Raw genomic sequence first — 288,358 nt, forward strand, 5'->3', positions numbered from 1 at the left:
AAGGAGTGGGACTCAGATTGGTAAAGCCTATGCACTAAGTGCAAAGGCTAAAAGCATTTACCCGAAGGAGTGACTACAATACACCCTGGAATACTGAGGGACGGCTGCCTCCAAGGGGGTTCTGGAAAGCATCAGTGTCCACAAGCCTAAACGGGCACATTTCCAGACTGCGTTCCCTGTTTAGGCCTGTAGGTGGGTGGCTGGGTATTTTCTTTTACATTCCAAGGACTGGGGTAGAGACTGCTGAACGCTGCGCTGGGACAAGGAATTGGAAGTGGTTTCTGATGGTGCTTGCGAATGTGCAACAACAGATACAGGGCGGGAGGCATCCGCGCCTGCGTCATGGACAAGGGACTGGCAAGCACGTAGCAAAGGGAAAGAGGCAGTGGTGTCACCCGCAGATACTGATTGTGGACCCAGGTGTTTGGCCCACCTAGTCGGGTGCTTTGATGACATATGCCTGAGCATGCTGGTAGTGGTCAGGCTGGTAGTAGTCTGGCCTTTGCTAATCTTGGTATGGCACAGGTTGCAAAAGACCGTTCTTTTATCGTCCACACTTTCTTTAAAAAAGCACCAGACAGGAAAAAACACCTGGGAACTTACCCGTGTGGGTGCTCTGGGAAAAAGTTGCCGACCTTCTCCCTCTGGCCAACTTACTGCCTCTTCCTGCCTGTTGCGGTGTTGCAGATCCCTCCTCCTCTGCGCTGCTATCCTCGCTCTGCATAGCACCTTCCAAGGTTGGATCATCCACCACCTTGTCTTCCACTTTCGCACTCTGGTCCTCCTGACTTAGTAACCTAACCCCTTAATGACCTATGACGTATCGAATGATCGCAGCTTCAAGTCTCCTAAGGAGACTATTGAAGAAGGTGAAAATTAAAAAAAGAATATATAAAAAAATTAAAAAAGATATAAAAGTTCAAATCACCCCCCTTTCTCCCCATTCAAAATAAAACAATTTAAAAAATATCAAAAATACACATATTTGGTATCGGTGTGTTCAGAATCGCCCGATCTATCAATATATAAAAAGAATTAATCCGATCGGCGTAACGAGAAAACAATCAAAACGCCAGAATTTTGGTTTTTTGGTCACTGCAACATGGCAATAAAATGCAATGACGGGCGATCAAAACATTGTATCAATCCTAAAATGGTATCAATAAAAACGTCAGCTCGGCGTGCAAACATTAAACTCTCACTCAGCCCCAGATCCTGAAAAATGGAGACGCTACGGGTCTCGGAAAATGGCATCATTTTTATTTTCTCAGCAAACTTTGTATTTTTTTTTCACCACCTAAATAAAAAATAACCTATACATAATTGCTATACATGAACTCGTAATGACCTAGAGAATCATAATGGAAGGTCAGTTTTAGCTTTTAGTGAACATGGTAAAAAAAAAACCCCAAACAACTGCTGACATCTGGTGAGATTTTCATGCCAATATCACCTTTCGAAATATGTGTTTTTTGTTTTGAATAAAAGACACATTTTAAGCTCGATTGTTACTTTATTAATAGACAACGTATATTTTTGTTTGGTGAAAAACTATATTGCCAGGATCTTGTTTTAAGTCCTCTTACTTTTTCTGACTAGTGTTGCTGAGCCAACTGTGATTGACTGCAAGAAAAAAAAAAGAAACATTTAATTACTAATTATATTATATCACATTTTAGCTTCATATGCTCTGTCAGGCTAAGTTCACATTAACGTTCTGTCTTTCAGTCCCAGTATAGGAATGGAAAAGTCATCTAGGAAATGGATCCTTCTCACAACGGACATATATCAGTGGATCTCACTGATTATGATGAGGTCTGTTGCATTTCTGTAAGGTTGTGCATCATTTTAACAGAAAAAAATATTTGCACACTTTTTACTTCAGCTAAAATAAGGGGACCTGTGATATAGGCTCTGAAGAAGGTGTGAACAAAGCCTATGAAAATACCATGACTGCCATTTAATGCCCATGTAATATCAATAATCGTTTGTACTGGTTGTGCACTGAGAAAACAGAAATCTGCATATTTTATATGACATAACTTTTGGGTATCAATTTAAACATTTGTCTAAAGTTAGATTCACACATTCATGTGTTACAGTCCAAGCACAGATCGTGACACATCCTGACCGGAAATCAGCAGCCTCGTGTGTGCCTATTAATCTGGTGAGTTCGGGTCACGAGACCTGCAGCCAGTCTGTGCATCATGGTCCATGCTTGAACTGTAACACACGGAAGTGTGAATATAGCCTAAAGTGTAGCTTAGTCCTATGATTTACAGCAGGCCTGCACAACGTACAGCTCACAGGCAGCATGCGACCAACGCAACGATGTTAAGCGGCCCACGGAGCTGTGTAGGAGTCGCCGCTCCCTTCTTCCCATATTTAAATGTATTTGTGTCTTTCAGACTCGAATACATATCAACACTGCGGCACCGACACTGGGGCAGAGAAAGTGCTCGTCAGCCCCCCACCCTGACGTGCAGCAGCGCGATCAGGTTAGCACACTGCTGACGTCATCACACTGACGCCAGTGCACAAGCAGAGGAGACCTCGGGCACTGGTAAGCGCTCCATGGAGGAGCCGAAGATTAAATGTCATGTTATTTTAGATTAGAAAGGTTGTATTACTAAAAGGGCACACAATGTGGCAATTTGGGACATTATGGTGCAATTTGGGACATTATGGGGATATTATGGGGCAATTTGAGACATTATGGGGGACATTATGGGTCAATTTTGGACATTATGGGGCAATTAGGGGGATTGTGAAAGGGGACATAGTATAGCGAGGGGCAGTGGGGGGCACTTGGAAAGGGACAATTTGGGGGAGATATGAAATGGGGCAGTATGTGGGGGGACATTATGGAAAGAAGTTGTGTGGGTCGATATTATGTGGAGGAGATATATAAAGGGGCAGTGGGGGGATATTATACAGATGGGCAAAGTGGGAGGATATTTTGGAGAAGAGAAGTGTGTGGGGGGGTATTTCAAAGAAGGGAAGTGTGGGGGAGTATTTTGAAGAGGGGCAGTGTGTGTGTGGTATTTTTTATAAGGGCAGTGTGGGTGGGATATTTTGGAAAGGGGTAGTGTGGGTGGGACATTTTAAAGAAGGGCAGTGTGTGTGGAGTATTTTGTGCAAGAAGCACAGTGAGGGGCAATTATTTATTTAGGTGCAGAGCATGGAAGATATTTTTATTTATGGAGCAGTATAATGATTCTTTAATTTTTAAGGGCACCGTGTTGGGATATGTTGCTGAAGACGGAGAAGAAGCAAGTCTGAAGTCACGAGCTCTGGGCATGAAATCTCATCATGGCGTCTGTGCTACATATAGACAAAATGGATGGGAATGACTCCAATCAGAGAAGATGTCACCTATAAGGTACCTGGATGTAAATATTTTTTTGTAATACTGACTACGTCTCATCAGTACTGTGATTCCTGTACGGTCTGCAGTCTGATGATGACTGGTAACAACAAATCCCAGCATCTCCTTAACATTGTTAAGGACATACTGGGAATTGAAAGTTCATGCAATACAAATGTATATGGGTCAGACCTGACACTGATGGAGTTTTTTTCGCTGTATTCATATACTGACGGTGGTTCTGGTTCTGCATTCATGTACTGACAGTGGTTTTGGCACCTCAGTCATGTACTGATGGTAGTTCTGGTTCTGCATTCATGTAATGATGGTGATTCTGATGCTACATTCATGTACTGATGGTAGTTCTGGTGCTGCACTCATGTGCTAACAGTGGTTCTGATCTTGTACACATGTTGCAATCCATAACGTGTTTCATAGCTATGTTAAGGGGGATATCCGGGACTTTAAAAAAAAGGCATGAAGTTGCTAACAGAGGCAACTACCTGCCTGTTGTAACTGGCCCTGGTCATTGACCGCTCCTGCCATAGTTTCAGCTACTCCCTGTCAACAGAGCAGCAGTTTCTCTTCCTGTTGACAGGGCAGGACTACTGGTGCCATGCTGATTGACAGCAGTCTCTCCACTACTTAATTGGGGGGAAGCCGGCTGTCAGTCAGCATGGCACCAGTAGTCCCGCTCGGTCAACAGGAAGAGAAACTGCTGCTCTGTTGACAGGAGCTGTCAATGACTGGCACCGGGTACAACAGGCAGGTAGCTGCCACTGTTAGCAACTACATGACTTTTTTTTTTTAAGTCCTGGATATCCCCTTTAAAATGTAAAAATTGTCAAAACTTAGAGATTTGAGATTATCAGGAGGATTTGGCAATTTTCTGCTCCAAAAAACTCAGTTTAAGTTAGCCTGTCGTCACACTGATTTTTTTGTAGCAGAAACTCTCCAAATCCTTCTCAAAAACTCAACATTTGCTTCTGGTGATATATTAATGTACTGATGGTGGTTCTGGTTCTGGTATTCATGTAACTACCTCTTTAAAAAGAATTGCTGCCTTTGGGATTGGTCCAAAAAATGTTGTGCACATCTGATCTACAGGAAACATACCTCCAACATTTCATCTCCTTTGACTTCCTGTATGTGAGTAAATGTGTCACTCTTGCAGATAAGTTTTCCCCCTTCTAGATTAACAGTAACCTAAAGAAGAAAAAGAAACGCATTCCTTATTTAATAAAATCCACTTTTTACACAGGTAAGGTTATATGACCTAATTACCATTACAGAAGTAAAAAGGTGGATATGCTGTTATGTTTACATCACCATGAAGTTTTCAGTATTACTAATGCATAATCAGTTAGGTTGAAAAAAACCTATATCTATAAAGTTCAACACATTTCTAGATGTTTGATCCAGAAGAAGCCAAAACCAGGTCTTCTGGATCATTGATAGCAATTTTGCCTCACAGGAAAACAAAATTCTTATCAATGATTAGGTTTGACTCTCACCCTTTCCCCGTACAGTTAAGCTAAAAAATGGCACCACCTTGCATCGTCAAAATCCACAACTCCTCGATTGTTTGCCTGGCAAGGTGACATATTTTTTATTGTAGCTGTGCCCCATAGTGGAACTCAGTCATTTTTACTTGAATGGAACCGAGCTGCTGCAAGCTGCAGTTCCAGGATAGGCCACAAATAGGCCATCAATATTACAGCCTTGGCGAGCCTTTCTAAGGCTAGGGCCACATTATGTTTGTGCAGCAACCTACTGTATACATCAGGAGCTTTTCCTGACATTCTTTAACGTCTCCATTAGGGACCTTTTACCAGGCGGAGGCTAAAAGTGTGTTCTTTTGGCATCTGTCTGTCTGGCTGGCATGTGCCTGCATACCGTTTGCTTAACTGTATATGAAAGCACAATAGACTGCACTTTCCTATACAGGGGGCCACTTCAAAGAAATGTATACCATGGCGTATATTATACATTTTTATACAGTAGGTCCCTATGTTGGACGGACGCCTCGGCATCCATCCTGATTGTGCACACTGTCGGTTACATACCTCCTGAGTGTATGTGCCCGTCAAAAGGCACAAATGTAATGCGGATCTAGCCTAACATATACAATGCTAGGCTCACAATATATGTTCAGCTTCTTTTGACCTATACACTGAAAAAATTATCTGACATATACCTCAGATGCAAATCTGCAAAGTATTTCCCACTGTTTCAGCATACAAGTTACCAGCAGATTACCATTGTAAAAATATTTAAGTTTATATGGCATAGCATTGTCTAAAAATAAAGTATAGTCTTTAGGCCTCCATCATGTAAATGGATCCTTATAGTTACACATGGCGTGGAGATCAGGAGCTTTTCCCAGTCTACATGCCAAGAGTAGATCCATAATGTAATGTGAACAGGGCTTTACATGACATCCAGACATATTTAAACACAGTACGTTTATTCACAAATCAACTATATTTTATAACAAGAATGTATTCTTTACCTTAATTTTCTTTCCACCAATGGCAGTGATTTCTGACTCCTTTCCAACAGTAAAGGAATTGGTATTACTTTGCTTTGGGGTTTTTGAGGTAACAACAAAGTCATTTCCATTTTGCTGGATTTCAATCACTGGGTTGATGTCCTTTGCTACTTTGATTACATCTTCCGGCAAACCTGGAATGCAGAATATTGAGAGATATTATGGGAAAAGCTAAAATACAAAAATATGATTTACAAGGTTAAATAAACACATGTAACGTTCAGTCCTTGCTTTTCTTACCTACAGCCCTCAGGAAACCATCGTAATTCTCCTGGGCATAGACATTCCAGATTCCATTGAAAGCCATGGTGACTCTTGATGTTCGATTGGAGGCAGGCAAATGGAAGTGAGAGGAGTGATAAGTAATATTACTTGTTCTGAGGTTGCTTATATCCGGACAGACTCCCCAATGAATTCTTTGGATGACATAATAATTAACTACACAGGAATCAATCATTAATGACTTGTTTGATGACCATAAAATGACCTGTAGTTCAGTGTCCAGTGATGTCTGTGTTAGTGAATATTATGTAACATGACCCTTTACTTTTAGTATCCCAATTATGCAAAGTAGCATCATTCGTAATCTTTTTATTCATCCTTTGACTTAATCTCTGTTATAGAGGCTTTTTACATTTTGATTTCAGAATAGTGCTTTAACGTTTTATTTCCTAATATAATGTTATTTCTCTGCAAGGCTGAAAATTACATTAGAGCTCCACGGCATCTTTTGTGGGGTGAAAAAGTTGCATAACATTTGCAAGAATTCTGATATGCTGTGTAGTAGATCAGCTCACTTGGGTGCACATAGAGGTAGACACAGGACCACTGTCTCTTTAAATCTTCTGTCGTTTATTAAGAGCACTGCATAAACCAAGGCAATGCTATCAAAACAAACACGGCCTTCCTGGCCTAACAGAAAAAAAAAAAAAGTATGGTACAGTCCTTGTTGCTACGGGTAACCGCCCGCTTCAGGAACAATAAACCCAATGTTTAGCTTGTCTACACATGACAAAACAGCTCCAGAGCTTTCACCTCCAGGCCCACCCCACACCAAATGCTCTAAAAGGCTGGGAATTTATCCTCTGACCTCCTCCCTCTTAACAGGTGTTTAATCACCCTAGCACTAAACATGGCTGATTAACCCCTTATTTCTTTGTGTGCTGGAACCTTTTTCCTATGTTTAATTACCGGAGCTAACAATCTCAGTTCTACATATCTCCCCTCCAGTACTTTGCCAGTGACTTTGTCACAGCTGTCAGCTTAATTTATAGAGCTAATAGAACTGGCGCGATTTATAATGGGGACAGTCTGGGCTACCATAGGGGGCCTAAAACTCCTAAGGGGGTTCATGGTCAGATTGCTCTCATAGTAATTTTCACCACCATTAGCGGTACACATCTTTGGGCAGTAGGAAATTACAGCATTGCTGCAAAAATCTCAGGTGGCACAATGTGTCATTTAGTAAATAACCGGCAAGAAGAGGAGGGAAGTGGCATCATGGGGGATCGTCTCAAGAGCTAAGCATTTCTTTTTTTTATTTTTAACACAGTGGAGGAGCACATGAAGGGGTGGGTGGAACACACGCCACTTCTCCTGGTGTCTGTCATTGTCTGCAACTCTGACATCAAGTCAACACCGCTGCAGCTAATAAATAAGCTCAGCAACTTCGTCCAATTGAAGGCAGAAGCTGCTCAAAGCCGCTGAGTTCACTGATTGTCTGAAGCGCTGACAACGTGACATTTACGCTGCAGACAATAATAGTTATCGAGAGCAGTGGTGGAGACTCAGTGCTGGACCAGGGAGGGTGATTAAAAAACAGTTTCTGTATGTGCTCACGATGCAGAAATGCTCCGGATTTTTTCCTGAGCGTTTCTGCATCTCCCTGGCAAAAAAAAACGCATGCGGATTGTACATGCGGATTGTACATGCGGATTGTACATGCGTTTTCCTGCCAGGGACATGCGGAAGTGAAGCGTTCTTCACATGCATTTCCGCATGCGGGTTGACAAGATCTTTCCAAGCGATTTTAGCATCACTTGGAAAGTGCTTGACAACTTGGTCACACTATATAAATCCATGCAAACAGCATGGATTTATATAGTGTGACCCGAGAGAATGTCAAAAAATAAAAAAATAAATCTATACTTACCCTCCGATGGCCCGCGCTGTCTTGCTTCGCTCGGTCCCGGCTGCCGGCAGCGGTACACTGAAGGACCTGCCGATGTCAGCGTCACATGACTCTGACGTCAGCGCAGGTCCTTCATTCCATCGCGAAGTGCCAGGAAGCAAGGAGGAGCGCAGCGCGGGCCAGCCAGAAGGTAAGTATACATTTATTTTTTATTTTATTCTTTTTTTTTTACAGCTTTTTTAATGGTACCTGGGTGTGGAGGAGAATCTCCTGTCCTCCACACCCGCGTACCATCCGCACATTAGAACGCGCCAATTGCGCAAATACAGATGCAGTCTTGCGGAATTGGCACGTTCTAATGCAAGTCAATGGCGGCGAAAACGCAGCACTTCCGCAAAATAATTGGTAGTGCTGCGTTTTTTTCCGCAATGATAATCCGCAGCGGAAATTTCCGCAGCATGTGCAAAGCACATGCGGATTATCATTGGGGGACATGGCAGGCCTTCTACCATGCGTTCTTTAAGCGTTTCTGCAGCGTTTTTGCCACTGCAGAAACGCTTAAAAAACGCATCGTGGGCACACAGCCTCTCAGTTTTGTTTTTTTTAAATGAACTGCAGCCAAGGGACACAGATTTTTCCAATCCCCTTTAAAAAACAGGCCAATTCAGGTTTGTGCAAGTGTTAAATGGTTATACAGTGGGTACAGAAAGTATTCAGACCCCTTTAAATTGTTCACTCTTTGTCTCATTGCAGCCATTTGGTAAATTCTAAAAAGTTCATTTTTTTCTCATTAAAGTACACTCTGCACCCCATTTTGACTGAAAAAAAGCAGAAATGTAGAAATTTTTGCAAATTTATTAAAAAAGAAAAAGTAGAAAAAGCTTCTCAATACTGAGCAAAGAGTCTGAATACTTATGACTATGTGATATTTCAGTTTTTCTTTTTTAATAAATTTGCAAAAAAATTCTACATTTCTGTTTTTTTTCAGTCAAGATGGGGTGCAGAGTATATTTTAATGAGAAAAAAATGAACTTTTTAGAATTTACCAAATGTCTGCAATGAAACAAAGAGTGAAAAATTTAAAGGGGACTGAATACTTTTTTTACCCACTGTATATAGCACCATTAATTCCACAGCACTTTACAGACATTATTGGCACTGTCCCCATTGGGCTCACAATCAAGAATCCCTATCAGCGTAGGGTTAAGCTGAGTCTCAGTGCAGGGACAGGTTTTTTTGTTTTTTTTCTTCTCCTCTTCTCTTCCTGGATTTTCTTCAGTATGAGTACCATCCAGGAGCTTGCTCAACGCTTGCAAGGGTTGACTCTGGAGGTTGCCGGTCTTCAGCAGTACGTGAGTAAATACCCTGCAGAACGCTATGACGAACCTAAAGTAGAATTACCTGAGTGTTTCTCGGGGAAACGACAGGATTTTTTTCATTTAAAAATGCTTGTTTGTTGTTTTTTTTGGCTCAGACCTAGATCTTCTGGGAGTGAACTACAGCGTGTAGGGATTATTATGTCTCTATTGCGTAAGGAACCTCAAATCTGGTCGTTTTCCTTGTCTCCTGATGATCATTGTTTGAGGTCTGTGGAGGCATTTTTTGATGCCATGGGTTTGCTATATGATGACCCTGATCAGGTTACATCACCTGAGGCAGAGCTCAGACATCTCAAACAGGGTTCTCTTGATGCTGAGAGTTATTGCACCCTGTTCAGACAATGGTCTGTAGAGGTCAGGTGGAACGACCCTGCACTCAAGTTTCAGTTTCTGGCAGGCTTGAGTGAAAGGGTTAAAGATTTGCTCATTGAATTCAATGCACCTGATACTCTGCAAGTTGCCATGCAGTTAGCTATCACTGTGGATAGAAGGTTGAGGGCTAGACAGAATGAGGAGAAGTTTCCTGTATTGCTGGATTCTGCTTCTCACGATATTCCTGCTGACACTGTGCAGGTCGGGACAATGTCATCCCGTTCCAAGGAGAGGGACAGAAGGTTCTCTGAGGGACAGAAGGTTCTCTGAGGGACTTTGCTTGTATTGTGGTAAGGCTGATCATTTTTTAAAGCAATGTGAGGTTTGCTTAAGGAAAGAAAAAAAATGGTCAGTAGAAATAACACTCCCGTTCGCATTGCGTTTTTACGTTCTGCTGGGGTGTTTTTTCCTGGTAATACCACCTGTCAGGGTCGTTTTATTGAGTTTCAGGTTATGGTGGATTGTGGTTCTGCACTTAATTTGATTGATCAACAATTTCTTCAGAAGTATAAGTTTGATTCTGAACCTTTGTCGTCTCCTTTTCCTGTGTTGGTGATTGATAATACTCCCCTGGAGCATGGAAGCATTCTTCGAACGGTCACTGGGTTTCCGCTTACTATGAATATGGAACATCAGGAGCATATTGACTTATTTGTACTTGCTAAATTGACTTCCCCGGTCGTCCTGGGGTTGCCCTGGTTAAAAGTGCATAATCCTTTGCTGGATTGGTCGTCTGGTTCCATAAGATCCTGGGGTAAGGGGTGTTATGGTAAGTGTTATAATGTTCACATTGCGGCTGTTGTGAAGGGGGAGTTACCTGAACCCATTCACGATTTTTGGAGGGGTTTTTCGGAGGTGGAGTCGAAAGCTTTACCACCTCATAGAGATTACGATTGCACTATTGACTTCGTCCCTGATGCTAAGCTCCCTAAGAATCGGTTGTTTAATCTGACAATTCCTGAGAGTGAGGCTGTGAAGGAGTACCTTCAGACTAGTTTATCTGCAGGTCACATAAGACCCTCTAAGTCTCCTATGGCGGTTGGGTTCTTTTTTGTCAAAAAGAAGGATGGGGGTGTTAGGCCATGTCTGGATTTTCGGGAGATTAATAAGATCACTGTGCACAATCCTTACCCATTACCACTTATTCCGGATTTGTTTAACCAATTGACCGGAGCTAAATAGTTTTTCTAAGATTGACCTTCGTGGGGCATATAATTTGCTGCGGGTGACGGACGGAGATGAATGTAAGACAGCTTTTAACACCCCGGAAGGACATTTTGAGTGTGTGGTGATGCCTTTTGGGCTTACTAACGCGCCTGCATTTTTTCAAAATTTCATCAATGACATTCTGAGACCCTTGATCGGTAGGAGTGTTATTGTTTATCTGGATGACATTTTGATTTATTCATCGGATCTTGAGTCTCATTGGCAGAGAGTCTTCAAAGTTCTTCAGATACTGAGAGCACACTGTAACATCCCTGGCGGCGTGCTGGCATGGCTTACCACCTCCCACCATGCAAGACCGCAATCTTACCTATCAATCCAGGCTGCACACTTTGCTCCAGTACCTGCTGTGTCTCTTGTCTGATTGCTTAGGGCGGCAGCGCGGTTACTGCCTGATTCTTATAGTTACTGTGTGCGCACTCCTAATGCCTCCCCAGCCTATTACTGTGAGTCACTGGATACTTAAACCCCCTCCACCCAGTAGGGGGTGCCTGAGCAGCACTTTTCTTCAGTGTGTTCCTTGCAACTGAGTTGCCAGGTCCTGTTCTGTATCTTGTTTGTTCCGCCCCTGGGGGTTGTATACCCAGACCTGTTGCCTGTATCTGTGACTTCTAGTCTGTCTCCACCACCCTGGGGGCTGAGCTCCCAGACTCGTTCCTGTATCTTGTTCCTGGTTCAGTTCCTGTCTGAACTGTGTCCTAGCCCATTACCTGTTTGTCTCTGTCCGAACCTTCCCTTTTCCTGCAGTGTCTGAACCTGCACCTAACTCCAACTCGTTGTCTCTGAACTTCTGTTTGTGAGTTTTGTGTACACTCGCTACTTCATTGTAAGTACCTTGTGTGTATCTGGTTCCGCTTGTTCACCGCACCTGCGGTTTCGCTCTGCTCTGCTTGTTCACCGCACCTGTGGTTTCGCTCTGCTCTGCTTGTTCACCGCACCTGCGGTTTCGCTCTGCTCTGCTTGTTCACCGCACCTGCGGTTTCGCTCTGCTCTGCTTGTTCACCGCACCTGCGGTTTCGCTCTGCTCTGCTTGTTCACCGCACCTGCGGGTTTTGCTCTGCTCTACTTGTTTACCACACCTGCGGGTTTTGCTGTGCTCTGCTTGTTTACCACACCTGCGGGTTTTGCTCTGCTCTGCTTGTCTACCGCATCTGCGGGTTTTGCTCTGCTCTGCTTGTCTACCGAACCTGCGGGTTTTTGCTCTGTTCTGCTTGTCTACTGCACCTGGGGTTTTTTCCTCTGCTCTACTTGTCCACCCTACCTGCGGGTTTAGCTCTGCTCTGCTTGTTCATCGCACCTGCGGGTTTTGCTCTGCTTGTCTGCCGCACCTGCGGGTTTTGCTCTGCTTGTCTACCGCACCTGCGTGTTTTGCTCTGCTCTGCTTGTCTACCGCACCTGCGGGTTTTGCTCTCCTCTGCTTGTCTACCACACTTGCGGGTTTTACTCTGCTCTGCTTGTCTACCGCAACTGCGGGTTTTGCTCTGCTCTGCTTGTCTACCGCATCTGCGGGTTTTGCTCTGCTCTGCTTGTCTACCGCACCTGCGGCTCCGTTCCTGTATCCCAGTCTGTACAGGTCCCTATCCTGCCTGCATTCCTACCTGCCAGTACCCGCCTGTCTGCATGCCAGCCGTGCCTGCCAGTGCCCACCTGTCTGCATACCAGCCGTGTCTGCCAATACCCACCTGTCTGCATACCAGCCATGCCTGCCAGTACCCACCTGTCTATATGCCAGTCTAACCTGCCTGTTACTGCATTCCCCGGTGTGGGTCAACAGCTGTGACCGGGGTCTGACCTGGAGTAGCACCTGGTCCCTCGCTCGGTTCCTCCCTGGTTCACGGAGTCAACTGAGCCACCGTGCGACCTTGGTCGGACCGAGTTGATACATAGTCACGCCCCTCCAGGCACTCCTCGGTTCATGGTCCAGTGGGATCACTAATCACGCTCACGCCAGTCAGTCCAGGCGCGAGCGTAACACACACTCTTTGCTAAATTGGAGAAGTGTTAGTTTGCTGTCCAGAAAATTAGTTTTTTGGGTTACTTTGTCTCTTGTGATGGTTTTGAGATGGACCTGGTGAAAGTTCAGGCTGTGCTGGAGTGGCCGAGGCCTGAGGGTTTGAAGTCCATACAGAGGTTTTTGGGGTTTGCCAATTATTACAGGAATTTCATAAAGAATTTCTCTGTCATCGCTAAACCCCTTACTGATCTCACCAAGAAGGGTGCTAATACAGTCCAATGGTCCACTGAGGCTATTGAAGCTTTTGAGTATCTCAAGGAGAGGTTCAGCTCTGCTCCTGTTCTTATCCAGACGGATGAGACCAAGCCATTTTTGGTTGAGGTGGATGCCTCATCTATAGGCGTAGGGGCAGTTCTGTCCTAGGAGGGTGAGGATGGGGTGCATCCCTGTGCTTTCTTTTAAAAAAAAATTCTGAGACAGAGCTCAACTATGATGTTGGGAGGCGTGAGTTGTTGGCTATTAAACTCGCGTTCGAGCATTGGCGACATTTTTTGGAGGGGGCTCGACATCCTATACCGGTTTTCACTGATCATAAGAATTTGATTTAGCTGGACGCAGCTAAACGTTTGAATGCCCGTCAGGCTAGGTGGGCACTGTTTTTTGCCCGGTTCAATTTTTTTGTAACCTTTGTCCCGGGGCCAAAGAATGTTAAGGCTGACTCTTTGTCTCGTAGTTTCTCTCCAGCGGTGAATGCTGAGAGGGAGGAGTGTATTTTGCAGAGAGGGGTGGTGGTGGCCGCATTGGATTCTGAGTTGGAGAATAGCATACTAGGAGCTCAGAGTGCGGCACCAATTAACACTCACTCCGTGTGGTAAATTGTTTGTGCCTTGAGGAGAGCGTTGATTGTTGAATGTCATGAGTCTCGGTTGGCGGGTCACCCAGGGATTTCGGAAACTAGGAAGTCTATCTGTCGGAGTTTCTGGTGGCCAGGGTGGCAAAAAGAAGTCATCAAGTGGGTGCGTCAGTGTTCTGTGTGTGCTAGGTCGAAGGCCTCTCACGCTCCGGCTGCGGGGGTTGCTATGCCCCTTGGAAGTTCCTAGTTCGCCATGGATGCACCTTGCCATGGATTTTATCACCGATCTGCCTTTATCGGAGGGTTTTTCTGTCATCTGGGTTGTTGTGGACTGGTTTAGTAAAATGTGTCATCTGGTTCCGTTCAACAAGTTACCTTACGCCAAGACTCTTGCTAAGGCTTTTGTGAAGGAGATTGTCAGGCTCCATGGTGTTCCCACGGACATTGTTTCCAATAGAGGACCACAGTTTGTGGCTCGCTTTTGCTGTGCTTTTTGTGACAGATTGAAAATTCATTTGTCATTTTCTACGGGGTATCATCCAGAGTCCAATGGACAGACTGAAAGGAAGAACCAGGATGTCGAGCAGTTTTTGAGATGTTTTGTGGCAGACAATCAGGAAATGTGGTCAGAATTTCTACCACTTGCGGAGTTTGCCCTTAATAATCATACTTCTTCCTCGGCTTGTTGTTCTCCTTTTTTTTGTTGTACTGGCAGGTATCCATCTTTTGGTCCATTTTCCAAAGTTGGGGCTGCTGTACCGGAGGAGGACAATTTTCTGGTGATTTGGAAACGGTTTGGACTAGTGTACTCCTGAACCTTAGAAAGGCTAACAGGACATCAAAAAAGTATTTTGACAAAAAGAGAAAGAAGTCCTTGTTTGCTGTTGGGGATATGGTTTGGTTGTCCTCTAGGAATCTTCGTTTGAAAATTCCTTCTAAAAAACTGGGGCCTAAATTTGTGGGTCCTTTCAAAGTGGTTCAGGTTGTCAACTCGGCAGCGGTGAGGTTGGGCATTCCCTCGTCCTGGAGGATTAGTTCTGTGTTTCATGTGTCGTTACTTAAGAATTTGAGATTTCTCGCATTTTGGATTCCAGGTGGCTTAGAGGAAGATTACAGTATCTTGTGTTCTGGAGAGGTTTCGGCCCCGAGGATAATTCCTGGGTGAAGGCCAAGGACATCTCGGCTTCAAGGCTAATTAAGGCTTTTCACAGAAGATTTCCTAGTAAGGCTCGGCCTAGAAGATCTGGAGGATCCTCGTAAAAGGGGAGGTACTGTTAGAATCTATTTTGTTTTACTGTCGGCCTTCTTGTTGTGGTTTGCTGGCTTCTAGTCTTTTCCTCTGGTGCTTGGCTTCTTGGTCACGTGATCTCTGCACTCTTTATTACTCAGCACCTGGCTCCCATTCCCTGCTGGACATCAGTATTGTTACGCTTGTGCTCTGGCTAAGTAGCCTTGTTTAGTTCTTTGTGCTTTGGACAATTGTTTTCCTGGGACTTCTTGTTCCACCAGTTTTGTTCCCTTTAATCTTCGTTTCTGCAACTAACTTTTCTGTTATGAGGTCTCCTGCTTTTGCTCCCAGTCCTTAGATCTTTTAGGGACCCCTTTCCCCTTCCTACAGGTCTTCTTTTGAGTTCAGTGCAGGAGTTTCGGTGGGGCTATTCATAAGGAATAGGGCTCCCTCCCCAGCGTAGGGTTAAGCTGAGTCTCAGCGCAGGGACAGCTTTTCCCTCCTATTCCTTAGTTCTAAGTTGCAGAACATAACAGTGAGGGACATGGTTACAGATGCCATTCCTTATGTATTAAGTGGTGACTGAAGCTGCGCCTCTATGACTGAATGCCAGAGGTTGCCGGGAGGAATAAAGTTAATTTCCTCCCGGTAGCCGTGCTTTCATTTCTGCTGCTGCAAAGCTTAAAGGGTTGTCCACTACTTGGACAAACCCTTCTTATTCCTCATGTTTAGCCCCGTTAAAATAAAAACACCTATACTTACCTCTGGTGCCGGCGCCATTCCACTGTTGTCAGTACTCGATTTCCCGGGGATTATGTAAGCTTGTTACGTCACCCGAGCCTTGCACCCAATCAATGCCAGCTTCACTGTCCCCACTTTCGGACATATTGAACATGAACAGGAAGTCAGGGCTGCGGCTGCTCTCTGACTTCCTCTTGATGTTTGATTTGTCCAAAGGCGGGGACAGTGACTCCAGCAGTCGGCATTCATAGCAGATGAGCACTTTTGTTAACACACAGAAGGGCTGAAGATCTGCTATATGTAACACAGGCGATCTGAAGGTCGCAGCTTCTGTTCTCCCATAGAGACGATTGAAGTAAGTGTAAAGTAAAAAAAATTTAAAAAAAATATTGAAAAAATTTAAAAAATATAAAAGTTTAAATCACCCCCTTTTTGCCCCATTCAAAATACAACAATAAAAAAAAAATCAAAAATACACATATTTGGTGTCGCTGAATTCAGAATCGCCCAATCTATCAATATATAAAAATAATTCATCCAATTGGTAAACGGCGTAATGAGAAAAAAAATCAAAACGCCAGAATTACGTTTTTTTGCTCGCCGCAACATTGCATTAAAATGTAATAACACGCGATCAAAACACCGTATCTATTCCAAAATGGTATCATTAAAAACATCAGCTGGCACGCAAAAAATAAGCCCTCAACCAACCCCAGATCTTGAAAAATGGACGCTATAGGTTTTGGAAAATGGCGCCATTTTTTTTCTTTTTTACAAAAAGAGTCATTTAACATAATGAGTAAACCTGCAGTATGGCTCCCAGCCAATTGCTGGGATTCATCCTGCATAAAAGACTCCCTCTCCCTTAGGGAGTCACCAAGCAACGAGTTTAGTCATTAGGTAATGTGGTGTTCTATCAGTGCAGTTGTGAGGTCTCCTGGTCCTGGTGTGGCCAGGGTCTTGAACCTGAATCCTTGGTCCCGGTGTGGCCAGGTTCTGAACCCGAATCTCCGGTCTGTGCGCTGCCAGTGCCTGAACATTGTCCCCTGGTCCTGGTGAGGCCGGTCCTGTCCCCGAAGTCCTCTGGTCCCGGTGCGGCCAGTGCCTGAATATTGTCCCCTGGTCTTGGTGTGGCCAGTCCTGTTCCCGAAGTTCTCTGGTCTCGGTGCGGCCAGTGCCTGAACATGATTTCCTGGTGCTGCCAGTCCTGTCCCCTTAGTCCCCTGGTCCTGGTGCGGCCGTGCCTGAAAATTGTCCCCTGGTACTGGTGTGACCAGTCCTGTTTTCGTTGTCCCCAGTTTCTGAATGTTTCCCTAATCCAATATCCTAGACCGGTGTGTCTGAATATAGCCCTAATCAGTGTCAGCTAACCTGACCCCTGGGGTCAGCAGCTGCAGTACCGAATTCTGCCTAGGAGTGGAACCTGGCGGCTACTTGAAGATCAGTCTGTCTCCACCATCAGGAGCTCCAGTGAACACCAAGTAGCCGCTTAGCTACGCACCTACCTAGGCAGGCCTAGCCCTGTGGCACAGTGGATCCACAAATCCACGTGCACCACGGTTGGGCGTAACACACTACATGTAACGTGAGCAGTGATTTCCCCCTTTGAGAAGACATTTATATAATTCAAGCAGTGTGGGGCCTGCAGTACATACATCACATAGGAGACACCGAGACTGCTCTATATATATCACATAGGAGACCCTGGGGCTGCAGCATATATATCACAAAACCCAAGACAGAAACAAAATGAACATATAAGTAAGTAAGTAAAAGCAATAGTGCACATAAATAATGCAGAGTACTTAATAAACAATGCTTTTGATCGAAAAAAGCGTATATGCACTATTGCTTTTAATTATTTACTTATAGCAGGGTATATGATCATTTTGTTTTTGTCATGGGTTTTGTCTGTTTAATGGCCAGTGTGAACATGCTCATATTTTGCATGCATACCAACATATACTCCAGTTCATTTTTTTAAGTTAAGTTTCAGATGTCTGCATATAGTACAGGTAAGGTTGTGGCCTCCCTTTTTTTGAGCTGGACAAAACATTTATATAGCTTTCCATTTTCTGGGTATCCATTTGGGACCCAGTCCTGCTCTGCCCTTATTCACATTGATGTCACTTTGACAACATGATAAGGTTTTAATACTAGAGGTTATGACCATCCCGATTGTGGTACACATTGACACTGGTGAGATGGCTTTTATGCTTTTTTTTTTCAAAATTCAATTTTTATTGAAAGGTTATATAATTTTCAATTCCAAAGATACAAAAAAAGAAGAATAAACAGGACAATATCAGCATCAATATATCATAAAATATATATAGTATAACGTCCAATAAAACATCAAGTTATAGGATGAAAAAGGAGGGAAGGGAAGGGAACAGTTTAAGCCATCAGTATTACAATTATGAAGTTACTAAAATCCAATGGAAATCGTATATAGTGCAGCCAGGCACGGACCAACGCATAATCAGTACAGAGAAGAAATGCACCGGAGATTTTATGCTTTTTTTAATCAAAAATGGTGTTTACTAAGTACCCGGTGTTGTTTATATGCACTATTGCTTTTCGTTATTTGCATGCATGCAAACTTATACTCCAGTTAATTTTTTTCAGTTAACTTTCAGGTTTCTGCATTTAGTGTAGGTAAGGGTGTGGCCTCCCATTCTTTGAGCTGGACATAACATTTATATAGCTTACCATTTGCTGGGTATCTATTCGTGACCAGTTTCTGCTCTGCCATTATTCACACTGATGTCACTGTGACACATGGTAATGATTTAAAACTAGAGATTAGGACCATCCTGATTATGGTACGCCTTGACGTAGGTGGGATGGCTTTAACGCTTTTTTTAATCAAAAACGGTGTTTACTAAGTACCCTGCCTTATTTATATGCACTATTGCTTTTACTTATTTACATATAGCAGGCTATATGTTCATTTTGTTTCTGTCTTGGGTTTTGTCTGTTTAATGGCCAGTGTGAACCTGCTTCTATTTTGCACGCATACCAACTTATACTCTTGTTCTTGTTTTCAGCTAAGCATATATATCACAAAGAAGACACTGGGGCATATACATCACAGGAGATGCTGGGACATGTAAATCACAGGAGACGCTGGGACTGGGGCATATATGTAAGAGGGTGATAGACAAAGAATGCAAAAGACAAAATGCAAAATGGTCCTGACCTGTGATTTTATTGTATTTTTATGACTGTGGTAATATGTGAAAATGCATAGAACTGTATAAGAACTAATTGATGCAGTTATTGTAATGTAATGTAACTAATGTATAATGTGCAGTGTATAGGGAAAGCATAGAGGTTAGGACATAATGTATAGTATAGGGCTTAGAAGTTAGATTCAGGAAGGGAAAAATGCAGTGGTGGGTATATTAGTTATAGAAAGTAGTGCACAAAGTTAGATACGGTTAGTATGTTTGGGACCAGCCCAGCATGGGAGGGAGCTATGTCATATAAAAAGGGAGAATGCAAAAGACAAAATGCAAAATGGTCCTGACCTGTGATTTTATTGTATTTTTATGACTGTAGTAATATGTGAAAATGCATAGAACTGTATAAGAACTAATGGATGCAGTTATTGTAATGTAATGTAACTAATGTATAATGTGCAGTGTATAGGGAAAGCATAGAGGTTAGGACATAATGTATAGTATAGGGCTTAGAAGTTAGATTCAGGAAGGGAAAAATGCAGTGGTGGGTATATTAGTTATAGAAAGTAGTGCACAAAGTTAGATACGGTTAGTATGTTTGGGACCAGCCCAGCATGGGAGGGAGCTATGTCATATAAAAAGGGAGAATGCAAAAGACAAAATGCAAAATGGTCCTGACCTGTGATTTTATTGTATTTTTATGACTGTGGTAATATGTGAAAATGCATAGAACTGTATAAGAACTAATGGATGCAGTTATTGTAATGTAATGTAACTAATGTATAATGTGCAGTGTATAGGGAAAGCATAGAGGTTAGGACATAATGTATAGTATAGGGCTTAGAAGTTAGATTCAGGAAGGGAAAAATGCAGTGGTGGGTATATTAGTTATAGAAAGTAGTGCACAAAGTTAGATACGGTTAGTATGTTTGGGACCAGCCCAGCATGGGAGGGAGCTATGTCATATAAAAAGGGAAGCATTTCCTGGATATAGGGAGTCTAAGATAGTGAGAGTTGGAGATTTGGAGGACGTTCAGGCTCAAGCTGCAGTTGGTCGGAGGCTCAGAAAGTACATATCGTTCGGGCAGCATGAGGTCTCACCAGAAGTCTTGCGGAAATCCCTGTGAGGTGCGGGGCCTGTGGACTGGAGTAGGCACTGGAATGCGTGTCTTACTCTCCTCAATGCGGGAGAGGCCGGACGGGGAAATGCGAAAGGGAACGGTAGTGGATCTCAGAAAAGGTGTGTTGCTGGATGGGGAGACCCTAGATCAAACAGAAGCTGTTGAGGTAGAGACAATCTGAGCATAGCTAAGGCAAAGCCTTGCAATGTACTGTGTAAATGGATCAACAACTGGAACTGCTACTGCAATGAGATGCAAAAACGAGCCTGGGAATACAGCCCCCAGAGTGGCGGAAACAGACTAGAAGTCACAGGTAACAGGCCTGGGAATACAGCCCCCAGAGTGGCGGAAACAGACTAGAAGTCACAGGTAACAGGCCTGGGAATACAGCCCCCAGAGTGGCGGAAACAGACTAGAAGTCACATGTAACAGGCCTGGGAATACAGCCCCCAGAGTAGCGGAAACAGACTAGAAGTCGGAGATAACAGGTCTGGGAATGCAGCCCCCAGAGTGACGGAAACAGACTAGAAGTCAGAGATAACAGGACAGGACCTGGCAATATAGTTGCAAAGATAAACTGAGTGAAGGTGTTGCTCAGGCACCTCCTACTGGGTGGAGGGGGTTTAAATATCCAGTGACTCACAGCAATAGGCTGGAGACACATTAGGGGTGACCCCAAACACACCTCCAGGCTGTGTAAGGGCTATTTGACCAAGAACGAGAGTGATGACCTGGCCTCCACAGTCACCAGACCTGAACCCAATCGAGATGGTTTGGGGTGAGCTGGACCGCAGAGTGAAGGCAAAAGGGCCAACAAGTGCTAAGCATCTCTGGGAACTCCTTCAAGATTGTTGGAAGACCATTTCCGGTGACTACCTCTTGAAGCTCATCAAGAGAATGCCAAGAGTGTGCAAAGCAGTCATCAAAGCAAAAAGTGGCTACTTTGAAGAACCTAGAATATAAGACATATTTTCAGTTGTTTCACACTTTTTTGTTAACTATATAATTACACATGCGTTAATTCATAGTTTTGATGCCTTCAGTGTGAATGTACAATTTTCATAGTCATGAAAATCCAGAAAAATCTTTAAATGAGAAGGTGTGTCCAAACTTTTGGTCTGTACTGTACATCACAGGAGACACTGGGGCATATACATCACAGGAGATCCAGGGGGCACATACATCACAGGAGACACTGGGGCACATACATAACAGGAGACTTTGGGGCATATACATAACAGGAGATGCTGGGGCACATAATCACAGAGACGGTGGGGGCATATACTGTACATCACAGAAGATGCTGGGGCATAAACATTAGCGGAGACTCTGGGGCATATACATCCCTTGTGGCACATACATCACATTAGAGGCTCAGGGCATATACAGGGTGGTCCAAAAGTAGATGGACAGAAAGTGTAATAAGGTTATGAAGGGGGAGATTTATCAAACATGGTGCAAAGTGAAACTGGCTCAGTTGCCCTTAGCAACCAATCAGATTCCACTTTTCATTCCTCACAGACTCTTTGGAAAATGAAAGGTGGAATCTGATTGGTTGCTAAGGGCAAATGAGCCAGTTTCACAGATCTAGTTTTCACAGGTAGATCTCCCCCAAATCTGTTTTCTTTTCAGATAATTCAGATAACACATAATGGCAAATAATTTAAATACCGATCAAAGAAAATGGATTTTAACAGAGTATTGGAAATCTCAAAATGCTGAAACCGTTAGAGCAAATTGGGTTGAAACATTTGATACTCAAGCCCCAAAGAGACAAACCATTTACCGCATTCGTGACAAATTCAATACCACTGGCTCAATCCTTAATGCTCCAAAAACTGGTTGACCCAAAACAGTCTGTACAGAAGATAATAAACAACTTGTTGCTGAAACATTTGTTCAGAGTCCAAAAAAGTCCACCAGAAGAGCCTCTTTGGAATTGGGAATTTCACGAGCTTCTACCATGCGAATCCTGAAATCTATTCTGTGGAAAGCTTATCGTCCACGTCTAATTCATGGTTTATTGGATGATGATCCAGACAGGTGGCTGCAATTTAGTGAGATTATGCTTAACGAAATTGAAGAAAATCCAGTAATTTTAGATAACATTATGTGGAGTGATGAAGCTTCTTTCAAATTATCCGGCCATATTAACAGACATAATTGTATTTACTGGTATAATGAGAACATGCATTTAACATTAGAGCAACAACTAAATGAGCCTGGTGTCAATGTTTGGGGTGGTATTTCAAGTTTTGGTGTTTTAGGACCAATATTTTTTGATGGAACAGTCACAGGAGATAAGCATCTCGAAATTCTAATGAATCAAGTTGTTGCCCAGTTACAGCAACAGCCTAATTCAAATGACCTTTATTTCCAACAAGATGGGGCCCCTCCACATTATTCAAGAGTAGTCCGCAAGTATGTTAATGAAACATTTTCTAATAAATGGATTGGCCGGCACGTTCACCAGACTTGACCCCAATGGATTTTTTTGGGGGGGAGTACTCAAGGACAAAGTTTATAGTCGAAAACCGAAAAGTGTCAGTGATTTGAAAAATTACATAAGAGGTGCACTTCAAGAAATTAATACCCAAAGAAACTTGTGCAAAAAAGTTTGTTGAAACGTAAGAGGCGGACTTCAAAGCTGTGCAAATTGTAATGGAAAACAGTTTGAGCACCTGCGTTGATAAAATGTAAGGGCTTTTATATTATTGTTCAGAATACAATTCAATTGTCAATGTTATGCTTGTGTTAGTAAATATAATTTTATATATAAATCAAAATAAATGTTATTATTTTCTGGCCACCTACTTTTGGACCACCCTGTACATTACAGGAGATGGTGGGCCACATACATCACAGGAGGGGTGGGGGCATAAATCCATTACAGGAGGGGCTGGGGGCACATACATCACAGGAGACGCTGGGGCACATACATCACAGGAGATGTAGGGGGCACATACATCACAGGAGACCCTGGGGCACATACATCACAGGTAATTCAGGGGCACATACATCACATGAGATTCTGGGGAACATCACAGGAGACGCTGGGGACATATATACATCACAGGAGAAACTAATGGCATATACTGTACGTCACAGGAGAGGCTGGGGTCATATACACTGCTCACAAAAATAAAGGGAACACTTAAACAACAGAATATAACTCCAAGTAAATCAAACTTCTGTGAAATCAAACTGTCCTCTTAGGAAGCAACACTGATTGACAATCAATTTCACATGCTGTTGTGCAAATGGAATAGACAATATATGGAAATTATTGGCAATTATCAAGACTCCCTCAATAAAGGAGTGGTTCTGCAGGTGGGGACCACAGACCACATCTCATTACCAATGCTTTCTGGCTGATGCTTTGGTCACTTTTGAATGTTGGTTGTGCTTTCACTCGTGGTAGCATGAGACGGACTCTACAACCCACAGAAGTTGCTCAGGTAGTGCAGCTCATCCAGGATGGCACATCAATGAGAGCTGTGGCAAGAAGGTTTGCTGTGTCTGTCAGTGTAGTGTCCAGAGTCTGGAGATGCCACCAGGAGACAGGCCAGTACACCAGGAGATATGGAGGGGGCCGTAGGAGGGCAACAACCCAGCAGCAGGACCGCTACCTCTGCCTTTGTGCAAGGAGGAACAGGAGGAGCACTGCCAGAGCCCTGCAAAATGACCTCCAGCAGGCCATAAATGTGCATGTGTCTGCACAAACAGTTAGAAACCGACTCCATGAGGGTGGTATGAGGGCCCGACGTCCACAGATGGGTGTTGTGCTCACAGCCCAACACCGTGCAGGACGCTTGGCATTTGCCACAGAACACCAGGATTGGCAAAGTCGCCACTGGCACCCTGTGCTCTTCACAGATGAAAGCAGGTTCACACTGAGCACATGTGACAGACGTGAGGGCGATCTGCTGCCTGCAACATCCTTCAGCATGACCGGTTTGACAGTGGGTCAGTAATGGTGTGGGGTGGCATTTCTTTGGAGGGCCGCACAGTCCTCCATGTGCTCGCCAGAGGTAGCCTGACTGCCATTAGGTACCGAAATGAGATGCTCAGACCAATTGTGAGACCATATGTTGGTGCGGTTGGCCCTGGGTTCCTCCTAATGCAGGACAATGCCCGACATCATGTGGCTGGAGTGTGTCAGCAGTTCCTGCAAGATGAAAGCATTCAAGCTATGGCCTGGCCTGCCCGTTCCCCAGCCCTGAATCCAATTGAGCACATCTGGGACATCATGTCTCGCTCCATCCACCAATGTCACGTTGCACCACAGACTGTCCAGGAGTTGGTGGATGCTTTAGTACAGGTCTGGCAGGAGATTCCACAAGAGACCATCCGCAACCTCATCAGGAGCATGCCCAGGCGTTGTAGGGAGGTCATACAGGCATGTGGAGGCCACACACAATACTGAGCCTCATTTTGACCTGTTTTAAAGACTTTACATCAAATTTGGATCAGCCTGTAGTGTGTTTTTCCACTTTAATTTTGGGGGTGACTCCAAATCCAGGCCTCCATTGGTTAATAAATTTGATTTCCATTGATGATTTTTGTGTGATTTTGTTGTCAGCACATTCAACTTTGTACAGAACAAAGTATTCAATGAGAATATTTCATTCATGCAGATCTAGGATGTGTTATTTGAGTGTTCCCTTTATTTTTTTGAGCGGTGTACATCACAGGAGGGGCTGGGGGCATATACAGTTAGGTCCATATATATTTGGACAGAGACCACATTTTTCTAATTTTGGTTCTAGACATTACCACAATGAATTTTAAACAAAACAATTCTGATGCAGTTGAAGTTCAGACTTTCAGCTTTCATTTGAGGGCATCAACATTGAAATTGGATGAAGGGTTTAGGAGTTTCAGCTCCTTAACATGTGCCACCCTGTTTTTAAAGGGACCAAAAGTAATTGGACAATTGACTCCAAGGCTATTTCATGGACAGGTGTGGGCAATCCCTTCGTTATGTCATTCTCAATTAAGCAGATAAAAGGCCTGGAGTTGATTTGGGGTGTGGTGCTTGCATTTGGAAGGTTTTGCTGTGAAGTAAACATGCGGTCAAAGGAGCTCTCCATGCAAGTGAAACAAGCCATCCTTAAGCTGCAAAAACAGAAAAAAAACATCTGAGAAATTTGTACAATATTAGGAGTGGCAAAATCTACAGTTTGGTACATCCTGAGAAAGAAATAAAGCACTGTTGAACTCATCAATGCAAAAAGACTTGAGCGCCCACGGAAGACAACAGTGGTGGATGATCGCAGAATAATCTCCATGGTGAAGAGAAACCCCTTCACAACAGCCAACCAAGTGAACAACACTCTCCAGGATGTAGGCGTATCAATATCCAAATCTACCATAAAGAGAAGACTGCATGAAAGTAAATACAGAGGGTTCACAGCACGGTGCAAGCTACTCATAAGCATCAAGAAGAAAATGGCTAGACTGGACTTTGCTAAAAAACATCTAAAAAAGCCAGTACAGTTCTGGAAGAACATTTTTGGACAGATGAAACCATGATCAACCTCTACCAGAATGATGGAAAGAGAAAAGTAAGGCGAAGGCGTGGTACAGCTCATGATCCAAAGCATACCACATCATCTGTAAAACACGACGGAGGCAGTGTGATGGCTTGGGCATGCATGGCTGCCAGTGGCACTGGGTCACTAGTGTTTATTGATGATGTGACACAGGACAGAAGCAGCCGAATGAATTCTGATGTATTCAGAGCCATACTGTGTGCTCAGATCTAGCCAAATGCAGCCAAACTGATTGGTCGTCGTTTCATACTACAGATGGACAATGACCCAAAACATAAAGCCAAAGCAACACAGAAGTTTATTAAAGCAAAGAAGTGGAATATTCTTGAATGGCCAAGTCAGTCACCTCAACCCAATTGAGCATGCATTTCACTTGTTAAAGACTAAACTTCAGACAGAAAGGCCCACAAACAAACAGCAACTGAGAACCACCGCAGTGAAGGCCTGGCAGAGCATCAAAAAGGAGGAAACACAGCGTCTGGTGATGTCCATGAGTTCAAGACTTCAGGCAGTCATTGCCAACAAAGGGTTTTCAACCAAGTACTAGAAATGAACATTTTATTTACAATTATTTAATCTGTCCAATTACTTTTGGTCCCTTTAAAAACAGGGTGGCACATGTTAAGGAGCTGAAACTCCTAAACCCTTCATCCAATTTTAATGTGGATACCCTCAAATAAAATCTGAAAGTCTGAACTTCAACTGCATCTGAATTGTTTTGTTTAAAATTCATTGTGGTAATGTCTAGAACCAAAATTAGAAAAATGTTGTCTCTGTCCAAATATATATGGACCTAACTGTACATCATAGGCGAGGCTGGGGACTAGTGATGAGCGAGTATGTTTTGTTAACCCTTTCGCCGAGTATGAGGCTGTTTCTTTGGAATATGATTATTTACATTTATGTTAATGACTACTATTTAATATGTGTCTAAGTGGTTAACAGTATAGCTTTGCAGTGGAGTCCTGAGTTCAAGTCCCACCAAGGACAACATCTGGATGAAGTTTGTACTGTTTGTCCTTCGTGTGTTTGCATTGATTTCCTCACATACTGCAAATGGAATTTAGATTGTGCCTTCTAATGGAGGCATATTGACAATGTTTCTAAATCACTGCAGAATATGTTGGTGCTTTATAACTAAGTATTATTATTCTTTTGCATGATTGTCCCACTAAAATGGTTCAGATCACAAAACAAATGTAAATATTAGACAAAGATAACACAAGTAAACAAAAAAATGCAGTTTTTAAATTAAGGTCTTTATTATTAAGGGTAAAAGAAATCCAAACCTACAGGGCCGTGTGTGAAAAAGTGATCCCCCCTACCTTAAAACATAAATTGACGATGGTTTATCACATCTTTGGGAAGCTGAGTTGAATTTCCCTAGCCACACACATGTCTGATTACTGCCACACCTGTTCTCAATCAATAAATCACTTAAATAGGACCTGCCTGGCAAAGTGAAGTAGACCAAAAGAGCCTCAAAAGCTAGACATCATGCTGCAATCCAAAGAAATTCAGTTACAAATGCGAAACCAAGTAATTGAGATCTATCAGTCTGGAAAAAGTTTTAAAGCCATTGCTAAAGCTTTGCACTATAGCGAAACACAGTGAGAGCCATTATCCACATATGATGAAAAAAAGGAACAGTGGTGAACCTTCCCAGGAGTGACCGGCCGACCAAAATTACCCCAAAAGCGCAGCGACGACTTATCCATAGGTCACAAAAGACCCCACAACAACATCCAAACAACTGCAGGCCTCACTTGCCTCAGTTAAGGTTAGAGTTCATGACTCCACCATAAGCAAGAGACTGGGCAAAAATGGCATGCATAGCAGAGTTCCAAAAGAACATAAAGGCTCGTCTCAGTTTTACCAGAAAACATCTTGATGATCGCCGAAAATCTTGGGAGCATTCTCTGTGGACTGACGAAACAAAAGTTGAACTTTTTGGAAGGCGTATATTCAGTTACATCTGGTGTAGAAGTAACACAGCATTTCAGAAAAGGAACCAACAGTAAAATATGGTTGTGGTAGTGTGATGGTTAGGACATGGAAGATTTGCTGTGGTAAATGTAACCATGAATTCTGCTGTCTACTAAAAATCCTGAAGAAGAATGTCCAGCCATCTATTTGTGACCTCAAGCTGACGCACACTTGGGTTATTCAGCAGGACAAGATCCACCTCTGAATGGCTTAAGAGAAACACAATTAAGACTTTGGAGTGGCCTAGTCAAAGTCCTGACCTTAATCCGATTGAGATGCTGTGGCATGACCTTAAAAAGGCGATTCATGCTCTGAAACCCTCCAATGTGGCGGAATTTTTGCAAAGACGAGTGAGCCAAAAATTCCTCCAGAGCGTTGTAAAAGACTCACTGGCAGTTGTCGCAAACGCTTGATTGCAGTTGTTGCTGCTAAGAATGGCCCAACCAGTTATTAGGTATAGGGGGCAATCACTTGTTCACACAGGGCCCTGTAGGTTTGGATTTCTTTTTCGCCTAATAATAAAGACCTACATTTAAAAACTGCATTTTGTGTTTACTTGTGTTATCTTTGTCAAATATTTAAATTTGTTTTGTGATCTGAAACATTTAAGTGTGACAAACATGCAAAAGAATAAGAAATCAGGAACACTTTTTCATACCACAGTATATTATATAAATAAATATGCTAAAACTAAAGCCTGAATATAGCACTTGGTGTATTGGCAATTGGTTTAGCTTGTTGACTATACCAAAATTGATATTCTGGAAACTTGCTGTGCCATTACATTTTAGGCCCCTGATTGAAGCACAGGGTACTGACCTTACAGCGGTATGATAAAACCAGCAGACTGCTATTCAGAAAATGTAGTAAATGATTTGTTGGCCTTTTCTGAATGGAGTCTAGGTTACTCACCCTACAAAAAAGGCTTGTGACATTCAAAGTTCAATTACCTCTTTTTGAGGGAAGACAAGGCCACAATTCTGCAACTAAAAATTAAAAGCACTACGTATGGTTCTCAGCATACAGTCATTTTACCCATGGTATTATTTTCTTTAGTACTGAGAACACCCAAAATAGCATTACAGATTATAATGTTTAATATACTGTATGTCCTTGTCCTAATATTCCTTTCCAACAAAACCAATGATCATCCATCTGTATTAGGATGTATTCATTGTTTTTATTGCTGGTAGCAGATGTTTGAGAGCAATCGGAATGATTGTGAGGTGAATGTAAGGGAATAAAGGTGAGAAGTTTTAAAACTCTACTTACAGCTAGTTGTTATAAGGAATTGGTAAAAAAAGAGTTGGATTACATTATGGTTGATGAAGGTTTAGGAGCAGATTCCATGTTTAAATCCTTTCACCAATTTTTTTTTTTTATATTGAACTGGACATTCAATGTAATAGTGGCTGCAGAGCAAATAAAGCATTTTTCTCTAATGTTGCCTCCCTGTTGCGGAGATCTTGGCAATCAAAACATTTGGCACCTAATCTATTAACCTTTTTTTAAGTTTAAGTGGGTTTTTTCAGACAGTTTTCACTGGGGGGGGTGTACTTCTTTTTCCTGTATGATGCCGGTCAATTCTAAGCAGGCAGCAACACTCAAAGGAAAAAAAGAGCACACACCCACATTAGGTTAGAGCAGGTTTCTCAGTATATCAAATGTAATGACAGCCATCCCTAATCCCTGGTCTAACCTCCTGCATGATTAGAAAGCACACTGACAAAGCTAAGGACAGACAGTGTGAGGAGGGGGCAGTACAGCAGAGGTGACCATGCTATGAGAGGAAGAGAGCTGATAGAAGGGTTTGTAATGTAACACAGCTAAACTCAGCTGCACTGCCCCTCCCTCCACACTGACTCATGCAGGAGGTTAGACCAGGATATCAGAGCTGTATCACTGTAACGCTGGCGGGTGTGGACCCAATGCGCCACGGGCCAGACTTACCCTGGAGGGTCGTAAGTAAGTGACTATCGGGTATTCACTAGTACCTCTGATGGTGACGATAGGCTTCACTGCCGGTAGTCACCAGGTACCACTCCAGGGCAATCCCTGGGTCTGCAGCAGCTGACTGGAGGGTCAGAGACACAGGTACAAGGTACAGAAGGGTGAGACAGAGGCGTAGTCAGATGTTCCGGGGTCGGGGCAGGCAGCACAGGATCAGTAAACATAGCCGAGGTCAGGGTCAGAGAGGTCAGACAGGACGAGTAAACAAGCCAGGTCGTTAACGGGATAGAGCAGGGTTCCCCAACTCCAGTCCTCAAGGCCCACCAACAGGTCTTGTTTTCAGGATTTCCTTAGTATTACACAGGTGATAATTGCATCACCAGTACAGGCAAGAATTCCATCACCTGTGCAATACGAAGGAAATCCTGAAAACATGACCTGTTGGTGGGCCTTGAGGACTGGAGTTGGGGAACCCTGGGATAGAGAATGTGGAGGAATGCATAAATGGGTGCTATCAGGATAGGAACCAATGTTCGGGTGGGGAGTGGTAGCAAAAGCTGGCTTATAAATGCTCTGCTAGCATGGAATAGGCCAGGGAACCTAATCTCTGCAGGACACCGCAGGGTTAAATTCCTGCAGAGACCAGCCACGCCCCCCTAAGGCTAAATGCACACCAAAAGCTGATGCAGCAGTGCTGCAAGAAGCAGACTCAGCGGAGCGAACTGATGCAAGGAGAAACCGCATGGTGAGTAGAGGGGCAATGAGGAGGCATGCGAGTTACCGCCGTGACAATCACGCTGAGAAATCTGCTGTAAGCTATGGTGTGTACTTCTGTCTGATAACACTCACTTGCAGTTAAAAAAAAGTTAATTCATTAGATGTCAAATACTCTGATTGCTAAAATCTCCACAACAGAGCGACGAAATAAAAAAAATAAATAAAACCGTGTCAGCTCTGGATTTCTGCAACAGATCCTCTTGTAAACACACATGATATTTTATATGTCATATATCAAACCTGAGAAATTAACATACAAATCTTACAGGGACTGTACATAGATTCTGGCAACTCTCATTTGGGCTTCCACATACAATTCTTTCACTACCCACTCTGCTTAACAGATCCCAGGGAATGCTTTGGTGTTCACCCTTACATCCTGTACAAGGATCTGGCCATCTGCTACATGGTGGAGCAAGTTGGCATTGGGGTAGTCAAAACTCTGGGTCAAGATCAAAGACAATATCCACAGGCAGGGACAAGGTCAGACAGAAAGTCAGGGCCAAAATAAGAGTGATGTAATCAAAGACAAAATCAGCATGGAAACGAGGCATTAAGGAAATGCTGAGTAATGTCTAATGATCTATCTACATAAGAAAAAAAGAGTATTAGGTAATGATCATGTCAGGTAACAGAATAAACAATGAGAAATCTAGAATCAGGAGCAGAATAAATGCTAATACCTGGCAAGGGGCAGAAAGAGAGGGTAGTTTAAATAGGGCACTGTGCTCTGTCATTGACCACCAAACACTGTCTCACAACTGGTGTGCTGACCAGCCCCAGCTAATGGTCCGCAGGAAGACCTAATTTACATTCAATAAAATACAAAAATCATGCTGACCAGCAGAATAACAGATCTTTTATTTATTAGAATGGCATGGTATGCGACGAGTTTGCCACTGCCCCCTTCCCCATCAGTGCCACTCACTGAGTCACGTGCCCATATTTACCAATAAAGGTATGCTTTTTAACCATTTGATCACTATTCTTATTTTTTGACCGGTTTTTGGTTCTTCTTTTTTTTTTTGTTTCAGTAATTGCCAAGTCGTCTCCACACTAGTCAGCTGATTTATATATATATACAGGGTGGGCCATGTATATGGATACACCTAAATAAAATGGGAATGGTTGGTGATATCAACTTCCTGTTTGTGGCACATTAGTATAAGGGAGGGGGAAAACTTTTCCAGATGGGTGGTGATGACCATGGCGGCCATTTTGAAGTCAGCCATTTTGGATCCACTTTTCAGGAAACTGTTTCCAGGAAACTGGGTTTTTCCAACAAGATGGTGCACCACCACATTATGAGTGTCAGGTCCGAGCATTCCTACATGAACAGTTTCCTTGAAAGTGGATTTGTCATCGTGGGCCGGTTGAATGGCCACCAAGATCTCCCGATGTGACCCCCTTAGACTTATATGCATTGACAATCCAACACAATGGGCAGCACTTTAACATATTTTATAAGTGGTCATAAACTTGTAAAAAACTCATGAAAGAATAAAGTTATGTTAAAACCAAGCACACCATTGTTTTTCTTATGAAATTCTCAATAAGTTTGATGTGTCATATGCCGCTTTTCCCATTGAAAAAACTAAAGTTGGATCCAAAATGGCCAACTTCAAAATGGCCGCCATGGTCACCACCCATCTGGAAAAGTTTTCCCCCTCCCATATGCTAATGTGGCACAAACAGGAAGTTGATATCACCAACCATTATCATTTTATTTAGTTGTATCCATATAAATAGCCCCCCCTGTATTCTAGCTATTGAGCCCATTCTACGCCCGGGTGGCGAGCATTTTTATTGGTATTCGGTCTCCCATGCTGGTATGTGCTGCCCCCATCCAGGTATTTGTGCTGCCCCCATCCTGGTATTTGTGCTCCCCAATCCTGTTCTCCCATCCTGTTATGTGCTGCCCTCATCCCTATCCTAGTATGCATGGCACGCCTCATCCGTATTCTGGTATGCATGGCACCCCTCACCCCCAATCCTGGTACGCATGGCACCCCTCACCCTTAATCCTGGTATGCATGGCACCCCTGGTACACATGGTACCTCTCACCACTAATCCTGGTATGCATGGCACCCCTCATCCCTATCCTTGTATGCATGGCACCCCTCATCCCCAATCCTGGTATGCATGGCACCCCTCATCCCCAATCCTGCCATGCATGGCACCCCTCATCCCCAATCCTGCCATGCATGGCGTCCCTCATCCTGGTATGTATTGTACCCCTCATCCCTATCCTGGTATATATGGTACCCCTCATCCCTATCCTGGTATGCATGGCCCCTCATCCGAATCCTGGTATGCATGGCCCCCCCAGATCCCTATCCTGGTATACATGGCACTCCTCATCTCCCAATCCTGGTATGCATGGTACCCTCATCCCCCAATCCTGGTATGCATGGTACCCCTCATCCCCCAATCCTGGTATGTATGGTACCCCTCATCCCCCAATCCTGGTATGTATGGTACCCCTCATCCCCCAATCTTGGTATGTTTAGCCCCCTCATCCCCAAATCCTGGTATGCATGGTACCCCTCATCCCCCAATCCTGGTGTGTATCATATCCCTCATCCCCCAATCCTGGTATGTGTGGCCCCTTCATCCCCCAATCCTGGTATGCGTGGTCCTCTCATACCCCCAATCCTAGTATGCGTGGCCGCCTCATCCCTCAATCCTGGTATGTATGGTACCCCTCATCCCTCAATCCTGGTGTGTGGCCCCCTCATCCCTCAATCCTGGTATGTGTGGCCCCCTCATCCCCCAATCCTGGTATGTGTGGCCCCCTCATCCCCAAATCCTGGTATGTGTGGCCCCCTGACCCCCAATCCTGGTATGCATGGTACCCCTCATCCCCCAATCCTGGTATCTGTGGCCCCCTCATCTCCCAATCCTGGTATGCATGGTACTCCTCTGCACACATACAAAAAGAATAAACACTTATACTCACCTTTCTTCCCTGTGCTCCAGCTCTGCTGTGTCCTGTTCTGCCGGAGGACGGGGGAGGAGTGCGGCGCCGGAGCACTGCGCTGTCCAGTGCCATTTTGCTGAAGAGACACTGCAAATGTGTCTTCAGTAAAACAGCACCAGATAGCGCTATGCGCATGCACCGATTCAGACGCCTTCACTCCGCCCCCGGTCTCCAGCCAGAAGAGAGGCGCCCCGGCAACGCTCCTCCCGGTCAGGTAAGTATGTAAGTATGGCGCCGGAGATCGCGGTATGCGTTCAGTGTCTACGCATACCGCGATCTCCGGCTCCATAAACTCCCCTTACCTGTAACTGCTCCATGTGTTCTTCTGTCTTGAGCCAGACTGAGCGTCGCGCATGCACAGTCTGTAGAGGCTATAGACAGAGGGATGCTTGGCCGATTATATTATATATATATATATATATATATATTTAGATTTATTATTGATATAACCAAAGATGTACTTTATTATCTATAATAACTATTTACTAATTGTGCTTTGTTTCTCTTTCTCATTCATACTTAAACCTTCACTATGCTTACATATGCCCTTACTGTCTTTGCACCTCTAATCCTCACTCTCCTTTGCTATCTCCAAAACCCATCACCCTCTAATGAAATAATCATCTCTTTCCCTCTTACCTCCCCACTTGACCTCATCTGCAGACCTGCTACTCAACCTCAGATCTATCCCACCAAAACATAAAACAAACCAGACACTCTCCTTCTCCCACCTGCTCTCCCTCTCTCTGCTTCTCCTCACTGCTGGCGACATATCTCCCAATCCTGGACCCTCACAGCTTACACCTCCCACCAATTCCCCCTCCTATCGCTTCCAACCAACTGCAAACTACAGCAACCTCTCCTACGTAAAACCCATGCCCCTGACACCCACTCCCCTGCTCCCTCTCTCTGGAGCACCCTGGAACGCCCGCTCTGTCTGCATAAAGCTCCATTTTGTCCACGACCTCTTTACCTCTCACAATCTCTCATTCCTGGGCATCATAGAGACATGGTTGACACCCAACGACACTGCCTCCCCTGCTGCGCTGTGTTATGGTGGCCTCCACTTCACCCACAGTCCTCGCCCTGGTAACAGACATGGTGGAGGAGTGGGTCTTCTCCTTTCTACCAACTGCACCTTTAGCCCTATCCCACCTCTACCCTCACTTATTCTCCCATATTTTGAAGTCCACTCTGTCCGCATCTACTCTCCCTCCAACCTCCAAGTGACTATCATATACTGACCTCCAGGCCCAGTCACTGCCTTTATTGACCAATTCTCCACCTGGCTTCTTTACTTTATCTCTGCTGATATTCCCACCATCATCATGGGTGATTTCAACGTCCCCACTGACACTCGCCAGTCAGCAGCATCCAAACTCGTGTCGCTTACTTCATCCTTTGGACTTACTCAGTGGCCCTCCTCAGCCACCCACACAGACGGACACACACTAGACCTCATCTTCACCCGACTCTGCTCTTTATCTAACCTCACAACCTCCCCCCTACCCCTATCTGACCACCATCTACTCACGTTATCATCCCTGTCCTCACCTGTCACCCATGTCCAGCAATTAGCACACACCCCCAGAAACCTTGCACATCTAGACACTCACACACTCTCTGACTCTATTCTACTACTGACATCCATATCTTCACTCAACGACACAGACAGCGCCACTGCTTTCTACAATGCCACTCTTGCATCAGCTATTGACTCAGTCTCCCCTCTTGTGCATGGCAGAGCACGACGAGTCAATAGGCAACCCTGGCACAACAACCTCACTAAACAGCTTCAGCAAGTCTCCAGGGTTGCGGAGCGGCGTTGGAAGAAAACACATTCGCAAGATGACTTCACTCCATTCAAACAAGCAGCACTCGCATTCAAATCAACCCTCACCTCTGTTAAACAGGTCTACTTCACAACCCTCATATCTTCCTTATCCTACAACCCCAAACAATTATTCAACACTTTTAACTCTCTCCTCTGCCCTCCACTGCCCCCTCCGTCCTCCTTCATCTCTGCTGAGGAGTTTTCCACCCACTTCAAAAACAAGATTGACCAAACAAGGCAAGTCTTCACTGTCCAACCACCACAACCCCTTTGTTTTCCTGACCATTGCCCTTCTCCCATAACCTCCCTTTCCAACATCACGGAAGGAGACCTTACTCATCTCCTCTCCAAATCATACCTCACCACCTGTGCACTCGACCCCATCCCATCCCACCTCCTCTTCAACCTCACCCCCACACTCATCCCAACCTTAACCCATCTCTTCAACCTATCACTAACTTCTGGTACCTTCCCTTCTGCCTTCAAACATGCCACAATCACATCCATCCTCAAAAAGCCATCCCTTGACCCAACTGGCTTGTCCAGCTACCACCCCATATCGCTGCTCCCATTTGCCTCCACACTCCTTGAGCAACACATTCATGCTGAACTTTCCTCTCACTTCTCATCTAACTCTCTCCGACAACCGACAATCTGGCTTCCGCCCCCACCATTCCACCCAATCTGCCCTTACCAAAATTACTAATGACTTACAGCCAAAGCCAACAGACACTTCTCTGTATTCCTTCTTATTGACCAATCCTCTGCCTTCGACACAGTTGACCTACTACAGATCCTCTCTTCCTTTGGCATCAAAAACCTTGCCCTATCTTGGATCTACTCATACCTTTCTAACCGCACATTTAGCGTCTCCCACTCCCACACTACCTCCTCATCTCGCCCCTTCTCTGTTGGAGTCCTTCAAGGCTCTGTCCTAGGACCCCTACTCTTCTCAATCTATACCCTTGGCCTGGGACAGTTCATAAAACCCCATGGCTTCCAATACCATATGTACGCTGATGACACCCAGATCTACTTCTCTGGCCCAGATGTCACCTCTCTGCTGAATCCCAGCATGTCTATCAGCCATATCTTCCTTCTTCCCCTCTCGCTTCCTCAAGCTTAATGTGGACAAAACTGAACTCATCATCTTTCCCCCATATCACATATCTTCCCCACCTAATCTTTCTATCACAATAAATGACATCACACTTTCCCCTGTACCGGCAATCCGCTGTCTCGGAGTAACCCTTGACTCTACCCTGTCCTTCCAACCCTACATTCAAGTTCTCGCCACCTCCTGTCACCTCCATCTCACAAATATTTCCAGAATCCATAGTTTCCTCAACCCTCAATCTACTAAACTGCTTGTGTATGCCCTCATCATCTCCCGCCTCGACTACTGCAACACCCTCCTCTGTGGCCTACCTGCTAACACTCTCGCACCCCTTCAGTCCATCCTTAACTCTGCAGCGCGAATAGTTCATCTCTCGCCTCGCTACTCCTCTGCTACCCCCCTTTGCAGATCTCTTCACTGGCTCCCAATTGCCCAGCGTCTCCAGTTCAAACTACTAACACTGACCTACAAAGCCATCCATAACCTTTCTCCTCCGTACATCTCTGAACTAATCTCCCGATATACCCCCTTAAGTAATCTCCGGTCCTCCCAAGACCTCCTTCTCTCCTCCGCACTTATTGGTTCCTCACCCAATCGCCTCCAAGATTTCTCAACACGTCTGATTAGCCTCCACATTTGGATCCTTCAGACGGAACCTGAAAAACCTATCTCTTCAAACAAGCTTACAGTCTGCAATGACCATGCTGCCGCATCACCACCACCAGAGCTGATGCAACCCCCCAACCTACTGTCTCCTTCCCCATTCCTGTAGAATGTTAGCTCGCAAGGGCAGGGTCCTCTTCCCTCTGTACTAGTCTATAAATTGTTAGTTTGTTTAATGTAAGTGATATCTGTGTTTGATATGTAACCCCTTCTTATGTACAGCACCATGGAATCAATGGCTCTATATAAATAAATAATAATAATTATCTATATATCATGTGCTTTTCCATATCCCAATTAGCTGAAGGAATACAACTAGGTAAGTACAGTTGGAACCAGAAGTTTACATACACTATATACAGTGAAAAAACACATATGCATGTTTTTCTCAATATCTGACATGAAATCAAAATAAACCTTTCCTGTTTTAGGTCAATTAGGATTACCATAATTTTTAATATTGGCCAAATACCAGAAAAATGAGAGAGAGAGAATGTTTTAAGACATTTTTATTACCTACTGCAAAGTCAAAAGTTTACATACACTAAGATTAGTATGCCTTTAAACAATTCTCGACTGCTTATATGATGATGTCATGTGTTTGGAAGCTTCTGAGTTAATTAGGGACACACATGTGGATGTATTTTAATGCACACCTGAAACACACTGCTTCTTTGTGTAGCATCATGGGAAAGTCTAAAGACATCAGCCAAGATATCAGGAAGAGAATTGTGGACTTGCACAAGTCTGACTCATCCTTGGGTATAATTTCCAGAAATCTGAAGGTGCCTCGTTCATCTGTACAAACAATTATACGCAAGTACAAACAAGATGGGAATGTCCAGGCATCATACCGCTCAGGAAGGAGATGGGTTCTGTGTCCCAGAGATGAACGTATTTTGGTCCGACATGTGCATATCAACCCAAGGACAAAAGCAAAAGACCTTTTAAAGATAATGGTGGAGGCTGGTAAGTTTGTGTCAATATCCACAGTGAAACAAGTACTGAATCAACATGGGCTGAAAGGCCACTCTGCCAGGAAGAAGCCATTACTCCAAAAGAAGCATAAAAAAGGCAGATTAATGTTTGAAAATGCACACAGGAACAAGAATTTTCATGAGAAAAGAAGATTATGTGGCAATACTGAAGCAACATCTCAAGATATCAGCCAGGAAGTTAAAGCTTGAGCAAAAATAATGGGTCTTCCAAATGGACAATGACCCGAAGCACACTTCCAAAATGGTAACAGAGTGGTTTAAGGATAACAAAGTCAATGTTTTGAAATGGCCATCACAAAGCCCTGATCTCAATCCTATTGAAAATTTATGGGCAAAGCTGAAAAGACAGGTGCAAGCAAGGTGACCTACAAACCTGGATCAGTTACACAAGTTTTGTCAGGAGGAATGGGCCAAAATTTTGACCAATTATTGTGAGAAGCTTGTGGAAGGATATCTCAATCGTTTGACCCAAGTCATTCAGTTTAAGGGCAATGGTACCAAATACTAATGAAATGTATGTAAACTTTTGACTTTGCAGTAAGTAATAAAAATGCCTTAAACATTCTCTCTCTCATTATTCTGGCATTTGACAAATATTAAAAATTATGATAATCCTAATTGACCTAAAACGGGAAAGGTTTATTCTGATTTCATGTCAGATATTGAGAAAAACATGCATATGTGTCTTTTTATATAGTGTATGTAAACTTCTGATTTCAACTGTATTTATTGCCCTTATGATTTTCTTCTGAGTTGTTCATAATTTCCCTTTGTTTACTTAAAGAAGCCCTCCAATATATTTTTTTTATTAAATGTGTGTGTATATATGAGCATGTAATGTAGTGGAGTGTATTAATATACCCCCCTACCGCTGCTTTTCCGGTGTGCAGTGCCGTTCTTCTCTATGGAGTGATGTCACCACTCTACAAACTTTCGGGGTCACATCGTGCTCTGAGTGACCCGGAAGTGGTTTTTACAATGTAAGCCTTTAAAGTATCAGAACGCTGCTCTATATGCTTTCATTGTGAAAGAGACTTCTGTCTCACAGATAGAGTGAGCCAGCTAGTCACAACTGCGGTGACGTCACTGACATACATTTTACATACATGTAACAAAAAAATATACATTGGAGGACTTCTTTAACCCCTTAAAAGGCCAAGGCGTACTAATACGTACCTGCGCCCTGGGACTTAATAGCCTGGTATGTATTAGTACGCCTTTGCGATTTTGCCCACACACATGCTGTGCGGGCGAGATTGCCCCCGGGTGTCAGCTGATTGTTACAGCTGACACCCAGTGCTATGTGCAGGGAGCAGTCCCGCACCACTCCTGGCACATTATCCCCCCCAATGCTGCGATCGAAGTCGCAACATTGCGGTGGCAAGGGGAGGTAAGCGCGATACTCACCTCTCCTGCCGGTGTCCAATGCTGTCTCCTGTGGCTTCCCGGATGTTGCCATGATGACCCGATGTCGTCATGACAACATGCGGGTCACCAGACAGCAGGAAGATACTTTGGTCATACGCAGTGCATGACCAAAGTATCTTCTGTCTCTGCAGCGCTGACAGCCTGTATAGCACAGGGATGGTGCTCCATCCCTATGCTATACAGGCGATCAGAATAAAAAAAGTCCCACTATGGGACAAAGTAAAAAAAAGTGTTAAAAAATGAAAAAAAAACAATAAAAGTACACATATGCTTTATCATCATACCGCCAAACAAAAAATGGAATAACATGCGATCAAAAAGACGAATATAAATAAAAATGGTACCGCTGAAAACGTCATCTTGTCCCGCAAAAAACAAGCCGCCATACAGCTCCATCAGCTGAAAAATAAAAAAGTTATAGCTCTGAGAATAAAGCGATGCAAAAAAATATTTTTTTCTATAAAATAGCATTTATTGTGTAAAAGCGCCAAAACATAGAAAAACTATATAAATGTGGTACCACTATAAACGTACTGACCCGAAGAATAAAGCTACCTTATCAATTTTACCACACTTGGAACGGCATAAAATTATTTAAAAAAAAAACAATTCCTGAATTGTTGTTTTTTGTTTATTCTGCCTCTCAAAAATCGGAATCGAAAGCGATCAAATGTCATGTGCCTGAAAATGGCACCAATAAAAATGTGAACTCATCCCGTAAAAAACAAGCCGTCACAAGCTTGGCGATGCAAAAACTAGATTTTACAAAAAAATGCGTCTTTTAGTGTGTGACAGCTGTCAATCATAAAATCCCAAAATGAATCTGGTATTGCTGTAATCGCTCCGACTTGAAGAATGAAGTCGTCTAATCACTTATACCGCACGAGGAACGGCGTAAAAAATAAACTCTAGGGTTAAGGTTGTGTTAGGGTTGGGGTTAGGCTTAGCGTAGGGTTAGGGTTGGGGTTGCGGTTAGGGTTGGAGTTACGCTAGGCTTAAGGTTGGGGTTAGGGTTGGGCTAGGGTTAGGGTTGAGTTAGGGTTGGGCTAGGGCTAGGGTTAGGGTTGGGGTTAGGGTTAGGGTTGGGGTTAGGCTAGGCTTAGGGTTGGGCTAGGGTTATGGTTGGGGTGAGGGTTGGGCTAGGGTTATGTTTAGCGTTGGGATTTTTTTTCAAAAGTAAAAAAAAAAATGACGATATAGCAGCTAGTGTTGAGCGCAAGTGCTCGCTACTTGAGTTTGCATTGGGTGCTCGGGTATGCACTGAATATCGTGGGTGCTCAAGTGACATGCTCGAGTCTCCGCCCCTTATGCTTCGCGGCCAAAAAAACTTGCGGGGATTGCAAGCAATCCCCACATTTTTTTTCGGGTGTTTAATAACCGTGAAACATGTGGGCAGGGACTCGAGCATGTCACTCGAGCACGCGCGATACATGGTGCATACCTGAGTACCTGATGCATACTCAAGTAGCGAGCACTTGCGCTCAAGACTAATGACAACTTATTCAATATGATGACCTAATATTATCAAATTCTGTGTCGTACCTCTGATAAAATCCTTGAGGGGTGTAGTTTCCAAAATGGGGTCACTTGTGGGAGGTTCCCACTATTTAGGCACATCAGGAGCTCTCCAAACGTGACATGGCATCCGCTCTCAATTCCAGCCAATTTTGCGTTCAAAAAGTCACACAGTGCTCCTTCCCTTCTGAATTCTGCCGTGCGCCCAAACACTGTATTGGAAAAAGTTTGAGTTTCTTATTTTCACGGCTCCATGTTATAAACTTCTGTAAAGCACTTGGGGGTTCAGAGTGCTCACCACACATCTAGATAAGTTCCCTGAGGGGTCTAGTTTCCAAAATGGTGTCACTTGTGGGGGTTTTCCACTGTTTAGGCACATCAGGGACACATATGCTAATTATTCAAGCAAATTTGACATTCAAAAAGTCAAATGGTGCTCATTCCCTTCCGAACCCTGAAGTATGCCCAAGCAGTGGTTTTCCCCCACATATTGGGTATCGGCTTACTCAGGAGAGATTGCACAACAAGTTGCATAGCGCAATTTCTCCTGTTACCCTTATGAAAATGCAAAACTGGGGGCTGAAAAACATTTTTATGGGAAAAATGTGAAAATTTTATTTTCACGGCTCCATGTTATAAACTTCTGTGAAGCACTTGGGGGTTCAAGGTACTCACCAAACATCTAGCTAAGTTCCCTGAGGGGTCTAGTTTCCAAAATGGTGTCACTTGTGGGGGGTTTCCACTGTTTAGGTACATCAGGGGCTCCCCAAATGCAACATGGCGTCCGCTAATTATTCAAGCAAATTTTACAATCAAAAAGTCAAATGGCGCTCCTTCTCTTCCGAACCCTGCCATGCGCCCAAACAGTGCTTTTTCCCCACATATGGGGTATCTGCGTGCTCAGGGGAAATTGCACAACAAATTCTGTGGTCCATTTTTTTCTTTTACCCCTGCGAAAATAAAAAAAATTGTGTCTAAATTAACATTTTTGTGAAAAAAGTTAAATGTTAATTTTTTTTTCCACATTCCAAAAATTCCTGTGAAGCACCTGAAGGGTTAATAAACTTCTTGAATGTGGTTTTGAGCACCTTGAGGGGTGCAGTTTTTAGAATGGTGTCACTTTTGGGTATTTTCTGTCATAAAGACCCCTCAAAGTGACTTCAACTGTGATGTGTTCTCTAAAAAAATGGTTTTATAAATTTTGTTGGAAAAATGAAACATCGCTGGTCAACTTTTAACCCTTATAGCTCCCTAATAAAAAAAAATTTGGTTCCAAAATTGTGCTGATGTAAAGTAGACATGTGGAAAATGTTATTTATTAACTATTTTGTGTGACATATCTGTCTGATTTAAGGGAATAAAAATTCAAATTTTGAAAATTGTAAAATTTTCAAAATTTATGCCAAATTTCTTTTTTTTTTCACAAATAAACACAAGTGATATCGAAGAAATTTTACCACAATCATAAAGTACAATATGTCACGAAAAAAAAATCTCAGAATCAGGGGGATCTGTTGAAGCGTTCCAGAGTAATTACTTCATAAAGTGACAGTGGTCAGAATTGTAAAATTTGGCCTGGTCATCAACGTGCAAACCACCTTGGGGAGTAAAGGGGTTAAAAAACTGATACTTATGGTAACAAAATGAAAGTTCACAAAACCTAACAGTCGTAATTTAATTCTTGTTATCAAGTGTGTGAGAAAAGGTGATATCAAGGTATACATGGATCTGTATTAAACAGTGTTATTAAGTTATACTACTTTGTTGTTATATAGAACCATTGTATCAGAGCATTTTGTGAGCATGTCATATTTATATATATATACAATGTATACATTTATATATATATATACAGTACAGACCAAAAGTTTGGACACACCTTCTTATTTAAAGATTTTTCTGTATTTTCATGACTATGAAAATTATACATTCACACTGAAGGCATCAAAACTATGAATTAACACATGTGGAATTATATACTTAACAAAAAAGTGTGAAACAACTGAAAATATGTCTTATATTCTAGGTTCTTCACAGTAGCCACCTTTTGCTTTGATGACTGCTTTGCACACTCTTGGCATTCTCTTGATGAGCTTCAAGAGGTAGTCACCGGAAATGGTTTTCACTTCACAGGTGTGCCCTGTCAGGTTTAATAAGTGGGATTTCTTGCCTTATAAATGGGGTTGGGACCATCAGTTATGTTGTGCAGAAGTCAGGTGGATACACAGCTGATAGTCCTACTGAATAGACTGTTAGAATTTGTATTATGGCAAGAAAAAAGCAGCTAAGTAAAGAAAAACCAATGGCCATCATTACTTTAAGAAATGAAGGTCAGTCATTCCGAAAAATTGGGCAAACTTTGAAAGTGTCCCCAAGTGCAGTTGCAAAAATCATCAAGCGCTACAAAGAAACTGGCTCACATGAGGACCGCCCCAGGAAAGAAAGACCAAGAGTCACCTCTGCTTCTGAGGATAAGTTTATCTGAGTCACCAGCCTCAGAAATCGCAGGTTAACAGCAGCTCAGATTAGAGACCAGGTCAATGTCACACAGAGTTCTAGCAGCAGACACATCTCTTCAACAACTGTTAAGAGGAGACTTTGTGCAGCAGGCCTTCATGGTAAAATAGCTGCTAGGAAACCACTGCTAAGGACAGGCAACAAGCAGAAGAGACTTGTTTGGGCTAAAGAGCACAAGGAATGGACATTAGACCAGTGGAAATCTGTGCTTTGGTCTGATGAGTCCAAATTTGAGATCTTTGGTTCCAACCACCGTGTCTTTGTGCGATGCAGAAAAGGTGAACGGATGGACTCTACATGCCTGGTTCCCACCGTGAAGCATTGAGGAGGAGGTGTGATGGTGTGGGGGTGCTTTGCTGGTGACACTGTTGGGCATTTATTCAAAATTGAAGGTATACTGAACCAGCATGGCTGCCACAGCATCTTGCAGGGCATGCTATTCCATCCGTTTTGCGTTTAGTTGGACCATCATTTATTTTTCAACAGGACAATGACCCCAAACACATCTGCAGGCTGTGTAAGGGCTATTTGACCAAGAAGGAGAGTGATGGGGTGCTACGCCAGATGACCTGGCCTCCACAGTCACCAGACCTGAACCTAATCGAGATGGTTTGGGGTGAGCTGGACCGCAGAGTGAAGGCAAAAGGGCCAACAAGTGCCAAGCATCTCTGGGAACTCCTTCAAGATTGTTGGAAGACCATTTCCGGTGACTATCTCTTGAAGCTCATCAAGAGAATGCCAAGAGTGTGCAAAGCAGTCATCAAAGCAAAAGGTGGCTACTTTGAAGAACTTAGAATATTAGACATATTTTCAGTTGTTTCACACTTTTTTGTTAAGTATATAATTCCACATGTGGTAATTCATAGTTCTGATGCCTTCAGTGTGAATGTACAATTTTCATAGTCCTGGAAATACAGAAAAATCTTTAAATGAGAAGGTGTGTCCAAACTTTTGGTCTGTACTGTATATATATATATATATATATATATATATATATATATATATATACATATATTAAAGCTATCTTATTAATTAAATTATATTTTTTTCCTTGACAATCAAATACCAAAAAAGTCCATACCTTCTGTGCCATCACCAAATTTTTGGGTTGAGTTGCATGTGGATTTTCAGCGGATTTTACTGCTAATTTGTTGCAAGCTTCACCCTATGCATTGCCAAGAGGGAAATCTGCCATGAAAATCTACATGGTTTACATTGAAAAATCCACACCACTGGTCAATCTGTGTGCAGATTGACAGCTGATTTCTTACTTTGCTGGCACTGTAATACCTTATAGAATTTTCATGTGAAAAATCGGGACTGAAAATCCAAATAGATGTTACTATTAGATTCCAGGTGAATAGCTCTCATTCATCCATGAAAATATAAAAAGAGCATGGACTTGCCATCTCTTCTAAACAATTTACTAAAAGGCTCTTAGAAGCAGATTCCTTCAGATTCTATTGAAATGCAACAGAAAAGAAAATCTTCAATATCAAACTTAGAAACTGTACATCAATATAGAGATAATTCCATAAGATTTAATGTTTATTACATCATGGTTAAAATATGGTATCAAAAATACGTGAACTCATGAACTACATGTTTTGGCAAGTTATGCCTTATTCATGGCCAAGTTCAGCGAAGGTCGGCGGTTAGTTAATAGCTTGTTTGCACAGACTGACCTCACTTCAGATGTGCACTGAGCGATCAGTAATAGATGAACACAGGACAATACATTGCCGAGAACGGTGATCTTTTGTGCATAGCAAAAGATCATTTCTCCTGACGATAGAGTGTTTTTCTTTTTTAATTGGTGATCTTCCTATTTAGACAGCACGATTAGAATGAAGCGAGAATTCCAAGGAATGCTCATTTCACAAGAAGCGTGTAGAGTAAATGCACCTTTAGTAATATTTTTCTGGGATGTAATGAACTTAATGTTTGTAGTGTCAAAACATACGCTTAAAAGTTTCCTCATGCAAAATTAAGTACATACAAGACACAGACAAACATGATATCTTTTGTTTATTGAGACTTAACATTTGCAACTTGTAACATGTGACTGACTTCTAGGGTTTTTGAGTAGTGTCACATGTCTTCTTAAGTTCTTCTGGTTCTTCACCATGTTTAAAAACACTCACAGTCACTTGGCCAACCTCAGAACCATACTTATTCTTAACAGTAATGCTGTAGCGCCCAGAGTCTTCGGCACAGATCTTCTCTATAGTCAAAGTTACAATTGTTCCCTTTATGTCCAGTTTGTAGCGATCTTTAAAGACCACAATCTTCTCATTCTTTACCCAGGAGACCTCTGGAGCAGGATCTCCAGATATGTGACATGTTAAACACAGGGTCTAGAAATGAGAGGAAAAGTTTCATAAGTTTTCTGCATGGTAAGCACAAAATAACATCTGTTATAAAGGGAGTGAGTCAGCTTCAAAGCGCTATACACGTACAGTATGTAGGAGACTTAGCCCCTATCAAAATCAAACCTGTAATATAGCTTTAGGTGGTTTAAATGGCTTTAAAACACTATTTATTTTGTATGCAAGTGAGGGAGGTTGCAATGCACCCTTGGTATAGCCAAGATCTCAGTGGATTGGTACCTCCTCCATCTGCATATTAAGTACTGTCATATCTTGATTGACAGCACTAGCACGAGTGCTGCCTGACCTCTGCAGCTGTGCTCACATAATCTTATAGCCGCTCTGAAAGCCAGCGATAAGAGCCGGCAATGACACTATGTGACTGCAGAGGTGCAAAGCTATTGATTGACTCAAACAGTGGCTCTGCACCTACGCACGGACATTGCAGCCATGGTCACAAAATGTCATTGCTATCTCCTGTTGGTACTGTACTGCAGACAAGAACCAGCAATTAGAACCGGCAATAACATTACAGTGATGTGAAAAAGTGTTTGCACCCTTCCTGATTTCTTATTCTTTTGCATGATTGTCACACTTAAATGTTGAAAATCACAAAACAAATTTAGATATTAGACAAAGATAACACAAGTAAACACAAAATTCAGTTTTTAAATGAAGGTATTTATTATTAAAGGAAAAAGAAATCCAAACCTACAGGGCCCTGTGTGAAAAAGTTATTTCCCACCATCCCCGTTAAAACATACATTGACTGTGTTTTATCACATCTTTGGGAAGCTGAGTTCAATTTCCTTAGCCACACACAGGCCTGATTACTGCAACACCTGTTCTCAATCAAGAAATCACTTAAAGCGCACCTGTCAACAGGATTGTGCTTAGGAAACCACTTACACTCTAAGGTTGGTTACACTGATTAATATGATACCTTTGTTGATGAAATCTGTGCTGTGGTTCTTTTTTAATCTTTGTTTTCAGTTTTGAGTTAATGCTTCGGGGCGGGCCTTTGGGGGGGGGCTTTATCTGGTGCTCTGCTTATGTATTCCACTGGATGGCTTCTGACATGTCACTGTGCCGTCAGTGACTTGCTTCCTTTTTTAATACTGCATGTGTAATTGTGGTATAAATCAAGAAATTTACATGTAGCAAAATGGCCCTAATGCAAGGGCCGGTGGCGCCATATTGCTGCAGGCAAATTGCGCAGTAGCATCTATTGTTTGTTGATAGATGCTGCTGCACAAGTTCCGCTAGCGGCGCCATTTTGTTGGAAGAAAAAGAAATTTGCCTGCAGCAATATGGCGCCGCCAGCTGTGCTTGCGCAGTAGCATCTCTTGTCAAACGAGGGATGCTACTGTGCATGCGCGGGCATCGGGGCCATTTTGCTGCATGTAAATTTCTTGATTTGTACCACAATTACACATGCAATATGTAAAATAGGAGGCAGGTCACTGAAGGCACGGTGAAATGTCAGAAGCCATAGAGTGGAATACATAAGCAGAGCACCAGATAAAGCCCCCCCCCCAAAGGCCCGCCCTGAAGCACGAGAATATCATTAATCATGGCACAGTGGTGAATAGAAAAGTATTACTAGAGAAATTGAAGTAGCAAGATACATGGGATGTACACTGTATGCAGTTATGATGTGGAGCATGACAAACCCAAGCGGTTAGGTCTATCACATCAAACAGCAGCTCACATTTTTGGCAGTAAGGAAATACTTATCAAGGAAACAATGCTCTTATAATTTTTTCTCTCTAGTAAGCAATACCTTGTCCACCATTATTGTTGCGAGATCAGGAAGGCCACGGACCACCTTAGCACGATCTAGAAATATAAACGACAGGTTACACAGTAAATTCTACAGCAAATGCCATCACACCAAATTGACCTCAATTATTAAAGCAAACATTTCAGTGGCAGCCCAGGATTTCAACTCATGTTAATAGTGCTTGTAGTGACACCCAACTACTGTATGTAGCTGTGTAGATTACAATCTAACAGATGGTAATCATTGGCCAAAGTGACATCTGTTTGTATTAGTCTTCATCTGTATTTATCTGTTTCCCGTTCTGATGATCAGGTTCTACATGATGGATTGGATTTGAGGAAAGCATTTAAGTTGAGGGAAACACTGAAATTGACCACTGTATGTTCTGACCATCAAACGTTGCTCTGGTGCCGTACCCCGGGGCATTGTTAACGTGATAATTTCACTATTTATCTTGACTGTATTACTTCAAAATGACTGGTGGGTTATAAATGATTTAAACCTACATTCAGTGCTAACATTTATAAGTAAGTATAATGGCGTATGCAGATAGCAGAGCCCAGTGTACATAGATGGTGCGGCCCCTCAGTGCAGAGCTATGCAGACCCTCCACTGCTGTACAGGCTTTATTCGGTGCACCCCTAGAAGCAGAACTTCCAGACTAAAATCCCTTAGTATATACTGTATTAATCTGATTATAAGATGCACTATTTTCCTCCAAAATGTTGGAGGAAAGTGGGGGGTGTATCTTATAGTCTGAATGTGACTGTGGATGGTGGGGTATGTGGGGGGAGTGGCAGAGGCAGAGCAGAGGCTCACAGGAGGCAGGAGCCACCTGCTGCAGCCTACACTGTGCCCGCTGCTAAAGAAAATGAATATTCACTGCTCCCCACACCCATGGGAGTGGGGAGTAGTGAATATTCATTCTCCTTAACAGCGCTCACAGTGTCAGCCACCGGCTCCTACAGCGGCTCAGGGATCACATGTGCCCGCTATTAAAGAGAATGAATATTCACTACTCCCCACTCCCATAGGCGTTGGGAGTAGTGAATATTCATTCTCTTTAGTAGCACACGTGATAGCCAAGCCGCTGAAGAAGCCGGCCGCTGAGGCTGACACTTTGCACGCTATTAAGGATAATGAATAGTCACTGCTCCCCACGTCCATAGTCCTGGCGTGGGGAGCAGTGACTATTCCAGAAACTCATCTCAGGGTGTGAGGGCGCATGGCAGTGACGTCATGCGCTGCTCACATGGTGAGATCAGCTGCTGGCAGGAGAACAGAACCCAGCGCTGGAGCAGAGTGGAGGTGAGTAGAATCCTTTATTTGTTTTGTGTGCAGCGTGATGGGAATGGGGGTGCCATGCGTAACAGGATGGGGGTGCCATGCATGCCAGGACGGGGGTGCCATGCATACCAGAATCGGGGTGCCATGCATACCAGGATGGGGGTGCCATGCATATCAGGATGAGGGTGCTATGCATACCAGGATGTGGGTGCCATGCATACGAGGATGAGGATGGGGGTGCCATGCATACCAGAATGGGGATGGGGATGCCATGCAAACCAGGATGGGGATGAGCGTGCCATGCATACCAGGATGGGGGACCATGTGTAAAAGGTATACCATGATGGGGGTGTGGGCCACATATAACCGGAAGGGGGGCCATATATACCAGGATGGGGGATATTAGTACAGAATTGTGGGACATTACCCCTATAACAGTGTCAGCAGCAGACCCTCTCCCCCATAACAGTGCATCATGACCACATTTTTTGCTTTATTTTTTTTTTCTATTTTCCTCCTTTAAACCTAGGTGCGTCTTAATGGTCCGAAAAATATGGTACACATTGATGGAAGATGGCAGTTTTCATCCACATTGTATGATTACATATATAGTCATTAAATCCCAAAACTTAATAATGATCACTTACTCTTCTCTATTACAGCAGTTTCCCTGAAATAAGTATAACAAATATATTATATTACACATAAGCAAAGAACAAACAAATGTGAAAAAGAAAACTGTAACATATATATCACCTTGATACAGATTCTGATTTGCTGACAAAATTATTTTTAGATGACACTGGAAATCACTTTAAGGCCACGGCCCCACTATCAGTATTTGGTCAGTATTCGGTCAGTATTTTTTCTCAGGCGTGGGAGCCAAAACCAGGAGTGGGTGATAAATGTAGAATTGGTGACTTGTTTCTATTATACCTTTTCTCTGATTGTTCCTCACCTGGTTTTGACTCCCACTCCTGAGAAAAAATACTGACTGAATACTCATCAAACACTGATTGTGGGGCTGTGGCCTTAGACTGAGGCTACACGGTGACTTTGGCTGCGATAAAAGGTTGAGGCATCAAAGATTACTGCATTCCATTGCTACGTCGCCTAATAATAACAAGTTGCCTGTTGTTGTGTGAACGGAATGAGATGATGCATCACGAACTTGCCCAGGTGTGCTGCACACACTGGGAGTAATGTTGGATAAAAACGCATGCCCGGGTATTGTCATCCTCTCCCATTGGTTGTTTACCGGCGAGTGCGCATGTCTATGAGGTAGTGTGCATCGGAGCATCACTTCCGGCGCCTGGATATGACGTATGCGGGTCATTGACGTCAGCGGGGCATCCCCCATGATCCGCATTGTCAATATGGTTGCCGATGGTAATGCAACTTCCGGTGCATACTTTAGGACACATGCGCCATAGTGAAGTCCGAAATGGAATTCACCTGTATTGGGGATTAAAAAAAAAATAGAGATGGACACACTTTAGACTATGGCCCTCTGAGGAAGCCAACGCGAAACGCGCATTAGGGCTGTCAGCGTGGTACCACACCAGGTAATTATGGGTAAGAGTTGTGCTGAGTATGCTTGGATGAGTAAGGAACTTTCCCTGCCATTGTAGTACCATTTAGTATTGAGGAGTAGTTTTGAATCTAACACTGCTTGGGCATCTATTGGAGTAGATGTTCCTACCTCATCCTATCATTCCAGCAGATAATAAAAACCGCTATATGCATATGCACTTTATGTACTTATGAATTGTGATGTATACTTGCTCCAGGTTTGTGGTGTAAATTGTAAATTTGTTGGGTACGCTTGGCAACACCCCTTCCTAACTGAGCTCTAATCACTTTTCAAAAAGATGGTGGACCTGTCCGGAATTGATATTGAACTACTTGAGTAAAATTCTTTAGTTAATGGAGGATTTTGCCCCCCACCCCATCAGTTTATTTTCACAATGATGGATTGTCCAATGCAAACAATCCATAAAAATGCTTAAATTCTGGAGTCTAAACAAAAAATGACTTTAATGACCAGCATTAAATACCTCTTTAATAGTGTTGAGCAAGTATGCTCTGTTCCGAGTATGCTCGGGCGAGCACCGAGTATTTACAGCTGCTCGGTGATATGTTTGAATCGCTCCCGTTTGCATGATTTGCAACTGTTTGACAGTTTTACTAAATGTCAGGAATGTGTCAGAAATAGACATTCCTCCCATGTAATAAAGCTGTCAAACAGTCGCAAATCATGCACACGGGAGCGATTCAAACACATCACCGAGCTCGCTGTAACTACTCGGAGATGGCCCGAGCATACTTGGAACAGAACATACTCGCTCAACACTACTAATTAGTCATGAGCGAATGTGCTCGGATAATGTGCTGTATGCTCGGGTATTATCCGAGTATCTTATAGTGCAGCTGTAAATACTCAGAGCTCGGCCCGAGCATACTCGGCGAAAGGGTTAATAGAACATACTCGCTCAACACTTCTCTTCAACAATCAGCATTGTGATAATCATTTCTCCTACATGTCGCTTAGGATTTTTAGAAAAAGAAAGCTGTTCATTTAATTAACACTTACTTGCATTTCTGGTGTTCTGCTATTGCATCATCAAATACTGAAAGTAAAGAAATAAATTATTTAGAATATCGTTGCAAGAGAAACATGTATGCAGTGTGAGAATGTGAGCACAGCTTTACATGAGCACATCTAAAGAGGAACTTTTACAAAATTTTTCATGTTGAACTGGACACACAATATACTGTAATAGTGGCTGCAGAGCCAAATAAAACATTCGCCTCTCCATTGCGGAGATATTAGCAATAATGATGAGCGAATGTGCTCGGATAACGTGTTATCCAAGCATTCTCGGGTGTTATCTGAATATCTTGTAGTGCTCGGATAATATGTTTGAGTACCTGCGGCTGCCTATTAGACAGCCGCAACACATGCGCAGATTGCTTAACAAATCGGCAATCCCTGCATGTGTTGCGGCTGTCTAATAGGCAGCCGCCGGTACTCAAACATATTATCCGAGCACTATAAGATACTCGGATAATACCCGAGCATACAGCATGTTATCTGAGCTCATTCGCTCATGACTAATTAGTAGTGTTGAGCGAGTATGTTCTGTTCCGAGTATGCTCGGGTGAGCTCCGAGTAGTTACAGCTGCTCGGTGATATGTTTGAATCGCTCCCGTGTGCATGATTTGCAACTGTTTGACAGCTTTATTACATGGGAGGAATGTCTATTTCTTACACATTCCTCACATGTAATAAAGTAATAAAGCTGTCAAACAGTTGCAAATCATGCACACAGGAGCGATTCAAACATATCACCGAGCAGCTGTAAATACTCGGAGCTCGGCCCGAGCATACTCGGTGAAAGGGTTAACAGAACATACTCGCTCAACACTACTAATTAGCAATCAAAGTATTTGGCACCTAATGAGTTAACTCTTTTAAGTCCAAGTGGGTGTTATCAAACAGTTTTCACAAGGGGCGTGTAATTCTTCCCTCTTTATAATGACAGCCAATCATAAGCAGACAGCAACACTCAAAGGAGCGAAGAAAACACCCCACCATAACTTAGATTTCTCTGTGTGTGAGATGAATAAGAAGTACACGCCCCCAGTGACAACTCTCTGATAACACCCACCTAGACTTAAAAAAGTTAACTAATTAGATGCCAAATACTTTGATTGCTAATATCTCAGCAACAGAGAGGCAAAATTAAAAAAATCAAACAAAAATGTTTTATTCTGCTTTGCAGCAACTATACCATCATGTGTCCAGTTCAGCATGACAAATTTGGTGAAAGGTCCTTTGTAAAGGAGAGCAAGGGGTTCTATGGTGGTAGTTGTTTCCCCAGATCACGGTCCCAATTTTTTTTATAAGCTGCTTTAGGAAAATCCTGTTACTAAGATGCCTACGCATGACCCAGATGCTCTAAGTACCCTAATCATGTCAGAGTGCAGGAAAGCTGTGCAGGGGGTACCAAGAAAGGAGTCAGGACAACAGTCCAGATATTATTCCAGCTGCTAAGAGGGTCTATAGCTTATTGCAGCTCTCTAAATAGGACCACAAATAAAAAAAAATGAAATATTTAAAAAAAATAACAATGAACGTTTAAATCACCTCACTTTTCCTAATCCCAAAATATAGAAATTAAAAATAATAAACTAAAACATATTTGGAATTGTTGCATCCACAGAATTCTGATAAATCAACATACATGATTATTTAATCCATATGGTAAATGCGGTAAAGAAAATAAAACAAAAATGCACCTACCCAAAAAAGAGATTAAAGGCATTGCAAAGCATTTAAAGCGTAACTGTCGTTTTAACTTTATTTGATAAATCCTCCTCACACTCTACTGAAACTGCCCTCACTAAAGTCCATGGGAGTGTGTTGTAGTGAATATTCATGAGCTTTAATAGCAGACACACAGACCGCAGAGCACAGCAGGAGCCGCGCTGCGGTACAGTGTGCCGGCTATTAAGGAAAATGAATATTCCCTGCTCCTCACGCCCATGAGCATGGGGAGCAGGGAATATTCATTTTCTTTATTAGCGGGCACAGCGCAGGCTGCAGTAGTTGGCTGCTGCCTCCTGTGCCCCGCTGATCCCCCGCTGCTGCTCCCCCAAAGTGCGTCTTATAGTCCGAAAAATACGGTAGATTGTAAGCTTACGAGCAGGGCCCTCACTCCTCCTGTAACTGTTGAAATGTGATAAATTGTACTGTTTATATTGTCTGTATATATCCCTACTTAATTGTAAAGTTCTGCGGAATATGTTGGCGCTATATAAATAAAAAATATTATTATTATTATTATTATTATAATAAATCAATAGTACACATGAAAATAAGCAACTGTGTAATATATCTTACCAGAGAAATCTGCTTCTTTCTCCTCTAGGACTGATCATTCATTCTCAAAATTCTCAATTTAGGGGTAAAATCTGTTTTCAGTGAAGACAGATTTTACATTACTGAGATAGGAGGTGGCAGTTGCTATTGATGAGAATCCAGGTAATGGGGAAGGAGAAGGAGGATAGGGGAACAAGAGGCAGAGCTTTTCCTTCCTCTTCCTCTCTTCCATCTACATATAAGCTTATTAGCAACCGTCATCTCCTATCTTAGTAATGTAAGTCTGAATACAGATTTTACCCCTAAATTGAGAATTTGAGAATGAATGATCAGTCCTGGAGGAGAAAGAAGCAGATTTCTCTGATAAGATATATGACAAAGTTTCTCCTTTTTATGTGTACTATTGATTTATGAAATACAATTAAAATGACAGTTACTCTTTAAAGCCAGCACACATAAAAAAAACAAGCCCTAATACAGGTTTGTCATTGGAGAATTAAAAAAGTTACGGCTCTTGGAAAAAAAGGAGAACAAAATGAAAGCACATAAAATGAAAATTGCCTCTGATGGGAAGGGGTTGATTCTTTGTTCCCATTGGAGATAATATGCTGCCATTGGTGTCTGGCAGTGGCCTTTTCAATCCCCCCCCTGCATATGGGTGGCAGTTATCATGGGTATAACAGAACCTTAAGACCTCGTATACTAAATACCTTTTAAAGAAGCACTCTCATTAAGTGTTTTATTCATTAAATGTGTATATACAGTATATGCATGTAATGTAGTGTGAGTGTATTAATATGCTCACCTACCGCTGCTCTCTCCGGTGTCCAGCGCTGTTCTCCTTCACTTCTCAGTGACGTCACCCCTCATTAGACTAGCTGGCTCACTCAATGCTTTATGCGTGAGCTGAAAGTCTTTTTTACAATAAAAGCCTATGGGGCCTTGTTCTGACGCTCCATAAACTTACATTGTAAAGCGCACGCGGATAGTTTGCAGAGTGGTGACGTTACTCAGAAGAGGAGAAGGATGGCGCTGGACACCGGAGAGAGCAGCGGTAGGTGAGTATATTAATACACTCACACTACATTACATGCACATACACACATTTAATGAATAGAAACTTAATGGGGAGTGTTTCTTTAATAGGCCCCTAACTACCATTTGCCATTAAAGGCAACATAAAAAGTAAAAATTGCAAAGTGCTTATAAAAACAAGCAACTTTACAATTTGTCTCTTATTAAAAATCCTCTTTTTTCACAAAAGTGGAGGGATTTTTTATTATTCTACTATGGCTAGGTTACCAGTCACTTCTGCAGTATTATCAGCTTTATGCATTAGAGCTTGAAAGTGCTATGTGACGCTGTCTGATTTGATGTCTCTGGCCATCTTTAGCCCCCTGCACTTCTCTCATGGTGCAGAAGCAAAGCTGCCTCTGGCTGCAGTATTGGAGAACTCACAGTTTGGATTAGGGGCGCAGCCTTGCCGCTGGTCCAAACTGTCAATCTTCAGGAGTGCACCATTACCCAGAAAGCAGGAAGCTTGGAGGCAGGGGAGTGGTGTGCACCAGAAGATTGGTCCTCCAACAACCCCTGAAGATGTCTTCTTATGTCTTTTGGATACAGGTAGTCAGAAACATGTCTTGATATTTATTACCTTTACCACTGACGTCAAGGGTCCTTTTATGGATGTCTTTACCATCAAACAGTTCAAGTGTATATAGACCCCGGTCCGAGTCCATAGGATTATTTATTTGAAGCCATACTTGGTTTTCTGTGCTGCCAGATTTAACCTTTTCTGTACAGGCCATTTTCTGTGTTCTGTGGATAGAAATGGCAATGTTTCATTTAAACAGCCAATTAAGTCACCATAAATTACATAGTGATTATAGAAAACTAAACATGCGTACACAGCTAGAGTCAGTCTGTGACTGTGAATGGTATCCTTGTAGTCTGCTTATATAGACAAACTATATAAAGCAGTGATGGCTAGTCTGGACATTATTGGAGTCAAATATCCCGTGCTCTAACATTTTGATATGGTCTATGTTAATAATAGTTTTATTTATATAGCGCCAACATATTCTGCAGCTAAGCTGGGACATGTACAGACAATAAAGACAATACAAAGCAACACAAAGTTTAACCGACCCAATGAGGGCCTTGCTCACAAGCTTACAATCTATATGTTAAGAGGGGTTGTCCACTACATTGACAACCCCTTCTCAATCTGAATGTTTGCCCCCATTAAAATAAAAACATCTATACTCATCTCCTGTGCTGGCGCCGTCCCAGTGGTGTTGGCACTCGCATTCTCAGGGCTCAAGTGACGTTGTTATGTCACACGAGCCCTGCACCCAATTAGCGCCAGCTCCACTGTCCCTGCCTTCAGACAGTGGAGCTGGTGCTAATTGGGTGGAGAACATCAACAGGAAGTCAGGGCTACAGCTGCTCTCTGACTTCCTTTTTCCAAATGCGGGAATAGTGGAGCTGGCATTGATTGGGTGTAGGGCTTGCATTAGGTAACAATGTCACGTGAGCCCTGGGATTACAAGTGCTGACACCATTGGAACGGCGCTGGCACGGGAGGTGAGTATAGGTGTTTTTATTTTAACAGGGTCAAACATCGAGATTGAGAAGGGGTTGTCCTAGTAGTGGACAACCCATTAAACTTTTTTTTTGTTTATACTTGTCTATTTGGATGGGATGTATACATATATACATAGATCCCCATGTCCATATTCCCCATCTAGGAGGTAACATAATATTATTGGTATATACAAGCACTAAGTCAGTGAGTAAATCATCTACAGTATATATCATTCATTGAAGTGGAGATAGGACATACTTGTGGTGCCACACTGGATTCATGACGTCCGTGAACTGTTTCATATCACTGTAGATCTTAATCCCTTCAGCCGTGCCTTGGCATTTTAGAGGAGAGGCAGAAAGTGCTTACAGAACAACAGACAGAATAATCAGTTTATACAGCAGACATTTACAGTAAATATACATAGCTTTTAATAAATGGTTGTAATAAAGGCAAATTTGAATTCTTAATAGATCACATTGTCAAAGATGAGCATAATTCTAATTTCTATAGCATTACTTATGTACACACCAATGTCCAAAACAACCGTATCTTTTTCGTATCTTTTTAGTTTTAAAAATGAATTTAGAACCCTAAGGCAGTGTTCACACATTGCTGAAAATATATGCGAGTAACACATGTTGATTTAGTTGCGGATTTGGTTGTGAATTTCTCCCTGCTCATTTACTAAGCACTGAACATGGTGAAAACCACAATTAAAATCCACATAATAATAAAAATCTGCACCATGCTTTCATTTTCATACAAATTACCTTCCGTGGTGTGTGATTGGGATTTCGAAAAACACATTTACTTGTATTGTACTGTAAATTGCTGAATATTTGCAGTGTGGAATCCACACCACAAATCCACGATGTGTGAACTTGACCTTATACAAATCACACATAGGTTTGCAATGAGATAGGGAGAGCAGACTGTCAGTCATTACATGTCTCAAACTGGTAACTTCCCCTTTCATTTAAAATAAGCTGTAGAAGCAGATTCTCATGCAGATCAGTGTCCGACCCATAGATCTTACCAGTTCATTTGCATATTAAGAAAAATATTGATTTTTTTCTGGAATAAGACATCAGATTTTAGATATCAAGGTATTATTTTATTCAGCTTCCTATGACCTACATCACATATAGACGGCTTAGGAGGGTTGATCCTACTGACAGATTCCCTCTAATAACCTTTGATCTACCATCTAGCAAAAAGAAGCATCAGGGATATATAATGATTATTATAGTATAGACACTTAACCCCTTCATGACATTGCGATTTTCGGTTTTTGCGCTTTCGGTTTTTCCTCCCCCTCTTCCAACAGCCATAACTTTTTAATTTTTCATCAATATAGCCATGTGAGGTCTTGTTTTTTGCAGGATGAGTTGTACTTTTGAAAGGCACTATTTATTTTACCATACAGGGTACTGGAAAATGGGAAAAAATTCCAAGTGCGGTGAAATTGCAATAAAAGGGGTGTGATTACAGCATCCACTTTCTATACACAGAGCGGTGACTGAACCCACCCAGGTGCCTTCCCTATTACTGGAAACCGAATGCTGCCTGGGGGAATAAAGTTAATTTCCTCCTGGCAGCAGGGATCTAAGTGCAGATGCCGGGCAGGTTCAGAATGCTATTAACCTGCAGATTAACCCCATATCTGCAGGTTAATAGTGTTTTTTCACGTGATAGGTTCTCTTTAAAGGAGATCTTGAACAAAAAAAACCCCAAACTATCACCTTCTCACAGAATAGTTGATAAATGTATGATCACTGGAGTCATCACAGCTGAGACTTCTACAACCATTAGAACGTGGGGTCCTGATCTCTCAACTCCGCCTCAATGTACAACCAGTGAGAAGGGGTTTGAATGGATTAATGGCCACACTTGCATACTGCTGGTCTATGCAATGTCTATGCGACTACCAAACAGTGGAGTGTCCCCATCAGCACCGTATATATTCAATGGAGCTGCCGAGCGCAGGTGTGACCGCGGCTCCATTCAGTCCCCTTCTCACTGTGGTTGGACCCTGTTCTAGTGATTTTAAGAGCAACAGCAATGGATCAGTGATCCTCTGAATAGGTGACAAATATTTTTTTGTGAGATAACCCCAATAAATTCACCTCAAATTGATTCTTGTTGGTTTCTGTGGAAGCTGTGTTTCATCTGTTTCTGTATTCCCTATGATACATCTCTGGTCTCAAATATCATTCTAGTCTATTTTCATGCAAGTTATAAATATAGGGGATTAGTACGACTGACCTCTTTAATGACATGCATATCTGTTGTGTACACACTTTCCAGTATGCAGTTAAATGTCACTGCAAGTCTATCATATATCTCATAGATGTAACCTTTTTACATTTGCCCAATTTGGGAATACTTACCACTTATTCTCGAAATTTCCTTTATTACATCTTGAAAGCCTGAAACAATACATACTTATATAAACATGAACTTAAAGTGCATACACATCTTTACATCTATCAGTATATTTAATCATCCTAAATTGACTGCTATAGAGAATAAAAGTAAAAGCTCAAACACAGTTGTTCACACTACTTCCTTGATCCCGTCAATGGGAAAAAAAAGAGACATCTTTTACCTATCATGATCAAAAATAGTCTGTCTGCTAGACTGCTACTATGCGCCTAACCAGTAGTTGTGTAGTGCCAAAATATCTCTGTAAAGAGATGACCAACACAGACTTCACTCCTTGTCTTAAATGTCCGCATACGTTAGAGGCAAGTTCGGCTGACTTTAGTCTATCAGGTGCGGGAGTAAGGGGAATCGGCCGGCGGTCTAAAGCGATGTTGGGAAAAAGAAGAATCAAGCACATCGGCTTAATTACAAACCGCCCAATCTTAGTCGAGAGGCCCTCATACACATTAGATGCTTGGCAAGGTTTTGCCCTAATCTGCAGTTTCTGCTGTATTTAATCTACTGTTTAAGGGGGATTTAACATGCTATGCAACTTGATTAAACATCAATATTAAACGTTGCTGTCCTAGATAACCTAATCCAAGAAATCTGAAATACCGTTTCTATATTTCTTCAAAACCTTCGGTTATATAAAAAGAAAAGACCTTTACACTTTCTAGTAAAACAAACAAATAGAAAAGTGTGGCTTCTCCTGCATATGGAAATATTGCCTTCACTCTCCCCACACTGCATCTACAATATAGCTAAGATAGTATTAGTAACAACTAAAATCAAAGTACACCATATACACATATGATGTGGACAAAAGTTCAGTGAAAGTGCTGAAGCTAAAAGGGGGCCTCCAATAACTAGAGTTCCATTTTAGCACCGTAACTTTACATTTATGATGCCCATGTTATTATAAAAGGATTCTGGTCAGTAATTTTATAAGTGCAGAAGGTGTGTCTAGTGCAAACTGAATTAATTTGTTAGGTATAACCGCGGTAGTGTTTGAAAAGGTTGGCAATATGTTCTGCGAAAAAGAAATGCACTTACTAATATACTGTACCTTATTGTTAAAATATGCCCTGGAGCCCTTGTTTTAGCACCCCTCTCCTGGTCTTGGCAGCTGCATTTCCATATTGGTATAGGGCAAAGTGTGTCCCATGGGCCACATGCGGCAGTTTAGCTTTTCTGGTGCGTCCTGCGGACCAGGACAGCCAAAGGGCTTTATGCAGTAGCGTCCCGCACCACACGGCCACCCACCACCCGGCGTTTTACTTTCACTAGTTTCTTTATCCTCAGGATTTAGATAAAGGTGAAATGAATGATGGAGCAGGGAGCTGACGGCTCCTTCTTCCATCATTGAGCCTGTGTGTCTGAAAGCGCAGAAGGCGTGATTACGTCACTACATCGCGTCAGCTGTGACTCAGTACACAGAGCAGACTGGAGTTGCGAGGGAACATGGTGAGGTGAGTATTTATTTTTTTAGTTTTTTTACATCTTACTGCCAATGGGAGCTGTTTGGGAATCATCATACTGCACATGGGGTCTGTGTGGGGGACATCATACTGCGCATGGGTTCTTTGTGGGAGACATCATACTGCACATTGGCAAAGTGTGGAAACATCATACTGCCCATGGGGGCTGTGTGGGAGACATCATACTGCACATGAGGTCTATGTGGGAGACATCATACTGTGCATGGGGGCTGTTGGGAAACATCATACTGCGCATTGGGATTGTGTGGGAGACATCATACTGCTCATGGAGTCAGGTTGTGTGGGAGACATCATACATCACATTGGGGATGTGTGAGAACATCATACTGTGCATGGGGGTTGTGAAGGGATATCATTCTGCATGAGGGCTGTGTGTGACATAATACTGTTTGATGGGGCTGTGTAGGGGCATAATACTGTATAAAGGGGGCTGTGTGGGGATATAATACTGTGGAAGGGGGCTGTGTGGGGACATAATATTGTGTAAGGGGGCTGTGTTGGGACATAATACTGTGTAAGGGGCCGTATGAGAACATTATACATTGTGTGGTGGCTGTATTGGAGCATCATACTGTGTGGAGAATTGGTGGGATCATAACAATGTGCCGGGGTCTGTGTGGGCACATCATACTATGTAGTGAGGCTGTGCGGAGAAATAATACTATGTAGGTGGCTTTGTGGGGAAATTATACTGTTTGAGGTGACATTTTACTATTTTAGGGGCTGTGTGGTGACATCATACTATGTGGGGACATCATACAGTGTGTGGGGACTGTGGGGGCATTATATTGTGTTGGGTGCTGTTGATCAAGGTACAAGGACTGCATACCAGGAGGCTGTATGTTTTACTGCTTTTTATAAACTTTATAAAAAGCAGTGAATTATATGATGTTGATTTGCTGCTACAGATCAGAATACAGGTTACAATAATCCCTATCATAACATGTATTAACAATAGCAGTGAGTCACCATACTTAATTCTGCTCAATATTAAGTGATGAAAGTGAATATAAAACAATAATAAATCGAATTAAGTTTGTCAGGTTGGTGCGGCCCTCCACAACAGACACAGTCTTTTATGTGGCTCCTCAATTAATTGCCCACCCCTTGTCTAGGGACATCAGGAACATTTGGACAAAGATGTTATATAACATTTTTTACACCATGGAATATGATTTTGTTCTGCTAGACCAGGGTTCCCCAACTCCAGTCCTCAAGGCCCACCAACAGGTCATGTTTTCAGGATTTCCTTAGTATTGCACAGGTGATGGAATTATTGCCTGTGCAGGTGATGCAATTATCACCTGTGTAATACTAAGGAAATCCTGAAAACATGACCTGTTGGTGGGCCTTGAGGACTGGAGTTGGGGAACCCTGTGCTAGACAATTCATGTGTTTAATTCATCAAGCCACCGTGTAAAACCTTATTATTAATTTCTTTTCTGTGTTCTTACCTTCCTTAGTAAGGTCCAAGTCACTGATATCTTCTCCCCTGCTATCCTTCACCACAGCTTTGTAATGTCCTTTCTCTTCATTTGTGAACTGTTGAAAGAACATTATAGCACTTTAATACCAAAGATGCAGTTTAATTAAAATATATAGATTTTGACTTCTTGTTACATATATTCTGAGTGACCCTGGAAATGCTTATAGCCACTACACTGTTATGTTTAGGTGTATTTATAGTAGGTTTCTCACAAACACGTGTCCCACCATCAGCACCGACAATGTAGGGTCCCATAGGAGTAACAAGGATAACTGTAGTGCCAAGTTTTCACATGGTAATTTATTTATTGATTTCCAGGAAGAATACCAAAGGTAAAGTAGAATGCAGAGTTTTAAAAATAGAATTCTTTAGAAATGTTATTTAATGGAGAGTACTAAATTATTTACTAAACAGAGTAAGAACTAAATTGAACACTTTGTAACATGCACGATTTTGTTATATACTTAGTTCTTTATCATGGTGGAAGAATTTATAACCAAGGTCCTCTTTTCTCTCATTTATTATTTATCAATTGTTTACATTTTTGGCATTTTGACAATCACAATTTTCTAGTGTATATCAACACACATTACGTGGCAGCTCTTATTACAAAAAAAAAAAATCATTCTAAATATCAGTATTATTAATTATAATAACTGGAAATATGTTTAAAAACAGCCTCTATGAAGGATTTTGAAATACTATAGGAAAATAAATGGAGAAAATTATTGGGTTTACCTTTGTGATAGCCAATGTTCCTGATCCATTTTGTCCATCATATTGCCCATTTGGAAGTGACTTCTTCTCAAAGGACCATTTAAGAGTTGTGTCTTTCTCAGTATTTGTCACCTAAATAAAAAGGCAAATTTAACCAAAGTCTATTTTACTACAACGCATATATAAAAGTATGAACGGTACATCTAATGTAACATATTATTTACATCACATGTTCGGAAACATACCAGGTTAATATCAGACTATGGTATTAGGAGTATTTTAAGACCTGGGTCCTTGATATGGATTACAAGGTCACAAAACTGAGCACAGGCGGTGGGAGGCTGAGAGATCTCAACAGATGAGGAACGCTGACAGATACAAGCTGCTATTTTCTCCTGCTAATAACTCCTTCACTAATGAGATCTATATAAAAGCAGATACTATTGAATACAGTTTACATTTTTGCTACCTAAAGTAATAATAGTGAAGATGAGAGATTGGCTTTGGACAGTTCTTACATCACTATTCACTATGGAAAACCACTTATCAAGTACATCTCTGTGGATGGTCCCTAAACTACACCACCATCATGAATGAAAATTGTCAGAAAGTGATACAAAAAATCCACCATTGTATTATTAAATCCTTTTTGATACTATATTTTATAACCAGATTTGTTTTACCGTGTCACTGGGTTCCTAATAAAAACTGTCTGAGCCCAATGACAGTGAGCCACTAGGGTCTGTTTTTAGTTGATCCATTATCAGGGATATAGGTGACAAATTCCTCTCCAAATATATGTGTGTCCAAGCCCCAGATATTTTCAAGAATCTATGGAAAGTCCTGGCTCTAAACCTTAATCCACATATTAAGGATATCATAGAACATACCTTGCATGTTATTATAACATGACAGTCTTCTGTAACCTTCCACTCCAACTGCTCCACAAAATGCGGTCCTGTTATAAGGAAACTGCTATAAGTGACTGTTTATAGCTTACTAATCAGTAAAAAATATATAATGGGCATATTTATTATGTTCACAGCACGTTTTTGCCACATGTCAGTGCCTCCATCAGAGCTTCCATCTGAAGCCCTGAAAACAGGGAGAACTGGTGACGGGGCCATTGAGTATAATGAAGCAGTCACTTTGTGCTCTGTCTAATAGCCTTTTTGGCAATGTGTACCACTTTTGAGGTAGGAACAAAATATGGCTGACTGCACTTTTTGCCCGCCTCAAAAAAGTGGACACAACCCAAGATGGGTCCGACAAAGCACTAAGTGACTCTTTCTGCTTTATTAAAGTCAGACGGAAGCCCTGACAGATCCACTGACATGTAGCAAAAATGTGATGTGAACATAGAGTTAGAGTTGTTGCTCCTGTTTTTGTATACTTTGGGGGGCATTTATGATCTATTTTGTGTAATTTTTACTGTTTTAAAATATTGCATAAAAAGTTACATACTCAGTCAAGAATAGGGGGGCATAAAAAGTGGAGCAACAGAAGTGCAAAATCTAAGATGCATGAGATTTATCAAACACTGTGCGACAATTTATTAAAGGGAATTTGAAATAAAAAAATTGCCTATTAAACTTATCCCAGATTCCTGCAGGAAATTATTGATCATTGCAATGATGTTTTTAGCTAAACTATGTGTGTAGTGATTGTGCTACTATGTTATCAAGTAGCAACTTTCCTCCATGAGTGGAAAACTGTTACCCTGAGGCATTGGGGCAGTATGTTATCCTGGCCGCGTCACCGAGTCATGGTGTGAAGAGACATCCTTTCCCTTTGACTGACTATTCCAGCCCGGTTATGTCAGGGTCAACGTCTTTGAGATCCAGTACAGACACTTGCATGATCCGGGCTCATAACCAGGGCTGTGGAGTTGGAGGTGGAGTCGGAGTCGGTGTCCATTTTAGTGGAGTCGGTATAAAATGGACCGACTCAGAAAATATATAATAAATTGGTACAGTAGTTCAATGCAGTATGTGCTGTAAATGTTTCCATAAGAATTTGGGAAAGTTATGAAATGTCCTATAAATGTCTGTTCTGTTCCTGATCTAAGGGTCTAGACTTTTAGATGAGATGAATCTGTGCTGCACTTAAGTACACGCTCAGGAGTGAGGCAGGGCTGTGGAGTCGGAGTTGTCCAGTCGGAGTCGGGAGTCCGGGAAATTGAGGAGTCGGAGGTTTGTCTTACCGACTCCACAGCCCTGCTCATAACGCCGTTGTCATTCGCAGTGAGTTTGGTAAGACTGAGGTGTATACACCTCACTGCGCATGACAGCGGCATTATGAGCATGGATCATGCAAGTGTCTGTACTGGATTTCAAAGACATTGGTGCTGACTTCACCTGGTCAGTCAAAGGGAGAAGACATCTCTTGACATAATGACACGGTCAGGATATCATACCACCCCGATGACTCGGAATAACGGTTTCCCATTTATGGAGAAAAGTTTTTACTTGATAATTATAGCACAATCACTACACACATAGCTTAGCTATAAACATCATTGTAATGATCACGCAATTTCCTGCATGATCCTGAGATTAATTTAATAGGCAATTTTCTGATGTCCGGTTCCATTCAATGACGTGGGCCAGTGTTTTGATGCACATGAATGTTCTAAAGTAAAAGAGTCTAGTTTCTAGCATGATGCACCAAATCTATCATACCGCTTGTGGCACTGCGATACATTTGTTGCATCTTCAGAACGCCAGGACTAAGTTTACGTCTCCTAGCTATTACATGGCATTAGTAAATGGACCCCATTGTTGCAACTTTAACTTTTTTTTTCACCTTTCTTCTTTTTCCATTGTTTGCGTTTCTTCTTAGACTCCTCAAGAATCTTATCGAAGTCTGTAAATAAAAGTACATTTAATATATACATAGAAAATCTGTATAGCAAATCTCATTGTGCCTAAACTTTGTGTGAAACTGTGTATAGTAAACTACAAATTGTACAGAACATGCAGCCTCTTATAGCTGCAAACAGTTTGCAGCAGTTTGTCATATCCCTTTCTTTTGCATAATTTGTAATATATTTTTACATCACTTTGATCGGTGATTGGCCTTTTCTACTGTGTTTAGGACAGGACCACGAAGCACAGACTAGTGGTTACCAGGTAAGTGCCCGAACAGGACCTGTGGGGTCATTGAATGTGATTATAATTTATTAAGTTGTTTAAACAGTAAATGCAATCATCCAGAATATCCCATAAATGTGTAGTAATTGGTCTTATGTTATTTAAGTGGGGGTAGAACTGGAAGGGAATGTCCGTGAACTGTTCTGTACTCTAGGTACCCTTAATCTAGTTTATGGCACCATTCTTCTCACAGCAGAGATTGACTGTTAAAGTAAACTTACATGTACTGAAGATGGAAGAAAATTGCCATTGCACTTTTAGGAGGGGGGTAAGCACAGTAGCTAGGGTGGCAGTGACTTACACTAAGGGAGGGGGCGAATTATGTTTGATGCTGGGGGAAGAGGGGCTCTTGACTTGCGATTGGGAAGCTGACAGGTAACGCTAGACCAGCAGGTGTTTCAATATGTGAGTAATGTTTTTTTTTATTATTTTAACACATTTTCTGCTCTTAACCCCTTTAAAAATAGCATTAATTCAGCGTTTCCTACAGCACCTGTGCAAACCTATGAATCTTAATGGTTAAAGGGGTTGTCCAGTGAAGAGAAGTTATCACCATTGGAAACCCCACTGATTGACACTATAGTGCACTTTTATTCCCTTTAGAATGAACCGGCAGTGTGCCTGCTCGACGGCCACACCATCTATTCTCTATGGGGCTGCTGAAAAAAGCTATGTGCTGACAATCCCATACAGCAGACCTGGACAAAGTGTGGGCCTCATCCAGCCCTCTAGCTGTTCCAGTCCAGCCCGCGGACCGAGACAGCTGAAGGCCACTGCTCCTCCTTCTACCATTTAGCGTGTGCGACAGACAGCAGACGCGATGACGTCACTATATCGTGTCTGCTGTGCTTTGGGTCAGTGCACACAGTAAGGACAGAGCAGAGTGCCGGGGGAACGGAAGCAAGGTGAGTATGTGTTTTTTTCTTATATGTGTAAATGTGTGTGGGATGTGTGTCTGTATATAAGAGGGCTATGTGGGGGCTCATACTGTATAGAGGGGCAATGTGGGAGCTTATACTGTATATAAGGAGGCTATGTGGGGGGCTCAGGGCTCAGGCTGTATATGTGGGGCTGTGTGGGGGCTCATGCTGTATTTAGAGGTCTGTGTGTGGATTCATACTGTATATAGGGGGACTGTGTATTGGTTCATACTGTACATACAGGGAGCTGTGTGTGGGCTCAATAGGGGTGCTGTCTGAGGGCTCATGTGTATAGGGGGGCTGTGTGTGAACCCATACTGTATATGGGGGGGGGTGTGTATGCAGGGGGGCTGTGTGAGGGATCATACTGTATATAGGGTGCTGTGTAGGAGCTCATGCTGTATATAGGGGATCTGTGTGTTGGTTCATACTGTATAGATAAAGGATGAAATCAGCCTTCTCGCTCATCCAAAGTGCGTAGTGCATGGTCACCTGCCTCTTTACCATTATGTGGATATTCTTCCAAGCTTATCACAGTTTGATGCGGTGTGAAACTTTTAGGACCATGGACCTCCTATTAAGGCTCCATCAGGTTTACTGAGGAGGAAAGTCTGGACTCTTGGTGGCATCCTTAAGGACCGATTCTTTTACGGTTCTGACCTGATGTGGAAGTTCAAGAAGTCTTACCTTCATGGAACTGTGAGGAGGGGCTACCTGAATGCCACTCCTCTCATGCTTCTTACACGGGTCCATGCCGAGTATTACTTCTTAAACCCAGAGGCGTAACTATAATAGGTGCAGACATTGCAACTGCACCTGGGCCCTGGAGACTAGGGAGCCCAAAAGGTCTCTTTGACCCATAGGAAAAGACTATTACTTTTGGTGACTTGCAATAATTGGGAGCCCTGTTAAAGCTTTTGCATTAGTGCCCATGAACTTCAAGTTAAGCCACTGCTTAAACCTCTCAGCACATCTAAATTTTACAAAAGTCAGGCAGTAAGCCAAACCAGGTTTATGAAAGAAGAATTTCACTGGCAGTGTACAAGGCTGAGGTCAAGGGTCTCATCCATTGGAGGGGCAGACCACTTGGAGGTTGTTCGCTGACCAGGAATTCCAGTGATTCCCTACTGGGTTACACTTTTAGGACATATCATATGAGGTCTGGTCCTTCAGTGAGGGTCTGGGGGAGAATTGCATCATCTGATGTTGTGTAGGGATGTGGACCGTCTTACCGTGTTCCTGCCGATGAGGACAACAGACGCACTGTGTGAATACTGTCTTGCAGTTTTATATGTGAAGTATCGTATGTCTAATGTAATGTGATGTAATGTATTATGGTGATGCACAGTATGTAAAGTGTTGGAGCATAATATGGATATAGCATAAGGATTGTGGATTTAGCATAAGGATAATGCTTAGGACAGCATAGGATATAGAACAGGTTAACATGTAGATAGGAAATGGTTAAGGTTAGGATTAGCTCAGTGGGTGGGCAGTAGTGCTGATAAGAAAAGGGGCACTTCCTGGTTAGACGGAGTTCAGTGTCAGACAGTGAAGTGTGGAGTAGGTTCAAGTTCAGGTGGGGTGGTGGGTTTCTAGGGGCAGCATGGGCCAAACATTTAGGGCAGTGGGCAGCCAAATGGAGTTCCCTGATGGACATTCCAACGGTGTCTGGAGCCTAGGGCTCAGGCCAGGTACCATGGAGCGGGTCTGGTCTTCTGACATCACGAGGTCGGTGGACATGGAGTTACATGAGGGGCAGGAGGCTGGTCCCAGATGCACTGCCGGAGTGGACAACGAATCCCTGGGGCTGATGGAGTCAGTGGGCTTGGGGGTAGTCCAGAATGAACACATGGGAGAACAGAAGAGGAGTTGTGCTAAGGATGAAGGAAGTCTGCATTGTAGTGACCTATTTGAATTGTACCCACCTGATGAACTTGAACTGTTTAGTAAAAGTTTGACTGTTTCAAAGAACTCGGTGTCCCATGCATTGTGTGTGGCGGCTCCTGTGGACGGAAGCCTGGAGGCAGCGGAGGCCTGCAGCCTACAAGTGCGTGTGATGCATCCCAAACCCAACAGCACACTAGGACTGGGACACCCATTGTCCGTAAATTGCCAAAGCGCAACCGGACAGCAGCTCAGTCGCGACTACCGCTTTGCAGCACTTTACATGCTGTGTATGCCAGGATCAATGATACGTAACCTTGTCCCTGGAGGATTAGACTCCCTGGTAAACTGCTATGAAAATTATGTCTTTCTATAGTCTGGATAACAACAAAGGGGTAGTCCCTTCAAACAGCTGATCGGTGGTGATATTGAGATAGGCCATTTGTGTTAGAAACCTGGATAATCTCTTTAATGTATTATAATGATTAGAAGGCGTAATCTTTTCTCACCTTCTCCAGTAAGGACGATACTGAACTGGTTTGATGCTTTTCCATCGACCACTTTCGCAGTGTATGTTCCCTTATCTTCTTCTCCAAAGTCTTCTTTGATAACCTCAATGAGACCATATTCCTTGTCAAATCTTATTTTCCTTTTCTGCAATGAGGAATATATACCTGACTGACTTTAATGTACAATTTCTAAATTAATTTGATATACTGCAAAGTACAGTAAGTGTGCTCAAACATATTTGTCACAATGGATAGAAACATTTTGTCATTCAGTTGAGAGCCATAATGACATGTTTTTAATCCATTGCAATCCAATTATAAAATGTTAGATGAAATGAAAGATGATCATTGGTTACACTAGACAAAATGTTGTATTAGTCAACCCAACCAAATTATACATTTTCATCCCAAAGATTCTAGTAAAAACAGTTTTTTTTTTTTTTTATAGTTGATTCCCGATCATCAGATGACAACGTGAACAAATAAATATGTAGTAGTAATGACAAAATCATTAAATTCAAGTATTCAAAAAAAATCTAGATAATGGCATTTACAGTTATATTAACTAAATGTCTATATTCTCAGAACTTTTATTATCTTGTAGCGTCAGATTTAAATTTGCTTTCCTCAATCAGGAAGGGTCAGCAATGCCCAGGAGTTCTGTATTGCCATTTTGTGGATCTGAACTGGAAGAATTAGTGACAAAAATAAGGTGTCTATAACATAATTAATATGCTTTTCAGATGCATATTATTTTCTTTTTAAAGTGTATGTCCTGTTCTGATAACCCTGATAAGCCTTATTAAAAAAGCAATACCATCAATATTTGTATCCTCTTACTCTATTGCAGTCATCATATTATATAGCACTGTGTACTTACAATTGGTAATTTTTCCCTTCTATTCAGTTAATTCTTGGCTTTTCCTTTAGGTTGACGACAACACGTGATTAAAAACTGATTAGCTGAATCCTTCTAAGCTCTATGTGGAAACAGGAGGTAAATTTTCCCTGCATGAGTCATGAGTCACTGCAAAAGTCCCTGGCAGGGGGGGGAGAAACAGAGCAGCTGGGTTAGGAGTTGAAGAGGGGAATGATAAATGTGGGGACAAGATACTTCCTGTTTCTACATAGAGCAGAGAAAACAGATGAATTAACTGGATTAAAAGGCAAAACTAGCAATTGTAAGCAAACAAGTGCTATATAATATGACTGCAATATATTAAGAGGATAAAAACATACAGACACAATAGACAACTTAAAGATCCATTTCAGAGTTAATTTTATTTCAGCGCTGGAGTGGTGCCACTAATCTAAGTTCCCTGACCATAGTCTTATACTTACCAGTCGCTGTCTTCAGCTCTTCCCAGTGCCGCTCCGGTCCTGCACAGCCATTTTGTGACCACAGCTACTGACTGACCAGAAGTCAGAGGTAATGGTCACAAGCTCTCAATGTAAGTCTATGAGAGCCTCATTCTGGTTGTCTTACACTTACATAGAGATGTGACTTACATTGAGTTCTGACTTCCGTATCACTCCACAAACACTGGAGCGATCTAGCAGGTCACAATCTGCAGAAGACCGACCAGAGCCTAACAGATGACAGTGGCTGGTGAGTATAATACTAGGGCCAGGGAACTTAGATTAGTCCAGCTACACCACTCCAGCTCTGAAATAAAAGAGAACGCTGGAGTGATGCTTTAAACCATTTTACAGGGATGAAATCACAATAGGACTTATTTAGGTCAATAGGCTGCACATTTGGATCCTGGCTTGCTTTATACAGCCATCTAGCCTACTAGTGATGGTAATTTGACTTTGAAGTCTGATTTAGCAGGACATTCTTTTTTTCATATTTATTACACTCTTTAGCACATTCTTACTTTTGCTATGATACATATATAATTGATATTTTGTATATACTGGCCAATTTAAATAGATTCCTTACTTGTGCATCATTATATGGATGTTGCTTACAGGGTTGTGAATTGTGCTTATATTGGAATACTTTAATGCTTTAATGGGAGCTTTAATGGGAGTTTATCATACTCATAGAGACTATTTAACCAAATAGCTCAACTGGTGTTGTGATGTCATGTTCCCCACCCTTTTACATGGTCTTCATTGGCTGTTGGGTCTGTATGTTTTTATGATGCTTGTGGATAGTTTTGGAAATAATAAAGCATTTACCATACATTTTTAATACAGTATATATTGTGTTTGCATCAGGGCTTATAGGTTGTAATGTTTTTAGTTCCTTGAATATGTTATATCCGTGTCTGTGCTTGCTCATTCTGCTTCTTATTTTGTCGTCAGGTGCCGCCACGCCATGATGTGAGTGACTCTGGTCAGTGGTGCAACAGCTATGTGTCATATTTTGGGCATTGTAGTGCTTCTAATTGCCAGTTATAGACTATACCTGATCCTAGTTCTGTCACTATACCTCTGATCCTCTGTGTTATTCATTTGTTAACCTCAGATTGCTTGACATCTTGCCTGATGATTCTGACTTGGTTTCTAACGTCTGATTTTGAGTTGACCCAGCTTATATGACCCTTCTCTGCCTGCCCGTTCCACCAGCCAGCAGTCCCTTTCTGGATCCAAACCAGAAGCCCCTGTTTAAAGTCCAGATCCCTGTACAGAAGTTAAAGGGTGAAAGCCAAGGATCCTATGGAACCTGATAAATGGAGTGGTTATCACAAAGCCTTTCTCTGGAAGCCCTGTTAAAATTGCCCGGCAATCATGAACAAAGCTACTTTACAGAATATGAGTACTAGGTTGTTTAATCCCTTTATGACGTGTGCCATAATTGTACTACACACGTCATATCCCCCACCTTCCCGGGCACATGTCAGCTTATCTGTACAGCTGACATGTGCCCGCCACAGCCGCGGGTTGAATCGCAATCCAACCATGGCTGTTAACTAGTTAAATGCCACTGTCAATCTCTGACCGCGCTATTTAACTTGTGCTTACCGGAAACGCGTCGTTGGCTCTGCCCATCGGCGACCCCGTCATATGAGTGCCGCCCAGCGGTCGGCACTCATAGCGAGTCCGCATTTCTGCTACACACATGCGATCTGATCATCGCCTATGTGTAGCAGAGGCGATCAGACAAGTTGCAGCTTCAAGTCTCCCATGGTGACTATTGAAGCATGCAAAAAGTAAAAAAAAAAAAATTATATATATATATATATATATATATATATATATATATATATACACACACATATTTGGTATCGCCGCGTTCAGAATTGCCTGATCTATCAACATAAAAAATAATTAATCCGATCAGTAAATGGCGTAACAAGAAAAAAATTAAAAAAGCCAGAATTACGTTTTTTGGTCGCCACAACATTGCAATAAATTGCAATAACGGGCAATCGAAACATTGGATCTACCCCAAAATGGTATCAATAAAAACGTCAGCTCAGTGCGCAAAAAATAAGCCCTGACCCGGCTCCAGATCCCGAAAAATGGAGACGCTACGGGTCTCAGAAAATGCCACCATTTTTTTTTTTTAACAAACTTTGGATTTTTTTTTCACAACTTAAATAAAAAAGAACTCTTAATGACCTGGAGAATCATAATGGCTGGTCAGTTTTAGCATTTAGTGTACATGGTAAAAAAAAGAAAAAACAACTGTGGAATTGCACATTTTTTGCAATTTCACCGCACTTGGAATTTTTTTCCTGTTTTCCAGTACACAATATGGTAAAACCAATGGTGTCATTCAAAAGTACAACTTGTCCTGCAAAAAATAAGCCCTCACATGGCCATATTGACTAAAAAATAAAAAAGTTATGGCTCTGGGAAGAAGGGGAGCAAAAGACTAAAACGCAAAAACGGAAAATGGCCCGGTCATGAAGGGGTTAAATCTAGTATATTTAAATGGATCCTTCGTATTTTAGGTATAATTGTCTTAAAAATTGGTCTACAACACTGGAAATGGCTAACATGGATTCATATACATGACCTATCTATATATCTTTGGTAATAAGTGGGCACTGCAATATTTTGTAGGGACAGTATCTGCATTTTTTGTGGCTGCATTATTAAAGTGTTATTTCTGTTATTTTGTTGGTGCTATATTTGTTTTGATGTTGACAATGTGGTGGTTGTTATTTGTATAAAGCATCTGCTATTATGTAGTCACTGTTTTTTCTGTTATGTTGCCACCAGTGGAATTATGTTTTCATGTGGGAATTGTTGGCTATTATGTGGGTGGTACAAATGGTAGAATATGAGTTCTGAAGACTGTACTATGTTTGCTTTATGGCTGCTAATATATGGAGACTGTGACATGTATGTATCAAAATATCTACTTGTTTTAATGCCGTGGTTTCGGAAATGTGGTCTATGATAGAAACAAAAATAAAGCTGAAATAAGCATTGGCACAACAACAAAAATCATCATGGACTATACATAGATATAAGTAGAGGTAAAAAAAAACATACCGCTGTACTGTCAATGACTTTGTCATTAAGAATCATTTCTAATTCTGCAGCAGAAGACAGTTTTTCCACTTCTAACCAGAGCCGCACATCCCCATTCTCCAGCACTTCCACATTCCATCCTGATATTTTTTGTATCACTAGAAATATTACCATGATATGATATTATATATGTCATCACGTTTAAACCATGAAATTTCATATGCTATACTATATACTGTACATGGGTCAGCCATAATATTAACACCATTGACTGGTAAAGTGAATAACTTTGATTAGATCATTTCAATGTCTCCTGACAAAGAGTTATATATATTAAGGAACAAGTGAACAATCAGTACTAGAAGTTGATGTGTGAAACAAGCAAAGAACTGCTCCCATGGATGCTCAAGTCTGATTGATGCATGTGGGCAGTTAAGTCTAACCTGTCTGGTCCTATCCCATGGAAGAGCTGCTGTAGCATAAATTTAATGCTGGCTATGATAGAAAGCTTGCTGAATTTGGGACCATGTTGCCACAAACAAGTTAAAGTGCCTATTCTGACCCCTGTCCACTAACTAAGTTGCATGCAATGGGCACATGAGCATCAGACCAGGACCATGGAGCAATGGAAGAAGATAGGCTGATCTGATGATGCACATTTTTTCACATAATGTGGATGGTTGGGTGTTACACTTCCCAGAGAACAGATAGCACCAGGATATATTATAGGAAGAAGACAAGGAGACAGAGAAAATGTATATTCTGGGGAATATACTTGCTAGGAAACCTTGGGTCCGGACATTTAATTTAACAAGTAGAGCTACCTAAATGTTGTTGCAGATCAAGTTTATCCCATTATGATAACTGTATTATCTGCCACACTGCAAAAATTGAAGAATAGTATGAGGAACAGATTTATAAATTACTTCTGCTAGTTTTTTTTACTGCAAAACTTCACTGATTTTGGTGCACATATACTTTGCACAAAAATGTGCAATTTTTAAACCTTCTTGCCACTTTTGAAAAAAGTGGGTGTGTATTAGCAGGAGGGGGTGAGACCTCCAGCAGCCCCACAAATTTACTGTGATTTATGCCAGAAATTGTCAGAAATTATAGTTGAAATCAATGCTGCCATAGATGTCATCAATTTATTAAGAAAACGATGAAACGCTGGATTTTAGAACATTTCTCCCATGGAGATCAAGGTGTTGATTACACTGATCTCAATGCGATTTTGATCCTGGGAGATGCTCTGGAAAATAAGTGTAATCCTTTGGAATCCACTCTCAGATAGGTCGGAGTTGTTTTCATTGCACGAGGTGAATCTATGTTACAGATGTGAAAATGTTTGTTATATGCATTACAGAAGCATAGTTACAATATGCAATTGGGAAATTAAAGACTATTCTTATAGGGGTATTCCCATCTCCAACATCCTCTCTCAATATGTAGTAGGTGTAATAATAGTAATATGAGCAAATACCTCCATTTAGAAATTTAGTACAGTTCTTTTGGATAACTGTATCACTTATCCCATGTGCAGGCATTGCAGTAGCTTAGGTATCCATGGTTACGACCACTCATAGTGACAGTTATTTAGCTGTTAGTGGTCGTAACCATGGATATCTAAGCTACTGTAATGCCTGCACATGGGGTAAGTGACATAGCGAATCAGAAGAACTATACTACATTTCTAATTGGAGGTATTTGTTAATATTATTATTATTACACCTACTACATATTGGGATAGGATCTTGGATATGGAAATACCCCTTTAAGGAAAAAAATATAGAAAATCAATGGAGATTCTGGAGACATGCTGAATACATTGTATTGCGCATATTGGTTAACTTTTTACTTACATGGGTGTTGCACATCATGGCTTTTTTGGAGCAAATCTGATAACTCTAAAATGTTAGAGAACAAAAAATAAAAAAATAAGTGAATTTTCCAGAATTATTTGTGATATGCATTGCCATTTATAATTCTTTATATCATCATATATATACTATGTATATATGTAAGCCCCTTTATTTCTTTCATAACTTTATTGATATTATTCCCCAATACTTACAATTATACATGCATCATAGTAAAATAAATGTACCAATTCATTACAAACAACCCCAGGGTCTAACTCCCGATCTGCACCTCTTATTTCCCACTTCACCAACTTCTTTCCTGGTCCCAGACTTTCTCCGTCCCACTATGCCATATTCGTAGATATTCCACAATTTTAGTTGCTAGATTTCACCATTACTTCACTGTCAGGAATATATTTGTAAACCACACACTGGGTATTAAAGGGAACCTGTCATGTGAAAAAACACTATTAACTTGCAAATATGGGGTCAATCTTCAGATTAATAGTGTTCTGAACTTGCCTGGCACCAACACTTTGACCCCGGCTGCCAGGTGTAAATAAACTTTATTCCTCCTGGTAACATTCGGGTTTCAGTTATGGTGGTGGTGCCTGCGTGGTTTCAGTCACTGCCCTGTATATTGAGAGCGGCAGCAGTAACTGCACCCCCATCACTGACTGACAGCGGGCCCTAATGCTGTGCTGCTGTCAGTCAATGCCGGGGGTGCAGTTACAGCTGTCTCTCTCTATACACAGAGCGGTAGCTGAAACCACCCCGGCGCATTACACGGAGGTGCTGGTGCCGGACAGGTTCAGAACACTATTAATCTGCAGATTAATCCCATATCTGCAGGTTAATAGCGTTTTTTCACGTGACAGGTTCCCTTTAATACCTTTGCCCCCAATAGAAGTTTCTAAAATGGCAAACACCTTGATTTTTTTTTTAGAATGAACATGTTATAGGGGTTGGTGGAGTCATCTGTTGGCATGGCAAGCTTTAGCATTAGTTGAATGGCATGAAAAAGGTTTCCTACCCTCCTTTGTTAGTGTGTGGCTTGCAGATACCCCATCAGTATTGGGAACTTCCACAGAATAGATGCCTACATCTTCGTCAGACGGCTTTTTCAGGATTACTTTGGACCTTTCAAAGAAGAACATCGTTGGGATCCTCGTTCCTCAAACATTGCATTAGATACTGTATATTAAAAGTTTACAGATGTTTTCTGCTAATAATATTAATACAAATAACATACAATAGGATTGTTAGAACAATAGATGACAGCGCTCTGATATTACTATAGCTATTTACTTGTTTCCTTCTGTGGAAATGTCTGTTCTGTCTGGATCTGGAGCCCATTTGTAGTCTTTAGACCAGTCAAACTCTGGCGAATCAACTGGCTCTGGATTCTCAAAGGAAAGGTATATAAATCCTTCATCATCGACGCCAACTTCAATTTCATTTGTGCCTGGAGGTTTCAAATACATTTAGATGCAATATAATGAGCCAATGCCACCATCAGATAATGGCATTGTTATAATGGTCCTGGATAAATATAGGTGCTGCTTTGCCAGCCGCTAGTCGTTGTTGAGTTCAATGATGAAATATCATTTTACTTTGTGGCTGTGTAAAGGAATACAGGGAGCTCAATAGGAGAAAATTGGGCTCAAATTCCTTTGACAACATATTATTACAATAATTAGCTTGATTTAGATTATTTTTAATTATAAAAATAGAAATACACCATAGTCTTTACTACCCTAGGACACCCCCAGTAAGATCATTTGTGCCTTTCTAGTATATGGATGTCACACAGATGATTATACGGATGAAAATCATTCCAGTTTTCTGGATGAAAATCGGACAATTTTTCATGCGCTCAACTGAATTCGGCCTTAAAAAAACAAAATAATTAAAATGCCCGGTGTGTGTTCTTGTTTTTAATGGAACAGTACATTGGCTTCTACAAAACTTTCCAAACCTGGCTTGGTTACAGGAACCACAGGATCACAAGGTGTGGATGCAGTGCCAGGACCAGAGGTGTTAACAGCAAGAACACGGAACTGGTAACTCTTATCTGTTACCAAATCAGAGATCTAAAAAAAGAAACCTGAAGTCACATATACGTCTTATTAATTTTATTTATGAGACATTTTACAGCTTATGGGCATAACATACAGAATAGAAAAAGTGGAGTAACTTTATAAACATATTTTGTTACTGATATTGCAGTGTTCCAATGTAACAATCTTAATTATAATCCAGAACTGTTGTCATAATTCTCAGTGTTGTCCCTGGAAACAGTCAACCAATTTGTTGTCAGATACTTTCTAAAAAGCATAATTCCATTACTAATCTGTTCGACTTTTTGAGGAAGATTAATTCTGTACTCTATGTAAACTTTGATGCAGTGTCCAAAAGTCATACACACTACTAAAATGAACTCCATTAAGACAAATTGTACCCTCATATGCGTGTCTGGTATGGGATTGTCATTAATCCTCCTCCAGCCTCCGGAACCTTCTTCACAGGCCTCGACTAAGTATCCAGTGACAGAACTGCTGCCTGTGTATATGGGGCTTTTCCAGTGGAGCATCAAGGTCTTGTCTCTCACTTCTCGGCATCTGACATCATATGGTGGACCTTAAATAAAAACATACACGTTTTCCAAGTAGAGGAGTAACTTGAAGCTCTAGGGCCACTATTCAAAATCTCCAACAAATTCCTCATCTAATACATGCCATTTATGGTACTGTCGTGCTCCTATATGGTCTTTGGGTCCTCAGACAGCAGGGCCCAGTTGTGAATACTTTCTCTGTACCTACTTTCACAATGCCCCTGATTCCAAGGAAAGTGTTCCCCTTTCCACGTACTACCTCGTCAAACCTGCTAATAGGACTTAGGCAGCTAGCAGCTCCAGGGAATAAAGGCTACACTCTTTTAGCGCTCTCCTCCATTGACTCACTGATTTTTGAATGAGAGGAAACTCAATTTCATTGGATAAGTGACTATAAGTAAAGCACAAAGATTCAATTTGTCCACCATAGTATTACCTGGTTCGGGCATTGTCCATTCCTCGCACTTAAAAAGGTCACTTGGCTCAGACAACTTTCCAACACCCGCCGAATTCATAGCTCTGGCACGGAACTCATAGAAATGTCCTTCAGTGAGACCGGTTACCTTGTGTGAAAATACATATAGTACAATAACACAAAGGTGACCTGTTCAATATGTCACACATACTTTACAGACAATGAAGGGTACCTTATACATAGTATTTTGGATTGGTTCATTATTGACGTCTTTCCAAGAAACGTCCTCAGAATCATGTAGATCAAGAAAATATCCCAGAACTTCTCTCCCTGCTGTGAATTTTGGAGCATTCCAACATATTGTCAATTCATCTTTTCCAGAGCTCAAGAGGGTAAAATCATAGGGAGCCGATGGACAGTCTATGAAGTCATTAAAGATTTAAGGTAATAGGTTTACAAACTGTAATTGTTAAATGAGCAACATAACTCAAAACATATTTGTCAGGACTCCTATAAGCGGGCAGTATATGATAATAGGGCAGCTCTAGAATGCATCATTTCTATGATCTGAGTTAGTATTTTTATGTACAAAACTGTCCTAATGCTACGAGGACTCATAGAAAAAGCCCAGCAGTCCTGTGTCTCCCTGCCTGCTGGAAGAAGATCTCCTTTTATACAATCTCATACAGGAAAGGCTATCAATCATTAGTAAGTGGGTGGAGCTAATACGACTTCTCTTGAAAATAAAAGGCTTTGTAAATAAAAATCATAGAAAACTAAATATCTCCAAATTCAGTATTCTCTTTTGCTGCCATTAGATAAGGTAGTATAGAAGGCTTGACATATACAGTACTAGTCAACTTTGACACCTGCTTTTACAATGGTTCCCCTTGTTCTTATTGGAATGTGCACATTATAGATTCAGACTGAAGTCAGCAAAACCACAAAAGAACACATATGGAAACAAGGATTAAAGGAACATGTATAAAACAAACCAGAATATGTGTTAAACCTTAGATTCCTCAAAGTATACCCCTTCTATTCTGATAAGTTTGACCACAGAATGAAGGCAAAACAGTCAACAAGTGATCAGCACTTCTGGGAGATCCATCAAGACTTTTGGAAATCCATTACAGGTAACTAACTACCTGACGAAGCTGCTTTAGAGAAAGCCAGAGGGTTTAAAGCTGTCATCAGAGTTAAAGGGGGTACTTTGAGGAATCTAAAGTTCAACACATATTCTGTTTTGTTTTAGGCTGGTTTCTTTACTCATTATTTCCGTGTGTGTTCCTTCAAAGTTTTGCTGCCTTCAGTTTGAATCTACAATGTGCACATTCCAGTAAGAACAATGAAAACCATTGCATAAACAGGTGTGGCCAAACTTTTGACTTAGCTTGCGTTTAACCGATTCACGTCCGGGCGATTTTTCGTTTTAGTTTTTTCCACAACTTTTTTCCAAGAGCCGTACCTTTTTATTTTTCAGTCCACATAGCCATATGAGGGCTTTTTTTTGCGGGAAGAGTTTTAATTTTAAATGACACCAATACAATTTTTTTTTTTTACTTATCAAGCCTGCATCAAAATCAGGGACATGACATATGACGCAAATGTACGTCATATGTCGTGAAGGGGTTTTAAAACATACAATACATCACAAAGTTTGTAGGGACCCTGAGTCCTCTTTTTCTTGCTGATTGTTAACTTTCTCCCTGAGGGCTGATGCAGATGTCAGCTTTTTGAGTGTGAGTTTTATCCATGTTTTTCACAGATAGAAGTCAGACCCTTTATATTGGGATGTCCATATATCCTTATATTTTTACACACTGAATGGTCTCGGATCAAACTTGCCAATGCAATTCTATGGGTCTGAAAAAAATTGGACACTACTCAGATGTCATCCATTTTTTATTTTCACACAAGAAAAACTGGTGAAACTGTTGGTAAAATCTGACACATTGACTGAAAGTCGGATCAAAAACACTGTTGAGACTCGGACCATGTTTTGCTTATGGAATAAATGACTGTCATCTGAATGAGGCCTTACACTGTGATTAGGAAATGCTGTCAATTAGTGTTTGGTGGGCGGAGGGAGCCACAGCTCATGAATATGGAGGACTTCACAGCACATACACAGCATTGAATGGTTTGGTACTTACAAATTGCCTCATTTATATTCAGTGGGTCAGATACTGGTGATCTTTCACTAAGCCCAGCTTCATTTACTGCTTTCACAGAGAACTCATAGTCTTTTCCAGTCTGTAACTCAGGCACAGTAAACCTGCACACAATTGTTAAATTAATATTTGTAGAAATGTTGTTTTACAAAATAGATCTGCACAGACATTTTTTGTGATCAATGTAATTTAGGATTTTACTCCTTAAAATTATGTTTCCCCAAAATAAACCATTGAATAGGCCCATTCAGCAACTTGATAAAGTGTATGTACAGAAAAGGACAAATAAGTTAATGTAATCTAGTTCCTAGATATCCCCTTAGGAAGGCATGAGAGTACCAGCCATCCGTCTTATGCTTATTGCTAGGCTCTGTCCCCTTGAGTCCTTGGTTTACTTAATAATTACCTTGCAGTTCTGATTGTACAACGGGGAGGTATTCTGGTTGTTCTCATTAACATATCATCACAAAGTCATGTTTCTTTGTCAGACAGTATGAGGTCCTTAAAAACATCGGCAATGAGAGCACCCATATAAATCACAGTCTTCCAAACCCAACGAGGACAACCATCTGTTGTGTATGAGTGCCTCCCGACTCACTCCTCATAGATAATGTCCGGGGAGAGCAGGATCAGGCAGCTGGAATTATCAACTCCCAATTCTTTTGTTTCTGGGGTAGATAAACCACTGTCAAATGTGTCTGACAGCAGCTTTCTCCCCTCTGGCCATTGAAAACATATGAATGCTCGACCAAGCCAAGCATTCCTCTGTATGGTGAGTCGGCAGAATTAGCCGTTTGCCGACTGAGCGTTCTGCTGTCAGCTTCCTCATGTGTATGGCCAATTTAAAGAGGACCTGTCAACAGGTCAAGAGTGGCCCATTTCTGCTCTTATGTTAATTTTGCTGCTGCCCTGAGTATTCCACTTTGTTTTTTAATTTACCATATGGTTCTAGAAATATGGACCTTTATATTTAGTACATTTTTTTATGGTCCATATCTCTGGAAACATATGGCGGATTTAAAAACAAACAAAAAACATCATATTCAGCGATACAGCAGGAATAAAATAAGAGCAAAAATTGGTCACTTTTGACCTGGTGACAGGTTCTCTTTAAGTCAGGTTTCCTATACCTCCAGCAATACGGTGAACATACAATGGCCATATATTTTTCCTTCAGCAACTCTATAAGTGAAATGTTATAGTAAACATGAGTTATTAGTTTTGTGTCCGTTTTGTTATACTTGTGCCCTTGTCCACAGATAAGAGCCCATTATCTTTGTATTATGTCATACTGACATTCCGCAGAGTATCTAACAAAAATGGTAAGGTCAGCTTTTTTATGTTAGACTAATAATGCTGCAAAGAAAAGTTTCTGTCAATGGTATTAACGCACTAGAATCCTTCCTGAAATGTTTTTCTATACTACAAAAGGTACGAATGGAAAACCATATGGATGAATGTACCAGTTTATGCATTCTTACAATTTTATTTAAAGCGGTATTCCCATTTCCAAGATCCTATCCCAATATGTAGTAGGTGTATAATAATATTAGCACATACCTCCAATTAGAAATGTAGTATAGTTTTTCTGATTTGCTAGATCTCTTTCCTCGTGTGCAGGCATTGCAGGACCTTACGTATCTATGATTACGACCACTGATATAGTGACAGTTAACTAGTTGCTATTGATAGTAACCATGGATATCTAAAGTCCTGAAATGCCTGCACATGAGGTAAGAGACATAGCGAATCAGAAAAACTATACTACATTTCTAATTGGAGGTATTTGTTAATATTATTACTATTACACCTATTACATATTGGGATAGGATCTTGGAGATGGGATCATGCTGCAGCTCTGAACTTTAATTCAATACCTTCTAAAAGTAAATCGGAGTTTACCAGTTAAGGATCAGTTGGACACCTACTAATGAGTATCTCATGGCAAATCCTAGCACTAAACTGTAAAACATACTGGATTTATACGCTGGATACACTTAATCCAAAGGGTCGGAATGAAACCAGCCGTTTTTATGTGTTTTTGTACAGTCTACTGTCTTGGTAGCATAGGCAGTGGCATGTATAGTCATGGCCAAAAGTTTTGACACTGACACAAATTTTGTTTTTCACAAACTTTGCTGCTTTAGTTTTTTTAGTGGCGATTTGCATTTTACTCTAGATTTTTGTGAAGAGTGATCAGAGGAATTACAACCAATTACAAAGTCATTCCTTGCCATGAAAATTAAAAATATGTGATTTTTAACACTTAATTAGCCTATTTCTTTTAGCAGTAAATAATAATGCTGCTATATATAGATGGTGAATTATTGTTTGGATATGAATGGTTAATTTATGTTTGTTTTATGGTAACTATGCTACTTTTTATGTTGTATATGTCAGGTTATGGGGTTTCATGTGGTGATGGCTATTTAGTCGTGGCCTAGGACCATCTGCACGCGCTTGAGGCAGTGGGATCTCTCACGGAGCGTGGCTCACTGGCTCACTCCACCTTGCAGCATATCAGTGCGGTGAAGATTCATATAGATGCCATCTTAGAAGCCAAGTGGAAGCCACACGCTTGTTTCATTTACATCGTTGGTAATTATGGGGAAAGTTAATCTATCGTATGTGGATTTTTGCAATGTAGATATCCAATTCATTTTTTTCTAAATATAAATATTTGTGACTTGTGATTATATTGTAATAAGGATAATTAAAAGGATTGAGAGATCCCGAGTAGCACATATTACGTGGCTTGCTGTTTTCGGTTCCATATTTTGACATGGACTTATGAAATTCTAGCACTAAACTAGCTATGCTGTTCTTAATTCTGGGTTTCTGGTAGTCAGATCATCATCAATCAAAAGAAATTAACCATTCCCCAGTTACTTACCTGGTACATTGCAGTGGCTTGTTGTTCACAGGTTGCCATTCATTGTCCCCTACAATTCGACTGTACAAGTAATAGCCAAGGATCTCAGGTGCATGCTCTACTTTCTCCCACTGCACGACTGCAGATGTCTTTGTGTCTCGGAGGGCCGAAATGTGCCCGGGTGCAGGAGGAACTGCTGTAGGGTGGAAATATCTAATAGGTAATACATACATTTTCAGAATTGTAATAAAGCATGAGCTATGACATGAGGGCCACTATCACATTATACATTATTTTTGTATTTTGTCAATGGATATGGTTTATTTTCACATTAGTCTCAGTGGGTTTAAACTGAATAATTATACTAAACTAAAGCTCCTCATCGGTCATTTTTTTTATTTGCTCTTTTGTTAACTGTTGTGTGGAAGTATAATAAAGGATAGTAACATACTCATCGGTCACCGTCTTCTTCCAGTTTCAGGGACGCTCTGGTCCATGTTTTATTTGTTTTCTCTTAGTGTGTGTTTATTTAACTCTTTACTTAGAGCTTACAGGTTTAGTATTAAGGGTGTCTGGTTGACACCTCTTCATCACTAAACAAAGGGATTGGTGTCAGCGACACCTAATTCCATAAATACTAATCCCATTAGCCCTAATTCCCATTCCTGTGGTTTCTGGGGCAGTTGAGAGCTGATATTTTTAGCCTAGGAAAGGGCCATTAGGCCAACATGTTCCCTGGCTATTAATAACAGCTCACATCTGGTTGGTTAGCCACTTTGTCTCCACGATCATAAACTAGCAGCGCTTTGGCGCAGCATATTTTCACTGCATCCAAAATGTTGTGTTCTAATGCCACACTTGTTTTGTAAGTACATGCGGATCCACCGCATGTAATGACATTTCAATCGGTCAAAATCTGCAGTGGACTAGCTTCTCCACTACAGAAATTGACATGCTGCGGGTGAGTTTGGGTATGTGCCCACAATCAGGAGCCGCTGCGGGTTTGAAGCTGTGTGTTTATGCAGCGTCAAACCTGCATGGCCAGATGTCACAGCATAGTGGATGGAATTTCTAGAAATCTCATGTCCAATATGCACGCATCTGAGGTTGTGGATCACCTGCGGAAACTGACATGCGGCGCGTTTTTCAGGACAGCAGTATGTCAATTTCTCTTGCGGAGTCGCTAGTCTCCGTAACAGAAATTTGACCACTAGAATATATTGAATGTAGTAAATCCACATGGTTCAGTGAACACATGTGGATTTACCTGTGTTCAATAGAATGTAGCGTTTTGGATGCAGCAAAAAATATTGATGTTGGGGGAGAGTTGGGAGGCCCACATGCACATTAAACCGTCATCTGATATCACCAATATCAGCAAGTTTCGCTACTTTCGTTACTGTAATGTGCATACGGGCCTTAATGGGAACCTATTGTCTACAAAAACACTATTTACTTGCTGAAATAGTGGTAATCTGCAGGTAAATAGCCTTTTAATCATCTTTGGTAGTGTAGCTGGAACAATGGCTACAGGGAAAAAATGAACTTACATTCTCCCTGCAGCCGTTCGCTTCCAGTCATCGGGGTGGGGCAGGGAGTTGAAACAGTCAGTGTTCACTATATGGTGAGCAAGGCATGAAATAGCTCCTTGCATTGCTGTCCCAATGACGTGAAGCGAGCAGCTGCAGGGAGAAGAAACTTCCACACTGCTAAGCATGATTAAAACACTATCTGCAGATTCCCCACTAAATGTGCAGGTAAATGGTGCTTTTATATGTGGCAGGTCCCTTTAAAATGTAGTTGTGAGCACAGTTCCAATATTCAGAGACATTCGTATTAATTCTTAACTAGTCATGATGGTGTAACCAGGTTTAGTTTTGGAGGTTTAGGATGATGAGGGATGTTTTTGATTTAGCCATTATTGCTGCTCTCAACACACCATTAGAGAGCAGCTCCTGTTATAACATATCAGTGAATAATCATAGTTTTCTAATGTTTCACAGCATTTATATATACAGTACCTTGAAAAAGTATTTTTACTCCATGAACTTTTCCATATTTTTTTTACGTTACATCCACAAACATAAAGCTATTTTATTGGAACTTTATGTGATATACCAATACAAAGTAGCAAGTATTTGTGAAGTATAATGGAAATTGTTCATGTTTTTCTAATCATTTTATAAATCTAAATCTGAAAATTGTGACATGCATTCGTATTCAGCCCCCCTGAGTCAATACTTTGTAAGACCCCATTACTGCGGCAAAATCTTTTGGGGTATGTTTCTATCAGCATTGCACATCTAGAGGTTGAATGCACTTTTTGCCCATTCTTCTTTGCAAACATATATAGCATGATAGCAATAGCATTTGTACTATTACGGTTTGTACCTTATACTCCGAGAGTCCTGTGACAGAATATAATGGCTTTTGCACTGGTATTAAACCCATTTATTTTTGGTTCCAATTCTCTGTTTTTGTTCCTTTTTTTGCCTTTGATTTCCACTGTTTAGTCGATAACTAGTTTTTATACTGTTTTGGTTTCGTCCTTTTTTATCATGGTTGTGTAATTATTACTACATCCTTCAGATACATCAGACATTTACCTCGCTGTACATTATTCTTCATGATACTATTATGTATTTTTGTGAAAATATCTTGTTATCTTTGATATGTCTTTAAATCTAGTACATACACAAGCTTCAATGGAAAATGTATGTAGAGAGAATGGAATCAGTCACCTAATGTAGCTTTAAGAGAGATTGGAGAACTTGCAGTAGATGGATCACTGACTCCATGTTTGTTTGCAGCTTGTACCCGGAAAGAGTAAGATTTGCCTTTTTCAAGATCCATCACAGAAAATCGTGGCGAATGGGGACTGCTGTCCAGGTTAATCCTTTCCCATCTGTTACTTCCTTCAATGCACTAGTAATATAGACACATCATTGAAAATACTGAATAAATAGTACATTTTTCAGTGGCAATATGAAACACTATCTTTATTTGCCTACTTATGTTACCTATTTGGCAATGTTAAGTATTAGCATTATTAAGTAAGTGTATACCTTTTCAATATAGTATTTAACAGGTTCCTTTCCACTTGGATCAGGTTCATCCCAGGAAAGCACAACATAGTCTTCAGTGACTTCTGAGGCATGAACATTTTTTGGCACTGTTGGTACTTTGACATCATCTATTTTAATTGTAATGACAAATGGTCAGAAAATAGTCATAGTTATTACATTATAGTGTTCTTGAGGACATAATATTATGTTATTCATGATACATACAGTGGCTTGCGAAAATATCCCCCCCTCTTGTCTTTTTACCTATTTTGTTACATTACAACTTGTGTTTAAATATTTTTGTAATCTGATTTGTGTGTGATGCATCAACACTAAATAGTCCACGTTGGTGAAGTAAAGTGAGGAAAATATAGGCATAAATTAAATTTATGGGATCAAATAACTACAAATTGACACGTGCATATATATTCACCCATTTTGCAATGAAGCCCCTAAAAATTTCTGTTGCAAGCAGTTACTTTTATAAGTCACATGCTTGGTGAAAGGAAGTCCCCCTGTAAGTAATATAAGTGTCCCATGGTCTGCCAGTATATACACACCTATTCTGAAAGGCCATAGAGGCTGCAACACCATTAAGCAAGAGGCACCACTAACCAAACAACGCCGTGAAGACCAAGGAGATCTCCAAACAAATCAGGGACAAAGTGGTTTGGAAGTACAAGTCAGGGTTGGGTTATAAAAAAAAATATCCCAATCTCTGATGATCCCCCAGAGCACCATCAAATACTTTAACATCAAATTTAAAGAATATGGTACTACAACAAACCTGCCCAGAGAGGGCCATCCACCTAAACTCTCAGCTCGGGCAAGGAGGACATTATTCAGAGAGGCAGCACAGAGACCAAAGGTAACCCTGAAGGAGCTGCGGAGTTCCCAAGCAGAGACTGGAGTATCTGTCCATATGACCACAATAAGCCATACACTCCATAGAGGTGGCATTTATGAAAGAGTAGGCAGAAAAAAGTCTTTACGTACAAAAATTGTAAGGCTTGTTTTGAGTTTGCCAAAAAACATGTGGGAGACTCCCCAAATGTATGGAGAAAGGTGCTGTGGTCCGATCAGATCAAAATTTAACTTTTTGGCCACCAAGGTAAATGCTATGTCTGGCACCAAACCAACACAGCCCATCACCCCAAGAACACCATCCCCACAGTGAAACATGGTGGTGGCAACATCATGCTGTGGGGATATTTTTCGGCAGCAGGAACAGGGAAAATGGTCCGAGTCGAGGGGATCATGGATGGTGCGAAATACAGGGATATTCTTGAGCAAAACCGGTTTCAGTCTGTCAGTGTTTTGAGACTGGGGCGGAGGTTCACCTTACAAGACAATGACCCAAAACATACTGTTAAAGCAATACTTCAGTGATTTAAGGGGAAATGTGTAAATGTTTTGGATTAGCCTAATCAAAGGCCAGACCTTCATCCAATTGAGACTCTATGGCTAGAATTGAAGATTGATGTTCACTAGAGGAAACCATCTAACTTGAAGGAACTGGAGCCGTTTTGTCTAGAGGAATGGGCAAAAATCCCAGTGTTAAGGTATGCAAAGCTCATAGAGACTTATCCAAAGTGACTTGCAGCTGTAGTTGCCACAAAAGGAAGCTCTACAAAGTACTGAATTAGGGGGGTGAATAATTATGCACACTGAAGTGTTCAATAATTTTGTCCTATTTGTTGTTTGCTTCACAAAAAAAAGAAAGCCAAATGTTCACAGTTGTAGGCCTTGTCTTTACATTAACTGATGCAAACCCTCATAAAGAAAAACAGTGAAATTCCAGGTTGTGAGGTAACAAAACACTGTAAGTGCATTATACGTGAGGGGGTTGCAGCTACCTCGGTATTGGTCATGCACTCCTCCCACCAGTGTTAAGGTTATTTTTAATTAGTATGAACTAAAGCTGGGTCCTACTTATCCTAAATCAAAGGGGTTATCTGGGAGTTTTTGTTATTTTCTCTATGGGGCTAAGCACTTATGGGCGGGTAGTTGCTAACTACCTGCCTCTGCTGCCCTAAGATGATCTCGCTTAGAGCGTTCACAAACTGCTTCTGTCAGTGAATCTCCTGCTTCCTGTGACTTCACGTTGAGACAGCAGTTCCTTCTCTTCCACTCTGCTATGTCAGCGGGCATCACTGCTGACATCATGTTGATTGACAACTGGTTTCCCATTGTGTTAGGTTGAGATGTGTGTCAATCAACATGACATTGACAGTGACACCCTGTTGGCAGAGCAAAGTGGACAAGTCCACATGACGTTATAGGTAGCAGGAGAATCACAGGCATGAGCAGTCAGTCGGTGACTACCAACTACCTGCCGATAAGTATTTATCCTCATTTATTTATTTAACGGTATTCAACTTCAACTCAAGCTATGGCGACTTGATGGATGAATGCTCTGTGGGAAAATCAATCTTGAGCAAGCCTAGATAGGTCCACTAGAGTCTTCTCCCTTGTTATCTTGATAATATCAGGCCATCGGGTTGCTGGTCTTCCTCTTCTTAGGGAAAATAAAGAACTGTAGCAGAAAACCCCTTTAATATTCTAGACTTGGTCCCCAGAGAGGTAAGACTGCGGTTATAGAGGTGCACTGTGATGTATCAATGCATCAGAGTGAGGTTACTCCCACAATTGAATCAAATTGATCTAGTAAATGTAGCAATGGCATTCAGAATTATAAAAAAAACTAGCTATTGAACCCGTTCTACGTCCGGGTGGGAAGCATTTTTATTGGTATATGGTCTCCCATGCTGGTATGTGCTGCCCCCTCCTGGTATTTGTGCTGCCCCCATCCTGTCCCCACCATCCTATCCTGGTATGCTTGGCACCCCTCATCCCCATCCTGGTATGCATGGCACCCCTCATCCCTATCCTGGTATGCATGGCACCCCTCACCCCCAATCCTAGTATGCATGGCACCCCTCACCCCCAATCCTGGTATGCATGGCACCTTTCATCCCCAATCCTGGTATGCATGGCACCCCTCACCCCCAATCCTGGTATGCATGGCACCCCTCATCCCCAATCCTGGTATGCGTGGCACCCCTCACCCCTAATCCTGGTATGCGTGGCACCCCTCATCCCTATCCTAGTATGCATGTTACCCCATCCCTCATCCCTATCCTCGTATGTATGTTATCCCTCATCTTGGTATGCATGGTACCCCATCCCTCATCCCCATCCTGGTATGCATGGCCCCTCATCCGAATCCTGGTATGCATGGCACTTCTCATCCCTATCCTGGTATGCATGGCCCCTCATGCGAATCCTGGTATGCATGGCCCCTCATCCCCAATCCCGGTATGCATGGCACCCCTCATCCCCAATCCCGGTATACATGGCACCCCTCATCCACAATCCCGGTATGCATGGCTCCCCTCATCCCCAATCCCAGTATGCATGGTACCCCTCATCCCCAATCCTGGTATGCATGGCACCCCTCATCCCCAATCCTGGTATGCATGGCTCCCCTCATCCCCAATCCTGGTATGCATGGCTCCCTCATCCCCAATCCTGGTATGCATGATACCCCTCATCCCCAATCCTGGTATGCATGGCACCCCTCATCACCAATCCTAGAATGCATGGCTCCCTCATCCCCAATCTTGATATGCATGGCACCCCTCATCCCCAATCCTGGTATGGGTGGTACCCCTCACCCCCCAATCCTGGTATGCATGGTCCCCTCACCCCCCAATCCTGGTATGTGTGATACCCCTCACCCCCCAATCCTCGTATGTGTGGTACCCCTCACCTCCCAATCCTGGTATGCATGGTCCCCTCACCCCCCAATCCTGGTATGCGTGGTACCCCTCACCCCCCAATCCTTGTATGCTTGGTCCCCTCACCCACCAATCCTGGTATGTGTGGTACCCCTCACCCTCCAATCCTGGTATGCATAGTCCCCTCACCCCCCAGTCTTGGTATGTGTGGTACCCCTCACCAACCAATCCCTGGTATGTGTGGTACCCCTCACCCCCCAATCCTGGTATGCATGGTCCCCTCACCCCACAATCCTGGTATATGCATGGTCCCCTCACCCCACATTCCTGGTATGTGTGGCCCCCTCATCCCTTTCACACTGTACACACATACAAAAAAAATAAACAGTTATACTCACCTTTCTTCTCTGTGCTCCAGCCCTGCTGTGTCCTGTTCAGGAGTGCAGCGCCGAAGCACGGCGCTGTCCGGCGCCATTTTGCTGAAGACACACTGTGTCTTCAGTAAAATGGCACTGGATAGCGCTATGCGCATGCGCCGATCCGACGCCTCACTCCTGCCCCGGTCTCTGGCGAAGAGAGGCTCCGCGGCAACGCTCCTCCCGGTCAAGTAAGTATGTAAGTATGGCGCCGGAGATTGCGGTATGCGTTCAGTGTCTACGCATACCATGATCTCCGGCGCCATACACACTCCTCTTACCTGTAACGGCTGGATGCATGATTCTGTCTGGAGCCAGACTGCGCGTCACGCATGCGCAGTCTATCGAGGCTTCAGACAGAGACACGCATCCCCGGTTATATTATAGATACATATTCTGTATCTTAGAGTCTTAAGGTAGCTGCTGCATCTTCGCTATGTGCTGAAAGATGTAATTGATCATTATAACTATAGATATATACAGTATAGACCAAAAGTTTGGACACACCTTCTCATTTAAAGATTTTTCTGTATTTTCATGACTATGAAAATTGTACATTCACACTGAAGGCATCAAAACTATGAATTAACACATGTGGAATTATATACTTAAAAAAAAAGTGTGAAACAACTGAAAATATGTCTTATATTCTAGGTTCTTCAAAGTAGCCACCTTTTGCTTTGATGACTGCTTTGCACACTCTTGGCATTCTCTTGATGAGCTTCAAGAGGTAGTCACCGGAAATGGTTTTCACTTCACAGGTGTTCCCTGTCAGGTTTAATACGTGGGATTTCTTGCCTTATAAATGGGGTTGGGACCATCAGTTGTGTTGTGCAGAAGTCAGGTGGATACACAGCTGATAGTCCTACTGAATAGACTGTTAGAATTTGTATTATGGCAAGAAAAAAGCAGCTAAGTAAAGAAAAACGAGTGGCCATCAGTACTTTAAGAAATGAAGGTCAGTCAGTGCGAAAAATTGGGCAAACTTTGAATGTGTCCCCAAGTGCAGTTGCAAAAACCATCAAGCGCTACAAAGAAACTGGCTCACATGAGGACCGCCCCAGGAAAGGAAGACCAAGAGTCACCTCTGCTTCTGAGGATAAGTTTATCCGAGTCACCAGCCTCAGAAATCGCAGGTTTACAGCAGCTCAGATTAGAGACCAGGTCAATGCCACACAGAGTTCTAGCAGCAGACACATCTCTACAACAACTGTTAAGAGGAGACTTTGTGCAGCAGCCCTTCATGGTAAAATAGCTGCTAGGAAACCACTGCTAAGGACAGGCAACAAGCAGAAGAGACTTGTTTGGGCTGAAGAACACAAGGAATGGACATTAGACCAGTGGAAATCTGTGCTTTGGTCTGATGAGTTCAAATTTGAGATCTTTGGTTCCAACCACCGTGTCTTTGTGCGACGCAGAAAAGGTGAACGGATGGACTCTACATGCCTGGTTCCCACCGTGAAGCATGGAGGAGGAGGTGTGATGGTGTGGGGGTGCTTTGATGGTGACACTGTTGGGGATTTATTCAAAATTGAAGGCATACTGAACCAGCATGGCTACCACCGCTTCTTGCAGCGGCATGCTATTCCATCCGGTTTGCGTTTAGTTGGACCATCATTTATTTTTCAACAGGACAATGACCCCAAACACACCTCCAGGCTGTGTAAGGGCTATTTGACCAAGAGGGAGATTGATGGGGTGCTACACCAGATGACCTGGCCTCCACAGTCACCAGACCTGAACGCAATCGAGATGATTTGGGGTGAACTGGACCGCAGAGTGAAGGCAAAAGGGCCAACAAGTGCTAAGCATCTCTTGGAACTCCTTCAAGATTGTTGGAAGACCATTTCTGGTGACTACCTCTTGAAGCTCATCAAGAGAATGCCAAGAGTGTGTAAAGCAGTCATCAAAGCAAAAGGTGGCTACTTTGAAGAACCTAGAATATAAGACATATTTTCAGTTGTTTCACACTTTTTTGTTAAGTATATAATTCCACATGTGTTAATTCATAGTTTTGATGCCTTCATAGTCATGAAAATACAGAAAAATCTTTAAATGAGGTGTGTCCAAACTTTTGGTCTGTACTGTATATAGATATATATTCCTTTAAAATCCTTTGTGTACTTGCTTACCTTCAAGATCCTCTTTATTAAGTGTAATTACCCTTGCTCCATCATATGGAATGACTGAAAATACAAAAGGAAACAGAAGCAACGCTAGTATGATACAAATAAAACATATGCATTTTTTTATATTTCACATCCTGTTGTACATACGCACTTTAATACATAGTAACATAGTAACATCGTTTTTAAGGTTGAAGGAAGACTAAGTCCATCTAGTTCAACCCATAGCCTAACATATTATACAAAACAAGATCAACCCATTGGGCCGACCTTATTTGTGATTTTCTATTGGACACTTCTCTCCTTGGCTAAATGGACAACTTAAAGTAGTGAAAATCCAGGCCTAATGAAAAAAAAACTCTCAGCACTATCTGTTCTGGAGCCTGCTTCTCTAGGTGCTGCATTACCGAGGCTAGCCACCACGGTGACCAGTAGCATACCACCAATGGCGACAGGCCATGCTACTGCTATGAGCCCGTGATTCAGGGGGCCCGCACCAGGCCCTCCCCACACCAGGCCCCGCCTCCGCCCGTTAGCACCTGCCCTGCCCGGCCGCCCGCACAGAATCATGGGGGTGGAAGCGTCTGCTCACGCTCCCTCCTCCATCATTATTGCTCGCGCTGATGGCCTGGAGGGGGGGCCCAGTGCGAGCAATGATGATGGAGGAGGGAGCGTCAGCAGACGCTTCCACTCCCATCATTTTTCCTCGGCATCTGACGTCTCAGAGCAGCGGGCACGATGACGTCATTACAGGGCGCCCACTGCTCTGAGATTTCCAGCGCTTTACACCACACGCTGAGGAGACTGGAGCATCAGGTGGAACCAGGAGAGGTGAGTACTGTATATATTTTTTTAAAATCAGTGACCGGTGGCCATAATATAGTATGGGGGGTGCATTATATTGTGTGGAGGACCATGGGGGAGTGCATTATGTTGTGTGGAGGACCATGGGGTGGTGAATCATACTGTATGGAGGACCATCGGGGTGCATTATGCTGTATGGAGGACCATGGGGGTGCATTATGCTGTATGGAGGTGCATTTTGCTGTATAGAGGACAATAGGGGTGCATTATATTGTATGCAGAACCATGGGGGTGCATTATTTTGTATGGAGGACCATGGGGTGATGAATCATACTGCATAGAGTACCATCGGGGTGCATTATGCTGTATGGAGGACCATGGTGGTGCATTATGCTGTATGGAGGTGCATTATGCTGTATGGAGGACCATGGGGGTGCATTATGCTGTATGAAGGACCATGGGGGTGCATTATGCTGTATGGAGGTGCATTATGCTGTATGGAGGACCATGTGGGTGCATTATGCTGTATGGAGGACCATGGGGGTGCATTATGCTGTATGGAGGACCATGGGGGTGCACTATACTGTATGGAGGATCATGAGGATCATGGAGGGTGCATTTTATTGTGTGGAGGACCATGGGGGTGCATTATACTGTATGGAGGACCATGGGGGTGCATTATACTGTATGAAGAATCATGGGGGTGCATTATACTGTATAGAGGACCATGGGGGTGCATTGTATTGTATGGAGGACCATAGGGTGGTGAATCATACTGCATGGAGGACCATCGGGATGCATTATGCTGTATGGAGGACCATGGGGGTGCTTTATGCTGTATGGAGGTGCATTATGCTGTATGGAGGACCATGGGGGTGCATTATGCTGTATGGAGGTGCATTATGCTGTATGGAGGACCACGGGGGTGCATTAAGCTGTATGACGGACCTATACTGCGCTATACTGTATGGAGGATCATGGAGGGTGCATTATATTATGTGGAGGACCATGGGGGTGCATTATACTGTATGGAGGACCATGGGGATGCATTATACTGAATGGAGGATCATGGGTGTGCATTATACTGTATAGAGGACCATGGGGGGTGCATTATATTGTATACAGGACCTTGGGGGGTGCATTATATTGTATGGAGGACCATGGGGGTGCGTTATATTGTATGGAGAACCATGGGGGTGCATTATATTGTATGGAGGACCATGGGGGGAGTGCATTATGTTGTGTGGAGGACCATGGGGGGAGTGCATTATGTTGTGTGGAGGACCATGGGGTGGTGAATCATACTGTATGGTGGACCATCGGGGTGCATTATGCTGTACCGAGGACCATGAGGGTGCACTATGCTGTATGGAGGTGCATTATGCTTTATGGAGGACCATGGGGGTACATTATGCTGTATGGAGGACCATGATGGAGCACTATACTGTATGAAGGATCATGGAGGGTGCATTATATTGTGTGGAGGACCATGGGGGTGCATTATACTGTATGGAGGACCATGGGGGTGTATTATACTGTATGGAGAATCATGGGGGTGCATTATACTGTATAGAGGACCATGGGGGTGCATTATATTGTATGCAGGACCTTGGGGGGTGCATTATATTATATGGAGGATCATGGGGGTGCATTATACTGTATGGAGGACCATGGGGGGTGCATTATATTGTATGCAGAACCATATTGGTGCATTATATTGTATGGAGGATCAATGGGAGAGCATGTTATTATATGAAGGACCATGAAGGGTGCATTATATTGTACAGAGGACCATGGGGAGTGCATTATATTTTATGGAGGACCATGGGAGTGCATTATATTCTATGGAGGACCATGGGGAGTGCACTATAATTTATGGAGGACCATGGGGAGTGCACTATATTTTATGGAGGACCATGGTGAGTGTATTATACTCTATAGAGGATTATGGGCGGTGCATTATACTATATGGAAAGCTATGTGGGTCCATTATAATATGTGGTGGACCATTATACTGTATGCAAACAATTATACAGTGTGAAGGTTTGTGTGGGTCCATTATACTGTGTGGGGGCCATTAAACTGTTTGGAGGGCTAGTGTGGGCCATTATACTATATGTATGCCCATTAATGTGCATGGAGAGCTGTGTGGGGGTCACAGTTGGGGGATCATACTGTGTTGGGGTCACCATACTTTGCCTTGGGAGTTGAGGTGGGGTACAGTAAGTTCATTATACTGTGGAAGGCTATTCTGACATGTTACGAAGAAATTCAAGTGGAAACTATCCAAAAACTCACAAGTTCAATGCATGAAGAATTGTGAAGGTGATATCAAAGAAGGGGTCCTATATTGACATGTGACTTGGCCTGTTAAGATGTTTTTGACTGAAAAAGCTTGTGATTTCAGTAAATGTGACCTCTTAATGTTGCAAATTCAACAAATTACCATTTTCAGTTCCTTACAACCTATAAAGTGGTTGGAAACTCTGTTGTGCATAATATTGTGGAACAGTGCATTTTGAGTTTTTTTTTTACTTTTGAGAAAAATACTGTTATGATTGAGCGGTTTGTCCAATAAAATTAGATATATTCTCTAACGGTTGAAAATTGTAACATTTTACTGACTCATTTGCATTGACCATTTAGGAAAATCAGAGATCAATAGCATTTGCATAATAGTTTGGAACAAGAAGTATACATCCAGCAAGTTAATTCATATAATATCCTTCTTAGATTATTTATATAGAGGAAAAAAGGAAATTATTTATATAATTTCCTATGAGGTTGTTTCTTTGCACCAGTTTGGCAACTGTTGGATGCCTTAGTTCTCTTGCTATGAAGCATGTTAGGTGCATACAAATCCAAATGATTGTTACTAAGTATCGTCAATTTTTATACAAACCTATGGATTTTTTCTCTGGAGCTGAATCTCTCATAGTCACAGGTTCACTGGGCTTTGAGGGATGACTTACTCCAACTTGATTGAGGGCTGTCACTCGGAATTGATATGTATTTCCTTCAGTAAGTCCATTTACAGGAAACTTGCAGATTTTCGCTGGAATTTTGTTACATGGTATCCACTCATTTGTCGAAATGTCAAGTCTTAATAAGGATAAAACATTTTATTACATTAGGGAGCATATTGTGTGTGCCAGAATGAAACAAGTATATTTTTTACAGAATGTTTAATGCATATTAAGTAGTTTTACTTACATGACATGTAACAAAATATTATTATTTATCAGTTAATATTTGTTTTATTGCGAGACTGACTGAGGATGCTTGAGGTGTGCGAGGCCTGCAATCTCATTGACAAATGTTAGGAAGACTATGGACCTTTTTAACTCCTTATACTTTTGCATTTGTTCGCTGTATAAAAATAGAATCTGGATTGCATTAACAACCATCAGGAGTAGAGTTGAGTAAAAGGATAGGCAGGACCCTGGTCCAGTGGCCACGTTGGCAGTCCGTAGGTGCGTACCAGAGCCCTGCAAACCTGTTATTACCTGTCAGTACTCGACGTCTCTTGATTAGTTGGCCAGGCATGAGATAATGTGTGCATCACACTGCAACGTAATGATGTCCTAGGGACTAGTAATAAGAAGAGGTGCCAGGGATGCAGGCAGGAAGTAGGTAATCTGCAATGCTCTAGTCCGGTGGCTACAGACTACCAACACTGCCACAGGACTACAATCCAGCGAATCTTTCGCTCAACTCTAATCAAGAGAGTAGTGGCAAAGGGTAAATAAAGTCACTAGTGTAATTGGTAATAAGGCATGTTTGCCGTCATTATATCTTGCCTTATTTTTTCAAAGGGGTGGTGTGAAGCAAAAAATTATTTTAATCCTAAATGTTCGCCTATTTAATGTCATAATCTAATTTCTTTTCTAATATCATTAAATTTAAAAAGTCCATACCGTTCCTTCACTATAGTATCTGTTTTATTTTATTTTACTACTTCCTCTTTGATGATGCTTCATTTGAGAATCCCAGTGCATGCTGGGATACTCAAATGAGTCTTCATAAGGGGGCAGAGGCTGGGGTCACTATCACAGCCTCTGCGCTCTCCCTGAAAGGAGGGTGTGAAATAAACAGAATGAATTCCTGGAGGAGAGGGAGGGCAGGCACAGCACAGAATGGCTGTAGTAGCTTGGCCGGGGCTGCCCACACCCCCTGATCTTGGACTGCATGTAGGGAGATGTTATCAGGGGGCTGACTGTTCCTAGAAGCCCGGAGCAGGCCATGCCCCCGATCTGTGACATTATGTCCCAGAAGGGAGGACGAGCACTGAGGAGCAGATCCACCATCATATTCAGGATTACAAACAGCACTATGGATGTTAGCTTTAGGGTATGTGCACACAATACTTGATGCTGCGTTCAAAGCGCTGCACGCAGGTGAACTCGCATGTGTTCATTGAACACATGCGGCTTCACCGCATCCTATCCTTGCACTGCTAGAATTTCTCCTGCGGAGACTAGCGTCTGTAGCGGTGGCAGTGGGGTAATAGGGTTGGGGTTGATCTCAGCTTATAATGCCAGCTAACATCAAGCCCAGGTTAGTAATGGAGAGGCGTCTATAAGACACCCCCATTACTAACCCCATAGTGAAAGTTAAAAAAAACACAAACACCCAGAATAAAGTCCTTTAATTGAAATAAACACACAATTCTTTAATGTTCTAAATTAAACCATACTTACCATCACGCCCATTCCAGCTGAAGCCAACGATCTCCTGCAATAAAAGTAAAATAATAAAGCAACATCATCCTTACCTTTCCATGGTTCCCAGGACGGCTTCAGCTCTGCTACATTGACATGCCATCCAGCATGTCATCCTTCAGAGACATTGCCTGCGCTCCGCAGTGTCTCTGAAGGATGACAAGCTGGATGGCAGCGTTCTGCTACCATCCAGCCTGCCATCTCAATGCCGCCCCAGCGTGGGAGAATTCTCCTGCTCAAGCGGTGACATCATTTGCCAGCACCGCATGCGCAGGAAAATTCTCCCACGCTGTCAGTGACGTGCATGAGGTGAGATCAGTTCATTGGACATGAACTCGGCTCATCTGGATGCCATCACAGCCAGACACTGAGGAGCTTCACTGAGAAGCTTCTCAGTGTCGGCGGCATGGCAAGCTGGATGGCAGCGTTCTGCTGCGATCCAGCCTGTCATGTCAATGTAGCAGAGCTGAAGCCGTCCTGGGAACCATGGAAAGGTAAGGATGAGGTTGGTTTATTATTTTACTTTTATTGCAGGAGATCGTTGGCTTCAGCTGGAATGGGCGTGACGGTAAGTAGAGTTTAATTTAGAACATTAAAGAATTGTGTCTTTATTTCACTTAAAGGACTTTATTCTGGGTGTTTGTGTTTTTTTTTAACTTTGACTATGGGGTTAGTAATGGGGGTGTCTTATAGACGCCTCTCCATTACTAACCTGGGCTTGATATCAGCTGGCATTATAAGCTGACATCAACCCCAACTCTATTACCCCACTGCCACCGCTACAGGGCAGTGGGAAGAGCGAGGCTAAGTGCCAGAATTGGCGCATCCTATGGATGCGCCATTTCTCGGGCGGCTGGCGGCTGGTATTTCTAGCCTGGGAGGGGGCCAATATTCATGGCACCCTTCCTGGGCTATTAATATCAGTCCCCAGCTGTCTGCCTAGCCTTTGCTAGCTATTAAAATAGGGGGGACCCCACGTCATTTTTTTTTTGGGTCCCCCATTTTAATAGCTAGTAAAGCCTAGGTATTCAGCTGGAGGCTGAAATTAGTAGCCTGGGAAGCTCCATGGGTATTACCCCCTTCCCAGACTTCAAACATCTGCCCCAGCTGTCTGCTTAACCTCCGCTAGAGACTAAAATTACGGGGAACCCCACGCCAGTTTTTTTTTAAAGAAATCCTTTATTTTAACACTAAATGACAAATACAGTAACCAACACTGTCACTGTACTTATTATATATGTGACTGACATGTTTCTATCTATCTAATCTATGTGTGATGCTCTGTTATTTCTGTTCTAAATTGTCGGGTACCGATGTATGCCGCTGATGAATTGCCGGCAGGCTTTTTTAAAGAGACAAAAACACTATTATTTTTTTTTTAATAAATCTTTTATTTTAACACTAAATAACAAGTACAGTAACCAATACTGTCACTGTACTTATTATTAGTGTTGAGCGATACCTTCCGATATCGGGAAATATCGGATCGGATTGGATCGGACCGATACCCAAAAAGTATCGGATATCGCCGATTCCGATACCGGAAACCAATGCAAGTCAATGGGACAGAAATATCGGAATGAAAATAAACCCTTTCTTTCCTTGTAGGTTAATTCTACATGAAGGAAAACAACTAAGAATAATGTAGAATGTACTGGGGAGGTGGGGGAGACAATAAAGGCATAGAGGTTTAGCCCAATCAAATGGAATAGCAGGAATTAATATTTTTTTTAAGACGTTCTGAGTTACGGAAATATTGACTATGTTAAGTATTTTTATATTTTGTCAGATATTTATGTTTCACTACTTCCATGCTCTTCACCTTCTTTTTTACTTCTCCCACACTTTCTCATTCATCATCCTCAGCATCAGCATCTTTTTCATCCACTTCTTCTTCACCTTCTTCATCTTCTTCTTCTTCACCTTCTTCGTATTATTCTTTTTTTTTACATTCTTCATATTCTACTTCTTCATCTTCTTCATATTCTTCTTCTTCTTCATCATATTCTTATTTGTGACAGGCATTCCTGTAGTTGTTATCTATAAAAGGTTGGACATTACACCTTTTGTTCTGCCCGTCACAAAAGATTTACAACAGGATTTGTCCGCGTTCAGTTTGGCCTGCAGCAGCAGGTGTTTTCCAGGGGCACCACGAGGAGGAACGGACTCACCCCCATACACTGCTTAGTCATCTTCTGCTTATAATTTACATATTATCTTTTGCTCTGATTTTTAGTCTTATACTTAATGTTCTTCCGCTTTTTGTTCTGCAGACTCTTGTACTTCTGCTTCTTGGTTTTCTGTCTCTTGTTCTTCTGTATCTTGGTGGTTGTCTTCTCTTCTTTGTCCTCTTGGTCAACTTCTTCAGGGTCATCTTCTTGGTCTTCTTTGGGGTGGTCTTCAGGGTCGTCGTCTTCGGGGGTCGTCGTCTTCGGGGTCCTCGTCTTCTTCGGGGTCCTCGTCTTCTTCGGGTTGGTCTTCAGGGTCCTCGTCTTCAGGGTCCTCGTCTTCGGGGTCCTCGTCTTCTTCGGGGTGGTCTTCAGGGTCCTCATCTTCTTCGGGGGGGTCTTCAGGGTCCTCATCTTCAGGGTCGTCGTCTTCGGGGTCCTCGTCTTCTTCGGGTTGGTCTTCAGGGTCCTCGTCTTCAGGGTCCTCGTCTTTGGGGTCCTCGTCTTCTTCGGGGTGGTCTTCAGGGTCCTCGTCTTCAGGGTCGTCGTCTTCGGGGTCCTCGTCTTCTTCAGGTTGGTCTTCAGGGTCCTCGTCTTCAGGGTCCTCATCAGGGAGATCCAGAGTGATTACCAAGAACCATTTCAAAAAGCTTGAACTTGGAAATGTAGCAGAAGGTACAAGAAGGCTGAGGAACTACCGAGGACCAGCTGACGGTACTGGAACCCGGATGGGTAGCAGAAGGTACAAGAGCCAATGGAACTACCGAGGACCAGCTGACGGTACTAGAACTCGGTTACTAAGCAGGAGGTACCTGTGCCAGAAAGCACTACCAAGGACCAGCAGACGTTGGTGGAACTTGGATACCGAGAAGGAGGCACCTAATCCAAAGGCACTGCCGAGAACCAGCTGACAGTACTGGAACCCGGATGGGTAGCAGAAGGTACAAGAGCCAATGGAACTACCGAGGACCAGCTGACGGTACTGGAACTCGGTTACTAAGCAGGAGGTACCTGTGCCAGAAAGCACTACCAAGGACCAGCAGACGTTGGTGGAACTTGGATACCGAGAAGGAGGAGCCTAATCCAAAGGCACTGCCGAGAACCAGCTGACGGTACTGGAACCCGGATGGGTAGCAGAAGGTACCCATGTAAAAAAAAGTTTCAAGGCCGCGAGCCGGCCGCCGTTACCAAAACCCACAGTCCTACAGGGGGTGCTTGTCCTATTGGCACTATGGAACCAGCCTTCATTGCCAGATCCCGCAGCCCACATAGGAGTCACCTAAACTGCAGGCACCATAGAGTCGGCTAACGCGACCGCAACACGACAGGACAATGCATTGGAGGCAAAGTGACGTTGACACTACCTGGAAACAGCTGGCGTGCTGGAACCAGGCTGGGCAGGAGGGAGTACCCGTGCCAAAGACACTGCCGAGAACCAGCTGACGGTACTGGAACCCGGATGGGTAGCAGAAGGTACAAGAGCCAATGGAACTACTGAAGACCAGCTGACGGTACTGGAACTCGGTTACTAAGCAGGAGGTACCTGTGCCAGAAAGCACTAACAAGGACCAGCAGACGTTGGTGGAACTTGGATACCGAGAAGGAGGCACCTAATCCAAAGGCACTGCCGAGAACCAGCTGACAGTACTGGAACCCGGATGGGTAGCAGATGGTACAAGAGCCAATGGAACTACCGAGGACCAGCTGACGGTATTGGAACTCGGTTACTAAGCAGGAGGTACCTGTGCCAGAAAGCACTACCAAGGACCAGCAGACATTGGTGGAACTTGGATACTGAGAAGGAGGCACCTAATCCAAAGGCACTGCCGAGAACCAGCTGACGGTACTGGAACCCGGATGGGTAGCAGAAGGTACCCATGTAAAAAAAAGTTTCAAGGCCGCGAGCCGGCCGCAGTTACCAAAACCCACAGTCCTACAGGGGGTTCTTGTCCTATTGGCACTATGGAACCAGCCTTCATTGCCAGATCCCGCAGCCCACATAGGAGTCACCTAAACTGCAGGCACCATAGAGTCGGCTAACCCGACCGCAACACGACAGGACAACGCATTGGAGGCAAAGTGATGTTGACACTACCCGGAAACAGCTGGCGTGCTGGAACCAGGCTGGGCAGGAGGGAGTACACGTGCCAAACACACTGCTGGGAAACAGCTGGCGGTGCTGGAACCCAGGGTAAATACTAAAAACTGAGTGGAGCCAGAGGTGTAATTGGAGCAACTTTAAAATCTGTAGTACAGTGGATGTGGACAAAGCAGGAGAATTTGCCGGACACACAGCTGGGGAACAGCTGACGTTACTGAACCCCAATAACACTGGAGCAAGTGTTGACTGTGCAGACGGCACTTCCGAGTGCCAACTGGCGGTGTTGGAGCTCAGGGATAATATTGAAAACAGAGGAGCCAGAGGTGTAATTGGAGCAACTTTAAAATCTGTAGTAGTGAGAATGTGGACAGAGCAGGAGAAATTGCCGTCCGCACAGCAGGGGAACAGCTGACGTTACTGAACCCCAATAACACGGCAGCAAGTGTTGACTGTGCAGACGGCACTTCCGAGTGCCAACTGGCGGTGTTGGAGCTCAGGGATAATACTGAAAACAGAGGAGCCAGAGGTGTAATTGGAGCAACTTTAAAATCTGTAGTAGTGAGAATGTGGACAGAGCAGGAGAAATTGCCGTCCGCACAGCAGGGGAACAGCTGACATTACTGAACCCCAATAACACTGGAGCAATTGCTGACTGTGCAGACGGCACTTCCGAGCGCCAACTGGCAGTGTTGGAGCTCAGAGATAATACTGAAAACAGAGGAGCCAGAGGTGTAATTGGAGCAACTTTAAAATTTGTAGTAGTGAGAATATGGACAGAGGAGGAGAAATTGCCGTTCGCACAGCAGGGGAACAGCTGACGTTACTGAACCCCAATAACACGGCAGCAAGTGTTGACTGTGCAGACGGCACTTCCGAGCGCCAACTGGCGGTGTTGGAGCTCAGGGATAATACTGAAAACAGAGGAGCCAGAGGTGTAATTGGAGCAACTTTAAAATCTGTAGTAGTGAGAATGTGGACAGAGCAGGAGAAATTGCCGTCCGCACAGCAGGGGAACAGCTGACGTTACTGAACCCTAATAACACGGCAGCAAGTGTTGACTGTGCAGACGGCACTTCCGAGCGCCAACTGGCGGTGTTGGAGCTCAGGGATAATACTGAAAACAGAGGAGCCAGAGGTGTAATTGGAGCAACTTTAAAATCTGTAGTAGTGAGAATGTTGACAGAGCAGGAGAAATTGCCGTCCGCACAGCAGGGGAACAGCTGACGTTACTGAACCCTAATAACATGGCAGCAAGTGTTGACTGTGCAGACGGCACTTCCGTGTGCCAACTGCGGTGTTGGAGCTCAGGGATAATACTGAAAACAGAGGAGCCAGAGGTGTAATTGGAGCAACTTTAAAATCTGTAGTAGTGAGAATGTTGACAGAGCAGGAGAAATTGTCGTCCGCACAGCAGGGGAACAGCTGACGTTACTGAACCCCAATAACACGGCAGCAAGTGTTGACTGTGCATACGGCACTTCTGAGCGCCAACTGGCGTTGTTGGAGCTCAGGGATAATACTGAAAACAGAGGAGCCAGAGGTGTAATTGGAGCAACTTTAAAATCTGTAGTAGTGAGAATGTGGACAGAGCAGGAGAAATTGCCGTCCGCACAGCAGGGGAACAGCTGACGTTACTGAACCCTAATAACACGGCAGCAAGTGTTGACTGTGCAGACGGCACTTCCGAGCGCCAACTGGCGGTGTTGGAGCTCAGGGATAATACTGAAAACAGAGGAGCCAGAGGTGTAATTGGAGCAACTTTAAAATCTGTAGTAGTGAGAATGTTGACAGAGCAGGAGAAATTGCCGTCCGCACAGCAGGGGAACAGCTGACGTTACTGAACCCTAATAACATGGCAGCAAGTGTTGACTGTGCAGACGGCACTTCCGTGCGCCAACTGCGGTGTTGGAGCTCAGGGATAATACTGAAAACAGAGGAGCCAGAGGTGTAATTGGAGCAACTTTAAAATCTGTAGTAGTGAGAATGTTGACAGAGCAGGAGAAATTGTCGTCCGCAAAGCAGGGGAACAGCTGACGTTACTGAACCCCAATAACACGGCAGCAAGTGTTGACTGTGCATGCGGCACTTCTGAGCGCCAACTGGCGTTGTTGGAGCTCAGGGATAATACTGAAAACAGAGGAGCCAGAGGTGTAATTGGAGCAACTTTAAAATCTGTAGTAGTGAGAATGTGGACAGAGCAGGAGAAATTGCCGTCCGCACAGCAGGGGAACAGCTGACGTTACTGAACCCCAATAACACGGCAGCAAGTGTTGACTGTGCAGACAGCACTTCCGAGCGCCAACTGTCGGTGTTGGAGCTCAGGGATAATACTGAAAACAGAGGAGCCAGAGGTGTAATTGGAGCAACTGTAAAATCTGTAGTAGTGAGAATGTGGACAGAGCAGGAGAAATTGCCGTCCGCACAGCAGGGGAACAGCTGACGTTACTGAACCCCAATAACATGGCAGCAAGTGTTGACTGTGCAGACGGCACTTCCGAGCGCCAACTGGCGGTGTTGGAGCTCAGGGATTACAGTTCAGGTGGTAGAAACATGAACACAACAGGAGACCTGGATACTGTTGCCAACCAATTATTTATTCTGGAAGAGGACTGGCAAATTCATGAGAGATCCAGGCCTTGTTCATTTTGAGAAAAGTAAGCCGGTCAACGTTATCGGAGGATAGTCGCATGCGACGGTCTGTTAGTACACCACCTGCGGCACTAAAGACGCGTTCCGATAATACACTAGCAGCAGGGCAAGCTAGCACCTCCAGTGCATACTGACTAAGCTCTGGCCATGTATCCAGCTTACAGACCCAAAACTTGAATGGAAAAGAGCCATCTGGGAGTACACTAAGAGGGCAAGACATGTAGTCTGTCACCATCTGACGGAAACGTTGCCTCCTGCTGACTGGAGCCGTCTGTGATGGTGTAGACATTTGTGGCGGCGGGGACACAAAACTTTGCCACATTTCGGCCATACTGGTCTTGCCTTGTGCTGAGGCGCTGCTTCTGCTCCCTCTTTGTGCAGAGCTTCCTCCACTGCCTCGACGCACTGAGCTGCTTTGTAAAGCACTAGCAGCACTGCTCTCGGTTGGAATGGAGAACATGATGGAATGCACCAGTGCGTCTTGGTACTCCCGCATTTTACGCTCCCGGTTCAACGGTGTTATGAGGCTTTGTAAGTTGTCCCGGTAGCGAGGATCTAGGAGGGTGGACACCCAATAATCAGCCGTGTTGAGAATGTGGGCGATGCGGCGGTCGTTTCTCAGGCACTGCAGCATGAAATCAACCATGTGCTGCAGACTGCCAACTGGCCAAGAAACGCTGTCCCCTGCTTGAGGCGTGATCTCTGCCTGCTCTGCATCACCCCACCCTCGCTCTAGATACTGACTACTAGAGCATTGTGTACCTCCCTCCTCTGGACAGATGTCTTCCTCATCCATTGACTCCTCCTCATCCTCCTCACAAAGTGTCCCCTGCCTAGGCCTTTGTGAGGAACCACGTTGCGCAGACTGTAGAGAAGCAGATGGCATTTGTGACTCCTCATCCTCCACCTCTTCCAAAACCTCGTCCCTTAGTGCTTGCAGTGTTTTTTCAAGCAGGCAGATAAGGGGGATAGTCATGCTGACTAGTGCATCATCTGCACTCGCCATCCGCGTGGAATAATCGAAGGCACGCAAAACGTGGCAAATGTCCTTCATAGATTCCCACTCAGTGGTGGTGAAGTGTGAACGGCGCGCACGGCGACTTGTTTGCGCCTGCTGCAGCTGGTACTCCATTACTGCTGCCTGCTGCTCACACAACCTCTCCAACATATGTAACGTTGAATTCCACCTGGTGGGTAGGTCACATATGATGCGATCTTCCTGAAGACGTAATCGGCGCTGCAGAGCTGCAATGCGTGATCTTGCGTTGCTGGAACGCCGCAAGTGAGTGCACTCTATGCGGACCTTGTGAAGCAGTGCATCAAGATCCGGATAGTCCCTCAAAAAACTCTGCACGACCAAGTTGAGCACATGTGCCAGACATGGGATGTGAGTGAGGTTGCCTAGGCCCAGAGCTGCCACCAGATTTCGGCCATTGTAATACACTACCATGCCTGGCTGGAGATTCTCTGGCACAAACCACACGTCGCTCTGCTGCTTGATGGCATTCCAGAGCTCCTGCGCTGTGTGGCTTCGATTCCCCAAAGAAATTAATTTTAATACGGCCTGTTGACGTTTGGCCACGGCTGTGCTCATATCGGTCATCATAACAGGTAACGTTCACGGGTCGATGTGGAGGTAGACCGTGACGGCTCCTGCAGCGCTGATTCAGAGGAGCTGCAGTATGAGGAGGAGTCAATGTGTACAGACTGGATTCCTGCAATCCTTGGAGTTGGCAGAACACGTACAGCGCCACTCTCAAGATCTGTACCCGGCTCCACAACATTTACCCAATGGTCAGTGAGGGAAAGGTATCGTCCCTGTCCATGCTTACTGGTCCACGCATCGGTGGTTAGGTGGACCTTGCTACTGACGGCGTTTTGTAGCGCTTGTTTAATTTTTCCCTCCACATGATGTTGCAGGGCAGGGACGGCTTGCCTGCTGAAATAAAAGCGGCTGGGCACGTTGTATTGTGGGACTGCCAATGCCATAAAGTTACGGAAGGTGTCAGTCTCCACCAGCCTGAATGATAGCATTTCAAGAGCCAGTAGTTTAGCAATGCCAGCATTCAGAACCTGTGCTCGGGGGTGGTTTGCCGAGTATGGGCGCTTTTTCTCCCATGCCTGTGCTAACGATGGCTGTAGACTGGCCTGGGAGTGTGAGGATGACTGGAAAGTGGTGCTGTGGGTGGAATTACACTGTGTCTCTGTACAACAGTGCCAAAGATTCTTCCATGGCGATCCTGTGAGGAAGCCGAACCAGCTGTGTGTGAGCTGGAGGAAGAGGCTACAACACAAGCTGAAGAGGTGGTAGGTGGCGCTGTAGGTTGGCCTAGGTCTTCAGTGTGTTTTTGTAACTCCACCACGTGCTTGGTCCGCACATGTTTCCACATATTTGTGGTATTGAGGTTGCTGACACTTTTCCCACTTTTCACCTTCTGATTACACAGCTTGCATTTGACAAAGCAAATGTCATCTGCAACTGTGTCAAAAAAGGACCAGGCACTGCAAGTCTTGGGAGCGCCCGCTTTGGATTTTGGAAGAGCCATGCTCCTAATGGGTGCCGAAGTGGAGGCTACAGGCAACCAAGTCTGCCCCCTCCCTCTCCCTCCTTTTTGGGCTGTTCGGGGAATCTCTTCCTCAGAGCTGCTCCCACCAACTTCCTGTCCCTCACGCCATGATGGGTCAAGGACCTCATCATCTACACCACCCTCTTCAAACAACTGCTTCTCCTGGGTAGTCTCGACAGCACAGTACGCACCAGAAAGTGGCACCTGAGTCTCATCATCAGATGCATACTGAGGTGTGCTGCTGACCATAGGCACTGGCCCACCCGCCTCTTCAGATTCAGAGAGACAAAACGGTTGCACATCACTGCATACTACCTCTTCTTCAAATTCTCGAATTCTGCTTGGCTGGCCCCCTCTTTCTAAGCCAAGAGATTCAGAGAACAGAAGTAGAGATGGCTCCTGTCCAGGGCTCTCTGACTGCCTGGGCAATTTGGCAGGTGGTGAAGAGACAGATGGGTGCTCTTCAGTGCTCAGGACCTGAGAGGATCTGGAACTAATTGAAGTCGATGCATTAGCTGCCATCCATCTGACAACGGCTTCAATTTGGTCCTCCTGCAGCAGTGGGGTATGGCTAGCTCCTACAAAGCTGCGCATAAAGGACCGTTCCCTGGTAAAACTGGGAGATGCTGAGTCACTGGTGCCCGCAGCAGGTACAGAATCCCCACGTCCTCTCCCTGCAGGCACAGAATCCTCACGTCCTCTCCCTGCAGAAACTCCACGCCCACGACCACGACCACATGCCTTACTCCCTACCTTCTTCATCTTGGTAGACTGATAAAGATAGGCAGAAAAGTACTAAGGGCTTAGTGTGCTTATTCCTGAACAGCTGCTAACAGGTATAAGAAACACTAATTTTATAAAGTGTGGACTAGACTTTAATATGAGCTAATGTGGCCTACACAACTGTAAAGTGGAGTGTTTGGTGAACTTTATTTAGGTTTTTTTTGTCACAAAAAGACACTGGATGTGCCTAAAGATGTAATACCGATAGTATCACAAACTTTTTGTAGCTATTACAATGTAGGAAGGTATCCTACAATGCAACAGATGAGGCTACAAAAAATAGGCTAATACTAATCTGGCTGGTGCTGCAGGGCCCAATGCTGCAGAAAGGCTCCTCTAACTACTCCTATATAGTGTGTTTGGAACCAATTTAGCTGAATACGGATGGAGCCTCCACACTAATAGGAGAAATCAGGAAAAATTATGAATTTGCAAAAAAGGACAATGTATGAGGCAGTGACACACACTGAGTGCACTACAACCAGACGTGGCTGAAGCACACACTACAGGGTGAGCTGCACTCACACACACAGACCTTGCAGACAGCGGTGAACAGTGCAGATGCAGAGCACTGTGCACTAGCGCTGCAAGACAAAAAAAATTTCTCTATCTACTCCTATATAGTGTGTTTGGAACCAATTTAGCTGAATACGGATTGAACCACCACACTAATAGGAGATATCAGGAAAAATTATGAATTGGCAAAAAAGGACAATGTATGAGGCAGTGACACACACTGAGTGCACTACAACAAGACGTGGCTGAAGTACACACTACAGGGTGAGCTGCACTCACACACACAGACCTTGCAGACAGCGGTGAACAGTACAGATGCAGAGCACTGTGCACTAGCACTGCAAGACCAAAAAAATTTCTCTATCTACTCCTATATAGTGTGTTTGGAACCAATTTATCTGAATATGGATGGAACCACCACACTAATAGGAGATATCAGGAAAAATTATGAATTGGCAAAAAAGGACAATGTATAAGGCAGTGACACACACTGAGTGCACTACAACCAGACGTGGCTGAAGCACACACTACAGGGTGAGCTGCACTCACACACGCAGACCTTGCAGACAGCGGTGAACAGCACAGAGAACTGTGCACTAGCGCTGCAAGGCACAGCGATTTATAAAGTAGCTTGGGTAAAGCAGAATAGACCAAATAGGTAGCTAAAACTGTCCCTCAGAACAACAGCGTCCTATCCCTAACTGAATTCACAGCAGAGTGAGCTCAAAATGGCGGCGGCGGCTTTTATAGTGCATCATGACATAATTTCAGCAGCCAATCACAGCCATGCCATTAGTTAAGATGCCTACATGCCTAACAGGATGTGCCCACACTTGTTAGGATCCTCATTGGCTGAATAAAATGAAACTGGCTCATTGCATTATGGGAACTTCCGATTCCGGTATACGATATTGCAAAAGTATCGGAATTAAGTATCGGAATTCCGATACCGCGAATATCGGCCGATACCCGATATTTCAGTATCGGAATGCTCAACACTACTTATTATATATGTGACTGACATGTTTCTATCTATCTAATCTATGTGTGGTGCTCTATTCTTTCTGTTCTAAATTGTCGGGTACCGGTGTATGCCGCTGCTGAATTGCCGGCTTTTCATGTTTCACTGTGACCACTGTTCCCATCGATTTGGGCAATCACTGTAATGCCACAACCACCATGGCTGTGACATTACAGTGAGTGGCCGACCATCTCTGCATGATTGGTGCTCTAAATAGCGCCAAACATGCAGGGCGGGGACCCGAGCTCCCGCCCGAGCATCTCGAAAGTACTTGACAAGCTCCGAGCATCGCGAGTACTGAGATGCTCAGGCGAGTACCGAGCAGTGGCAAGCATGCTCGCTCATCACTACTGATGAGACAAAATCTGAAATATTTGACTTTAGCAGAATACAACACAGAGGGCTGGAGAGCTGTACAACAATGAGTGTCTGCAGGCAACAGTGATGTATGGTAGAGGTTTCTTGCAAGTTTGGGTTTGCATTTCTGCAAGTGGAGTTGGAAATTTGATTAAGATTAATGATGTCCTCAATTCTGAGAAATGCAGGCAGTTACTTATTCATCATGAAATACCACCAGGGATGTGACTGATTGGCTACAAATTTATTCTGCAGCAGGATAACGGCCTCAAACATACAGCAAATGTCCTTAATAGAAATCTGTCAGTAGGATCAACCACCCTAATCCATCTTTATGGGCATGTAAATCATAGAAAGCAATGTTTTATTCCAGAGAAATCTTTTCTTATATGTAAATGAGCTGGTCAGGACTATGGACACTGATTTGCATGAGAATCTGCCTCCAGAACTTTTTTTTTTTTTTTTAAAAAAAGGACGAGTTACCAGTATGATGTGTAATAGCCGCTCTCTGCTCTCCTGATCTCACTACAGAGTTGTGTGAGATTATACCTGACACATCTGCAGGTTCAGCTTCAATCTCATGGGCAACCAGTGTTACAACATTGTTGCAATACAGCAGAGCTGTGAGAGCTGCAGCAAATGTGTTTGTAAGAAGACAAAGTTCAGTTCTACTGTTCTATGTTAGCTACATGACTCATGATGGTAACACCCGTTTTCAATTATAATGAGCTCTGGAGGCAGATTCTCATGCGGATCAGTGTCCGACCCATAGTCCTGAACAGCTCATTTACATATAAGAAAAACGTGGATCTCTCTGGAATAACACATAGGATCGCAGATATCAAGGTATCATTTTATTCAGCTTCCTATGACCTACATGCCCATATAGATGGCTTCGAATAGTTGATCTGACTGACAGATTCCCTTTAAAAACTGTCTTCAGCATAAAGAACAAGCAGTCCTGAAAGTGATGATATGGCCCTATAGAGCCCTGATCTTAACATCATCGAGTCTGTCTAGGATTACATCAGGAGACAGAAAGATTAGCCCAAGCCTGCATCCACAGAAAATCTTTGGTTAGTTCAACAAGATGTTTGTAACAACCTCCTTTACAATTTCTTTCAAAACCTGTGTGCAAGTGAACCTGGAAGAATTGATGATTTGAATTGTATTTGTATTGATTTGTATTGAATACAAAGGGTGGTCACACTAAATATTGATTTAATTTAGATTTCTCTTTTGTTCATTCACTTTTCATTTTGTTAACTGATAAAAATATACAATTAACACTACTTCTTTTTAAAGCATTCTTTCTTAGCAACATTTTTTAACACCCACCTACAACTTTTGCACAGTATTGTATGCAAAAAGAAAATAATTTAAATGTAACTTTTTATTAATAATTAATAAAATGTAGTACTCCGGTTACCTAAAAGTATCATAGTCATTGACAATGAAGCTAAATGCTATGAAAGGCACCTCTATAAGGAATAAATAGTGAAGGTCTGCTATTTTGCGCTATCGGCCCGGCCACCACATAATATTATTGCTATTTTATTGCATTCTTCAACCAAATAGTAAGAATGGATGGATACGTGCCTTTAGAGTGCTTATATTAAAATAAGGCACCTCATTGACTGAGATGGGCTTAAGCTTGTCCATTGATTTCTAGTATATAGTGATATGTTGACTACAAAGTGGATTTTATCAGAACTGTATGTATGGGAAGATTCTAGTCGGCATATGCTCTAGTAATGTGTACACAGACAGTAATAAGTGCCTGGATGAAGACAACGTTCCTTGCCTCCTTGTCAGAATGGCATCCTGATGCCCGTTTCGCTAAAATTACCTCGCTTCTTCTAGAGGCCAACGTAACATTATTGCTACTATTACTAATGATGAGCGAGCATGCTCGTTACTCGATATTTACGAGCATGCTCGGGTGTTTTCCGAGTATCTTCAGCGTGTTCGGGTGTTATGATTTAGTCACTCCATGCTCATGATTTGCGACTGTTTGACAGCTTTAATACATGTGAGGAATGCTTGTTTCTTAGGCATTCCTCACACGTATTAAAGCTGTCAGTTGCAAATCATGCACATGGAGTGACTAAAACATAACACCCGAGCACTCTGAAGATACTCGGCGAGCACCAGAGCATGCTCGCCGAAAGGGTTAACAGAACATACTCGCTCATCACTAACTATTACACATTGATATTTTATAGCGCACTTACCTCTCAATAAAGTAACCAATTATAGGGCAGCCTCTGTCATCACTTGGAGGAGTCCAGGATAAGAGTAGACAGTCTTTCTGGATGTCATTGCATTTTACACTGAGAGGGGATCCTGAAATCCCTGCCTTATTTGGTTCAGCATCTTGGCAAGAATAATTGAAATAATGTAATGCATTTCAATATTATGTAACAGATGAATAATCTTTTTGTACATATATTTAAATATGGCAATGTGAATGGCCACGCCACTGTGAATATTACTTCACCGCTGCAGCCAGTCAACAAAGACCGGAGGCGGCAGTGAAGAACTGGAAATGGGAAGGGTAGGTAAAGCCCTGCTTGTTAGTAAGCCTTTGAAGTAAAAAAAATCCTTTCTGGAATCCATTTAAAGAGTAACTAAACTTTCTTCATGTTTTTTCTAATTTAGCAGGCACTTTAATTGCCTTCAGATCAGTGGGACCTGGGTCATGAGACGTCCACCATTCGCTCAATAGACATCCGAGAGGTATGCAGCTTAGGAGACAGAAGCGCCTGGAGATCTGGCAGCCAGATATTTCACTTGGGAATGTAGTACTGCATGGTAGCTACTCAGATGAATGGCCATCCATATAATACAATGACGCTTTAGTCTGCCCAAACGGCGGCTGCGCCTACACATCTGTTCTCTGTTGTAGCTCACAAAGAGGAAATCTTCCCTTCATTTGCTATAAATCAGTCATTTATTCTAAATAACAGATATTACAGCAAGATTTTATTCGAGCTAGGATTTTGTGTTCTTTGACGGACTCTCCTAAGTAATAGTATTTGTAATTTGTTCATAGATGGCACAAAGTCTATTCTATGTGGAAAAAAAAAATCTGTGCTCTCATATTTGTATTGTGTCTTATCTTTTGCAGAATATAATGTAATTTCAGGTTGGGTTCAGAAACCTCTAGGTGAAAAGGTAAAAGTATAACACAGTTTACCGATCAGTCTAGATAATATGTGCAGTAGGGTCAACATGGGAATAAACCTTTTTGCTTTCAAAATCTATTGCCGACTATTGGCAACAATTCAAATTGAATATTTTCCGTGTTCTGACTATATTATACATACCATATTATACAAGTATATTATAAAGAAAGTTGCATATATCCAGGAAATAACTTATCCAAGTCCTCTGGCACTGATACCATTGGGTAAAGAACTTCTCTTTTATTTGGGCAGACCATTAGATAATTGTAAGGGTATGTGCACACACTTAGTATTTGCAGTAAATTTTTCTGCAGCAAAAACCAGAGTGTTGGCAGGAAAAACTCTACTTAAATTACATGCATTTTTCCCCCATTAATGAGTGAAAAACACTGCAAAAACGCTGAAAGTATTGACATGCTGCAGATCTGACAAAATGCTTTGATGGTTCAAATTTGGAAGAAAAAAAAAGCAACATGTAGAGATTTCAGAAATCTGATTCACTTAGATGACACTTTAAACTCTGCTTTTTTTCTGTGGCAAAAGCCTCAATGAAAGCTTTAGCCCCACCACAGTTCTGCAGTTATTTACACTGACTAAATAAACCCTAAAAAGAAATCAGCTTAATGTAAACTAAACATGACAGCATATTCACCTGGATGTTGCTAAAAACCTGCTTGTTTTGCCCATCATCGATCACTGCTGGCTAAGAGTGGTCATAGACTGCTCCTGCCAACGACTTTCACTGACGTCACATCGACAGAGCAGCTGCTTCTCTTCCACTCTTGATTGTCGACGGGCCGTGACTGCTGATGTCATGATGATCGACAGCCAGCTCCCTCTGCCTAACTGAAGGAAGCCTGCTATCAAACAGCATGAGGCTGGCAGTCACGGAAGAGGTAGAACTGCTCTGCTGACGTGAAGCAGCAGAATTGGGAGTGGTCCCTGACCACTCTGAGCCCGCACCGAGTTGAACAGTTGTTAGGCCCATAGTAAAAAAAATAATAATAATTAAATACTCCTGCAAATTCTCATCTTTTAAGAGTATACAGCAAACTTGACTTCACTAAAATTTAAATCCCTTAATATTCTATGGATCATGTTTACCATGAGAAAAGCAAATCTAGAAATTGTGGCAAACAGTATTTAACATCTGTGGCCTCAAAAAAAACCCAACCCTATTTTGTCTGCTTATATACATTACAAATATATCGGTGGGTGTATGCCACAGACTTCTCTGTGGATGATTTTTTTCTCTTCTATGACACTAGCCAATCAAAACATGACAGGGTCATAGAGGATAACAGGTAAAATGCCCATTGAGAATGTCACAACTACAGTCCTGCTCAGCGTGTTCTTTTGAAATGAGAATTGTCGCACATGAACACTTTAAGAACTCCGCAGTCACCTCGACCTTTCCTACTATTAAAGGGCCAGAGCACATGGGAGCAGCAGTGCTGGAGTGCTGGAACATCGAACTGACTGAGTAACAGGCAATGATGATCTTCTGTGCTCCGGCTCTTCATTAGCAGGAGATATATAATATGGTAAAGACCATAAAAAAATGCACAAAATAAAAAAGGCCCATAACTCTGCAACTGTATGGCAGATGTATAAAAACAAAAATCAGAATACTCAGGAGACAGGTGCTCTTTAAAAATGTTTTTATGTCAGCATTATTCAATGATGTAGGGCAGAAAATGAAGTATCTAGCGGGTTCTTCTCAGCATATGAAAGGGGACACAGATATTACTAAATACTTTCATAAAAAAAGGAATAACTAAAGAGAAAATGTAAAAAAAAACTATTTTTCATTTTCCATCACCACATTTTCTTTTGAGAAGTTACCTTCTGGATTTTTCACAACCCCATCTTTCTTGACAAGACACAAGGGTCATGTATGTCAATTCCTAATGTGTCTTCAAAGTAAGGCAGAAAATTGATGAATCAGATGCATCTGACAATTGGTGTGCGCTTCCATGCACCTCAACACAAATCTTACTCCAGTCCTTGACTGGAATAAGATTTGTGGCATAAGGTACGCCATAGCTCGTCATGAATTAAATGTGTGGGCTTGCTACGCCCCATTCCACCCCAGCTCCATCATTTTTTTGCAGAGCTGGCCAAAACTGACTTGAAAGTGCCAAAAGTCTTAAAAATGTTGTGCAACCTTGCAATGCACAAAAACTTGGTGACTTTTCAAAGTATTTTACGGCAGATTTCTGGTGTAAACACTCGGATGAATCAGCCAACTGGTGCATTTATACGTATTATTTTTTAACCGTTTAATAATCTATGCCTAGTAAATAATTTAGTACAGGCTCTAGTGGAACACAAATGTAATAAAAATATTGGAGAACTCACCTCTAACAAACATATAAGCAGTTTGTTCCTGATGTCCTGAAGTAGCAGGCAAAGAAACTGTGTAGAAACCTTCATCCTCTTTGAAAGCAGGAGACCCCCTTAAGGACACATCTAAGCCCTCACAGCTTATCTTCCTGTCTTCCGTCTCCTTTACTAAAGTTCCTGTTGAACAAAAACAAAAAAGATATACCGTATATACTGTATGTGTGTGTTTTTTCACATTGTAAGCATCGCCTTGTATGAATATTAGTTTGTATGTACACCGACTGACAGGCGGCTGTAATTAATCTCCATATATCAACATGTATGATTTCATATATGTAATATATATATATATTTTTTTTGCCATTTTAACGTATACATACCATCTCTAAACCACTGCACACTTGGTTTGTGTCTTTCAAGACTGGAAGATACAGAACAAGACAAAGCAAACGATTCCTTCTCTCTTGTAAACACTGGTCTCAAGGCACTAGTGAATTCACCTTCATAGGCTGGCAGCAAAGCTACAAGGTACAACCAGACCATAAATAGCTAATAATATAAAGATAATATAAAGTCACAATATAAAGTTACAATACTTACAGAACAACAGTATTAGTGAAGAGATTAGACACACCTATTCATATATCGGTTTTCTTTGTTCAAATGTGCACATTGTAGATTCATACTGAAGGCAGCAAAACCATGAAGCAACACACACGGAAGCAAGGAATAATGAAACACTTGTGAAACAAGCCAGAATATTTATTAAACTTGAAGGCGTTCCCAGAGATGTTGACCACATGTTGGCTGTTTTGCATTCACTCTATGGTCCAACTCATCCCAAACCACCTCTATTGGGTTAAGGTTGGGTGATTGTGGAGGCCATGTCATCTATAATTCTTGGTCTTCCTTATCTGGTGCAGTCCTCACAAGAGCTGTTTTCAAAATAGTGATTGATGGCTTTCATGACCGCACTTGAGGATACCTTCCAGGTTCTAGCAAATTTCCACGCTGACAGACCTTCATGTCTTAGAACAATGTTGGACTGTCATTTTCCTTTTCTTAGTTGAGTAATTCTTGCCATATTCTGGTTTAGGACAATTGTGGAATAATAATTAGCACTGTATGGAACTGAGTATCAACACTGCCTCTACAAAACTTTTCTTACAGGTCATTCCAGGTAGGTAATTCTAAAAGTAAACTCCTGACAAAGGAAAACTTTTCATTTGAAGACATTTCAGGTGGCTACCTAATGAAGCAGCTTGAGAGGATGCCAAAGAGTGTGTAAAGTTGTCATCAGAGTAAAAGGGGGGCACTCTAAGAAGTCTAAGGTTTAACATGAACAAATCAAGCAAGACATGTCAGTTGAAGCAAACTACGGCTTGCCTACTTTGGACACATGATACGAAGAGAGCAATCAATGGAGATGGACATCATGGTCGGAAGAATAGAAGGAACAAGGCGAAGAGGAGGACCAGAAACCCGATGGCTTGATACTAACAAGATAACAGCGGAGAAGACTCTGGTGGACCTAACTAGGCTTGTACAAGATCGATCTTCCTTCAAGTCGCCATGGCTCAAGATCGAGCCAAAGGCCGATAAATAAATAAGATTTAACACATGTTCTGTTTTATTTTTAATCCTTGTTTCAGCATGTGATTCTTCATGTTTTCGCTGCCTTCAGTATAAATCTACAATGTGTGCATTTCAATAAGAAAAAGGAAAACCATTTCATAAACAGCTGTATATATAGTATAATATTATAATATTAAACTGTTGTTTTTCCATCTAAGAAATGAATGATATACAGCTGGGCTATCTCATTGATCTAACTCTAATTGTGCAGTTCCTCGGTTATTCAACTTAGACATTTATGAATTTATTAACAACTGGGTGTTACTATTCCTCATGGGTGTGTCCCGCCACAGTCTAACACTTTCAGCACTGACTGGACTGTGTGAGGTGGGAGTAAGTATGGTAACACCATCATTCATTTCTTGGAGGAGTAACAGAGGAATGGCTCAATACAGAGTTACAAGATTTCATATTTTTAATGGTGAACCCAATTATTCCCTAAAAAAGACAAGTATTGGAAGCTGACAGGTTTTCTTTGGAAGTTTCCTTACCAGGATAAGAAACGGAATCCCAGCCGGACTTTAATCCTAGGTATTCTGGAAAAAATAAGTATACTTGGTTTAGAGTCTAATTTCAAAGTAAAAATTCATTTTTTTTCAAAGTTCTTGATAAAAAATATAGGGCACTAGCTACCAATTGTCAGTTATGTAGTACGGTACGTCAGGTCATAAAGCAAGCATTTACAGAATGCAATAATATGGAGACATTTCTATAGTGGACAGTCTAAGAGGTAATTAAAAAATCAACAAAAAAATATAATAAAAATATATTATTGCAAATATATAAAGGCAATATCTAGATATCTAGACAGTTTTTTTTTATTTTGATTGATTTTGAGATGAATGACAATCAATATAATTTTGTATAAATGAGATATGAATGTGCATCTGGTAAAATGTAACTTAAAATATGCTTTTACACCAAACTGCAATTAAAGGCCAAAGAAGCATAGGGTCTGAATGCATTTTAAGCCCAGATATCACTGGAAGTGCGCTTGAATAAACAGTGCAAAAAGGTCACATTTCTGAACTGTGTACTTGAAGGTTCATCAATGTTACACAGGGTGTATGCAAGATTCTTGAGTGTAAAGCCCCCGTCACACTAAGTGAGATTGCTAGCGAGATCGCTGCTGAGTCACAAGTTTTGTGACGCAACAGCGACCTCAGCAGCGATCTCGCTACGTTTGACACTTAGCAGCGACCAGGCCCCTGCTGAGATCGCTGGTCGTGTCGGAATGGTCTGGACATTTCTTTGATCGTTGCGGCCCCGCTGGGTAGCATGCATCGGTGTGTTTGACACCTTACCAACGACCTTGTTGACGACTCAGACACAGAAACACACAGGCGTGCATCGTTATACAGATCGTTACGGGTCGCCGCATCGTTGCTGCGTCGCTGGGAAGATCTGCCTGTTTGACATCTCACCAGCGACCACATAGAGACGCAGCAACGATCCCTGAAGGTCGTATCATTGTCGGGATCACTGTAATGTCACTTAGTGTGACGGGGCCTTAAGGTAATATATATAGATAAGTGTGTTAGAGATCTGTATAGTGCACCCATAGTACAATGTATGCATGCATACATGAAAAAAGCTGACTGATTTTCATATTTTTGAGTTTTCATCAGTGTTTGGTCTGTAAACAGGTTACTGGGATGTACGCAGACAAGGACAAGGCAGTAGTAACCAACTTAACTAAGGGTAATTTTGAAGAAAAAAATTTTTTTCAAATACAGGATATTAAGAGTCTACAATATTAGAATAGATGACAATAAACACACAATAAGACTTGCAGCAGGAATCCTCTACTTTATCTTGCTTTTTCTAAGTAGCTGCGATGTACACTACGATAAGAACGCCACTAAAATGGTTCTCCAACACGATTTACTTAAGTTACAAATGCTAACGGAGGTCCCCGTTCTTTCCTGCTAGGCCGAAAGTCTTTCTAACAAAAGTAATGCTCTATGTGCCGTCCTCACACTGGCCGGCCTCCGTCCCGTCTGCTGCACAGCTCCAGACCAAACCCTCTACCATACATCAGGGTTGGAAGTAATTGATCGGTTCACTCACACCTCCAAACTACCCAAGTGAACATCCATGGGCAGCATGGTGGTTAAGTGGTTAGCACTGCAGCCTTGCAGCACTGGGGTCCTGGGTTCAAATCCCACCAAGGACAACATCTGCAAAGAGTTTGTATGCTCTACCTGTGTTTGCATGGGTTTCCTCCGAGTTCTCTGGTTTCCTCCCACACTCCAAAGACATACTAGGGAATGAAGATTGTGAACCCCAATGGGGACAGCGATAATAATGTATGTAAAGCGCTGCAGAATATGTTAGCGCTATATAAAAATAAAGATTATTATTATCCACTTTCAGATTGGGGTCCGCACCCGGTCTTCGGTGCTTTACCTGCGATGATCATCTATCGGCCAAGACGGGTGAGGGTTGGGTCTCGGATCTTTACTGGTGTAGTATGGTTCACGGGTCTTGACTGATGATGGGCTAGGTCTCAGGTCTTGACTGGCGTAGTCTGGTTCACAGGTCTTGACAGGCAATGTCTGTGCCCTGCTCACTGGCTCACGACACCCCACTGGTTTAGGCCTCCAAGCATGTACAAGTGACTCTGCCCCAGCATCCCTCTCAGCACATGTCATGCTGGTTTCACTTATTGGTGACAATTCTCTTCCTGCCTTTTCACTCCAGCTTTTTATATCAGGTAGCTGCTTCACAGATATCACCTGACCCAGTGTTCTTTTTAGACCTGTCCTTCCTGCAACACTTCCCCCATCCTCTGGGGTTCCGTTTGAACAGTAGGTGGCAGTCTCCAGTCACAAATTCCGCACAGCACTGGGGAATTTCACATTCCACGGCACACCCCCTTACCGGTCCATTTGTCCATTTTTACCATAAGTGTTTCATCAATTTTTTTTAGATTTTTATCAAAAAACAGACTGCCTTAGAATGCAACAACAGAGTGCTGTCTGAGTTTTTCACTGACCCATAGACTTGCATTGGTGAGTTTGATAAAAAAAAAAAGGACATCTGTGTTTTTATTTATTTATTTGCTGCAACTCGGTCAGCAAAAAGTACAGACATGTGACAAGTCACTTAGATTATAAAGGGTATGTGTTCTATCCATAAAAACACCAAAGAACACGTACGTAAAATATGGGCATCTGAATGAGGCCTTAAAATGAGGTACAGAGTAAGGACTATGTGGATTTTAAAGAAATGGTCTGGAAGAAAAAGTAGTCAGTTCTGCAGGAATAAAACTGCCAGGACAGCATGTAAGGGTTTTTATATTCTGTTTGTGTGACTGGATTTGGTCTCTTCATGCTTTTCCTTATTTTCTGTTTTAGAAGGGATCTTTCTCCACCTTTCTGTCTGCCATAAACATCCCTTACTAGCTGAGTCTGTAGTGTCAGAGGGGAGGAAATGTGTGAGGGTGTAAGAGGTTGAAAATGATCAGCCACCAGAGGCAAGTTGGGCAGGGGCGCAGAGGGGCATATGTCCCCTGGGCCGCTCCCACAACAGCTGTGCAGGGCCGCCTGCTTCTTCTTATGCGGGGCTGGCACTGCGCCTTCAATCCTGTTTGTGTACCTGCCCGGTTGTATCAAAGCTAGCAGACACGACTTTGTTCGCGGCCGTGTCTGCTAAAGTGATGTCACGCAGTGCGCCCTGCACTGCTGCTTCCCTCTGGAGAGTAGCTTTACGGGAGACAAGCCAGGGAAAGGTGAGTGACATGGGCAGCTTCCCAATTTAAAAATACCCCTAGTGTGTCTGTGTGCAAATATTATTGTGTATATCTACAGTGGTGGCCAAAAGTATTGGCACCCCTGCAATTCTGTCAGATAATACTCAGTTTCTTCCTGAAAATGATTGCAATCACAAATTCTTTGGTATTATTATCTTCATTTAATTTGTCTTCAATGAAAAAACACAAAAAGAATTGTCCTAAAGCCAAATTGGATATAATTCCACACCAAACCTAAAAAAGGGGGTGGACAAAAGTATTGGCACTGTTTGAAAAATCATGTGATGCTTCTCTAATTCATGTAAATAACAGCACCTGTAACTTACCTGTGGCACCTAACAGGTGTTGGCAATAACTAAATCTCACTTGCAGCCAGTTAACATGGATTAAAGTTGACTCAACCTCTGTCCTGTGTCCTTGTGTGTACCACATTGAGCATGGAGAAAAGAAAGAAGACCAAAGAACTGTCTGAGGACTTGAGAAACCAAATTGTGAGGAAGCATGAGCAATCTCAAGGCTACAAGTCCATCTCCAAAGACCTGAATGTTCCTGTGTCTTCCGTGCGCAGTGTCATCAAGAAGTTTAAAGCCCATGGCACTGTGGCTAACCTCCCTAGATGTGGATGGAAAAGAAAAATTGACGAGAGATTTCAACGCAAGATTGTGTGGATGGTGGATAAAGAACCTCGACTAACATCCAAACAAGTTCAAGCTGCCCTGCAGTTCGAGGGTACAACAGTGTCAACCCGTACTATCTGTCGGCGTCTGAATGAAAAGGGACTGTATGGTAGGATACCCAGGAAGACCCCACTTCTTACCCCGAGACATAAAAAAGCCAGGCTGGAGTTTGCCAAAACTTACCTGAGAAAGCCTAAAACGTTTTGGAAGAATGTTCTCTGGTCAGATGAGACAAAAGTAGAGCTTTTTGGGAAAAAGCATCAACATAGAGTGTACAGGAAAAAAAAAGAGGCATTCAAAGAAAAGAACACGGTCCCTACAGTCAAACATGGCGGAGGTTCCCTGATGTTTTGGGGTTGCTTTGCTGCCTCTGGCACTGGTCTGCTTGACCGTGTGCGTGGCATTATGAAGTCTGAAGACTACGAACAAATTTTGCAGCATAATGTAGGGCCCAGTGTGAGAAAGCTTGGTCTCCCTCAGAGGTCATGGGTCATCCAGCAGGACAATGACCCAAAACACACTTCCAAAAGCACTATAAAATGGTTTGAGAGAAAGCACTGGAGACTTCTAAGGTGGCCAGCAATGAGTCCAGACCTGAATCCCATAGAACACCTGTGGAGAGATCGCTAAATGGCAGTTTGGAGAAGGCACCCTTCAAATATCAGGGACCTGGAGCAGTTTGCCCAAGAAGAATGGTCTACAATTCCAGTAGAGCATTGTAAGAAACTCATTGATGGTTACCGGAAGCGGTTGTTCGCAGTTATTTTGGCTAAAGGTTGTGCAACCAAGTATTAGGCTGAGGGCGCCAATACTTTTGTCTGGCCCATTTTTGGAGTTTTGTGTGAAATGATCAGTGATTTGATTTTCGCTTCATTCTCTTTTGTGTTTTTTCCTTGCAAGCAAATTAAATGAAGATAATAAGACCAAAGAATTTGTGATTGCAATCATTTTCAGGAAGAAACTGAGTATTATCTGACAGAATTGCAGGGGTGCCAATACTTTTGGCCACCACTGTATGTATGTCTGTGATATGTTTGTTTAGATGTATTTTTGTGTATGTCTTCAAATATATACAAAAACATAGGAATAATGAGGTTCAGGAACACAAATTTAGGGTTATTTTCACCTCTGACCACGAATGGACCAACATGAGGGCCATCCTCAGTAAGCATTGGTCCATTTTGAGCACTGAGCCCTCCCTCAGGCGATGGTGATGAGCCTTCAATGACCTTAAGAAGATCAAAGAACTTGAAAGATCTTATAGTTAAAAGTTATTATGTACCAGCCAAAACAAATTTCTTCTGACCCTGCCGACCGGTCGTGGAATGTTTCCCCTTGGCCGCTGTCTTGCCTGTTTCAATGTCCTGTGCTTCAAAACTTTCGATACTTCGAATGGTAAAAGACAATTTTGTATCGAACAGTCGCAGTACTAATGTAATCTATTATGCTACATGCCGCTGCCAACTTATATACGTGGGCCTCACATCTAGGGAACTTAGAGTGAGGGTCCGTGAGCATGTGCGGGACATTGGTATGGCTAGGACAGCGGTCGATCCCTCCCAATTATAAATGATTCCCCGGGATTTCAGGACTCTCCATGACTGTGACCCCAAGTCACTCATGATAAGAGGCATTGAGATGATAAATATGGGCATCAGGGGTGGTAATATTAGGAAACTCCTGGCCCAACAGGAGGCTAAATGGATTGTTACTCTTAATACCATGGATCCCAGTGGTTTGAATGAGTCTCTTAGTTTCTCTTCCTTTTTGTAAACAGTGACTTCCTTATCAACTTTTTCTTAATCAGATCAACTCATTATTTAAGAGGTCTCTGGTGTGACCCCTCCGTAGCTTTTCCATTTTTAACAATTGGGTTTTATGTATTTTTCGTTTTTTTGTGTTTTCTAATTACACAAAAAAAATATTTAGAATGTACAACTGATGTACATTCTAAATATACTGTACATCCTTATTCATGTGATAAGTGTTACATATTTACCACACATCTTCATCCTCTGTCGAAGTTTGTAGCAATTTTTCATTGTATGACCCATGTATTTAACTTCTCTTGATATTCAGTTAAGATTAAATATTTCTATATAAAATTTTGTCTTCATTACTGGACTCAGGATCATTTTTTTTGCTTTAATTTTATTTCATTTTTTAAATAGTAGAAAATGTAATTAATGATATTTAAAATGACTTACGCTTAACAAGCACATTGGCAAAGGAGGTTGCCTGCCCAAAACTATTAGTAGCCACAACACTATAGTCAGCAGAATCTTCCATGGAACATCTGTTTAGAACAAAATAAAAACACAATCAAAGGTGTAATATGGCACAATTATTTCTAATTAAAATGTTACTAATTCATGGAATAGGGCATCGACACATCGATATCTGATTATGAGGGGTCCAAGTCTCCGGTCAATAGATGTTCAATGAGTGCAGCAAACCCTTGCTGGTTTACTTGGCACAGCACTGTACATTTGGTTGCGACTAAGCCTGGTCAGTGGCTCAAGTTAATGGGACTGAGCTGCAGTACCAGGAACAGTCACTGCCAAATGTACAGTTCTGTGCCAAATAATGAAGGGGATATAGCACTTGCTGGAGTGATGCCCCAAATGTACAGTGCTCTACCTGGTAAACAATGAAGGAGATCGAGCCATGATGGAGTGATGTCCCAAACAGTGGCGTAACTAGAGTCCGATGGGCCCTGGTGCAAGATATGGACCAAGCCCCCCCATCTTGGTATATATATATATACACTGCTCAAAAAAATAAAGGGAACACTCAAATAACACATCCTAGATCTGAATGAATGAAATATTTGTGGCGCCCCTGAGGGTTCGACCGCCACAGGGATGCTGCACTTCTCTAATGGAGTGTAGTGTTCCTCCTCTGAGGTAAGAACAGTGTGATGGTCAGGATCCTTCCTTCACATCCAACACCACACTTCTCCCACCAGAGGGGGCTTGAATGCACTAGGTGCTGCCCTCCTGGTGGCAGGGAGACTGGGGAACCAAGAGATAGGGGAACCAATTAGTGGGTGAGGGTGGAGGACTCACATTTTAGTGACACTTAATATTTTCATATTTAATACTCAGCCATCTTGGTTCATGTTTTTTTGGCTGTCATTTTATTGTGATCTTCATCACTGAATGTGGATCCTGTGTGGACCTGCAGTGGAGGGAGACACGGCCCTCGTACCCTGGCTTTGGGTCGAGAGGCAGGTTGCAGATAATGAGTGTTTCAACCCGGTCAAGGACCATGACCAAGAAGGCCCGGAGCTTGAGAGTGTAGCTCCACCGCAAATGGATCCCGGGAGGATGCAGACGGAGCGGTGTACGCCACCTGTCCTCGCTGTTCTGATCTATTCAGAGGGATTCCGGCTGCAAAAGGGGTACCGGCCCCCGACACCCGACCTTGCTACTCTACGTCCTGGTCAGGGAAGCCCGGTTAGGCCCTGAGGATCCCACCGGGTAACGGAAGGAGCGGAGCTACCACCCACGCCCTTTTTCTGAGAGGAGTTCAGAGGGAGACCTGGCCTATTTACACACACACAGACAGGAAAGGACTTGGTCTGAAGTCTAGGAACACTCTGGTGCAGTGTCCTGATCTAACACTGGACTTACTCGGAGGTTGTCGGACCCCCGTATCTGGTGACCGCAGAACTCCGAGTGGAGCAGGGAGTCGCCTTCCTACTGCCATCTCTTATGTGAGTAAAGCCTTGGAAGTTCACCCCTATGGCCTCCCGACTTTTTATTCTGCACTACACTGCGCTACGCAGTACCAGACTTCCTGGACTACTACCCCCTCCGTCCTGTCCCTCTGCCCTGAGGCCTTGCTCCGCCTGTGGGGAGTAGTAACATCTACGGCCGCTATACCACCATTCCTCAGCGGACTGCAGCGGCGCTGGTGGCCCTTCACCAGGTGCCACAGGTGGCATAGTCGTAATCAGCTACTCAACCCGGATAAGCCCATACTATCCTTTTTAAATTGTGACGGCCCTGAGCACGGAGCGGGTCTGGGTCACGGCTGCACCCCATCTCTCAATCACTAGGACCCGACTCCGAGTCCCCCATCTCCCAGGGTAAACAACAGGGGCTTCCGAGAAGAGGCGTCACATATTCTCATTGAATACTTTGTTCTGTACAAAGTTGAATGTGCTGACAACAAAATCACACAAAAATCATCAATGGAAATCAAATTTATTAACCAATGGAGGCCTGGATTTGGAGTCACCCCCAAAATTAAAGTGGAAAAACACACTACAGGCTGATCCAACTTTGATGTAATGTCCTTAAAACAAGTCAAAATGAGGCTCAGTATTGCGTGTGGCCTCCATGTGACTGTATGACCTCCCTACAATGCCTGGGCATGCTCCTGATGAGGTTGCAGATGGTCTCCTGTGGGATCTCCTCCCAGACCTGGACTAAAGCATCCGCCAACTCCTGGACAGTCTGTGGTGCAACGTGACATTGGTGGATGGAGCAATACATGATATCCCAGATGTGCTCAATCGGATTCAGGTCTGGGGAATGGGCGGGCCAGTCCATAGCTTCAATGTCTTCATCTTGCAGGAACTGCTGACACACTCCAGCCACATGAGGTCTGGCATTGTCCTGCATTAGGAGGAACCCAGGGCCAACCGCACCAGCATATGGTCTCACAAGGGGTCTGAGGATCTCATCTCGGTACCTAATGGCAGTCAGGCTACCTCTGGCGAGCACATGGAGGGCTGTGCGGCCCTCCAAAGAAATGCCATCCCACACCATTACTGACCCACTGCCAAACCGGTCATGCTGAAGGATGTTGCAGGCAGCAGATCGCTCTCCATGGCGTCTCCAGACTCTGTCACGTCTGTCACGTGCTCAGTGTGAACCTGCTTTCATCTGTGAAGAGCATAGGTCGCCAGTGGCGACTTTGCCAATCCAGGTGTTCTGTGACAAATGCCAAGCGTCCTGCACGGTGTTGGGCTGTGAGCACAACCCCCATCTGTGGAAGTCGGGCCCTCATACCACCCTCATGGAGTCGGTTTCTAACCGTTTGTTCAGACACATGCACATTTGTGGCCTGCTGGAGGTCATTTTGCAGGGCTCTGGTAGTGCTCCTCCTGTTCCTCCTTGCACAAAGGCGGAGGTAGCGGTCCTGCTGCTGGGTTGTTGCCCTCCTACAGCCCCCTCCACGTCTCCTGGTGTACTGGTCTGTCTCCTGGTAGCGCCTCCAGCCTCTGGACACTATGCTGACAGACACAGCAAACCTTCTTGCCACAGCTCACATTGATGTGCCATCCTGGATGAGCTGCACTATCTGAGCAACGTCTGTGCGTTGTAGAGTCCGTCTCATGCTACCACGAGTGTGAAAGCACAACCAACATTCAAAAGTGACCAAAACATCAGCCAGAAAGCATTGGTACTGAGATGTGGTCTGTGGTCCCCTCCTGCAGAACCATTCCTTTTACGAGGGTGTCTTGATAATTGCCAATAATTTCCATCTATTGTCTATTCCATTTGCACAACAGCATGTGAAATTGATTGTCAATCAGTGTTGCTTCCTAAGTGGACAGTTTGATTTCACAGAAGTTTGATTTACTTGGAGTTATATTCTGTTGTTTAAGTGTTCCCTTTATTTTTTGAGCAGTGTATATATATCCGCCAACCTGGCATATATAACCCCCATCCTGGTATATATATCCCCCATCCTGGTATATATCCCTTATCCTGGACCCCATCGTGATATATATCCCCCTTTCTGGCATATATATATCCCACATCCTGGTATATATGTCCCTTATCCTGGGCCCCATCCTGGTGTAGCGCCGGCGTCCCTGCCCTCTGCTAGGCAGGGACGCTGTTCCCCTCACCTCTCTGCTCCGTGCCCGGCGTCCTCCTCCCGCTCTGCTGGCAGCGCGCGCTCCTTTCCGGCCACTGTGCTTAGGGCGCGCGCGCTCTCCCTCCCTCTTAAAGAGGCCGCGCGCGCCGTCCTAAGGAGTCCCCGGCCAATGGCCGGAGGACTTCACCATATATAAGGCACCTCCTCCAAAATGGAGGTGCCCGAGCAATGTTGTTGCACTGTTCACTACTCTGCTTCAGCCCTCAGGTCCCGTTGCCAGTTACCTGCCAGATACCTGCCAGATTCCTGCCAGCTTGCTGTCTTATTCCTGCCTGATATTCTGCTACCTGCCTGCTAGCCTGAGGTCCGACGGTCTGCCTTACAACTCCTGTCAGTCTGTCTAAGGACCAGCTTGCCCGCTCACCTGGGAGCGCACATCAGCTACCTGCCTGCTTGCCTGAGGTCCGACGGTCTGCCTTCCAACTCCTGTCAGTCTGTCTATGGACCAGCTTGCCTGCTCACCTGGGAGCGCACATCTGCTACCTGCCTGCTAGCCTACCTGGAGGCTCCGCCGTCACGTGCTGTGACCACCTGCCTGTCCAGTGACTCCTGCCCGCTCACCTGGGAGCGCTCATCTGCTGCCTGTCTGCTAGCCTACCTGGAGGCTCTGCCGTCACGTGCTGTGACCACCCGCCTGTCCAGAGACTTCTGCCCGCTCACCTGGGAGCGCTCATCTGCCGCCTGTCTGTTGGTCTTCCAGGAGGCTCCGCCGTCACATGCTGTGACCACCCGTTTATCCAGAGACTCTCGCCTGCTCACCTGGGAGCTCACGTCTACCATCAGCCGCCACAGGTCGTAACAACCCTTTACCCAGAGACTGCCCCGGTCATTTGCCGTGACCATCTGCCCGTTCATCCAGAGACTGCCCCGGTCACTTGCCGTGACCTCCTGCCCATTCTTCCAGAGACTGTCCCGGTCACCTGCTGTGACTGCCTGCCTGGTCGCCACCCGCTCCCTTACAAGGACCGCCCCCTTGTATAGTAGCTCAGAGGTTCCGCCTCCCAGACCCGTTACAGTTTGCTCGGGCCATGGAACCCGGTGGCACCCAAGCTCCCTCTCTCTCGGACCTGTGTCATGAACTGTCCCTTCAGAGGTCCCAACAGGAGTCCATCCTGGGTCACCTGCGGAATGTCAATTCTCGCCTGGACACTCTGACTGCTCCGCCAGCAACCTCCGCCAGTGCCATGACTCGCAATCCGGCAGCTCCGCTGCCCACTAATACCATGGTATCCTACCCCGGACCCCGGCTTTCTGCACCTCCTCGCTTCGGAGGCGACTCCGCCCAGGCTCGGGGCTTCATAAATCAGTGCACCCTGCACTTTGAACTCCTGTCCCACCAGTTTAACTCCGACCGGGCCAAAATTGCCTTCATCATGTCCCATCTCACCGGGGAGGCCCTGGCCTGGCTAAATCCTCTATGGGAGAGAGGAGACCCCCTGGTGTCCGACTTGCCTGCCTTTCTCACGGCTTTCCGGAAAGTCTTCGACGAACCCGGACGGAAGACCTCATCCGCATCATCACTGCTACGCCTCCGTCAGGGAAGTCTCACCGTGGGCCAATATGCCATACGGTTCCGTACCCTTGCCTCGGAGCTGGCCTGGGATAACGACGCTCTGGTATCCGTCTTCTGGGAGGGTCTGTCCGGCCGTATTAAAGATGAACTTGCCGGTCGGGACATTCCTACCACTCTCGATGACCTAATAACTCTTGCCACCCGGATTGACCTACGGTTCCAGGAGCGTGCCAAAGAGGTCACCCGTGAGAGGAGGTTTCCACGTCTAGCTCCTACTTTTCAGAAACCCGTCACTCCCTCCGTCTCTCCCCAGGTACACTCTCCTGAGCCTATGCAGGTCGACCAGACCAAGATGGTCAAAACCCGTCAGGACTTACGCGCTGCCTTGGGGAGCTGCTTCTACTGTGGCAGTAAGGAGCACCGGATCCGTGCCTGCCCGGAGAGGTCGGGAAACGCCTGTGTCTAGGTTCGCTCAGAGAGGTCGACCTAGACAAGAATAAATCCTCTCCATCTCTGCTGCTGTCAGTCTCAATCGTCTGCGGGGAGAACCGTTATTTCGAACTAGCCCAACTTGACTCTGGAGCAGCCGGGAATCTTATTTCACAGTCCCTGGTAGAGAAATACCGCTTCCCCACCAAACCTCTGGCTGTACCCTTGTCTGTTGCTGCTGTGGATGGGGGTCTCTTACCACGCCCCATCCAACTCATCACCGAATCCATTACTCTGCAGGTGGGAATGCTGCATTCTGAGAGTATCTCCTTTCATGTTCTGCCTGGACTCTCTCACGCCCTCTTGCTAGGTCTACCTTGGCTCCAGAGACATGCACCCGTGCTTGACTGGCAGACCGGAGAAGTCCTTCGCTGGGGACAGGACTGCCATGAGACCTGTCTGGTTCCCGTCCATCCCGTCCGTCCTTCTCCTACCCCAGCTAATCTACCTGGACTTCCGATTCCTTATTGGTCTTATGCTGATGTCTTTAATAAAAAGGAGGCAGAGACACTACCCCCTCATAGACCATACGACTGCCCTATCGACCTGTTACCCGGTACTACTCCTCCCCGTGGGCGTATTTATCCATTATCCGCTGCTGAGACCCGGTCGATGTCCGAATATATTAAGGAGAATCTGGCCAGGGGATTCATCCGGAAATCTACCTCCCTGGCGGGAGCAGGCTTCTTTTTCGTCAAAAAGAAGGACGGCTCTCTCCGTCCCTGTATAGACTATAGAGGCCTTAACCAGATCACGGTGAAGAATAAGTACCCCCTTCCGCTCATTCCGGAGTTATTTGATCGTCTGAGGGGGGCTAGAATCTTCACCAAACTGGACCTCCGTGGGGCGTACAACCTGGTTCGTATCCGTCAGGGGGATGAATGGAAGACGGCATTCAACACCCGGGACGGCCATTATGAATATCTGGTAATGCCTTTTGGTCTCTGTAACGCTCCTGCCGTCTTTCAAGAGTTGGTCAATGACATCTTCCGGGACCTTCTCTACTCCTGCGTAGTGGTGTACCTGGACGACATCTTGGTCTTCTCTCCGGATCTCCAGACTCACCGGAGGGACGTTCGTCAGGTCCTGCTCAGGCTCAAGCAGAATCACCTCTTCGCTAAATACGAGAAGTGCCTCTTTGAGCAGACCTCGCTTCCGTTTTTGGGCTACATTATTTCTCAGACCGGCCTACGAATGGATCCAGAGAAACTGTCTGCCATCGAGAAATGGCCTCGACCGGAGGGGTTGAAGGCCATTCAGCGGTTCCTGGGCTTCGCCAACTACTACCGCCTCTTCATACCACACTTCTCTTCCCGGACTGCCCCAATTTCCGCGCTCACCCGTAAGGGTACTAATCCCAAAGAGTGGCCGCCCGAAGCAGAGGAGGCCTTTCTTTCCTTAAAACAGGCCTTCTCTTCCGCCCCGGTGCTGCATCGCCCGGACGGCAACAAGCAGTTCTTCCTGGAAGTTGACGCCTCCTCCTCTGGAGCCGGAGCGGTACTTACTCAAAAATCATCTTCCGGGAGGATGGTAACTTGCGGCTTTTTCTCTAAACTCTTCTCCTCCTCAGAGCGCAATTATTCCATAGGAGACCGAGAGTTATTGGCCATCAAACTAGCATTGGAGGAGTGGCGTTACCTGCTCGAGGGGGCTCTTCACCCGGTAATAATTTACACTGACCACAAGAACTTGGCTTACCTCCAGCATGCCCAGAGACTTAACCCGCGCCAAGCCCGGTGGTCCTTGTTTTTTGCTCGCTTTGATTTTGTTCTTCATTTTCGCCCGGCTGACAAAAACGTCAAAGCGGACGCCTTGTCTCGATCCTTTCTGGTGTCTGATCTCGAGGAAGATCCGAAACACATCATCGATCCCGCCAGAGTAATGCAGGTGGCTCCCGTGAGTCTAAATCGTCTCCCTCCCGGAAAGACGTTCGTATCAGTACCTGATCGGGAGAAGATCCTTCACTGGGGTCACTCGTCTAAACTGGCTGGCCACGCCGGTCAGAAAAAGACCCTCCAGCTTATTACCCGGCACTACTGGTGGCCTACCCTGCACAAGGACGTAATAGACTTTGTTTCTGCCTGTGTGTCCTGCGCCCGCAACAAGGTTCCGAGACATCTGCCAGCCGGTCGCCTCCTTCCGCTTTCTGTACCTGCTGCCCCCTGGCAGCATATAGCAATGGACTTTATAACTGACCTCCCAGTCTCTGCCGGTTGTACGGTCATTTGGGTGGTCGCTGACCGCTTCTCCAAGATGGCTCATTTCGTTCCCCTGCCAGGCCTCCCGTCTGCACCCGAGCTAGCTAAAGACTTTATTTGTCACATCTTTCGTCTTCATGGTCTGCCCCTCCACATCGTGTCGGATCGTGGGGTACAGTTCACCTCACGCTTCTGGAGAGCCACTTGTAAACTGCTAGACGTCACCCTGGACTTCTCTTCCGCTTACCACCCACAGTCCAATGGTCAAGTGGAGCGGATCAATCAGAACCTGACCAGTTACCTCCGGCACTTCGTTAATGCTCATCATTCAGACTGGGTGGATCTCCTACCATGGGCCGAGTTCTCTTATAACAATCACGAGAGCGAATCCTCCTCCAAATCCCCGTTTTTTGTAGTCTTCGGTCAGCATCCTCGGATTCCTTTTCCTGTCTCCACCTCTGTGGACAACCCGGCTGCGGAATCTCTCGTTAGCAAATTTTCCTCCATTTGGGAGAGTACCCGATCCGCACTCCTTCAGTCGTCCGAACGGATGAAAAGACACGCTGACAAAAAACGCCTGGATCCTCCACAATTTCGTCCTGGAGATAAAGTCTGGCTCTCATCTAAATATGTCCGACTCAAGATACCTTCTTACAAGTTAGGGCCTCGGTTCATCGGTCCTCTGGAGGTCATCAGTCAGATCAACCCGGTGGCCTATAAATTGAAACTCCCGGCCAACTTACAGATCCCTAACTCCTTCCATGTATCTCTCCTCAAACCTGTGGTACTTAACTCTTTTTCCAAGTCTACAGGTACGCCTCCTGCTCCGGTTTCTGCTGAGGACGAGTTTGAGGTAGAGAACATTCTTGCCACCAAAAGGGTAAGAGGAAAGACCTTTTTTCTAGTAGATTGGAAGGGGTTTGGTCCTGAGGAGAGAACGTGGGAGCCCCGGGAGAACATCCATGCCCCTCTTATCCTTGCTAAATTTCTGTCTGGCCTAAAAAAGGGGGGCCTAAAGGGGGGGGTACTGTAGCGCCGGCGTCCCTGCCCTCTGCTAGGCAGGGACGCTGTTCCTCTCACCTCTCTGCTCCGTGCCCGGCGTCCTCCTCCCGCTCTGCTGGCAGCGCGCGCTCCTTCCCGGCCACTGTGCTTAGGGCGCGCGCGCGCTCTCCCATCCTCTTAAAGGGGCCGCGTGCGCCGTCCTAAGGAGTCCCCGGCCAATGGCCGGAGGACTTCACCATATATAAGGCACCTCCTCCAAAATGGAGGTGCCCGAGCAATGTTGTTGCACTGTTCACTACTCTGCTTCAGCCCTCAGGTCCCGTTGCCAGTTACCTGCCAGATACCTGCCAGATTCCTGCCAGCTTGCTGTCTTATTCCTGCCTGATATTCTGCTACCTGCCTGCTAGCCTGAGGTCCGACGGTCTGCCTTACAACTCCTGTCAGTCTGTCTAAGGACCAGCTTGCCCGCTCACCTGGGAGCGCACATCAGCTACCTGCCTGCTTGCCTGAGGTCCGACGGTCTGCCTTCCAACTCCTGTCAGTCTGTCTATGGACCAGCTTGCCCGCTCACCTGGGAGCGCACATCTGCTACCTGCCTGCTAGCCTACCTGGAGGCTCCGCCGTCACGTGCTGTGACCACCTGCCTGTCCAGTGACTCCTGCCCGCTCACCTGGGAGCGCTCATCTGCTGCCTGTCTGCTAGCCTACCTGGAGGCTCTGCCGTCACGTGCTGTGACCACCCGCCTGTCCAGAGACTTCTGCCCGCTCACCTGGGAGCGCTCATCTGCCGCCTGTCTGTTGGTCTTCCAGGAGGCTCCGCCGTCACATGCTGTGACCACCCGTTTATCCAGAGACTCTCGCCTGCTCACCTGGGAGCTCACGTCTACCATCAGCCGCCACAGGTCGTACCAACCCTTTACCCAGAGACTGCCCCGGTCATTTGCCATGACCATCTGCCTGTTCATCCAGAGACTGCCCCGGTCACTTGCCGTGACCTCCTGCCCGTTCTTCCAGAGACTGTCCCGGTCACCTGCTGTGACTGCCTGCCTGGTCGCCACCCGCTCCCTTACAAGGACCGCCCCCTTGTATAGTAGCTCAGAGGTTCCGCCTCCCAGACCCGTTACACCTGGTATATATATATTCCCCATCCTGGTATATATGTCCCTTATCCTGGGCTCCTTCCTGGTATGTATATATTCCCCATCCTGGTATATATGTCCCTTATCCTGGGCCCCATCCTGGTATATATATCCCCCATCCTGGGCTCAATCTTGGTATATATATCCCCATCTGGTATATATATTCCCCTTCCTGGTATATATATCCCCCATCCTGCTGTATATATCCCCCATCCTGGGCCCAATCCTGGTGTATATATCCCCCATCCTGGTATATGTCCCTTGTACTGGGCCGCATCGTGATATATATCCCCCTTTCTGGTATATATCCCTTATCCTGGACCCCATCGTGATATATATCCTCCATTCTGGTATATATCCCCCATCCTTGTATATATATCCCCTATCCTGGGCCCAATCCTGGTATATGTATCCCCATCCTGGTATATATATCCCCCATCCTGGTATATATGTCCTTTATCCCGGGTCCCATACTGGTATATATATCCCCCATCCTTGGCCCAATCCTGGTGTATATATCCCCCATCCTGGTATATGTCCCTTGTACTGGGCCGCATTGTGATATATATCCCCCTTTCTGGTATATATATATCCCACATCCTGGTATATATGTCTTTTATCCTGGGCCCCATCCTGGTAGATATATATTCCCCATCCTGGTATATATGTCCTCTATCCTGGGCCCCATCCTGGTATGTATATCCCCCATCCTTGTATATATATCCCCCATCCTGGGCCCCATCCTGGTGTATATATCCCCCATCCTGGCATATATATCCCCCATCCTGGTATATATATTCCCCATCCTGGTATATATGTCCCTTATACCGGGTCCCATACTGGTATATATATATATATATACAGTATATATATTCTCCATCCTGGTATATATGTCCCTTATCCTGGGCCCCATCCTGGTATGTATATCCCCCATCCTTGTATATATATCCCCCATCCTGGGCTCAATCCTGGTGTATATATCCCCCATCCTGGCATATATACTGGCATATGTATCCCCCATCCTGGTATATATGTCTCTTATCCCGGGTCCCATACTGGTATATATATCCCCTATCCTGCTATATATATCCCCCAACCTGGGCCCAATCCTGGAGTATATATCCCCCATCCTGGTATATATATCCCCCACCCTGGTATATGTCCCCTGTACTAGGCCGCATCCTGGGATATTATAAGCAGCAGAAGCAAACAGTAGCTCAGGAAATCAGGTGCCTGTAGGCTCATGCTGGAGCCGAAACGTCGCCACAGCTCTTGTTGAGCTAATAAACCACCTGTTTTTTGGAGTGCTGTCTTTGTTACTTTTTCTATATACACTGCTCAAAAAAATAAAGGGAACACTTAAACAACAGAATATAACTCCAAGTAAATCAAACTTCTGTGAAATCAAACTGTCCACTTAGGAAGCAACACTGATTGACAATCAATTTCACATGCTGTTGTGCAAATGGAATAGACAGTAGATGGAAATTATTGACAATTATCAAGACACCCTCAATAAAGGAGTGGTTCTGAATGTGGGGACCACAGACCACATCTCAGTACCAATGCTTTCTGGCTGATGTTTTGGTCACTTTTGAATGTTGGTTGTGCTTTCACACTCATGGTAGCATAAGACGGGCTCTACAACCCACAGAAGTTGCTCAGGTAGTGCTGCTCATCCAGGATGGCACATCAATGCGAGCTGTGGCAAGAAGGTTTGCTGTGTCTGCCAGCGTAGTGTCCAGAGGCTGGAGGCGCTACCAGGAGACAGGCCAGTACACCAGGAGACGTGGAGGGGGCCGTAGGAGGGCAACAACCCAGCAGCAGGACCGCTACCTCCGCCTTTGTGCAAGGAGGAACAGGAGGAGCACTGCCAGAGCCCTGCAAAATGACCTCCAGCAGACCACAAATGTGCATGTGTCTGCACTAACGGTTAGAAACCGACTCCATGAAGGTGGTATGAGGGCCCGACTTCCACAGATGGGGGTTGTGCTCACAGCCCAACACTGTGCAGGACGCTTGGCATTTGCCACAGAACACCAGGATTGGCAAAGTCGCCACTGGCGATCTGTGCTCTTCACAGATGAAAACAGGTTCACACTGAGCACATGTGACAGACGTGACAGAGTCTGGAGACGCCGTGGAGAGCGATCTGCTGCCTGCAACATCCTTCAACATGACCGGTTTGGCAGTGGGTCAGTAATGGTGTGGGGTGGCATTTCTTTGGAGGGCCGCACAGCCCTCCATGGGCTCGCCAGAGGTAGCCTGACTGCCATTAGGTACCGAGATGAGATCCTCAGACCCCCTGTGAGACCATATGCTGGTGCGGTTGGCCCTTGGTTCCTCCAAATCAGGACAATGCCAGACCTCATGTGGCTGGAGTGTGTCAGCAGCTCCTATAAGATGAAGGCATTGAAGATATGGACTGGCCTGCCCGTTGCCCAGACCTGAATCCGATTTAGCACATCTGGGACATCATGTCTCGCTCCATCCACCAACATCACGTTGCACCACAGACTGTCCAGGAGTTGGCGGATGCTTTAGTCCAGGTCTGGGAGGAGATCCCACAGGAGACCATCCGCAACCTCATCAGGAGCATGCCCAGGCATTGTAGGGAGGTCATAGAGGCATGTGGAGGCCACACACAATACTGAGCCTCATTTTGACTTGTTTTAAGGACATTACATCAAAGTTGGATCAGCCTGTAGTGTGTTTTTCCACTTTAATTTTGGGGGGGACTCCAAATCCAGGCCTCCATTGGTTAATAAATTTGATTTCCATTGATGATTTTTGTGTGATTTTGTTGTCAGCACATTCAACTTTGTACAGAACAAAGTATTCAATGAGAATATTTCATTCATTCAGATCTAGGATATGTTATTTGAGTGTTCCTTTTATTTTTTTGAGCAATGTTTATAGGTATATATCCCCCATCCTGGTAATGTGTCCATTATCCTGGTATATGTCTCTTTTCCTGGTAATATGTCCCTTATTCTTGTATATATCTCTTATCCTGGGCCCCATCCTGGTAATATATTCCTTATCCTGGGCCCCATCTTGGTAATATGTCAATTTTTCTGGGCCTCATCCTGGTAATATGTCCCTTATTCTGGTCCACATGCTGATATATGTCCGCCTTTCTGCATTCTTTAATGCATACAAAAAAACCAAAACAATTATGCTTGCCTTCCCTTCGCTCCCCCGCTGAGCGGCATACTCTTCTGAACCCAGCAGCTGACTTCAGCGTGCAAGCGATGGGAGCACATGACATTACTTCCATGCCCTCCCAGTCATGTGCATGCTGACGTCAGCTGCTGGCCTCTGATTGGCCAGCAGCAGGTACTGCCATGCATGGACCCATTGGGTCTGTGTGTCGCAATACACTTCAACTGGATGCACTTCAACTTCATCCAGTTGAAGTTTCTGCTGGCATTGGCGGGTCCCTACCCGCACGGGCCAGGTCTGCGACCTCGGTCGTTATGCCCTTAGAAGCAAATGTACAGTGCTCTGCCTGGTAAACAATCAAGGGGATCAATCTGCGCTGGAGTGATGCCTCAAATGTACAGTGCTTCAAATGATATAGAATTCGCCCCTTCACAAGTGGAAGATTTGTCATAATAAAATTTGGTGTGCAAAATTCCTAAAAATGTTTGTTCATTTATGACCAAAACTTAGTGATTGGGAAGGGGTTAGGATTACTATAATGCCAAACTACCTACCCACATTTTGTACCATACAGGAGAACACCCCACGGCTGTAGATCTGAGAATGTGCAGTTGCAAGTTACTAAGTGAACTAAAATTCAGTACGTTAATAATGAAAGGCCATTATGAAACTAAATTATTGTTAAGCAAAGACATTGTAAAAGTGAGGAAATAGGCAACTGGAAGCCACAAATTCTGTACAGAGCAGTTTTTGGTTAGCAGTACCTTAAATCAGCCACTAGATGTCATTATAGTGTAAAAATACTGCTGCACAATGACTAGACTTACTACTATAAGGTGAACAAGAAACAGTGGCATGAAGGTAAAATAGAGCAAAAGAATACAAAAAAAGGGTTACCCACTCAGGGGGCTGCGGAATGGTGTGACAACACTGCAGGAAACAAAATCTTTATTTCATATTGAGGCACAAAAACTTAACATGTACAATGTAGTACTCACAAAAGGATTTGAGTGTCTTCCTTACATTGGTCTCTATAATTTAAAGAATGATGAGCGGAACAAAAGGAGCTGCTGTACTTAACTGCGGGGAGCTCACTGTCAATCAGCATGATGGCAGTGACGCCCCCTGTCATCAGCGCACAGCGTAAGAGAAAGAACTGCTCTGTTGTCGTGTCACAGGAAACAGGAGAATTGGCGCTTGAGTTGGGAGAGATCATTGCAGGGCAGAACAGGAAGATAGTTGGCAACTACCTGTCGGTAAGTTGTTAGCCCCATACAGAAAAAAAGAGTCCTGGATAACCCCTTTAAATTAAGATGCAAAACACACTTGTTCAGTTCATCATGTGAAAGCTTTGCCATTTGAGGGCAAATAGCATTCTCACGCTCTAGTCTTGACATTACGACATATGGGGTACGCCTGGACATAACAACTTTTGGGGTATGCCTGTGCAAAAATCTCAATCATAAATGTTTGTTATTGGTGATATAATTACTCCCAATATTTCTCCCGTATATGTGTGGTAAGCCATGTGCAATATGTCATTACTAAAGTTATAGAACCCTACTTGTGACTAGTGGGGTTGGCTCTGCAAATAAGTATCCAATGGGATGTTCTCATTTTTGTTCTTAGAACCCTTCTAACATTCTTTTTTCCAGGTTTTGAGCTTTCCTTTTATTATAAAAATTAACTCTTTGTTACACCTTGGCGTACAGTAAAAAGTGATCTGTGATGCTGAGTAACTTCTTACCGACTAGCCATGAGTCGGGGAAGTCAAGGAGTCAGAGTTCAAAAGCCAGGAGGGTATGTCATAAACAGAGGAGTGCAACAAAGTCAATGCCACAGTGAGGAGTCAGAATTATAAAAAGATAGTGGATAAAGACAAAGAGGCTAGGCAAATGGATGGTCAAAGGAAATCCAAGACTGGGCAACAAAGATCAGAATATAAGAACAGTACAGTGCAGAGAAAACACACATCACTTGAGCAAAGCTACAACTGGCAATCTTCTAATCATTGCCAGCCAGCAAAACAGGTGCCACTTGGAGGAAACCATGCAGGCCTGGCCAGATTGGACAGCTGAGCTGTCATTCACAATACTGATAGTGTCGCCACATCTCTCACAGATTCTGTGGTTCATCCGTATGGCCTGAGTCATGGCCTGCGCCAAAAATCAAGGGGAGTCATGAAGAACCAGAGCATTCTTCAGAGACTTGAAAAGACCTTTGTGGAACTGGCACCTGAGAGCTGCATCATTCCACAGAACTTCAGTGGACTATTGCCGGAACTCGGTGTAGTAGTCCTCAGTGGTGCGGCAACCCTGTGCCAGGTTCATGATCTTTGCGTCAGCGACCTAGATCCTGTCGGGACCATTCTGTGGCTTGTGGGGACAAATAAAATGCCCACGTCATCCCCTGAAGACCAAGGTGGCAGGGAAAAATAGCCTACAGCTCTCCCTGAACACCCTAAAGTGTTTTATTTTTTATCCTGAAAAATTATCAGGGAATGCCACTACAGGTTCGGGAGAGACCAACTGTATGTCAGAGGGTCAGAGTCATTGCTGGCAGTGGAGAGCTATAGGAAGTTTTCATCAAACTAGATATCTGACCCTGCAACTGATATTGCGACGATTCAAGAATCCAGTATTCCTTAGCCAGATCCTGAATTAGTTGTGTCATATATGCCACCTGTTATTTACAAATTGCCAAAGACAAATAATTCCTAACTAAAGCTTCCTAAGTTTAAAATATAACTTTTAATGGTGCCTATTTAATAGATATACAGAAATAGAAATATGTGCTCTATTAAAATCACAAATAATGTAAAGTTCTTATTTCCTTAATCAGAGAGATTCATATTGTGACAGATGTGATCATACATCAAGTCATATGAATAATAGACCTCCAATCAGAATAAGGTATAATACAGTCCTGCTTATTGTTATTGGCACCCATGAAGTTTAAATACATAATGTGGAATATCTACTGAAAAAAATGAATCAAGTGAAACAGTTTTTTGTATAGAGCACTTGTGTTAAAAACAAAAGAGCAAATGATAAACAATAATTTAAAAACAAAAATAGGGAAAAATAGAAAAACCTAAAGCTTGCTGTGTCACTGGTATTACCACCCTTTACATTAATTTAGTATGGAAACACATTTTGACTCGCCTGTGGTAAATCCCAAAAGAGATTCACCTGTGATTAATTGTCGGTGCCCATGTGACATGCATTAGCCAATGAATGATCACATCAATGTTTTAAAAAGCCACATGGTAGGCCCTGTTCACAATGGTGAAGACAAAAAGAGCTGTCTGAGGACATCAGAACTACTATTATTAGCAAACACAAGACTTCCAAAGGGTATAAGGTCATCACCAAAGACCTTGGTATCCCAGTTTCAACAGTGTGCAATGTTATTAAGAAGTTTGCTAAGCATGGAAGCATCAAGAACCTCCCTGGACATTAGGAAAAGAGGAAAATTGACAAGAGATGTCTTCGAAGGTTGGTGCAAATGGTGGAAAAAACACCACATCAAACATCCAAAGACCTGAAGGCCATACTGGAACAGTCTGGGGTTGTGGTTTCAACAGGTACCTTACGCCACACACTAAACAAAGCAGAGATTTATGGGTGAAGGCCAAGAAAGAAACCATGCTGAAGAAAAGACATAAAAATGAAGGACTGATCTTTTCCAAAGAGTACCTTGACAAACTACAATCCTTCTCGGAAAATATTCTGTGGACAGATGAAACAGAAATAGAGCTTTTTGGCAATGCAAAGCAACAGTTTGTTTACAGATGACGCAATGAAGCTTTTAAGGAAAAAAAACACCTTACCAACAGTTAAGCAATGTGGAGGATCCATAATGCTGTGGGGTTGCTTTGCTGCGTCCAGTACTGGAGGCCTTGAACGTATCACAGGAATCATGAAATCAGAGAATTATCAAGAGATTTTAGAGTGAAATGTCCTACCCAATGTAAGAAAACTTGATTTGAGTCAAAGATCATGGGTCCTTCAGCAAGATAATGATCCAAAGCACACATCCAAAAGTACACAGGAATGTTTGAAAAGGAAAAAATGAACTGTTTTAAAATAGCCAGCAATGAGTCCTGACCTCAATCCCATTGAAAATCTTGGGGTGAGCTGAAATCTGCCATATGGGAAAAAGAACCCAGCGATCATTCAAGAGCTTGAACAAACTGCAAAGGAAAAGTGGGAGAAAATTCCAACTGAGAAGTGCAAGAAGCTTATAGATGGCTACAAAAAACGTTTGGAGGCTGTCATCAATGCCAAAGAGTGTGCAACCAAGTATTAATTAGGGGTGCCTGTATAGCTGCACATGCTGTTTATCTGTTTCTTCTTTGAAATTGCAACACGGAAGTTGAAAAACAACTATTTATTGTTGTATTACTTTTGACCACTAATTAAAAAATCCTGAGGATATAACTTTGGTACATTTCCATTTATTTCTGAAGATATTGTACAGTCTATGAAAAAAATAAAAGGATGGCAATAATGGTGAGTAGCACTGTATATATCACCTCTCAGGCTATCAGTACTATGCACCATATACAGCTATTTCAAAGACAAATACATTAAAATAGTCTCTTTAGACTCTCAGCGTTATATGGCTGAGTTTAGTAATAAATAGCTGTAATACCTAATCAAGATGGATAGTAATACTATCTCATTAACACTGAAGATTATTTAACCCTAAGAGTAATTTGAATTAGAGTCGAGGTCCACTTCTATCTATCTGATCATGCTGCTTAACTGAGTGTTTTCGGATATACTCCTGAATTGATGTAAGACATCTCTCTTTTAACAGGGACTAATCTCAATCATAACTCTGCATAATGTGACCGCGAACCACAGATATGCCACCTGGTCACAGAGCATGTGAACAGGATCCATACTGGTAATGTGACACTGAGTCACTTCTCACAGACTAGCTGTGAGTCGGAGAAGTCAAGGAGTCTGAGGTGAAAAGTCAGGAAGGTATGTCATAAACAGAGGGGTGAGGCAAAAATGCAAAAATGAAGTCAGGTCACAATCTTGGGTCAGAATTCCAAGAAGGTAGCAGATCAAGAAGAGGAAGAAGACAAAGGGACTAGGCAAATGGATGGTTAAAGGCAAATCCAAGGTCGAGCAACAATGATCAGAATATGAAAACATTAGAACCCAGAGCAAACACACACCGATTGAGCAAAGCTACAACTGGAAATCTTCTAATCATTGCCAGCTAGCTAAATAGCCAGGTAGTCACTCAGAACTGGTGAAACCTGGAGGAAACCCTACCAGATGATAAGGCTGCGCTGTCATTCACAATACAGACAGCTCAGCACGCCTCTGCCTCAGATTGGGTGTCTGAGCTGTAACTCACAATCTCCTATTGGGCAGCTGAGCTATCACTCACGTCCTTGGAAGACTGAGTGGTGGAATTATGACAAGATCTTTATACAAGTCACTAGTGATGAATTATACACAGCTTATAAAATAAAGCTCATATATTACAAAATTTTGGCCAATATCATATAAATCCTCCAAACTTCTTCATGCAGATCTGTCGTACTGGCTTCAGCAGAAAACAAATTATGCAATAATGCTAGCAGCCAATATTACAGGTGCAGCTATGGCCACCAAAGCAATGTGTGATGCTATCCTTACAAAAAAGTTATGCTCCTCCTCTTTGCTGCTTTTGATTAACTCTTCGTTTGTCAGGGTCTTTGGGCACTGCAAACTTAATTGGTCCTAAAGATGCTGACACAAACAGAGCAGGCGGACATTACGTAGAGGAAGGCAGGGTTATCATATCATAAATGGCGGCATTACCATCCCATGCAACTGAAGTTTAACACCCCTCATTTAAAAGGATTGTCCAAAATACGTAAATATGGCTTCTTTCCTTGACAAGTAGCACCACAACTGGCTCTGGATTTTAGTGCAGTTTAATACTTCATGAGAGCAGAGCAGTAATATCAGACCCAAGCATTAAGCAGGTGTAGTGCTGTATTTAACCTCTTCATGACCGGAGCATTTTCCGTTTTTGCATTTTCGTTTTTTGCTCCCCTTCTTTCCAGAGCCAGAACTTTTTTATTTTTTGTTCAATATGGCCATGTGAGGGCTTATTTTTTGTGGAACAAGTTGTACTTTTAAACGTCATCACTGGTTTTACCATATCATGTACTGGAAAGCGGGAAAAAAATTCCAAGTGCGGTGAAATTGCAAAAAAAATGCAATTACCACTGTCACTGAATGCTAAAACTGACCTGCCATTATTATTCTCCAGGTTATTACGAGTTCGTAGACACCAAACATGTATAGGTTCTTTTTTATTTGTGGTGAAAAAAAATTTGCAAAAAAAAAGGCACCATTTTCCGAGACTTGTAGAGTCTCCTTTTTTCGAGATCTGGAGCCGGGTAAGAGCTTATTTTTTGTGCGCCGGGCAGACTTTTTTATTGATACCATTTTGGGGTAGATTCGATGTTTTGATCACCCGTTATTGCATTTTATTGCAATGTTGCGGCGACCAAAAAAATGTAATTCTGGCGTTTCTAATTTTTTTCTCGTTATGCCGTTTACCGATCGGATTAATTCTTTTTTTATGTTGATAGATCGGGCTATTCTGAACGCGGCGATACCAAATATGTGTATATGGGATTTATTTTTATTATTTTATTTTGAATGGGGAGAAAGGGGGGGTGATTTAAACTTTTATATATTTTTTTATATTTTTTAAAACATTTTTTTACACTTTTTGCTTGCTTCAATAGTCTCTGCTACATAGAGGTAATGAGCAGATCGCCTATATGTAGTAGAACTGCTCATGTTCTATGAGCACCGACCGCTAGGTGGCGCTCATAGCAATCTTCACAGGACAACCACAGGGGTCTGCTGCAGACCCAAGGTTGTCATGCCCACGCATTGGTGACCCGCGATCACATGACGGGGTCACCGATGGGCGGGGTAAGAGATGCGCTTCCAGTGCGGCGCTGTTAAATGCCGCTGTCAGAGATTGACAGCGGCATTTAACTGGTTAACAGTCGCGGGTGGATCAGCTGTATAAATCAGCAGACATACGCCCGGTTCAGTGCGGGCTCAGCGCCGGAGCCCGTGCTAAACAGGGGGTGCCGACGTGGTTACGTACCACGTCGGAAAGGGGTTAAAATAAATAAATAATAAAAGAAATTGGTGCCCATTTCTATCAGTGACCCTTCTAACATTATTACTTGAAAAGGGGTAACTTTACCTGCTGATTTCCAATGTAAGTGTGCCAAATTCATTAAGAATTCTATATTTTCCTGGGGGCGATGTTTTCAGCTCAATAGGCTGTCCATTCTTAAACCTGTAAAGACAAAGATAGTGGTACATTAAATTGTATGGCCCGTGGCGTGCAATAAACTGCTACATATTGTTGTTAGTTATCCCATATACTACCCCTTTTTATGGTGTCGTTTTCTATCCTAGATTGATATGTTAAAGGGAAATTTTAACTCATCTGGCAGTGGCTCCTCTGCCTCCAGAACAAAAGGGTAGGGCAACTAAATTCAAACCAGCTGATCTATTTCTCTCCTGAGCACTGGTGGACACAGACAGGAGAGGACAAGAACATATATGGGCCCTTTGCAGCCCAAGAGCTCATGATAATACACAATTCCACCTGCTTTGGAGGTAGAAATGGGCCCCCTTACCTCATGAGCTCCTGTGCAGGCGCAAAGGTTGCACCATTGATATGTCTGCCCCAGCTCCTGAAATCATCAGTCAGGGGAGAGTCAGGAGGCCACCATAAACATTGGATGGTCAGGTGATTCAACCCAAATTGGAGGGTTCGGGCGACTCCTATCGAATGTGTATGTGGGCCTTTTCGTATAATAGCTAGGAATGTGGGGAACTGAGGCATGTGTCCCAGGTGCTGGCTATCATGAGGTTTGCAAGGAGCCACTGTGCTTTGGTAATTTTATGGGTTATAGGGGTTGTTCAGACTGGGGGCTCAAGTTTGGAGTCATAGTATGTGACTGCAGACTTGTGAATGCTCACAACACGCACAGCGCAAGCTGTCAGAATTGTCCGATGCTGATTCTGGGAGTGGGCAGGCACATGATCGCAAGTATGCAATTTGCATACATGTGGTCACGTGCCAACTAAACGTGCATGGCCTCACTCAATACAAGTTAATTGAGCAGGGCTGTACAACGTTTAGTTGGAATGTAGCCAGTAGTAAGCAAATCTCATACATGCGGTCACATGACCGCCCACGCCCGGCAACAACACCAGAGAGTCCTGACAGTGCACTTTGTAAGGATTCACAAGTCTACAGTTACATAGAGTGACTGCAGACTTGACCTCCAAGCCTGGACAACCCCTTTGACTCCTTCACGACCTTTGACATACCCATGTGTCATGGTTAGATAGGGGTTCCCGACCTTTGACATATAGGTACGTCATGGCGATTATGCACTGCACAGGAGCTGTGCCTGCGCCATCGCCACCAAGGAACTCGGCTTACGTGACAGCCGAGACCCAGCTGTCAAAGCCAGGAGAGGTGCCCTCACTGCCTCCGGCTGTTTAATTCCCTATGTGCTGCTATTGATATCGATCGCAGGAGGCTAGGAGAGGGAGGGGGCTCCCTTTCCCTTCCAATTGGCACCCGCCGTGATGTCATCGTGAAGGCCCGATAGTTGCCATGGTAACCCGAGACCTTTTAAAAGAATAGAAAAAAATAAGAAAAATAAATGAAAATAAAATTATATCCATAAATACTGTGGCAAGACGACTCGGTCGGCTCTCCTGGAGGCAGACTCAGGACACAGTTCTCAGGTTACTTTCCTGCTGGTTTATTATATGGCATAAACTCATGCAGGGTTCCACAGGAAAAATAAACTAGACCCCTCTGGGTTAAACGGGAAAAAAACCAAAATATAGCTCAGTTCATAGGTGAGCGGGTTCCGCCCGCTCTCGGTAGCACTAACTGCACAGGCAAAGTCCCTGTAAAAAAGCTCTGCAGCTTCCACAACACTGTCTGGACACTTCCCTCTCCAGACCACACTCCAGAGAAAAAAAAGGGACTGAGCTTTTACACATTGCTCAGCCACACCCTGAGGGGAGGTAGGGGGAATGGTGTCCTGCCCTCTTTGCCATTCCCATTAAACCGCACACCCTTTAACAGAGTAAACCCACCAGCATATAACATGCTGGCAGAAATAAAGTAGGTCTTAGTTCACACAGGAGAGCATCCTGAGTGACACATACCTCCCCTCACATATAAAACCAGTGACACTGTCACATATCCCCCCCTCTGCCCAAAGCCGGGGGTTTGGACACCTTCTGACACCAGGCAGGGAATCCTACAGTGGGCATCTGCATTCCCATATAACTTCCTATGCTCCACATGAAAGTTAAAATCTTGGAGCCCTAGGAACCATCTAGTTACCCTGTCATTTTTACCCCTCTTCTCCCTCAACCATCTCAACGGGGCATGATCTGATACAAATTTAAACTTCCGACCTAGTAGGTAATATTTCAGTGTATCCACGGCCCATTTTACGGCTAAACACTCTTTCTCTACTATGGCGTAATTCTTCTCGCAGGAGGACAGCTTTCGGCTCAGATAGAGAATGGGATGTTCTTCCCCATTTATCTCTTGAGAGAGTACAGCCCCTAGACCAACCTCTGAAGCTTCCGTCTGGACCACAAATTCTTTCTTAAAGTCTGGCGCGACCAGGACCGGCTGCTTGCACAGTGTTAGCTTCAACTGTTGAAAAGTGGACTCCGTTTCTTCCATCCATTTCACCATGGTTGATTTGGTGTCTTTTAGAAGTTCCGTTAGTGGCGCGGCCATCATGGTGAAATTTGGGATAAACCGCCGGTAATATCCCACCATTCCCAGGAACGCTCTCACCTGCTTCTTGGAGAGCGGTTGCAGCCAGGTTTGAATTGCCTCCTCTTTCTTGATTTGCAGCTTTATTTTGCCTCTCTCAATGACATAGCTCAAGTACTTGGCCTCCTCTTTTCCGATGGCACACTTTCTCAGATTTATGGTAAATCCCGCCTTCCTTAGAGCCTCCAGAACGGCCTGTAGTTTAGGTAGGTGACTAGCCCAGTCTGGGCTAAAGACCACAATGTCGTCAAGGTAGGCTGCGGCATACTTCTTATGTGGGGCTAGGATCCAATCCATAGCCCTCTGGAAAGTGGCTGGGGCCCCCTGTAGTCTGAACGGCATCCACGTGTATTGAAAACATCCATCAGGTGTTGAGAAAGCCATCTTCTCCTTTGCCGTCGGGGACATGGGGATCTGCCAGTAGCCCTTTGTCAGGTCAAGAGTGGTGATGTACCTCGCCGGACCAAGCCTCTCGATGAGTTCGTCGACGCGGGGCATCGGGTACGCGTCACACTTGGATATCTCATTCAGCCGACGGTAGTCATTACAAAACCTCCATTCTCCATTGGGTTTTGGCACGAGGACGATAGGGCTCGACCACCCACTCTTTGACTCCTCTATTACCCCGAGGTCTAACATCCTCTTCACCTCAGCCGAGATCACCTCCAGGCTTGCTTCTGGAATCCAGTACGGCTTCAGATTCACTTGTACGTGCGGCTCTGTTAGCACGTCATGCTCTACCACATGAGTATGCCGCGGCAACTCTGAGAACAGCTCCCGATTCCACTGTAGTAACTCTTGACACTATTGCTTCTGGGCCGGTGATAGAGTCTCTGCAATAGTGACCTCCTCCACCTTGCCTTCTGGTGCGGCTCCCAGGCAAGGAGCTTCCACAGGTTCCCGGTCCCCCCACGGCTTGAGCAAATTCACATGATATATTTGATGCGGCTTTCTTCGGCCAGGCTGGTGGACTTTATAATTAACCTCGCTAACTTTCTCCACCACCTTGTATGGACATTGCCATTTGGCGAGGAACTTGCTCTCGACGGTAGGGATTAGCACCAAAACAAGGTCCCTGGGCTGGAACTGTCTTAGTCTCGCTGACCGGTTATATACCCTCGCCTGGGCTTCTTGCGCCTGGAGGAGATGTTCCTTCACGATGGGCATCACCTTTGACATTCTCTCCTGTAACTGGGCGACATATTCGATGATACTCTGGTGTGGCGTGACTTCGGCCTCCCAAGTTTCCTTGGTGATGTCTAGGAGACCTCTTGGATGCCGCCCATATAGGAGCTCAAACGGAGAGAAGCCAGTGGAGGCTTGAGGAACTTTTCTGACAGAGAAAAGCAGAAATGGGAGCATTGCCCATCCTTTTCAATGACCTTCCTGCGCATCGCCTTTAAGGTCTTGTTAAAGCGTTCCACTAGGCCGTCCGTCTGTGGATGATAAACCGAGGTCCGAATCTAAGTTATCTGAAGGACTCTGCAAAGCTCCTTCATCACCTTGCTCATGAAGGCGGTTCCTTGGTCTGTCAGAATCTCTTTTGGCAGACCTGTTTGAGCAAAAATATGGACCAGCTCTCGGGCTATACTTTTACTGGACGAGTTCCTTAGGGGAACCGCTTCGGGGTACTGGGTTGCATAGTCCATGAAGACCAGAATATATTGGTGGCCCCGAGCTGATTTAACTAAGGGGCCCACGAGGTCCATGGCAATCCTCTCAAAGGGAACCTCTATCACAGGTAGTGGGACTAAGGGGCTATGGAAGTGGGAAGAGGGAGCGGTTATTTGGCAGGTAGGGCAGGACCTACAATAGTTTTGAACTTCTTGGTAACACCCTGGACAATAAAACCTTCTCAGTATCCTCTCCTGAGTTTTCTAGACCCCTAGGTGTCCCCCCCGAAACATGTGAATGGGCCCTATCTAGTACCCTCCGTCTTTATGTCCCCGGCACTAAAAGCTATTCAACTATCTCCAACTAGCTCCTTAGTTTGGCCACCCGATATAGCAACTCCCACTGCACTGCAAAGTGGGGGAATCTGGTGTTGGCCCAGCTCTTGGGCAACCCCATTACATACAGTAACCTGGACAAACCACCCCCTTTAAGGTCAGGTCTCGAACTTGAGCAGTCCCAAAGTTCTCTCCGGATATATCTCTCTCAGGGAGGTTGGCCTCCTCGGTCACTGTCTCAACCTCGTCACCGACAAGGGCGCACAGTGGAAACTACTCCACCTGAGACTTCGTCGGGGGTTCTTCTCCAAGGACCTGGCTTATCCCCACGCTACTTAGTCCAGATCCCTTCCCCCACAAGTCCCAAAATAAAAAAAAATCACGGCCCAATATGACGGGGTGTATCAGGTCCTTCACTACCCTGACTTCATGGGACTGGGCACCACAGTCTGTCCCCACTGTCACTGTGGCCACGGGATAGTCCTTGGTGTCACCATGGATGCACCGAATGCCCACAGTTTTGGAAGGGATCAACTGGAGGGGAAGGGTAGTTCTGATCAAGAGGTTAAAAAATATTGTTTTATTAATTAATTTTTAAAAATGGAGTAATCACCTAAAAAAAGTGCGCTGTATCAAAATCAGACGTACATGTACAATCTGATTAGAAAAGTAGAAAATGCTCTTGGATTTACACTTTCATGAGACCAAGTTATTGACTGACTAACACAATTTCGATGCTATAGGGTCCTTATTATATTATTAGAAACACTCACAGAAGTATACCTCTTTCAGGGATCAGAGTGAATGGATATAGAACCCCTTTCTTTTAGTCAGTTTTTTACAGGGGAAACATTTTTGAGACACAGGGTTCTTACAACTCTAAATATCACCCTGCTGTTTATCAAGTTCTCCTAGCAGCCCACAGATTATTATTGCAGAGTAAAGAGCTTTTTGGCACACTATTAACCATATCACCAATTTCATAAATAAACGCGGATTTATCTATCATAAAGTCTCCTACATTTGGTGTCAGTGCAGAAAATGCAATACTTCAGCTCCTTCTTTTTAGTCAGTTTTTTAAGGGAAACATTTTTTAAGACACAGAATTCCCATAATACTGTATATCAATCTGCTGCTAACTAAATTCTCCCAGCAGCCCATAGATTTAATTGCAAAATAAAGAACTTATGGCACATTATAAACTATATCACCAATTTCTTAAATGTATGCAGACTTATCTGTCATAACGTCTCCTTTATTGGTGTCAGTGCAGACCATGCAAAGCTTTGGCTCCCGACGCGTTTCATTACTCCTCAGGGGAGTTAAGAGCCTTGTGCCACCTTCCAAAAGTATCTGACATTATTAGTGGATTGCATCCAATATATACGCCAACTGCCGGACATACCATGTGGTGTGCATATCCAGTATCCATGTCCCTGTAGTACTAAGCTCCATAGTCGTGCTCGTGTCTGCTTCCTGACACGCATGCTGGAGCGCAAAATTTCTTACTGCGCATGCTCTCTCGGCCGGACTTCCAAGTCACTTTCGGATTCACCGTGACGTATATCCGGCCCGTGGTACGGAAGCTCCGTAATGGAATGCAAAACACGCTCCCAAAGCGTTAAACATATCACGGAGCCTGCGCTATAAGAGTTGGGGTCGTGCATATCCTTTCCAAAGACACATTTACATCGCGGCGTATACATAGGGGTATATTATAGGATATAGTCAACCCTCTGAGTATTACACCGTCTCCAACATACACATTTGTACCAAAGGTCCTCGGAACATATTATTCCAAATGTGACCTATACTGTATACGTATGTACCATTTCTTGTCGTGGCAATAATCATATATATATGAATCTAGGACCAAAAATGAGTTTTCCGGTAGTTCAATCACCAAGAATCAATTACAGCAAATAAAGACAAAAACAAAAACAAAAAACAAGTAAGGACCCGTGGAGGTGGGGGCCCTGAGTTCGTATGCCCGACCACAAATAAGGGAATTGGTGCAAAACGGAGGAAAACACAGTGAGGTGAAAATTTTTTTGGATTAGGGTAGGATCTACATATGCCCCTAATCATGATCTCTATCTATTACTGTCGCCTACCTAACGTGGAGGTTGGCACCCTAGGGGACCTACGCAGTGGTGCCCCCACTCAACGGCGGCTATCCCTAAGTATTCACTCCTATTCTTACACCTACATAACTCATAGGAAAGGGATGAAGGATAGTTGTTCATTAAGTCCAGTTGGATGTACTGTTTTTAACCAAAAAATCCATTTAGATTCTTTTTGTAAAATCATTCTGTCCCAATCACCTCCTCTCAGGGGGGAAGAAATCTTATCAATCCCCACAAATGTTATTTTTTCCGTGTTACCTCCATGATACTTAATTAAGTGATTGGCAACCGGAGTGTTTCTTTTGTTCATGGTGTCGCGAATATGTTCCCTGATTCTTTTTCTGAATTCCCTTTTTGTCTTTCCCACGTATTCGACTCTGCATTCACATGTTGCTTTGTAAATGATACCTACACTTCGACAGTTGATGAAGTGCCTAATCTCGTATACCCTTTTTGTGTTATTACTCATGAAAGCTTTTGTTTGTTGCACTGATCTGCATGCCATACAGTCTCCACATCTAAAGCATCCCTTCACTCTTGTTTCCAGCCATGTTGTCTGAGAGGGCTGCTTAAAATGGCTATGGACCAATCTATCTCTTAATGATCGCCCTTACGAAAGGTAATCTGGGGGATGTCATGTATACTCTCATTTATGTCTGCATCCATTTGCAGGATTGACCAGTGACGTTCTAAAATTTTTCTAATGTCATTGGCACAATTTGAAAATCTAGTGATGAATCGAGATTTACTTTCTGCTTTATTATTGCCACCTGGTCTAAGGAGATCTTTCCGATCTTTTTTCAAAGAGGATTTGTATGCCTCTGTCAAAGGTTTTCAGAAAGTACTTGTAATTAATTCGCCATTATTCCCCTTTTGGATGCAGATATCGAGAAATGCTAACTTTTCACGATTCATTTCATACGTGAATCGTAAGCCCAGATCATTTGTGTTTAGCCCCTCAACAAAGGTTACAAAGTCATTCTCCGTTCCCTTCCATATCACTAAATGTCGTCAATATATCTTAACCAAATGACCACCCTCTCAATCCCTGGGATAGGGGGGTCACTGAAAATCTGAGTTTCTTCCCACCAGCCCAGGAATAAATTTGCATACGAGGGGGCACAGGGGCTCCCCATCGCAGTGCCCCTGAGCTGGTTGAAGTACTGATTATCAAAAAGGAAGACATTGTTGGTTAGGCAAAAACGAAGGGCCTTTAAGATAAAGGCATTATGTCTATTATACTGACATCCCCTAGTACGGAGATAGTGGTCCACAGCTTGAATTCCTTTTTCATGTGGAATAGAAGAATAGAGTGCTTCAACATCTATACTTCCTAAAATCATGCCTTCATCAAGATGTATACCATCAATTTTACTTAAAAGATCAGTCGTGTCTCGGACATATGAACTCAGGGACACCACAAAAGGTCTCAAAGCTTCATCTAAGTAGACACCCATGTTCTGTGTGTGACTCCCCACTCCAGATATAATAGGTCTAGCCTTTAATGGGTTCGTTCCTTTATGTAATTTTGGCAAACTATAAGAAGTTGCCATAATTGGATGTGTTGGGACCAAAAAACTTTTTTCGTCTCTTGTTATCACCCCACTTGCACAACCCTCGTCCACAAGCTCTTTCAGGGCTCCAACTAGCTCTTTAATGGGATTTTTTGTTCAATTTCTCATAACCCAATTTATCATCCAAAATGCCAGTACACAGATGTTTATAGTCCTTTGTGTCCATAATTACAATATTCCCACCTTTATCAGATGGTTTTATCACTATGTTCGTGTCCTGCTCCAATTTATGTAAACTCTCCATCTGTTGTTTACTCAAGTTATGATGCACTCTTGTGTTGTGTGACTGAAGACTCATGATATCTTCAGAGACAAGATTCAAAAACAGATCAATAGAGCTCAAGTCTCCAGAGGATGGTGGCATTTTTTTGCTCTTGTTTTTTAAATTTGTAAAGAGCCCATTTCCATCAATAATAGGTACATTCTCATCCAAATGGTAGAGAAATCTCACATCCTGCAATAGGTCTTCAGTTATCCCCAAATCTATGCATGATTTTTTATCTTCTCTTTTAAAGTAATTTTTCCATCTTAATTTTCGAATAAAAAGATGGACATCCTTAATTGTCTCAAATAAATCAAAATCCGTTGTAGGGACAAAGGACAAACCTTTTTTCAATACATCCATCTCGTCATCCGACAGTATTCTCGATGATAAATTAACCACTTGGGATTCGTTAAAATTATTTTGGGGTTTGGGGGAATTGGATATGGAGGGGCCTATTGAGCTAATTTTTCTATTAGAAGTCCTATCCATTCCTTGATATAGAGTCCCGTGGATTTGTGTCATTTTGGCCCCCCCACCGGAAAGATTCATGCGGTTCCTCAGTGGGTAGCTGTACTCTAAAAAATGATCTTTCTGGGGTGATCTTCTATTGTTTCCTCTTCCCCCTCTATTTCCCCCTCTCCCTCTTCCTCTTCCTCTCTGATAACGAGATCTGGTTTCTACATAAGAAAGGTCTGTTTCGGATGACTGTCTCTAATGCACGGTAATTCCGCCCAATGGAAATGGAATATGCCCTATTTTCACGAAACTCCTGTAAATCTCTAGTGTATAGTCTGTGTTTCCTTTCCTTCAGAATGTATTGATATTTGTTAAGACTATTCTAAAGACCTGTTTCTTTTATGCCGATTTCTGATTCTGCTGAGAATTTTTTCGTAATTTCAATATGTTCCTTCAAAGAGTCATTTAAATTGTTTAGGGTTATCCTTTCTTCCTCCAATAATAATTTCATCAATCTTAATGAACTGTCTGTTGCCTCCTTTTCCCATTTTGCCAAAAGGCCTGAGCTTTTGTAACGGTATCCCGGCGAGAGAGTAATTCTTAAATGATGGGGTACTATACCTGATTTAAGACTTTGCACCTCCCACCAGGATGTGATTTGATCCCTATATACCTTTGTAAGTTCCTTGAATGCTGTATTGAAAGAAGGTACATATTTTTTCTGTGTGAATGTCCGATCCGAAAATACCTCCTTGGCCTCTGTAATCCATACATTTGTGTCTAAACCAGTCGACAAAAAAACTGCCATACCTTTGTAATATAACAGACAATTCAGCTAGTATAGATAACCTCACTTATCAGTGAAGAAATAATAGCAAGAGGTTAAAAAATATTGTTTTATTGATTAAATTTTAAAAATGGAGTAATCACCCAAAAAAAGTGCGCTGTGCGTATCAAAATCAGATGTACATGAATAATCTGATTAGAAAAGTAGAAAATGCTCTTGGATTTACACTTTCATGAGACCAAGTTATTGACTGACTAACACAATTTCGATGTTATAGGGTCCTTATTATATTATTAGAAACACTCACAGAAGTATACCTCTTTCAGGGATCAGAGTGAATGGATATAGAACCCCTTTCTTTAGTCAGTTTTTTACAGGGGAAACATTTTTGAGACACAGGGTTCTTACAACTCTAAATATCACCCTGCTGTTTATCAAGTTCTCCTAGCAGCCCACAGATTATTATTGCAGAGTAGAGAGCTTTTTGGCACACTATTAACCATATCACCAATTTCATAAATAAACGCGGACTTATCTATCATAAAGTCTCCTACATTTGGTGTCAGTGCAGAAAATGTAATACTTCAGCTCCTTCTTTTTAGTCAGTTTTTTAAGGGAAACATTTTTTAAGACACAGAATGCCCATAATACTGTATATCAATCTGCTGCTAACTAAATTCCCCCAGCAGCCCATAGATTTAATTGCAAAATAAAGAACTTATGGCACATTATAAACTATATCACCAATTTCTTAAATGTACGCCGACTTATCTGTCATAACGTCTCCTTCATTGGTGTCAGTGCAGACCATGCAAAGCTTCGGCTCCTGACGCGTTTCATTATTCCTCAGGGGAGTTAAGAGCCTTGTGCCATCTTCCAAAAGTATCTGACATTATTAGTGGATTGCATCCAATATATACGCCAACTGCCGGACATACCATGTGGTGTGCATATCCGGTATCCGTGTCCCTGCAGTACTAAGCTCCATAGTCGTGCTCGTGTCTGCTTCCTGACACGCACGCTGGAGCGCAAAATTTCTTACTGCGCATGCGCTCTCGGCCGGACTTCCAAGTCACTTCCAGATTCACCGTGACGTATATCTGGCCCGTGGTACGCAAGCTCCGTAATGGAATGCAAAACACGCTCCCAAAGCGTTAAACATATCACGGAGCCTGCGCTCTCAGAGTTGGGGTCGTGCATATCCTTTCCAAAGACACATTTACATCGCGGCGTATACATAGGGGTATATTATAGAATATAGTCAACCCTCTGAGTATTACACCATCCCCAACATACACATTTGTACCAAAGGTCCACGGAACATATTATTCCAATTGTGACCTATACTGTATACGTATGTACCGTTTCTTGTCATGGCAATAATCATACATATATGAATCTAGGACCAAAAATGAGTTTTTCGGTAGTACAATCAAGGAACAAATCCATTAAAGGCTAGACCTATTATATCTGGACAAAAAAACAAGCAATGTGAACTGAGGTCTAAGATGGTAGACATGCAAGAAATAGGAGCATGTTCACACTAGCAAAAAGAAGCAAAACCTACAAAAGACAAAAATATATCTCATACCCTACCATCATTATATATAAATGTAAAGCAAAGTTGCATAATAAATATAGGGTACTTAGTGAACTATTTTTGATCAAAAAAAGTATACAAGCCGTCCCACCAGCGGCAAGGTGACCCTAAATTGGGACGGTACCTATACTGCCTATATTAAAAACCTTACTGTATATCAAAGTTGAAGTAATGCATATAAAAGGGTAGACAAATAGGACCGGGTCCCAACTCCAGACCACCCAGGCCCGTGGTAAGCTACATATATACCAATCAGCTCAACAAAGGGCATGCCACACCCTTAAATTGCACAGAATGCAAACAAGACAAAAAAAAAAAAACAAACAAAAAAAAAAAAAAAACAAGCAATGTGAACTGAGGTCTAAGATGGTAGACATGCAAGAAATAGGAGCATGTTCACACTAGCAACTTTGATATACAGTAAGGTTTTTAATATAGGCAGTATAGGTACCGTCCCAATTTAGGGTCACCTTGCCGCTGGTGGGACGGCTTGTATACTTTTTTTGATCAAAAATAGTTCACTAAGTACCCTATATTTATTATGCAACTTTGCTTTACATTTATATATAATGATGGTAGGGTATGAGATATATTTTTGTCTTTTGTAGGTTTTGCTATTATATCTGGAGTGGGGAGTCTCACACAGAACATGGGTGTCTACTTAGATGAAGCTTTGAGACCTTTTGTGGTGTCCCTGAGTTCGTATGTCCGAGACACGACTGATCTTTTAAGTAAAATTGATGGTATACATCTTGATGAAGGCATGATTTTAGGAAGTATAGATGTTGAAGCACTCTATTCTTCTATTCCACATTAAAAAGGAATTCAAGCTGTGGACCACTATCTCCGTACTAGGGGATGTCAGTATAATAGACATAATGCCTTCATCTAAAAGGCCCTTCGTTTTTGCCTAACCAACAATGTCTTCCTTTTTGATAATCAGTACTTCCACCAGCTCAGGGGCACTGCGATGGGGAGCCCCTGTGCCCCCTCATATGCAAATTTGTTCCTGGGCTGGTGGGAAGAAACTCAGTTTTTCAGTGACCCCCCTATCCCAGGGATTGAGAGGGTGGTCATTTGGTTAAGATATATTGACAACATTTTTGTGATATGGAAGGGAACGGAGAATGACTTTGTAACATTTGTTGAGGGGCTAAACACAAATGATCTGGGCTTACAATTCACATATGAAATGAATCGTGAAAAGTTAGCATTTCTCGATGTCTGCATCCAAAAGGGGAATAATGGCGAATTGATTACAAGTACTTTCAGAAAACCTACGTTTACAAATTCCCTTTTGAGATGGGACAGTGGACATCCTGTCCCACTCAAGAAGGGCATCCCAAAAGGACAATATCTGAGAATACGCAGGAACTGTTCCAATATGAGTAAATTCAAAGAAGAATCGGATGATTTGAAACAATGTTTCTTAGAAAGAGGTTATCCTAAAGGAATTTTGACAGAGGCATACAAATCCTCTTTGAAAAAAGATCGGAAAGATCTCCTTAGACCAGGTGGCAATAATAAAGCAGAAAGTAAATCTAGATTCATCACTAGATTTTCAAATCGTGCCAATGACATTAGAAAAATTTTAGAACGTCACTGGTCAATCCTGCAAATGGATGCAGACATAAATGAGAGTATACATGACATCCCCCAGATTACCTTTCGTAAAGGTCGATCATTAAGAGATAGATTGGTCCATAGCCATTTTAATCAGCCCTCTCAGACAACATGGCTGGAAACAAGAGTGAAGGGTTGCTTTAGATGTGGAGACTGTATGGCATGCAGATCAGTGCAACAAACAAAAGCTTTCATGAGTAATAACACAAAAAGGGTATACGAGATTAGGCACTTCATCAACTGTCGAAGTGTAGGTATCATTTACAAAGCAACATGTGAATGCAGAGTCGAATACGTGGGAAAGACAAAAAGGGAATTCAGAAAAAGAATCAGGGAACATATTCGCGACACCATGAACAAAAGAAACACTCCGGTAGCCACTCACTTAAATAAGTACCATGGAGGTAACACGGATAAAACATTTCTGGGGATTGATAAGATTTCTTCCCCCCTGAGAGGAGGTGATTGGGATAGAATGATTTTACAAAAAGAATCTAAATGGATTTTTTGGTTAAAAACAGTACATCCGACTGGACTTAATGAACAACTATCCTTCATCCCTTTCCTATGAATTATGTAGGTGTAGGAATAGGAGTGAATACTTAGGGATAGCTGCCGTTGAGTGGGGGCACCACTGCGTAGGTCCCCTAGGGTGCCAACCTCCGCGTTAGGTAGGCGACAGTAATAGATAGGGATCATGGTTAGGGGCATATGTAGATCCTACCCTAATCCAAAAATTTTTTTCACCTCACTGTGTTTTCCTCCGTTTTGCACCATTTACCTTATTTGTGGTTGGGCATACGAACTCAGGGCCCCCACCTCCACGGGTCCTTACTTGTTTTTTGTTTTTGTTTTTGTCTTTATTTGCTGTAATTGATTCTTGGTGATTGAACTACCAGAAAACTCATTTTTGGTCCTAGATTCATATATGTATGATTATTGCCACGACAAGAAACGGTACATACGTATACAGTATAGGTCACAATTGGAATAATATGTTCCGTGGACCTTTGGTACAAATGTGTATGTTGGGGATGGTGTAATACTCAGAGGGTTGACTATATCCTATAATATACCCCTATGTATACGCCGCGATGTAAATGTGTCTTTGAAAAGGATATGCACGACCCCAACTCTGAGAGCGCAGGCTCCGTGATATGTTTAAAGCATTGGGAGCGTGTTTTGCGTTCCATTACGGAGCAGACATCATGGGCCAGATATATGTCACGGTGAATCTGGAAGTGACTTGGAAGTCCGGCCGAGAGCGCATGCGCAGTAAGAAATTTTGCACTCCAGCGTGCGTGTCAGGAAGCAGACACGAGCACGACTATGGAGCTTAGTACTGCAGGGACACGGATACCGGATATGCACACCACATGGTATGTCCGGCAGTTGGCGTATATATTGGATGCAATCCACTAATAATGTCAGATACTTTTGAAAGATGGCACAAGGCTCTTAACTCCCCTGAGGAGTAATGAAATGCGTCGGGTGCCGAAGCTTTGCATGGTCTGCACTGACACCAATGAAGGAGACGTTATGACAGATAAGTCTGCGTACATTTAAGAAATTGGTGATATAGTTTATAATGTGCCATAAGTTCTTTATTTTGGAATTAAATCTATGGGCTGCTGGGAGAATTTAGTTAGCAGCAGATTGATATACAGTATTATGGGAATTCTGTGTCTTAAAAAATGTTTCCCTTAAAAAACTGACTAAAAAGAAGGAGCTGAAGTATTACATTTTCTGCACTGACACCAAATGTAGGAGACTTTATGATAGATAAGTCCGCGTTTATTTATGAAATTGGTGATATGGTTAATAGTGTGCCAAAAAGCTCTCTACTCTGCAATAATAATCTGTGGGCTGCTAGGAGAACTTGATAAACAGCAGGGTGATATTTAGAGTTGTAAGAACCCTGTGTCTCAAAAATGTTTCCCCTGTAAAAAACTGACTAAAAGAAAGGGGTTCTATATCCATTCACTCTGATCCCTGAAAGAGGTATACTTCTGTGAATGTTTCTAATAATATAATAAGGACTCTATAGCATCAAAATTGTGTTAGTCAGTCAATAACTTGGTCTCATGAAAGTGTAAATCCAAGAGCATTTTCTACTTTTCTAATCAGATTATACATGTACATCTGATTTTGATACGCACAGCGCACTTTTTTTTGGGTGATTACTCCATTTTTAAAAATTATTATTTCTTCACTGATAAGTGAGGTTATCTATACTAGCTGAATTGTCTAGTTCTGATCAAGGTCACCAGACTCCCGGAGTCCAACAGCCCATGCACTTTTACTCCATTAATGGACACTGCACATGCCTGCGGCCCCTCGCCGGGTCGACAGTCCACGCTACTGGCTGGATAGGCATAATAGGAGACCCGTCTGCCTAGGCTGCAGTCCATGGGTTCAGGGGATATTTGCACCTGGCGGTTACGTGTCCAAGGTTGTGACACCGCCAACAGACTATATCTTTACCAACAATCCTAACGGCACCTTCAGTGAGAGTGGGACGTCCCCCAGTGGTGGCTCTAGACCCCTTCCGTGCTGAACCCACCCCCTTTGGGTATACCAGTACAGAGAAATTACTGCATCCGGTTTCCCGAGGGATCTCTCAGCTACCTGGTACCTCTTCACCAGGCCGATGAAGTCATCTGCATTCTGGGGATCACCCTGGGCAACCCAGGTCTGTACTGGCTTGGGAAGGGAATGCATGAATCTGTCAATCACCACCTGTTCAACCATCTGGGCCGGAGTGGAGGACTCCGGTTGTAGCCACTTCTGAACAAGATGCAGTAGGTCAAACATCTGCGAGTGAGGGGGTTTGTCGCTAGCATACGCCCAGTGGTGAACTCGTTGGGCTCTCACCGCCATATTTAGTCCCAGGCGTGCTAAGATCTCTGTCTTTAGCTTGGGATAACCCTTAGCATCTTGCAGCGCCAAGTCAAAATATGCCTTTTGGGGTTCACCCGATAAATATGGTGCCAGAAACTCTGCCCACTGTCCTGGTGCAAGTCTCTCCCGATCAGCCACCCTCTCAAAAACAGTCAGAAATGATACTACATCATCCCCAGGGGTCATCTTCTGCAATGTTCGCCTTACCGCCTTCCTGACATGAAAATCGTCAGTCGACCCTGGGGGTGGGGCGGACACCCTGCTCTGGATGGCATCTTCCAGAAGCTGCATCCACTGTTGCGCCTCCTGCTGGTGCTGCTGCGAATTTTGCTGCAACTGGATTTGCTGAAGCAACAGTTTGGTCGTCTCCTGGTGCTGCGGCTGCATGCTCTTCTGGGCCTGATGCATGCTCTTCTGGGCCTGCTGCATGCTCTGCTGGGCCTGGTGCATGCTCTGCTGGGCCTGGTGCATGCTCTGCTGGGCCTGGTGCATGCTCTGCTGGCTCTACAGGTGTTGCTGCTGCATGGTCTGCTGGCACTGGACCAGGTGCTTAATGAGCTCCTCCATGCTGCCAGACTTCTCTGGCTGGCTGCCGGCCTTCACCCAGGACATCCACAGGTCTTTGTGGCAGGTACACGTGTTCCTGAAATCCTGCCAGCATTCTCCACCAACTGTGGCAAGACGACTCGCTCGGCTCTCCCAAAGGCAGAGTCAGGACACACGTTCTCAGGTTACCTTCCTGCTGGTTTATTATATGGCATAAACTCATGCAGGGTTCCACAGGAAAAATAAACAAGACCCCTCTGGGTTAAACGGGAAAACAAAACAAGATACAGCTCAGTCCATAGGTGAGAGGGTTCCGCCCGCTCTCGGTAGCATAAACTGCACAGGCAAAGTCCTTGTAAACAAGCTCTGCAGCTTCTACAACACTGTCTGGACACTTCACTCTCCAGAGCATACAACAGAGAAAAAAAAAGGGACTGAGCTTTTACACATTGCTCAGCCACACCCTGAGGGGAGATAGGGGGAATGGCGTCCCGCCCTCTTTGCCATTCCCATAAAATCGCACACCCTTTAACAGAGTAAACCCACCAGGATATAACATGCTGGCAGAAATAAAGTAGGTCTTAGTTCACACAGTAGAGCATCCTGAGTGACACATACCTCCCCTCACATATAAAACCAGTGACGCTGTCACAATACATATATTTATGCAAAAACAAAATATACAAAAAAAGTAAACATATTTGGTACTGTCCAATGACCCAACCTATAAAACTGTCACACTAGTTAACTCCTTCAGTGAACACAGAAAAAAAAGTGGCAAAAAACTATGCTTTTTCATAATATTACCGAACAAAAAGTGGAATAAAACGTGATCAAAAAGTTGAATGGAAAGAAAAATGGTATAGCTGAAAACGTCATTTCCGTCAGTGGAAAAAATAAAAAAGTTATAGCTCTCAGAATATACAACAATTCTTTTTTCTGTAAAATAGTTTATATTGTTTCAAAAGCAGAAAAACATGAAAAAAAATTATATAAATTTAGCATCACTGTAATCGTACTGATCTGAAGAATTAAGTTGCATTATCAATATTACCACACGGTGAACGACATTTAAAAAAAAACAACAAAAAACATGTCCTGAATTGCTGTTTTTTGTTCATTCTGCCTCCCAAAAGTCGGAATAGAAAGTGATCAAAAAATGTCATGTGCCTAAAAATTAAACCAATAATATTTATTCCAGCCAATTTTGTGCTCCAAAGTTAATTAGCGCTCATTTCCTTCCGTGCCCTGTTGTGCGCCCATACAGTAGTTTTCCACCACCTATGGGGTATCGATGTACTCAGGAGAAACTGCACAATAAATTGTATGGTCCATTTTCTCCTGTTACCCTTGTGCAAATGAAAAATTTGGGTCTGAAGCAACACTTTTGTAAGAAAAATATATTTTTCCTTTTTACAGCTGAACGTTATTAAATTGTGTAAACCACAAGCACCTGCAGGTTCAAAGTGCAAACCACAGCTCTAGATAAATTTCTTGAGGGCTGTAGTTTTTAAAATGGGGTAATTTGTGGGGGGTTTCCACTCTTTAAGCAAATCAGGGAATCTACAAATGTGACATGGTGTCCGCTATCTATTCCTGCCAATTTTGTGCTCCAAAAGTTGAATGGCGTTCCTTCCCTTCCGAGCCCTGCCATGCACCCAAACAGTAGTTTTCTCCCACATATGGGGTATTGGTCTACTCAGGAGAAACTGCAAAACAAATTGTATGGTCCATTTTCACCTGTTACCCTTTTGAAAATGCAAAATTTGGGGCTAAAGCAATATTTTTGTGGGAAAAAGTACAATTTTCATTTCCTTCCACATTGCTTTAATTTCGGTACAGCCCCTAAAGGGTTAATATACTTCTTGAATGTGGTTTTGAGCACTTTGAGGAATTTAATTTTTAAAATGGTGTCACTTTGGGCTATTTTCTGTCACATAGATCCGTCAAAGTCACTTCAAATGGGATGTGGTCCCTAAAAAATGGTTTTGTAAATTTTGTTTAAAAAATGAGAAATTGCTGATACTTTTAACCCTTCTTATTTCCTAACAAAAAAATAATTATGTATCAAAAATGATGCTTATGTAAAGTAGACATGCGTTAAATGTTATTCATTAACTATTGAGTGTGATATAACTATCTGATTTAAGGGCATACAAATTAAAAGTTTGAAAATTGCTATTTTTTGTCAAATGTTTTGATATTTACATAAATAAACGCAAATCATATCGACCTAAATTTACCACTAACATGAAGTACAACGTGTCTTGAAATACAATCTCAGAATCATTGCGATACGTTGAAGCGTTCCAGAGTTGTGACCTCAGAATTGAAAAAATTGGCCTGGCCAGGAATGTGAAAACAGGCTAGTGGGGTTAAGTAAAGCCTACATATGCCTTTGGGTACTCGCCAGAAGATCACATAGGTAAAGTCCTCGACTACCATCAATTTTTAGAACAAATGAACTATATTGTGGCTGGAGAGGTGGCAACACATGAACAGCTCTCTTCCTTCACTTCAACCAGAGTCCTGTAAGCAGCTGAGCAAGGCTGCTTTATAAGGCTCTGCCCCGTCTGACACATCCCTGATAGATAAACCTTCAGATGCATTTGTAGTACTTTTGAGATTATACTTAAAGAATAGGAGGATCACTTTTCTTGACTGTATAAAAGGAAGGAATGATCCAGAAGGTGACCAGGTGACAGAGACATGATCCCCATAAAAACTTGTATGACTGCCAATTGTGATCAAGTTACCATACATGAAGATTTGTACTCTTTCCTGATATGAATCCGCACCACTAGCCCGTGGGCCACATCCTATTATGTCATGGCTGCTGCCCAGCAAAGACATTTCTAATAAATGATACATTTGTTAATTCGAGATGAATGATCTAAAGTCCAATGCTATGTGGAATATAAGCACCGGAGAACATCACATGCTCTTCATCATTAATGCTTTTATTAGTTGTAGACATTTTGGGGAGCATAAAACTTTTTGATTAATCTTTATTCATTTTTTGCGGGGTTCAGGTGGAAAAAATTCCAATGGAGAGACTGATGGAGAATGCCATATACCTCCTTTTGAGATCAGAGGTAAACAGAGGTGCAGTAAAAGCAACTTTCTCCCTTCCTCGCATGGTGGCCTGAAGCTGTGCAGAGCAGTGTATGAGCCTTCTCCCCAACAAGCGGTCCAATATGTACTGAGAGGCCTAAATATAGGTAAATGGTTTGATCTTTAGCACAACAGATTATATGGGTATACATACGCACTAACCCACAACAAAGGAAGTTTATTTGCATTTTATTTTAATGTTGTTTGGGCCACCCTGTATATGATTATGACAGGCCTGGGGCTCACATATAGCAATTTTTTGCTCAAGTCCAAATAATTTGTGCTTTTCATATTTATTGCATTCAAAGTGTGTGCTAAGCACCCCACATTCTTGAGCTCTATTTTTGGCATTTTTTGATGAAATGAAGGTGTGTTTTTGTTGAAAAGTGAGACAATAATGTAGCCTGTATACCACAAGCCATCCTTCCGGCAAATTCTGTTCTTGATCTGACATCAATAAATGTCAGTTTCAAAAATGTATAATATTCATAGAGATCAGTTAGGATTATTATATTTTTCCTCATGTGAGGCTATAAAGCACGGTGCTATATATCTATATGGAAATATAAAATACTGGCCATATTGATTAAACTTGATGGACCTGTGATAAACCCTAAGTAAAGAGGGGAGTTGTAGTGATTTCAGCTAAGTATATTTAAAGGTTCACATTTCTTTATAAATTTGCCAAATAATAAATTAAAGGGGTGGTCCAAAGCTAAAATTTATTTTCATCCTAAATCTCGATCTATTTAATGCAATAATCTAATCTTTTTTTCTAATAAAATGTAATTAAAAATTCCCTACCGTTCCTCACTACTCTCAGCTTTTTTTTTTACTACTTCTTGTATGATAACGGTTTGTTTGAGATTCTCAGTGCATGCTGGGATACTCAAACAAGTCGTCATGAGGAGGCAGAGGCTGCGGTCACTGCTGAAGCCTCTGCCCCACCCTGAAACGAATCATCTTCAGTGGCATCTTTGTCGGAGGCTGGGCTAGTCCCTACTCTACTGAGCATGCATCTGTTGTCAACTCTGTAGGATCTTGTCCGTGTGCAATATCTTCTCAGTGCACAGGACAATGCTCTGATCAGAAGTGATGAGCTGGCAAGAGAGAGTATAGTAAAGAGGCATAGCAAGGAGAGAATGAGCGAGCCGAGACCTGCCCCGCCCCGCAAGTGATGTCACTAATGATGACTCTTTGTTTCCGCCAATTCACTCGAGTTTCCCAGCATACACTGGGATTCTCAAACGAAATGGCATCACACAGAAAGTAGTAAGAAAAAAAAAACAGATCGTTTGGTGAGGGAACAATAGGGACTTTTCAATTAAAGTATATTAGAAAAAAGATTATATTATGACAGTAAATAGATAGAAATTTAGGATTAAAATAAATTTTAGTTTTGGACCACCCCTTTAAATCTAACAGAATATCACATCTAAGCCAGCTAATACCCATTTTGAGTTTGTTTTAAACAAATTGTCTTAAACTACACCTCCGATAAAGATCTCACCCTTTTTCTCGTTCTACCTAGGATATGGGATAAATTGCTGATTGCGGGGGGTCTGACCCTTGTGACCTCAAGCAATCCTTAAATCAAGCCTCTGGGAAATAGAGAACAGGACAGTGCAGTTTTTTTTAAAGGGATGGAGATGTGTATGCTCAGTCTTCAGTCTATTCATTGTTTATAGGGAATTCAGCTCGCTTTAGCATACCCATAGACAGTGAATGGAGTGGAGTTTGAGTATGTATACCTCTGCTCCACTCAAGATGAGGCTGCAGAGCCCCAATCTCAGTATCACTAAGGGTTCCGGCAGATGGAATCATCAGCAAGTTATCCCCTATCCTACAGATAAAGAATAACTTGATTTTTTGGGAATAACCCTTTCAAAAACTTTTAAGTGTGGAACATGCACTGTACACAATTTATAAAAACTTGTATGTGCAGACTATGTAATGTGAAAAAATAAAAAACATATTTGGTGGCATTTCATTTAAATGCATCCTAATACTATCACATCGGCCTTACAACTTAACCTAGGAGAAAAGATTCTGAAAACCCTATGGAATCAGTACTGATTGGATTTGATTGAAACTTGTTGAATCTTTCTATCTCTGCAGTTTTAGCTGTGCCTTGTGTACTTAGTAAATTTTCAGAGTTTGTGTTGTGAGTCTTGTACAATAACTGCTGTTACAGGGAACCTGACAGGGGATTCATGCCTCCTGAACTATGGGCAGAATGACCCAGACACTGGTTGAGATGGGTTTTACGCTGAAATGCCACGGCGTTTCTAAGAGATCATATTTTTTAGAGACAAATGGAGACTGCGTCTCGGCTGGCTAGTCTGAATCAGATCCCCTGCGGGTTCTCCCCGCAGTGCTCCTCAATGATAAATGGCCTTTGCCTATGTATGTGTAGCACCCTGAGGATTCGGCTGCTACAGGGGTATTGCACCTCAACCCAGAGGTGTGATATTCCACTCCCGGGTAAGGATGGAGTGTGGAACTGAGCTAGTAGGCTGCATGCACTACACACATCCCATTTCCGGGGAACAGACCGATGGTACTCCCACTAGAGAAATGTGCAGGTACGACAGTGTCTGTTCCTGGCTGGAGTGGGAGGGGGGTGGAACATCCCAGTAGTGTAGGGGCAGATAGGGGGAGCAGCCTGGGTAAAGTTAGGAGCTCATTGGGTGCTGGTCACCTGAGCTCACACATAGAGGGAGTATTTAAGGTGGGAACCATCTTAGATCAGGGTCAGTCAGCCACAGTCAGTCTGTGAGACGTCGGTCAGTCAGTCTGTCTGAGAGCCTGAGAAGCAGAGGAGAAGAGAGAGAGACCCAGAGGCGCAGAGGGGACCCCAAGATCCCAAAATAAGGACAGAAGGGTGAAGGGTCGGCAACAGGGTACCGGATCCCAAGCTGGCAGAGGCTACAGCACACCTTAGCCAGGAACCGGAGGTCGTGGGCAGGATCTGCCACGATCACCCACTAAATCCACCCGGAAGGCAGACCAAGAATAGGGTCAGGGAGCCCAGAGGAGGCTTGACCAACAAGAGGCCCGAGGGAGCCGGACTTAGGTGGATCCCTGGTGGGAACGGCCAGAAGAAGGGAGAGACAGAAAGGAGCTCAGGACCACACTCCGGAGTTGCCTGGGAGTTGACCGAGTCCAGGACCTGGTGGACGCAGCACAGCTTGGGTGGTCACTGCTGTACACAGTGACCCGAGCAACACCAGTAAGTAAAACCCTGGAACTGCATTTTATGCCTCTGAGTCTCCTTGCTGCACCTTCACAACCACCATCCTCCACGGCTGACCCCCTGAGGCTATACCCCTCCCGTTGGGGGTTATACTACCTAAGCTGCACACACATCACCAGCCTCAGTGGACCCTGCTGCAGCGGTGGCCGTAGTGACCGCAAATCAACGGGTGGCGTAGTCGACACAAAGAACTCTAATAACATCTGTAGGACTGCCACACACTGAGTTTGACACCCTGGGCACGGACCGGGTCACAGCCACTCGGAGACTACAACCCCCATCTGATCCGGCTCCGGGTATCCCCAACAACACTGGCCCAGGGGGCGCGTCAACTTTGGCGTAGTCGGCAGGATTACGTGCCCGCAACAACCGGGTACTGCGTGCCTGAAGAAAAGTTCACCGTTACCTCAAAAAGAAGTCTCCCGCCGGTTCCGGAGGGTCCCCGCCAACGGACCCCATCACAGGTCGTTTCCCGCCGGTTGTCCGCCATTTGCAGCTTTTTCCCGCCATCCATGGAGTTTCCCGCCACTGGGAGACGATTCCCGCCATTTCCAAAGATTTCCCGCCTTGGAAGAGCGGACGCCATTGTGGGCGTGCCAGAGGGTGGCAAGAGGTCACCTCCCATCGTGGGCCAGGTCGAAGAATGGCGCCAAAAGCGGAAACCGCGCCCACCAACAGAGACTGTGATGCTGGAAGTGTCCATCAGCGTGAGAGAACTGCCCCTGGAACTGACAATCACTAAGTTGCCCCGGGACCACCCTCGATGTGGGCGGAGACAGAACAAGAGAACAAAGATGGGTGTCGCCTGGAGGAGTCTGGAGAGAGCGCACCCGGAGACAAGACGTCTGGAAGAGAGTCCAGAGAAAGCCTACCCGGAGATGGAGGGAGAGTCAGGCAGCACCGACCCAGTGGTCAGGAGCCTGTTGCAGGTCGCCACTCCAGAAGGCCTGCTGGAGATCCTAACACAGCTCCCCCGAGACCGGGAGTGTGCACAGACCGCGCTGGAGGGCCTCGCACGGAGGATGGCCCGGGTGCAGCGAGAGACGTTGGCGGAGTGGAGCCGAGAGATGGCCCAGCAGACCGAAACCCGTCAGCGGAGCACGCCACCTGAGACGAGGAGACAGACCGCCTCTGAGGATGGCGCAGGAGGAATGAAGGCAGGAGACGGCGCCGAGAAGGGAGCTGAACGGACGGAGGCAGGTAAAGGGGACGTCTCTACCCCGAGCCGGGAAACCGCGTGCCTGCCCCAGCTCCCCGTCGCAGAGCCCGAAATTCCCCCTGCCGTGCCCGTCGCTGCATCGTCACCGCCGCCGACTAGGCCTCAACCGGAAACCGCGGCCGCGACCCCTGTGACGTCACACGCCTCGACCTCGAGCGTGGCCAAGCAGGAAATACCACCGGCCTGGTCGCAAGGCCTAGTACCCCCGGGCGCCGCAATACCAACAGCGCCCCCTACCTCCGCGGAGCCACCGGCCTGGCCGCAGGGCCGAGTAACCACGGGCGCCGCCGTTCTTACGGTGCCCTTTGCCTTTAGGGTGCCCCAAGCCTGGTCGCAAGGCCTGGTCGACCCGGGCGCCGCTACCATCAACGCGCCCTCAACATCTAGAGTGCCGCACCTGGGTGAAGATCTATTCGCCCAGCATACGTGCCCGGATGGGCAGCCCTTCATATGGCCCCAGGAGTATATTCAGCTGGAACTCCAGAGAGCAAGGCCCATGTGCGAGCCCCTGATTCCGGCTCCGAAGCCCGTAAAGAGGACCTCGCCCCCGCTGGAGGAGGCACAGTTTGAGTGGGACCCCACTGGAGAAGACCTCATGGGGTTCACTCAGGAGACTCGGGCGGCCGCAGCGGAGCGTGCAGAGTGCTGCCGGCAGCAGCTCGAGGTCTTCGAGAGGGAGCGGAGAGAGAGGCGGGTCCGGGAACAGCAGATGCAGATAAGAAGCGCGGAGCAGAAGAGCCGGACCAGGAGGAATCCCCGTGCAGCTCATGGTCCCCCTTCCACCGGGACTGTGATAAAATTCAACATGCAGCATGGGTGGGGCTTCATTAGAGACCATCATACCCCCGGCGACGTCTTTGTAACCCGCAGAGACGTAGAGAGCCATCTGCCGGAGGGACACAGAGGTCGTGACCTGTATGTAGGGGACGAGGTCACCTTCACCCGGCACAAGTGTGCCAAAGGACCCTACGCCCTCCATGTGCATCGCCTGACGGAGGAGGAGCTGCGGTGTGAGGAGGAGCAAGAGGACCCGGACGGGTCTGAAACTGCAACCAACCAACAAGAAGGAGCAGGAGGACGCCGTCGTTGAGTACGGTAGAGAAGAGACTGTACATAGTTACCCGTCAGGGTATAAGAACTGTTCTAGTTAAAATATAGTCCCCGTTGGGACCAGCCAATTGAACTGATGCCCGTGTGTCCCTAGTTCCTAATACCTGGCCGAGGACTGAGAGCGGCCATATCCCCTTGTATATAGTTGCGCTTCCTAAAGCGCCCCCTACCGGTTTTATAGGGAACTGTTTTATTCCAAGAGAGACTGTCGCACTTTACCCGGTCACAAGTTGCACCGTGACCGGAGGAACCAGAGACAGGAATGTTTACAAGAATGTTATTTATATGAAAAGTTTATTGCTGATATATATATATGATGTTTTCTATGTTTATGTTTAAAAAAAAAAAATTGTATGTTTTGGATGTTTATATTTTACAGCCCGAGGACGTGCTGTGATTTACCAGGGGGGAATGTAGCACCCTGAGGATTCGGCTGCTACAGGGGTATTGCACCTCAACCCAGAGGTGTGATATTCCACTCCCGGGTAAGGATGGAGTGTGGAACTGAGCTAGTAGGCTGCATGCACTACACACATCCCATTTCCGGGGAACAGACCGATGGTACTCCCACTAGAGAAATGTGCAGGTACGACAGTGTCTGTTCCTGGCTGGAGTGGGAGGGGGGTGGAACATCCCAGTAGTGTAGGGGCAGATAGGGGGAGCAGCCTGGGTAAAGTTAGGAGCTCATTGGGTGCTGGTCACCTGAGCTCACACATAGAGGGAGTATTTAAGGTGGGAACCATCTTAGATCAGGGTCAGTCAGCCACAGTCAGTCTGTGAGACGTCGGTCAGTCAGTCTGTCTGAGAGCCTGAGAAGCAGAGCAGAGGAGAAGAGAGAGAGACCCAGAGGCGCAGAGGGGACCCCAAGATCCCAAAATAAGGACAGAAGGGTGAAGGGTCGGCAACAGGGTACCGGATCCCAAGCTGGCAGAGGCTACAGCACACCTTAGCCAGGAACCGGAGGTCGTGGGCAGGATCTGCCACGATCACCCACTAAATCCACCCGGAAGGCAGACCAAGAATAGGGTCAGGGAGCCCAGAGGAGGCTTGACCAACAAGAGGCCCGAGGGAGCCGGACTTAGGTGGATCCCTGGTGGGAACGGCCAGAAGAAGGGAGAGACAGAAAGGAGCTCAGGACCACACTCCGGAGTTGCCTGGGAGTTGACCGAGTCCAGGACCTGGTGGACGCAGCACGGCTTGGGTGGTCACTGCTGTACACAGTGACCCGAGCAACACCAGTAAGTAAAACCCTGGAACTGCATTTTATGCCTCTGAGTCTCCTTGCTGCACCTTCACAACCACCATCCTCCACGGCTGACCTCCTGAGGCTATACCCCTCCCGTTGGGGGTTATACTACCTAAGCTGCACACACATCACCAGCCTCAGTGGACCCTGCTGCAGCGGCGGCCGTAGTGACCGCAAATCAACGGGTGGCGTAGTCGACACAAAGAACTCTAATAACATCTGTAGGACTGCCACACACTGAGTTTGACACCCTGGGCACGGACCGGGTCACAGCCACTCGGAGACTACAACCCCCATCTGATCCGGCTCCGGGTATCCCCAACAACACTGGCCCAGGGGGCGCGTCATATGTGTATGCCGGTCAGTCTAGGGAAGCAGGGAGGGGAGAAGCAATCGGGGCCCTGCCTCGGACTAGGCATGCGACACCCCATATCCCGGCTTTACAAAGTATGCTTTCCCAATCTGCTACAGGGTTTCAGAGTCCAACATACATGGCTGCAATAACACAACTAGAAAAAATGTCAGGCTTCCCGTTAATGCATTTCTTCTGAAGAGCACAGCCTTGATATGACAAATTGTAATATAAAGAAAGACACTGAAACCTTCTAGGACATATTTAAACCTTAATTTGAGTTCTCCACAAATAGCTGTCCCTTCTTGAGTCTTCCATGATGGCAGAAAATGGAGTACAAAAAACTGTTTTAACATGAACCTTCTAATAACATTAGGAGAGTAGATGTGGTTACTGAAGAACTGTAGGCATGGTTGTTGGCACTTACTTTAATAAATAGCTCTCAATGCTCTATTAGTATTATTGGCCCAAATGTCTGTCATGGTGGTGAAACCCCGACTCTAACAAATATGATATGATAATCTGTCTGGCTGAAAAATGGCAGAAACTGTGTCCCTCCACTAAGGAAGCTTTTCTGCTCAGTGACCTCGAAACATTAATGCTTTCCAAATGTATATTTCTCTTGACTCTAAACTAGAATCTGAACATAATATAATCCTTCTAAGTTATATGAAATGCAAAGTCCAGATCTAATGCTCTCTTCCTATATCTGGAGAATTGCCTGCTAACCAGAAAATGGTCACGGTGCCTATATAAGGGTGCTTTCACATTGCGTTTAGTGCACGCTCAGTGGCCCCATCAGGGCATATGTCTGAATCTCCCCGCAAAACAGTATTCAGACGTATGTCCCAATGGGGCCATAGACTATAATGGTGCTGGTAGTGCGAACGTGCACTCTGTCTATTTCTTGCTGGTCTGAGTGAAAGGGTTAAGGATTTGCTGATTGCATTCCCCGCACCTGAGACTCTGCAGGATGCCATGAAATTAGCTGTTCGTGGGATAGGAGGCTGAGATTTAGACTCCTGTAATGCCAGGTCCTAGTCCCCAGAAAATCTGCCCTGACAGCGGAGAACCGATGGAGGTTGGGGCGAAGTCGCTCTCCTCTCAGGAAAGAGATCGGAGGTTCGCCAAGGGATTCTGTCTTTATTGTGGTAAAGCTGACCATTTGATTAAGTATTGTGAGCTTCGTTTAAGTAAAGTAAAAAAAAAGGTCAGGTACACCCGTATAGCTTGTTTATGCTCTGCAGGACTATTTCTTTCAGGGAGTACTACTTTGCAGGAAAATTTGATTGAATTTCAGGTATTTGTGGATTGTGGTTCAACACTTAATGTGATTGATAAAGGGTTTTTGGAGAAACTTAAATTGAGATCCAAACCTTTGTCATCACCTATTTCTGTGATTGCAATTGATAACACTCCCTTGAAATGTATTACTCACAAGGTTGCTGCATTTCCTCTCACTATCAATGGAGTTCACCAAGAAATTTTGAACTTGGTTGTATTAGATAATTTACCCTCTCTGGTTGTTCTAGGTTTGCCTTGGTTAAAACTGCACAATCCTTTACTGGACTGGTCTACTAATGTGATTAAGTCTTGGAGTCCAAAGTGCTATGATAAAGGTTGTAATGGTCACATTGCGGCTGTGGAAAAAGGGGAATTACTGGTACCTATTCAAGATTTTTGGAGGGTTTTTTTGGAGGAGGAGTCGCAAGTTTTACCTTCTCATAGGGATTATGATTGTGCCATTGAGTTTGTTCCGGGAGCTACTCTTCCCAAGAGTCGCTTGTTTAATCTGACTATCCCTGAAAGAAAGGCCTTGGAGGAGTACATACAGACTATCCTGGCTGCTGGTCACATTAGACTTTCTAAGTCGCCTGTGGCAGTTGGATTTTTCTTTGTTAAAAAAAAGGACGGGGTTTACGTCCATGTCTGAATTTTTGTGAAATTAATAAGATTACCTTACGCAATTCCTACCCATTGCTGTTAATTCATGACTTGTTTAAGCAGTTGGTGGGGGCCAAGTGGTTTGCTAAAATTGATCTCCGGGGGGCATACAATTTGTTACGAGTGAAGGAGGGTGATGAATGGAAAACTGCTTTTAACACTCCGGTAGATCATTTTGAGAATCTGGTGATGCCTTTTGGTCTTACCAATGCACCTGCATTTTTTTCAGAACCTTATTAATGACATCCTGAGACATTTCATTGGTAAGAATGTGGTTGTGTATTTGGATGACATTTTGATTTATTCACCATATCTAGAGTCCCATTGGCAGAGTGTACGTGAAGTTTTGCAGTTATTGAGTGATAATTCACTCTTTGCCAAGCTGGTGAAATGTGAGTTCGCTGTGCAGAAAATTTGTTTTTTTGGGCTACATTGTCTCCAGCGAGGGCTTTGAGATGGACCCGGTGAAGGTTCAGGCTGTGCAGGAATGGCCTAGGCATATTGGTCTGAAATCTATACAGAGATTTTTGGGTTTTGCCAATTATTACAGGAAATTCATTAAGAATTTTTCTGTAATTGTTAAGCCTCTAACTGATCTCACCAGGAAACGTGTGAATACAGCCCAGTGGTCTACTGAGGCCATTGAAGTATTTAAGTATCTCAAAGAGAGGTTCAGTTCTGCCCCTATCCTTATGCAGCCTGATGAGACCAAGCCTTTTTTGGCCGAGGTCGATGCTTCATCTGTGGGGGTCGAAGCAGTTTTGTCTCAGGAGAACAGGGATGGAGTACATCCTTGTGCCTTCTTTTTGAAATTTTTTTCAGAAACCGAACTGAATTGTGATGTTGGAAATCGGGAGTTGCTGGCTATTAAACTCGTGTTTGAACATTGGCATCATTTTTTGGAAGGCGCTAGATTTCTTATTCAGGTGTTCACAGATCATAAGAATTTGACCTATCTGGATGCTGCCAAGCGCTTGAATGCCCGTCAAGCTAGGTGGGCACTTTTTTTTTTCTCGGTTTAATTTTTCTGTTACCTATATCCCTGGTACTAAGAATGTTAAAGCCGATGCTTTATCTTGCAGCTTCTCTCCTATGGTCAGTGCCGAGGAGGAGGAGAGCATTTTACAGAAAGGAGTTGTGGTGGCGGCATTGGACTCCGTTTTGGAGAATGGGATTCTGAAAGCTCATGATGATGCTCCATCTAACACTCCCCATGGGAGGTTGTTCATGCCTAGAACCTTTAGGAGAGATTTGTTTGTGGAGTGTCACGAGTCTCTGTTGGCAGGTCCTCCAGGAATTTCGGAGACCGAGATACTTATCAGTCGCAGTTTTTGGTGGCCTGGATGGCAGAAGGAAGTCATCAAGTGGGTGCGTCAATGTACGGTGTGTGCTAGGTCAAAGGCTTCACATACTCCTGCTGTGGAGTTGCTTTGCCCTCTGGAGGTTCCTAGTGCACCTTGGACGCATCTCACAATGGATTTTATTACTGATCTTCCTGTGTCCGAGGGTTTTACTGTCATCTGGGTGGTCGTGGACCGTTTTAGTAAGATGTGTCATTTGGTTCCATTCATTAAGTTGCCTTGACCAAGACACTCGCTAAGGCATTTGTTAAGGAGATTGTCAAGCTTCATGGCGTTCCCAGGGATATTGTTTCTGATAGAGGACCTCAGTTTGTGGCTCGCTTTTGGCGTGCTTTTTGTGACAGGTTGGGAGTCCATTTGTCATTTTCGTCTGGGTATTATCCTGAGTCTAATGGACAGACTGAAGGAAAGAGCCAGGATGTTGAACAGTTTTTGCGTTGTTTTGTGGCAGACAATCAAGAGGTGTGGTCTGAGTTTCTGCCTCTCACAGAATTTGCTCTTAACAATCATACATCCTCCTCTGCTGGGTATTCTCTTTTTTTTTTGCTGTACTGGGAGACATCCGTCTTTTGGTTCGTTCTCCAAATTGGGGTCGGCTGTGCCGGACGGAGGAGGAGAATTTTTCCGGTGATTTGGAGAGAGTTTGGACTAATGTATGTTGCAACCTTCAAGATGCTAACAAGAAGTCCAAGAAGTATTTTGACAGGAAACGTAAGGAAGTTTTGTTTACTGTGGGTACATGGTTTGGTTGTCCTCAAAGAACTTGTGGTTGAGGCTTCCCTCTAAAAAACTGGGTCCTAAGTTTGTGGGTCCATTTAAAGTGCTTCAGGTTGTTAACCCGTCTGCTGTTAGGTTGGATGTCCCTACTTACTGGAAGATTAATCCTATGTTTCATGTTTCCTTGTTGAAAATGGCTGATGTATCAGATAGGGATTCCACTGTCACAGTTCCTCCTGTGGTGGAAGACGGCGAATATGAAATTTCTCGTATCTTGAATACTAGATGGAATAGAGGGAGATTACAGTATCTTGTCTCCTGGAAGGGTTTCGGTCCCAAAGATAACTCCTGGGTAAGGGCGGATGATGTCTCTGCTCCTAGGCTTGTTAGAGCTTTCCACAGGAGGTTTCAGGATAGGCCTGGGCCTGGAGGATCCTCAGGATCCTCATAAAAGAGGGGGTACTGTTAGAGCCCTCCTGTTAGTTTTTTCCATCTTGTGTTTTGCGGTCACATGATCATCTGCCTTTATATTCCAGCTCCGCCCTTCTGGCTGTGCTGGACTTCAGTGTTGTTTGACTGTCTTTCTAGCCAGGTGCTTCGGTGCCTATCTCTGTCAGTTCGCTTGGTCCTTCTGGGATCTAGTACCTTTTTGTCTGTTTGTCTTTTTGTGTTCTGCAACAACTTCTCTGTTTAGGAGGAGTCCCATTTTTGTTCCAGTCCTTAGTTATTTTAGGGACCCCTCCCCTTATGCTATAGGTCTTCGTTCAGACTAGCCGAGGAGTAAGGCGGGTCTGTTCGCTAAGAACAGGCAGCCCACTACATCGTAGGGATTCAGCTTAGTCTTACTGTAGGGACAGCTTTCCCCTATCTTTCCTTAGTACATGTTGCACATCATAACAACTGCAGCCTAAAGAGGATAAAACATACAATAATACACAGATCACGTTTGATATAATAACAGGGGTCTTCAGAGAGTGTTTTCAGCCATCTTCTGCACCTCTATACCTACATTACATGGTTTAGAACACTAGTCATTTTACACTTTCAAATATCAACATTTGTGTCAGGCCTTGAATGTCCTAAATGGACATTGGTCACTTTACCCAGATCCAAGGAACAAGCAGGTACAGCTTTTCCTGAATTACTTTATATTATTAAACAATGTGATTTCGGTACCTGCTGATTTGAGTGAATATAGATCCATTTCACAAACCTGAACTCCATCTGATAGCTGCCTTTGGTTTCCCTTGGATCTATCTTCTCTTTTATTGCATAGACTCCTGCTCATGATCAAAATGATCGTCATTGGTTCTGATGCTTCTAGGAAATTAGATTTGCAATTTGCACTAAATGGGCAGTGTGTGACAGAACTGGCCTACAAGGGTAATGGCATAATCCATCATACTGATGTTTTTCTTCTGGTTCACAAAAATACCAACTCCCTCAGGCTGATTTCCTCATACTGCTGCACAGTACTCTCGGGTATTAACTCTTAGGCCACGGCCACACTTTCTGTATTTGCTCAGTATTTTTTCTCAGGAGTGGGAGATAAATGCAGAATTGGTGACTTGTTTCTATTATACCTTTTCTCTGATTGTTCCTCACCTGGTTTTGGCTCCCACTCCTGAGAAAAAATACTGACCGAATACTGACCAAACACTGATAGTGGGGCGGTGGCCTAATATTTGAAACTTGTATATCTGGATACCTTTGGTGTTGTACTTAGATTTCAAGGCCTTAGGGTATGTGCACACGATGCAGAAATGAAGCAGAAAATTTCTGCATCATTTCTGCATCTCCCTGGCAGAAAAAACGCATGCAGATTGTGCATGCGTTTTTCCTGCAGAATACATGCAGATTCACATGCGTTTCCGCATGCAGATTGACAAGCGCTTTCCAGGAGATGTTAGCATCACATGGAAAGTGCTTGATAACTAGGTCACACTATGTAAATCCATGCAACCGGCATGGATTTATATAGTGTGACCCGAGAGAGTGTATATACTTACCTCTGATGGCCCGCGCTGTCCAGCTCAATCTGTTCTCCCTCGCCGGCAACTTTGAATTGAAAGACCTGCCGACGTCAGCGTCACGTGACCCGTCACATGACTCTGACGTCACCGCAGGTCCTACAACTCACTGCAAGTGCCGGGAACCAAGCGGGAGCGCTGTGCGGGCCGACAGATGGTAAGAATACATTTATTTTTTATTTTATTCTTCTTTTACAGCTTTTTTAATGGTACCTGGGTGTGGATGAGACTCTCCTCTCCTCCACACCCGGGTACCATCCGCACATTAGAACGCACCAATTACGCAAGTACAAATGCTGTCTTGCGGAATTGGCGCGTTCTAATGCAAGTCAATGGCGGCGAAATCGCCGCGTTTCCGCAAAATTAATTGACATGCTGCGGATTTTTGACCGCAGCGTTAACGCTGCGGAAAAATCCGCATCATGGGCACAGCACATGCGGATTTCCATTGGGGAACATTGCTTCCCTTCTACCATGCGTTTTTCATGCGTTTCCGCGGCGTTTACGCAACTGCAAAAACGCCGCGGAAACGCATGAAATACGCATCGTGTGAACACAGCCTAAAGAGATTTTTTGGCAGTTTTATTCACTCACCTGAATGTGGTCACAATTTTAGAGTTCCTTTATCAGTGGAAGCTAATTACTGGACAGTCACATCTTTCAATGTAAGAGTCAAACCTCTGGCATTGCCACAATCTGAACACAGCTCTGAATCCTTTTCTCTCTTATTTTCATGCAAACACCCCAGCCACCTGAAAGTGCAGGAAACTGCAAAGCTGCCCCATTCAAGGCTGAGAGTCTGCAGTTTAGAGAAAAGGAGATACAACCCCACATCAGTGCTGTATTTTCTTCATTCTCAGGATCGGTGGGATTCAAAGAGTTCAGACTTCTACTAATCACAAAGTGGTGTTAAGTCCTAGAAATATACCATCACTTTATAATACAGGAAAACCAGTTCAAAGAGGACCTATCCCCAAAAATTACCCCTGACTTTTTTATTTTAATATATTACTAGTAAAAAAAAATAAACTAAATTCTAAATATAAGTTTTTAATGTGGGAATATTAGTTAAATTATCATATAATGTGCATATCAGTAAAAAGTCGCCATTTCTCGGCATAGATAGCGGTTCTACCTCACTCCTTAGTACGGAAGTAATGTATCTGTTCTGAGTCTCACTGCTCACAGCATATTCCATATTCAGTGTTGTTGAGTGGGTGTCTCCGCTGCTCCTGGGGATACACTGCTGCTTTAGAAGACTTTTCCCTGCCTGTCCGCAGCTTCACTATCTATCATTGTCACACTGGTCTGTGCTCTGTAAAGTGGCCAAGAGCAGTAGTCATGACCGAGCTACTGTTCGGTTGTGCTCTTGCACTTTACAGACAAGGGTTGTCCCAGTCCCAGTATGCAGTAGTGCATGGGGTGCATCACACCCACTTGTAGGCCGCAGGCCTTCGCCGCCTCCAGGCTTCCCTCCTCAGGAGCCGCCACACACAGTGCATGGGACACCAAGTTCTTTGTAACAGTCAAACTTTTACTAAACAGTCCAAATTCCTCAGGTGGGTACAGGTGGGATAGGGCACAGCAATTTGCAGTTCCTTCCTCTTTAGCACAACTCCTCTTCTGATCTGCTACCCGCTCGCTCTGGACAACCCCCAAGCCCACTGATTCTATCAGTTTCATGGATTTTTCATTGTTCACTCTAACAGTGCACCCAGGACCGACCACTTGCCCCCCCATGTAATTCCACGTCCACAGACCTCATGAAGTCAGAAGACTAGGCCCCCTCTGTGGTACCTGGCCCAAGCACTAGGCTCCAGATGCTATTGGAATGTCTGTCAGGGAACTCCATTTTGCCTCCCACTGCTTTGAACGTTTGGTCCATGCTGCCCGTAGCAATCCACACCACCTGAACTGGAACTCCACTATACACTTCACTAGCTGACACTGAACTCCCTCTAACCAAGAAGTGCCCCCCTTGTTTTTATCAGCACTAGTGCCCACCTACTTGGCTAATTCTAGCTTTAAACATTTCCTATCTTACTTAATAAACCTACTTATCCTTATTCTATATCCTATGCGGTCCTAAACTTATCCTTATGCTATACACACATTATGCATTAACACCTTATGGCCACGGCCCCACTATCAGTATTTGGTCAGTATTCGGTCAGTATTTTTTCTCAGGAGTGGCAGCCAAAACCAGTTGAGGAACAATCAGAAAAAAGGTATAAAAGAAACAAGTCACCAATTCTGCATTTATCACCCACTCCTGGTTTTGGCTCCCACTTCTGAGAAAAAATACTGACCGAATACTGACGAAATACTGATAGTGGGGCCGTGGCCTATACCTGTACATCACCATAATGCATTACATTACTTTTAAATATAAAACCGCACAACAGTATTCACATAGCGCGTATGTTGTCTTCAGGGGCAGGGACGGAGTAAGACAGTCCACATCCCAATACTCTGATCATAGTTAAAATGCTCTGATCAGAGCAAAGACCAGTGTGATGGTGATATATAATGAAGCTGCAGACAGGCAGGAACAAGTGTGATAATATACTTCTCGTTGGTTGAGCGGCGGTGTTTGGTCTTTTCAGACGGTGCAGCAATGTCCCTGGAAGCCACAAGGTATTGGTCGATATTTTGGCCAAAATACGCAAGCTTGCAACCCACGTCAAGGGTCCTCACACTTGCGAGTCCTAACACTAAAATTAAAAATGGTGAACATGGGACACAATTTCAAAAGACATCACAGAACAAATATCGACCAATACCTCATGTAGTGTATTTATTTTATACACTATTTTTCATCTCTTTTGCACATTTTTCTGCAGGATGCAGCCAGGCCCTTTAGTGTTGGCTGGGTGAACTGGGGTGTCTGTCTTGTGGGGTGCGCTTATATAGTGCTGGACAAGCCCGCCTGATCTAATAGTATGAGCGTCATTAATAGGCAGTATGCCAGACACTGTGCATCACACATATCTGTGTGACTGGTGTCCTATGTAAGCCCCATCTGTGTGCATGTTTAACACCACACAGCCACCCCCTCCATGAATTGGAGGGTCAGTGAATGGCTGTTTGCATCAGTATTTTGCACCTGTGCTGCCCCCGCCTTTATCATGGGGATCTGCTGCATCCTGCTTGTGCATTGGTAATCTGACCTGGTGTTGGTAAGGCTCTATCTTTTTCTGTGATGTTTTTTGAAATTGTGTCCCTTGTTCGCCATATGAGCAAAGGTGCTAATTTCTATTGCAGATGTGGTTTGCAACGGATCCACTTCCTGCCCTATATGCACCTCTAGGCTTAAGCTAGGTTCAGACAGTTGTATGGAAAACAGACCAGTCTCGTCCGCAAATTGTGAATGTGACTGGCTGCGAGTGCAGCTCCGTGTGCTTCGTCCGCGTTGTGGATGGGTGCTGGAGCTGCCCTTACATTGTATGAATTATACTACTCTGGTAGTTCATGCTGTGATTTTTTTCACGCAGATTAAAGGTCCCTTGGAAAATCGGCAATGTGGACTGTGAGTCAAATGGAGTACACACGCATTATTTATACACTATCCGAACAAACCCTTAGGTTGTAACATTGGATCACTGTGCTGCAGTAACTATTTGTATATACAGGCGTGACTTAGCTCCCCACTCATGACAATGAGCTATGGGGACTTATGACTCTGCTGGTTTACCAATAAACCTTGTTTGGATCGCTTTGGTTATTAATCTCTCTATTCTGTGACATGCTTTGGCCTAGTTGTCTGACCATCAAGCTTGGCAACAAAAAGTCTCTGAGATCCCTTACGCCAATTCTATCCTGCTTTCAACAAGTCAACTTTAAAGAATAACCGTCGATTTAATATTTTTTTCAGAAATCAATAGTATACCCCCCCCAAAAAAAAACAAAAAAACAAAAGAAACAAAACCATGGTAAAATTCTACATTGTAGTCTTCAAACAAGAGCCAGATTATCAGTCTTTGTGGATAATTACGTGGCAAATATAAGGAATTTTGCTGTATAGCATATATGTTTAGTGACTTGTTAGGTTATTTGTATGATATATATACGCAACTGTTAACCAATAAAGATATTTTAAAATGCAGTTTTCTCTAATGCATTAATAGACGCATGTAGCCAATGTCAGTAAGCAGTGTGGATTATGTGTGCCCCTATACTAGTGACATAAATACATGATGTCACCTACCATTGGACAGTTGGTTTAGGAGTCCCCAACACAGTGCAGACCAGTGTGACGGACATTCTTTCCCACACACAATGTGCCCTGAGGGGTATCCAGAAAATGGGTGCACGTCTTGCACACAGCTCTCTGAATTCTTTATTCTGTCTGCATTTTTCTTCAGCCTACGTGCATTAAACAGTCACAATATATCAGATATTATAATCTATATTTTTACCAATAATTTATATTTAACCAAGACATTTACAAATAACATAGACAATAGACATGTAATTAAAATTGAATATATGCTGTTGAACAGGCTATGAAACTGCAGAATAATCTTTGATGGGCTTAAAGTAATTGCTTAAATACCATAAATAGTTATGATTGACTAAAAATGCCAAATTGGCCATAGGAGCATTCCAGTACTATACATGAAGGCCTACAAGATATTTCAAGTTCTTCAGTCTCTGAACTACAAACCCATCACCTGAATAGATGACAGCTTGCAAGAGAATAGGTTATGGCCTTCTAGCCCAACTGTGTAATCCATTCTCAGGTTTTTGGCCAGTCCTGTCTGACTTTAGAATGGTTGATAGGATCAAGATGAAAGTAGATGTACTAATCATGGTTGAACTACATATAAAAAGAAGTCATCTACATACTGTTTAGGAGACATAGTTAGGAGACCTAGTGATTTCTACTTTTTAAATGTTCCATCAATGGTAAAAGTGCTAAAGTTGCCAAGTTTTGCCATTGTTTTCCATCTATCTCCTCCCTTCTCTGTCTCTATGAAGCCAGAGCCGTAATAGTTATCTAATAGTTTAGATAAGTGAAAAGGAAATAGGAATTCTACAGATCTGAAGTATGGTGGACCTTTTCTTCTTGTTAGACCACTATTGGTGGTTTTCCTCTATAGCAATGAGGCTATAAAGTATATTTTATTAACTTTTAATTCATTTAGTTTTGCAGCAGAACCCTTACACTGTTCATATTTTTTTGGCAAATTATTATTATTATGATGGTGGCTGGTGAATATAATACTAGGGGCAGGGAACTTAGATTAGTGCCACCACTCCAGCGTTGCAATAATAAAAATTGCAGGAGTTGCCATAAAGAATATAGAGGGGTTTAAATAACAGGAACAACAATAACCATGAGCTTAACCAGTAACGGGATGGGACAGATGCAGAGGAAGCCCTGTTGAGCAAGGGCTTCCAATCTATAATTTTATGTGGCTATTGACCAGCATACGACAGTCATGACAGGCTTTGTTGGGAGTTCATTAAGTATTGATTATGAAGATTATTGCCACCCATTTTGCAAGGAAAACAGAATTTGCAATTGGGTTGCTCACTTGACATTAGAAGAGAAAGTTGCTGGTTATTATACGGTAGGCGCTCTTGGCTAAGTAAAGATTGTGGTTAAATCAGAAAGACAAGGCTTGCGTCACTCTAAAGCTGGTAAAAAAAGGCTATAGGCAAATAAGTATCTAATCATCAAGTACCGTACTTACTTTTTCATGCAAGGCGTTACGATCTGCTCTAACACGCAATGATCTGCAAGCTTGCAGTACCCTGATTTCCAACTTCTCCATATTGTTCCTGAAACCAACATGCTTCTGTCCTCTTGTCTCCAACCACAAGTCTGTGGAATTCCACTTTATTCTGTTATCCCTGTGGGAGCATTACATTTTAGGTGGTGGCAGTGTCAATTTTTCTTGGGTTTAAAGTCTAACTGGTGGTTATAATTAGTCCTAAATTACCAGATAAATAGCACATCTGTTAATATGCAGTTCTATCCCACCATATACTCTACAGTGGGTAAAACATAGTAATTATAGCAGTCAGAACTCAGAACATAATGAGTAGTGTTGAGCGAGCACTAAAATGTTCGGGTACTCGAAGCTCGGGCCGAGCTCACCGTGATACTCGGGTGCTCGACCTGAGCAACGAGCCCAATGTTAGTCTATGGGAGACCCTAGCATTTTTGCGGTGGCACCGCGGCAGTCTGTAGAAAGCCTAAATAGTGCCCAAAACGATTGTGACAGTGCTCAAAGCACATGGGGACAGCATGGGCATCGCCCCAGGAAGCATTTCTGACCCCCCAGGTCACTGCTGTCAACAACGTGGTCAGAGGTATTAAGCCACTTTTAAGGGCTCACAAGAAACGTTCAAAAACGAAACTGAAACGGTTTTCTTGTGAAATATGTTAAGGAACTTCCTTTCCAGGGTAAAGACTTGTGTAGGTAAAATAAATAACTAAAACCAAAAATACTCCTCCACACCTTGGGCTATGTTCAGAAGTAGCATTTTTTATGCACTTTTGTATTGCTTTCAACCGTGACAAATGCATTCACCGGGAAATGTCATTTTAACATTTTACAACCTCAGGCCATGTGCTGTGTGACACATGCATACAGTGCTGAAAAGACATGGGAACAGCATGGGGAAGACCCCTGGAAGCATCTCTGACACCCAGGTCACTGCCTAAAAGTGTGCCCATCAGAAATGATCCTTGCCGTATCAGAAGATGAAGACTTGCAACTATCCCCGTGCAAGTCCTTGTCCCAGGGCAGTGTTCATTTGTACCTCCCCCATTCCTTGTAATGCAAGCACAAGTATGCAGCCTGCCACCCATCCACCCCCAGGCTGCAATACCATACTGCTTGCTTGCACTTGAAATTGGGCCTTTTAGGCATGTGGAGGTGGAATCTGGCCACCACGTCATGGCTGCATCGGCGGCCTGGTATCCATACTCAGTCCCCAGCCACCCCGCGGCCGGGTGCCCACACACGGTCCCCAGCCGTCTGGGGGCGTCCGGGTGTCCATAAACGGTCCCCAGCCGCCCCTATTTGTCCCGGTGTGCCTTATACACAAGGGTGCATACCAAAACATTACCTGTGCCCTCCCCAGTGCATTTAGTGGGAAGGACAGCCTAACCACAAACACGTGGATAAGTGAATGTGGCCAGGGATGGTCCATCTCACTGACGCCTTCACACTGGGTAATATTCTGGAAGCCGGGACACAGTTGGACACTGGGATGCAACACGTCCTCCAGACATAGAGGATTACGGGTCCTGGGTCAATCAGGCTTCAACACAAAGTTCAGAAGGTAGACAGCAGCAGTGGTCGGCCTCCTACACAACGAGTAAATTATTCATGATCATGAGGCCATCCATCTCCTTAGCTTTCTGTTCCTTGGAATGCAAGCGTATGTATGTAGTAGCGGCTAGGCCTGAGGTGGTCAGCGTTTTGGTGCATATCCTACCTCCTCTGAGGATTGCTGGATGTTTTCCTGCTACTATCCCAGTTCTATGACTCCCGTTAAAACAAAGCATCAGGTGATGAATGATGAATGAGCAGGAGGAACAGGGACCATTCACATCAATATCAGGCCAGTCAACCACACATGTCTTGTAGGATAAGTTTCTGTACCAAAAAGATCTGTTCGGCTACACAGTTATAGGGCATACAGTGAGTGCAATGCCTACCAAAAATTTTGAGGCACTCCAATGCCCCTTGGAAGTGACATGGAGGTCAGAGGGCCTTAACTAAACTGTTTTTTCCATTTATAGCAACTGGGTCTCCTGTACACTGTTGGCCTAAGCAGTGAATGGAAGGCTTTCCAAAAATTATGAGGAACTGCAATGCCCCTTGAAACAGACATGGATTACAGCGTACTAAAAACCTTCTACCCATTATTGGGGAGTGGGTCTCCCTTAGTGTTCGCCTATGCATTGAAAAGCAAAAGCTGACTAAAATTAGGAGGAAATGCAATGCCTGTTGGAGAAGTCGTGGAGGTTAGAGGTAATTAAAAACAACATTTCAATGCCCCTTGGAAGAGCTGTGGAGTTCAGAGTGGTTTAACAAGATGGTTTTAATGCCCCTTGGAAGAGACATGGAGGTCACAGTAGCTTAACAAGATGGTTTTAATGCCCCTTGGAAGAGACGTGGAGGTCAGAGTGGTTTAACAAGACGGTTTTAATGCCCCTTGGAAGAGACGTGGAGTTCAGAGTGGTTTAACAAGACGGTTTTAATGCCCCTTGGAAGAGACGTGGAGGTCCCAGTGGAATAAAAAGACAATATCAATGACCCATGGAAGAGTGGTGGAGGTCGCAGTGGAATAAAAAGACAATATCAATGCCCCTTGGAAGAGGGGTGGAGGTCGCAGTGGAATAAAAAGACAATATTAATGCCCCTTGGAAGTGTGGTGGAGGTCCCAGTGGAATAAAAAGACAATATCAATGACCCTTGGAAGAGACGTGGAGGTCACAGTAGCTTATCAAGACGATTTTAATGCCCCTTGGAAGAGACGTGGAGTTCAGAGTGGTTTAAAAAGACGGTTTTAATGCCCCTTGGAAGAGACGTGGAGGTCACAGTAGCTTAATAAGATGATTTTAATGCCCCTTGGAAGAGACGTGGAGTTCAGACTGGTTTAGCAAGACGGTTTTAATGCCCCTTGGAAGAGACCTGGAGGTCACAGTAGCTTAACAAGACGGTTTTAATGCCCCTTGGAAGAGACGTGGAGTTCAGAGTGGTTTAACAAGACGGTTTTAATGCCCCTTGGAAGAGACATGGAGGTCACAGTAGCTTAACAAGACGGTTTTAATGCCCCTTGGAAGAGATGTAGAGTTCAGAGTGGTTTAACAAGACGGTTTTAATGCCCCTTGGAAGAGACATGGAGGTCCCAGTGGAATAAAAAGACAATATCAATGACCCTTGGAAGAGTGGTGGAGGTCGCAGTGGAATAAAAAGACAATATCAATGACCCTTGTAAGAGTGGTGGAGGTCGCAGTGGAATAAAAAGACAATATCAATGACCCTTGGAAGAGACGTGGAGGTCACAGTAGCTTAACAAGACGATTTTAATGCCCCTTACAAGAGCCATGCAGTACAGCATATTAAAAACATTATTCCCATTATTGGGGAGCGGGTCTCCCATAGTCTTTGCCTATGCCTTTCAAGCAAAAGCTGCCAAAAATTAGGACGGAGGAACTTGCAATGCCCCTTATAAGAGCCATGCAGTACAGCATATTAAAAACATTATTCCCATTATTGGGGAGTGGGTCTCCCATAGTCTTTGCCTATGCCTTCCAAGCAAAAGCTGCCAAAAATTAGGACGGAGGAACTTGCAATGCCCCTTACAAGAGCCATGCAGTACAGCATATTAAAAACATTATTCCCATTATTGGGGAGTGTGTATCCCATAGTCTTTGCCTATGTCTTCCAAGCAAAAGCTGCCAAAAATTAGGACGGAGGAACTTGCAATGCCCCTTACAAGAGCCATGCAGTACAGCATATTAAAAACATTATTCCCATTATTGGGGAGTGGGTCTCCCATAGTCTTTGCCTATGCCTTCCAAGCAAAAGCTGCCAAAAATTAGGACGGAGGAACTTGCAATGCCCCTTACAAGAGCCATGCAGTACAGCATATTAAAAACATTATTCCCATTATTGGGGAGTGTGTATCCCATAGTCTTTGCCTATGCCTTCCAAGCAAAAGCTGCCAAAAATTAGGACGGAGGAAATTGCAATGCCCCTTACAAGAGCCATGCAGTACAGCATATTAAAAACATTATTCCCATTATTGGGGAGTGTGTATCCCATAGTCTTTGCCTATGCCTTCCAAGCAAAATCTGCCCAAAATTAGGACGGAGGAAATTGCAATGCCCCATACAAGAGCCATGCAGTACAGCATATTAAAAATATTATTCCCATTATTGGGGAGTGGGTCCCCCATAGTCTTTGCCTATGCCTTCCAAGCAAAAGCTGCAAAAAATTAGGACGGAGGAACTTGCAATGCTGGCAACACGCACCACGTTCACCCTGGTGGTATAGTGGTGCTGGAGGCTGAGGATAAGGAGAAGAGCAAAAAACAGCCGAAATGAGGAAGTGTATACCCATGTGTGGGTGTGAAGCGGTGCATGGGAATACACCTCCCGAAATGACACAGTGGATTTGACTTTATGTTACTCTGCTGTCATTTGGTGGTGATGAGAAGTCTGGCCCAATCCAGCCCTTGTTCATTTTGATAAGGGTCAGCTTGTCAGCATTGTCAGTTGACAGGCGAGTGCGCTTATCAGTTATAATTCCCCCAGCGGCACTAAAAACACGCTTCAATAACACGCTAGCGGCAGGGCAGGCCAGGACCTCCAAGGCGTACAGAGCGAGTTCATTCCAAGTGTCCAGCTTGGATACCCAATAATTAAAAGGCACAGAGGAATCACGGAGGATGCTGGTACGGTCAGCAAGGTACTCCCTCACCATCTTTTGAAACTTTCCACTCCTTGTGAGAGTACCCCGCGCCTCAGGGCCTGTAAGCTGGGTGGGTCTCAGAAAACTGTCCCAGAATGTTGACAGTGTTCCCCTGCCTCTGCTGGATTGGAGTTGCATCTCTCTCGCTTGTACGCCTTGGTTGGGCAACGAACTGTGACCTCTGCCGCTAGCGTGTTCAGAAGGGAATTTTTTTAACAGTTCTGCAGCAAGGGCCTTCTGGTACTGCCCCATCTTTGTAGACCTCTCCACCTCAGGAATAAGAGAGTGAAAGTTGTCCTCGTAGCGGGGGTCTAAAAGTATCACCAACCAGTAATGACTGTCACCCAACATTTTGACAACGCGAGGGTCACAGTTAAGGCAGCGGAACATAAAGTCAGCCATGCATGCCAGACTGGTATTGGGCAAGACTTCCGTGTCCTCACCAAGATGACGACTGACCATGCTCTCCTCCTCCTCCTCCTCCTCCTCCACTCTGTCCTCAGGCCACCCACGCTGAACCGACAGTATGACAGTTGTACAGGTACTACCGTCTACAGCGCATGATACCAGCTCCTGTTCTTCCTCCTCCTCCTCTCCCTCATTGTGCCCCAATGCACGTTGGGATGAGATAAGGCTGGGCTGTGTGTAATCGCCCGCTATGGCTTCTTGATCCATCTCATCATACTCTGGCTGCAATGCCTCCTCTTTAATTCTCTGAAGAGCATTGCAAAAGACAGACAAGTGGGATGCTGACGCTAATGGTGGCGTCATCGCCACTCACCATCTTGGTGGACTCCTCAAAGTTTGTCAGGATGGTACATATGTCAGACATCCAGGTCCACTCCTGAGGTCTTATGTGTGGAGTCTGACCTGAATATCGGTGGCCTTGTTGCAGCTGGTACTCCACAACTGCTCTCTTCTGCTCACAAATCCTTTGCAACATGTGGAGGGTAGAGTTCCAATGTGTGGGGACATCACACACCAGTCGATGTGCCGGAAGCTGCAAACGCTTCTGCAACACAGCAAGGGCGGCAGAAGCTGTAGCCGACTTCCGAAAATGAGCTGACAGGCGGCGTACTTTGCCGAGCAGATCTGGCAACTTGGGGTACGATTTAAGAAACCGCTGAACCACGAGGTTAAGCACATGAGCCAGGCATGGTACGTGTGTGATCTTGCCTCGCCTCAGAGCCGCCACCAGGTTACGGCCATTGTCACACACGACCATGCCTGGATGTAGGTTCAGCGGTCTCAGCCACAGATCTGCCTGCTCTTTCACAGCTGTCCAAAACTCACAAGCAGTGTGAGGTTTATCACCTAAGCTTATAAGTTTTAGCACAGCCTGTTGCCGCTTGGCTGAGGCAGTACTGCAGTGCTTCCAGCTTGTAACTGATGTGGTGATATATGAGATGGAGGCTGAACACGAGGAGGAGGAGGATGATGCGCAGGAGCTGTACACTGTGGGAGCAACTCTGACTGACATAGGGCCCGCAATCCTCGGTGTGGGGAGGATGTGTTCCGTTCCAAGGTCCGACTGGGTCCCTGCTTCCACTATGTTTACCCAGTGTGCCGTCAGGGAGATGTACCGTCCCTGGCCACAAGCACTTGTCCTCGTGTCCGTTGTCAGGTGGACTATCCCAGTAACTGCGTTGTTGAGGGCACGGCAGATGTTTTGGGACACGTGCTTGTGTAGTGTGGGGATGGCACAACGGGCAAAATAGTGTCGGCTGGGGACCGAGTTCCGAGGGACGGCCATCGCCATAAGGTTGCCGAAGGATTCCGTCTCCTCCAGCCTAAAAGGCAGCATTTCCTACGCAAGCAGTCGTGAAATGTGCGAATTTAGGACTGTGGCCTGTGGGGCGTTGGCTGCGAATTTGCGCTTTCGTTCAAAGGTCTGGGATATGAACAATTGAACGCTGCGGTGGGACGTGGACGTGGACGTTGATGCTGTTTCTTGAGAAACTGCCATAACAAGTGAAGACTGAGAGGAGGGGGCATATTTGCATGCTGTATGGACAGGGGATTGCCTTGCACGCACAACAGGGGGTTCTCTTACATGCACAACAGCGGAAGAAGCAGTGGTGACACCCGCTGACACTGGTCGTGGACCCTGGGGTTCGCCCCACAAAGTGGGGTGCTTTGCTGACGTATGGCTGATCATGCTGGTGGTGGTCAGGCTGGTAGTTTTGTCACCCCTGCTGATGCTGACCTGGCAGGTGGTACAAATGGCCTTTTTGGGGTTATCAGCAGAGTCTTTAAAAAAATTCCAGACTCTGGAAGACCTACCGGTTGTACTGGCAACGTCCCTCGTGTTGGTGTTATGGGGAACGGTTGCCCGCCTTCTGTCTGCAGCCACCACACTGCTTCTTCCTGCCTGTTGGGGTTCTCTGCCTCCCTCCCCCTGTGTGCTGCTGGCCTCGCTCTGCATGTCCTCCTGCCACGTTGGGTCAGTTACTAGATCATCCACCATCTCCTCCTCTTCCACTTCCGCACCACGGTCCTCCGCCTCACTTCGTGGCAATTGTGTCTCATCATCGTCCACCTCTTGTGACAAATTGAAAGCGTCGCCTTCCTGTGGCCATGGCTGTTCAAATATTTGGCCATCGCCACATTGGATCTCCTCTTCCACCACTTCAAGTAGAGCAGGCGAGGGGCCCAAATATGGAAATGGACCAGTGAACAGCTCTTCAGAGTGTCAAACTGTGGGATCAGTTGCTGTCTGACGACACTCGGCATGGTGGGAGCAAGGAGCATCAGGGTGAGTAGGAGTATGCGGTCGAGACTCATGGCTACTAACACTTGACCGTGTGGAAGACAGACCGGAGGTGGTGGTGCCCAGGTGACTGGAAGTATTATATGCTATCCAATTAATAACCTGTTCACACTGATCAGTTCACAATAGTGGTGCTGTTGTGTGCTTCCCTAGTAATTCGGTCAAGAACTGGGAGCGAGAAGATGTGGCTGTTGGTTGTGGCACATTTTCACCTTGGCCACGGCCCCGTCCTCTGCACGCACCATCACCAGAACGTCCAGTTCCACGTCCCTTGCCACGCGCCTTGCCCATTGTAAATGAAGTAAAATAGCTTACACTCGCACTATCAATGGCAAAAGGGTAATAAAAAGGATATTTGAACCGTGGAAGAGGAAAACCACAGTTCTAGTTCTCTGACCTACACTAGAATCTTTTAAACAGATATATTTGTGTCTGAACAGTCAGCGAGACACTGAAACTGTTTTTTTTATGCAAAAAGGTGGATTACACCCAGATTTGAACCGTAGAAGAGGAAAACCACAGTTCTAGTTCTCTAGCCTACACCAGAATCTTTTAAACAGATATATTTGTGTCTGAACAGTCAGCGAGACACTGAAACTGTTTTTTTTCATGCAAAAAGGTGGATTACACCCAGATTTGAACCGTGGAAGAGGAAAACCACAGTTTTAGTTCTCTGGCCTACACCAGAATCTTTTAAACAGATATATTTGTGTCTGAACAGTCAGCGAGACACTCAAACTGTTTTTTTTTATGCAAAAAGGTGGATTACACCCAGATTTGAACTGTGGAAGAGGAAAACCACAGTTGTAGTTCTCTGACCTACACCAGAATCTTTTAAACAGATATATTTGTGTCTGAACAGTCAGCGAGACACTCAAACTGTTTTTTTTTATGCAAAAAGGTGGATTACACCCAGATTTGAACCGTGGAAGAAGAAAACCACAGTTCTAGTTCTCTGGCCAACACCAGAATCTTTTAAACAGACATATTTGTGTCTGAACAGTCAGCGAGACACTCAAACTGTTTTTTTTATGGAAAAAAGGCAAAAAAGTGGATAATACAGAGATTTGAACCGCGGAACTGCAAAACCACAGTTCTAGTTATCTGGCCTACACCAGACTCTTTTAAACAGATATATTTGTGTCTGAACACTCACAGACACACTCAAATTTTTTTTTTTGGGGGGGGGGGAATACCAAAAGGTTAATAAGACGGGTATTTGTACAGTCTGACTGAGGAAAAAAAAAAAGTGAATTTAGATGAAAAAAAAAGGATTTTTCCTGGCCCCTGAGACCTGGGGCTAAGTCTAGCAATTTGAAAAGCCGCACATAGGACTGTAATGCAGTGTTTGTTGGTATAACCACTGCGTCTCCTATACAGCCTGCCTGATATCTGGGATGGATATTAGTCCTGAGAAGGACTGTTTGTTTGATTTTGCAGGCTTTAGAGACCCTACACTACCTATTTCACAGTGTAAATCTCTCCGGAGCGACTGTGTCCAAGATGGCGGCGCCCGGTTTTAAATACTCGAGGTGACGCTGTGCGGCCAGCCAATCACTGTAATGCACACAACCAACATGGCTGCGGCATTACAGTGACTGGCTGGCAATGTCTGCATGTTCATTGGCTCTGTAAAGAGCGCCAAACGTGCAGGGCGGCGACCCGAGCACCCGCCCGAGTTACCCGAAAATGCTCGGTGCTTGCCGAACATCCCGAGTAGTGAGATGCTCTGGCGAGTACCGAGCAGTGTCGAGCATACTCGCTCAACACTAATAATGAGTCATTTTTTCTTAACAATAACTTTTTTAATGATTTTCAAGTTGTTCAATTACAGAGAGCCAATCGAAACAATTAGACTTAGACATAAAGGAGCAAGTTAAAGAAGATGTCCATTACTTTTTGTTATCCTCCTAATGTATTCCCCCGGGGCCCATAAGGGTTTTTGTAAATACCTTGCGTTGCAGTTACTGCCTGTGAGCAGCGCTACCGCGGGCTGCTCACAGGCATCACGTGACCCGCCACTGATGTCACGACAAGTGAGGCGTGACAACAGTGACGCAGTCACCGCGGTAGATGCTGGGTTGTGGGCGGGGTTACCCCACGCGTCGCATCCAGCATCCACCGTGTGCTTTCCCAATGAATGAAGAGAGGGAAAGTGCGCGGTGGATGCCGGGTGTGACGCACGGGGTAACTCCACCCACAACCCAGCATCCACCGTGGAACGCAGCACTGAGTCACGCCTGGCTGCAGCCGGAACTTGACGTGACATCAGTAACGCGGTCTCCGCGGTGGATGTTGGGTTGTGGGCGGGGTTACCCCACTCGTCACACCCAGCATCCACCGTGTGCTTTCCCAATGAATAAGGAGAGGGAGAGCGCGCGGTGGATGCCAGGTTTGCCGCGCAGGATAACCCCGATCACAGCCCAGCATCCACCGTGGAACGCTGCACTGAGTCATGCCCGGCTGCAGCCAGAACTTGACGTGACGTCAGCGGATGTCAGAGCCGGCTGCAGCTCGGAGTCACGTGATGCCTGTGAGCGGCCAGCGATAGCGCCGCTTACAGGCAGTAACTGCAACACAAGGTATTTACAAAAGCCCTTATGGGCCCTGGGGGAGTACATTAGGGGGATAATAAAAAAGTAGTGGACAACCCCTTTAAACAGATATTGACATAACTAAAAGTAAACATAAAAAATAGAACAAGTTATGCATGTACAAAATATATAGGTATATTACTGTAAGACCATAGTTAATAAATTATCCCTTATTAATCATGTCTGGGTGTTCTTGTCTTAATTATGTGTTCTTCAAATATCACTTAACATACAGCTATACACTGTGCAAATATCCATATTCCAAATTACTACTATTGATTATTTGGGCATTCCACGAATGAATTAAGGAAATTCCATTACTTGGGTGGGGAGTTGGTGCTGTGATCTGTGGGCCAGTTCAACCAACGTTTTCCAACTATGTACCGACGCCCCACATTTTGAGCGAGGGCATATTCATATTGTCTATATACAACCCCTGGCAAAAATTATGGAATCACCGGGCTCAGAGCATGTTCATTCAGTTGTTTAATGTTGTTGAAAAAAAGCAGATCACAGACATGGCACAAAACTAAAGTCATTTCAAATGGCAACTTTAGGGCTTTAAGAAACACTAAAAGAAATCAAGATAAAAAATGTGGTAAGGGTAATTTTTTTCAGACCAAGTATGTCTACGTATACTGTACGTGTGCAAGAAGAGAGGAAACTTCTGATTTGTGTATATTGAAAGAAAAAATGTTTTGGAAATGCAAATTTATCAGTTAACTTGATAAATGAGGATAGATTATCCCCATTATATATGGTGGCCAGAGTTTAAATTCCGTGTCGTACCCACAGAGTTAGGCAAATAAACAGGATTACATATTGGAGGCATCTTATTGATGCTACCTATGGAGATATTTGCTGTAGGTGTTTTTGATATTTCTCTCCATAAATGAAGAGTCATTCGCATGGAGGGAAGTATATGAAACTGGGAGTGGGGGTTTGGATATTCAGCCTCCAATAGATATTTAGTAGATTGCCTTTTAGTAAAAGCTTTCTCAATCTGAACCCATTTGTAGTCAGAATCTGATTTCCACCATCCCCTTAATGCTTCCACCAAGCAAGCTTTATAATAGAGTATGATATTAGGTATGCCCGTTCCTCCGTCTTGCGTCCTATAGTATAATATTTTTTAATGTTTTATTGGCCCATATAAATTGTGAAAGCATAGATTGTAACTTAAGTAGACTGGGCTTAGGTATATTATAGGGGAATGCATCTAAGAACATATAGAATTTTAGGTAAGAAGAACATCTTACAAGTGTGGATGTGGCTATCCATGATAGTTCTAGTTTGCCCATCCTATTAAGTGATGTGATCAATTCTGTATTATTTTCTTTTGCTAATTCGTCAAAAGTGGTAATTAGGTTTATACCTAGATAATTAATGCTTTTTTCTGCCCATATAAAGGGAAGTTTAGATTTTAACTGTTCTATTAATCGATCTGGACATCCTATTGGGAGTATAACAGATTTTAGTAGCATTAAGTTTGTAAAATGATATTCTAGAGAATGTAGAGAATGGACAGAAGGACAGGAAGCAATCTCTCTGGATCAGAACAGGACACAATTACATTATCAGAATGTGAACTTTTCCCAGCTTGAATACCATTTATTCTATCACAGGAGTGGATGGACTCTGACAGTAGTTCCATCACCATTGCAAAAATCACAGGTGATAACGGGCACCCCAGCCGAGTACCGTTCGTTATTTTGAACGGAGAAGACAGGAATCCAGATGCCAAGACTTTAGACCTGGGATTAGTATACAAAGCCATTACTGCTTGTTTAATAAAGTCAAATAGTCCAAATTTGGATAAAACTGCATCCAGGCATCGCTAGTGCACCCTATCAAAAGCTTTTTCGGCATCCAGGGAAAGGAGTGCCCTGGGGATTCCGGCTTTCTCAGCTATGTATAGTAAGTCAATCATGTGTCTTGTACCATCTTTAGCCTGTCTACCTGCGACAAATCCCACCAGACCGGAGAGATCAAAGAGGGTAGAATTCTATTAAGTCTATGAGCCAGTAATTTGGAGTATATTTTGAGGTCACAATTGAGTAATGAAATTGGTCTAAAGTCTTCAGGCTTGGAAGGTAGCTTCTAGATTAGTTGAGGAAATATTTCCCTTATTTTGCTAGTAAGAGAAGAGTCTAAGTAGGTAGAGAGATGTAAGTTTTATGATACTCATTTGGGAGTCCATACGGACCTGGGCCTTTTTGGGATTTAGTTGGTTTAATAATAGAGATGATTTCTTCAGTGGAGAAGGAACTATACAACCATTGCAACTGATCCTCCTTGTGTCACGGGTGTGTCGCCACGAAGATCGTCACGAGTACACAGCCTGACTTCTCGCAGCTGACTTGTTGGTGCTTTGTGTTTTTCGGCAGTGAGGGAGTTAATTCTCTCTCTCTCTGTGCTAGACGAGGTCCAGCCTCGCCCAGCTGCAATCAATACTTCTGTAGTGAGACTCCTTCAAATGCCTGCTGGTCTGTTTGGGAAGTGTCGGTGAAAGCATTTCATTCAGACTTACAGAGCGGATCGTGGTGTTTGGAGTTTCTGAGATAAGTGTACTTGGAGTGTTTTTTCCCTTCCTCGCTTTATCATTTATCTCCTTTCCCGTTGGTGATCCCTCTGTTGTAGTTGTGTAGTTGTTGTATGCAAGGTGGTTTTGGTTTTTCCCTTGTACTGTCTCGTTCGTCTAAGTACTGTGTGTGGGCATATTATTTCTTGTCCCCTTTTGTTGTGATCGGGGTCCTTCTCAGGACTAGATTACTTAAGTGCAGGGATCTTCAGGAGGTAGGGGTTACGCTGGCGGCCTGGACCTCTGTACCTTTAACAGTACCTCCAGGTTGAGGGATTAGTCAGGGCCCCAGCTTAGGGTCAGCTTAGGCCCCCTACCTCCAGTATACTGAGACAGCGTGACATTTTCACCGACCCACTTAGTTTTTCTCCAGCTACCATGGATCCAGTAGCCGGTCTAGCTCGGCAGTTGCAGAGTTTGTCCATGGAGCTGGCGGACGTTAGGTCCAAGGTTTTGCATCCTCAGGAGCAAGCCGGACCAGAACCTAAAGTAGCTCTCCCTGACAGGTTCACTGGGGGGCGGGACAAGTTTTTTGTTTTCCGGGAGGCATGCAAGTTGTACTTTCGGCTGCGGCCTCGGTCATCGGGGAGTGAAGAACAAAGGGTGGGAATTGTCATCTCGCTCCTACTAGGGGACCCACAATCTTGGGCGTTCTCTCTTCCCCCGGGCTCCCCGGCTCTCCAGTCAGTGGATAGGTTTTTCGCTGCTCTGGGACTCGTATATGATGACCCAGATCGGATCTCCCTTGCTGAGTCTAAGTTACGTAGGATCCAGCAGGGAGATCGTCCGGCGGAGGAATTCTGTTCGGAGTTCCGTAGGTGGGCCACGGACACCCAGTGGAATGACCCGGCTCTTAGGAGCCAGTTTTGTCATGGTTTATCCGACAAATTACAGGATGTGTTGGCACAGTATGACTCTCCCGCGTCACTGGAAGCCGCTATGGCCCTTGCTATTCGCGTTGACAGACGGCTTCGGGAGAGGTGCGGGATAACTCTACCCCCTGTGATGACTCCACCTCCTACAAGGTCCCCTCATATGGTGGTTCCCCTGGTCAGTCCAGAGGAGCCTATGCAATTAGGAGGGACATCATTTCGGGGGAGGGGACCGGTGGTGCGCCATAAGACAGGAAGGTGTTTCTTCTGCGGGAGAAAGGGACATTTTATTGGGGGGTGTCCATCCCGTCCCTTGCAGAGTGAAGAGTCGTCGGAAAACTGTTGATCCCAGGTTGTGTGGTGGACGGCAATCTGGGAGTAGGTATTTCGTCCCTAGGTTCGTCTCAGTTTCTCGTACCGGCGGAGGTGGTGGTGGGTACGAGAACTGAGAGGATATCTGTTCTTCTGGATAGTGGGGACCGGGGCTAATCTGGTTGATGCTCGGTTTGCCCGGGTTCAAGGTATGCGATTGAGTGAGTTGGCTAAACCCATCCCCATATTCTCGATCGATGCCAGGCCTCTCGGTCAGGGAAGTTTTTTGCAAGCTGTGCATGACGTAAAACTTCAAGTGGGGGCGATACATAAAGAACTGTTGTCTTGCTACGTGTTGGAGGGTCTTCCCACTCCTATAGTGTTGGGCCTTCCCTGGTTAGCTAAGCATAACCCGGTTATTAATTGGCAAACCAGAGAGATAAGCCAATGGAGTAAATTCTGTAATAAAAACTGCATGAACACGGTCATCGGTGCGGTTACTCCTTGGGTCTTACCTCCATTTCTGGCGGACTTTGAGGATGTATTCTCGGAGAAAGGGTGTCAGGAACTACCTCCTCATCGCGAGTATGACTGTTCTGTAAAACTGCTCCCTGAGGCCAAGTTACCTAAAGCTAGGTTGTATAACCTTTCTGGTCCTGAGAGGCAGGCCATGAAGGATTATATTTCAGAAAGTCTGGCTAAGGGGCATATTAGACCTTCATCTTCACCGGTGGCTGCGGGGTTCTTCTTTGTTAAGAAGAAAGATGGAGGCCTACGCCCTTGCCTGGATTTCCGTGAACTTAATCGGATTACGGTCCGAGATCCGTATCCGCTCCCACTTATTCCCGATCTCTTTAATCAGATCGTGGGCGCCAAATGGTTCTCTAAGTTGGATCTCAGGGGGGCGTACAATCTGATTAGGATGAAGGAGGGGGATGAGTGGAAGACGGCGTTTAACACTCCGGAGGGGCATTATGAGAACCTTGTCATGCCATTCGGTCTGACTAATGCCCCGGCGGTGTTCCAACACTTTGTTAATGACATTTTTCGCCGCCTGGTGGGACAGTTTGTTGTCATATATCTGGATGATATCTTAATTTACTCGCCGGATCTGGTGTCTCATCAGGAGCACATTAGGCAGGTGTTACAGATCTTGCGGGATAATAAACTGTATGCCAAATGGGAAAAGTGTGTGTTCGCCGTACAGGAACTCCAGTTTTTAGGCTTCCTGGTTTCAGCGTCCGGTTTTCGTATGGACCCTGGGAAAGTGCGGGCAGTTCTTGAGTGGGATCGGCCAGAGAATCTTAAGGCACTACAACGTTTCCTGGGGTTTGCTAATTATTACCGGAAGTTCATTCGTAATTTCTCGTCCATGGTTAAGCCTCTCACAGACATGACTAAAAAGGGGACGGATTTTTCTAGGTGGTCTGACAAGGCTTGTCAAGCATTCTCCTCCTTGAAAAAATGTTTTGCCTCGGCACCCATACTCATTCAACCTGATGCGTCACAGCCATTCATTGTAGAGGTAGACGCTTCCGAGGTAGGGGTGGGAGCAGTATTGTCACAGGGTTCGTCCCCTGGTAAGTGGCATCCGTGCGCCTTTTTCTCTAAAAAATTGTCGTCCGCTGAGAGGAATTACGATGTCGGCAATAGGGAACTCTTGGCCATTAAGTTAGCTTTTGAGGAGTGGCGCCATTTTTTGGAGGGGGCAGTCCATCCGGTCACCGTCATCACCGATCACAAGAACCTGCTATATCTGGAGTCCGCGAAACGTCTGAATCCCAGACAAGCTAGGTGGTCATTGTTTTTTACCAGGTTTAATTTTGTCGTTACATATCGTCCTGGGTCAAAAAATGTAAAGGCGGATGCCTTATCTCGTAGTTTCCCTGGGGCCGGGAATACGGACGACCCGATTCCTATCCTTCAGGAGGGGGTGGTGGTTTCGGCAGTATGCTCTGAGCTGGAGGAGGAGGTATTGGAGGCTCAGGGGGACGCCCCTGTTGGACCTCCGGGGAGACTGTTTGTTCCAGATCAGTTGCGACAAAAGGTGATCGAGGCACACCATAACTCAGTTTTTGCAGGACACCCGGGGAGTAAAGCAACTGTGGATCTCCTCTCGCGTCGGTTTTGGTGGCCTAACTTACATAAGGAGGTGGTAACTTTTGTCGCGTCCTGTGGGGTTTGTGCGCGCTCTAAGACCTCACATACCCGTCCGTCTGGGGCCCTCTTACCTTTGAAGATCCCGGAGCGTCCTTGGACTCATCTGTCTATGGACTTTATTACGGACCTCCCTCCGTCTTCGGGTAAAACGGTCATACTCGTTGTAGTGGACAGGTTCAGCAAGATGGCACATTTTATCGCTCTTCCGGCTCTCCCTAATGCTAAAACTCTTGCGCAGGTGTTCATTGGGGAGATTGTGAGGCTTCACGGGGTACCCTCCGAGGTGGTGTCTGATCGGGGGTCTCAGTTTGTGTCCAAGTTCTGGAAGGCGTTTTGTGCACGGCGGGGGATGCATTTGTCATTCTCATCGGCTTTTCATCCTCAGACCAATGGTCAGACGGAACGTATGAACCAGAGCTTGGAGACATATCTCCGGTGTTTTGTGTCAGAGAACCAGGAGGACTGGGCTTCTTTCTTACCTCTGGCAGAGTTTGCTCTTAATAATAGGCGGAGCGAGTCCACTGGTAAGTCCCCGTTTTTTGGGGCATATGGTTTTCACCCCCAGTTTTGTACTTTCAGTAGGGGGGGCTCTTCGGGGGTTCCTGAGGAGGAACGATTTTCCTCATCACTCGCTTCAGTATGGAGAGGGGTGCTGAAGAATCTGAATACTATGGGGAACCGATACAAACGTATGGCTGATAGGAGGAGAGTGTCTGGTCCGGACCTAAGTGTGAACGATCGGGTATGGTTGTCTACCAGGAATATTAAACTTAAGGTTCCCTCCTGGAAACTGGGTCCCAGGTTCATCGGGCCGTACAGAATCAGTTCTATTATTAATCCGGTGGTATTCCGTCTTGACCTCCCCCCTACGTTTAAAATTCACAACGTGTTCCACAGATCATTGCTTAAGAGGTATGTGGCGCCGGTGGTACCGTCACCTTTACCTCCCCCTCCAGTGGTGGTCAATGGTAACTTGGAGTTCCAGGTATCGAGGGTCATCGATTCACGCTTTAATCGCCGGTCCCTTCAGTACCTGGTTCATTGGAAAGGGTATGGTCCTGAGGAGAGGATGTGGGTACCTGCGTCGGATATTAACGCAGACCGATTAGTTCGGGCCTTCCACACGACTCACCCGGATAAACCTGGCCCTGAGGGTCCGGAGGCCCCTCGTAGAAGGGGGGGTACTGTCACGGGTGTGTCGCCACGAAGATCGTCACGAGTACACAGCCTGACTTCTCGCAGCTGACTTGTTGGTGCTTTGTGTTTTTCGGCAGTGAGGGAGTTAATTCTCTCTCTCTCTGTGCTAGACGAGGTCCAGCCTCGCCCAGCTGCAATCAATACTTCTGTAGTGAGACTCCTTCAAATGCCTGCTGGTCTGTTTGGGAAGTGTCGGTGAAAGCATTTCATTCAGACTTACAGAGCGGATCGTGGTGTTTGGAGTTTCTGAGATAAGTGTACTTGGAGTGTTTTTTCCCTTCCTCGCTTTATCATTTATCTCCTTTCCCGTTGGTGATCCCTCTGTTGTAGTTGTGTAGTTGTTGTATGCAAGGTGGTTTTGGTTTTTCCCTTGTACTGTCTCGTTCGTCTAAGTACTGTGTGTGGGCATATTATTTCTTGTCCCCTTTTGTTGTGATCGGGGTCCTTCTCAGGACTAGATTACTTAAGTGCAGGGATCTTCAGGAGGTAGGGGTTACGCTGGCGGCCTGGACCTCTGTACCTTTAACAGTACCTCCAGGTTGAGGGATTAGTCAGGGCCCCAGCTTCGGGTCAGCTTAGGCCCCCTACCTCCAGTATACTGAGACAGCGTGACACCTTGACCTTAGGAAGGTTAATTGATTCTAGGAACCTATATCTTTTGTTTGGGGTTGGGAGGTAGTAGAGTCTGTGTTAAAGTTAAATAATTTTGATTAATAATCAGAGGATGCATTGGCAATCTCAGTGGGATTAGACACTAGTCCTCCCTGTTGATCCTCCAGATATTCTATTCTAGATTTTACTGTAACTTTTTTGACTCTAAGCCAATAAAGCTTTTGCCTTGTCACCCAAAGCACAGAACTTAGCTTTGCATTTTTTCGTATTCTTTTCATATGTATAGAGTAAAGCGGAGCGTGATTCATTCCCTAATAGGGCCAATGTGGCAGCTTGTTCTTTGGAGAGATGGGTTTTATGGATTTTTTCCAGAGAGGAAATCTGGGATAGTATGACTTTAATCTCACCCTCTCTTTTCCTTTTAGCTAAAGCAGCCATCTTCAGAAATACTCCTCTAATGTATGCCTTATGTACCGACCATAGAGTTTCACCTGACACAATTTCATTATCATCAATTTAGAAAAATCCTTTAGATCTTCCTCAAAGGTGTGTCTGTTTTGTGTGGAGTTCAATAAATAAGTATAAAGGCGCCAAGATATTAATGGGGGAGAGGGGTATTTCTCAGACCATGTGATGGAGACTATCTCCGAATGCACACACAAATTTAAAGCTGCATTGTTTGCTAAAAAATAATCTATGCGAGAACATGCTGTGTGTCTTGGAGAAAAATAAGTATAATCTCTTTCATTAGCATGATGGTAACGCCAAATATCATGTAAACATTATTCAGCAATCATGTCTCTTAATCCCACATGTCAGAGGTGAGATTTAGAAAAACAGTATAGTGATTTAGATATTGGTATATTAAAGTCCTCACAAAGAATTATTGGGCTTTAAGCCATATTTTTAATTCTCTTAAGTGACTTATCTAAAAATCAGCGTTGTGCCTCATTCGGACCATATATTGCTGCTAAGGTCTAGATGTTATTATTATTAGAACAGTATCAGAGAAGAGAAAAGATGCAGGGAAAAAAGACAAGAGCTGTGCACTCCATATAGAGTAGAAAAATATATAATGAATCTTTATTACAATATTAACAAGCAAAACAAGAGACATTAAAAGCATTTGAAACAGACAATGTACAGATACAATTCATTGAGCAAAGAGTTCAGGTATAATAGCCCACAAAATCTTAAACTCATGCAGGAATGACAATCAGACCCATAGTGATATATTGTTAGACCCTCTCCCCACCAGAAGTACCAATTGAACCCTAGGCTGATAACCACCATGAATAAAACAATATAAAGGGTGGGCTATTTATATGGGTACACCTAAATAAAATGGGAATGGTTGGTGATATCAACTTCCTGTTTGTGGCACATTAGTATATGGGAGGGGGAAAACTTTTCCAGATGGGTGGTGACCATGGCGGCCATTTTGAAGTCGGCCATTTTGGTTCCAACTTTATTTTTTTCAATGGGAATGTTTGACACATCAAACTTGTTGAGAATTTCATAAGAAAAACAATGGTGTGCTTGGTTTTATCCCCTTTACAACCCAAGGTGGTTTGCACGTTAATCCCCCTGATTCTGAGATTGTTTTTTTTCGTGACATATTGTACTTTATGATTGTGGTAAAATTTCTTCGATATCACTTGCGTTTATTTGTGAAAAAAAAGGAAATTTGGCTAAAATTTTGAAAATTTTGCAATTTTCAAAATTTGAATTTTTATGCCCCTAAATCAGAGAGATATGTCACACAAAATAGTTAATAACATTTCCCACATGTCTACTTTACATCAGCACAATTTTGGAACCAAAATTTTTTTTTACTGGGTAGCTATAAGGGTTAAAAGTTGACCAGCGATTTCTCATTTTTCCATCAAAATTTACAAAACCATTTTTTTAGGGACCACATCATATTTAAAGTCACTTTGAGGGGTCTTTATGACATAAAATACCCATAAGTGACCCCATTCTAAAAACTGCACCCCTCAAGGTGCTCAAAACCAAATTTAGGTGCTTCACAGTAATTTTTGGAATGTGGAAGAAAAAAATTAACATTTAACTTTTTTCACAAAAATGTTACTTTAGACCCAATTTTTTTATTTTCGCAGGGGTAACAGGAAAAATGGACCCCAAAATGTGTTGTGCAATTTCTCCTGAGTAAGCAGATACCCCATATGTGGGGGAAAACCACTGTTTGGGTGCACGGCAGGGTTCGGAAGGGAAGGAGCGCCATTTGACTTTTTGAATGTAAAATTTGCTTGAATAATTAGCGGATGCCATGTTGCATTTGGGGAGCCCCTGATGTGCCTAAACAGTGGGAAACCCCCACAAGTGATACCATTTTGGAAACTAGAACCCTCAGGGAACTTATCTAGATGTGTGGTGAGCACCTTGAACCCCCAGGTGCTTCACAGAAGTTTATAACATTGAGCCGTAAAAATAAAATTTTCACATTTTCCCCACAAAAATGTTTTTCAGCCCCCACTTTTGCATTTTCATAAGGGTAACAGGAGAAATTGCACCATGCAGTTTGTTGTGCAATTTCTCCTGAGTAAGCAGATACCCCATATGTGGGGGAAAACCACTGTTTGGGCGCATGGCAGGGTTCGGAAGGGACCGCTCCCTGCACATAGTACCGGATGTCAGCTGTGACAATCAGCTGACACCCGGCGGCGATCGCGCCCGCACAGCTTGTGTGTGCACGCGATCGCGATGACGTACTAATACGGGTCAGGCTCTTAAGTCCCAGGGCACAGACGCGTATTAGTACATCATGGGCTTTAAAGGGGTTAAAGTAACTTTATTCTTTCATGAGTTATTTACAAGTTTCTCTTTGTTTACAGCCATTGACATGTCGCAGAGGTTAACATGTGAGGAGCGGATAGAAATTGTGTTGATGTTTGGTGAACACAGTATCTGGGTCATTGCAGCAGATTTCAATGCAAGACACCCTACGAGACCACTCACCTCCCATGCTTCAGTTAGCAAACTGCTTGCCAAATTTCATGAAACAGGTTCAGTGTTGGATTTGCCAAAATGTGGACTCAAGAAAACTGTCACTAATGAAGAAACATCAATGGCTGTCCTAGCTTCATTCAGCAAGAGCCCACAGCGTAGCACTAGCCGCATGTCACTGGAGAGTGGCATCAGTCGAACATCCCTTCTGCAGATATTAGCTACTCACAAATCGCACCCTTACAAAATCCAGGTGCTGCAGCATCTCAACGAGGATGACCCAGATCGGCGCACTGAATTTGCAGAATGGGCAAAACAAAAATTGGAACAGGACCCTCAGTTTACACAGTACATTATGTTCAGTGATGAGGCAAACTTTTTTTGTGTATGGTGAAATTAACAAACAAAACCACCGCTATTGGTCTGACACTAATCCACAGTGGATAGATCCCTCCAAGACTGTTGGAACACAAAAATTGATGGTATGGTGTGGTATATGGGATACAAAGATAGTGGGGCCATTCTTCATCAATGGAAACCTCAATACCATTGGATATCTGAAATTGCTAAATTATGATGTGTTGCCCTCTTTATGCACTGAAGATGGCACGTTCCCTGAGTTTTTCCAACAAGATGGTGCACCACCACATTATGGGTGACAGGTCCGAGCATTCCTACATGAACAGTTTCCTGGAAAGTGGATTGGTCGTCGTGGGCCAGTTGAATGGCCACCAAAGTCTCCCGATCTGACCCCCTTAGACTTTTATCTTTGGGGTCATCTGAAGGCAATTGTCTATGCTGTGAAGATACGAGATATGCAGCATCTGAAACAACGGATACTGGAAGCCTGTGCTAGCATTTCTTCTGCGGTGTTGCTATCAGTGTGTCAAGAGTGGGAGAAGAGGGTTGCATTGACAATCCAACACAATGGGCAGCACTTTGAGCACATTTTATAAGTGGTCATAAACTTGTAAAAAACTTATGAAAAAATAAAGTTACATTAAAACCAAGCACACCATTGTTTTTCTTATGAAATTCTCAATAAGTTTGATGTGTCACATGACCCTCTTCCCATTGAAAAAAATAAGTTGGATACAAAATGGCCAACTTCAAAATGGCCACCATGGTCACCACCCATCTGGAAAAGTTTCCCCCCTCTCATATACTAATGTGCCACAAACAGGAAGTTGATATCACCAACCATTCCCATTTTATTTAGGTGTATCCATATAAATGGCCCACCCTGTAGTGAGTGTAAATTAAAGATTTGAATTAAATATCTCATAAAGCCATACAGGTTATATTAGTATATGGGTTGGGGGGACCTACTTTACCTGCAGACAGACAGACCCAACTCGTGTCGCTGCACCCATGCAGCTTCATCAGGGGTAAGCTTGCAAATGGTATGTTTGCTTTTTATACAAAACCTAATTAGCACGTGTGACCATCTAAAGTGATAACAACTCAAGAGAGGCTGGGGATCAAGCCGCAAGTAGCGTGCGTCTCAACATGTGGAACACACTGGACATGTGCAGTGAGTCATATCCGGTTGACATCACATCCGGTATAATGTGTGCTCCAACCAGTATCAAGGTGGAACGCAACTGGATGCGAGATCCAGCGATCAGGGCATGCGTGGTCACTAGAAGGAAGTAAGTATGCGTTCCACTCCCTGACTGTAGTGGAACGCAAACCGGAAATAGCGCGTCTGCTATGGAGAGAGACCGGTATAATACATCAAAGTAGATATGGCCAAGCAAGAAGGAAGGTAATAAAGAAAAATAAAAAAGAAGAGATATGTGTAAGTAATGTGTAGACAGAAAATTGTGGGCTATTATACCTGAATTCTTTGCTCAATGGATTGTATCTGTACATTGTCTGTTTTAAATGCTTTTAATGTCTCTTGTTTTGTTTGTTAATATTGTAATAAAGATTCATTATATATTTTCTACTCTATTTGGAGTGTACAGCTCTTGTCTTTTTGCCCTGCATCTTTTCTCTTATCTGATATAGTTCGCCTTTATGCTGGGCCTCTGTAGCACCCTACTATATGCATGCTCATAATAATATCTATATTTAGCTGTGCCTACCCACAAGCTCTATTTCTCTATTATTAGAACAGACCACTATTAAAAACCTACCCTGAGTATCACGCAGTGATGATATAATCTTAAATGCTATTGTTTAATAATAATAATAATCTTTATTTATATAGCGCCAACATATTCCGCAGCGCTTAACAATTCATAGGTTCATATACAACAGTCATAAGTAACATAGCTAAAGATAATACAATAATTACAGCAAAAATAATGACGACCCTGATCGTAAGAGCTTACAATCTACAATGAGGTGGGGGTGACACAAAGGACAGGGGCTTATTTACAAGGATGGTCCGGCCATCTTGAGGGGATGAGGGATAGATAAAGGCTGAATGAGCTCGTCACCAGCCAGTATCTGTAGTGCTTTTGGGTTCGGTGGAGACTTATGTTTAGAGAAATAAGGGATGGGCTATAAGAAAATAAAAAGACTTTGATTAGGGAAGTGATAGGCCGTCCTAAACAGGTGTGTTTTTAGGGAGCGCCTAAAACTGTGTAAGTTGTGGTTCATCCTAATTTCTTGGGGTAGAGCATTCCAAAGAATAGATGCAGCTCGGCAGAAGTCTTGGAGCCGGGAGTGGGAGGTACTTATTAGTGCGGATGTTAGTCGAGAGTCGCTTGCGGAGCGTAGAGAACGAGTAGGCCGATAAACAGAAATAAGGGAAGAGATGTAGGGGGGTGCCACACTGTGGAGAGCTTTGTGGGTGAGAACAAGCAATTTAAATTGGATCCTATAATTCATGGGCAGCCAGTGCAATGACTGGCACAGAGCGGAGGAGTCTGAATAACGGTTAGCCAAGTAGATGACCCTGGCTGCAGCATTAAGGATGGACTGGAGGGGGGAAAGTCGTATGAGGGGGAGGCCAATTAATAGAGAGTTACAGTAGTCAAGGCGGGAGTGGGTCAGGGCAACAGTGGGTTTTTTGTTGTTTCCAAGGTGAGAAAGGGGCGGATTCTAGAGATGTGCTTCAGGTGCAAGCGACATGAGTGGGCAAGAGATTGTATATGGAAGGTGAAGGAAAGATTGGTGTCAAACACAACGCCCAGACAGCGCACCTGCTGGCTCGGTGTTATTGTGGTGCCACACACGGAGAGAGAGATGTCAGATTTTGAGAGGTGAGTAGATGGCAGGAGCAGAAGAAGTTCAGTTTTGGAAAGGTTGAGTTTCAGGTAGAGAGCGGACATGATGTTAGAAACTGCGGCCAGACAGTCACTGGTGTTCTGTAGTACAGTGGGGGTAAGGTCAGGGTATGAAGTGTATAGTTGTGTGTCATCAGCATAAAGATGGTACTGCAAACCAAATTTGCTGATGGTGTGTCCAATTGGGGCTGTGTAGAGAGAGAAGAGAAGAGGGCCAAGGACTGAACCCTGAGGAACCCCAATAGTGAGAGGAAGAGGGGAAGAGGTGGAGCCAGCGAACGATACACTGAAAGAGCGGTCAGATAGGTAGGAGGAGAACCAGGAGAGAGCAGTGTCCTTTATGCCGATTGAGTGGAGCATAGAGAGTAGGAGGTGGTGGTCAACGGTGTCAAAGGCTGCAGAGAGGTCAAGAAGAATGAGCAGAGAGTGGTCACCATTATGTTTTTGCTGTCAGAAGGTCATTGGTTACTTTGATGAGTGCAGTTTCTGCAGAATGTAGGGGGCGGAAGTCGGACTGTGATGGGTCTAGAAGAGAGTGAGTGGAGAGGTAACTGGTAAGGCGGGAGTAGACCAGGCGCTCCAAGAGTTTAGAGATGAAGGGAAGATTGGAGACTGGTCTGTAGTTGTTTGTGCAGGAAGGGTCAAGAGAGGGCTTTTTTAATAATGGAGTAATTATGGAGTGTTTGAAGGAGGAGGGGAAGATACCAGAAGAGAGGGAGAGGTTGAAGATTTTAGTTAGGTGAGTAGTGAAGACTGAAGAAAGAGACTGGAGTATATGTGAGGGGATGGGGTCAGTGGTGCATGTAGTGGGATGATAAGAAGAGAGGAGGCTGGAGACTTCATCTTCTGTGACTGGGTCAAATCTGGAGAGTGATCCAGAGGGGATGTGGGGGGGAGGGGGGGGAGTCACGGCACTTGGTGGCTGGGAGCTGATTTCCTGACGGATGGTGTCTATTTTCTCTGTGAAGTCCTCGGCACAAATGTCCGTGGTGGGGGCCTGCGCTTTAGGACTGAGGAGGGAGTGAAAGGTATTGAAGAGTTTTTTGGGGTTGTTGGATAGTGAGGATATCATGGTGGTGAAGTAGGTCTGTTTGGCAAGGTGAAGGGAAGAGTTATATGTTTTTAACATAAATTTGTAGTGGATAACGTTTTCTAGTGTGCGAGTTTTCCTCCATAGGCGTTCGGCACTTCGAGAGCAACGCTGGAGAAATCGGGTTTGCGGTGTGAGCCAGGGCTGTTTTACTCTGTGTTTAGAGGTTCTGAGGGTGATGGGCGCTACTTGGTCCAGCGTTCTTCTGAGCGTGTCATTGTAGTAGTTTACAGCCAGATCAGGACAGGAAAAAGAGGAGATTGGGGACAGTGATGAGTGAAGGGAGTCTGTAAGTGTATGAGGGTTAATGGCTTGTAGATTTCTGAATGTGTGATAGGTAGGAGTGTGCTGGGGCGGGCGAGGATTTGTGAGCGTGAAGGAGAGAATGTTATGATCAGAGAGGGGAAGAGGGGAGTTATTTAGGTGGGGGATTGAACTAAGCCGGATAAAGACCAGATTAAGGGTGTTTCCATCTTTGTGTGTCTCAGAGGTTGAAAGCTGTGAGAGGCCAAGAGAAGTGGTTAAAGATAGAAGCTGGGATGCGGATGAGGAGGTGGGGCTGTTTATGGGGATGTTGAAGTCTCCCAGGATAAGGGTTGGTAAATCTGAGGACATGAAGTGCGGCAGCCAGGCAGAGAAATGGTCAAGGAACTGGGTGGGTGAGTTTAACACATATTGCCACCCCAGATTTTTTAAAGGTCGCATTCGCCTACAGTATTATAGGAAAAGTTTTATGGTTTAGCCTATAGTTGTCTTATTTCAATAAGTGTGTATCTTGAATACATGCAATATCACATTTGATTGTATCACCTCCTTTCTCATCATGGGCCTCTAGAAAGGCGAGTTCAAGCCTCTAACATTAAGGGACAATAGCTTAATACCCATAATGAAATATTACTTTTAAGGCATCATAACACCCAATATATAATCTACAGGTCTTCTTATATCACATATGATCTTGATCACGAAGGGCATGACCAAAAATGAAAAAAAGAAAAAGAAAGAGACAAAAAACAAACATAAAATATAACATGAGCAAAGTAGTGCTATAGCACCAAGGGCGACGAATCTCTAAATACTCGAACAACAGAAGGCTGGTCAACAGGCTAGAATTCAACCAGCAATTCAGTCCAAGAATATCTAGAAAATTAGACCGTGTAGAGTGAAGCACAGACACCTACACAGAGCATATCCAACCCGATCGAGAAGTCAAATAGTAGGCCAGTCTGGGGATATCTTCTTTTGGGCGTCAGGACTTGTTTTGTCCAGATTAAAGGACTTAGATAGAATGTCCCATTTTTTCAGCAGCTCCACTCCTTGGGTGAAGAGTTGCAGACATGCGACTTGCCATCTCTATTCACCACCAGTCTGACTGGTAAGCTCCACTTGTAAGAGATGTTGGAATCCCTAAGCACTTCAGTGAGTGTGGCATATTCACAACGCCTGGCTAGAGTGACTGCAGATAGAGTTTGTTATACCTTGATAAGGATCAGGCAAATCTAGTTTGTGCCTAAGGTTAAGCAGGAAGGACTCTTATCTTGAAAATGTGAAATCTGGCAAGGCTATCTCTTGGGAATGGTGGGTTTAGCACTCTCAGTTTAGATACCCTGTGAATACGATCCACTGTTAGATCTAGGTTATCTATTTCAGGCATAATTGTCTGCAAAAGATTATTAAAAAAAGGGACCTAAGTCCAAGTCAGCTACAGCCTCTGCAATGCCCCTAATCCAGACATTATTCCTGTAAAATCTATCTTAGAGGTCTTTCTCAACTGCATAGTGTGCGTCTATTATATCATTATAAGAGACCACGTACTCCGCCATCTTGGACTTTATGTCATCCGTGCACTCCCCCAGAAATCCGATCTCCCTACTTAACTCACCGATTGCTGCTTTAATGGCTGACTTCAACGAGGACCAGAGCGAGATTAGCATGTCTTGCATCATCACCTTAGTGGCCAGAGCATCAGCTGAATCTGTAGCTTGTTCCCCACCGAACTGAACAGAGGACCCGCCTGAGAGCGAGCAGGAGAAGATAATGTTTCTTTGTTTTTTATCTGTTGCATGTCTTTCTCAACTGCATGGTGTACATCTATTAAATCGTTATGAGAGACCGCGTACTCTGCCTGAGAGCGAGCAGGAGAAAATGGTGTTCTTTCCCGTGGCGAGGAGGCGCGGTGAGTATTCTGAGGGAAAAATTCCATTTGTTTGGCCGGGGAGCCCCTCTTTCTTGATCTCCCTCTGGTCATCTTCATATTCGTGGTCATCTGCGTCGAGTAGGTTGGGTAAATGTGGCTTCTAGCCAAGGCACAGAAGCTTATACCTGGAGCTACTCACTTAAGCAGCCTGCGCCATTATCGTTCAGGCCACCAAAACTTAACAATAATGAGCAGTTGAGAGGAAATATTAATTAGAATATTAGTAAAAAGTCTATAATTAAACTACACTACTGGTTTATTAAAGACTTAAAGGATGGAAGATATAGAAACAAAATGACTAATGTTATTATTTAGAAGCTGGTGACATCCAATTACTAGTAAACTAGCTATTTAAGTACTATGACTCTTGCCCAGGAGTGTAAATATAGTGAGTGCAAGGGTTGCAGTCGCATCCAGGCTCTGGAGCCTGGGGTGGGGGTGGGAGGCTAAAGGTCCCTTTGGCCAATATGAAAAGATTATTACTGTTAAAGACCCATGATAGTTGGGGGCCCGAAGATCTTGTGCACCTGGCCAGAAGCAAAGGGCATGTGCGCTTCCAGAGGTCTTTGGTGCTAGTAATGCAACTGTGTTATGCACACGCCCTGGCTGACTGGCGTGTGCGTGATTTAGTGATTCCACTGTGCCATGAACCGGAGAGTGCCTGGAGGGGCGTAACTAAGTATCAACCCGATCCGACCAAGGTCGCACGACGGCTAACGACGCCGTGCATCAGGGAGGAACCGAGCAGAGGGACCAGGTGGTACTCCAGGCCAGACCCCAGACACGGCTGCTGACCCACACCGGGGAATACAGGAACAGGCAGGTTAGGCTGGCACACAGACAGGTGGGTATTGGCAGGCACGGCTGGCATGCAGACAGATGGGCACTGGCAGGCACGGCTGGAGTGCAGACAGGAGGATACTGACAAGTACGGCTGGCGTGCAGACGGGTAGGTACTAGCAGGTTGGAGCACAGGCTGGATAGGATCCAGTACAGACTGGGATTCAGGAACAGAACCGCAGATGCGGTAGACAAGCAGAGCAGAGAGGAACCGCTGGAGCGGTGCGCAAGGCAGAGCAGAGAGGTACCGCCGGAGCGGTGAGCAAGCAGAGCAGAGAAAAACCGCCAGAGCGGTGAGCAAGGCAGAGCAGGCAGGAGCCGCCGGAGCGGTGAGCAAGGCAGAGCAGGCAGGAACCGCTGGAGCGGTGAGCAAGGCAGAGCAGGCAGGAACCGCCGGAGCGGTGAGCAAGGCAGAGCAGGCAGGAACCGCTAGAGCGGTGAGCAAGACAGAGCAGGCAGGAACCACCGGAGCGGTGAGCAAGGCAGAGCAGGCAGGAACCACCGGAGCGGTGAGCAAGGCAGAGCAGGCAGGAACCGCCAGAGCGGTGAGCAAGGCAGAGCAGGCAGGAACCGCCGGAGCGGTGAGCAAGGCAGAGCAGAGAGGAACCACCGGAGCGGTGAGCAAGGCAGAGCAGAGAGGAACCGCCGGAGCGGTGAGCAAGGCAGAGCAGAGAGGAACCGCCGGAGCGGTGAGCAAGGCAGAGCAGAGAGGAACCGCCGGAGCGGTGAGCAAGGCAGGGCAGGCAGGAACCGCCGGAGTGGTGAGCAAGGCAGAGCGGGCAGGAAGTGCCGGAGCGGTGAGCAAGGCAGGGCGGGCAGGAACTGTCGGAGCGGCGAGCAAGGCAGAGTAAGCAGGAACCGCCGGAGCGGTGAGCAAGGCAGAGCAGGCAGGAACCGCTGGAGCGGTGAGCAAGGCAGAGCAGAGAGGAACCGCCAGAGCGGTGAGCAAGGCAGAGCAGGCAGGAACCGCCGGAGAGGTGAGCAAGGCAGAGCAGAGAGGAACCGCCGGAGTGGTGAGCAAGGCAGAGCAGAGAGGAACCGCCGGAGCGGTGAGCAAGGCAGAGCAGAGAGGAACCGCCGGAGCGGTGAGCAAGGCAGAGCAGAGAGGAACCGCCGGAGCGGTGAGCAAGGCAGGGCAGGCAGGAACCGCCGGAGTGGTGAGCAAGGCAGAGCGGGCAGGAAGTGCCGGAGCGGTGAGCAAGGCAGGGCGGGCAGGAACTGTTGGAGCGGCGAGCAAGGCAGAGTAGGCAGGAACCGCCGGAGCGGTGAGCAAGGCAGAGCAGGCAGGAACCGCCGGAGTGGTGAGCAAGGCAGAGCAGGCAGGAACCGCCGGAGCGGTGAGCAAGGCAGAGCAGGAAGGAACCGCCGGAGCGGTGAGCAAGGCAGAGCAGGAAGGAACCGCCGGAGCGGTGAGCAAGGCAGAGCAGAGAGGACAGGGCTCTGTTCACACTGAACAGACTGGAAGGGAAAAGCAGAACCAGATACACACAAGGTACTTGCAATGAAGTAGCGAGTGGACTCTAAACTCACAACAGAAGTAGAGACATCCAGTAGGAGTTAGGTGCTGGTTCAGAGACTGCAGGAAAAGGGAAGGTACGGACACAGAGACAAACAGGCTAGGAGAGTGTTCAGACAGGAACTGACACTGAAACAAGATACAGGAGCGAGTCTGGGTATACAGCCCCCAGAGAGGCGGACAAACAGGCTAGGAGAGTGTTCAGACAGGAACTGACACTGAAACAAGATACAGGAGCGAGTCTGGGTATACAGCCCCCAGAGAGGCGGACAAACAGGCTAGGAGAGTGTTCAGACAGGAACTGACACTGCAACAAGATACAGGAGCGTGTCTGAGTATACAGCCCCCAGAGAGGCGGACAAACAGGCTAAGAGATAGTTCAGACAGGCCTGGGAATACTGCCCCAAGGTTGGCGGACAGGCAAGAACAGAACGGGACCTGGCACATCAGAGGCAAGGAGCCCTCTGAAGGTAAGAGTTGCTCAGGCACCAGCTTCAGGGTGGAGCTGGTTTAAATATCCAGTGACAGACAGCAATAGGCTGGAGACTCATTAGGGGTGTGCCCACAGCAGCTACAAGAAACAGGAAGTAACTGGGCCGCCGCCCTAAGCAGACAGTCAAGGGACATGCACACAGCATGCACTGGAGCAGGAATAGCAGACTGGACAGACAGGTAAGATTGCGGTCTTGCATAGTGCACCACCTCCCACTACGCTGCCAGGGATGTTACAAACTGTATTTTATTTTCTAACTTTTCAACCCTAACAATTTTGCAAGCTTGGCAATCACTCTGTGTTCCCCCTCCCAAAGCTATGGCACTGTGTCCAAGTAGTCTAAAGCGACAGTTGTATAAAGCTGATTCAGATATATAATGTCTTTCTTGGGTTCCATATAATGTAATGATTTGAACCATTTCTTCAAGAAAAATGAAAATGAAAAATCTACAGTATATAACTAATTTATTTTGGCAAGAATAATGAAGAAGGATATACTTACAATGTAGATCTCAAAGTTTGCTCTGCTCTGGCAATTGAAAGATCTATTGAAGAAACTTGTATGCCGGCAAGTTCTTCATCACTAAGAGATACAGAAAAGAAATAATATTTTTAACTTTATCCTTTTGAAATTCTGATTGCAAACACAAAATATATTTTCCTTCTATATGAGATACATTGTAGAATAACTTGTATATATGTCATTTTATTGTGTTGTATTGTATTGTATATTACAACATTGGATTAAACTACTTTTGTTAATTAAATCATTTTTAACATGTATTATTCTTGATAATTGACAGAGGATACTAGTGATAGAAAGCAAGGATATCACCAAAAATCATAAATATAGATTTAATAGCATGTAAATAAATCAGTTTTTTTCAATAAATAGATGCAGGAAGAGATTACAGAATAAAGAGTCACGGACCCATTCATTTGACTAGGTGACTTTGATCCATCAATCAGATCAAAATAGGACATGCTCCGTTTTTTATCGCTGACCACTGGTCCACAAAGAAAGTGGGCATGTGAGTACATAAAACATGTCTACAGTGCCTACAAGTAGTATTCAACCCCCTGCAGATTTAGCTGGTTTGATAAGATGCAAATAAGTTAGAGCCTTCAAACTGCAAACGAGAGTAGGTTTTATGAACAGAAGCATAAATCTTACAAACCAAAAAGTTATGTTGCTCAGTTAAATTTTATTAAATTTTAAACATAAAAGTGTGGGTCAATTATTATACAACCCCTATGTTTAATATTTTGTGGAATAACCCTTGTTTGCAATTCCAGGCCGGCACAGGTCTGTGGAGTTATCTTGGCCCACTCCTCCATGCAGATCTTCTCCAAGTTATCTAGGTTCTTTGGGTGTCTCATGTGGACTTTATTCTTGAGCTCCTTCCACAAGTTTTCAATTGGGTTAAGGTCAGGAGACTGACTAGGCCACTCCAACACCTTGACTTTTTCCCTCTTGAACCAGGCCTTGGTTTTCTTGGCTGTGTGCTTTGGGTCGTTGTCTTGTTGGAAGATGAAATTACGACCCATCTTAAGATCCTTGATGGAGGAGCGGAGGTTCTTGGCCAAAATCTCCAGGTAGGCCGTGCTATCCATCTTCCCATGGATGCGGACCAGATGGCCAGGCCCCTTGGCTGAGAAACAGCCCCACAGCATGATGCTGCCACCACCATGCTTGACTGTAGGGATGGTATTCTTGGGGTCGTATGCAGTGCCATCCAGTCTCCAAACGTCACGTGTGTGGTTGGCACCAAAGATCTCGATCTTGGTCTCATCAGACCATAGAACCTTGAACCAGTCTGTCTCAGAGTCCTCCAAGTGATCATGAGCAAACTGTAGACGAGCCTTGACATGACGCTTTGAAAGTAAAGGTACCTTACGGGCTCGTCTGGAACGGAGACCATTGCGGTGGAGTACGTTACTTATGGTATTGACTGAAACCAATGTCCCCACTGCCATGAGATCTTCCCGGAGCTCCTTCCTTGTTGTCCTTGGGTTAGCCTTGACTCTTCGGACAAGCCTGGCCTCGGCACGGGAGGACACTTTCAAAGGCTGTCCTGGCCGTGGAAGGCTAACAGTAGTTCCATAAGCCTTCCACTTACGGATGATGCTCCCAACAGTGGAGACAGGTAGGCCCAACTCCTTGGAAAGGGTTTTGTACCCCTTGCCAGCCTTGTGACCCTCCACGATCTTGTCTCTGATGGCCTTGGAATGCTCCTTTGTCTTTCCCATGTTGACCATGTCTGAGTGCTGTTCACAAGTTTGGGGAGGGTCTTAAATAGTCAGAAAAGGCTGGCAAAAGAGATCTTTAATCCACACATGTGAAGCTCATTATTCTTGGTGCCTGAACTACTTCTTAATACTTTAGGGGGACCAAACAGAATTCTTGTAGTTTGAGGGGTTGAATAATAAATGACACTCTGAATTAACTTCTAACGTTTTAAAAAAAACAAAAAAAACAAAAGCAAAAACAAAATTTGCTGCAGTGCATTTCCCACTTCCAGGCTGATCTACAGTACAAATGTCACAATGCCAAGTTAATTCCGCATGTGTCATCCAGCTAAATCTGCAGGGGGTTGAATACTACTTGTAGGCACTGTATGTTCTGTCTACTAAAAAATGGACAGAACTTGCACAACAAAAATTGACATGTGAATGAACCTAATTCATCCAGAATAAAAAAATTAAATTAATTTGAGCATAATTTTGCTATAACACCACTTTGCATACTCTGTTCATATGCAGACCTTTGTGTCTATATGGTTTCATAGTCTGCTCCTGTAGACATGTATTAAAGTGGTTTTCGCACTAACAAAAGTTAATTTTAATCAATAGTTCTCTTTTGCGTCCTCCCCTGCCCAGGAGATGTGGTATGATCAGACCATGTTCCTGCATGGTCAGACACAGCCATTACACAGTACACAGCAGGGGCACATTTATAAGATTATCTCAGCACAGGAACATTTTATTTAAACACATCCAATTGTAGAACTTATTATTATTCCAAGATCTATTGATTAAAATGAACTTTCGTTAATGGGAAAAACCCTTTAATGTTTCATCTGCCTGAGCATTATCCTGCTGATAGAGGTCAATTCCATTATAGAAAACCTTTGCAATAATCTGCAATAACATTTAGCTAGATATGCTAAGTGTCCCAGCAACATCCACATAAATGCCAGTACCCATGGTTTTCCAACACTGCCTCAATGTAGCACCCTGAGGATTCGGCTGCTACAGGGGTATTGCACCTCAACCCAGAGGTGTGATATTCCACTCCCGGGTAAGGATGGAGTGTGAAACTGAGCTCAGAAAGCTGCATGCACTACACACATCCCATTTCCGAGGAACAGACCAACGGTACTCCCACTTAGAAATGTGCAGGTACGACCGAGTCTGTTCCTGGCTGGAGTGGGAGGGGGGTGGTACATCCCAGTAGTGTAGGGGCAGATAGGGGGAGCAGCCTGGGTAAAGATAGGAGCTCATTGGGTGCTGGTCACCTGAGCTCACACATAGAGGGAGTATTTAAGGTGGGCACCATAAAAGATCAGGGTCAGTCAGTCAGTCAGTCAGTCAGCCAGTCTTTGCAAGAGGAGTGGAAGAGAGCAGAGGAGCAGAGCAGCCCAAGGCCCAGAGAGAGAGAGAGGAGAAAAGAAGAAAGACCCAGAGGGGGTGAAAGAAAAGGACTCTGAGAACCCAAAGTCCATCACCGGGTGAAGAGTTGGCAACTGGGTACCGGATCCCAAACTGGTGGGGGCTAAAGCACACCCTAGCCAGAGACTGGAGGCCGTGGGCAGGATCTGCCACGGCCACCCACCACATCCACCCTGAAGGCAAACCACGTGTAGGGTCAGGGAACCCAAGGCCAAGGGTCTCCCAACAGAAGGCCCGAGGGAGCTGGACCTAGGTGGATCCCTGGTGGGGACGGCCAGAAGACAGGACAGGAAGGAGGGCTCAGGGTCACGCTCCGGACTTGCTTGGGGGTTGACTGAATCCAGGACCTGGTGGACGCAGCACGGCTCGGGTGGTCACTTGAAGCTGGAGTGACCGGAACATCAGCAGTAAGTAAATACCCTAAACTGCACAACCCGACTCTGTCTTTAATTACCATCTATGCTGCACCACCACAACCCCCATCCTCTGCACCTGACCCCCTGAGGCTATACCCCACCCGTTGGGGGTTATACTATCAAAAGCTGCACCAACACCATCAGCCTCAGCGGACCCTGCTGCAGCGGCGGCCGTAGTGACCGCAATACAACGGGTGGCGTAGTCGACATAAAGAACTTTATAACATCTGTAGGACTGCCACATACTCTGAGCTTGACACCCTGGGCACGGACCGGGTCACAGCCACTCGGAGACTACAACCCCCATCTGATCCGGCTCCGGGTATTCCCCTAAAGAATATGGCCCAGGGGGTGCGTCAACTTTGGCGTAGTCGGCAGGATTACGTGCCCGCAACATCCGGGTACTGCGTGCCTGAAGAAAAGAACGAGTTTACCTCAAAAAGAAGTCTCCTGCCGGTTCCGGAGGGTCCCCGCCATCGGACTCCATCACAGGTCGATTCCCGCCGGTTGTCCGCCATTTGCAGCTTTTTCCCGCCATCCATGGAGTTTCCCGCCACTGGGAGACGATTCCCGCCATTTCCAAAGGTTTCCCGCCTTGGAAGAGCGGACGCCATTATGGGCGTGCCAGAGGGTGGCAAGAGGCCACCTCCCATCGTGGGCCAGGACCGAAAATGGCGCCAAAAGTGGAAACCGCCCCCACCAACAGAGACTGTGATGCTAGAGGTGTCTGTCAGCGTGAAAGAACTGCCCCTGGAGCTGACAATCACCAAGTGGCCCCGGGACCGCCCTCGAAGTGGGAGGACTGAGAAGAAGAGAGCAAAGATGGGTGTCGCCTGGAGCAGTCTGGAGAGAGCGCACCCGGAGACAAGAAGCCTAGAGCTGAGTCCAGAAGAAGCTTACCCGGAGATGGGAGAAGAGCAGAGCAGCACCGGCCCGCTGGCCAGGAGCCTGCTGGAAACAGCAGAAGGAGAGCAGAGCAGCACCGACCCGTTGGTCAGGAGCCTGCTAGAAGCAACGACCCCACTAGGCCTAGTGGAGGTCCTAGCACAGCTCCCCCGAGACCGGGAGTGTGCGCAGACCGCTCTGGAGGGCCTCGCACGGAGGATGGCCCGGGTGCAGCGAGAGACGTTGGCGGAGTGGAGCCATGAGATGGCCCAGCAGACCGAGGCCCGTCAGCGGAGCACGCCACCCAAGACGAGGAGACAGACCGCCTCTGAGGATGGCGCAGGAGGACTGAAGGCCGGAGACGGCGCCGAGAAGGGAGCCGAACGAAAGGAGGCAGGTAAAGGGGACGTCTCTACCCCAAGCCGGGAAACCGCGTGCCTGCCCCAGCTCCCCGTCGCAGAGCCCGAAGTACCCCCTGCCGTGCCCGTAACCGCAACGTCACCGCCACAGACTAGGCCTCCACCGGAAGCCGCAGCCGCGACCCCTGTGACGTCACACGCCTCGACCCCGAGCGTGACCAAGCAGGAAGTACCACCAGCCTGGTCGCAAGGCCTAGTACCCCCGGGCGCCGCAATACCAACAGCGCCCCCTACCTCCGCGGAGCCACCGGCCTGGTCGCAGGGCCAAGTAGCCCAGGGCGCCGCCGTCCTTACGGTGCCCTTCACTTTCCAGGTGCCCCAGGCCTGGCCGCAAGGCCTGGGCGACCCGGGCGCCGCCACCACCACCGCGCCCATAAAACCTAAAGTGCCGCATCTGGGAGAAGATCTGTTCGCCCAACACACATGGCCGGACGGGCAGCCCTTTGTCTGGCCCAGGGGGTACTACGAACAAGAGCTCCAAAAGAGGGCAAGGCCCATGTGTGAACCCCTGATCCCGGCTCCAAAGCCCGTTAAGAGGATCTCGCCCCCGCTAGCAGAAGCGCAGTTTGAGTGGGACCCCACCGGAGAAGATCTCATGGGGTTCACTCAAGAGACTCGGGCAGCCGCAGCGGAGCGTGCAGAGTGCTGCCGCCAGCAGCTCGAGGTCTTTGAGAGGGAGCGGAGAGAGAGGCGGGTCCGGGAACAACAAGCCCAGATAAGGAGCGCGGAGCAGAAGAGCCGGGCCAGGAGAGACCCCCGTGCAGCGCATAGTCCCCGCACCACCGGGACTGTGATCAAGTTTAACATGCAGCATGGGTGGGGCTTCATCCGAGACCACCGCACCCCAGGCGACGTCTTCGTGACCAGGAGAGACGTTGAGTCCCACCTACCGGAGGGACACAGAGGTCGTGACCTTTACATCGGGGACGAGGTCACCTTTACCCGGCACAAGTGTGCCAAAGGACCCTACGCCCTCCATGTGCATCGCCTGACGGAGGAAGAGCTGCGGTGTGAGGAGGAAGAACAAGAGGACCCGGACGGGTCTGAAGCTAAAGGTAACCACAAAGAAAGAGCAGGAGGACGTCGTCGTTGAGTACGGCAGAGTAGAAGCTGTATATAGTTACCCGTAGGGGTACCAAAGAAACTGTTGCTGATAATATAGTCCCCGTTGGGACCAGCAAGTGTGAACTGTTTACCCGTTTATCCCTTAAATACCTGGCCGAGGACTGAGAGCGGCCATATCCCTTGTAAATAGTTGCGCGTCCTAAAGCGCCCCCTACTGGTTTTATAGGAAAGCCACGAGTTCCAAAGACTGTCGCACTTTACCCGGTCACACGTTGCACAGTGACCGGAGGAGGAGCCAGAGGCGACGAGAATGTTATTAATATGAAAAGTTTTATGATGATGCTGATATATATATGATATTTTATATGTTTTTATTATGTTGTTTATATGAAAAAAAAAATGTATGTTTGTGGATGTTTATATCTTACAGCCCGAGGACGTGCTGTGATTTACCAGGGGGGAATGTAGCACCCTGAGGATTCGGCTGCTACAGGGGTATTGCACCTCAACCCAGAGGTGTGATATTCCACTCCCGGGTAAGGATGGAGTGTGAAACTGAGCTCAGAAAGCTGCATGCACTACACACATCCCATTTCCGAGGAACAGACCAACGGTACTCCCACTTAGAAATGTGCAGGTACGACCGAGTCTGTTCCTGGCTGGAGTGGGAGGGGGGTGGTACATCCCAGTAGTGTAGGGGCAGATAGGGGGAGCAGCCTGGGTAAAGATAGGAGCTCATTGGGTGCTGGTCACCTGAGCTCACACATAGAGGGAGTATTTAAGGTGGGCACCATAAAAGATCAGGGTCAGTCAGTCAGTCAGTCAGTCAGTCAGTCAGCCAGTCTTTGCAAGAGGAGTGGAAGAGAGCAGAGGAGCAGAGCAGCCCAAGGCCCAGAGAGAGAGAGAGGAGAAAGGAAGAAAGACCCAGAGGGGGTGAAAGAAAAGGACTCTGAGAACCCAAAGTCCATCACCGGGTGAAGAGTTGGCAACTGGGTACCGGATCCCAAACTGGTGGGGGCTAAAGCACACCCTAGCCAGAGACCGGAGGCCGTGGGCAGGATCTGCCACGGCCACCCACCACATCCACCCTGAAGGCAAACCACGTGTAGGGTCAGGGAACCCAAGGCCAAGGGTCTCCCAACAGAAGGCCCGAGGGAGCTGGACCTAGGTGGATCCCTGGTGGGGACGGCCAGAAGACAGGACAGGAAGGAGGGCTCAGGGTCACGCTCCGGACTTGCTTGGGGGTTGGCTGAATCCAGGACCTGGTGGACGCAGCACGGCTCGGGTGGTCACTTGAAGCTGGAGTGACCGGAACATCAGCAGTAAGTAAATACCCTAAACTGCACAACCCGACTCTGTCTTTAATTACCATCTATGCTGCACCACCACAACCCCCATCCTCTGCACCTGACCCCCTGAGGCTATACCCCACCCGTTGGGGGTTATACTATCAAAAGCTGCACCAACACCATCAGCCTCAGCGGACCCTGCTGCAGCGGCGGCCGTAGTGACCGCAATACAACGGGTGGCGTAGTCGACATAAAGAACTTTATAACATCTGTAGGACTGCCACATACTCTGAGCTTGACACCCTGGGCACGGACCGGGTCACAGCCACTCGGAGACTACAACCCCCATCTGATCCGGCTCCGGGTATTCCCCTAAAGAATATGGCCCAGGGGGTGCGTCATCAGCATCCCACTATATCTGATGTTTTGCCTTCTTTCATAGCACATCCATAGCACATTCATAGTGCCATCTGGTCCCTAGGTAAGTGATGCGCATGCACGCATGATGTAAAAGAAAATGTGATTCATCAGATATGGCCATCTTTCATCAGATACAGAGCTTTTGGAGGCCGATCGGGAAAGGTCACCATGGGCACTCAGTGGGCAACGTCTGTGACTATACAGCCCCATAAACAAAAAGTTTAGATGTACTGTGTGTTTAAAATGGTTTCTGAGTTTTCCTTTTACATTACTGAAAGTGGTAGAGGTACACTAGTGTGTGACTCTTCTGAGACAGTTTTATTAATAGTCTGAGGTTCATTGGATGAACAGCCAAGTGTTCCTGGAAACTATTTTAATAGTATGTGAGCAATGATAAGGATTGTCCAGGAGATGGTATTCTCTGTGGCTCCAAGTGAATATAAAAGCTGTATAAAATAGCTGGATAAGAAAACTATGAATTAGTTTGATCTTTGACTTTGGCAAAGAGGTTTGAGAATACTGTGAATCATAAGTGAGGCAAGTAACCCACACTTTCCCTCCTGACATAATAGACTATTCGTATATCTATATTGACCTGTTTATAGATCAGTATGGATGTTAATTAGTGTGACTGTTCATTGTTTTTTATCCTGATTGATTTCTTGTTGGTTCTATCTGTACTTAAAGGGGCTGTCCAGTCCAAATTGATAAGTCTGCAGTCACTGTGTGACTGCAGACTTATGAATCCCCCCAGCGAATGAATCCCCCCGGTTTCTGAGCCGGGACCGGAGGATATGTATGAGTTGTACAAACTCCCAGCCATTATGCGCGGCCTCGCTTCCATACACTTGTATTGAGCGAGGCCTCGCCCACTGAACGGTCATGTCACTAGATGGAGCGCGGCCTCGCTCCATTCAAGTGTATGGAGCGGGGCCATGCCCATTAGGTGGGCACACTGGCCAGTAGTATGAATAACGCAAACATACCCTCTGCTCCCAGGTGAGAAACCGGTGGCTCCCCACAGCACACAGGCGTGTGCTGGGGGGATTCATCAGTCTACAGTCACACAGAGTGACTGCAGACTTATCAGTTTGGACCGGACAACCCATTTAATTCAATACATTGAATGTATGTCTGCTTAAGGCCGATTTCACACGTCCATATATTTCCGTTACTGGAAAAAACAGTACCGGAGATATTCATGTCTCGTGTGTCTGTGTGTGTCACACGACTGGCAACTGTGTGCCGCATCAGGATCGCACAGACTGGCGCCTGGGAATCAGTGTACAGTTAGCACTGTTCCCAAGTGCCAGGTGCCAAACACTGCCCTTGCCATGGATCCCTGCCGGCGCTGCGATCAGCACCAGCAGGGACAATGATGAGGGTAGTAGTAGTCTGCTTCAACAGTGTCCCTGTGTAAAAATAAGATTAAAATAATAAAATCCATATACTCACCTAACTGTCCCCTGCTGTAATCTTCTGAACGCTGATGCTGGGGAGAATGAGCCGCTGAGCTCTGGAGCGGTGTCCTGTCACTCACTGAGCGCAGCTCCAGAGCCGCTCACTGCAGCGGCTCATTCTCCTCAGCTCTCTGGCATCAGCGGTCAGAGGATTACAGCGGGGGACACATAGGTGAGTATATGAATTTAATTTTTTTAATCTTATTCTTACACAGGGACACTGCGGGAGCAGACTACTACTATCCTCATCATTGTCCCTACTGGTGCTGATCACAGTGCCGGCAGGGACCATGATGAGGGCAGTGTTCAGCACCCTTCGCTTGGGAACAGTGGTAACTGTAGCGCTGATTCCCAGGCACCGTTACGTGTCACACGGATGACACACGGATATCATCAGTGTGTGTTCAGCGTGAGACACTTTTGTGGACCATGAATCCACAAAAAAATGTACATGTCAGCTTGTGGATCACATGGACACACGGTCCGTGGAAACACACTGACATGTGCGCAGACCCATTGATTTGAATGGGTCTACGTGTGTCAGTGTCACCAGTATGTGTGGAAACTGTCACCACACAAACTGGAAACACGGAAGTGTGAAAGAGCCCTAAACGGGATCTACGAGTAGGTTTTTGCTATTTAATCTGGGAGCAGTATAACATAGAGCACAAGAGCATGATTACAGGGATGTGTCACTTATTAGGCAGCGTGTTGAAGTTTCAACACAATCAGTATTTTATCAGCAGGAGATTTACACTACAGGACTACAGCTCAGCTTGCCAGGTAGTCAGGCTAATTTGTGTAACCCTGCCCCCACTACTGATTATCAGTTTGCTGACAATTCACAGTGTACACAGGAAACTGCCAATCAGGGGAGGGATAATGCACAGCCCCAAAGTCTTAGCTCTACTCCATCTACATCAGACAAACAAGGATTCTATTAAAGCTACACCAAGCAGTCCAGTAAGTGATACATCACTGGAGTCAGGTTTTCTTGCCATGTATTATGCTGCTCTCAGATTACATAGGAAAAACCTTACAGATTCCTTTTAACTGCTGCCACTACATGCCATTGTAGTACCATAGACAAAGTTATACAAAGAGCTGCAATCGGGAAAAAAAGCATTGTTTGGCTGGCTCCATATTAAAGGCAGAGGTATCCTATACTGAGGTGAGTAAAGAACCCAGCTGGTGGCATGGAGCGGCTCTTAGATAAAGGGGAAATCTCTTGGGACCTTCTGTGAGAGGAGAAGCTGCAGAAAGATGTGATATTGCTGGAATAATTGATGTGTCTTCAATTCAGCCTCTAGAAGACATGCTTGGGAATAAAAAATGGCAAGGGAGGAAAACAGTCATGAGAGCTTTGGGTATGCCAAATTAGAGACAGTTTCAATACTTCGCTAGTTAAGGAAAAGAAGACCACAGCTTTAAGTGGAATTAGTACATATTTTTTTTTTAGGCCAAAAATCACACAGGCAGTGTCTGAGGAATTTCTGTTGCCATCATTCAGGATTTGGCCCAGAAGCTGATATGAGGCAGTGAAGATGGATCCAGCTCAACACACCGGGCAATTTATTAAAATTCAACAATCTTTATTGGCAAATCCTTTTAAAAACTTGTAGAAAAGAAACAAAAAATGGATTAAATCTCAGGGGTGAGCTGAAATGTTCTCTTTATTCATATTCCAGAAGCTGATATCCAGCATGCAAGGCCGAATTGTAGAAATCTTGAAAGTAAGGGTCAACACTGTGAATATTGATTCTTAAACTTGATGTATTTGTCAATAAAAGTATAAAGACTGAAATGAAATGCTTATCATTGCTCTTCAGTAACCAGAGAAATATATGTCTAAAAGATCTAAAAACAAAGAAGCAACAAACTTTGTGAAAAGCAAAATTTGCGTCACTCTCAAAACTTTTGGCCATTACTGTTCATATGCCTTACCAACAGGAAGCCCTTTGAAAAAAGAGCATTCGCTACTGACTTTACATGAATGGCTAATGTACAATATTTTCCTTCTAAGCCCAATAAATCTATTTTAATGAGGACAGTTTTCCCATGCCAAAGAGGATTAAAGCCTATGTAATTCTATCACAGTATACAAACAGGTTTAGATGCCTGGCATTACAGCCCCATTCCTGAGTAGCTCACGGAGGGTGAGAAGGGCGACAGATGATGATGATAAAAACTTAAAGATAACATTTTGTGTCATAGTAGTTATTCTCACTGCTGCTTAGAAATGCAAATAGAACTTGTTAGATATTTGGTAGATCTGAGTCCACATACTAAATAAAGTCAACACAAGACGCTGACTAATGAGACGTTGCTCAAGTTTAGTAAATATGATGTTAAAAAAGGATCCGTTTTTAATAAGCGGTACTTATTATTGCGCTTTATCTGGTATTCTAGCTCAGTCTTATTCACAAACAGGTCTGGGCTGCGATACCAGTCACATCCCATGTACACAAGTGTTACTGCTTCAGGTCAACATTTAATACTAAAATTTTTCAGTTTGAAATTAGAGTTTCTTTGATCACTTTTACATTCTAATGCTAGGAGGGGCATTCACTGGACCTAAAATATGCTCCTGGTGGTTGAGTTGCCACATAGCATACAAAGCACAGTATGAGCAGATGCAATGGTCTTTCCAATTTACTTGCCCATACCTCAAGATACCCGGCCTTTAAATTACACATTAATCAAGTCAGTCACATGTTTCCAAGTTTAATTATAAGTTTATTATTTTACACATTTTCTCTAATTTTATCAGTATTGCATCCTACTTGATGTCCTATTCAGTGCTATTGCTGCCAAGACCTTGCTAATCTTGTAATCACAGTCCAAAACCAACATGCGGTTTGCAAATTAGCTGTTCTATTATAGTGTTTCACATTGCTCCAGCTTAACAGTCTGTGATATCGTCATTTATTACCAAGAATCTCTGCTAGTGACAATACTTTTATCCAGTTCCATCAACTGTGCTGTAATTTATTTTGCTCTCATCACCTTTTTCTTTAAAATGCATACAATAAACTATTCAAAAATTCTATATGACTATCAAAAATGACTACAATGAGGTTGTGCAGCAGCTTTCATTTCTGCATTGTAGAGAGACACTACTGCTGGCCTGGTGGGGTTGTTGCCGATGGAACGGTCTAATGCCAGGCCTGAAGCCACTATTCTGTACATTTGTCTAGACTATCCTAAGTGCATTATAATTGTTGGGTGTCAGAAGATGCCTCAGCAGCACAAATTCAAGTCACCATGGGAAACTTTTGCGTGTTCCTTTCTAAATGGATCTTGAACTTTTTTTTCTTGATGAGCCTCCCTAGAGATGTAGCCCAGGAGCTTATAAAAGGTTTAAATGTGCAAGCTACTAAATTATTTAATAGCCAAAACCAGGAGTGGGTGATAAATACAGAATTGGTGACTTGTTTCTATTATACCTTTTCTCTGTTCCTCACCTGGTTTTGGCTCCCACTCCTGAGAAAAAATACTGACCGAATACTGACCAAATACTGATAGTGGGGCCATGGCCTTAGAAGGGTCACCTGAGAAAAGACTGATTACAAATCACAGAGTATCCTGCTGCTAGGTCCTTGAGTAATTAAGGTGAAATAAGAGGGAACCAAGGAACAAGTGTTCAAGTCCCATGCAGTGCCACCACAGTAGAAATAAAGCAATACACAGTTCCCATTGACAGGTCCTCTAAAGCGAGACACATTCTTTGTAGCTGCTGTCTCCTCTAGCTTAAAAATGAGAATCCTGAAAGGAAGAATTAATTGAGGAATACGATAATTGAAAACATGATTTCTAAACCAGACAACACATGGTTACAATATAAACCTGTAGCCACTTGAGTGGACTTAGCACAAAGCATAACATCACAGATTTAGCTGGCTGCTAAATTCCCCATACACTTTAGATAACTGTCAGCCGAATGATGGTTCAGCTGGAAGCTGTTGCCCAACTCTCCCATACAGACGCTTACTTCGCCTAGTGCTCCTGTGTTCTCTATGAGAGAGTCGCTGCTAGAAATCTCTTATTCATAAAGAACAAAAGGATCAGCCCGATTAAATCGGGTATGTTGGATCCTAATCTCCCCCAACAATCATCTGTTGTGTGCCCCTCTAATGACTGTTGGATGAACCCACCGATATCGTTAGGGTTGGCTTATGTTGATCTAATATCCACAGGATCCTTAAGAATTGGTAGAAACTGGTTTAAGATTGACTTGCCTTGTTCTAAATTTCTTTTTGGAAGTTGCTGTTTCCATTTGAAGTTTGCGCTTGTTTTGCTCCAACTCCTCTTCTTCCCTATGGGTATATTTAATTCTTTTTTCCATTCCAGCAAAAATACTTCTGAATATAGCTAGAAAATAGTAAAACATGATTTGACATCCATCTGCATTTTACTGAAGTTTCATATTTCAATTATTTTTTTTACATGTTTAGTGTTAATGATATAAGTCAATTAATGTTATCATTTTATAGAATGGACTTTTACAGAAATGGTGATACAAAATATATTTATTTCAAATGTTTGACCTATAACGTGATCAAGACATTGTATGTATACCAAATAGTATCAATTAAAATGTCAGCTTCCTATGCAAAAATCAGGCCATCAAACAGGTCCAATAAAAAATTATTATTATTTTTTACAAATTTCTACAGTTTTTCATAATTTCAATTATAAAAACAACAAAAGTTTGGTATCAGTGTAATTGTAAAGTAGCTTTGCTCGTGGTAACCTGGCTGCTCTTAATAGTGCTTTTACGGTCAGGCTTTGCACAAGCCACCCCCTCAACAGGTATCAGAGGAGCCATAGCCTTCATCATTTAACCCCTATACAAGGTTCTGGACTTACACAGTGCCCCCTAGGTTGGGTCCACGGAATGGCTTCTGGCTGGTGGAGAAGGCTGACAGGCGTCAGTAAAACCAGAGAGGTTAGAAAACCGAAGTCAGAATTGTCAGGTAAAGGCAAAGATCAAAACAATCTGAGGCAACAACTAAATAACCCACAGAATCAGGGCAGCAGCGATACAAATACGTAACCAAGGTCAAGTATATTCTATAACTGGCACTGAAAGCATGGAGCTAGGGGTTTATATAGTGTAAAGTCATGCCCAAGCACAGAGCAGGGAGTTAGCAAGAAAACCATGTTAGGAATTAACCTGTCATAACTGTGTCACAAATCTCAGAATACTAAACAGAACTGCTGCATTATATTATAACCTGAAACGAAAGTGAGGTATCACTCGATGACAGAAGAAAAAGTAGAAGGGAGCACAAACATGGATGTTACAGTAATCATACTGATCTGGAAATTAATGTTGCCAGGTAATTTTTACTATACAATGAACACCGTAAAAGCAAAACCAAAAAAACAATGTTTTTTTTTACCTACACTTAACATTTTTTTTCTTTTTCAGTACATTGTATGGAAAAATGAATGGTGTCATTCAACACTAGGTGTAGACCCTCAAAAAAACAAGATCTCAAACAGCTACATTGGCAGAAAAATAAAAAAGTTTCTTGGAAGAAAGACAGTAAAAAATGAAAGCGCAGAAACTAAAATTGGCCGCAGTGGGAAAGGTTAGTAAGGAGACTTGTATGGTCTTCAGTTAGTCCAGGTCTCCTCAACTTCATGAAGCTTACAAGCAATCTAGGGCAATGAGTAAGAATAGTGTAAAAAATCGATTGGTCCAAAATTATAGAAAATTAGCATCTATATAGACACCCAATTTTTTCATCACCTCTTCTTTATATGTTATTTGTTGCAATAAGAGAGAGTAGACATGATAATTTCACTATGTTAAAATCATGTTTTATCCTGAATGTTTTTGTTGTACCAGATGAGAACTTTTAATATCAGATCTTGTTTGGGACTTTATAGGTTTAGTTCTTTTACTATTGATTACATAGACATTGTGCAGCTTGTTGGGGTTACAGAAATAATTAATATGGTATTACTTATCATAAGAGTGATGTTAAACAAGTTTTTTCTCCACATTTTTGTTAGCTCATACATTATTTCATGTACTTTACAGTATGTGCTTGATAACAAATGATTAGTTTAGATATCTCTGATATCTGGCTCACATTAGTGGAAATTAAAATATGAAACAGCAAAATTCAGTATTATTTTACATATTGTTATATATCACATCTGGATCTGTTATAAAAACCAAGTGAGTTCAGAGGGGCATCTGTTTAGGCTGAACATAACACAATGTGTGTTATACTAATGATACAATGTGTGTTATACTAATGATACAATGTGTGTTATACTAATGATACAATGTGTGTTATACTAATGATACAATGTGTGTTATACTAATGATACAAAACTACTTTGGAATGAATATGTTTGGTTTGTTAATGAAAAATGGCAATAATAACACAACAGAATCTACTTGATTTTTGATGGCAGCATCATAGTACATTTATCATGTCCTCCTGTCACTTAGCTGCATTGCCAGACACTATCTACTTGAGTTGCATTGCTTATCTTTGTGCCTTTTAGTTTAAGCCTAAATACTAAGCCTTCCACTTCTTCATAAAATATTTGACTATTTTTTAGATCCTTATAATTATAAACACAGTATACAGTTAAAAATACACCCCCAAATCGTAATGTCTTAAATGATAATGAAAAGAAATTACTCACAATTCTTGCTGTGGCTGTTCAACAACTTGCTGCTTAGAAGATGGCACCGCTGTCCCCTATCTTGGCTGCTGAGTGCTGACATCAGTATTGCACTCAGAAAAGAGGCTGATTATAAGCTTTATAAAAATAGCTGCTCTTTAAAGGATGAACCTTGTAAACTAGGATCCCAAACAATCTCTGGTTTAATTTCAACAAAAGTCTCATTACACAGTGCATCTTCTATTTTATACCAGGATGAGAGAATACACTATGGGTGTATAAATATACTAGGGATTAAGATGGATTTTAGAAAGGCCATTGGGAGGGGTTTGATCAAGACTGGATTAAATCCTGGACACTGACATTTCAAAAGAACAAAGAAGAAAATATGTCATTTAATTAAAGTTCAACCACAAATGCTTCTACCTAAAAACTCCTACCAGTATCAAGGGATATATAAATATATGCAGTACAGACCAAGTTTGGACACACCGTCTCATTTAAAGATTTTTCTGTATTTTCATGACTATGAAAATTGTGCATTCACACTGAAGGCATCAAAACTATGAATTAACACATGTGGAATTATATACTTAACAAAAAAGTGTGAAACAACTGAAAATATGTCTTATATTCTAGGTTCTTCAAAGTAGCCACCTTTTGCTTTGATGACTGCTTTGCACACTTAGTTTTGATGCCTTCAGTGTGAATGTACAATTTTCATAGTCATGAAAATACAGAAAAATCTTTAAATGAGAAGGTGTGTCCAAACTTTTGGTCTGTACTGTATATTGAGAGAGAGAAAGATATGTTTTATGCATGGTAGTATGCAACATACATGAATAGATCATACTATTGCACTATGCACTACTTCATTCTTAAATCAAGCTGCTCACGAGACTGAGTGAAATCTATTCAATCTTAAAAAGTACCTGCCAGTAAATTAAATTTTCTTCATTTATGTTTTCATTAAAAAAAACTGTGGTCTAGCCCAGCCATGGCCAAGCTGCAGCCCTGAGGAAGGTAGATATATATGGCACAGCTATCTACCTCAGGTGAATGATCAGCCAAGAGTCACTCTGTGCTGGTCCCTTTAGGGCACACCCTGTATTTAAAGGGATTGTCCACTACTCTGACAACCCCTTCGGGATCCCAATGTTACCCCCCAGTAAAATAATAACACTTATACTCAGCTCCAGATCTGGTGCTCTTCCAGCTGTGTCAGCCCTGTCTCTTCTGGGGATTGCGTGACATTGTAATGTCACACGATGCCTGTGGCCAATCAGCGCTGACTACACTCTCCTCTCATACAGATGTAATTGACATCCAGAGGAACTGAGAGCTGCTGCTGCTGCTCTCTCACTTCCTGCGAATGTCTTGATTTGTCTGAAGGAAGCAGAGTGAAGTCAGCACTGATTGGCCACAGTGATCATATGACATAACAATGTCACGCAATCCCCGGAAGAGCCAAACCTGACACTGCTGAAAGAGCGCCAGCTCCGTAGGTGAGTATAGGTATTATTCTTTTACTGGGGGAAACCTAGGGATTCAGAAAGGGCTGTCCGAATAGTGGACAACCCCTTTAATAAAACCATCACACATCCCAGTTTATTTTTCCCAGCCAATGCTTAGCAGACTTAGGATACCAAAGGACCTTTTTCTCCATCCGTGCTCGGATAACCCTTTCACCAAGAACGCTCATGTGCTGCCCGAGTATTTTTGGCATGCTCGACGACTATGTTAGAGCTGCTGCGGCTGCATGTGTCTCGGCTGTTAGACAGCTGCGACACATGCAAGGATTGCCTGTTTGTTAGCTGTGGCTGCTCGAACATAGTTGTCAAGCACGCCGAAAATACTCGGGCAGCACCCGAGCGTGCTCAGTGAAGGGGTTAACTGAGCACGCTCGCTCAACACTACTCATTTTCCTTTAGTTCCTGACTTTGTAAATTTGGGCTTCTGAGTTGTCTTCCAGTTACTGACCTAGCTTGTCACTTGACCTAATATAATTTGCCAGCTGTTGCTAATAGAAACTACACTGAAGTTGTTACCTGGAGTCTCCCTCCAGAAAAAAACATCCCTGTATAGGAGATTAATGGATGAAAACCAGGGATCCCTTAGATTCTACTCCTTTGTTCAGTTTACGTCACTGCAACGCAAGAGATCCACAAGTTGCAGGTAAGTGACATCGATCAGGTGGTCACAAATATATCTGTGTAAAAAAGTCCTTTGTGTGCACAAGTGCCTACCGCTTGACCGAGTAGGCTCATATGCTGTTGAAATGTGATATGCTGATTTGTTGCAATGAAATGTAATGTGAATTCAAGGGACACATTTGAGGTATCCACAATATAGATTAACCACTGGTTGTTTAACCAATACATTTCCACATATACAGTAATATTTTTCTTCACGTTGGATTCCAGAAAATCCAGTGCAGTTAAGACATGTGAGCACTGAAATCTGCAGCTGTCGCTCCTCTAGACATCTCCTTCCGTCAGATTCCTGGAAGACAAGTAGCTTTCTGAAAGTTGCCACTGACATGTTAGTTCTCATAGGCTTAGTCTTTCGCTCAGTTACAATCCTATATAAACTCCAATTGCAACCATTTTATTATACAATATTATACAATTTATTTTTATTTTTATTAATCTACAAAAAACACAAATACTCAAAGGGATTCAAAATATACCAGGATTCATTCATGCTGCACAGAAAAATATAATAAACTTATATAAATGTAAATTACATAATAAATCCAATTTCATTAATCGATACAGAGAACCCTGTGAACCTTCAACTCCTTGACAAACCAGCATGCGTCGGGGTACTGTTCAGTGTGGTGTTTCGCAGACATGGCTCATGGTTGGTAAATAGTTTTGATTTTGGGAGTTCAAGGTTCACTGGGTTGTCTGTATGGATTCGTGAAATTAGATTTATTATTATTTATGTTTATTATTCTTTGTTATTATATTATTCTGTTCAGCATAAATTAATCCTGATTCTTGTCCTTTACTTGTTACCTTCTGTGCCATGTACTACTCTATATTGATTTGTTATAGTGATGTGATGTGATAGTTATATTTTGCCAGGATTCTACAAACTATTATCCACACTGTCCATTCAGTTTTAATGGGGTATGTCTTTTAATTCTTTTTGGTATTTGTGTTTTTTTGTAGATTAATAAAAATGTAAAAAAAGTCTTGTTTAATAAATTATATGGAGGTATTATTATTATCTGGTTGCAATTAGTGTTTTATATAGGATCTTATCAGTGTTTTTTGGGACTCTCAATTGCCTTAAAATAATTTTGGTACTACAGTAATAAGGCACTTGGTTCATTTTTTGGGTATTAAGTTCTCTCAGTTATGCCTGGCAGTCAGTAATTGTGAAAGAACTCACTATTTATCTTTATATTTTCAGTGTTTGACATATTTTATTGAAATGTCTCATATGTAGGAGTCTGATTACTGAAGCTTCCACTAATCTTGAGGCCACTCACTGTTACTAGTTCATCTTGTGCAGTGGATTCTGTAAGTTGTAGTTCAGGGTGAGCAACACAGATAGAAGGAGATGTCAAAGCAGGCAGGACTTGCCGAACAGCAAGTAGAACAGCGAAGATCAGAACCTCAGGGTATGCAGGGCGGTAGGCAACCAGAAGTGCCAGGAACTGTTGGTGTATAGTGCATCCAGGACTTACAGCTATCAAATGGTTAATGGCAGAGTTGCATATTATAAGCAGACTGATGGTCAGTGGCAGAGATGTATGTAATCAGCAAACAAATAGTTAACCACAGGCAGTAGTGATGAACAGGCAACCTAAATACTTGCATGCAGAAAAAAAAATAAACACTGTTGCAGCAGCATTGTAGTGTGAACAACATCAATGTTACCAGAGAAGAGTTCATTATGCTTACATAAGATGAATGGATACTGCAGGTTAAGCTAGGAAGTAAATACAGATAGGTGATAAACAAATAGGAGTTAGCTAAAGAGATGATTAACCAGCAGAGAGAAATGGATAGTGATACAAACTCCAGAGGTAACTGAATGTAAAACTTACTGAATACTCAGACAGCGCATAGCTGCCTGAGTCGCCCCTAAAAGGCCTTGGATGTTGATGTCAAAGGAGTACAACACGTTACTTGAAAAACCTAGTGCGTACTACAGCAAAGGGAGGTGGCCATAGAAGAAGGTCCTGGTGCTTTGGTAGGGACACGTGACTAACAATTACTTAGCTTTTTCTGTATCACCCCTTCAATATTATGTAGTGTAACCATGCAAGTATGTGTATCATGAAATTAACATTTTAAAAATAAATACATAAGACATTCAAACAAATAGTTTTGCGTCAATGACCAGCAGTACCTAGAGCAGAAACAGAAGATTAGGCATCCCTGGTCCTGGAAATATCAAAATCCAAGAAATGTTTGACTGTCTGACGCTGCAAAGCTCCTTAACAGTTAGAAGATCCTATTTAAAAATTGCCCAATAGTCTGTAAATCCCAAAAATCTAACGCCTCGATTCATCAAGCACAGCGATTTTCTAGCAGGTCTTGATGAGGGCGGTGGTGAAGTCCAAAGTTTCTGAATCATGAAAAAGTGAACACATCTTCATGAATCTGGAGAGTCTGATGAGTGGCATGCGCTTTTGTGTGCCAAGCCAGAAATTTTACTCCAGTCAGGGACTAGAGTGAGATTTCTGGCATAGGGAATGCCACAGCTTGTCATGAACAGTTGCGCCAATTTTGAGACTTCAAATCTTTGCTGACATTTTTTTGGAAAAAGCTTTGGTGAATCGTGGCCTAAGACCATTTTGGGGTTCATACCTTTAATATCTACTACATGTTATCTGTACATTCTACATTTTTTGGAGTTTATAATAAAATGTTGCCGAGAGGCTGTTTATCATTCCTTGTGTTTGCCCTCGTGACTCTCTTTAATGGCAATGGACATTTAAAGGGGTATTCCCATCTCCAAGATCCTATCCCAATATGTAGTAGCTGTAATAATAATATTAGCAAATACCTACAATTAGAAATGTAGTATAGTTTTTCTGATTCGCTATGTCTTTTTCTTCATGTGCAGGCATTGCAGGACCTTAGGTATCCATGGCTACATCCATTGATAAAGTGACAGTTATCTAGCTGCTAGTGGTCGTAACCGTGGATACCTAAGGTCCTGTATTGCCTTCACATGAGGTAGATGGGTGGCATAGCTAATCAAAAATACTATACTACATTTCTAATTGTAGATATTTGCTAATATTATTATTATTACACATACTACATATTGGGATAGGATCTTGGAGATGGGAATACCCCTTTAAGTGTCAGTGTCTATGGAATTGTATTAGACTTTCGAAACCTATTCTGATACATAAGCATCTGTTTTTAGCAAGAATATTATTGGTTGCAATGAAATACTTATGAAATTGCATTTTTCTTAATTTTTCATGTAGAATGGTGACCTTAATAGAATGCCGAAAGTGTCATATTCATCATATCTGATTACAGTTTAATGTTTTTTTTCATAAATTTCATGCTCTAAAAGCAAAACATTTTCTATTGAGATTCTCAGCCAAAATATGGTAAAGACTGTCTTGCCACCCACGATCAAAGGTCATACAAAAAATACAAATTTTGCCTTCTGAATCCAGTACAACATTATAATAGTAAAAAAAATTGCATTGGTAAACTAGAAATTTATGCAGCCAGAAAAAAAGTCTGTCCAGTTTAAGCTTACTTTGGTCAAAACTCCAAAGTGCCTCTTCAGCCGTACTTCTTCACCATGAAGCGCCTCAGTGCTAATACCTTATAGTTTAAGGGCTCTTTCACAAGTCAAGTGTGTCTGGTACGTGTGGTAACAGTTTCCACACATACTGGAGGCACTGACACACGTAGACCCATTCAAATGAATGGGTCTGCGCACATGTCAGTGTGTTTCCACGGACCGTGTGTCCATGTGATCCACACGTAGACATGTCCGTTTTTGGCCGGCAGCACAGATCAATTCAATGAGTCTGTTTAAACACATACCGCACACGGATGCCATCCGTGTGACTGGTACCGGCGCTTGGGAATCAGTGGTACAGTTAGCACTGTTCCCAAGCGCCAGGTGCTGAACGCTGCCCTCATCATTGTCTCCTGATGGTACTGCGATCAGCACCAGCAGGGGATAATGATGAGGGTAGTAGTAGTCTGTTCCCGGTGTCTCCACCTGTAAAAATAAGAATAAAATAAAAAAATCCATATACTCACCTGTCCTAGGTGTGCCCCGCTGTAATCCATGTGACCGCTCACGCCGAGGAGCTGGGGAGAATGACTCCTACAGCGCGCTGGCCCCGGAGCTGCACTCAGTGAGCGGTGTCCTGTCACTCACTGAGCTCAGGGCAGCTCCAGGGCCCGTTCGCTGTAGGAGTCATTCTCCCCAGGTCCTTGGTGTGAGCGGTCGCATGGATTACAGTGGGGCACACTTAGGACAGGTGAGTATATGAGTTTTTTTATTTTATTCTTATTTTTACAGGTGGACACTGTGGGAGCAGACTATTACTCTCATCATTATCCCTTGCTGGTGCTGATCGCAGCGCCGGCAGGGGACAATGATGAGGGCAGTGTTCAGCATCTGGCGCTTGGGAACAGCGTTAACTGTACTGCTGATTCCCAGGTGCCGGTACATGTGCTCCTGATGTGGCACACGGGCAGCACACGTGTGCTGCAAGTCTGCCACACAGGTACACACGGACACGGATATCCGCAATTCCCGGAAATATCAGGACATGTGAAAGAGCCCTAAGAAGCACTGTTCTAAAAACTTCTGGGCAGATTAACGAAATCTGTCTAAGGCCACAGCCCCACTATCAGTATTTGGTCAGTATTCTTTCTCAGGAGTGGGAGCCAAAACCAGGTGAGGAACAATTAGAAAAAGGTATAATAGAAACAAATCACCAATTCTGCATTTATCACCCACTCCTGGTTTTGACTTACAAATACTGAGCACAATACTGACCGAATACTGATCGTGGGGCCGTGGCCTGAAAGAAAATCTGTCTTTGTTGCCCATAGCAGCCAATTGCAGTGCAGCAATAATAATAATAATAATAATAAAATGCTACAAAAATTAAATCTTGAATGCGATCAATAGAAAATTTGACTTTGAAGCCTGTAATAATCATCCAGTTTGATAACGCTCTCCTTTATTTTGAAAGAGTCAACATTAGTAATATAGTGGATGAGGCAGCCTGGCTACTGCAATAGAGACTGTCACCAAGATACTCTGTAGACAGCAGACACATGCTAGAATTTCATTGCTGGTGAAAGTGCGATATAGCAGGTGCAAGAGATTATCACAGAATACCAACACACTGAACGTTTTTCAGTGTCAGCTCAGTAACTCCGGCCAAATTATTCTCCAAGCTCAGACCAGGAACTCATCGTCGGATAAACCATGCTGTTATTAAGCCAGGCTTCTACATTTTTCAGGATACCCATGACAATTGTCTGCCCTTTACTATTCTATTCAGTGGCCATGTATAAGACGTATTGCTTTTTATACACTGTATACACTGAATGTTGTATACTGTAAGAATAACATTAATAACATTAAACTGCTTTACTCAACTTTTAAATGGGTAAAATTGCAAAATGCAAAAAAAAAGCAACTTTGCAATTCTGGGGAATGGAGGGATTTTTAGTTTTACCATTTACTGCTCATTGCATAGTCAAAGAGTGTGCGCTTCCAAGCTGTTTGCTATACAGCTTGCAAGCACAGCTCTGAAGCTGACAGCATTGCTGGATCTGGCCAGATTCAGCGTCTCTGCACTGTTTTGTTGCTATCAATAACCAGTGATGGAGGGAGGGGATGACAAAGGAGTGAGCAGAACACCACACTCAGCCTCCTGGCCATACCACCTAAAAAATAATGTAGTTCATTATAATGAGGAAACCCGTTGCGATTTCATGCTGCTAGTGGTTAGGACAACATGAATCTGCTGATAGATTCTCTTTCTGACAATTTTTTTTTTCCATTATCCCCTTCGCAACCCTGGGATTTTCCGTTTTTGCATTTACGTTTTTTGCTCCCCTTGTTCCCAGAGCCATAACATTTTTATGTTTTGGTCAATATGGCTGTGTGAGGGCTTATTTTTTGCGGGACGAGTTGTACTTTTCAACGCCATTACTAGTTTTACCATATTGTGTATGGGAAAACAGGAAAAAAATTCCAAGTGCGGTGAAATTGCAAAAAAAGTGCAATACCAAAGATGTTTTTTTTTATTTTATTTACCACGTTCACTGAATGCTAAAACTGACCTGCCATCATTATTCTCCATGTCATTACAAGTTCGTAGACACCAAACATGTATAGGTTCTTTTTTATTTAAGTGGTGAAAAAAAATTCCAAAGCTTGCTAAAAAAAAAAAAAAAAAAAATGGCGCCATTTTCTTAGACCTGTAGCATCTCCATTTTTCGGGATCTGGGGCTGGTTGAGGGCTTATTTTTTGCGCGCCGAGCTGAAATTTTTATTGATACCATTTTGGGGTAGATCCGATGTTTTGATCACCTGTTATTGCATTTTATTGCAATGTTGTGGCAACCAAAAAACGTAATTCTGGCGTTTAGAATTTTTTTCTCGTTACGCCGTTTACCGATCAGATTAATTCTTTTTTTATATTGATAGATCGGGCGATTCTGTACGCGGCAATACCAAATATGTGTATGTGGTTTTTTTTTTAATCATTTTATTTTGAATGGGACGAAAGGGGGTGATTTAAATTTTTATATTTTTTTAATATTTTTAAAAACATTTTTTTCACTTTTTGCATGCTTCTATAGTCTCCATAGGAGACTAGAAGCAGCACTTGTTTGATCGCCTCTGCTACATAGAGGTGATGCTACATAGTGATGCTACATAGTGGCGCTCATAGTGATCAGCTCATGACAACCACTGGAGTCTGCTGCAGACCCAGGGTTGTCATGCCCACACATCGGTGACCCGTGATCACGTGACGGGGTCACCGATGGGCGTGGTAAGTGAGGCGCTTCTGGTGCGGCGCTGTTAAATGTCGCTGTCAGAGATTGACAGCGGCATTTAACATGTTAACAGCTGCGGGTGGATCGCGGTGTTGCGGGCACATGTCAGCTGTAATAATCAGCTGAAATGTGCCCGGTTCAGTGCGGGCTCACCGCCGGAGCCCTCACTGAACCAGGGGTTACAGCCTTGTGCGTACAAATACGGCACAGACTGTAAAGTGGTTAAAGAGAATCTATCATTGTGATTATGCCTGGTAAAGTAAAGACATGGCCAGAATGGCACTGTTGTACAGATTCAATAGACACGTTTAGTGAAGAAATCCGCGTCCTGGTTGTTCTTTAATCTGCATTTGAAGTTTGGGTGTAATAACCTTTCGGTGCACAAGGGCTGTGAGTAGGGTCTTCAGCTCTGCCCCGGCCCCTCTGCCGGTGTATGTATGTGACGCGCCCCCTGGGCCTGTGGAGAACCCGGAACCGGGCCTCTTGTGGGATGCTGGGGGTTGTAGTCTTCCGTGTGGCGGCGACCCGGTCCGTGGCTCAGGGTGGTCAAACCAGTGGCAGTCTTAGTGTAATAGCAAATGTCCGACTACGCCACCCGTGGATTGCGGTCAGTGGGGACCGCCGCTGCGCTGCAGACCACTGAGGCTGATGTTGTTTGCGCAGCCGAGTATGGGATAACTCCCCACGGGAGAAGTATTACCTCAGGGCAGCTAGTGTGGATGATGGGAGTGATGGTGTGAGCGTCCAAGTACTAATGGTGCTGGTGCGGCGAGGAACCACAGAGACGTACAGTTGCAGTTTTCAATGCTTTACTCACAGTTCTTTATCAGGTCACTTGTGCGCAGTTAGGACTGCCCGAGTCATGCTGCGTCCACCAGGTGAGGGACTCGGTCAACTCCCAGGCAATTCCAGAGCGTGGCGCAGAACTCCCTTCTCTTCCTTTCTCTGGCCGTCCCCACCAGTGACCCACCTTTGTCCAGCTTCCTCGGGCCTTCTGTTGGCGAAACCTCTCTCCGGTTTCCCTGACCCTATGTGGTATGCTTTCCTGGTGGATGTAGCGAGGGGTCGCACCAAGATGTGGTCACAACCTCCGGTTTTGGCTGAGGATTAGTCGCCTCTACCAATTTGGGTTCCGGTACCCTGCTCTGCCAACCCTTCACCCGTTATCTCGTGGGTTCTTAGGGTTCCTTCTTCACTCGTGTCTCTGGGCCTTTCTCTGTGTTCCTATTCCTTGCTTCCTTTCTTACTGTCCTTTCTGTTCCTTCTCCTTTCTCTCTCTCCCAGGCTCCAGCCTCCTGACAAGGCCTGCCTGCGGAGCAGAGCCCATGCAGAGGCTCTGCTTCCTGTCTTCTCCTCTCACTCTACACACTGACTCTAAGATGGTGCCCACCTTATATACCTCCTTCTAACACCCGAGCCCAGGTGACTAGCAACCAATGGGCTCCTACCTATGCCCAGAGACCCACCCCTATCTTCTCCTACACCACTGGGTGTACTTTCCCCTCCCCACTCCAGCCAGGGACAGATGCTGTAGTGCCTGCACTTCTGTCTCGTGGGAGCACCGTTGAGCTGTCCCTCGGAAATGGGGTGTGTGTGGTGCATGCAGCCTACCGAGTCCTGGTCCACACTCCATCCTTACCCGGGAGTGGAATATCACACCTCTGGTTCGAGGTGCAATACCCCTGTAGAAGCCGAGCCCTCGGGGTGCTACATATGTATCTGCCTCCTTTTTCAAAATCCGGTGGTGGCGCATGGGCAGATTTAGATCTCGGCTCAATGACAAGCTGAGGTCTCAATCTACACATGCGCCACCGTAGGCACCATTTTACTGAAGACTGCTGGAAGATGAATCTGCATATGAGCTGCCACAGTGAATTTTCATAGAAGACTGCCGGGAGATGAATGTGTGCGCATTTCTTCACTAAAGGTATCTACTAATTTAGTATAACAGCACCATTATGGCCATACCTTCACTTCAAAATGGAAAATCATGCTGACAGGTTCTCTTTAAAGAGGTATTCTGATCTTGTACATTTATGACATAATTACAAAGAATTCAGTCACAGGTGGTTTTAACTAGCTCTACCTGCCCATATATTGTAGGTTAAAAGCCCAAGCAGAGACATATTGTTCATACAGGCTTACAGCCCAAAAAAGAACAGAGAATCAGTATAAAACAAAAGTAATATAGTTACATACGCCAAATATTTTTACATATATGCATTTGTATCCATATATATCAGAACCATTAACCTAAAATATGAAGAATAATATATAAATATAGTATACAGGACTTGCAGGCAAATTCTACCCATATAATATAGCATAACATGTGATTCATATATATTGCACAGCAGCATTGGGAGTTGGGGGTCAAAACTCCATCCAGAATCCATCAAAAAAGTCCATCGAGAAATTCATCAGAAAAATTAATCAAAAGAGTTCATCAGATAAAAAAATATATATCAGAAGATCATCAAAAGAATCCTCAGACATTAGTCTAGATATAATCTTTTTTATATATTCATGTATGGAGTGCCAAATTTCTTTTTGCAATTGAGATTACTTTTTTCTTCAGAGCACCCGAATAGACCAGTGAGTGACCCCTCTCTTTTTTCTAATAATTACAAAGAATACCATACATTTCTGATAAATGTGGGACCAGCACCTGTCTCACGAATGTCCTGTGGATATGAAATACATGTACAGTCATGGCCAAAAGTATTGAGAATGACACCAAAATTCTATTTTCACATGATCTGCTGGCCTCTGGTTTTTATTAGTGTTTGTCTGATGTTTATATCACATACAGAAATATAATTGCAATCATATTATGAGTACCAATAGGTTATATTGACAGTTAGAATGAGTTAATGCAGCAAGTCAATATTTGCAGTGTTGCCCCTTCTTCTTCAAGACCTCTGTAATTCTCCCTTGCATGCTCTCAATCAACTTTTGGACCAAATCCTGACTGATAGCAGTCCATTCTTGCATAATCAATGCTTGCATTTTGCCAGAATTTGTTGGTTTTTGTTTGTCCACCCGTCTCTTGATGATTGACCACAAGTTCTCAATGGGATTAAGATCTGGGGAGTTTCCAGGCCATGGACCCCAAATCTCTATGTTTTGTTCCATGAGCCATTTAGTTATCACCTTTGCTTTATGGCAAGGTGCTCCATCATGCTGGAAAAGGCATTGTTGGGCGCTAAACTGCTCTTGGACGGTTGGGAAAAGTTGCTCTTGGAGGACATTCTGGTACCATTCTTTATTCATGGCTGTGTTTTTAGGCAAGACTGTGAGAGAGCCGATTCCCTTGGCTGAGAAGCAACCCCACACATGAATGGTTTCAGGATGCTTTACAGTTGGCATGAGACAAGACTGGTGGTAGCGCTCACCTCTTCTTCTCCGAATAAGCTGTTTTCCAGATGTCCCAAACAATCGGAAAGGGGATTCATCAGAGAAAATGACTTTGCCCCAGTCCTCAGCAGTCCACTCCCTGTACCCTTTGCAGAATATCAGTCGGTCCCTGATGTTTTTTCTGTAGAGAAGTGGCTTCTTTGCTGCCCTCCTTGAAACCAGCCCTTGCTCAAAGAGTCTCCGCCTCACAGTGCGTGCAGAAGCACTCACACCATCCTGCTGCCATTCCTGAGCAAGCTCGGCACTGCTGGTAGTTCGATCCCGCAGCTGAAACAGTTTTAAGATACGGTCCTGGCGCTTGCTGGTCTTTCTTGGGCGCCCTGGAGCCTTTTTGACAACAATGGAAGCTCTCTCCTTGAAGTTCTTGATGATGCGATAGATTGTTGACTGAGGTGCAATCTTTGTAGCTGCGATACTCTTCCCTGTTAGGCCATTTTTGTGCAGTGCAATGATGGCTGCACGTGTTTCTTTAGAGATAACCATGGTTAACTGAAGAGAAACAATGATACCAAGAACCAGCCTCCTTTTAAAGTGTCCAGTGATGTCATTCTTACTTAATCATGACTGATTGATCGCCAGCCCTGTCCTCATCAACACCCACACCTGTGTTAATGGATCAATCACTAAAACGATGTTAGCTGCTCCTTTTAAGGCAGGACTGCAATGATGTTGAAATGTGTTTTGGGGGTTAAAGTTCATTTTCTGGGCAAATATTGACTTTGCAAGTACAGTAATTGCTGTTAAGCTGATCACTCTGTCATTCAGGAGTATATACAAATTGCTATTACAAAAAATCAAGCAGTAAACTTTGGAAAAATTACTATTTGTCTCATTCTCAATACTTTTGGCCATGGCTGTACAAGATAACAATACCCCTTTAAGAATTTCAATCTCTTTTAGAGCAGGCATATAATCCTTGGCATACCAGCCATAGAGTCAGGGAACATAACTGCTAAACACTCCATGGAAGGGGAAGGAGGGAACTTTTTGCACATGTTTTTTTACCAATTGTAACTAAGTCAGCTTGAAAATAATGGTAATATGTTTGACAGCTCAGTACTTCTGCTTAACAAAATTAGAAATGTGTAGATTTCAGTCCATCTCCTTTATTCACCTGATTGGCTTTCAGAGGTACCACTGGAAGTGGAACACAAAGTGACAGTAGAACAGCGTAAAAATCTATACATATATAAATATATTTTATTGACATATACAGTATATTACTATTTGATTAAGTAAAAAAGAAAAAATCAGCTATATATATATATATATATATATATATATATATATATACTGTATATTTGTACACATATACAGTGGGGAAAATAAGTATTTGATACACTGCCAATTTTGCACGTTTTCCCACCTACAAAGAATGGAGAGGTCTGTAATTTTTATTGTAGGTATACCTCACCTGTGAGAAACAGACTCTAAAAATAAAAAACAGAAAATCAGATTGTATGATTTTTACATATTCCATGCAATAAAATGCAAATTAATTAAGTAATTGATCACCTACCAACCAGCAAGAATTCTGGCTCTCACAGACCTGTTAGTTTTTCTTTTAGAAGCCCTCCTACTCTGCACTTATTACCTGGAATAATTGCACCTGTTTAAACTCATGACCTGTATAAAAGACATCTATCCACACACTCAATCAATCACACTCCAACCTTTCCACCATGGCCAAGACCAAAGACCTGTCTAAGGACACCAGGGAAAAAATTGTAGATCTGCACAAGGCTGAAATGGGCTACAGGACAAAAGACAAGCAGCTTGGTGAGAAGGCAACAACGGTCATATGAGACCAAAATAGAACTTTTTGGTATCAACTCCACTCGCTGTGTTTGAAGGTAGAAGAAGGATGAGTACAACCCCAAGAATACCATGATGCATGGTGGGTGAAACATCATACTTTGGGGGAGCTTTTCTGCAAAGGGGACAGGATGTCAGCACCATATTGAAGGGAGGATGGATGGGCTCATCATGTATTGCGAGATTTAGGCCAACAACCTCCTTCCCTCAGTAAGAGCATTGAAGATGGGTTTCTGTACCAAATATTAAGTTCTATTTTTCTATTGTATCAAATAATTAATTTGAATTTTGGTGCATGAAATAAGTATGTAAAAATCATACAATGTGATTTTCTGGTTTTTATTTTTAGATTCTGTCTCTCACAGTTGAAGTGTACCTATGATAAAAATTACAGACCTCTCCATTCTTTGTAAGGAAAACTTGCAAAATCAGCAGTGTATCAAATACTTATTTTTCCCATTGTGTATGTATGTATGTATGTGTATATATATATATATATATATATATATATATATATAGTTAGAACAGTGTTTCTTTTATCGTTAATCAAGTATAGTTTACCAAGGTCACACAACTTCTATATACTAATATATTGGTAATAGCTATTATGTTAAATGTTCCACCATTAAATAACTATTTCTGTTTTCACTTTCTTTACATGATGTTAATGAGTATATAGAACATTTACAGAATGCATTGCTTTTTGTATACATTTGTTCTGTCCAAAACATCTGTGGAAGAATTTTCTACAGGACTCCGTAAAACGTACGAGCTACCAACATGTTCTAGTAACCTGTGTTGTGAGTTGTGTTCCTCCATCTGGTTACATGTAAAATCATCAAAATGTAAGTCTGATTGTAACATTGGTCGATGTTCCTTTGTCTGTTCCATATGTGCAGTGGAATCTCCGTCATCTCTTACTATAACACTTGATATTAATTCCAATGGGCTGATGCTGTTGAGAACAGAATTTGACTCTTCACTAAATAAAGAGGAGAACAGATTGAATTTGAAGGGATCGTCTATAAAAGCACTGGACATATCACTGTCATTGTCTACAAAAGCTTGAGGAATATTCATCTGGAAGTCTCCTTCAGAAACTTTGCTGGACAAATAGGAGGTAGTATTTTGGAGATATGGCACATGACTTCTTGTCTTTTCTAACACCTCGCTGTAATGTACTGAAGAGACTGGACTGCTAAAAGTCTTCGGCTTACAATATGTCTTTGGCGTGTCCCCTGCGGAATCCTGTCCTGGGGTCGTACCATCATGTGACTGACTTGCATACATTTGTAATTGTGAATCCCCAGATATCTCTTGCCAGGTTTCTCTTGATGTCTTTGGGTCTTTTTTCTCATAAGTTTGCATAAATGTAGACGGACAAAATCCGACAGTATAGGAGTTTATCACATTTTCCTTCGGCAGGGTCATCAGAGGAAGTGTTTTAGATTTCTTGAAAGCCTGTATGATGAACACATTAATGATATTTTAATTGATGGAACCTTGAGAATATCATTTGACTATCAGCAATAATTGTAAAAGTTAGGAGTAAGCAAACTGCCTATATAAAGTGTTAAGACATCACTCATCCCTTTTAATTAGTGTGGCTTATTCTGGAGATTATGCAGGGAAGATTCGCACTTCACACAATCATGAAATTTTACTTGGAGATTTTATAATTTACATGAGTCACTAATTAGGATATGTTCTGGCAACCTATCTAGGCTTAGTCTAGTAAATGAGCAAGGTCATTAGCTGCATACCATGTGAAAAGCATTGCAAAAGCACACAACAGTGTATTTAGGTAAGTTTCAGACAGAAATGCGCCAGCTGATCTATAGTCACACCCCTGCATGGCATCTTCATAACCCACTACTTTTTATTACTTCAAGTAACGTTCAATTGAACACAAGGCTTAGCAGTAACGTCTTCCAAGATAATGACCATGAATGAAGACCCACCAGATGGTCATTTATGTAAACGACTACCGGTAAGTACAAACTACTCTCTTGTCCTAGATAAAGGGGGTGGCTGATCACTGAAAATCATTTTAGCTTTTATACAAAGTTACATATTAATAATCAAAATTTACATTTTCTGAGATATTCTGTGCCACACTTTATGACACTCACAAGTGGCAACATTATTATACCTCATACTTTTTGGTTTAGTCTACAAGAATCAATCGGCAATATTAAATGACCACCAATTGGTAAATATTGACCACTTTGCGGTTCTTTAATAGCCTATTTAAACAGGCATACTGCGGCAAATAATCTGCTGCCATTGTTTTCTGCAGGTGGTATGCGCCTCTGAGAAAAATGATTGTTTGTGCAGCACAAAGGATCATGTCACCTGAGAAACCAACGTTTTGTTCAATGATCGGGTGTTCCGCAGCCTATTTATGCTGCAAGGTTATCATGAAATGAGCGTTCCTATGAATGCCCATTCATGATAATATTGGAGCGTAAATGGATCCTTACTATCAACTTTTTGGGGATCCTACAGCCGAAAAGTAGGTGCCTTTTCACAGTTTCCAACTAGAACCATGTTATTGAAATTGTCAAGTGAACTAAACTGGTTGTCCCAAAATTACATTGTTTCAGCTATTCAGAGGATAAGTGATAAATTACTGATTGCTGGGGGTTCCATCGCTGGCACATCCACTAATTAGAAGCACATGCACTTCTGCGTTATTCAATGTCTATCGGACTACCAAACATGGCCATTAGCTGCCAATGCCATGTACTTTGATGGAGTGGCACTGCACATACTCGACCTTGACTTCCTTAAACATGGGGTTCGGGATCCCCCTTTTTGTGTTTGAAAAACCTCAACAATAATAATACAATAAGATGTGATTGTGGGACAACCTCTTTAAATAATTAATTGAGACTCTTCTGCTCCACAAAAAAAGGATAAGAATATTGAAAAATATATGACAGTCAATTCTACTTCTTAGAAAATCAGTAGAAAAAAACAGAAATAACCTTTGGGACCTGTTAACGACAACTTTTAAGTGGCCAAATTTGAGCATTTATCATTAATGCAATGTTCAGTAGGTATGGCTTGAAAAATAAAATAGAAATTCTGAATGCAAAAAGACCAGTTGTTCAAGTTCCCTGTAAAGAATGTATAGTTCACCTGCACAAGAATGTAAAAATCAAAAGAAAATGTGTCTTGTTCTGACAGAGGGAATGTGACTTATTGTTTTTTTGTACAATAGTATCAATGCCATAAGCAACGTCTTTTTCTAAGGAATTAGTCCCTGGAAACATTTTGTTGCCCTAGAATCTAAACACATGATGTCCTGTGACAATGCAATGACTAGATCTCCTGAGCTGTTAGATGAGTGTCATATGCAGGCTTGGACTCGCCCACAGGAGAACAGGAGAATCCTCCGGTAGGCCCCTGTGCAAAAGTGGGGCACCACCCTCTTATATAAGCAGTACTTAGCACAATACAGTGCCTACAAGTAGTATTCAACCCCCTGCAGATTTAGGTGGTTGACACATGCGGAATTAACTTGGCATTGTGACATTTGTACTGTAGATCAGCCTGGAAGTGAGAAATGCACTGCAGCAAATTTTTTTTTTTTTTTTTAAAAAACGTTAAAAGTTAATTCAGAGTGTCATTTATTATTCAACCCCTCAAACCACAAGAATTCTGTTTGGTCCCCCAAAAGTATTAAGAAGTAGTTCAGGCACCAAGAATAATGAGCTTCACATGTGTGGATTAAAGATCTCTTTTGCCAGCCTTTTCTGACTATTTAAGACCCTCCCCAAACTTGTGAACAGCACTCAGACATGGTCAACATGGGAAAGACAAAGGAGCATTCCAAGGCCATCAGAGACAAGATCGTGGAGGGTCACAAGGCTGGCAAGGGGTACAAAACCCTTTCCAAGGAGTTGGGCCTACCTGTCTCCACTGTTGGGAGCATCATCCGTAAGTGGAAGGCTTATGGAACTACTGTTAGCCTTCCACGGCCAGGACAGCCTTTGAAAGTGTCCTCCCGTGCCGAGGCCAGGCTTGTCCGAAGAGTCAAGGCTAACCCAAGGACAACAAGGAAGGAGCTCCGGGAAGATCTCATGGCAGTGGGGACATTGGTTTCAGTCAATACCATAAGTAACGTACTCCACCGCAATGGTCTCCGTTCCAGACGAGCCCGTAAGGTACCTTTACTTTCAAAGCGTCATGTCAAGGCTCGTCTACAGTTTGCTCATGATCACTTGGAGGACTCTGAGACAGACTGATTCAAGGTTCTATGGTCTGATGAGACCAAGATCGAGATTTTTGGTGCCAACCACACACGTGACGTTTGGAGACTGGATGGCACTGCATACGACCCCAAGAATACCATCCCTACAGTCAAGCATGGTGGTGGCAGCATCATGCTGTGGGGCTGTTTCTCTGCCAAGGGGCCTGGCCATCTGGTCCGCATCCATGGGAAGATGGATAGCACGGCCTACCTGGAGATTTTGGCCAAGAACCTCCGCTCCTCCATCAAGGATCTTAATATGGGGCGTAATTTCATCTTCCAACAAGACAACGACCCAAAGCACACAGCCAAGAAAACCAAGGCCTGGTTCAAGAGGGAAAAAGTCAAGGTGTTGGAGTGGCCTAGTCAGTCTCCTGACCTTAACCCAATTGAAAACTTGTGGAAGGAGCTCAAGAATAAAGTCCACATGAGACACCCAAAGAACCTAGATAACTTGGAGAAGATCTGCATGGAGGAGTGGGCCAAGATAACTCCAGAGACCTGTGCCGGCCTGATTAGGTCTTATAAAAGACGATTATTAGCTGTAATTGCAAACAAGGGTTATTCCACAAAATATTAAACATAGGGGTTGTATAATAATTGACCCACACTTTTATGTTTAAAATTTAATAAAATTCAACTGAGCAACATAACTTTTTGGTTTGTAAGATTTATGCTTCTGTTCATAAAACCTACTCTCGTTTGCAGTTTGAAGGCTCTAACTTATTTGCATCTTATCAAACCAGCTAAATCTGCAGGGGGTTGAATACTACTTGTAGGCACTGTATACTTGAATCACTATGTATAGACAAAGACAGCATCTTATTCATTTAACAATCTACCCAGTTCATTGTTTTATAAATTTGTGATTGAGGATAATGTCACATTTGCAGGTAGTTGAAAAGGGGAGCCCTGGAGTTGGTTACTGGTGGGCCCTTGGCATCCCAGTTCGACACTGGTGCCACCCATTGAATCAGATATTTCAAATAGTGCTGGTGTGTTACATATTACTGTTCCTGTATTTCATGATTTGCACACCCAACATATTCTGTGAAATGACCACAGAGACCATCAGGCCACTTTCAATGCAGTTTTGTATAATTCTATTAAAAAGGTAACACTGAATTCAGTATATAAAACACCGCTAGGCTGAATTCACAAGTTTATGTACAGACCAGAAAGCCCAGACTGACTGCAGGTCTCCTGACCTAAGCTAACCTGCAGACAATTCATACACGAACCATAAAATAGTTTAGGGGTGAAATCCTGCTGACAAATTCCCTTTAACCCTTGTAAATAGTTGTACATGTATTTCCTACAATTTCATCAGCATTACCATACAACTTTATACATAAATTAATGTCATACAAAATATTAAGAATCTCTCTCCCCAAATCCCTCTTCTCTCCTCCCCTATCTGCCATTTGTCAGAGTAGAAGAGCTGATGCTTTGGCCAGTTGCTTCTATGCAAATAGCAGTCCAGGCCAGAGGTGGCACACTCATTACCATAAGAATGGAGCTTCTAGTAGCAGAGGCCTGTGATAAATATACACCTGGGTGAGAAAGATGCAGCTCCTAGCTTCAAAAGAATTCTCTCTCACCCCAGGGCATCCCCATTTGGTCAACAGAAATCTGCAGTCTTGCCGGCACCGACATGAAATATGAACTATCGGAAGTTCTATACTCCCAATAATAATGGGACACATACTTTTAGCAGCATGGTCAGCTAAGGAACAATACGTATATTTTTCCGGATCTGTGAGCCATTCTGGTGAGCTGTAGTGCGAAAGTACCAAAATAACAGACTGCTACTATGCCATGTGTAGTCTCTAAAGAAAGGTAAATTCGTAATAAAAAATATGGCATCACTTACAAGCTTCTGTGATCAACCAGCGAGGAGTTATTGCAGAAGTTAGATATTTTAATAAAACCATGAAGCGCGGAGCCCACCCCACGTGAGGTCATCGCAGGGAGTGTGTGGGCAGGTCCTTTTTTCAGAATAAAAGATCTAGCTGAAGATTGATCTATACTCATGCTGAAGGCTACATATTTTGTAGCACGGGTCCCGTTTGATAATGGTCCATTGGAGCGCCTTCCCTCCAGCTAAACTGAATCGTCTCTGCGATCGGTCTAGTAAGTCTTCTATTAATCATTTTTATTTTGTGTAACTGTATACTCTGTATTGTATTGTCTCCTTTTGTAAAACCTTTTGTATATTTTTCATAAACACTGCCTCCCTTTTGGATTAAATATAAAATTTAATAGTCCTGTTTCTTTTGTTCTATAATTGTGCCTTCCCTGAAGCCATATGTTACCAGAAAGCAGGCGTCCGATCAAGCCTGTATTGTATTTCAAATCTGATCGGCGGTAGAAGCGAATGATCATAATTGGGCTATTGTGAAGCTGGCAGTGACCGTACGGGGGCGTATACACATATTCCATGCTCTGGAATCTGGAGGTGTGTACGCCATATGCTTTCTGCTCACTTGCCGATAGCTACATAGTGAGTAATCGGGATCGTGTGTGCGCGAAACCTGACAAAGTGATGGCAGCGGTGGGATATTGTGTGATCTCCCCGGTGTCGTCCTTGACCTCCCTGACAATTAATACAATGTATTTGTATCACATATAACACAGATTCATGTTATATTTCCCTGGTATATACTCACTAAAGAATTGGGTGTTTTCACTTGTTGTTTTATGTAATTACAGCTGATAAAAAGTAATCCAGCACCCAAGATGGTGACAAAAACAGCGATCAGACAGGCAATCAACGTGACCAATGAATAATCTGCAAACAGAAAATACACATACATATAAAACATACCATAGTAAAAAATGCAGAAATGTTCTGTATACATTTGCACCATTTATATAGCTGAAAATAATAAATGACGGTATCTATAAGTGATCAACGTCCACTTGACTAGTAGCCCACTGATTTGTCAAATTAAATCAACAATTTTATGGAAATAAAACAGAAGAAAGAGGCTGAAAGCAGTATAAGGAGTGGGATAAAGACATGGGGCTGATTTGTTGGACATGGGGAAGCTGTCAGGTTCCCTTTAACCCCTTCCTAACATGGCTATGTTCAGTTTTTGCCTTTTTTGTTTTTTCCTCCTTTTCTAAGAGCCATAACTGTTTTATTTTTCCGACAATATAGCTGTACGAGGGCTTTTTTTGTGAAATTCCAAGTTCAGCAAAATTGTGAAAAAAATTGCAATTCTGCCAATGTTTATTTTATTTACCATACTCATTATCTGGTAAAAATGACATGACAATATGATTCCCCAGGTCAGTATGATTCTGGAGATACCAAGCATGCATAGTTTGTTTTTATTTAGGTGCAGTGTGTGACACTTTCACCTTGCTGGTTGTATTACTAATTTATCTAATTAGAATAATGGTGGAAGTGTATGATAAATTGGGTGTCAAACTCATATGTAAAAATGCACTCGGACTTTATCTTTTAAGCGCATAGAAATGCCCCCCATTATATCTCCCGCCTGATTTATATATGGCTTAAATGATCTCTACAACCCCGAAACAGTGTCTGCAAATTGAGTTTCTGGTTCTGGTTTACATCCTAAGTCATGTGATAAGGCTCGTTAAAGGGCCATTACTGACTTTTAGGAGTTCTAGTCCTCTTCCTCTCTGAAGAGACAATTTGTATGATCTCTACAAAAAAGGTAACACAGCGCTAGCACTACTTCTATATGTAAAAAAATGCTGTTTGACCTGAGCGACATATTTTTAATGGTATTTGTATAATATTTTTTAGAAATCCGCTCCTTGTATGTATTTAATATCTGTGGCAGTATTAAAGTAATGTAGTAACGTTACATTGTTTCCTTAGGTGAGGCATACAACCTTAGGGTTATTCATTTGAAAAACAACTTTGTACTGTCACTTCCATCTGTCTCCCACGCAGATAAGATAAAGAATAAAATCGTCACTAAATCAAATATTTTTCTCCACTTGTGCCTGGCAACTGGATACAATCTGTTACTTTCTGTAAGCAGCCATATTAGGCTATTTAGAGACTGACTGTAAGGCTATGTTCACACATGTTGGGTTTTTCAGCGTCACAAATCTGCAGCAAAACCTAATCTCTGGCAGGAAATCAGCTGCGTCAAAAATGCAGGTTTTGCTGCGTTTTTTTATGTGTTTTTTGTGCATTTTTCAGCATTTTTTTCACTGTCCTTCTGTCTCTATTTATGCATGTACATAAAGTTCTGAGAAAAAAAGAACCCCATTCTATTTTGCCATCAAAAACGCTGATGCAAATTTTTGTGTGTTTTTGATGCGTTTTTTCAGCGTTTTTTTCACCACCCATTACTTCCTATGGGTGAAAAACGCTGAAAGAAGTGACATGCTCTATTTTCCAAAAACCCAATCAAGGCACAAAATACGCAACAAAAAAACCCATGATGTGTGAACAGAGAATTCTGGTTTCTCATAGACTTTGCTGGTACTGCAAAATGCAGCTGAAAATCTGCATAAAAATCTGCAGCAAAAAACACTGAAAAACTCAACATATGTGAACATAGCCTAATGTTCCTAATAGCAGATGATGCTACAAAGATTTCCCCCATACTTGCCAGTATATTCTAGTTCCCATAGCTTCCAGGAACACTTACACATCAATGAGTTCTGGCCTTACACGGGGTTATGAGCTGAGAATCTCCTTCTATAATGTATATATGACCTAATGATTGATTAAATACCATCTATTTCTATTTTATTAGCAGAAATAGGAATGCAATTGGTTAACTTCATCATAATAACATAACAAATATGGGAGGAAAAAATACATATGTTTTACCTGGGAGGGTTCGCACCACAAAATATTGTATATCACTTTTCCTGTCATTACCCATCGAAACATACACACTTCCATTATATTCCCTGTCAGAAGACAAGCCGGACACTTCAAACGTTCTGTCAGTCTGGATTTTTTGCCACTGAAATGTAATGAAAGGAATGTTCACATGTATATAAATAAGTCTAATCACATTAGTCACCAATAGTCACTGAGAAAGCAAACCAGATGAAAGTTGCCAAATACAGTACAAACGTATTTTCGGTATGTATCTGAGAATATTACAATTTTCCAATGTTGAGGGTAATTAATGTCTGGACAAAGACAACCATTTTCATTATACAATAAACAATACAGAGACAAGCAAATAAAACAATTGTATTATACATAAATATTCGATAATGCTTTCCACTTGCCTCATTGTCCGACCTGTTGAGTTATGTGAACTGAATGACCTATTGAAAGGGCATGGATGACACAGGAAACAGAGGCTGTAAGCATGTCTGGCACTTGATTGACAGCACATTAGTGTGGAGAGAGCTGTCACCCACCCTTCCGGGGTGTGCTAACAGTTGTTGGTCACTGTGTACTGATCGGTGATTGTAGACACGCCAGCAGCATGCCTCTATGAATGTAAACCGGTGGCTCAGGGGAGGAATAAAGTTCATTTTCTCCCAGTAGCCGCACTTTCAGGAGATAGCTGGACAGCATAGTAATATTATTAACCTGAAATTAACCCAGGTTAATAGCAGTTGGGGACATGACAGGTTCCCTTTAAAAATACACTACTCATTTAAAGAGGCTTTTCCATAAAGCTAAATAAATATTTTCCATATATTAATCAATACTAAAATATTGGCATTTTTCAGATTTGTTGTGGTGGCCATTTTTACATTTGTGACCACATAAAAAATAGCATTATTGAGTTAGCTTCACAAAACTGTCACTTAGTTATTGACTGGATAAGCTAACCAAATGACAGTTTAGCAAATCTTATGGGATAGAGCAGGGGTGCACACCATTTTTTGGTCCAAGGGCCACAATGCCATACTGAACCAATCTCAAGGGCCGCAAAAAAATGTAAAGGGGTATGTACATGTATACATCACCAGAACAAATATCAGTTCATTAATACATCACCAGAACCAAGTTTTGAGTATTTGTAGAGGATTCGGAGAAATTCTGCTCAATTTCTGCTCCAAAAATAGGTGTGAACATACACTAAATTACACTAAGTTTTTGGAGCAGAAACTGAGCAGAATCTCTCCAAATCCTCTTCATAATCTGAAAACTCAAAGTTTTGAGGATTTTTAAGCTTTCACATAGCCATGAAGCACATTTTGGATTGCTACATGTGTACAAGATCAGAACTACTGTCAGCACATGAATGCAGCACCAGAACCACCGTCAGTACATGAATGCAGTGCCAGAACCACCATCAGTACATGAATGCAGTGACAGAGCCATCGTCATCACATGAATGCAGTGCCAGAAGCACCATCAGTACTTGAATGCCGTGTCAGAATACATTTGAAGTTAGGAAGCAGGGAGCAGCGTCTCCCGGGCAGCTCCGCAGGCCACAAAAAGACCTTCAGAAGGCCGCATGTGACCCGCAGGCCATATGTTGTGCAGGCTTGGGATAGAGGGACAATAGAAACACACTTCAGATTTGTAGTTATAGATGGAAGCTATATGTACCAATCAGATCAAGTACAGTATGGAATAATGAAAGCAGAGGAATGCTGAAACACCCACTAAGAAATACATGGGTAATATATAGAGAGGATTAAAGGGAATATATTAGCAGAGCTAAAATACATTATGACTTGTAAATACCTTTCTAAACATGTCCCTACTGAAAGGAGGAAGGAAGTAAAGTTAGAACACTACCACCAATTGATCAATACTCTGCTCGGCACTGCTAGTGCTGACTTCAAAGGTGTCAATCAAGGCAGAGTTGCGATCATTTACTGTGATTTTGATTGTAACTAGTCACAGCTGCTGCTACTAGCAATGCATGAACATCTTATTTTACTTTCTCCCTCATAGTAAAATGAGCTATTATGATCCTCATCATGCCATTGGTTTAATAACCACAATCTTGTTGGCAGATTCCTTTTAAAGGGAATCACTCAGCAGGCTTTTGTTATGTAATCTGAGGGCACCATAATGTAGGGGAGTAGACCGTGATTCCAGCAATGTGTCACTTACTATGTTATGCTGTTTCTATACAATCAGTGTTTTATCAGCAGGAGATTATCACTGTAGGACAACTGGCCTCGTGCCTCCTAGTCCGACCATGCCCCACCAATGATTAGCAGCTCTCTGTCACTATACAATCTACACAGAAAGCTGTAGTGTGGGTAGGATTATACACAGAACAACAACTGAGCTCAGCTACATCAGCAGCAGAGAAAACTGTAATTCTATCATATCTGCTCCACACAGTAAACTAAGTGATACATCACTGGAATCACAACATCAGTCCATACATCTTGCTGCTGTCAGATTACATAGCAAAAACCTGCTGACAGATCCGCTGTAAAATGTCTGAAAATAGGGGTTAGCTTAAATGGGTTGACCAGTCCAAACTGATAAGTCTGCAGTCACTCTGTGTTACTGCAGACTTATGAATTTCCCCAGCACACACGCTGTGCGCTGTAGGGATTCGCCAGTTTCAGACCCAGGACCAGAGGGTATGCATGAGTTATACATACCCCCGGCCAATGGACATGGCCTCGCTCTTCATACACTTGTATGAAGCAAGGCCGTGCCCTCTAGATGGAGTGCGTCACTAGATGGGGCGCGGCCTCAGCTACATACAAGTGTATGGAGCAAGGCCGTGCCCTCTGGCCGGGAGTATGTATACACATACAAACCCTCCAGTCCCGGGTCTGAAACCGGCGAATCCCCACAGCGTGCAGTGCGTGCACTGGGGGGTATTCATAATTCTGCAGTCACACAGAGTGACTGCAGAATATCGGTTTGGACTGGACAACCCCTTTAATGAATAGAAAACAGTATGGTGGCAGGAACTAAGCAAGTAATGTATAGAAAGCAGAGGAGTAAAGAATACTCACAGTTGGCAGTCAAAATATAAAAAGGAACTGGTTCTGTATTCTCAGTGCTATGCTGTTGGCTGTATCAATAAGTAAAGTGTGAAAAGTTATAAAACAAGAAGTGGTGCCAAAATGTGAAGTGTCCATTGGCGAACCTTTGATTGTAACAATAGCTAGTGGTAGAAATACAACTTACTGTGTTTTGTTTCTCAGGGTTGAAAAAGTTCAAATGGTATTCAAAACGATAATTTTTGTAAAAATCTTCCAGTATTATTGGCTGCTTGTCTTCACCCCTTTTTGGCACCGAGGGAGTGGACACGAGAATTTTTATTGAATTCACATGCGGAATATAGTTTAGTTTTGGTAAAATCAAATATGCTGCAGAAAGGAGTAAAAAAAAAATCTTAATCAGTGATAGCGGTCATTTCTTTAAAAATACAATAGTATATCCATCATATACAATAATATATAATACAGTATAAGGCTGAATCATACCTAAAATCTTTACTAGGCATGGTATAATGAAAAATCTAACAAAATACATATATTATTTGTGTTTTATTATATCTGTTACATGTGTTTCTTGAAATACTTTGTTATATCATGCCTAATGAAAAGATCTAGTGTAACTTGTCTTGAGAACTTGCTATTTACTACCATGACTTTTATATTTGTTAGCCACAAGGTTATTATTCTGCTTTTCTACGAGCGATACACATGTACTAAGAAGCGTTCGTCATTATATTGTATAGTGAAATATATTAAAGTTTCCTTTACAAATGAACACAGTTTGCTTCTTAAAAATACTCACTGTCATCTCTTGGGTTCAGTCTTTTTGATATTACCCAGTCAGAGGTACAGTTTGTTGAGAATGCCATGACTCTACCAAAATACTGGTTTTCCATGAACTCTTCTACATCACCTGTTATAGCATTTGTCAAATTGCAGTGTACTCTAGTGATATTTTGGCAACCATGCAGCAGCAACCACTCTGTTTGGCCATATCTAAAAAATTATTGGACAACATTTAGAAACTCCAGAGATGATTTAGGATTTTGTCAATTTATTAAATATTCAGGATTTTTAGACAAGTACTGGTATATATTATTATGTAGAGAGAAAACAAAGAAAATTGTTGTATTGGGTAGAAAGGCAAAATGAGCAATTGTAAGTACACAGTGCTATACGATATAATGATTTCAATATATTGGGAGGATAAAAACTTTGATGGGAGTGTGCCTCTTAATGAATCAGGAGCATCCCCCCTCATCAAGGCTGGCAACAGAATTGCCGGTCTTGGTGAATTGCTACCTTTGGGTACAGTATCCTCCTGACTTTCCCTCTACAGATGTTCTCAGGAAAGAGGGGGATCCAAGCTGTTGAATTTCAATGGCCATTCATTTTTTTCTCCCTTGATATAAGCCACTGTCAAGATGATTCTGGCAGTGGCCCCTTATAGAGTACACAGGATGTCTCGGTCAAGCTTTAGGACCCAATAGGAAGCAAATATATCTTCAGCAAGAAAAACAAACTGGCCATTTTTTCGTGCTGTTATACATTAGAAGCCTCAGGATTGTGGAGTTGTATACTACAATTGTTTATGTAGTAAGAACAAACATTAAAGTACAATATCTGTTGAAGGCTCATGTCCACTATATAATATACTATATAAAAAATAATTAATAGTGCTCGCCATTATTTAACTTCCTTCTAGATGACAGCACCAAAAATTAACTAGTTTATTTTTCTTGTTGAAGCTTATATAATTCTTCAATGCGGTTCCAGGTGAATTTCAACACTTTCAGATTTGATTCTTGAGGATCTAAAAAAAACAAAAACTTGTCCGGCACCATTTCTCACATGGCTGAAGAACGAGAGAGTGGGCTAACAATGTTTTTCCTGGCCGCACATGTTTCTCCATAATTCCCTGCAGATATGACATCACATTGTCTATCTCAGTTTTTGAAGAGGATTATCATACCACTACCTGGCTTATCGGAGATTATTGGCTACCGGTGGAGCACAAACTAGTGTATGCAGAAAATACTGAAACAAAATCTCTCTTCCACTCCCTCTCTCCTTATAGAATGTAAGTGTGTTATACATGTATTTTTCAAGCAGTATGAAATTTTTGGGAAGTATGCGGCTAAGCCGGCAAATTAGAGTTTCAAACAATCTGCTCATTTCTACTAGGTACACACTGTATTTCTGCACAGTGTTGGGCGTGTACATCCAGGAGATATGCACCGCACAGTGGTTACAGTCAGGATGGATGCCAAGGCTTGCGTTCATCAGATGGACCCCTTGTAAAGAAATGTAAACCCCATGATATAAGTATGGCCCTCTGTATAATAAAAAGTGCATGCGTTTTCCTATACAGTAAAGCAAATGGTATGCAGATGCATATTAGCCAGACGAAAGCCAAAAGAGCACACTGATAAATGGGGGCCTATGATGATGTTTCAGTATACGTCAGGAAAAACTCCTCACATATTCTGTAGGCTAAGTGCATAGGCGCCATGCGCACCTAGTCTTACGAATATGCAAATAGTACTATAAATGTTTTTATAGTTAGATAAAGTTTATATGTTTATTTTACTGACATAGTAGCTCTTGGTATTTTGATATTTGGCCATATTTTCTTATGCAAGTAATGACTGAGTGAATGACTTACTTAACTAAAAATACTAATTTTTCATGAATTTGATTAATTTTTTTTTTAAAAAGTATGACACGGTCAATGTATCAGCTAACATTCCTGGCTATTTTTGGGTAAATTGATAAAAAAAAAAAAGTTTAAATTCTTTAAATTTAATTTAAACAAATAAAATATCTCTGTTGTGTGCTTTTACATGGAGATGAGTGAAAGGAGAATTTCAAACTTGTTCATCTCGACTTGAAACAATAGTAATGTGCAACAATTTAGTGGTAACATTTTGGTGTCTAGTTGCTTGCCAAATTTGTAAGGTGACAAGAAAAATGTGTGGTCTCCAAAAATGACACAGTTTAGGCCAAAAGTATATAGAATAGGCGGAAATGATACAATTATATCTCAAATTTATACCTGCCCATAGCACTTTTAAGGTATATTTAGAATGGAGATACTGACTTACCGTTTGTATTGGACATTGAATGATACGTCTGGAGCCAAATCATGTTTGCTCCAGTGAAGCATGTATTCAAAGTTTGTTGCATTAAAGGTCACATTGTAGTTGCTGAAGTTTAGGCAACTATTGCAACTATGCACTGAAATAAAAGATATGTGAACTTTAGAAATAATATCATCTTCGAATGACACTCATTCTGGCTTCTAAAATGCATTTTTTTCTTCAAAACATTCTAAAATTATACTGTAACTTTTTAATTTATTCTTCAATTCTGCTGTCTGAACTCTTTTTCTGGAATTTTTTTTCTGGTCTCATTTTAGAATATCGTTCTTTGAGCACTTTAAATTACATGGGGAAATAATTGTAAAGGTTGGATGTTAGTGTATACTTAAAGAGAATCTGTCACTAGATTTTTGATACCTCATTTGAGAACAACATAATGTAGGAAAAGAGAAGCTGAATCCAATGATGTATCACTTAGTTTACTGGGTGCTGCAGTTGTGATACAATTAGAGTTCTTAGATGCAGCATTAAGCAGAGCTTAGAAAGCTAACCCCGCCCACACCAGGCCCTCTGTGTACATAATTTATTGACAGTGAGCTGATTATCATAGAAAGGGGCGTGGTCGGACCAGGACTCGCATGCACTGTGGGCCGAGCAGTGATTGTCTCCAGGTGATAAAACCTTCATTGTAAGTAAACAACAGCACACAGTTTAATAAATTAACTCAGTAGAAGGGCAAAATGAGCAATTGTAAGTACACAGTGCAATATAATATGATTGCAATATATTAAGAGGATAAAAACTTTGATTGGAGTGCTTCTTTAACTTTTTTAGGACTATATATCAATTTATTCTGTTCACATAACATTTTGTATAACAACTGCATACCATGTACTGTTTTTTATTCACAAATTCAAACTATGCATTTCAAGATTGCAGAATGAAAAAAGGTTTGGCAAGAAATAGCATATGAATGTACACCAAAAGGACCCTCTTTTGGCATATTTATAAACATTACTAAAAACAACACAGCTTTTATTTGCGCTTCTATGCTAGTAAATATTAAGCAAAATAAAACAAATATTAACCATAATTAGCAACAGAGAGTAAATGGCACATGAAAAAGAGTGTATAATACTATAAATCATCAAAAGAATTTTCTAAGTAATTATGACTTTTGGTTTGTTCATTTTTTATGATAGATAGATAGATAGATAGATATGGGATAGATAGCTAGATACTGTAGATGATAGATGAGTGGATACATAGATAAGAGATGGGTGGATAGATAAATATTAAAATCAGTGTAGGGTGCCACGCTTCCAAAACATGTTCTCCAAAAACTTGAGAAAGCTACAATTCTTTTTTTATAGATAGTGTAGCAAAGCCAGGTAGGACTGGGTTAAATCCTAGCAATACAGGTCTTGATTAGATGCACCTGTCTAGCTTTAACTAAGAACCAGAGCTTGTGTTCACTAAGTGTGTCAGTCTACTCGATGTTGAGCAGAGTAAAGTGTGCTGCTGGTGAGTGACCAGCAAAAATGTGAGCTATAGCTGGAAGAGAGAGACATGCCAAGATTTCTCTCTGAATGGAGACTGCATGACTCAGCTAGGAAAGCTGAACAGTCTGTGTGTTGGAGCTGCAGAAAACCATATGGAATCTGTAGCCTGCTCAGTTTGAACTGTGCCCAGAGTTGAAGACTTCTGTTTGACGATGGAAGCTGCAGAAGCTCGGACTCAAGGGGGTACAGAGACCGGCGGGATTGGGCCTCCCCTGTGTATGAAGTTTGCTCCGGGAAAAAGGGTGAGCCCGCACTGATATATGTGCCCTGCTAAATGAATTGTTTATTTGCTGTGATACCTTTGTGCCCAGAAGAGGTTGTTTTTAATCCATTAAAGTTTTATGAAAGCAATAAAACTGCACCTGCTTGGACCAAACTGCATTGCCTGTGCGAACACTACCTAATACCTACCTGAGAGAGTGAATCCCTACAATAGATAGATAGATAGATAGATAGATAGATAGATAGACACAGTTAGGTCCAGAAATATTTGGACAGTGAATGAATCTTCATGATTTGTGCTCTGAGATGCAATTGAAGTGTAGACTTTCAGGTTTAATTAAAGGGGTGAACAAAAATATCCTGTGAAATGTTTAGAAATTGCAATCATTTTTCTACAAAGCCTTCACATTTCAGGGGCTCAAAAGTAATTGGACAAATTAACCTTACCACAAATAAAATGTTAATTTTCAATACTTTGTAGAGAATCCTCTGAAGGAAATAACTGCCTGAAGTCTGGAAGCCATAGACGTCACCAAACGCTGGGCTTCCACCTTTGTGATGCTTTGCCAGGCCTTTACTGTAGCTGACTTCAGTTGTTGCTTGTTTGTTGGTCTTTCTGCCTTACATTTTGTCTTAAGCATGTGAAATGTATGCTCAATGGGGCGGAGAGCTGGTGATTGACTCGGCCATTGCAGAATATTCCACTTTTTTGCCTAAAAAACTCCCTGGTAGCTTTCGCAGTTTGTTTTGGGTCATTGTCCATCTGTACTGTGAAGCGTCGTCCAATCAACCTTGCTGCATTTGGTTGACTCTGGTATAGCCCTGTACACTTCAGAATTCATCCAGATGCTTCTGTCCTGTGTCACATCATCAGTAAACACTAGTGACTCAGTGCCATTGGAAGCCATGCATGCCCATGCCGTCACACTGCCCCCACCATGTTTTACAGAGGATGTGGTGTGCTTTGGATCATGAGACATTCTAAGTCTTCTCCATAATTTCTTCTTCCCATCATTCTGGTACAGTTAGATCTTAGTTTCATCTGTCCAAAGAATGCTTTTCCAGAACTAGGCTGCCTTCTTTAGATGTTTTTTTTTTGTAAAGTCTAATCTAGCCTTTTTATTTGTAAGACTGATTAATGGTTTGCACCTTGTGCAGCACGGTGGCTCAGTGGTTAGCACTACAGCCTTGCAGCGCTGGGGTCCTGGGTTCAAATCCCACGAAGGATGACATTTGCAAGGAGTTTGTATGTTCTCCCCATGTTAGTGTGGGTTTCCTCCAGGTTCTCCAGTTTCCTCCCACACTCCAAAGACATACTGATAGGGAATCTAGATTGTGAGCCCCAATGGGGATAGCCATGATAATGTATGTAAAGCGCTGCAGAATATGTTGGCGCTATATAAAAATAAAGATTATTAGTATTGTGGTGAACCCTCTGTATTTGCTCTCATGAAGTCTTTTCTTTATGGTAGACTTACATACTGAAACACCTACTTCCTGGAGAGCGTCCATCACTTGGGGAGTCTTGTGAAGGGGCTTTTCTTCACCATTGGTAGGATTCTGTGATCATCCACCACTGTTGCCTTCTGTGAACTTCCAGGCCATTTTGAGTTTCCAAGCTCATCAGTGTGCTTTTTTTTGCAGAGTGTACTAAAACTGTTGATTTGGCTACTCCTAACATTTCTACTATCTCTCCCTTTGAGGCATGCATATAAATCATGGGGCCCCATAGCAGAAGTTCTAATTGCACCCCCCCCCCAAAAAAAAAACCCCAAAGTATAGCACTGGAGGCCAGGGAGGGAGTGGAGTCTTACCCGTAGAAGGCTGCCCCTCCCTCCATGCCCCACTCCACCAGCGGCAGCCTCCTACGGGTAAGACTCCTCTCTCTCCCTTGCCTCTAGTGCTATACTTTGATTTTGACGAGGACTGTCCTTTGCACGTGATATTTAATACATGAGTGTTTTGGGGCATTTTTGGGGCGGGTAGTCTGCCTGATCAGTACTTGCCTTACCAATGACTTTCTGGCAGCTTTGCTATATGTGTTGTGGAAGCACTGTCTTTCATTCTCCTACATTGCATCTTAATCATTAATCTCTATAATTCTATTATATTTAATAAAAACTCTTCCATATTTCCAAACCTTTGTACTTAATTTGTCCTACTTAACATAGCCTCCATACAGTATAATGGGCCCCCCATAGTCCTCCATATAGTATAATGCAGCCTCCATATAGTATAATGCATCCCCATAGTCCTCCATACAGTATAATGCACACGCCATAGTCCTTCATATAGTATAATGCACCCCAATAGACCTCCATATAGTACAATGCAGCTCCCATATAGTATAATGCACCCCATAGAACTCCATACAGTACAAAGGTCCCTGCATAGTCCTCTATGTAGTATAATGCACCCCCATAGTTCTCCATATAGTATAATGCACCCCCCATAGTTCTTCATATGGTATAATGCACACCCATAGTCCTCCATACAGTATAATGAGCTCCACACAACCCTCCTTATATTATAATGCACCCCATAGTTCTCCATATAGTTTAATGAGCCCCACATTGCCTTCCATCATATAGTATAATGCACCCTCCATAGTCCTCCATATAGTATAATACACAGCTCCAGACCTTTTACCTGATTATGCATTAACGAGGGAATAGTCCATTTCAGAGCTTTTGAGATAATTGTCTTATTACTTTTTGGTCGCTTTAAAAAAAGCAGGTACATATTAAATAGTTGTTAATTCTAAATCCTTACTCCAATTAGGATATGAATACCATCAAATTAAAACTGAGAATCTGCACTTTAAGCCCATATTGATTATATAACTGTATCTTGAACATGTTTTGATAAACAGCTAAAATGCCAACACTTGTGTCACTGTTCACATATTTCTGGACCTAATTGTAGATAGATAGACAGACGAGACAGATACTGTAGATTTTAATTTGGGAACAGAAGTCTGTTTTTTTTTTTTTCAAATGTTCTTTGGTATTATTATATAATTTTAAAGATTATAAATAAAAATAACAGTTCAGCTCACTGGGAAAGTCCAATTTTAAAGATTTGAAAAAAATCCAGCATCACTGGGAAAAACTGCAAAAAGATAGTGATTTTATTTCATGTATCAATAGAAAAAAAATTCACTTCAATGGGATATGATTCCTTATCTTTTTTATTCTGTTGCACACATGAAATAAAATTACTATATTTTTGCAAGTTTTCCCCCTGATGCTGGACTTTCTTCAAATCTCTATTTTAAACATTGCCCATCAAACATTATCTTGTCTCATGTTTCGCCATTCTGTCACTAAGTTGGCCTGCTTGAATAATCATATTAATAGCAGGAACACTTGTAAACTCTTTGATTATGTTTTTCATATATGTGTATTATTAATTTAGTTGTGTACCCCTAAGGTTACGCTCCCACGATCAGTACCCGCCGCTGCGGCTCTGACGCTGCAGAACATCCGCACCACTTTGCCCTCATTATGCAAATGAGAGGACACTTTTTTTTGATGACCTATCAGATCAGTAGCGGTCAAACTCCTGCCACCCCCAGTGTTCAGCTGTTTACATCCTGTCTCACCAGCTCAGTGATATGAGGGTTGAAGTTGCAGGACCCTATTGATCTGATTTTAAAAACCTATCCTATCCTATCCTAAGGTTAGGTCATCATGGTGGTGGAAAACCCTGTTTTACTATATAGATTTTACTATATAGATTTTTTAATGACTTATAAGTCTAGAGTATATATTTTATATATATTCTACAGTATGTCTACATGACTTAATTCATGTTCTTCTAAAACACTATTTACATGACTGCCAGGAACTACCATCAAATTACATGTCATGTTACTCAATGCTTACTAGACTTCCTGAAACTCTTTACTATTACATCTGATATCTGATTATATATGTTTAAAAAACTTACCTGAAATCAAGTTGAAAACCAGGAATAAATATATCTTCTTCATCTACTTTGAGAAGCCATTAATCATCAAGCACTGATGTACAGTATTCCCAGTTTGGCTTTTAGGGAGGTGAAGCCATAAACACAGAGCTCCTTTCCATGTTGTATGTGTTGCTCTCTGTTATACTAGTGTAAGAAAATACATAGTGTCAAAGATTTTTTTTCTTATGGTAAGAAGGGAGTTTCCTGTTTCAAGGTTGTTGATGACTCAACACCCAATGATATCTTCAACCTGAAAGGCAGGTCTTGTGAAATAGCATGATGGCTGCGCACGTGTATGTAGAGTGAAAGATGCTTGCATATTACATTGGAAGTTTCAGTTATTCTGATCATACACTATACTCAAATATTACTTTGCGCAAAAAAGAGGAAGAAATCCAGCTCCCCATAGAAACAGTTCATGTACATATCCCTCAGGCGGTGTATGGACAAAATACTGTGTCGGCAGCAGGCAGAAACAAGCTAAGTAAAGTGCATACAGCAATATGTTCAGAGGGAAAGTAAGTTAAAAACAATGGTTTTATTTAGATCATATTAAAAATTTGAAAGAATGGAATGAAAAAATATTAGAAAAAGCAATGGGGAATTCCCGGGAATAGACCTCCTTACTAGTGATGAGCGAGCACTAAAATGCTCGGGTCGAGTAAATAGGAATGCTGGAGAGCTCGATCCGAGTAACGAGCCCAATGTAAGTCTATGGGAAACTTGAGCATTTTTCCAGCGGCTCCCCCCCTCCGGCGGTAAGCAGAGGTCCTAAAAATTGCCAAATCGATGGGAACAGTGCTCAAATGACATGGGAACAGTATGGGGAAGACCCCTGGAAGCATCTCTGACTCCCAAGTCACTGCTGTCAATGTATTACGCCACTTTTACGAACTCACAATAAAACATACAAAAACGAAACCAAAATGGGAAAAATGTTAAGGAATATCCTTTCCAGGGTAATGACTTGTATATAAGGCAAAAAAAAACAAAAACAAAAATTCTCCTCCACACCTTAGGCTATGTTCACACGTAGCGTTTCTGATGCATTTTTGCACTTTTGCATTGCTTTTAACGGTGAAAAATACATTCACTGGGAAATGTAATTTTAACATTTTACTACCTTATCTGGCCATGTAGTGTGCGAGACATGATCAGACACATCCTGTTTCATTTATGAAGGAGGGACTCTGAAAATCACAAAGCCTATTTTTATAGGGCCATCAGGCGGCCAATACTATTCTTAAAGGGCCAGCAGTGGGCCCTCACTATTGTTAGAGGGCCATCAGCCGACTATGCTTTGTTGTTCCCATTATTAAAGAGTGGGTCTCCTATACTGTTATTGCGTATGCAGTGACTGCAAGGGCTGCCAAAAATTTGGACGTACCGCAATACCCCCTTGAAGAGACATAGAGGAGGGCCTCAGTAAAAAAAAATGTTCCCCTTAAAATGGAGTGGGTCTCCTATAGTGGTAATGCCCATGCAGTGACTGTAAGGGCTGCCAAAATTTGGGAAAAACCCCAATAACAATTTAAATACATATAGAGGTGGGCCACTGTAATGACATGTTCCCATTAGAAAGGAGCGGGTCTGCTATCCAGTTATAAGGTATGAAGTGAGTACAACAGCTGTCAAAATTTGGGAAAAACCCCAATAACAATTTAAAGATACATAGAGGTGGGCCTCAGTAACAAGCACAACATGTTCCCATTAGAAAGGAGCGGTTCTGCTATCCAGTTATAGGGTATGCAGTGAGTACAACGGCTGCCAAAATTTGGGAAAAAACCCAATAACAATTTAAAGACACATAGAGGTGGGCCTCAGTAACGAATGCGACATGTTCCCATTCGAAAGGTGCTGGTCTGCTATCCAGTTATAGGGTATGCAGTGAGTACAACGGCTGCGAAAATTTGGGAAAAACCCCAATAACAATTTAAAGACACATAGAGGTGTGCCTCAGTAACGACATGTTCCTAGAAAGGAGCGGTTCTGCTATCCAATTATAGGGTATGCAGTGAGTACAATGGCTGCCAAAATTTAGGAAAAACCCCAATAACAATTTAAAAACACAGAGAGGTGAGTAACAGTAACGACATGTTCCCATTAGAAAGGATTAGGTCTTCCTTACTGTTCATGCGTATGCAGTGACTGCTAGAGTTGAGTCACCCCCGTAGTGTTCGAGTTCGGTTCGGTTCGTCGAACACCCGTATGTTCGCCGAACTGTTCGTCAAACTGTTCGTCGAACACCGTCGAACACCGTTAAAACCAATGGCAGGCAAACAAAAACACATCGAAAACACATAGAAAACACATAGAAAACACTTCAAAGGTGTCCAAAAGCTGACAAACTGCTCAGAAGACACAACTAACACATGGAAAAGTGACAAGCACATATAGTCATGCAAAAAGAAAAGAGGTTGAGGAGTAAAAGGAGGGGGAGACACAGTTATAGGCATGTCATGCCCTTCTAAAACCAAAAAAGTGCGAAGCTGACACGGCCAGTCCGTTCCTGCCCGTGCGACCTCCGTGTCGCCAGGTTTGTGCCAGAGCTGGGGTGGACCCTGACGGCCAGCCCCCCTCTCCCAATACTGGTGCCTGTCCGCTGGTGGGTCGAGCGAGCCCCCCTGCGCTGGAGGCAGGTCTAAGCTTTTTAATTTAAATTGTCTCTCTAATTTGAATGAGTACACTTTAAATCCTTTTACAAGGATCTATTGGAGGGCAAATCTGATGCCAGCAGCCGCGGGAATTACAGCTCCAGTAGCGTCCACTAATGCTGCTGCAGTTAAAAAGCTTTTATAAGGATCGAGCTTGGCGGTCCACTTCAAGGCGTCCTACCGCCAGTCCCAGCCCCTGTGGCTTGGGGTGCCTCCCGATGCTCTTCACTGAGTGTCTCGGGGGCCCGAAGCATTTCCTTCGAAAAAATTAAGTGTCCAAACTACAGGTGGTGTAGCTTGCTTAACAGCTGGGATAATCCGCTGACTAGCAGACACTGCTACTAGGCACAAAGTATTTCCTGGGCTAGATGCAGTTAAAAATTTGTAATTAGACACTCTCGTTGGATGCTGAGAAAGCATTCCATAGAGTCTCCTGGCACGCCATATATTATTCTCTTAAAAAGCTTGGGGTAGGGGTCTAGGGGACCCTTTTATAGCCAAAATCACGGCCCTGTATCGCAATATGTCACCTAGGCTGAAGATAAATAGAACATTTTCATCACCTTTCATAATCACCAATGGGACAAAGCAGGGATGTCCTCTGTCCCCTCTCTTATACATCCTAGTGACGGAACACCTGCTCTCATCAATTCGCCATAACCCCAATATTATGTGGATTGAGGTGGGAGGCACTGAGTACAAGTGCTCTGCATTTGCTGATGATGTCCTAGTATATATCACTCAATCACATATATCCATCCCTGCTGTTCTGGCTGAAATAGATCACTTTGTTACATGGTCAAATTTTAAAATCAATGCAGCGAAGTCTGAGGCCCTCGATGTCTCCCTCCCCAAATCCATACAGGATTCCATCCAGTCCAACTTTCCCTTTGCCTGGCCCTCACAGGGTATCAAATACTTAGGAATTCATATTCATAGAGACCTCTCCCATCTATGTTATCTTAATTTTGGGCCCTTTATTGACCAACTCCATACAGACCACGGTTGCCAAGTTAGGACTGTAAGATTCACTACGTGAACCACTGGTGTTTTGTGGAAAAGCACATGTACACTGTGTTCCAAATCATTATGCAAAAAGTGTTTAGGAGTGATAAGGTAAGAATTGTTTTATTTGTCAGTTAAACTCATTGATGGTGATGTGTGTCAGGACTCTTTATATCACTGTAAGCAATTGCAGACACCTGTGCTAATTAGTTTGGCAGGTGTGTCCAATGAAAGGCAAGACTACTTAAGAAGGCTGTCCCACATTATTAAGCAGCCTACATTTTCTGCCAAAATGGGAAAGAAAAAGGATGTGTCGGCTGCTGAGAAGCAACAAATTGTGGAGTGTTTAGGTCAAGGCATGACTACAATCAACTTTGCCAAGACACTTCATCCTGATCATCGCACAATCAAGAAGTATGTAGCTGATTCACAGTACACACATGTGCGTGCTGATAAGGGAAAATTGAGGACTCTTTCCTACAGGCAATTACGTCAGGTTAAAAAAGCAGCGGCAAAAAAGCCTTGTCATAGCAGCAGACAAGTTTTTGAAGCCACTGGTGCCTCCAACATCCCCCGAACAAGATGCAGGGTCCTTCAGAGGTTTGCAGCTGTGCGTAAGCCATCCTGTCGACCTCCTCTATCCACTGTACACAAGCAAAAACGGCTCCAGTGGGCCAAACAATACATGAAGACTGACTTCAAAACTGTTTTGTTCACCGATGAGTGCCGTGCAACGCTCGATGTTCCAGATGGACGGAGTGGAGGATGGCTGGTTGATGGACACCCCATGCAACCACGGCTACGGCGCCAACAAGAAGGAGGTGGAGTAATGTTTTGGGCTGGAATCATGGGGAGAGAGATTGTCGGCCCCTTTAGTTCCCTGAAGGGGTAAAGATGAACGCCATAATGTATGTGGAGTTTCTCAAACAGCACTTCCTGCCATGGTTCAAGAAGAACCGTGTATTCCGCAGCAAGATCATTTTCATGCATGATAATGCACCGTCTTATGCTGCACATAACACATCTGCATCTCTGGCTGATATGGGCATAAAAGGGGACAAACTTATGGTGTGACCCCCATGCTCCCCTGACCTCAACCCCATTGAGAACCTCTGGAGCATCATCAAAAGGAGTGTCTATGATGGCGGGAGGCAGTTCACATCTAAGCAACAGCTCTGGGAGGGTATTCTGTCCTCATGCAAAACAATTGAAGCAGAAACCATCCAAAACCTGACAAATTCAATGGACGAGAGAGTTCAGAAGCTCCTTTCGAACAAGGGGTCCTATGTGCAATCTGAGGGTCATGTTGCAGGTAGTGCAGAAAGAAGGCACTCATGTGTCTTGCGCATCTAGGAGCCCCAAAATTATTTTCCGGGCTAGATGCAGCTAAAAATTATTATTAATTTGAAAGCTGGTGGAGCTTAGTATAGATGGCCTAATAGAATCAGTACTGCAAACTGCTACAAGGCCAAAATTATTTTACAGGCAAGATACAGATAAACATGATTAGTAATAATTTGAAATCTGGTGGAGCTTAGTATAGATGGCCTAATAGAATCAGTACTGCAAACTGCTACAAGGCCAAAATTATTTTACAGGCAAGATACAGACAAACATGATTATTAATAACACTGGTGTACAAAAAAAAAATTTCTGGCATGGACTTTAAGAACAGTTTTAGACTAATTTGAGGGTGCTGAATTCAAATCTGATCTTATAATTTCTCTATCACATCACGTTTTTGCGCTACAGGTATATAGCCCATTTTCAATAATTCCAAGAAAAATATAAGTAGTGTATGAAAAGTGCCGGTTTATACGGTTCACTAAGGTAAATTTAGTTTTCATTTAGTCTCCCAATAAATGTGAGAATATCTTTGTTTTCTTTGAACATGCATAATTCCCATTTGTTATGATAAGAAAGTAAAAAAAAAGTTTTCAAACACCCTTGTTTTCTGTGCTACTGGTTTTCTGTGCTACTGGAACAGTAGAGCTACAGCAGAGCATTGAGTAAAAACTGAATGGCCTCAGCGACAGAGTTTGGCATCTGGCAATAAGAATGTCATCCATGATCCTCTAGTGAATAGGAAGAACATTGTCTTTCCTCCCTTGCACATAAAACTTGGATTGATGAAGCCGTTCGTCAAAGCTCTCAATAACAGTGGAGAATGCTATAACGATATATGTTCAACTTTTCCTGGTCTTAGTGAAGAGAAGAAAAAGGCTGGAATATTTGATGTACCTCAAATAAGAACACTTATGAGAGACCCAAACTTTATCACATCAATGAATGAGACAGAAGAAAGAGCTTTGAATGCATTTTGTAACGTGGTGAAGAATTTTCTAGGGAATAAGAAAGCAGACAACTATGAAGAGATTGTGGAAGAGCTACTAATGAGTCTGCAAAATCTTGGATGTAGAATGAGTATCAAGATTCACTATTTACACAGCCATTTGGACTTTTTTCCAGAGAACCGTGGGGATGTGAGCGAGGAACAAGGGGAGCGTTTTCATCAGGACATTAAAACAATGGAAGAACGGTATCAAGGCCGGTGGGACTCACATATGATGGCTGACTATTGCTGGAGCTTGATGAGAGACAACCCAGAAGCTGTACATCACAGATCAGCCAAGAAAAGAAAGTTAAAATAACTGCCATTTGCCATTCATCTGTGTGCCATATATATGTGTTTTTAAATTTTGTAGTTTAATTTTGTAAGTATATTTGATTTGCTGTACACAGACTTTGTAATTTTTGTTATTCCTTGATTAAAAATATACAAAATGTAGTAACGAAAATCATGAGGTTTTTATCAAAAAACATTCAATAGGAGTAATTTCCATCAAACATATATCAAAATCCTGATGTGATAGCCAAAAACGGAGTTCGTATTAGTAATCAGCAGCCAAAATTGACTTAAAATATGTTTTAAAACGTTTTGACAGAAAAATTGCGTTGACCAGTGTAATTTTAAATTTGGTGGAGCTTAGTATAGATGGCCTAATAGAATCAGTACTGCACACTGCTACAAGGCCCAAATTATTTTCCAGCCAAGATACAGATAAACATGATTAGTAATTTGAAATCTGGTGGAGTTTAGTATAGATGGCCTAATAGAATCAGTACTGCACAGTGCTACAAGGCCAAAATTATTATACAGGCAAGATACAGATAAACATGATTAGTAATTTGAAAGCTTAAAACGGTTGGTGAGGTGATTTTAACAAATCATCAATCTTTTACTCTCCCCAGGATGACACAGGGGTAGAAAAGTCCTTTCGGATCCATGATTTGTTCATCTTTATGAACGTGAGTCTGTCTACATTATCAGTGGAGAGCCGCGTGCGCTTATCTGTCAGCACACCACCAGCAGCTCTGAACACACGTTCAGACAGAATGCTGGCTGCGGGGCATGACAAGATCTCCAAGGCGTAAGTGGCGAGCTCTGGCCATTTATCCAGATTGGAAGCCCAAAAAGAGCAAGGGTCCAATGACACAGTCATGGCTTCAATGTTTACTTGGAGATACTCCTGTACCATTGTCTCTAGGTGTTGACTATGTGTCAGACTTCTTGTCTCCTGTGGCCTTGCAAAGGATGGGCTAAAAAAGTGGTGAAATGATTCCGCAAAAGTGATGTTACCAGCAGATACTGTTTTTCTGTTACATTTTGAGTGCTAAACACTCGACGGTCCCACGGTTGGCAAGTTGGAACTGTGAGATTCACTACGTGCACCACTGGTGTTTTGTGGAAAAGCACATGTAAGATTCTGCAACAGTCTCTGCTGATACTCCTGCATGCGTGAATCCCTTTCTATGGCAGGAATAATTTCTGCAAATTTACTTTTGTACCGGGGATCTAACAGTGTGGCAACCCAGTAGTCAGGATTATTTCTAATTCTCACAATTCGAGGGTCATGTTGCAGGTAGTGCAGCAAGAAGGCACTCATGTGTCTTGCGCATCCAGGAGCACCTAGTCCCTGTTGTGTTGGTGGCTAGGTAACAATCATGCTTCCTTCCTCTGCCCTCTCCCCCCAACCTCGCACAACAGAAATGTGATCAAGGTCTCCCTCATCTGATGAGTCTTTCATCAGTTCGTCCTCCACTTCTTCCTGGGCTCCTGCACCTTCCTCACTAGTTTGGCTGCTACCATGCGCCCTGGTAAAACCATCTCCCCCACCCTCACATGCCTGCCGCTTGGTGCTGCCGACCGTCTGGAGCTTGCAGATGTTAGCCCTTCCGCATACAACTCCTCTGCCTCTACTTCCTCCACCTCCTCTTGTGCCACCACCTGACTCCGAATTCTGTTTAACATGTGCTCCAGCATGTAAGTCACCGGAATAGTCATGCTGATAATGGCATCGTCAGCACTAAACATCTTCATCGCCATTTCAAAACTGTGCAGAAGGGTGCATAGGTCCCTGATCTGAGACCACTCCTCCAGCGTGATTTTCCCCACCTCTGGATCTCGTTGGCCCAGGCTATACGTCAGAACATATTGCACCAGGGCTTGTCAGTGCTGCCACAGTCGCTGCAACATGTGCAGAGTTGAATTCCACCGGGTAGGCACATCGCATTTTAGCCGGTGAAGTAGCAGGCCCAACAACTTCTGTGGAGATGTAAGTCGCTGAGCTGCGGGATGCGAACGGCGGAAGTGAGCACACAGCGACCGTGCCCTCTGCAGAAGGCCATCTAGTCTGGGATAGTGGGCTAAAAATTGCTGGACAACCAGGTTCAACACGTGATCCATACAAGGCACGTGTGTGACATTGCCCTGGCGAAGGGCCGCACCGAGGTTTGCAGCATTGTCGCACACAGCCTTCCCTGGTTTCAGGTCCAGTGGAGACAACCATTCATGAAACTGGTTCTCCAGAGCTGACCACAACTCCTCAGCTGTGTGACTCACATTTTCCAGACATTTCAAAGTAAAAACCGCCTGATGACGTTGAGCCCTGCTGCCAGCATAGTAAGGAGGTGTGCAGGATCCCTTCTGCGCAGTTAGAAAGCTTGTGGCATGACCAGACAGGCTTTGGGTGCAGGTGGAGGACCGAGAGTAGGTTGAGGAGGCAGAAGCAGTGGAGGAACTTCGAGATAAAGAGGATTGACGCACAACTCGTGGGGACGGCAAGACTTGGACAGCAGCCCCTTGTCCTGCTGTCACCATAGTTACCCAGTGCCCAGTCAGCGACATGTAACGCCCCTGTCCATGCCTACTCGTCCAAGTGTCTGTGGTGAAATGCACCCTGTCACACACAGAGTTTCTCAAAGAAGCGGTGATGTTGTGTGCAACATGCTGGTGGAACGCAGGCACACCTTTCTTTGAGAAGTAGTGCCGACTGGGCATCTGGTACTGGGGCACTGCGACGGACATAAGGTCTCGAAAATCCTCTGTGTCTACCAGGCGGAAAGGCAGCATTTCTCTAGCCAAGAGCTTGCAGATGGTGAAATTCAACCTCTTAGCTTTCTCATTGCTAGGATGAAATGGTCTTTTACTTGTCCACATCTGAGGGACCGAGGGCTGGCTGTTGTGCTTAGACGGGGTGGAGAAGGGTGTCCCCGGCAAACTGCCGGTCTGTGAGGAAGATGCAGGCGGACATGTTAGATTGCCTTGATCCAAAGGTGGTGCTATCGATGTCGGAGAGCGCTCAATACCAGCTGGTGTTTCCACCTCCAAATAAAATGATGACCTGGCAATCACGCTGGCTGTTGTGGGTAAAGAGGTGGCAGGTCTGCGTCCCAAAACAGGTGTGACTGCTGTCCCCCAAGTCACAGAGGATGAAGAGGCCGCGGATGCAGAAGATGTGGCAGACGGTGGTTGGCCCGGCCGGCTAGGCCGCATTGTAGCACAGTGAGCTTCCCACTGCAGCTTATGCTTCATATCCATGTGCCGGTTCATGCATGAAGTACTCAAACTATGTATTTTTTGGCCTCTACTTAGCTTTTGCTGACAAATGTTACAGATAACATGGGTTGGGTCATCCTTATCGATCTGAAAAAATGCCCAGGCTATGCAAAGCTTAGCACCCATGCGACCTGAAGAGCCACCACGACTTGTGGTCAGAGGCAGAGTTGTGTTTGAGGATGCAGTTGTTGACGTGCTTCCAGTACTACGTCTCTGTCCACTAGCATCCTCCTCCACCTCCTCATCGACTAGCTGACTGTGGGTTGACAGTAAGTGGGATCTCCAACCTCGTCATCATCACCCTGTGTGTTCTCACACCCGTCGTCCTCAGAGCCAACCTCTTCCTGCCCTGACCGAAAAGTCAAGTTGTCGCTCCAATCAGGTATTTGAGTCTCATCATCGTCTTCCTCATTGTCTCCACCAACAGAAGTTACAGTTTGGGAACGAGGGTATACATTATGGTCAGAACCTTCTGCGTCTGTTCCTGGATCCGACTCATAAAGATTCTGGGCATCAGTGCAGATCATTTCCTCGTCTGGATTCACAGAAGCTCTGGAGCTGACCTCTGATTCCCAGGCTATAGTATGAGTAAACAGCTCTGCAGACTCAACCATCTGTTCTACCCCATACTCAGACCGGCAGCTGGAGACTTGGGAGCTGTGAGGAAGCTAGTGCGATTGGGGTGACACCTCTGAGGACTGGAGTATTTGTGATGTTGAAGTTGAGGTGGAGGAGAGCCCACTTAAAGGAGCACTTGATATCCGTTGAAGCATTGAAGCACCTGCTGTTTTTGTGCCTCATCTGGAATTTGTAGCGATTGGCGTGGCCGTAAGAAAGGGATCTTATCACATTGTCCGCTAAAAGAAGTAGACATCTTAGTTTGGCTGAAAGATGGTCTTTCTTCTGCAGATGTTACTGTTGCTTTAACACCTAGCCCACAGACACAACCTTTTTTCCCTTCCCAACACGCCTATTCCCCTTTCCACCATCAGCAGGCCTTTTTCCACTCATTTTGGTGGTTAACTAATTGACAACTCTGAAGTTGTTTGCACAAAAAACAATGGATGGGAACCGAGCAGAGCTGAGTGGCCAAACTGTGGTATTAGCCCAAAAGTATTGGCTGGGTTAGATGCAGTAAAACAATTTTATTACATACACAGGTGGTGGAGGTTAGTATAGATTGACTAATAGAACAAGTCCCACACACTGCTACAAGCCCAAATTTTTTTTCACAGCTAGATGCAGATAAAAATTATTTTTAATTTGCAACCTGGTGGAGGTTAGTATAGATGGACTAATAGAACAAGTCCCACAAACTGCTACAAGCCCAAATTTTTTTTCAGAGCTAGATGCAGATAAAAATTATTTTTAATTTGCAACCTGGTGGAGGTTAGTATAGATGGACTAATAGAACAAGTCCCACACACTGCTACAAGCCCAATTTTTTTTTCAGAGCTAGATGCAGATAAAAATTATTTTTAATTTGCAACCTGGTGGCGGTTAGTATAGATGGACTAATAGAACAAGTCCCACACACTGCTACAAGCCCAAATTTTTTTTCAGAGCTAGATGCAGATAAAAATTATTTTTAATTTGCAACCTGGTGGAGATTAGTATAGATGGACTAACAGAATGATGCTATGCCCAAGGTTTTACTTGGATAGGTGCAGTAAAAAAATTTGTATTCTATACACAGGTGGTATAGCTTGCAACACAGATAGGCTACTCCACTGACTAACACACACTGCAAGAGGCCAAAAAGGATTTGCTTAGCTAGATTTAGCCAAATGTTGTGAAAAACATTTGCACAGCACTGGCACAGACCTGCCTGGCAAAAAGTCCTAGGAAATGCTGTAAAATAGTCCTCAAAAGGACTGCAATTACAATTAGTCCCTACTCCCAACCTATCTATTTCAGAGCACAGACCTGCCTGATAAAAGTCGTAGGAAATGATGTAACCTAGTCCTCAAAAGGACTGCAATCACAACTATTCCCTACTCCCAAGCTATCTGTAGATTTGTGCGAAAATTGGCTTGAAATGAATACTCAAAGTATAGCGCACACAGCAACAGCGGTGCCATCTAACACGCAGCTGCAGCAGTGAGAAAATGGTGGCTATGTGGAAAATGGCTGGGTCTTATAGGGCAAGGACATGTGACATACACTGCCAATGACACATGCCCTTGCTCGTGTGAAAAAAAGCAGTTCGCTCCGTGTGTGCGCTGCTGATAGGCTGACAGATTGCACCTCCCAACTGTAAATGCGGGAAAGAGGAAAAAAAATGGAGATCTTCATTATTTATGCAGAGATCCATCCCCTGCCCCTCCCCCCGCCCCGCTGTACACTCAAACTGCGTATTAACATTAATTTTCAGCATTACTGAGAAAAAATCCAGTTATGATTTTGGTGCACGAACAGTTATCGAACATAACCTCGAACTGCCGGATTTTTTTCAAATCGTTCATGTTCGCCGAACGGCTCGAACACCGCCCAAAACAGCTCGAATTTGAGATTGGCGAACAGTTCGAGTTGAACACCGCTCATCTCTAGTGACTGCAACTGCTGCCAAAAATTTGGAGGCACTCCAATACCCCTTGGAAGAGACGTAGAGGTCAGAGGGCCCCCTGAAACAATGTTCCCATTATTAGGAAGTGGGTCTCCCGTACTGTTTGACTATGCAGTGAATGCAACGGCTGCCAAAAAATTGAAGGCACTCCAATGCCCCTTGCAAGAGACGTAGATATGGTGATATGGTAGATATGGTGGTGGAGGATGAGGAGAAGGAGGAGGACAAGAGCAAATAGACAAAATCAGGAAGCGTATACCCATATGTGGATGTGAAGACAGAGGTGTATGGGAATAGAGTTAGACCTCCCAAAAAAAGACCCTTTATTTGAGTTTATGTTACGCTGCTATCATTCAGTGGTGTTGAAAAGTCTGGCCCAATCCAGCCCTTGTTCACTTTTAGAAGAGTCAGACTGTCAGCATTTTCAGTTGACAGGCGGATGCGCCTATCGGTTATAATTCCACCAGCGGTACTAAAAACCCGCTCTGACAAAATGCTATTGGCAGGGCAGGCCAGGACCTCCAAGGTGTAGAGAGCCAGTTCATGCCACGTGTCCAGCTTGGATACCCAATAATTATAAGGCACAGAGGAATCATGGAGGACGTTGGTACGGTCGGCTAGGTACTCTCTCAGCATCTTCCGAAACTTTTCCCTCCTTGTGAGAGTACCCCACGCATCAGGGCCTGTGCAATAGGAGGATCTGAGAAAACTGTCCCAGAACTTTGACAGTGTTCCCCTGCCTCTGTTGAATTGCATTTTTGGCTCACTTGCCTGTACTCCTTGGTTGTCCAATGAACTGTGACCTCTGCCGCCAGCGTTTTCAGATGAGAATTTTTTCAATAATTCCTCAACAAGGGCCTCCTTGTAGCAAGTTCTCCTTGTAGCATGGGTCTAGAAGTGTCACCAACCAGTAATGACTGTCACCCAAAACTAGGACAACGCAATGGTAACAGGAAAGTCAGGGTAACAAACTCAGCCATGTGTGCCAGACTGCTAACAGGCAAGACTTCCATATCCTCATCAAGAGGACGACTGACCATGCTCTCCTCCTCATCCTCCTCCTCCTTATCCTTCTCCTCCCTGTCCTCAGGCCATCCACGCTCTGCCGTGAGTAAAAACACTGGAAGTCTACCCCTATGGCCTCCGGTCTCTTTATTTCTGCACCGCACAGCACAGCACCAGAACTCCTCCACTACAACTCCCTCCATCCGCCTCTCTGCCCTGAGGCCCAGCTCCGCCTGTGGGGAGTAACACCATCTCCTGCTGCCACTACATCCCACCTCAGAGGACTGCCGCAGCGCTGGTGGCCATCACCAGACACCACAGGTGGCGTAGTCAATTTCACCACTCGATGAACACTAACCCTGTCAGCCCATTACATCCTTTTAATGTGACGGCCCTGGGCACGGAATGGGTCCAGGCCATGGCTACAACCCACCAAACATCTGACCCAGCTCCGAGTACCCCCATCTTCCCAGGGTAGGGCGGCGTGCGTCACATACTTGGCGTAGTCGGCAGGATTGCGTGCCCGCAGCAATGGAAGGAGATTGGCCATTGCTACCAGGTACTGTGCACCTTTTACCTTAGACTGTCGTTTTCCACTTAAAATGGCGCCCGCCCAAGAAGAACGGACGCCATAATGTGCAGAAAGGACAGTTTCCTAGCTATTCCTATTGTGGGCCAGGCTCCCCCATGGCGCCAAAAGAGCAGACTGCCCCTTCCATTAGAGACTATCTGCGGGGTAATGCCCGTCAAAATGGATGGGATGTCCGAAGGCGTGCCTGTCAGCCTACCGCCCTGGTGCCACCCTGAGAAGAGGAGGGAATGAGGAAAACCACAAGGTGCGACCATAACAGTCCGAGACTTACTATCCTCAGGAGCAGACATGGACGCTGCTGAAGGGAGGCTACCGGAGCCTTCTGAACCTGGCCCAGGTCCTTCTCCCGTCGGGGAGGAGGGTGGCATGTCCCGGACTCCGGGGGATATTGAGTTTCTCCGCAAGGAAACCCCGGACCTTGCCCGAAGGGTAGCTGAGGCCTCGAGGTGAGCGCCTCGAGGTGCGCGCCAAGGCTGCAAAGTCCAGGGCCCGCCAGTAGGAGGCAGCCCATCCAAGCCCCCGTGAGGAAGGGCAAGTTGTGTGCTTCTACCATGAGGCGGGATGGGGCTTCATCAGGAGTCCCCAGTTTGAGCAAGACGTCTTTGTCAGCCGGCGGGACGTCGAGCCGCGGCTGAAGAAGGGACACCCTGGCCGGAACCTCTTCCCGGGTGACTTTGTGTCGTACACCCGCCACCACGGGGTGCGGGGGTGGTACGCCCTGGATGTTCACAAGGTGTCCAGGAGCGATGCCCCCTCGCGCTCGACAGTGGAGGACCGACCAGCCTTCATTGGGAGGAATGAGCCTTTCCCCCGGTGGGGACCTATGGATTAAGCAGCCCCGGTGGCTGTAACCTTTTTGCAGTTATGTTATTATGTTTGCCGTTAACCATGTTTTCTTCCCGGATATAGAGACATTCGTCCCTGTGGACTTGCAGTAGACAGACTCTTCAATTGTACATAGTTTGCATCTCTTTAGGTGCTCCCTATTGGTTTTATGTAAAACCGCGTATACTTCTACCTCAGACCTCGGAAGAAAAACCTGTCTGGCGTGGCTCTCCCAGAGGTCCAACTCGGGATCTTCATGCTCTGCAGCCACCCCAGGGCCTACGTTGAGGGTTTGGGACAGGTCTCTCGCACTTCTGAACTGACTCTTCTTCATTGCACTTTAACCCGCCTGTCTACATGCATAAATGTCTCTTGATGGTTTTATATTTTTATACTTTTATAATATTTACAGTTTGTAACGTTAAAGGAGAAGTGCCTCCCATAATGGGAAGCTTGTTTAACTGTTGTACAAAAAAAATATAAAAAGACTGTACCAGGTTTTGCTCTCTTTGCAGCCCGCGGATGTGCTGTGTTTCACCAGGGGGGAATGCGGCGCCCCTGGGGGTTCGATCGCCACAGGGATACTGCACCTCTTTAATGGTATCTCTCCTTCGAGGTAAGGATGGTGCAACTGTCAGGACCCCACCTTCGCACCCAACACTACACTTCTCCCTCCTGCAGAGGGGGCTAATAGGCACCAGTGTGCTGCCCCAGCCGGGATAAGTGGAGATGGGGGAACCAAAAGATAGTGGGAACCATGTAGTGGGTGAGGGTGGAGGATGCACATGTAGGTTACACTTAATAATTCATATTTAATAAACAGCCATCTTGGGCTTATGGTCTTTTGATTGTGATCTTCATCACTGAACGTGGCTTTCTGTGTGAACCTGCAGTTGATGGGGACACGGTCCTCGTACTCTGGCCTTGAGTCAAGGGGCGGGTTAGCGTTAACGGCTGTCTCTACCCGGTCAAGGTCCCTGCCCAAGAAGGCCTGGAGCAGAGGAGTCTAGCTCCACCGCAAAAGGATCCCAGGGGGATGCAGACGGAGCGGTACACGCCACCTGTCCTCGCTATTCTGGCCTAGTCAGAGGGATTCCTGCTGCAAAAGGGGTACCGACCCCCGATATCTGACTTTGTTACTCTATGTCTCAGTCGGAGAAGCCCGGAGACTCAGTGGATCCCACCGGGTAACGGAGCGGAGTCGCCACCCGTTCCCTTGTTCTGTGCATAGTCCAGAGGGAGACCCGGCCTTTCTACACACACGGATAGGAGAGGACTAAAGGTGAAGTCTAGGAACACTTTGGTGCAGGGTCCTGATTAAAGCACCTGAATTACTCGGAGGTTGTCGGACCCCCGGTCCTGGTGGCCGCAGAGCCCCGTGAGGAGCAGGGAGAAGCCTTGCAGCTGCTTGCTCTACCGTGAGTAAAAACCCTGGAAATCTACCCCTATGGCCTCTGGTCTCTTTATTTCTGCACCGCACAGCACAGCACCAGAACTCCTCCACTACAACTCCCTCCATCCGCCTCTCTGCCCTGAGGCCCTGCTCCGCCTGTGAGGAGTAGCACCATCTCCTGCTGACACTACATCCCGCCTCAGAGGACTGCCGCAGCGCTGGTGGCCATCACCAGACACCACAGGTGGCGTAGTCAATTTCACCACTCGAACACTAACCCTGTCAGCCCATTACATCCTTTTAATGTGACGGCCCTGGGCACGGAACGGGTCCAGGCCACGGCTACAACCCACCAAACATCTGACCCAGCTCCGAGTACCCCCATCTTCCCAGGGTAGGGCTGCGTGCGTCACATAGTACCTGGATCGTTAGAGAAAGAATTAAGGACAACCGGTTTGAGGAGAGACACGTGAAAGGAGTTGGGGATCCGTAAGGTGACTGGGAGTTCACAGCGACCTCGTGTGAATAGCTTCACCGACACACTGCAACAAAATGGAAATGGAGGCCAATATTTTCCACATTCAGTTCAAATTTCTGGATTTTTCTCACTGTAATATGGAAAAGATCTGGCTGTATTCTGCAGTGCTAACAAGCAAATGGAGCAGAAAAATTGTGTACTATGGATTGCTTTTTAAGCAAATAATCAGGATTAAGATAAAAAAAAATTATCCCTGGCCCCTGATACCTGGGGCTATGTCTACAAACATCTGTAACAGCAGCAGCAGACAGAACGTGCAATGGACGCTCTTGTGCTATATGCACTGCAGTCTGCCACATACCCTGCCTGCTTGCCTAACTCCTGCTATCACCACTGAATATATGCAGCTGGATTATTCCTCAGAAGGACTGTTAGTTCAGATGCAGGGTCAGACTGGGGCATCGGGACACCGGAAAATTTTCTGGTGGGCCCGGGTCCTTGGCGGTCCCCTTAACAGGACGCACGGGGCCCGCTGGTTAACATGGCCACCGGTGCAAGGGGGACCCTTGCAGTGTGGCTGATGAGGGTAATCTGGCCTGCTTCATGGACCCCCAGGGGGCCCATGGCCAGATTGCCCTGATAGTGTGCGGCGGGTAGGGAGCGATGCCATCCCTCCCGCTCCACTGCTGACGGGAGGAAAATGGCAGCGGAGTGGAGGAATTCTTCCTGTGCTTCCTGCCTGCTGCTTTCTCCCTGATACAGGTTTGCGCTGCTTGATGACGTCACCATGCAGTGCGTGCCTGTGTCAGGGAGAAAGATGCCGGGCAAGAAGCCGAGGACGATGCTGTGGGGGAACGAGCAAAGAGTTTTTTTTTGTTTTTTTGTTTTTTTTTAACTAATACAGTGGTGATGAAGGAGGTGGGGGGGGATGAGGGAGAGCAATAATGATGGAGGAGGTGGAGGGAGATGAGGTAGAGCAATGGTGATGGAGGAGGTGGGGGAGATATGGGAATGGTGATGGAGGAGGTGGGGGGAAATATGTATGGCATGGTGATGGAGGATATGGGGGAGATATGGCATGGCAATGGTGATGGTGGAGGTGGGGGAGATAAGGCAATGGTGATGGAGGGAGTGGGGGGACAAATGGCATTGTTGATGGAGGAGGTGGGGGAAGATATGGCAATGATGGTGGAGGATGTGGGGGGATATGGCATGGCAATGGTGATGGAGGAGGTGGGGGAGATATGGCAATGATGGAGGAGGTGGGGGGAGATATGGCATGGCAATGATGATGGAGGAGGTGGGGGGAGATATGGCATGGCAATGATGATGGAGGAGGTGGGGGGACATATGGCAATGATGATGGAGGAGGTGGGTGGAGATATGGCAATGATGATGAGGAGGTGGGTGGAGATATGGCAATGAGGGAGGAGGTGGGGGAATATGGCAATGATGGAGGAGGTGGGGGATATGGCAATGATGGAGGAGGTGGGAGAGATATGGCAATGATGATGGAGGAGGTGGGGGGAGAAATGGCAATGATGATGGAGGAGGTGAGGGGAGATATGGCAATGGTGATGGAGGAGGTGGGGGGACTTATGGCATGGAAATGGTGATGGAGGAGGTGGAGGGAGATATGGCAATGGTGATGGAGGATGTGGGGGGAGCATGGCAATGATCATGGAGGAGGTGGGGGGAGATATGGCAATGATGATGGAGGAGGTGGGGTAGATATGGCAATGATGATGGAGGAGGTGGGGGAGATATGGCATGGCAATGGTGATGGAGGAGGTGGGGGAAACATGGCAATGATGATGGAGGAGGTGGGGGGAGATATGGCAATGATGATGTAGGAGGTGGCAGGAGATATGGCAATGATGGAGGAGGTGGGGGAGATATGGGAATGATGATCGAGGAGGTGGGGGAGATATGGAAATTATGATGGAGGAGGTGGGGGGAGATATGGCATGTCAGTGGTGATGGAGGAGGTGGGGGAATCCTGGCAATGATGATGGAGGAGGTGGGGTGAGATAATGGCAATGATGATGGAGGAGGTGGCAGGAGATACGGCACTGATGGAAGAGGTGGGGAGATATGGCAATGATGATGGAGGAGGTGGGGGAGATATGGCATGGCAATGATAATGGAGGAGGTGGGGGGAGATATGGCAATGATGATGGAGGAGGTGGGGGAGATATGGCAATGATGATGGAGGAGGTGGGGGAGATGTGGCAATGATGGTAGAGGAGGTGGGGAGAGATATGGTATAGCAATGATGATGGAAGAGGTGGGGGAAATATGTCAATGATGATGGAGGAGGTGGGTGGAGATATGGCAATGATGGAGGAGGTGGGGGAGGTATGGAAACGATGGAGGAGGTGGGGATATGGCAATGATGGAGGAGGTGGGAGAGATATGGCAATGATGGAGGAGGTGGAGGATATGGCAATGATGGAGGAGGTGGGAGAGATATGACAATGATGACGGAGGAGATGGGGGGAGAAATGGCAATGATGATGGAGGTGGTGGGGGGAGATATGGCAATGGTGATGGAGGAGGTGGAGGGAGATATGGCAATGGTGATGGAGGATGTGGGGGAAGCATGGCAATGATGATGGAGGAGGTGGCAGGACATATGGCAATGATGGAGGAGGTGGGGGAGATTTGGCAATGATGATGGAGGAGGTGGGGGGAGATATGGCATGGCAATGGTTATGGATGAGGTGGGGGAAGCATGGAAATGATGATGGAGGAGGTGGGGGGAGATATGGCAATGATGATGGAGGAGGTGGCAGGAGATATGGCAATGATGATGGAGGAGGTGGTGGAAGCATGGCAATGATGATGGAGGAGGTGGCAGGAGATATGGCATGGCAATGATAATGGAGGAGATGGGGGAGATATGGCAATGATGGAGGAGGTGGGGGAGATATGGCAATGATGGTAGAGGAGGTGGGGGGAGATATGGCAATGATGGAGGAGGTGGGGGAGATATGGCAATGATGATGGAGGAGGTGGGGGGATATGGTAATGATGATGGAGGAGGTGGGGGAGATATGGCATGGCAATGATGGAGCGGGTGGGGGATATGGCAATGATTGAGAAGGTGGGAGAGATATGGCAATGATGATGGATGAGGTGGGGGGAGATATGGCAATGATGATGGAGGAGGTGGGGGGAGATATGGCAATGGTGATGGAGGAAGTGGGGGTACATATGGCATGGCAATGGTGATGGAGGAGGTGGGGGGAGATATGGCAATGATGATGGAGGTGGGGGAGATATGGAAATGATGGAAGAGGTGGGGAGGAGATATGGAAATGATGATGGAGGAGGTGGAGGGAGATATGGCAATGGTAATGGAGGAAGTTGGGGGACATATGGCATGGCAATGGTGATGGAGGAGGTGGGGGGAGATATGGCATGGCAATGATGATGGAGGAGGTGGGGGGAGATATGGCAATGATGATGGAGGTGGGGGAGATATAGAAATGATGATGGAAGAGGTGAGGGAGATATGGCATGGCAATGATAATGGAGGAGGTGGGGTAGATATGGCAATGATGGAGGAGGTGGGGGGAGATATGGCAATGATGATGGAGGAGGTGGGGGAGATATAGAAATGATGGAGGAGGTGGGGGAGATATGGCATGGCAATAATGATGGAGGAGGTGGAGGGAAATATGACGATGATGGAGGAGGTGGGTGGAGATATGGCAATGATGGAGGAGGTGGGGGAGATATGGCAATGATGGAAGAGGTCGGGGGATATGGCAATGATGGAGGAGGTGGGAGATATGGCAATGATAGATGATGTGGGAGAGATATGGCAATGATGATGGAGGAGGTGGGAGGAGATATGGCAATGATGATGGAGGAGCTGGGGGAGATATGGCAATGATGAAGGAGGTAGGGGAAGATATGGCAATGATGATGGAGGAGGTGGGGGGAGATATGGCAATGATGATGGAGGTGGGGGGAGATATGGCAATGATGGAGGAGGTGGGGGGGAGATATGGCAATGATGATGGAGGAGGAGGGGAAGATATGGTAATGATGATGGAGGAGGAGGGGAAGATATGGCAATGATGATGGAGGAGGTGGGGAAGATATGGCAATGATGATGGAGGAGGTGGGGAAGATATGGCAATGATGATGGAGGAGGTGGAGGAGACATGAAAATGATGGAGGAGGTGGGGGAGAACAATGAGGGAGGAGGTGGGAGAGAGCAATGATGGAGGAGGTGGGGAGAGCAATGATGGAGGAGGTGGGGAGAGCAATGATGGGGATGGGGAGAGCAATGATGGAGGAGGTTAGGTAGAGCAATGATGGGAAATTATTTGAATACTATATACTGTTAATATTTAGTCTGGTCATGGTGTGGTGGTATTTCTCCCTTGTATGAGGTATTATTCGGTCACTGTGTGGTGGTAATATGTGGTCTGGTCATGGTGTGGTGGTATTTCTCCCTTGTGTGTAGTATTATTCGGTCACTATGTGGTGGTAATATATGGTCTGGTTATGGTATGGCAGTATTTCTCCCTTGTATGTGGTATTATTGGTGTTGGTATAGTGGATTGTGTTGTGTATGGCGGTCATTTGTTCTCTCTGATATTAATTAGAAGATTCTTTATTTCCATTAGTGATTAAATACTTGGGCCAAGATGCACTTACAGGGGTTCTCCGGGGAAAACAAGTAATCACCTCTCCACAGGATAAGTGATAAATTATTGATTAGTGGGGGGACTGACTGCTGGGACCCGCACTGATTGGTAGAATGTGGAGTTTTTATCCCATTAAACTGGAGCTCATGTGCAAATTGACCACTGATCCATTCATTCCCTCAGTGGCTGTTCTCTTTTGGGCTTCCAGAAAAAAACAAGAATGAATGAGGCTGTGATCAGACATCCCACCTGCTGCTGCATTTTAAAATGGGGATAACTAAGTGTCCTGTCAGGGACAAAATGTCCCCATTCTTCTGATCAGTGCATTTTCCAATGTTCGAACCCAAGCGATCAATAAGTTATCACCTATTTTGTGGAGCCCATGGATCGGTGATAACTTGTTTTAACCAAAGAACCCCTTTAATGCAAACTAACGTAATTGTACATCCCAGTTATAGTGGTGCACAGTAGTGCAGGAGCCGCCTGTGATTTACAGTCGACGTTCCACTATAACAGGGATACTGGCTAACAGGTATTTGCATATAGTTGTAGGGTGGGCCCTGAGGATCAATTCCTCCTGTGGGCCCCAGACACCCAGTCCGACACTGTTCAGATAGATATATAAATATGCTGTGGAATACTATACTAACTATAAGGCTGCGTGCCCACTATGCGTTTTTCAAGCGTTTCTGCCACGGAATTTCTGCAGCGAAAACACTTAAAAAACGCTTGGTAATACGTGCCCCATGGTCCCCAATGATAATCCGCATGTGCTGTGCACATGCTGCGGAAATTTCCGCTGCGGGTTATCATTACGGAACAATGCGCAGCATGTCCATTAATTTTGCGGACACGATGCGTAATCGCCGCCATTGACTTGCATTGGACCGCGTGACATCCGCATGCAGAAATGCATGCAAAAACGCTTGACAAACGCTTCTACCTGGCGGGAAAAACGCATGTGAAATCTGCATGCGTTTTTCCTGCCAGGGAGAAGCATAAAAAATATGCAGCATTTCTGCATCGTGGGCACATAGCCTAAACAAGCAAATCTCTCCCTGACTCAGCAGGAGTTCTCCCTACTCTGTGTTACGGGTCCGGGTGGTTGAACCTCTGTGCTTCGGTGCAAGGAGGGACCAGAGGGGCATAACTAAGTGCCTACTCGGACCGACCCAGGTCACACGGCGGCTTAGTCGACTCCGTGAACCAGGGAGGGACCGGGCAGGTGAACCAGGTGCCACTCTGGGACCGACCTTGTGTGAGAGCAGGTGACTCCCACGGGTCAGATGACAGAAGCTGACCGTTATAGCAGATGAGCATGGCAGGAAGGCTGACAGGTGGTACGGGTAGATGAGCAGGCAGGTACGGAAGATAGCCAGACAGGTGCTCCGGGTAGGCAAGCTGGCGGGCACGGCAAGTAACTGGCAGGTGCTCCAGGTAGGCAGGCTGGCGGTCACGGCAGGTAACTGGCAGGTGCTCCAGGTAGGCAGGCTGGAGGTCACGGCAGGTAACTGGCAGGTGCACTAGGTAGGCAGGCTGGCAGGCTCGGCAGGTTACTGGCAGGTGCTCCAGGTTGGCAGGCTGGCGGGCACGTCAAGTAACTGGCAGGTGCACCAGGTAGGCAGACTGGCACGGCAGGTTACTGGCAGGCTGGCGGGCAGGACTGTTAGACAGACTAGCAGGCAGGACTGTAAGACAGACTGGTGGACTGGACTGATAGACAGACTTGGAGGCTGGACTGACAGGCAGCGGGACCTGAGAGCTGAAGAAAGTGTTAGCACACAAAACAACAACCTTGCACAGGCACCTCCATTTTGGAGGAGATGCCTTATAAAGGGGAAGTCCTCCGGCCATTGGTCGGGGACTCTTTAGGACGGCGCACGCGGCCCCTTTAAGAGGGAGGGAGCGTGCGCCCTAAGCACAGTGCCTGGGAAGCTGCGCGCGGTGCGCACCACAGCAGCATCAGCAGGGGAGCAGGAAGACGCTGGACCGGGACTGCGGCGGTGAGGGGAACGGCTTCTCTGCCTGGCAGGAGGCAGAGACGCCGATGCTACACTCTGCCTGTTTCCGGGGTAGACTGTCATGAGCATAGCGACACCAGGTCTTATATAGATATTAGTGATGAGCGAGCGCTAAACTGCTCGGGTACTCGTTGCTCGGGTCAAGCAAATTGGAATACTCGGGTGTTCGACCCGAGCAACGAGCCCAATGTAAGTCTATGGGAAACTCGAGTATTGTTCAGCCGGCTCCGCCCGGCGGTGTGGAGAGGGCCTAAAAATTGCCCAAATCTACGGGAACAGTGCTCAAATGACATGGGAACAGCATGGGGAAGACCCCTGGAAGCATTTCTGACTCCCAGGTCACTGCTCTCAACAACGTTGTCAGAGTATTACGCCACTTTTACGGACTCACAATAAAACATACAAAAGCGAAACCAAAATGGATTTTCCTGGGAAATATGTT

General features: G+C 43.9%; 3 protein-coding genes and 1 long non-coding RNA gene across 6 annotated transcripts; 1 reads left to right on the forward strand and 3 right to left on the reverse strand.

Moving 5' to 3' along the window:
- Window positions 1–1,493: 1,493 nt before the first annotated feature.
- On the reverse strand, window positions 1,494–6,317 carry LOC141217348 (fatty acid-binding protein, liver-like). Its single transcript, XM_073665778.1, has 4 exons — window positions 6,159–6,317; window positions 5,880–6,052; window positions 4,484–4,573; window positions 1,494–1,623 (listed from the first exon to the last, which is right to left on the reverse strand). Exons 1-4 carry the CDS (start codon window positions 6,223–6,225, stop codon window positions 1,573–1,575), a joined length of 381 nt encoding a protein of 126 aa, XP_073521879.1. The 5' UTR covers window positions 6,226–6,317; the 3' UTR covers window positions 1,494–1,572.
- A 2,919-nt stretch (window positions 6,318–9,236) lies between these two features.
- LOC141252825 (uncharacterized) lies at window positions 9,237–21,556 on the forward strand. Its single transcript, XR_012314122.1, has 3 exons — window positions 9,237–9,401; window positions 14,926–15,099; window positions 18,851–21,556. It is a non-coding gene; the product is annotated as an uncharacterized lncRNA (long non-coding RNA).
- Window positions 21,557–45,438: 23,882 nt separating this feature from the next.
- On the reverse strand, window positions 45,439–229,826 carry MYOM3 (myomesin 3). 3 transcript variants are annotated; one of them, XM_073665795.1, is made up of 37 exons: window positions 229,573–229,826; window positions 227,139–227,271; window positions 213,777–213,857; window positions 183,092–183,251; window positions 181,600–181,757; window positions 144,589–144,684; window positions 124,151–124,239; window positions 118,004–118,048; window positions 116,258–116,398; window positions 115,893–116,054; window positions 112,578–112,719; window positions 96,363–96,562; window positions 92,663–92,716; window positions 86,375–86,502; window positions 86,051–86,234; window positions 83,331–83,502; window positions 80,420–80,541; window positions 78,496–78,683; window positions 78,285–78,411; window positions 77,696–77,874; window positions 77,213–77,327; window positions 76,543–76,699; window positions 76,268–76,374; window positions 75,235–75,279; window positions 73,394–73,530; window positions 68,939–69,083; window positions 65,276–65,335; window positions 63,361–63,428; window positions 62,492–62,602; window positions 61,722–61,809; window positions 58,732–58,770; window positions 56,597–56,702; window positions 55,406–55,569; window positions 51,460–51,496; window positions 49,514–49,536; window positions 47,580–47,635; window positions 45,439–45,784 (listed from the first exon to the last, which is right to left on the reverse strand). In XM_073665795.1, the coding sequence occupies exons 1-37, from the start codon at window positions 229,652–229,654 to the stop codon at window positions 45,500–45,502; spliced, it is 4,386 nt and encodes a 1,461-aa protein (XP_073521896.1). In that variant the 5' UTR covers window positions 229,655–229,826; the 3' UTR covers window positions 45,439–45,499. The 3 variants fall into 3 exon arrangements, with proteins under 3 accessions (XP_073521896.1, XP_073521889.1, XP_073521901.1); XM_073665788.1 differs by having other exon boundaries at window positions 83,331–83,505; XM_073665800.1 differs by lacking the exons at window positions 181,600–181,757; window positions 183,092–183,251 and having other exon boundaries at window positions 83,331–83,505.
- Window positions 229,827–244,287: 14,461 nt separating this feature from the next.
- Window positions 244,288–264,990, reverse strand: IL22RA1 (interleukin 22 receptor subunit alpha 1). The gene is given in 8 exon segments (XM_073665801.1): window positions 244,288–244,508; window positions 244,511–245,270; window positions 250,737–250,858; window positions 252,893–253,031; window positions 256,145–256,326; window positions 256,760–256,953; window positions 259,062–259,194; window positions 264,794–264,990. Coding segments are annotated over 8 exon segments (1,608 nt in total). The 5' UTR covers window positions 264,837–264,990; the 3' UTR covers window positions 244,288–244,473.
- Window positions 264,991–288,358: the final 23,368 nt, after the last annotated feature.

Source organism: Phyllobates terribilis, unplaced genomic scaffold, assembly GCF_046119375.1.
Source record: "Phyllobates terribilis strain yellow unplaced genomic scaffold, ASM4611937v1 Scaffold_2__4_contigs__length_985480577, whole genome shotgun sequence".
Taxonomy (NCBI): Eukaryota; Metazoa; Chordata; class Amphibia; order Anura; family Dendrobatidae; genus Phyllobates; species Phyllobates terribilis.

Excerpts from the sequence above, each read along its gene's own strand:
- LOC141217348 (XM_073665778.1), bottom strand. The coding sequence starts at position 6,225 with ATGGCTTTCAATGGAATCTGGAATGTCTATGCCCAGGAGAATTACGAT. Across the intron at positions 6,053-6,158 it reads TGGTTTCCTGAGGGCTGTAG|GTTTGCCGGAAGATGTAATC; the intron begins GTAAGAAAAGCA and ends TCTGCATTCCAG. Across the intron at positions 1,624-4,483 it reads AAGGAGATGAAATGTTGGAG|TCAATCACAGTTGGCTCAGC; the intron begins GTATGTTTCCTG and ends TTTTTCTTGCAG.
- MYOM3 (XM_073665788.1), bottom strand. The coding sequence starts at position 229,654 with ATGTCAGCACTCAGCAGCCAAGATAGGGGACAGCGGTGCCATCTTCTA. Across the intron at positions 73,531-75,234 it reads CCATGATGTGCAACACCCAT|TGATACAAAAAATATCAGGA; the intron begins GTAAGTAAAAAG and ends TAATATTTCTAG. Across the intron at positions 69,084-73,393 it reads AAGTCATTGACAGTACAGCG|AAAAGGAAAATAAGATTTGA; the intron begins GTATGTTTTTTT and ends TCCTCATTGCAG.